This window comes from Erythrolamprus reginae, chromosome 2, assembly GCF_031021105.1.
Source record: "Erythrolamprus reginae isolate rEryReg1 chromosome 2, rEryReg1.hap1, whole genome shotgun sequence".
Classification (NCBI taxonomy): Eukaryota; Metazoa; Chordata; class Lepidosauria; order Squamata; family Dipsadidae; genus Erythrolamprus; species Erythrolamprus reginae.
In genome coordinates, this window is record NC_091951.1 from 323,878,799 (window position 1) to 324,143,177 (window position 264,379).

The following is a 264,379-nucleotide window of genomic DNA, read 5'->3' on the forward strand; positions in this document are numbered from 1 at the left end:
ATGGACAGCAGTGTTATATATGTTCTGTTCAGGAATGTTGCAAAACGAAAGGTCTCCTATGTCTTACTTTCAGGGGATGCCTTATATTAGGCAATTCTATGAAACCTCTCCTATGTCTTACTTTTGGGGGTGACTTATTTTAGGGGAAACAGGGTATCATTCAGGGGACATTGCAACAGTTGTTAAGTAGGAGGCCCAGTTTTTTTTAAAAAATCATTTTTTTCAGGGCTGTTGTAATTTCAAACCATTATTAAACTAAAGCAAAGAACTGTTACTCAGCAAATAGGAATTTCAGACCATCTTTTATTATCCTGATGCTCATGAGAAATTTTACTGGCAAAAGGATGCATTGGCGTTCTTAGAATGGGGTTTGGGACAAGTCCCCATTATTATCACAATGGAAAGAATACTGGGTTGAATGAAAGCAGCATTTCAACCTTTCACCTGTGTAAATGAATCTTTCACCTCTTCCCTTATACGAGATTTGCTGTATCCAGTTATTTTATACCTAAACATGAATGTTTGATACTAATGCAGGCCATTTTTCCTAGTACAGTAATACCTCATGATACGAACTTAATTGGTGCAAGGAGGAGGTTCGTAAGACGAAAGGTTCGTAAGATGAAACATTGTTTCCCATAGGAAACAATGTAAAGTCAATTAATCCGTGCAACCAAAACCCCCCCCCCCCAAAAAACGGCTTTCAGCGACTGCTGGGAAGCCGCGCGGCTGTTTTAAAAGGTGACAGCCAGCCTGGGGGACTTGCCAGTACCCCCCGAGTTCGGGGGGATGCTGGCAAGCCCCCCAGGCCGGCTGCGACCTTTTAAAACACCCGTGCCGCTTCCCAGCTGTCTCCCGAAGCCGAACGCGGAAGTTCGGCTTTAGCGTTCGCCTTCAGGAGACAGCTGGGAAGCGGTGCGGGTGTTTTAAAAGGTCGCAGCCGGCCTGGGGGGCTTGCCAGCACCCCCCCGAACCCCGAACCCGGGGTTCCGCAAAATTTTGCCTCTTCTTACGAACTTTGTTCGAGTTACGAACCGGCGTTCGGGAGGCTTCTGGGAAGCCCCGCCGCCCGGCTGTCACCTTTTAAAACAGCCGCGCGGCTTCCCAGCAGTCTCCGAACGCCGGTTCATAACTTGAAAAAAGTTCGTAAGAAGAGGCAAAATTTTTCTGAACCCCGGGTTCGTATCACGAGTTGTTCATAAGACGAGGGGTTCGTATCTTGAGGTACCACTGTACAGATGAAGCTAAAGTGAATTCTCTTCTAGATGTGCAGCAGCAGCGAAAAAAGCCAATACAATCCTAAGCTGCATCAACAGGGGAATACACTCCAAGACCAGGGAAGTCTTAATACCACTCTACTACGCCCTGATCAGACCACACCTGCAGTACTGTGTTCAGTTCTGGTCACCACACTTCAAAAAAGACATTGAAACTCTGGAGAAGGTGCAGAAAAGAGCAACTAAAATGATCAGGGGTCTAGAAACCAAGACTTACGAAGAGAGACTGCGGGAACTGGGCATGGATAGCCTAGAGAAAATGCGGGCCAGAGCGGACATGATAGCAGTCTATAAATATACGAGGGGTTGCCACAGAGAGGAGGGGATCACTTTATTCTCCAGGACACCGAAGGGCCGGACGAGGAACAACGGCTGGAAGCTAACCAAGGAGAGACTCAACCTGGAAGTAAGGAAGAACTTCCTGACGGTCAGAACGATCAACCAGTGGAACAACCTACCAGCGGACGTTATGAACTCCAATACTATGGACATTTTTAAGAGGAAATTGAACTGCCATTTGGCTGGGATGCTATAGGGTTCCTGCTTAGGCAGGGGGTTGGACTTGATGACCCGCACGGTCCTTTCCAACTCTAACAATAAGTAAGTAAGTAAGTAAGTAAGTAAGTAAGTAAGTAAGTAAGTAAGTAAGTAAATAAATCATAACAGCCTTTTAAATGCTTTTCTTGACAACCAGAGGTTCAATCTGGGGCCTTCTACAGACTGAACATGAATTTTATCTTGAATTATTCTCCCACCCTTGGACACATTGCAGGTTAAAAATAAAATATTTAAAAATTACAATCACAGTAGAGAAAAACTGGGTTTGAAATCATATTTGAGGTCTGTTAGTTAAGGAGCCTTTGCCAAGCTCCAGAATGCAGTATTATATATTTGGCCCAAAAGGCAAAGTTCTTAAAACCAATCGTATTGTTTTGAGCTGTGGTAAATTAACAAACCATAGACTACTGTTTGGCTTGACTCTGCTGACTGTGGTCCTCAGTTCTAGTAACGATTAATTTTCTAGGAACTGCAAGCACTTTGTTGCCAAGATCCATGACCTTCCTGTTGTATCCTGAAATGGCTACCTTGTAACGCTGTAAATAGTTTGTTCCTCTTTTCCAGCGCTGTCTGAGCCCAAGCAGGAAGTCGCTCCTGATTGGCTCAGACGCGGCCGGCTCTCGCTTTGGCGGGAACCGCAAAAGTATAAAAGAAGCGGCTTCTCCCTGCAGAGCCAGTCGGTACTCGCTGAAGCGTCACTTTACCTTGCTGAGCTGTCACTTATTCTCTGAGCTGAATAAAAGTACCGATTGCTCAAACCCTGTCTCTGGGTCTACTTCACTGGCGACGAACGAACGGAAGAACTTCGCGTGCAACATGGACAAAATCCAGATCGGCCAGGCTCCAGAACTTTTCGATGCCGAGAAAATGACTTGGGACGAGTACATGGCCACCTTCGAGATATTCCTCGAGGCGGCGGGAATGCAGGACGCCGGAGCCGATCGCAGACGGGCTATTTTTCTAAACTACTGCGGCGCAGAGATCCGTAGACTTGCCCAAACTCTCACCGAACCAGAACAAGCAAGAGCCACAGCGTGGGACGTCCTTCAACAGAAACTAGCGAGCCATTTTAAACCAACCAGACCAGCCGTGGTTTACCGGCATCAATTTCACATGATGGCTCAGAGAGAAACCGAGTCGATAAGCCAATTCACAACGCGGCTTCGAACGGTACTCGCTCAATGCAAGTTTCAAGATCCGGAAGCTCGCCTCACCGACGCCTTGATTTTCGGCATGAAGAACCACACAGTGAGAAGTAAACTCCTCACCGAAGATGAGCCGACTCTACAAACCGTAATCAAATTAGCGCAAACCGCGGAAGCAGCCGACGCAGCGGCAAGAGAATTAAAAGAGCACGGAAGGCGAGAAACCATTGCCAAAATCGACGCCGAGTCTCCCAGCGCCATGGGAACAGACGTCCGCGGCCAGCTAACTAGCAACGGGGACGACTGCCTCCTCCTGCAAGACCAACCGAGACACCCTAGAGCTACTCATCCAGCCCCCTGCGCGGGCTGCCGGGGAAATCACCAGCGCCATCGATGCCCGTTCCGCGACACCACTTGCCGCCGTTGCAACCGGAGAGGCCACATCGCCATCGCATGCAGGGCAACGGCACCAGAAGAAACTTTTGCCACACAACAATACCAGCGACCCCAAAACCACCCCCCCCAATCGCGAGAAAGGAGACCGTTCCGCAACTCGGGTCAAAGGAATTACCCCACCGCTAACCGAGACTACAATAGAGGTAACTCTCAATATTCCGTGAATAACACGGCAACCAAAAAGGGGGCTAAAATTGTTATCTCGTTGTTGCTAAATAACCAGCCTTGCTCAATGGAGCTAGATACGGGTTCGAGATATACCATCATGCCCTGGGAAAAATTTAAGCTATATATGCCTAATGTGTCTGAGGCTGACCTAATTCAAACCTCTTTGGTGATCAGAGACTTCCAAGGGGGGGTAATCTCGGTCCTGGGAACTGCAAATGTACCTATTGTATTTAAGAATGTCAAATGTACCCTTCCCATGCTTATTGTGACGGGGGCCAAACACTCCCTGCTAGGGCTAGCATGGATGGAACCGTTGGGGATTGAAATTTCGGGTGTGTGTAATGTAAACTGTGATATTATGCCTAACTTTGTGAAAGAGTTCCCTGAAGTGTTCAGCCCCACCTTAGGATTGTATAAGGGAACCCCCATATCTTTCTCTATTGACCCCAAGGTCCCACCAGTTAGACTGAAACCTCGCAGGGTTCCCCTCCCGCTTCTCCCCAAGCTAGACTTACAGCTGGACAAACTCATTAGTCAAGGTATCTTGGTCCCTGTGGAACAGGGGCCATGGGAAACTCCCATAGTGACACCCCTGAAGCCAGATGGCTCCTTAAGAGTTTGCGCTGATTACAAATCAACCCTGAATAAGGCACTCCAACACCACCCCTACCCCATTCCGGTTGTGCAACAACTCTTACACTCCCTGGGGGAGGGGAAAAGGTTCGCAAAGATCGACCTGGCGCAGGCTTACCAGCAACTTCCGGTCGATGAACAAACAGCAAACGCTCAAACAATTGTAACGCACAGGGGGGCTTTCAAATGCACGAGGTTACAGTTTGGGGTGAGCATAGCCCCAGGGATATTCCAGAGCATCATGGAACGCCTATTGTCAGGGGTAAATGGGGCCATCCCATATTTTGATGACATCTTAATTGCAGGGGAAAACCAGGAACAAGTGAACAAAAGAATAAGGGAAGTACTTAAGAGGCTACAGGACAAAGGGTTACGAATCAAGCCTGATAAATGTGTCTGGGGAACTAACAGTATTGAATTCCTAGGATATAAAATAGATAAGGAAGGTATCCACCCCACAACTGAGAAGCTGAGAGCAATTAGAGAAGCCCCAGAGCCACGAGATAAGAGTGAGTTGCAAGCATTTTTGGGCCTCCTTAATTTTTATTCCGTTTTTTTAAAGCAGAAGGCAACAGTAGCAGAGCCTCTCCATCGTTTACTCCAGAAGGAAGCCCGCTGGACATGGGGGAAAATTGAACGTGAAGCCTTTGCTCAAATAAAAAATTTACTAACTTCTAAAAGTGTAGTAGTCCAATATAGTGCCTCACTACCCATTAGGCTCACGTGCGACGCTTCGCCGTACGGCATAGGAGGAGTCCTAGCTCACGTTCTACCTAATCAGACAGAGGCCCCAATAGCATTTTTTTCAAGAACCATGACCAGCACGGAGAGAAATTATAGCCAGTTAGACAAGGAGGCTCTGGCATTAGTGGCAGGGGTAAAGAAGTTTCACAATTACATTTTTGGAAGAAATTTTGAGCTAGTCACTGACCACAAACCCCTACTAGGCCTGCTAGCCCCCAACAAGCCCACTCCACCTTTTATGTCTCCAAGACTAATCAGATGGGCCCTTTTCCTCTCTGGGTATCAGTATGAGCTCACCCACAAGGGGGGGAAGGAAATCAATCATGCAGACGGCCTCAGCAGATGCCCCATAGCAGACTTGGTAGAAGACCCTGTTCCAACCACAGACGTGCTAATGATAGAACTCGAGGAAAACCCACTAACCACAGCAAAAGAGGTAGCTGCACACACGCAGCAAGACCAAATCCTGAAACAAGTAGTGAACTGTGTTCTAAAGGGATGGCAAAATGATATTGTTAAACCTGAATTGTGTGATTTTAAGAACAAAAGGCTTGAATTGTCATATGTAAAAGGTTGTTTGCTGTGGGGGGATAGAGTGATCATCCCCAAACGCCTAAGGGAAAAGGTACTCAGAATGTTACACGTGGGCCATCCTGGGATTGTCAGGATGAAGAGCCTAGCAAGGGGGCATTTATGGTGGCCAGGGCTTGATGCTGATATTGAAAGTTGGGTTTCAAAGTGTGACCCGTGCCAAGAGTCTAGGCCCAATCCCCCCAAAACAACTCCGGCTGAGTGGGAACAGCCTGCTGGCCCTTGGTCTAGGATCCACATTGATTTTGCTGGCCCAGTGGGGTCTCAGTATTTCCTAATAGTGGTTGATGCTTTCTCCAAATGGTTGGAAATAATAGCAATGAACAACATAACCACAAGTGCCACTATCAAGGTATTGAGCAGACTGTTTGCATCCCATGGTTGCCCTGATCTATTGGTGTCTGACAATGGACCACAACTAACAGCCAGGCAATTCGAATTATTCCTAGATGGCCTGGGGGTCAGACATGCCCTCATCTCGCCTTACTCGCCCTGGGCTAACGGGTTGGCAGAACGTTACGTAAGGGTGGCAAAAGAGGCATTGCACAGGTCAGGCCCTGGAGATGTGCAACAGAACTTGGACCAATTCTTATTAACCCAGCACATTACCCCTAACTCGCACACACATGTAAGCCCTGCAGAGTTATTGATGGGGAGAAAGCTGAGGTCACCACTAGACAGGTTAAACCCAAGGTTCTGTTTGAATAATAACCAAATGTGCATAAAACCAGAAAGAGAAATGTATTTGGGTCAAAATGTATATGTAAAATGCTTTGATGGAAATGTAAACTGGATGAAGGGAATTATTGTTAAGCAAAATGCACCCAAGACTTATATTGTTAAACTGGAGGATGGTCGTTTGTGGAAACGACACATAGACCACATTCGGAAACGAACTGAAAACCAATTACAACAACCCGCTGACTCGGACTCTCCCCCCTCAACAGACTTTTATACATTGCCCGAACTAAGAAACACGCAGAGAGACTTATCGGGCCAGGGGGAACCATCCAGCGACGCCGAGCCATCCTCGTCCTCCGAGGCCTTCGTTGGGCCCGCCAGGCCTAGTCCGCCGCACCGGGAGAACAGCGGCGAGCCATCCTCCACAGTCAGTGGCGAAGGAGAAAATGGACTGCGCAGGTCAGCGCGAGAGTCTCGAAGGCCTCACCGATTGGACGACTTCGTCACGTGGCTTTCTTGATGGATGGGTCCAACTATGAGGGGAGGGGTGTTGTATCCTGAAATGGCTACCTTGTAACGCTGTAAATAGTTTGTTCCTCTTTTCCAGCGCTGTCTGAGCCCAAGCAGGAAGTCGCTCCTGATTGGCTCAGACGCGGCCGGCTCTCGCTTTGGCGGGAACCGCAAAAGTATAAAAGAAGCGGCTTCTCCCTGCAGAGCCAGTCGGTACTCGCTGAAGCGTCACTTTACCTTGCTGAGCTGTCACTTATTCTCTGAGCTGAATAAAAGTACCGATTGCTCAAACCCTGTCTCTGGGTCTACTTCACTTCCCATCAGCCCTGCTGAGAAATGTTGACATAAATATAGAGAAGTTTTTGGCTTGTCAATTGAAGGGTGTATATCTGGAAGGTCGGATAAGAAAATATCTCTATTGGTCGGTATATTTTGTTTCGTCAGAAGGATTATAACATTTTTCTGAATGCTCCTTTCCGTGAAACACAACTGCATTTTCCTAACTAGGCCTTTTACTTTGGCACTGATAAATGATAAAAAGCAGTGTTTTTCAACCAGTGTGCCGCGGCACACTAGTGTGCCGTGAGACATGGTCATGTGTGCTGCGAAGCTCAGAGAGAAAGAAAACAAGAGAGAGAGAAAGAAAGAAAGAAATAAAGAGAGAAAGAAAGAAAGAGAGAAAGAGAGAGAAAGAAAGCAAGAAAGAAAACAAGAGAGAGAGAAAGAAAGAGAGAGAAAGAAAGCAAGAGAGAGAAAGAGAGAAAGAAAGAGAGAGAAAAAGAAAGAAGGCAAGAGAAAAAGAAAACAAGAGAGAGAAAAGAAAGAGAGAGAGAGAAAGCAAGAGAGAGAAAGAGAACAAGAGAGAGAGCAAGAGAGAGAAAGAAAGAGAAAGAAAGAAAGAAAGAAAGAGAGAGAGAGAGAGATGGTGGGAGAGAGAAAGACATAGAGGGAGGGAGAAAGAGCAAAAAAGAGAGGAAAGAAGGAAGAGAGAAAGAAAGAGGGATGGAGAGAGAGAAAAGAAGGGAAAGAGGGGAGGGAGGGAGAGAGAAATAAAGCGAAAGGGAGGAAGAGAGAGAATTTTTTTTGTCCAAACTTTTTTTAGCCCCCCCCCCCCCTCAATGTGCCCCAGGGTTTTGTAAATGTAAAAAATGTGCCATGGCTCAAAAAAGGTTGAAAATCACTGATATAAAGGATAGGGTTAGAATTGCAAAGCACAAACAGCTCAAGATACTTAGCTGGCAAAAACAAGCTTAGCAAACATCATCTGTGTTTCAAACACAGATGCTAACTGGCCTGAAAGTGATAAAACAGCATGGCAATATGGGAGCAAAATGTGCCTGGAATAGATGCTACTTCGCTTTCCCAGTGCATGCAACATTTTAGGAACTCTGGAGAAACAATTCAGACTTTTATCTTTCTCAGTTTTAATAGTATGTCCAATGTATGGCTTCAGCCACCAGTTGCTCAACATGTATACCGATAGGATCAGTCCTATGATGAAGATATAAAGAATTTTCAGCTTGTTTCTATTATGAAGTTAATGACAAAATCCTGGAAGAATAGTCAGTGGAAGGGAAATATTTCGTTTGGTCCTAAAGCTGCAAATGTGCTAATGCTGGAAATGGGTTGAGCCTATTAAATTTATAAACCAGAAATTGAGTTTCCACTAAGGGGAAAAGATGGAGGGGAGGGGGGTTATTTACTGGAAAAAGCTATGGTTATGTGAAGAGATAAATATCTTTCTGGTTAACCTTCTTTTGTAAATGTTTATTTCCCTGCTAATATGGTAAATGCAATTTTAGAAACAAGAACTAGGGATACATCTTGTAAGGGATGCTCTGCCTTTCTACTCCCTATCAGAAATTATCAAGTTTCTGGTTAACCAAAAGTAATATAAAGTTTCTGATATTATGGAAGCAAATGAGAGAGCTTCTAACTTAATTTATCTAAAATCCAGAAAGTAGTGCTAACCAGGATAAAGGAGACCAGGTTGGTATTTTCCTCCCTAGCCAAAATGACCTTGGAAAAGATGGGAAAACAACAAAAGGATCCAATTCAGTTGATCGATGTTCTCAATTTCCAGTACAAAGAAGAAGGCATATGTATCATAATTCTCTGCATATAACATTGTTTCCATAAACATACTACCTCTGACCACTATTAAACCCAAGATTATTGCTTTGGGAAATAATTGAGAACTGTGTTCTGACCCAGCTTCCTGATAAGTCCTCGGAGAGAAGCGGCATATAAATCCAATAAATGAATGAATGAATGAATGAATGAATGAATGAATAGATAAATAGATAAATAAATAACCCCAACACAACAAACCTTGTTTAATAATAATGGCTATTAATTGGCTTGTTTAGCAGTCATTCTAAACTCAAATAAATTATAAAGCAGTCTTTCCTGAGCAACAGCTGGTAATTAAGCTCCTTAACAGCCAGCAATAGTTCAAACAAAATAACTCAAGTCAGACTAAGAGTCTTCTAGATAACAGCACATGATCCTGGCTGTTTGGCAAAACGCCCAGGAGGAATTTGCAGGCAACTTTGATAAGTTCAAAAGAACAGCCTCCTCTTCTTTGTCTTTACTTATGGCAGCCCCTGGAGGTTCTGAAGGCCTTGGATGAATCTCTGCCTCTGGCACCGAGTCCTCTCCAGCCTCCTTACTGTTCAACTCTGGTACCAGCTGCACAGGCCGCTGGTGAATCACAACATCAGCCTCTTCGCTGTCCGCATCATCTACCAGTGTCACAGACCACTGGCGGGCCACAACAGACTGGTGCACCATGTATGTGAAATTATCTAATTTTACTGTTGAAGACAGTCAGATTATAAAAACACACTTTGGATCACGGGGCCATATTTTTTTCTTGGCTGATGGAAATACTTCAGATCCTACAAAATATTGAAACTGTGTCTAAAGAAGAGAGATGATGATTCTATTATCTAGGCCTGGTCCAGTTTATTAGTTTAAAGTTACAAGGCGTGGAATAGCATATGTAGAACTGATAATAAAAAGGAGCAGAAACTTTTTGGTAATGCAGGGATTGTTGTAGAGCAGCTAGGACTCGTTCCATATGTGTATAAAAATGTTGCTGCTGACATTCTGACATGGCAAAATATAAAATCAACAGTCTTTGCCTTCTTTTCAAGTAGGCAATAGCTGGGGAAAGCATAAGAACCACCAAAGAAACCACTAACTAAATCACACCTATCCATTCGAGGACACATCAAATGAATGGATTCCTTCACACTCTTGGTTCTGCTAGCTAAGAGACCCTTAGACTCTCTGAAATGGTTTTTAATTTTTATATGTACAGTGGTACCTCTACTTACAAATGCTTCTACTTATGAACTTTTCTAGATACGAACCGGGTGTTCAAGATTTTTTTGCCTCTTCTCACGAACCATTTTCCACTTATGAACCCGAGCCTCTGAAACTGTAACCGGCAAAGGCAGGGAGAAGCCTCCGTGGGGCCTCTCGAGGAATCTCCTGGGAGGAAACAGGGCCTCCACCCTCCCTGTGGTTTCCCCAATCGCACGCATTATTTGCTTTTATATTGATTCCTATGGGAAAATTGCTTCTTCTTACAAACTTTTCTATTTAAGAACAAATTAAGTTTCTAAGTAGAGGTACCACTGTATAAAGATACTGTTCTAGCCCAGGCTTTTCAGATTGAAACCAAAGGCTAAAATCCACGATTTAAGCTTTAAATTACACTCTTTATATGAAAAAGCAACTTTTACATTCAGAATTCAGTCTTTAAAAGTTCATGGAATAGATTTCACTTCTGCGAAGTTATCCAATAGGGCTCCAGGAAAGACGCTAGCATCTGGGCTAATTGCATTCCAGCAAGATAAAACAGGCAATGGGTCATAGGGTATACAGTTCAGCTCACCACCTTCTGGCAGGCAGGCAGCTTCTTGCAGATAACTATACAGAGCAGAAATCAGCTATTTTCAGGGAGCATTTTCTGGAACCCTCAGATCTAACACATCCATGAAATCAATGTTGAAACTCCACCCAGAATTACCCAGAATTCTTCCCTTTTATACCTGCTGGGAGTGGTCAGCAAACCCTTACAGTTAAAACTAAAAATTACTCCCCTTTACCATACAAGTGCTGTTGTCTGTTTTGTAACCTGAATCGAGCATCTAAGAGTGGCTCATCCATTCTAATATCCCCTTCGTCCTCTGATTTGGACCAATCCCCCATTGACATATCTGCCACTTCGGATTCATCCAGGTCTATTTCTCCATCATTCTCACTCTCTGCATCAGCTGGCAACCCCACTGGCCCAGGGTATCCAGAGGGACCTGCTCATTCCTCCTCAAAATTTATTATTAACAGAGGTGGACAAGGAGTACTCACAACAGATGCATAGAATTTGGGATATTGGGAAAAATTAACTGCTTAATTTACATTTGCAAGAGCAAGTCTGCCTGTTCTCCAAGAGCCATGACTTTATTTTATTTATTTATTAGATTTGTATGCCGCCCCTCTCTGCAGACTCGGGGCAGCTAACAACAACCATAAGACAATATAAACAAATCTAATATTAAGTTAATTTAAAAACCCTAATTTAATAAACCAATCATACATACGGACATACCATGCATAAATTTTTTGTAAGCCTAGGGGGAGGAGAATATCTCAGTTCCCCCATGCCTGACGACAGAGCTGGGTTTTAAGGAGCTTATGAAAGGCAAGGAGGGTGGGGGCAACTCTGATCTCTGGGCGGAGTTGGTTCCAGAGGGTCGGGGCCGCCACAGAGAAGGCTCTTCCCCTGGGTCCTGCCGAACAGCATTGTTTAGTCGACGGAACCCAGAGAAGGCCAACTCTGTGGGACCTAACTGGTCACTGGGATTCATGCGGCAGAAGGCGGTTCCGGAGATATACTGGTCCGATGCCATAAAGGGCTTTATAGGTCATAACCAACACTTTGAATTATGACCGGAAACTGATTGGCAACCAGTGCAGACTGCGGAGTGTTGGTGTAACATGGGCATATTTAGGGAAGCCCATGATAGCTCTCGCAGCTTCATTCTGCACGATTTGAAGTTTCCGAACACTTTTCAAAGGTAGCCCCATGTTGAGAACGTTACAGTAGTCGAGCCTCGAGATGATGAGGGCATGAGTGACTGTGAGCAGTGATTCCCGGTCCAAATAGGGCCGCAAATGGTGCACCAGGCGAACCTAAGAAAACGCCCCCCTCGCCACAGCTGAAAGATGTTTCTCTAATGTGAGCTGTGGATCGAGGAGGATGCCCAAGTTGCGGACCCTCTCTGAGGGGGTCAGTGATTCCCCCCCCCCAGGGTAATGGACGGATAGATGGGATTGTCCTTGGGAGGCAAAACCCACAGCCACTCCGTCTTATCAGGGTTGAGTTTGAGTCTATTGACACCCATCCACACCCCAACAGCCTCCAGGCACCGGCACATCACTTCCACTATATCTTTATGACAATCCTCAACTTACAACCATTTGTTTTGCAAGTTTTTGAAGTTACAAGAGTGCTGAAAAAATCATTTTAGGAAAAATCTCTGCATTTATGATTGGCACAGATTCCCCATAATCCTGAGATCAAAATTTGGGTGCCTGGCAACCATCAGCTTCTCATGGTCACATGATTATAATTTGCAACCTTTTCCAAGGCCTTCTGACAAAAAAGTCAATGTGGGAAGCGAAATTCACTTAATGACCATGGGAAAAAGGTTATAAAATTGGGCACGACTCACTTAGCATCATCAATTAGCAACAGACGTCCTAGCCCCAATTATTCCAGTTAGCTTTCCTCTTGAAATGTCATGAAATCCCTGCATAGCCATAAAAATCTTGTGCATTAGGTAACTTTCTTTAACTGGGCCAGTTTAACCACTCCAAAGTTTCACAAAAATCTGATTTCTAATAGTAATAACAGTACATAAACTGTCCTTTTGATGCAAAATAAATATCTTACAATGTGTACTCTGTGGGGGATGTTTGCTATAACATACACATTCAGTCTTAAACTTTTCTTAGAAGAAAGTTAAATTGCTAAGTGGGCATAATCTATCTTTAGCATGTTGTTTAACATTAAATAGGAAGAAGAATCAAGTGTTTATTTCCTTACTATTGACAATGAAGAATGCATTAACAAGAATAATCATAATTTTAGATAAGTGGGCACATATGGGGCTTTTTAACAAGTTTTTGTTTGTAACATGTAAACAGCTAAAAATGACTAGTGTAAAAAACTACTTGCACATAAAGTAATTCTTATAATGACTATGGCCAATCTGGGTTGCCAAATAGGGGGAAAGAGGGGACATTTTCTAAGAGTTGCCTGTGGAATATGTGGGACAATGAAGAATTCTTGTAAATGGAGTTGACACAAGAGTAGCATTTGATTATTTAATTATGAATAGCCAAGAGGTCCAAGGTCTATAGTACAAGTCTCAATCCAAAACTTAAAACACCAGAATGTTCTAGACTCAGGCAAAGTTTAGTGTTTCTAAGAAATCAAGTAAGGAACAAAGCAAAGACACCATATTACAGGACCAAGAGCCAGTTTGGTTGTAATAGTCTATGAGGCCATTACTGCAGACAATAAATAGCTTGTTCCTCTCCCAGTACTGTACTTTCCAAAACCCGGAGTCTACTAAAATTCAGTGTGGCTCAGTGTGATAGCAGTGAAGCAGATAATAACTCAGAATAATAAGACTGCTGTTTCTTGTTATAAAAGCACAGGATTGCAATTAGAATTTAAGCTGATTAAATCACACATGTTGACTTTTTAATTATTGTGTAAAGCTTCTCTTGCTTGCAAAATACTGTATATGCAAGCCTTCTTTCTAAATTAGGCAAGATTTGGTTTCTTTGTCAGGTAAGGGATAAAGCAGGCACAACCAGCTTTGATGGAATTGCTCATGTCTAGTCCATGCTTCATTCTTTTTTTAAAAAAAATATTTTTTTAATTAAATTTTATTACAACAACAACAAAAAAATACTTAAAAGAAAACGTGCCCAACACCAATAAAACTCCACCACCATTTAGGGGGTTAAATTATTTGCAATAAGTTTCAATTTCTTCCTTAGCTCCGGTTTACATTTCTTTACATACAAAAAGTGATTAGAATTTATTTTTCATATTGTCATCATAAATTCTACTTAAGATATAATTTTTCACCTTATTCCATCGTGCAATCAGCTTCTCCAATTTATTTTCATCAAAGTTATTTAATCTTATTTCCATAATTTCGAAGTGGATGTGGTCCACCATATACCAGTACCAATTCTGGATTGTCCATTTATTGCTATCCTTCCACCCTAATACCACTACTGCTTGAGTGCTTATTTATTTATTTATTTATTTATTTATTTATTTATTTATTTATTTATTTATTTATTTATTTATTTATTTATTTATTTATTTTGTCCAATACACAATGAGGGTTTTAGTGGGTATATATCAATATACACATAGTAAAATACATGATGAAGGTTATAGAGGAGATACTCATAGTAAAATATATCTAAGAAAGAATAGAAAAGAAGATATAGTAATAGAACATATCAATGAAAGAATAGAAGAAGAGATATAGGAATAGAAGAAAGGTATAGGAGATATAGGAGAGCAATAGGACAGGGGACGGAAGGCACTCTAGTGCACTTGTACTCGCCCATTACAATGAGTTCCACGCTTCGACAACTCAGTTACAGAAGTCATATTTTTACAGTCAAGTTTGGAGCGGTTAATATTAAGTTTAAATCTGTTGTGTGCTCTTGTGTTGTTGTGGTTGAAGCTGAAGTAGTCACCGACAGGCAGGACGTTGCAGCTTATGATCTTGCGGGCAATACTTAGATTTTGTTTAAGGCGTCTTAGTTCTAAACTTTTTAGGCCCAGGATTGAAAGTCTAGTCTCGTAGGGTATTCTATTTCAAGTGGAGAAGTGAAGGGCTCTTCTGTTGAAGTATCTTTGGACATTTTCAAGGGTGTTAATGTCTGAGATGCGATATGGGTTCCAAACAGATGAGCTGTATTCGAGGATGGGTCTGGCAAAAGTTTTGTAAGCTCTGGTAAGTAGTGTGAGATTGCCAGAGCAGAAGCTACGTAGAATTAGGTTTACAACTCTTGAAGCCTTCTTGGCTATATTGTTGCAGTGGGCTTTGGCACTTAAATCTTTTGTTATTAGTATATCATGAACTATAATCAAAATGATACTCTTGGGTTCTAATGAAACGATTTTTTTTGGCTATTGACAGATGAATGGGAAATGATCAAGATAGGAATCACCGCATGTGGATTGTCCATGTATCTGAATTATCACCAGTGTCTCCAGAGCTTTAAAAAATGTTCTGCCAAACTCTGTGTTCTCAAAAACAATGATTTCCCCATTAGTTTGGAGACAGTTGATATCTATTAAGCTTTCTACTTAACCTAGAACCCCTAAGCCAGTGTTTCCCAACCTTGGCAACTTGAAGATATTTGGACTTCAACTCCCAGAATTCCCCAGCCAGCAAATGCTGGCTGGGGAATTCTGGGAGTTGAAGTCCAGATATCTTCAAGTTGCCAAGGTTGGGAAACACTGCCCTAAGCAATAATGACAAAAATAGATTTAAGGGAATTAGAGCAATGACAGATTCCAGACAATAGTTGCTTGTTTGGGAATGCATGACCAGAACTTAATAAGCAAATTGGAAATCAGAGTATCACACTACTTAGACTAGTCAGGAGCTGGAAGGCATGCTCTAATCAAGAAGAAAGATCCAAGTACCACAAAAAGGACTTGAAATGGTACAAAAACAAAGGGAATATATGCTGCCAAGAGCATCCAGTAAGTAAAGGAGGCAGGAAATGGATACCTTACTGGAATAACAGTGGGCTATTTTATTTTATTTTTTAGTCCAATGAGGGTTAACTGATATAGTATTGGGACTAAACAAGAAAAACAGGAAAAAATACAAAAGACATGTTTGTAGCACCTTCCGTTTGTAATTAATAGAATTAACATTACATTACAATATGCTAGCTGACATGACTTATAGAAATATAGAAACAGAGAAGACTGACGTCAGAAAAAGACCTCATGATCCATCTAGTCTGCCCTTATACTATTTTCTGTATTTTATCTTAGGATGGATATATGTTTATCCCAGGCATGTTTAAATTCAGTTACTGTGGATTTACCAACCACGTCTGCTGGAAGTTTGTTCCAAGGATCTACTACTCTTTCAGTAAAATAATATTTTCTCACGTTGCTTTTGATCTTTCCCCCAACTAACTTCAGATTGCGTCCCCTTGTTCTTGTGTTCACTTTCCTATTAAAAACACTTCCCTCCTGGACTTTATTTAACCCTTTAACATATTTAAATGTTTCGATCATGTCCCCCCTTTTCCTTCTGTCCTCCAGACTATACAGATTGAATTCATTAAGTCTTTCCTGATACATTTTATGCTTAAGACCTTCCACCATTCTTGTAGCCTGTCTTTGGACCCGTTCAATTTTGTCAATATCTTTTTGTAGGTGAGGCCTCCAGAACTGAACACAGTATTCCAAATGTGGTCTCACCAGCACTCTATATAGCAGGATCATTATCTCCCTCTTCCTGCTTGTTATACATTATAGGCAATGCCGTTGGCAACAACTTTTGAGAGCTGTGCAAAAGAGGGAACTTGTAGCTGTGCAACAAGGAAAACTGCAAAGGAAGGTCCTCGGTTGAATTCAATCATCCCAGTTGCAACTTTAGTGCAGCCTTCCTCAACCTTGCCTTTTCCAGAGTTGGCTCAGCTCCTATAATGCTGACTGAGGGAGCTGTATTTCACCATGCTTACAAGGAACCAATGGACCTATGGGACCGTCTCCTGCCTCATGTATCCCAGTGGCCAATCTGGGCTCACAGAGTTGGCCTTCTCCAGGTCCCGTCAGCCAAGAATGCCAGCTGGTGGGCCCTAGGAGAAGAGCCTTCTCTGTGGTAGCTCCAGCCCTTTGGAATCAATTACCCCCAGAGATTTACACTGTCCCACCCTCCTGGCTTTTCAGAAATTGTTGAAGACACATTTCTGCCGGCAAGCTTGGGGTTGTTGAACATTGTGCTCCAGCCAGTGAAGGGCTACCAAAATGTTTACTACCACACTGTGGGCGTTGCTTATGCAGGATGCCCTGCATTTTCTTTCAACTTCCAGTGCAAATTGGGTGCTCTGGGGTGGAGCTCCATTTTCATTACCCCATCTGGGCAGCAGCCCACCCCTGGTTCCAGTCCACGTTATGACTGTGATGTGTATTAATGTGAGTGAATGGTTCTTAGACATGGTTTTTAGGCTTGTTATTTTATTATGTCTAGTTGATTTTAGATTTTTCATTGGTCCATTTTAACTTTGATTTCTACCATGCTGTATTTATTTCTATGTTGTAAGCCACCCTGAGTCTTCAGAGAAATCGAAATAATAAATAATATTGGAATAAATATTGAAAATAAACCAATCTAAGCAGCCTAATAGATGTTAGCTTTGGAATTATGAAAATCTAGCAAAAAGCTGAAAAAGAACTAACAAGACGTGCAATCTTCAGTTTTCAGTTAGCTAGCAAATAGCATAATTATTTGCCCTGGCTTCTTGCACGAAGTTGCAGTCAACTTCTAGATTCAAAAAAGGGAGAAATGAAACCTAGTCCTTATGTACATATATCCTTAGAGCAGAGGGAAGGCTACTCTTTCCAAGAAACTTTAGCCAGTTCCCTGGGCATGTTTCCCTTGAGGCAACAAGAAAAGAAGCATCGTGTGACATACATAGAGATGACTAAAGTTCTTGAGTTCAGGTGGAACTGAGGAAGTACATTTAAATCAAAACTTCATAACCTTTTTTGAGATAGATTATGGTGATTATATTTGCAGAGTGGCATGCTAAAAAGATCTTCCTCCCAAAACAATAAACTTGTATTGTTTTGTTGAATGTAAATTAATTAAATAGTTAAGATGTTTACTATAGTTTCCAGGAATTTAATGAATTTTGGTCATGTTAAAAAGGAAGTTTTGTTACCTGCCCTTAGTATTTCTCAATAGAAAGGATACATATAAAATAAACCAAGTAAAATAGTAAACGAGTCAAAATCTTTGGAAGGATGCACTCAAGATGCATTAAGATTTGGGGAGAAGCACAGGATGCCTATACAGCTCTAGGTTTGATGCACCTGGAAAAGTAATTTAGGAATGTATTTCGACTAGTTTACTTTTGCTAAAATGTAATAGATGCCTGCCCCAAATAAAATCTTAAGATACAATTGGATACCCCAACAAGACAGATTGGGGTGCCAAACATTTCCAAAAGGGGATCTGCTCCTGGTAATTTCAATTTTTAAAATGTTTTAAAAATTGGAAAGCTGGTATGCTGAAAATAAAACATCGAGAATTACCTTTCAATAGTAGTGGATATCTGTAGCTCAGGTGTAGGATGAGGGTAAAGGTTCATTCTCCAAGCTTGCGAGTTGGTTTCTGAACATTTCATTACCAGGATAAGTAACATCTTCAGCAGATATTAGGGGATGTAAGTGTCAGTGTTCTTTTGTTTATATTAACTTCGGGTGTGTGTGTGTGTCAAGTGAGGTTATTGTCATTCATACAAGACCCAACACAAAACCCTCACTTGACATACCCACACCTGAAGCCCTTATAAACAGAAGAGCATTGACCCTGACCTCCCTAAACTCTGCTGAAGATGTTACCTAGCCCTGTAACAAAACCATTGAGAAACCAACCCACAAGCTCAGAGAAGGAACTTTAACCCTCAGTGACATTTCACTTCCAGGAATGCTTTCCTGCTCCCAAGTTTCTTAAAAGTAAGCGTGGCTGTAAGAAGGAAAGTTAATGTAGAAATGAGAAGAGTCCAGTAGAAGTAGCGGTAAGCTAGGATGAATATCAGCTAGCATGCTGGCAAATCAATGCTTTATAACTGGTTAGAGCCATCTCCTCCATGACAGCCATCTTCTGGATGGATAAAGCCTTCTCAGCGGAGTTGTTACTTAGCGGAGTTGCAAGTGAAATTATCTTTCAGCAACACTTTCAAAATAGAACCAGGAACCCCTGAGTCCCTTCCCCCCTGATAAATCCTATTTGAACAATTGTTTGAAAATATAACTACATTGTTTGAAGAATAATTTGGGGTTCCACAAGCTGGGGTGGTACAAGAAGAAACCAGAAATGAAATCCAGATATACTTCTGCTGCACGAATCCTAGCGACCGATTAGGTCCCACAGAGTGGGCCTTCTCCGGGTCCCGTCAACTAAACAATGTCAGTTGGCGGGCCCCAGGGGAAGAGCCTTCTCTGTGGCGGCCCCGACTCTCTGGAACCAGCTCCCCCCAGAGATTAGAACTGCCCCTACCCTCCTTGCCTTTCGTAAACTTCTCAAAACCCACCTTTGTCGTCAGGCATGGGGGAACTGAGATATTTCCCCCGGGCCTATATAATTTATGTATGGTATGTTTGTATGTATGTCTTTTTAATAATGGGGTTTTAAAATATTTTAAATTGTAAATTATTAGATTTGTCATGAACTGTTTTACTGTATTGTGAGCCGCCCCGAGTCTACGGAGAGGGGCGGCATACAAATCTAATAAATAAATAAATACTGTAAGAAAGGAAAATCATGTTATTCCCAAGAACAAAAAGATCTGTTTTTAGGAGCAACTACAGAGGAAATATGGTCCAGAAATATGGTATTATAGAGGGACTGGTCCTTGGTGTGAACTGCAGGAGGAGGGGGTACATGTGGGTTTTAGTGTGTGCTTCCTAGGAAGATGTGGAAATTGGGATGCTCTTTCCTGAGCTTTGATCCTGAAGTCAGATGTGAAATCAGAAAAGGCAGCTTACCCTCAGATATGTAGATTCCCCCTCTGGCATCTCCCTTTATCATAGGGGGATTCCTGCCTCCCCTGAAGTCAGTGAGATGCTAAAAAGACTGGTGTTTATGTTTATCTATCCATCCATCCATCTATCTATCTATCTATCTATCTATCTATCTATCTATCTATCTATCTATCTATCTATCTATCTATTTAGTCCAATACACAATGAGGGTTTTAGTGGGTATATATCAATATACACATAGTAAAATACATGATGAAGGTTATAGAGGAGATACTCATAGTAAAATATATCTAAGAAATAATAGAAAAGAAGATATAGTAATAGAACATATCAATGAAAGAATAGAAGAGATATAGGAATAGAAGAAAGGTATAGGAGATATAGGAGAGCAATAGGACAGGGGACGGAAGGCACTCTAGTGCACTTGTACTCGCCCCTTACTGACCTCTTAGGAATCTGGATAGGTCAACCGTAGATAATCTAAGGGTAAAGTGTTGGGGGTTTGGGGATGACACTATGGAGTCCGGTAATGAGTTCCACGCTTCGACAACTCGGTTACTGAAGTCATATTTTTACAGTCAAGTTTGGAACGGTTAATATTAAGTTTAAATCTGTTGTGTGCTCTTGTGTTGTTGTGGTTGAAACTGAAGTAGTCGCCGACAGGCAAGATGTTGCAGCATATTATCTTGTGGGCTATACTTAGATCTTGTTTAAGGCATCTTAGTTCTAAACTTTCTAGGCCCAGGATTGAAAGTCTAGTCTCATAGGGTATTCTATTTCGAGTGGAGGAGTGAAGGGCTCTTCTGGTGAAGTATCTTTGGACATTTTCAAGGGTGTTAATGTCTGAGATGCGATATGGGTTCCAAACAGATGAGCTATATTCGAGGATGTGTGTGTGTATGTGGAGCAAATCAGGAGGCTTTTAACTTTTAGCCACATCTTTTAGGATTCCTTGGAAATCAGTGAGAAAATAAAAGGCAGGTTTCTCTGCTATGTGAGGCTCGAGTGAGAAAATAGTACAGTGGTACTGGCTCCTCCAATTTTTAAAAGCAGCCTGTTCTTCCCCAGGCAACAAGGACCAACCAGCCCTGAACTTGTGTGGTCTGAGCTTGTAAATATCCCTTGGACATGCCTGTTATTCAGCAGGGATTCTGGCTCCAGAATCTTCTGCGGGGACACACACCAAACATCTGTGAGGTTATTTCTCTTTTCCCCCACATTCTCATTTTTTGTAAGGAGGATCCCAGTTGAAAACATGTTTCTCTTTCAGAACCTTCCTTTATTTGCTCTTGTTGCTTGTTTTGTGAAAATGTAGTGCGATATAAAAAGTTAATTAACTAAGGAGGTGTTAATCAGTGGCACACTATTAGTTGCAGTAAGCCCTTCTCCCAAATACTGACATTTATTAATGCCATAAAATGTCATTTAATTGAAGATGAAATCGCTTCCTCCACGATTTGCCACTTTTTATCCCTTACCAAATTTGCCACTTTTTATCCCTTACCAAAAATATGCTCTTTCTTTCTTTCTTTCTCTGAAGAAAGCCAGATTCCTTTCATGACATTGATAAAGGAGAATAGAATAAAATAACAGAGTTGGAAAGGACTTTGTGGTAGGTCATCTACTTCAGTGATCACCAACCAGTAGTCACCAACCATAAGAAAAATTTGGTGGTGTACAGAAATATTATTTGCCTTTTTCTATTGCACAAAATACTATTTATCTTTTTTAAAAACTTCATATTAGTGGTCCGTGGGATTTAAAATTATGAATTTAGTGGTCCTTGAGGTATGAAAGGTTGGTGACCTCTGATGTAGTCCAACTTTCTGTCCAAGCAGGAAACCTTATACCAGGGAGAATTGCCATTATTGCTGCTACTGGTGCGCTGCAGGCACACCTTCAGTTCTTTTGTGTGCGCGTCCTGGCGTACTTTGCTTTGCGCATGCACAGGAAGTAAAAACGCACTGAAAACTTGTGAGGGAATGCTCTTGAGCAAGATTTTGGCCATTTTTTTTGTTTCCGCGCATGTGCTGAAGCAAAAAACTCACTGAAATCTCACCCACGTCCTCTTGCGAGATTTTGCTTGTGTGCATGTAGCAAAAATATGCTGGGAGCACATGCACATGTAAGAGAACCAAAGCTGCATGCGCAATGCACCATGCACTACCAGTGCGTCATCCTCTACCTTACCGGTAGCAACCCACTACTGCCTTATACCATTTATGGCAGATCTAGAAATCTAGTCTCTTCTTGAAAGTCTCAGATCCAGTCTAGTTTTATAGATAGATTTTATAAATAATTATTTTTAATAATAGATTTCTTTATACATGTTGTTTTCATTATGTATGTATGTTATACGTCGCCCTGAGTCGCTGCGAGAAGGGCGGCATAGAAGATAGATAGATAGATAGATAGATGGATGGATGGATGGATGGATGGATGGATGGATGGATGGATGGAGAGAGGGGGAGGGGTTCTTCTTGAAAGCTTCCAGTCATGAAGCTTCCACAACTTCTGAAGGAAGGCAAACTTGTTGATTGTTCTTGTCAGAAAATTTTGCCTTTATTGAAATAATAATAATAATAATAATAATAATAATAATAATAATAATAATAATTTATTAGATTTGTATGCCGCCCCTCTCCGAAGACTCGGGGCGGCTCACAACAACGATAAAAAACAATATTATAATGGCACAAATCTAATATTAAAAAAACTAAAAACCCTATCATAATTAAAAACCAAACAGCACATGCATACCAAACATAAATTATAATAAGCCTGGGGGAAAGATGTCTCAAATCCCCCATGCCTGGCGATATAGGTGGGTCTTAAGTAGTTTACAGAAGACAAGGAGGGTGGGAGCAGTTCTAATCTCTGGGGGGAGTTGATTCCAGAGGGCCGGGGCCGCCACAGAGAAAGCTCTTCCCCTGGGGCCCGCCAGCATTCCATTCCCTTCGACTGCTATTTTTAATTGCAGTTTATGCAAATGTATTAGCTGCACCAAGTCAGTTCTGTGCAAATAATCATACCATTAATAACACAGGGGAACAACAATTTTGTTGTCTTAAATCTGTGACTTGTTTTCAACTAACTTTTGGCCTCTTCTGGATCCAAAAACAACCAGAATTTTTGTCTATCACTCAATTTTTTAAGCTACAATTTTTTAAGTCATACAAACTGTGCATGTAAAGGAAAGTCAAGTAGAAAAACACACCGAAAATACTGTTTACAAAGAATACTTTTTTTCAGACAAAGGCTATAATAGTTACTGCAAGTTAAACTGTGTTCATACAAAAAGTTGGTTTTTTATTGAACAATAATTATACATATTAAGGTATTAAGCTTATTAAACTTAGAGCTTTTTCTGGAGTGTTTAATCTGTGGACGTTCTCTCTTGATGCTCCAACAATAGTCCGCTACCATATGCACATCCCATCTACCTTGATACCGTGCCTCCATGACCTTCAAATCTTGGTAGAATTGCTCCCTCTGCTCATCACTGACTGCACCAAGAATTTCCGGGAAGTTAGCAAGATGGCTATGCAGTGAAAGGCTGCAAATATTTTTACTACCACTGTAAAATTTTGTGGGTGTGGCTTGCCGGCCATGTGACCAGGTGGGAATGGCTTGATGATCATGTGATGGGGGAATGGCTTAAAGGTCATGTGACTGCCTTAAAGGTAGCCAACTTGACGTCAAGGGTTTGGGTTAGGGTCAGTAATGGCCAGCCAAAAATTTTACTGCCACACTGTGGGTGTGGCTTTTGTGGGTGTGGTCATGTGACTAGGTAAGAGTAGATTGCCGGCCATGTGATCAGGTGGGAATGGCTTGAACAATTATCATCGTTCAAGTCAACTGTTAAGTCCTCAACTTACAACATGACCAGTGTTGTTCGCTGGGGTGACAATTTGCTTTGCTTTTCCCATGCTCTTCTTCCTGGGTCGCCCCCCCACCTCAGGCTGGGTAGTTAGGCGAATGGGTGGTACCAGAAGCATGAATGCTGCCAGCGCTGCTTCTACCCACACCTTCTGCTTGCACCTCAGGTGGGAGGTGGCCATGTGAGGCTGGAGGGGAGCCGGGCAGGAGAGAGGGAAGCTCATCTGAGGCCAGGAAGGAGGAAAGAGGAAAAAAGCAAGGACAGCAGACGCAGCAGCAGGGAAAAAAAGGAGAGCCGAGCCGATACCGGTAATCCAGGAAGTGACAGCTGCCGATCAGCTGGAGCTGCGCATGCATCTTCATTTCCGCCGGTGGAACTGTGTTCCAGCTGCCCACCCCTGGTTAGGGTGCCTGGCCTCTTCTCACCTCAAAGAGAGACAATTTCCCTCTCTATTTACTATTACTGAACATCCAAAATATACTATTTAATTCTATGCATATATGCTATATGTGCGCATACATATTACACACAGGCACACAAAAATATACATTATGTACTATATAAACTGTATATGTATGTACACACAGACACACACAGCTCTTCTAAGATTATACACATTCAACCTCATTTACTGCAATAGAAAACACATCCCTAGAGCCCAGAAGGGAAAAAAAGGAAAAAAATCAATTTTTTTCCTACTGTTTCTGCATACCTGACATACTGGTAGGAGCCCATCACTGTGGCTATGTAAAAAGTGCAATTTGATGCTCATGTTGCCTAATTAACTATACAGTAGTCCCTCACCTATCGCTGGTGTTATGTTCCAGACCTGGCCGCGATAGGTGAAATCCGCGATGGGGAATTTATCGACTGATAGTACTTATTTAAGTATTTATATTGTAATTGTTTGGTAAGTTTTCATTGTTTTAAGTGTTTATAAACCCTTCCCACACAGTATTTATTTTAGATACAGTATTTAAATACAGTATTTACAATTTTAGATTTTTTTTTTTAAAAAAAACCTGCCGATCGAGTTCGGCGGGCTGTTTAAATCTGCCGATCGACTTCCTCAGAAACCCACGATGAAGTGAAGCCGCAGTAGGTGAAGCGCGGTATAGCGAGGGACTACTGTATTAAGATATATATATACATACACACACACACACACATATATATATAAAAGGTGTATATATGTATGTATATATATATATATATATATATATATATATATATATATATATACAGTGTTCCCTCGATTTTCGCGGGTTCGAACTTCGCGAATAGACTATACCACGGTTTGTCAAAAAATAGTAATTAAAAAATATTTCGCGGTTTTTTTCCTGTACCACGGTTTTTCCCACCCGATGATGTCATATGTCATTGCCAAACTAATTTTTTTGCAAATAAATAACAAAAAAAATAATTATTGTTAATAAATAATTATGTTTATAAATATCAGGATCACTAAGTGTCATATTCAATGGTGAGTACCAGTAATAATGGTGAGTAAATGGTTGTTAAGGGAATGGGAAATGGTAATTTAGGGGGTTAAAGTGTTAAGGGATGGCTTGTGATACTGTCCATAGCCAAAAATGGTATATTTACTTCCGCATCTCTACTTCGCGGAAATTCAACTTTCGCGGGCGGTCTCGGAACACATCCCCCGCGGAAATCGAGGGAACACTGTATATATATATATATATATATATATATACACACACAGTAATACCTCATGATACGAACTTAATTGGTGAAAGGAGGAGGTTCGTAAGGTGAAAAGTTCGTAACACGAAACAAAGTTTCCCATAGGAATCAATGGAAAAGCGATTAATCCGTGCAAGCCCAAAATTCACCCCTTTTGCCTCATTTCCGCCGGCATTCGGATTTTGTTCGGGTGTGGGTGGAGGGGGGGAGACGGGGGGAGACAGCGCAGGCTGCCCGGAGGGAGCCTCGTGGGTGGATTCACGGAAAAGTCAACAGTTACTGTCCGGCTTGCAATGACTGGGAGGGAAGGGAGGGAAACGCACGGGCGGTTTGTATGTGCGTCTTCTCTGATTTCCTCCCTCCCTCCTTCCCCCTCTCCCTCCTGGCCTCCCTCCTCCTCCTCCTCCTGTATTCCGCCTCCCTTCCAGCCTCCGAGCCACATTCTCCGCGCCGCCGGCAGGCTATCATCTTCTAAAGAAGCAAGAAGAGGAGGAGGAGCTGGGCGCTGGTGGTGGTGGAGGAAGGCACCCAGCTCCTCCTCCTCTTCTTGCTTCTTTAGAAGATGACAGCCAACCGGCGGCGCGGAGGGTGGGGATGGTGTGCGTGTGTGGAAAGTGTCAGCGGGAGAACTGGGGGGAGCCGTGGCCACTGCCCCGTGGAAGGGACCTGGCTGGGAAGCTCCCAAAGGTGTGGGCTGGGGTCTTTCCGGGAGAGCAAGCAGCAAGCGTGGGCTGGGGTCCCCCCAGTTCTCCCGCGGACCTCTTCCACACATCCCGACTCCTGCAGCCTCCGCGTTTTTCTTTCGGCCTCGGGCTGGAAAGGGGGAGCTAAGCCAGCCCAGCGGCTTTTTACATTGGGGAGATGATACCAGCCCAGCGGCATTGATTCCTCCCACCGCTTAGCTCCTCCCATCCACCCAGAAGCCGAAAGTTCTGGCCTTTGTTCACCAGCCTCCACGTTTTTCATGTTTGCATCCTGGGCGGGCGGGCGGGCGAGGAGGCGCGACCGACCGGCTCAGGCTCCGGCTAGGACGGGGCGGGTAGCGGCTGGGCGCAGCGGCGAGGGTGCGTCCGACTCGGGGCTGGCGGCGCCCGACGCACTGGGGAACATCAGCTCAGCGGATCAAGCCCGGCTCCTTTCGGCCCAGCATCCCGGGCCAAGCGGCTGCCGCCGCAGCCAACACACGCTACTATCTTCCGGGCGAGCCAGGCTCAGTGACGGAAGGCAGCCGCTTGGCCCGGGATGCTGGGCCGAAAGGAGCCGGGCTTGAAGATCGCAGTGCGCGTTGGCTGCGGTGGTGAGGGCTTACGATGGAGGGTGGAGGAAGCGGCCATGGGAGGGCGAGCTGCCTCAGGGAGGAGGATCGGGCGGGACCAGGTGGGGGCTGGAATTTCTCCGCTGGGAAGAAGCGGCGATGGATCCTCCGTCTACCTCTGTCGGCTGCTCCGGGCCACAGGGGCGTGGGGCGCTGCTTCTCCGGTCGCCCGGTCCTCTCCTGCCTCCCGCGCCAATCGAAAGGGGCCGAGCACGCCTTCTGCCCTTTCATCCTCGCCCCCGTGGCCCGGAGCAGCCGACAGAGGTAGACGGAGGATCCATCGCCGCTTCTTCCCAGCGGAGAAATTCCAGCCCCCACCTGGTCCCGCCCGATCCTCCTCCTCCCTGAGGCAGATCGCCCTCCCATGGCCGCTTCCGGGAGCGGCCCGGAGCAGCCGACAATGTTGCCCGCTGCGTCGGGCGCCACCAGCCCCGAGTCGGACACAGCATCGCCGCCACCGCCGCCGCCCCCAGTCGCTGCCCGCCCCGTCTCGCTGCCCGCCCCGTCTCGCTCGGCCGCGCCTCCTCGCCCGCCGCCCGCCCGCCCAGGATGCAGACCTGCTGCCTCGCCTCACGCCCGCCGCCGGCCCGATCCTGCGCCTCCTGCTCCCCCCCCCAGCCAAAAATACAAAGACGGTCTGCCGCCGCCCGCGGAGCAATGGGAAGCTGAAGCCGCCAGCGGTTTCAGACTCCCTTTGCTCCAGGCTGCTCCGCCATGCCTGTCATGCGGCGGCAGACCGTCTTTGTGGTTTTTCGCTGGGGGGGGAGCAGGAGGACCTTCCTGACTCCCTCCCCCAGCGCAGGACCTCCTGCCCTCCCTCCCAGACAAAAACCCAAAGTGGCCTCCCGAACCCGAACGTTTTCCGTCTTACCAACCTGCCACCGCCGCCGAGAAAGCCGCCCGGCTGTCACCTTTTTAAAAAGCCGGGGGGCTTCCCAGAAGCCTCCCGAAGCCGAATGCCAAACCCGAACATCCAGGTTCGGCTTCGGGAGGCTGCTGGGAAGCCCCCCGGCTGTTTTAAAAGGTGACAGCCGGGCGAACGCAGAACCCGGAAGTTCGGGTTTGGGGTTCGTAACATGAAAAAAGTTCGTAAGAAGAGGCGAAAATTTTAAGAACCCCGGGTTCGTATCTCGGGTTGTTCGTAAGACGAGGGGTTCGTATCTTGAGGTACCACTGTATATAGATAGATAGATAGATAGATAGATAGATAGATAGATAGATAGATAGATATAGAGATAGATAGATAGATAGATAGATAGATAGATAGATAGATAGATAGATAGATAGATAGATAGATAGATAGATAGATAGATAGAGATAGAGATAGAGATAGAGATACTGTATATATAAGGTGTAGAGAAAAAACGTGACATAGTAGAATAAAACTAAGTACAGTTTTGAAACCAGCATACCCAATTAACTATTAAAAAAAAGCTCAAAAATCAAACTCGGCAGAGATTGTGTTACAAATTGTTCCCCAGTGTCATTGGGGACATTTAACAATCGGGATCAAGGAAGCGTTTCCTTCCCATTTAGCGCCTAATGAAGCGTGCACACTCTCTCTGCGCACTTACAACCGCGTACGCTATTTTACAGCCCGTCATACGATCTACAAACCAGCCGCTCCGAAGGGACGCTTCGATCACCTCAGACCCCATTCCGAGGCCCCTTCCCCCCCACCCACCGCCCCCGCCACCTCCTCCCCTTTGGGACCAATTGCCCGGCATCCAGGCAGCCAAAAAAATCCCCGTTACGGGAAGCGCCTCCTTCCCCTTTGCCACGCCCATAGCCCCCCACGTGACCCCGGTTCCGCCAATGGCGGCCCGAAACGGCTCCTTCCCTCGCGCCGCTGCAGTTATTAGCCGAGAAGTCGGCAAAGGGAGAGGCGTCTCCGCTCCTGGGCTGGAAGGCGATGGTTCGCGGCCTTGCGGGGGTGGCGCGAGTGACCGGCAGGAAACGCGGAGTGGTGAGTGGCGGAGTGGGGGGGGCGCGCGTAAAACGTCATTCGACGCCCCCCGCGCTGCCCTTTGAACCCCGTCGGGAAGAACCGGGCGTGAGAAGGAGGGCAGCCGCCGAGCCAGTCCGAGAGGAGGATGAGGATTTGGCACTTGCCCATCCTCCCTCCAGCCTGGCCCTTCTCCTTAGGCCCGTGGGAGATAAAAAATAAGTCCATAAATCACCCTCGCCGTCGGGTTTGGAACCGCCTGCTCTATTTTATATAGACTGGGGGGTGGTCCTCCAACCTTTGCCAACTTTAAGCCTGGCGGACTTCAGCTCCCAGAATTCCTCAGCCAGCAAAGCTATCAGTGGGAATTCTGGGAGTTGAAGTCCGCCAGGCTTAAAAGTCGCCAATATAGACTCTCTTGGGTCAGTCGGTTTCCATTTTCTGCTCTCTGGATCAGGCTGGCGCCGCCGTGCTTTTTTGGATTGCGGCCTTGAGAGCAAAATATGGGGCTGGGGGCGGGGAGGGGGGAATTTCCCAGCACTTTGTGTTTTCCCGTATGCTTTTCTGATGTGTGTGTGTGCGTACGTACGTGCGGGGAAAGGTGGTGGGGAAACGTTCAGCACACGCTCTTATTTTACCTTGTGTTCGGAACAGAGTTGGGCAATGACCCTTGATCTGAACTTAAATCAACAATCCTGAGTCCTGGCTATGATTGCGGTGACCGCACAAAATGGAATGGAATAGGAAGAATTAGAATAGAATTATTCATTGGCCAAGTGTGATTGGATACACAAGGAATTTGTCTTTGGTGCATAGGCTCTCAGTGTACATAAAAGAAAGGGTACAAAGGTATTTTCCTTAAAGGGAAAATAAAAGGACAAGCCTGAAACGTGAGCAGATCAAAGAGCGGGCAGGGATTCATAAGGATTAAAAATAGTAATCGTTGTAGATTGATAACTCTTGCAAAGGGGGACATTCAAAAAGCCAGGAAGGGAAAAACGTACGGTAATCTGATAATGTCTGAAAAGTGTGACAAGATTTATTTATTGAATGAATACAATAGAATATAATTTTATTAGCCAAGTGTGATTGGACACACAAGGAATTTGTCTTGGTGCCTATGCTCTCAGGGTACATAAAAGAAAAAGATACATTTGTCAAGAATCATGTGGTACAACACTTAATGATTGTCATAGGGGTCAAATAAGCAATGAAGTAACAATATTAATAAAAATCTTAGGATCCAAGCAACAAGTTACAGTCATACAGTCCTAAGTGGGAGGAGAAGGATGATAGGAATGATGAGAAAAACTGGTAGAATAGAAGTGCAGATTTAGTAAAAAGTCTGACAGTGTTGAGGGAATTATTTGTTTAGTAGAGTGATGGCGTTTGTTCTTGTGTCTAGTTGCCTTGGTGTGCAGTGCTCTGTAGTGACGTGATGAAGTGTTAATACCACTTTATAAGGCCTTGGTAAGGCCACACTTGGAATACAGTGATCCCCCGTTTATTGCGTCCCCAACCATTGCGAACAGGGTACTTCGCTATTTTTCAACCCGGAAGTCAAAAATACCATCTACGCATGCGTGCCGGGCACGCATGCGTAGATGGCAGCGGCTTCCCTGGGTCTTCCCCCTCTTGCTGGCGTCAGCGAGGAGTTTCCCCACCGCCCACGCAAACTCCTCGCTGCCGCTCGCCCGCCCTTCGCCTGCCCACGCCGTTCGCTCCCCCCTCTTGCTGTCGGGAGGGCGAGAAGCCCTCCCCAGCACCCGCTCGCCCGCCCTTCGCCCTGGCGGAGAAATTCCAGCCCCCACCTGGTCCCGCCCGATCCTCCTCCCTGAGGCAGCTCGCCCTCCCATGGCCGCTTCCTCCACCCTCTATTGCAAGCCTCTCTCCTCCCATATTCTGCCCCCCTCCCAGCTTCCAAGCCGCATTCGCCTTCCTCCGCCACCACCAGCATCCAGCTCCCGGCCAAGCAGCCAGGAAAGCCGAGCCGGGCGTGGCTGGGAACATCGGCGCGGGAGGCAGGAGACGGCCGCCGTCACCGCCATACGCGGCTCGGCTTCCCTGGCTGCTGCTCCGGTCGCCCGATCCGTCTCCTGCCTCCCGTGCCGATGTTCCCTGCCAAGCCTGGCTCGGATTCCCTGGCTGCTTGGTCGGGGGGGGGGGGGGGGGGCTCGGCCGAAAGGAGCTGGAGACGCAGAGCTGAACACACCCCTTCATCCCCAAAGGCCGGCCTTTTTGTCTGGGAGGGAAGATGACGTGCCGGTGGCACAGGGGCGAGGGGCGGGAGGCAAATCGCTGCGTCTCCAGCCCCTTTTGGCCGACCCCCCCCCCCCTCCGGCCAAGCAGCCAGGGAAGCCGAACTGGGCTTGGCGGGGAACATCGGCACGGGAGGCAGCTTCTGCCGGACATGGGCAATGGGCGGGACAGAGAAGCGGGGAGAATCAGGAGGCTCCTTTGGCAGCTGGGGGCTGCCTGGCTTTGTTGTTTTGGCTGCAGCGGGTGCCAGGCAGCCTCCAGCCGCCAAAGGAACCTCCTGATTCTTCCCGCTTCTCTGTCCCGCCCATTGCCCGTGTCCGGCAGAAGCTGCTGCCTTATTGCTCTTTGCCGGCGGGATGCAAAGTGCTGGGGTGGGAGGGTGTCCTGACAGCCCCCCCACCCATATGCTTCGCCTCCCGCCGGGCAAGAGCGCTCGGGTGGCAACTTCTTCTAGATACGGGCGATGTCCACGCTCTCTCTCGGCGCTTTCGAGCCGAATCCGTGAGCGAGTTCGCTCCCAGACTCGGCTCGAAGGCGGCGAGAGACAGCGCCAGGAACGGGCCTGTCCACGCTCTCTCTCGCCGCTTTGGAGCCGAGTCCGTGAGCGAGTTCGCTCCCGGACTCGGCTCGAAGGCGGCGAGAGACAGCGCCAGGAACGGGCCTGTCCACGCTCTCTCTCGCCGCTTTTGAGCCGAGTCCGTGAGCGAGTTCGCTCCCGGACTCGGCTCGAAGGCGGCGAGAGACAGCGCCAGGAACGGGCCTGTCAACGCTCTCTCTCGCCGCTTTCGAGCCGAGTCCGTGAGCGAGTTCGCTCCCGGACTCGGCTCGAAGGCGGCGAGAGAGAGCGCCAGGAACGGGCCTGTCAACGCTCTCTCTCGCCGCTTTCGAGCCGAGTCCGTGAGCGAGTTCGCTCCCGGACTCGGCTCGAAGGCGGCGAGAGAGAGCGCCAGGAACGGGCCTGTCAACGCTCTCTCTCGCCGCTTTCGAGTTGAGTCCGTGAGCGAGTTCGCTCCCGGACTCGGCTCGAAGGCGGCGAGAGAGAGCGCCAGGAACGGGCCTGTCAACGCTCTCTCTCGCCGCTTTCGAGCCGAGTCCGTGAGCGAGTTCGCTCCCGGACTCGGCTCGAAGGCGGCGAGAGAGAGCGCCAGGAACGGGCCTGTCAACGCTCTCTCTCGCCGCTTTCGAGCCGAGTCCGTGAGCGAGTTCGCTCACGGACTCGGCTCGAAGGCGGCGAGAGACAGCGCCAGGAACGGGCCTGTCAACGCTCTCTCTCGCCGCTTTCGAGTCGAGTCCGTGAGCGAGTTCGCTCCCGGAATCGGCTCGAAGGCGGCGAGAGACAGCGCCAGGAACGGGCCTGTCAACGCTCTCTCTCGGCGCTTTCGAGCCGAGTCCGTGAGCGAGTTCGCTCCCGGAATCGGCTCGAAAGCGCCGAGAGACAGCGCCCCCCGGACCCCCAACCCGGGTTTGGGGGGCTGCTAGGAAGCCCCCCATGCCGGCGGCAAACAGCCGCGCCGCCCCCAATCTTCGGCTCCTCGCTAGCGCTGTGGGAGTAAAAACACCGTCTGCACATGCGCAGACGGTGTTTTTACTTCCGCATCGCTACTTCGCGAAAACCCGCTCGTTGCGGGGGCTCCTGGAACGGAACCCTCGCAACGAGCGGGGGATCACTGTACTGTACTGCATTAAGTTTTGGTCGCCACATACAAATAGGATATTGAGACTAAAAAACGTGCAGAGAAGAGCAGCAAAGAAGACTGGAGGCTAAACCATACAAAGAACGGTTGCAGGAACTGGGTTTGACTAGTTTAATGAAAAGAAGGACCAAGGGAGACATGATAGTAGTGTTCCAGTATCTCAGGGATTGGCACAAAGAAGGAGTCAACCTATTCTCCAAAGCACCTGAGGGTAGAACAAGAAGCAATGGGTGGAAACTAAACAAGAAGAGATGTTACTTAGAACTAAGGAGAAATCTCCTGACAGTCAGAACGGTTGATCGGTGGAACAACCTGCCTCCAGAAGTTTTAAATGCCCCAACACTGGAAGTTTTTAAGCAGATGTTGGATAACCATTTATCTGAAGTAGTGTAGGGTTTCCTACCTAAGCAGGGTGTTGGACTAGAAGACCTCCAAGGTCCCTTACAACTTATTATTATTATTATTATTATTATTATTATTATTATTATTATTATTTCACATTTATACGGCAAACAATAAAAGTGATACAAAATTAAAAGGCCCCACAATAAAAGCTTTCCCAGGCAGGCAGGTTCGAAGATATAAGAAGCAAATAGTTTTAAAAAACCGTTTCTGTAATCGGCATTAAAAGGCACTGTTGGGGCAGTAAAAGATAAATGATTTTTAAAAAGGAGGAAATAAATGTCTTGGGGGGGAAATCTAAAGGAAGGCTTCTGAAATAAAAGATTGTCCTTTATCTAAATGGGGCCACTCTTGATTTGATGTGCGGCAAGCTTAGAAAGAATAATTTATTCTGAATATTGAAGTTATTCTCAGTTCATTTCTCCTTTCCTGATGTCCACTCAACATCTGTTCTGCAAAACGAAGTGTAGGTATTTGATGATTTACAACCATTCATTTAGTGATGGCTGGAAGTTAAAACAGTGGTGAAAGAAGTGGCTTGGAAGTTGCAATCCTTCCTTGCCCTTAGATACTTGGCAATCCGCGTGTATTTACAGTGAGGGGTTGCAATGCCCGGGGTTGCCTCTGTGACCTTTCCAGCTGGCTTCTCATAAAGTCAATAGGGGAAGCAAGATTTGCTTAATAGCCATGTGATTCATGGTTATATAGCAAAAAGATTGTAAAATTGGACAAACGTCAATTAACTGTCCTGATTAGCAACAAAAATTCTGGCCTCAGTTGTGATTGGTAGTCAAAATTTACCTGTAGTCATTTGGTCCCAAATAGTATGAATTCATTTATGGCTGTCTGTTGTCCTGCCTATCTCTCTGTCCTCCTAAACTGCTTTAAAATTCTAATCTCTGCATTGTAGTGATCTGCTTTTTTATATGTCTGTATGGTCTTATACAAATGAAAACCTCAACTTGGGGCTGTATCTCATAGGGCCACATGAAATAATACATAATTAGATGTGCTTGCTGCAAGTTAAGGTAGTCCTTTTGATTCAAAATTTCCATTGGTAAATAAGGCAGGTAAGTGAGTTTTGCTCCATTTTACAATCTTTTTTGCCACAGTCAAGTGAATCACTGCAGTTATTCGGTGAGTAATACAATCATTAATGGAGCAGCTGGGAAAGTTGTAAATGGTGATCATATGACCCTTGGAGAATGCAGCTGTCATAAATATATGCTAGCTACCAAGCACCCAAATTTTGAACTCATGACCTTGGGGTTGTTGCATTGTGAAAACTGGTTATAACTTTTTCAGGGCCATTGTAACTCTGAACAGTCACTGAAGGAATGGTGGTTAAGTTAAGGACTACCTCTAGTATGTATAAAGTCTAGGTGTCTAGAGTTCTCAATTAATATTGAGTATTCCATATTTAGGAAGTGGGGTTTTTTTGTGTATGTATGTATGTCTATATAAGTGCTGAAGCATCTGCTCATTCTTCCAATTGTATAAGCTTTATTATAAAGAGTTATGATGTAGTTCTGTACAAAGTTTGTGTTCTCTGTACTTCACAGTATTTAAAGTCCAGTGTACCTATAATTGCACTTAATTGTATCTTTCTTTACCTTAGTTTCTCTTCCTCCTCTCATTTTTTTATGTCTCCCACTCTGTCTCAATTAAATTGTTTATTTAAAAATATATTGATTTTTATATAGGAAAAGTTACAATCCAATAGCTACTATGTATTGTAATTCACAAATAATTTGGTAATTGGCAGTGCTATATATAATATCTACCAATTTAAATAAATTACAACTGAACAATTCTGATTATTTTAAGTAATAGTTGAACTACATCACATGGAGAGTTTGTGTGCCCAGTAAGGGAAATTACTCAGAAAAATATAGTGCTGTCACATATGCGAGCATAATTTCCTATTCCATTTCTTGTCAAATTTGAGTTACATGTCAAGTACTCTTGAAAATATGATACTCTGGGAATTTCGATGCCTGTTAACCTTCTTAAGTTAATACTTTTCTATAAAATAGTAGTAGAAAGGAACAGGAGCAGCCAAAACAATATTCTTAAGGAAATTCCTTAATTGCTCTCAAACATATATACAAGGAAGCCTCTGTTGTTATTGTTTTCCTGTTTCATATAATATCTTGTTACTTTTCACAGAAGTTATAAAATACCTAATAAAATCACTTTTCCTTTCCTCTTGAATGCTTGAAAATGTAAATATTTAGGAAAGTGGGGTATCACACCAGGCTCAAGGTTGACTCAGCCTTCCATCTTTCCGAGGTGGGTAAAATGAGGACCCAGATTGTAGGGGGCAATATGTGCTGACTGTGTAAACCGCTTAGAGAGGGCTGTAAAGCACTGTGTATATAAGTCTAAGTGCTATTGTTAATCTATGTCAGAAAAAAAGTATTGGCACTCAAACATTGGCTTCTAAAAATAAATGGAATAAATTTCATGTAACTTTTTTTCAGTAGAGGCAATTAGACTACTAGTCTTAGCCATTCCCATGCCTCATACAGCATTCTCTGCTAACTATTAGAACAATATCAGTCAATGTTGGCACATTTTAGCAAGTATCCCACAAATGAAATTTAAACAGTAGCTTTAACACAAGCCTGGCGTATTCATGCGAACAGGAAGGGCTTACTTCAGATCCCATCAGTCAGAGAATTCCATCTGCCAGGATCCAGAAGAAAAACTGCCTCTGCTGCACCACCCACCCTTTCAAGGATATTTCCCTCCCTGTCCTCCTATTGTTCCACAAGAGCCTAAAGACTTGGTTCTGCCAGGATCCAAAAAGGGAAATTTCACACTGGCGATAGCTACTGTATTGGTGGCAGATCCGCCTCCCCTTACTCTCTGCTCTTTCCATCCATATTTCTTTTTTGGTAATTATATCCTGTAGTTGTACTTCTTGTTGTATTATTTTTCATTGTTTATTTTATTGCTCTCTTGTTCATTCTCTTTTCATTTCTTCCTTTTTATTGTTGTAACCCGCCTAGGGTGAGATAGGCTGCAAATAAAATTAACAAACATTCAATCTGTTCTATGCAAAGTAGGATTTAGCAATACTGTACTCTCGTTTTACAACCTTGTAGCCCATCTTCAGGATAACCTTATAAACCAACAAAAAAGCCCACATTTAATTGTTGTGAATTTGGAGATTCAGGTTAGGAATATGAATGCATCTTTTGTATAATTAAGTAATTATGTAATTTTAGCTGACATGATTTGCAGCATATTTTAAATCATATAATACAGTGGGAAATATTTTAGATCCAATTGTATTATGTATAATAGGGATGCCTCTAAATATTGCTGCAATATTTACTAAAGTTGAGAAATTGGGAAACTTTACAAACTAGGTAATATCATCAGTGTTATTAAGGAGTGTTTTTTGCTGTTATTGCTCTTCTTTGATACACAGAGATTAGAATATAGTTTTGAATTTGTGCCAAAATATGGAATTTCATTTTTTTCTGTTTTTCCCAAAAAGTCCAAAAGGAGACTTATTTATTTATTTATTATTTAGATTTGTATGCCGCCCCTCTCCGCAGACTTCCAGTTAACACTAAAATTAGTGTCTTTTCTCTAATCAAGTCTGTCAAGTTCCCCATTGCTGCCAACTATCCTAAATAAGAACAAAGAATCACATTATTTTTCCATTTTTTTTAATCCATTAACCCCTTCAGAAGATACTGGTTTTGACACAGTTATCTTTTTTTTAATTTTACAAATATATGTGTTCAATCCAGAGTTCTTTTGTTTTTTTACAAGTTAACAAAAATGATTAAAAGTTCCTTCTTTATTTAAAAAAAGGTTTTTTATTTATAATACAATTAAAAATAAAACATATAAACAACAAAACAAACAAAGATCATTAAACATAAAAATGAGTACAGTAATACCTCATGATACGAACTTAATTGGTGCAAGGAGGAGGTTCGTAAGTCGAAAGGTTCGTAAGACGAAACATTGTTTCCCATAGGAAACAATGTAAAGTCAATTAATCCGTGCAACCAAAAAAAACCTGCAAAAAACCGACGTTCGGCGACTGCTGGGAAGCCGCGCGGCTGTTTTAAAAGGTCACAGCCGGCCTGGGGGGCTTCCCAGCAACCTCCCGAACCGAACCCGGGGTTCAGAAAAATTTTGCCTCTTCTTACGAACGTTTTTCGAGTTACGAACCAGCATTCAGGAGGCTTCTGGGAAGCCCCGCCGCCCGGCTGTCACCTTTTAAAACAGCCGCGCGGCTTCCCAGCAGTCTCCAAACGCCGGTTCGTAACTCGAAAAAAGTTTGTAGGAAGAGGCAAAAATTTTCTGAACCCCGGGTTCGTATCATGAGTTGTTCGTAAGACGAGGGGTTCGTATCTTGAGGTACCACTGTACTTGATGGATTATCCAGTTTACATTTACATTTGGTCATTCCTTTTTCCATTATCTTTCTTAAAATATAAAACTAGGTTTTAATTAAATTTTTAAACCTTTCTCACGCTTCCGCTAACACATAGTCTTGGCTTTCCTTTTTTCCCACCAATAATATAATTTGTCCCAGGTTTCAAAATACTCTGTGTCAGATTTATCTTTCAACTCTAACGTTAGTCTATCCATCTCTGCACATGACAATATTTTATATAGGATTTCCTCCGCTGGGGGGGATGTCTTTATTTTTCCATTTTTGGGGCAAAAACTAATCTTGCTGCTGTCAGGACCTGTAATATTAGATATAATGTGTTTTTTCCAAATTTGTCAGTAGTCATCAACAGAAAGAGTTCTGGTTTTAAATCGAACTTTAGCTTCAATATTTCTTCCATCCATTGCCTTATTTTGTTCCAATATTCACAGGCCTTGTGGCATTCCCACCACATGTGGTAATACGTCCCAGGGAGCCTTTTGCATTTCCAACATGATGTTGAAAGATTTTGACTCATTTTGCTAACCTTGTTGGTGGGAAATGCCATCTGTAGAACATCTTATAGAGGTTCTCTTTGTAGGAAGTAGCTAAAGTAAACTCCTGATTCCTGAACCATAGATCCTGCCAGGCATTAAGATCAATGTTAAATCCAAAACCTCGACTCCATCGTATCATAGTTTCCTTGACCTGTTCTTCCCATAGTGCTTGCTCTAAAAGAGAGTGTGGTCCCTTCTTGATGTTTACTTTTCTAGAACATATTTGAAATATCCTTCTCACAAATAGAGACTACTCCGATTGACTGACCTCTCAAATAAACTCAAATAACTCAAATAAAGGAGAATGTTTGTAGCTCAGGTTTGAAATAAGGGGTTTTTGGTACTCTGAGCTTGCTTAGGTAACATCAGTGTTAGTAGAGGGGGGGGTGATCTCAATTTATATTCTAGTGGCTTCCCTGTTAGTTAGTGTTAGTGGGGGCAGTCCTAGAGATCCTTTGGTTGAACCTTTTACTGTTGGCTCTTTGGCAATTTCTTGATTGGGGTATTGTTTATTTGATTGTTGGTCTGATGTTAACCTTGGAGTTAATCTATGCTGATATGGGTGGTGATTGCAGGTGGAGTATGGGTTACAACTCGCCACCAGCACTGACAAAGCAAAGCACCAGAACATACATTGACAGCAAACAACACTCCTTAATAGCACTGGTGATGTTACCTAGTTTGGATAATGAAATTACTACAACAAAACAAGCAAGCCAAAAAGCACCAACTCCCCCTCAGAAACCTTAAAGCTTTACAGTTATAGTTATAGGCAAGTGCCAGCAAGTATCAGCAAGGTGTCAGTGAAAATACACTGCACTATAAATAAGTTAACCCAATTACAATATTATATGGTGCAAGCTGATCCACCAAGGCTGCCAAGCATCTGAGAACAGAAGAACAACCCTAGCACAAGAGAAGTGAGCACGCCGCAAAGCCAGAGCTGCAAATGCTGCAACAATGATGCCCACACTTGTCTACCCAACATGTGGCAGAACATTTTCTGTCCGTATAGGCCTTACCAGCCACCTGCAAACACATCATGGACAGCCCACACCTGTTAAACGTCAATTTCTTCTTTGAACACAGTGAAAAAATATAATCGTAATATATAGTCCCAACCAATCCAGTTGGTTAGAATTTAAAAAAATAGCATTATGGGAAAGCAAAGTCCAAGAAAATAATTTAAACAACAGAGATTCAAGAAAATTTAACTTTTCTTTTAGATTTAAAAGGAATCTTCCCTTTTTTGTTATTAACTTTCAGATAATTATAAATTGCAGGTGATAACCAGCACTCATTCATTGTAACTTTGAACAGTCACTAAATGAGTAGTTGTTAACTAAGGGCTTTCTGTATTTGTGTGTGTGTGTGTGTATGTGTGATTTTGAATGAATTTTCTATCATGCTTAAGATAGCTGAACTTACCTACTAGGTGATACAATACCTGCATAAAAATAAATGTCTGATTCACCATTGTAAAAAGAGGTTGCATAACTGTTTTACAGTGACTTGGATCAAAATGTTTTCAAAATGGGGCATGTCAATGCAAGGCGTCTATGTTCTCCTGAGCATTTACTACTTTGGAGGTAAGTCTGTAATGATGAATTATACCATTAGTGAGCAAGACTGATTTAACACTGCGTTTAAATTACATTAGTAATTTTGTTTTGTTTTTTAATTAATATTTTTATTGATTTTTATAATATAAAACACACACACACAACATATAACATATCAATTAAATGTTATAAATTACATTAGTAATTTTGGGTATTAGTTTGAAACTTAGATTATAGAACAAGAATGTAGGCATTAACAAAATTCTGTATAAGTTCAGAGTTTTCTACTTTGATGTGCTGGTTATATGTGGATGAAAACCTTTGGAATAAATATTAATTCAAATTTATTGAGACAAGTAAAATGTAACAACACGAGACAGCAGCAGACTAGTAATTAAAGCAAAGGACATTAACTGACTTATGAGTTGGATTTAGCAAGGGGACAGTAAAATAATTAGTGATCCAAGAGTTATGGGAGACTAACATACAAGTTGGTTTAAGCCCATGAGACTCTAGTAGTTTTTAACTTTATTTGGAGTCCCCCAAAATTAAGATCAATCTTGTTATATTTTGATGAGCTGTCAACAGCAGTGATATGATGGCATTTGCAGAAAATGCCATTGAAAATCTGCATCCTCCCTTGGTAGATTTGATCAAGTGAAGTTTTAGATCAGTCGTTCTGTATTACACTTACCTCAAAGTCAGTAGATCTACTCATTTTAAGATGTTTGCCTTGGTTATCTCAAAGGAAATATAACACTTCTATGTAGTTGGTTCATTACACTGTAATTACTGGTCCTATTCTAATTCTATAATAATAAAACTATACTATTCTAATTCTAGAAGAACTTGTTCCTAGAAAATATATTAATTCTTACCATAATGCTAAAATTTAAATAGACATTAATACAAATAGATCAAGCTTCTCTTGAGTTTAAATTCTAAAATAAATCAATAAAAGCTTAAAACTCATCAATTTGTGAGGGGAATGTTCTATTTCTCCTCAAAACCATGTAAAATTTCTGGTGGTTTATGTTTTCAAAGTGACTAGTGTTTTATGGCAGATATCTCACTCTCTCACATGTCTAGTGTAGTTTTGAGAAGGCTGTTGCTGTTTTTTTATCTTATTTGTTGTTTATAGCAATAATAAATATGTTCTCCAATGGAAAAGTAAATGTAATCATTTCTCTCAGTTTCAGATGGGTTTATGAACATGTGTGGCTATATCATCCCAGAGTCAACAGTAGTATTGCCTATTGGTTCCAATTTTACAGCATTTTGCATTTTTCATAATTGTCCCAAGGGCAAATTTCATGCTGAGCAAGTCATCTGGAAAACGAAAACAACAGTTGTCCCTAAAGAACAATATAGCATAGTAAATGAAACTGTTTCTAGTGTAACGTTCAGTGATACTTCTACATTGGTTTCTCCTCTGACGTGCAACGTTTTAATACCTGGCGGTTTGGTACAGAATATCTATGGAATTGAAATTCAACTGGGCTGTAAGTCATGTCCTTTAATTTTTCTGTAGCTGGGAACATGGAGAAAATTCTAATGCTAGGATATGTTAAATTGCTTATCTTTTTAAGATCTTCCCATTGCATGTTCTTAAATTTTAGTTATACAGTGGTACCTCATCATACAAACTTAATTGGTTCGAGGAGGAGGTTCGTAAGGTGAAAAGTTCGTTAGATGAAACAATGTTTCCCATAGGAATCAATGTAAAAGCAAATTATGCATGCAAATCCTTCAGGAAAATCCCAGACTTTAGAAGGGAGGCGAACAGAGGGCAGGGAGGAGCAGCTAACGGGGGCGGGTGGAAGAAGCAAGGCTAGGCTAAAGGGTGAGTGGGAAGGAAGAAAGGCAAGGGGGGCGCCCCTCCCTTTTCTTTCTTCAAAAGACACCCTTTCAGTTCCTTTGCAAGCACGTTGTTCTCTGCAAAATTTTTCCTCTCCCAAGCTGCCCCTCCCTCCTCCCTTTTCTTTCTTAAAAAGACACCCTTTCAGTTCCTTTGCAAGCACGTTGCTCTCTGCAAAATGTTTCCTACTCCAAGCAGCCCCTCCCTTTTCTTTCTTCAAAAAAGGGGAAAAAAAGAAACCCCTTCATCCCAGCAGCAGCTGCTTGGGTTCGTAAGGTGAAAATAGTTCGGAAGAAGAAGCAAAAAAATCTTAAACACCAGGTTCGTATCTTGAAAAGTTCGTTAGAAGAGGCGTTCGTAAGATGAGGTACCACTGTACTTGAATTCAAAAGAGGACAAATCAGTGTAACAAATATTCTGACAAATGTAATGAGAAAGGCTAAATAGTTTTTCACTTATTTAAGTACCATATAAACATGAAAATATATTTGTCCATTTACACAATTTGAGTGTATTTTTTGAGAAAGCATGTTTACATTTTTAAAGTCAAGCTTCTGAAAAAGATTGAAATATTAGTAAATAAAAGCGTTATTGGTTAGATGGGCATGTAATTAAGATTTGGGTATGCAATTTAATATTTTAAACACAGACAATTTCAATATATTTGCTTTCATTACTGTAGATCTATTATGATATTAGATGTGCTGGGTTTAACATTAATGAAAAGATGCTCATGCAAGAAAGTATAAAGAAGGGAGTCTGCAAAGTATTTCCTTTTTGGATTGGATCAAGTTCCATTCTGTGATCTTTGATATGGAAGAAATGAATGGGACTTGGAAATTGCATATTATCCATAATATTCCAGCCCATGCTGTTTATAGAAGAGACTTTAAGCATTTCACAGAAACTTGACAAGCACAAAGAGGGATTGAAATTTTATTTGCATGGATCTTTTTGTTCTCACAAATTTTAGACTAGTTTCTGCCTTTTTTCCCCAGTTCCTCCAGAGAAACCTACAAACTTGAGCTGCATTGTGAATCAGACACAAACAACACCCTATAAACAAATATGTTCATGGGAACCTGGAAGAGATACATTATTGAACACTGATTATATTTTAAAGCAGAGATGGTAAATATATTTTAAAATGAACCACTTAATTTTTAATGTGTTTGATTACTTTTAAAGGAACTGCTGATTTTCTCAAATTAATGGTTTCATTCCACAAACCTGAAATATTTTATACAGCCAGAAATTGTGGGGTTAGTTACCCTGTGAATTGTAAGCAGTTCTAACAGTTTGTTCAAAGAAATGTTCCAATTTGAGTAAAGTGTTAATTAATTCAGTGTTAAGCTTACTTCTTAGAATAAATTTCATTTAGTTCTGTCATATTTGCTTGTGATTAATTACGCTCAGATTATGTGAATGTGTCCTTATAGACATATTACTATGAAATCAAGATATTTAAACATTTATTGTATCAAAACTTGTTTCTTTCCTTTATGTAGGGCAAATGCAGAACGTCCTGATTGTACACCTCAAAATAGTAATAATTCTTGTACCACTTCTGATGTCGTGTTTTTTGTCACCTTGGAAGTGTGGGTAGAAGCCAAAAATAAACTTGGAGTAGCTGAATCTGATCACATTGAATTTGATCCCATATCTTGTGGTAACTATGCCCCTTTTCATTAACTAATATTACAGGACTCCCATTAATTCTTTAAGTTGATATTTGAAATCTTTTCCTTCCCCCCCTCCCCTCCAGTTAGTCTTGATTTGAAGAAGAATATTATCGGAGCATATGAGCCTTTTGTATATTATTATTATTATTATTATTATTATTATTATTATTATTATTATTATTATTATTAAAATTTGTATGCCGCCTCTCTCCAAAGACTTGGGGTGGCTCACAACAGTAATAAAAAGCAGTATAGCAATAGAACAAATCTAATAATAAAAAGATATATAAAAACCCCAACAATTAAAAACCATACAGCACATACATACCAAACATAAAATGTAAAATATAACATTTGCCAGCAGCTTCTTACAATATCTGAATATTTTCCCTGGGCTCATGCATCTTCATTTAATCTTTTAAAAAGACATTTGGTTAAATAAATTGCCAATAGGGGCCATGAGCACTTTCGTGCATGTTCCATATCTTAAAATGTCAAGTATATAGCTCTAAATGCTAAATGTTGGAGTCGAAATTATTTGGATCCATATATTCAACAATAAAAAAATTTTCTCCCTTTGTTCCTAGTGAAACCACTACCTCCACACAAGCTGTCTCTCAACTCAGGAGAATTTCCTAGAATCTTAAGGCTGTCGTGGGAAAACAGATTTAAAGAATCTTCAGAAATGAAATATATAATTCAATATAAGATCTTGAACAGCAATGATTGGAATGAGGTAATCCTATGGCTAATTTTTATTATGGCAATTTCTGTTTTACTGTACAGATAACAACTGGTCAGTTCAAAATTATGGTGGACCTTGTGGGGTATTTGTGACATGATTCTGAAGTTATGGTGGCCATCCTTCCTGTCATGCCCCTATCTGAGATTGAAGACACACAGCTGACAGAGAGCCGGAGAGAGAGGCTCCATTGGCTGTGGAAGAAAGTGGGGAAGAACAAAGTCAGGCTGGGCGGAGCCGAGGAGAGGTAGAACAAGGGGAAAGGGGTTCAGGTGAAGACCAAGGCCCACCCCTTCCTCATCCTAAGATATGCAGGGAACAACACAGAAAAGAGTAACATCCGTTGCATGGCTTACATAGAAACATAGAAGTCTGACGGCAGAAAAAGACCTCCTGGTCCATCTAGTCTGCCCTTATACTATTTTCTGTATTTTATCTTAGGATGGATATGTGTTTATCCCAGGCATGTTTAAATTCAGTTACTGTGGATTTATCTACCACGTCTGCTGGAAGTTTGTTCCAAGGATCTACTACTCTTTCAGTAAAATAATATTTTCTCATGTTGCTTTTGATCTTTCCCCCAACTAACTTCAGATTGTGTCCCCTTGTTCTTGTGTTCACTTTCCTATTAAAAACACTTCCCTCCTGGACCTTATTTAACCCTTTAATATATTTAAATGTTTCGATCATGTCCCCCCTTTTTCTTCTGTCCTCCAGACTATACAGATTGAGTTCATGAAGTCTTTCCTGATACGTTTTATGCTTAAGACCTTCCACCATTCTTGTAGCCCGTCTTTGGACCCGTTCAATTTTGTCAATATCTTTTTGTAGGTGAGGTCTCCAGAACTGAACACAGTATTCCAAATGTGGTCTCACCAGCATTCTATATAGCGGGATCATAATCTCCCTCTTCCTGCTTGTTATACCTCTAGCTATGCAGCCAAGCATGCTACTTGCTTTCCCTACCGCCTGACTGCACTGTTCACCCATTTTGAGACTGTCAGAAATCACTACCCCTAAATCCTTTTCTTCTGAAGTATTTGCTAACACAGAACTGCCGATACAATACTCAGATTGAGGATTCCTTTTCCCCAAGTGCATTATTTTACATTTGGAAACATTAAACTGCAGTTTCCATTGCTTTGACCATTTATCTAGTAAAGCTAAATCATTTACCATATTACAGATGCCTCCAGGAATATCAACCCTATTGCACACTTTAGAGTCATCGGCAAATAGGCAAACCTTCCCTACCAAACCTTCCCCTATGTCACTCACAAACATATTAAAAAGAATAGGACCTAGAACAGACCCTTGTGGCACACCGCTTGTAACCTGACTCTGCTTAGAATACTCGCCGTTAACAATAACTCTCTGATATCTACGCTTCAGCCAGCTGCAAATCCATTGAACTATCCAGGGATTAAGTCCAATCTTCACTAATTTATCTATCAGCTCTTTATGTGGAACCGTATCAAAGGCTTTGCTGAAGTCCAGGTAGGCAATATCCACGGCACCACCTTCATCCAACACCTTTGTGACATAGTCAAAGAAATCAATGAGATTAGTCTGACATGATTTGCCTTCAGTAAAGCCATGCTGATTTGGGTCCAATAAGTTATTGTTTTTTAGGTGCTGATTTATACTCTTTTTGAGTAGAGTCTCCATCATTTTAACTACCACTGATGTCAAGCTAACTGGCCTGTAGTTACCAGCTTCTTCTCTACTGCCCTTCTTGTGGATAGGCACAACACTGGCCATTCTCCAATCCTCAGGAACATCTCCTGTTAACAAGGATTGGTTAAACAAATCAGTCAGGGGGGTAGCAATGACAGATCTGAGTTCTTTAAGAACTCTGGGGTGGATGCCATCTGGACCCATTGCCTTATTTATCTTTAATCGTTCAAGTTCTTCTAAGACATCGGCTTCTAAGATTACTGGAGCTGAATCCGTACAGCTGGAAGCAATGCTATATCCCTCTATAGTATTATTTTGTAAGGTGTCTTTTGAGAAAACTGAACAGAAGTAGCTATTGAAATGGTCAGCGATTTCCTTATTCCCATTAATGCATGTATTATTCCCGGTACTAAGCTTCCTGATGCCGCAGTTTTTCTTCTACTTATCACTAATATATCTGAAGAAGGTTTTATCCCCCTTCTTTACAGATTTGGCAATTTCTTCCTCTTTTGAGGCTTTAGCAGCATATATTATCTGTTTTGCCTCCTTCTGTCTCATTTTATACACCTCCCTATCAGCTATACTTCCAGACTCTTTATACCTCCTATAGGCAGCCTTTTTTTCATTGACTATAGCCCTTACATCATTGCTAAACCATAGCGGTTTCTTTTTCCTTTTACCTTTAGTTATTTGTCTTACATACAGTCCAGTGGCTTTTAAGATGGCCTTTTTTAATACAGTCCACTGGGTGCTCGCTACTGCCATTTTATCCCTCCCCTTTAATTCATTATCTAAATATTCCCCCATTGCATTAAAATTTGTTTTTCTGAAATCCAATACTTTGGTTACATTATAGGATTGCTCACAATGAGTTTTTACATCAAACCACAAACATAGATGGAAGGAAAGGGCCCCGATTCCCTTCACAAGGCACACCTGGGGATGGGATTTAAAGGAATGGCTATTGGAAGGAGCATTTGACAAAAACTGAATTTATTAATGTTGAGAGTTGGGCCTGCATTCCTGGCATTTCTCCTGACTTTTTGAACTATTATCATGTTTCATTGTGCTTATTTTGTCTTGCTGGAATTATTGCCATGAATTCTTTGCTTCTGGAACTCATCTTGCCCTGCTAGAGTAATTGATTTGCAGTCATTCTGCTTTCACTGTTTGGACTGGAGTATTTGCAGCCAGAAGCTGCTGCACGTTTGTGTTAGAGCTTTGCTCCAGGCGAGAAAAGTTGGGGGCAAAGTTGGTGCTAATAAAAAGGAGAAGGGAGGCATAGAAATCTAATAGACAGACAGACAGACAGACTGATTATACCGGTTCTCTGGCAGTGTTGCCTTCGTGCCATGCCCCAGGTCATCACACTTCCTTCCTCACAATCACATCACCACATTTGAGGCACTCGTCAACAATTTATGGCTGTTTGCAGTGTCCCATGGTCACATTTGGGAATACAGTGGTACCTCAAGATACGAACCCCTTGTCTTACGAACAACTCAAGATACGAACCCGGGGTTCAGAAAAAATTTGCCTCTTCTTACGAACTTTTTTTGTGTTACGAAAGCCAAACCCGAACTTCCGGGTTTGGCGTTCGGAGGCTGCTGGGAAGCCGCGCGGCTGTTTTAAAAGGTGACAGCCGGGCTGGGGGGCTTCCCAGCAGCCTCCAAACGCCGAACGCGGAAGTTCGGGTTTGGCGTTTGTAACACGAAAAAAGTTCGTAAGAAGAGGCAAATTTTTCTGAACCGTTCAGAGGCTGCTGGGAAGCCGCGCGGCTGTTTTAAAAGGTGACAGCCGGGCGGCGGGGCTTCCCAGCAGCCTCCGAACACCGAACGCGGAAGTTTGGGTTTGGCGTTCGGCTTCGGGAGACGGCTGGGAAGCCGCGCGGCTGTTTTAAAAGGTCACAGCCGGGCTGGGGGGCTTTAAAACAGCCGCGCGGCTTCCCAGTCGTCTCCCGAAGCCGAACGCCAAACCCAAACTTCTGTGTTTGGCGTTCGGAGGCTGCTGGAAAGCCCCCCAGCCCGGCTGTCACCTTTTAAAACAGCCGCGCGGCTTTCCAGCAGCCTCCGAACGCCAAACGCGGAAGTTTGGGTTTGGCGTTCGGCTTCGGGAGATGGCTGGGAAGCCGTGCGTCTGTTTTAAAAGGTCACAGCCGGGCGGCAGCGGGTTTTTTGCTGGGGGGTTTTTTGGTTGCACGGATTAATTGACTTTACATTGTTTCCTATGGGAAACAATGTTTCGTCTTACGAACCTTTCGTCTTACGAACCTCCCCCTGGAACCAATTAGGTTCGTAAGACGAGGTATGACTGTATTTTGATTTTGGCAAAACCAACTTGTACTGAACAAGTGAATAATTGGCTCCCTTAATGACTGATTCAAAAAAGGCCATAGAGTCAGATTGTGCTTGGAAATAATCCCACAAATATTGCACATCTGAAAACAATTCTGCATGTAGGTCTGCGGAAAAATACCCCCAGCTGTTCCATTTTATGTATGGTTTGGATTGTATGATTGTTTTTATAAGGGTTTTTTAAATTGTTTTTTAATATTGGATTTGTATGTCATGTATTATTTGTTGTAAGCCGCTCCGAGTCTTCGGAGAGGGGCGGCATACAAGTCGAATAAATTATTATTATTAAAAAGTCTGGCTGATGTCAGAAGCTTTGTAGGCAGTTATAAGAAATGCCTACTTAAATTACTTCTATCAGATATTAGAAACAAGGTATATTAATTTATCCTTTGCTCAAAAATAAATGAATATATCTTTTATTTTTTATTAGAAACATAGAAACATAGAAGACTGACGGCAGAAAAAGACCTCATGGTCCATCTAGTCTGCCCCTTATACTATTTTCTGTATTTTATCTTAGGATGGATATATGTTTATCCCAGGCATGTTTAAATTCAGTTACTGTGGATTTTCCAACCACGTCTGCTGGAAGTTTGTTCCAAGGATCTACTACTCTTTCAGTAAAATAATATTTTCTCATGTTGCCTTTGATCTTTCCCCCAACTAACTTCAGATTGTGTCCCCCTTGTTCTTGTGTTCACTTTCCTATTAAAAACACTTCCCTCCTGAACCTTATTTAACCCTTTAACATATTTAAATGTTTCGATCATGTCCCCCCTTTTCCTTCTGTCTTCCAGACTATACAGATTGAGTTCATTAAGTCTTTCCTGATACGTTTTATACTTAAGACCTTCCACCATTCTTGTAGCCCGTCTTTGGACCCGTTCAATTTTGTCAATATCTTTTTGTAGGTGAGGTCTCCAGAACTGAACACAGTACAGTGATCCCTCGAGTTTCGCGATCTTGATCTTCGCGAAATGCTATATCGCGATTTAAAAAAAAATATTAATTTTTTAAAAAACCACTTCCGCGTTTGGCTTCGGGAGTCAGCTGGGAAGCGGCGCGGCTGTTTTAAAAGGTCACAGGCCAGCCTGGGGGGCTTCCCAGCACCCCCCCGAACCCGGCGGTGGTCGGCGCGAGCAGCGAAGGCGAACGGCGGGTGGCCGGGCGAAGGGCGGGCGAAGGGCGGGGCGAGCGGGTGCTGCAATCTGTCGGCTTCCGCACTTTCGTCGCTCCCCACCTCCACCATCTGCGCATGCGCGGCCATGAAAAAAAAGGGCGCACATGCGCAGATGGTGTTTTTACTTCCATAACCCTACATCGTGAAAAATCGATTATCGCGAGGGGTCTTGGAACGGAATCCTCGCGATAATCGAGGGATCACTGTATTCCAAATGTGGTCTCACCAGCGCCCTATATAAGGGGATCACAATCTCCCTCTTCCTGCTTGTTATACCTCTAGCTATGCAGCCAAGCATCCTACTTGCTTTTCCTACCGCCCGACCACACTGCTCACCCATTTTGAGACTGTCAGAAACTACTACCCCTAAATCCTTCTCTTCTGAAGTTTTTGCTAACACAGAACTGCCAATGCAATACTCAGATTGAGGATTCCTTTTCCCCAAGTGCATTATTTTACATTTGGAAACATTAAACTGCAGTTGAATACATTATTGTTGAATAAATTATTGCAATAAGATAAAATAATAATATTCAATATTGTCTTTGACCTATGACTGCAATTGAGCCTGGAATTATGGTCCTAAATTGTGGCAGTCAGTCAGTGGGTAACTGCCCAATTTTATTGTCTTTTTATGGCAGACTTTTAGCGAAACCATTTCCCCAAAATAAAGGTTTTTCCCAGAAACCTGAAATAAATGCTTGTTTCTGGCAAAATAAAAAATAATAAAACGCAGTGAAACTACTAGATGGTACAAATGGCTGTAAATGTCCTTTTAGTGCTTTAAAGAGAAACATGCAACACAGCAATTTTAAAATCTGTGTGAGTATCATTACATAAAATTCAGCTTTATTTTCAGATTCCACCTGAAGATACAGCTTCGTCGAGAACTTCTTTTACTCTTCAGGAACTCATGCCAAATACAGAATATAATATTAGACTATGTTGTGCAGCTGTTGCGTCAAAGTACTGGAGTGAATGGAGTGAAATAATTGGATTCACTGATGAAGACAGTAAGCAATTTTCATTTGCTCCTTTTTTTACCTGGTCCCACAATATCAAAAAAATGCAAGAGTTACATGTCTACACAAGTTGCCCTGTAACCTACAAAAAGCATAAAAGGAGATCTATAACTCCATGAGCAAAGAGCCTAAAAATGGATGATCAATTACTGTCAAGCATGGGAAGTCTGATACTAAAAATTAATAATATCGTTTCTGAAATTAGTAATTATCTTTGCTTTAGTAATCGCCACTGGTTATATAAAAACATTAATCATGATATTCTGGGTTTCAAATTCAGTTAGAGGTCAAGAGGGACTGCCTGAATAAAGGATTAAAATGATTTTTAGGAACAGGGAAAAATGCAGGACATATAACACAAAATCTTACAATGGTACAGGATAATAATTTTTCAGATCTTATGGATAAAAATTGCAGAAGCTGAGATTTCCCATCTTCTATAAATTATACAACATTTTTTCCCTTTAGTTTGAAAATTGATATTAATAAATAATCACAAATTATGGAGATGATGGTGATAGCTGTTTGGTGCACAGTATTGTGGAAGTCTAGAACATTTTAAATAACTTTTAAGTGCTACTATAGGATATTTAATACCAATAGAAGATTAAAATATGTAACCTGTATCTGATATTGTTGCTAGGTATTATTATAATGAAGTATATGTCAGATTGATATGAGGCAGATTTTTTTAAATTTTGATAAATATGCATTAAGTAAAATGAATAGTGAGATTTTCTAAAATCTAGGTGTTTGAATTTTATCGTCTGTTAGGCCCATCTAAAGGACCAGTTCTTTGGCGTAACATTGAAACTTCTGACCCAACAGGAAATTGGATATTAGGCCTTCTTTGGAAGGTAGGAATATATATATATATCATGAATGTCTGGCTTTCAATGTTATTTGTTAATAACTTTCATGTTCTAATATATTGCAAATAAATATGTAGCATTGTAATGTATAGAACTGTTATAGTTTAGGGCAACAACTTCATGAAATATCCTTTGGGAGAGATATACTGTACTCTAAATAGTAAAAACAAAACATAGTGTAAAATAGTGTTTTTCAAGCTTGGCAACTTTAAATGGATAGATTTCAATTCCTAGTTTCCCAGCCAGACAGTTGTGATGGGGCTGAAAAACACTGGTATAAGGATTTGCATTGATCTAAAGTCTATACTTGTCTTTTAAATTACTATGCTCCAAAAACTAGCTAGGGTCAGAACATTGATCTAATTTAACTACATATGTTTAATCTTTTTTTTTCCAGTTAACTATAAAAATAACAAATTAGTGATTTTGGCAGGTGTTAGGGAAACTTTAATAACTCCCTACAGCAGGGGTCCCCAACCTTTTTGGTTCTTTGGGCTGGCTTTGACAACTTTGGGAGAATGGTTTTGCACAGGCAACCTAAACCCCACGCGTGTGGCAAATGAAAGTTCACGCAGTCGCCTCGGTTTCTTACGTGATGCTGGGTTAGTTGGATAAGCATCTGGATGTGTATAAAGCATTTTCTTTTCTTCATATATCATATCTGAATAAAATAAATCACTTTTCAACAGGAGTTACGTCCTTCTGAAGCAAATGGAGTAATTTTGAAATATGAAGTATCTATTTCAGGAAAACCACCACTTTCTTTTCCAACTAGACATTACACTCTGAATACTACCAAACTGATTTTAAATGTAAAAAATGGGACATATGATGTGAGCATTACAGCAGTTAACAAAATTGGTAAATCTCCAGCATCAGATTTGCTTATTCCAGCATCTAATTCAAAAGGTAAAGTTTTTCAAATAATTCAGTGAAGGGTGTGTGTGTGTGTGTGTGTGATCTAAATATTAACGTTAGCAATAATCACTTTTGCTTTTTTATGGGAACAATCCAATCTTATTGAAGCCAGTTTGGTCTAGTGGTTCAGGAACCAGGCTAGAAAGCAAGAGACTGTGAGTTCAAGTCCTGCCTTAGTTATTATGGAAATCAGATGGATTAGGCTAAGCTAAAGTCACTTTAAGACCAGTTCTCCGCACAGAGTAGCTGTTGTGGGGAAAATAAGAGGAGGAACTTAGTACTTTCAGCTGTTCAAACAGATTTGTTATTTAGAAAATATTTTTCTTCTGTTTAAATTGATTGTTTAAAAAATTGTCTTTAATTTTGAAAGATACGGAAATTTAAGAAAAAAGTTCATCTTTGGTGCAACAACATAACTGTAGTAATTATTTTGATTAGTTCAGGGTAGCAGCGTAGGGGTTGTGTACATGCATGGGCATTGCATTATGGGTGTCAGCATGCACATGCTCGCTATCGCACATGTGCCCACTCTTTTGGTACCAGAGCCAAAAAAGGTTCGCCATCACTGTTCTAGGACATGGGTGTCAAGCTTGCTGCGTTACATTGCCGTCGTTGAGGTTTTTCCCCTTTGTGGTATGGGTGAGGCCCCTGCGTACCACCTGTTTGACACTCCTGCTTTAGGATATCTGGAGAACAGTCTCATCTCCATTGACTAATCCATCACATTGTTCCAATGAAAATGGCCTTCAGATCCTGTTGGCCAAAGAATGTCAGCTGGCAGGGTCCAGGAGAAGACTTTTGTGGGCCCCACCCTATTGAATATTTTCCCGTTGGAACTTAAGTTCATCTCCACATTCCTGGCCTTCCAGGAGAGCCTCAAAGCTTAGCTCTGCTGTTTAGCTAAAGGTCCTGACAGATCTGCTATGTTGAGGGTGACTGTCCGGCTAGAGAAAATCTATTCCCCCAGACAGCCCATCATCTTGGTTAATTTTTAGCTCCCCCCATTAGTTTACATTTATTGAGAATCCATACAAAACAGCAGTGTTCCCTCTAATTTTTTCCCGGTGTGGGCAGAAAGGTATAGTGTCTGAGCAGCAGTCCTTTTGGGACTGGGCGGCATAGAAGTCTAAATAAATAAATAAATAAATAAAGTGTGAGCGCACACTATCAGGCGTACGCGAGTTCTGACATCCATAATTCGCTCCCCCTCCTTTCTCTTTCCTCCTTCCTCTCTCATCTCTTTCCTTTCTCTCCCTCCCTTTCTCTTTCCATTCTCTCCCTCCCTCTTCCTCTCTATCCTTTATATATGTCTCTTTCTTTCTCCCTCCATCATTCCCTCTTTTTCTCCCTCCCTTTCTCTCCCTCCCTCTTTCTCTCTATCCTTTCTATCTGTCACTCTTTCTTTCTCTCCCTCCTTCATTCCCTCTTTGTCTTTCCCTCCCTCCCTTTCTCTCTATCCTTTCTAGCTCTCACTCTTTCTTTCTCTTCCTCCTTCATTCCCTCTTTCTCTCCCTCCTTTTCTCTCTTTCCTTTCTCTCCCTCCCTCCTTCTCTCTATCCTTTATATCTCTCACTCTTTCTTTCTTTCTCTTCCTCCATTCCCTCTTTCTCGCCCTCTTTTTCTCTCTTTCCTTTCTCTTCCTCCCTCTTTCTCTCTATCATTTATATCTCTCTCTTTCTTTCTCTCCCTCCTCTCCCTCCCTCGCTTTCTCTCCCTCCCTCCCTCTTTCTATCCTTTATATCTCTCACTCTTTCTTTGTTTCTCTTCCTTCTTCATTCCCTCTATCTCTCCCTCCTTTTCTCTCTCTTTCCTTTCTCTCCCTCCCTCCCTCTCTCTCTATCCTTTATACATCTCTCTTTCTCTCCCTCCTTCATTCCCTCTTTCTCTCTATCCTTTATATCTCTCTCTTTCTTTCTCTCCCTCTTTCATTCCCTCTTTGTCATCGAGTTGGTGGCATGGGCGGTGGATTCACACAGACACCCCGCACGGACGAACATGAGGCTGGTGGCGTGGCCGGCGGATTCGCGCCTCCCCCCACATGGATAGACATCGGGCTGGCGGCAGTGCCGGCGGATTCGCCCCCCCCTGCACGTACGGACATTGGGCTGGCGGGGTGACCGGCGGATTGCCACCCCCCCCCCCCCCCAGCACGTACAGACATCGGGTTGGTGGTGGGCAGCCAGCTTTGCTGACGCCGGCCAGCAAAGCTGGCTTTCCGGGAAAACAGCACACTTTTCAAATTCGGGCTGGCGTGGCACAAACACTTCTATAGGACTCACTCGCCTCGCTGAGGCCGTGCCGAGGCCCGCTCGCCTCATGGAGCCCCACTCCGCCTCGGCCTCCTCCGCCGCCCGGCTGGGCTGCCTGCGGGACTCGCACAGAAAAGCAGCGAATTTGAAAAGCGCGCTGCTTTCACAGAAAGCCAGCTTTGCTGGCCGGCGTCAGCAAAGCTGGCTTTCCGGGAAAACAACGCACTTTTCAAATTCGGGCTGGCGTGGCACAAACACTTCTATAGGACTCACTCGCCTCGCTGAGGCCGTGCCGAGGCCCGCTCGCCTCATGGAGCCCCACTCCGCCTCGGCCTCCTCCGACGCCCGGCTGGGCTGCCTGCGGGACTCGCACAGAAAAGCAGCGAATTTGAAAAGCGCGCTGCTTTCACAGAAAGCCAGCTTTGCTGGCCGGCGTCAGCAAAGCTGGCTTTCCGGGAAAACAACGCACTTTTCAAATTCGGGCTGGCGTGGCACAAACACTTCTATAGGACTCACTCGCCTCGCTGAGGCCGTGCCGAGGCCCGCTCGCCTCATGGAGCCCCACTCCGCCTCGGCCTCCTCCGCCGCCCGGCTGGGCTGCCTGCGGGACTCGCACAGAAAAGCAGCGAATTTGAAAAGCGCGCTGCTTTCACAGAAAGCCAGCTTTGCTGGCCGGCGTCAGCAAAGCTGGCTGCCAGCCGCCAGCCCGATGTCCGTACATGCTAGGGGGGAGCAATCCGCCGGCCACCCCACCAGCCCAATGTCCGTACGGACGGATATCAGGCTGGCGGTGTGGCTGGCGGATTCGCCCCGCACGGACGGACATCAGGCTGGCGGCGTGGCCGGCGGATTCACACACTCCCCGCTCGGACGGACATCAGGCTGGCAGCGTGGCTGGCGGATTCGTCGTCCCCCCCTGCACGGACGGACATCAGGCTGGCGGCGTGGCTGGCGGATTCGTCCCCCCCCCCTGCACGGACGGACATCAGGCTGGCGGCGTGGCTGGCGGATTCGTCCCCCCCTGCACGGACGGACATCAGGCTGGCGGCGTGGCTGGCGGATTGGCTCCCCCCCCCCGCACGCACGGACATCAGGCTGGTGGCGTGGATGGTGGATTCACCCCCACACACACATGGACGGACATCAGGCTGGCACATTCGGGGGGCCCCACACACACGGACAGACATCGGGCTGGCGGGCAGCCAGCTTTGCTGACGGGTGCAGGGTTCAAGCCCTGTGCTGGCCAGCAAAGCCGACTTTCCGGGAAAGCAGTGCGCTTTTCAAATGCGCTGCTTTCCTACACCTTTTACCTGGGCAGGGTGGGGAGGCGGCCACCTTCTCCCCCCCCTGCCCAGGAAAGAGGTGCAGGAAAGCAGCGCATTTGAAAAGCACACTGCTTTCCCGGAAAGCCGGCTTTGCTGGCCGGCATGCCCTCCCCTTGGCTCTGCCTCCCGCTGCCGCCACGCAGCTCACCTCAGAAGCCTTGACGATTTGCTGGCCTGCACGGCGTGGGGGAGGAGGCCGATTCTGGGCCCGTTGCCCCTGGCTCCAGGGGGCAGCTCCCAGCACGGCGGCTGGGAAGGAGGCCAACGCCTCCTCCGACACCGAAGGGAAGCGGAAGGGCGTGGGAGGAGATGGGCGCGGCCGACGGCAGAGCCCAGGAAGCCGGGGCTTTCTCTCCCACCAACAGCTTGGGAGGGGCGGATCAGCTGTCGGTCGGGGAGAAACCCGCTCCGCGCCAGCTTGGAAAACTCTGCGCTGTCCTTAAAATTTGCCTGCGCTATAGCGCGCTGCGCAGCTTACAGGGAACTATGCAAAACAGTACAATTAATGTATTTTCATGAGTACAATATATTGTCCCCCAGACAGCCCATCATCTTGGTTCATTTTTAGCTACCCCCCCCCAATTAGTTTACATTGATTGAGAAGTCATGCAAAACGGTACAATTAATGTATTTTCATGAGTACATAGTGTATATTGTCAATAGGCAAACTCAATACAACATTCTTTGAAGCATTGGCTTTACCTCATGTCCATGCTGCATCTGCATTTCAGCTGCATTGTAGCTTTTTAAATTCAGTTTTTCTAATTTTAATTGTTTTTAGTACATTTTATTTTTTATTACGTTGTAAGCCATCCAAAGTTGCTCTATCAATAAGATGGGTAGCATAGAAAATTAATAAATAAAATTTCAATAGATATTCTGGATAATACATATTAAAATTTCTTTTCCTTTCTTAAAATACATTTGCTGCTATAGGGCTGCCAGATATGAGAACTTGAAAATGTTTTAAACTATTGAACATAGCCTGTCAGATGAGAATATGAAAAGTGCATTAATATCTGAATTTTCTCTCTTGCTCTAAGTGTTAAAAAATTCTTGAAATTTTATTCTAGTTCTAATGTTTTCTTATCTGTAACTGTAAACATCCATTCTGGATTAGTCAGAAATATGTTGGGATTTGATTGTTCGTATGACCAGCTGTATTACATTTCAAACAAGAATCTTCAGTTGAATTTTGATGTTAAAATTAGGAACTTGGTAGAATGCTAGAATTTTCACTTAATATAATTTACAGAATTAATTTTTTTTACCCTAATTTCAGCTCCTGTGAAGAGTGTTGTTGCATTTCCTAAAGATGGCAAAATCTGGGTAAATTGGATACCTCCCAAAGAGTCAGTTAGTAAATACATAATTGAATGGCAAGAAGCATGTAGCAATGTAAGCTGCCCTACTGAATGGCAGCAGGAACCTGGCTCAAAACGGACAGCATTTTTAAAAGGTAACTCTAGAGAATAATCTGTTATTTTTTACAATGGAAAGAAGGACTAGAACGGCGTGCCAGCGGAGGTTGTGAACTCTCCAACTTTGGGACATTTTCAAGAGGAGATTGGACTGTCATTTGGCTGGGGTGCTGTAGGATTTCCTGCTTAAGCAGGGGGTTGGACTTGTTGACCTGCAAGGTCCCTTTCAACTCAAACAAATAAATAAATAAATAAATAAATAAATAAATAAATAAATCTTTAGATGCACTTATTTCCTTTAAAAATAAAATCAATTATTATTCTTTATTTGCTTGGCCCACCATGTTATAGGTAAAATACATGCAGAAAAGGAGTAAGAAATAATTACATTTATAAATAATATAAATACATGTATAAGATGTATTATAAAAAGAAAATAATGCTTCTTAGGTCACTGGCTTTAGTCATACATAAGCTGTATTCCTATCTAATAGTAAAAGTAAATTTTAACATTTCATAGAAACATAGAAGACTGACGGCAGAAAAAGACCTCATGGTCCCTTATACTATTTCCTGTATTTTATCTTACAATGGATATATGTTTATCCCAGGCATGTTTAAATTCAGTTACTGTGGATTTACCAACCACGTCTGCTGGAAGTTTGTTCCAAGGATCTACTACTCTTTCAGTAAAATTTCAGCATTTTTGAACCAATATACCACTGTTCCACGTAAGCTAGGACCTCTAACCTGGAGACAGCCTGAAAGCCAACCTATTGTTGCAGAGGTGGAAATTAGTAATGTTTGTGTTTTTCTTCTTTTCATAATCTGAAAGCTGCCCAAGGGAGCTTTCCTTGTAGGAGAGATGAGCAGCATAAAAATTTAGTAAATAAATAAAATTGCAGCAGGAGAGCAAGAATTTTCATGCTGCAAATACTTTTTTTCCTCAATACAGTAATTTCTGATTGACATTTTGACAAAACAACTAAAATTGCTATTTTGTTCCCTGGGAGAATGTGCCTTAATTCACACATCCCATTTTCACCATTCAACCGGCCATATTTGGTCTTTAAGACACACAGACATTTCCACCCACTTTGGTGGTAGTGGTAGAGAAATCTACTTATAGTTCGAAAAATACAATATATCTTGCCTTTCAGGATAACAATAATCCTAAAGCAGTTTTGCAAGCAATATTAAACAACTGCAAAAAAAATTAGAAAGTTTTCAAGCACTTCCAATGCACAAGCACGTTCCTGCTGCTGACGTTTGCAATATCTCCAGATGTTTTCAAATGTCTCTGAAGATCGTTACTATAAAATTAAGTTTCTCTCTATGAGGAAATATGTGTGTGAGGGGGTATCTCTGGCTTCTTAACACAGTGTTAGCATTTTTAATTTATGTAAATAAGACCTGTAAATTCTTTTTTTAGGGACCATAAAACCATACAAGTGTTACATAGTAACAGTGTATCCATTATATATTGATGGCCAAGGAGAAGGAGAATCAACACAGGTCTATCTTAAACAAGATGGTAAGTGTAGTAATTGGTTTATGATATTATTCATAAAATTTTGCCTAATTTTCATAGTAAATCGATAGGAAAGTGGAGTACAAAATAGTTAAGTTATAGGAACTGCATTAGCTGCAATTATAAAATATGGCAGTGATGAGAGAAAGAAATGGGATACCATAACACATATTCAAAACAAAAGCCTAGGTCAGGGGTAGGCAAAGTTGGCTCTTCTATGACATGTGGACTTCAACTCCCAGAATTTCTGAGCTAGCATGATTGGCTCAGGAATTCTGGGAGTTGAAGTCCACAAGTCATAGAAGAGCCAATTTTGCCTACCCCAGGCCTAGGTGAACTATTGATGCTCCAGATAAGATTGAGGAAAGCTATAATGCTTTTGGTGAACTGAAACAAGCAATTTACAAGTTACCAAAAGAACTTCAAACTCCTTGATGATATACTGTCAACTAGTTCTGCTCCTTCATAAAAGTTAATATAGTGCTAGAAGGATGTCCCTTTAACCCTGCTATTCTGTTTGAGTCTGTGTAACACGAAATCGAAGTTTGAGACGCTGTAAAAAAATTTCCCTGCATTTCTGAAACTTGAAATTTCATGACTTTTCATCATTTCAGGGGTTCTCTCGGTGAAAATTTTTTTTGGGGGGTGGGGGGCTTAGTTTTTGCTGGGCAAAAAAAAGTCACACTTGTACTGTTTTCGAGTCTGTGTGACTCGAACCGAAAATTCTTTATTTTAAGTGTGCTTATATTTGGTCAGTTTGAAAACTTCTTTCCCTTCAACTAGGTTGAACATTTCTGCACACAATGAGATGAAAATTGAAATAAAAAATAATGCTTGTTGGTTTATTTTGTTCATAAAAGCCCGCACCTCCCTTTTTTTGTGATTATTTTTTTTCAATTTATAGATAGTTTAGCCTGCAAAATGTGTACAATTTTACTAAATTTGGTGTGGGATTACCAGTTTGAACATTCCTGATCATAAGAAAAATATAATATATTTAATAATATTTTATGAAACAAATCCATTTTTACTAGAACCAAGTATGTAATTTTGAAATTAACAGCATAATTTTTATATAAATTGAAATAATTGAACACAGCGGGGGGGACTTTTATGTGCAAAATAAACAAACAAGCATCAATGTTTTCAATTCAATTTTCATTTCATTATGTTCAGAAATGTTCAAACTGATAATGTAATACCAAAGTTATTGAAAATATTTGGAATTAGGGGACTAGAAAAATTTATAAAGTTTACATGCTTGAAAAAATTTGGGGGGGGGCACAGCCCTTTTATGAGCAAAATAAACAAATAAGCATCATTTTTTTCAGTTCAATTTTCATATCATTATGTTCAGAAATGTTCAAACTAGTAATTCCACACCAAATCTAGTAAAATTGTACGTTGTTTGCAGGCAAAACTATCTATAAATTGAAAAAAAAATCACAAAAAGGGGGGGTGGCGGGCTTTTATGAGCAAAACAAACCAATAAGCATTATTTTTTTAATTTCAATTTTCATTTCATTGCGTGCATAAATGTTCAACCTAGTTTCCAAGGGAAATAAGTTTTCAAATTGACCAAGTATAAGCACTTAAAATAAAGAATTTTCGGTTCAAGTTACACAGACCGAAAACAGTACAAGTGTATAGTGGTTTTGGAACAGTGCAGCAGGGTTAATAGCTTTGCAGCATTTTGCTCCACTGCATCTGCAAACAAATCCTCAAAGCCAGCTTCAGGTAAATTTCTCATTGCCTTCTGTTCTGCAGCTTATGTAATAGAACATGTTTATAAGAGAACTAATTGTTAATCTTTAGCAAAAAAAAAAAAAACCTTTTAAAATACTGTTTATTTATAGTGCCTGCTGTTGGACCCACTGTTCGAACAAAGAAACTGGGAAAGTTTGAAGCTATTTTAGAATGGGAACCTCTTTCAGTGGAAGAACAAAATGGGTTTATCAAAAACTACACCATTTCTTATAAAACTGAGACTGGAGATGTAAGAGGTAAGTGTGTTGCTAATTTTTATTTATTGGAATTTTATCTTAGCCAAAGGTTGCAAAGGTAACTTTACTTTAGGCTTTACCGGATCCAGGCTGCAGAAATTCCAAATGAAATATATACATGGCAGCAAAGGGATATAGAAAACTAACTCTAGCTGACACCTACAATTCATCTAGACTTTTGTGGGTGAATCTTACTTGTCAGTGACTTCTTGTAACTCAAAGACTCTTGTGCACAAACAGTCCTATACTACAATGGTACCTCTACCAAAGAACGCCTCTGCTTACGAACTTTTCTAGATAAGAACCAGGTGTTCAAGATTTTTTGCCTCTTCTGAAAGAAACATTTTCTACTTACAACCCCGAGCCTCCAAAACTGTAACTGGAAAAGGCAGGGAAAAGCCTCTGTGGGGCCTCTCTAGGAATCTCCTGGGAGGAAACTGGGCCAGAAAAGGTGGGGAGAAGCCTCCATGGGGCCTCTCTAGGAATCTTCTGGGAGGAAACAGGGCTTCCATCCTTCCTGTGGTTTCCCCAATCGTACACATTATTTGCTTTTACATTGATTCCTATGGGAAAAATTGCTTCTTCTTACAAACTTTTCTACTTAAGAACCTGGTCACGGAACGAATTAAGTTCGTAAGTAGAGGTATCACTGTATGCTGTGGCATTCCTGGCGCATTATCATTCATGCATTGTTCACCTTTCACATAGATTGCTGCAATACGGTATGGGACTGCTCTTGAACAGTATTTAGAAGCTTCAGCTGCTGCAAAACGTGGCTATATAGGCAGTTATGTGCATCTCTCAATCAGCACATATTATACCTCCATTCTGCAGGTTGCCTTGGTTGCCAATCTTATTCTGGGTATAATACAAAATGCTAGTGATAATCGATAAAGCCTTTCTTGCCATAGGACTGGGCTATCTGAGGGACCGCCTCTTTTCAATTACATGTAATCCAATCAGATTTGGGAGCCGATTCACGTTTTAGGTCCCGTCAGCCAGGGAGTATGTTTTTTTGGGTGAAGCCTAGAAGGAGTGCCTTCTCTGTCATGGTTTCAACTGTATGGAACATCATTCCCCACCCTACACCCCCCCCAAGAAAAATAAAAGATCTGGAATATCATTGCGATTCTGTTAATATTTTGCAAGGTCCTGAAAACATGGTTTTGGATTGAGCATAGAAACCCAGGAATGCACTAGAGTCTGCACAGTGGCCGTATTGACTCTAAGGATGGAAGTGGGATTCAAAACTATGGTTTTGAATTTCCTGATACACTTTTAATATGGTTTAATATTGTTTTTATTCTTTACATTATTTCATGGTTTTGCTGTGTTTGTATTTTTTTTTTTAAATGATCTGCCCATAGTTAGGCATTGAGACGGGCAGCTACATAAATTCAATTAATAAATACATTAAATAATGCAAAATAATTGTAGTAAATATGTGCAGTCATACTTCGGCACTCGATTGCTTCCTAACTCATTTAATTCAGTGTTCGATGCATTTTTTGAAGCAGAAATTTTGATCTAGCACTCTGCTTTCTCCCAGTAATTAACATGCAAGGGAGAATTTGCTGACATTGTTTGCCCCATGGCTTGCTGTTTGTTCCAGCCAAAATAGCAGGTCATGGGGTAAGTCAGGAGGTTTTCTTGGTACTCATCAGTTCATCATGTCTTCCAAAACAAATTATCAACAGGTGCCACTGTATTTCATCTAATACAGTGTGTGCTTGTCATGATATGCAGTAATATTAATACATAATATTGCAGTATTAATACAGAATTAATCAAATTAGACATGAAGGTTGGACTATACTGAAATCAGATCTAAATGTTCGCTACAGAGCACTGCACACCAAGACAACTAGACATAAGAACAGTTTTTTTCCGAACGCCATCACTCTACTAAACAAATAATTCCCTCAACACTGTCAGACTTTCTACTAAATCTGCACTTCTATTCTACTAGTTTTTCTCATCATTCCTATCACCCATTTCCTCCCATGTTGACTGTATGACTGTAACTTGTTGCTTATATCCTAAGATTTTTATTAGTATTGCTTCTTCATTGCTTATTGACCCTTATGACAATCATTAAGTGTCGTACCACATGATTCTTGACAAATGTATATTTTATTTTATGTACGCTGAGAGCATATGCACCAAGACAAATTCCTTGTGTGTCTAATCACACTTGGCCAATAAAATTCTATTCTATTCTATTCTATTTGAATTAAGGTTAGAGCAAACTAGTTTAGATAGATTTAATGTAAAATATTGTCAATTCATTTTTTAATTTCTAGTTGTGCCTGTGGATCCTTCAAAAAGAGAGTACCTACTGTCATCCTTATTAAGTAACACTTTGTATATAGTGTATATGACAGCATACACAGAAAGTGGAGGAACATCTGGTTCTCAGTTTACATTTTCTACAAATAGATTTGGTAAGTTTTGCATATAAATATTCCAGTTTCGAAAAGAATCAGTTTAGGATGAAATACTTCTCAAATACCCATTAGGGTTCCTCCTTTTTTAGATCACTTGAAAGTCTTGTATAGATGATTTCATTCCTTGGTTCTGTATGATGTACCCCAGGAATGCGGCATAATTAGCAAATAGGATGATTTGCTTGGTTTTGTTTTCTTTGCTTGTTTGTTTGTTTGTTTTGTTCAACACAATAAGTGAACTTAAATATTATGGTTAAGGATATGTGAATTTAAACATTATGGTTTAATAAGTGAATTTGAACATTATGGTTAAGGATAGGCATGATCCGAAAACGATAGGTATGATTCACTTGCTATTTTCATTATCAATTAATTAATTTTAGAGTTTTTAAAATTATTTTGAGGTAAACTAATGAACATTTGAAAAAAAAATTGTGCTGATTCCCTTTTGCATTTTCTTTTTCAGAGGATGGAGAAATAGAATCAATTGTTGTTCCTGTCTGCATATCATTCCTTCTCGTTACTTTATTGGGTGTATTACTTTGCTTCAGCAAACGAGATATGTAAGTATCCTTCGTGGTATTACCCCGCAGAGCAGTGTTTCCCAACCTTGGGAACTTGAAGATATTTGGACTTCAACTCCCAGAATTTCCCCAGCCAGCATTTGCTGGCTGGGGAATTCTGGGAGTTGAAGTCCAAATATCTTCAAGTTGCCAAGGTTGGGAAACACTGCCATAGAGCACCACATATTCAGCATACTGCATGTCATTCTTGATTGAGCAAAGGAGGGAGGCTGCATTGATACTAATATACTAGAGAAGTGATGGTGAACCTGCAATGATGACGAGCCATATCTGCTGGCATGCGATGTGTGTGCCAGCCAGCTGATTTTTTGTTTGCACAGAGGGCGTTTTTGGCTTCCAGAGGATCTCAGGGGGGATGGGGGAGGGAATTTTTACTCTCCCCCGGCTCCAGGAAAGCCTTTGGAGTCTGGGGAAGGTGAAATATGAGCCTACAGGGCCCACCAGAAGTTGGGAAACAGGCCGTTTCCAGCCTCTGGAGGGCCTCCAAGGGGTGGGAAAGTTGCTTTCATTCTCCCCAGGCATTGAATTATAGGCGTGGGCAATTTCGGCACCCGAGGAAAAAAGGATTCGCCATCACTGTAATAGTTTGTATATAATATTGTATTATAATATAATTGTGAGCTGAATGTCCTTTTTTTACTTGTCTTTTTATTATTTTTCTCTAGGATTAAGAAACATATTTGGCCTAATGTGCCTGATCCTTCAAAGAGTGTAATTGCTCAATGGTCACCGCAGACACCAGCTAAGGTAAAAGGGGTGGAAAGAACCCAAATGCAAAATTAGATTATAAGATAATTAACAAAAACATAACAAAAGGAATGGAAAAGGCCATCTTTCAGATGTGGCATCCTTCCCTAATTCCCTGGGGCTATTTTATGGAGAGTTACATAGTTGGGGTTGTTTGGAGGAATCAAAAAAGAGCAAAATATCTCCTCCGCCTCCATTCTTTCAATGGAGAATTGTTGGTTGTTGCACTTGATGAAGACCTTGACTGGAATCCAGGCCAAATCTTAAACTAAATGCAAAAATGTAAATTAGTTTCTTATATGATATACATTGCTAAAAAAAAAATAAAGGGAACACTTAAACAACACAATATAACTCCAAGTAAATTGAACTTCTGTGAAATCAAACTGTCCACTTAGGAAGCAACACTGACAATAAACTTCATATGCTGCTGTGCACATTGTACTTTGTACAGAACAAAAGTATTCAATGAAAATATTTCATTCATTCACATCTAGGATGTTATTTGAGTGTTCCCGTTATTTTTTTGAGCAGTATATATTTTTTTAAAAAATGTTAGAAGCTTCAATATATAATATACCCTAATTTTTAAAAAATCAAAAGGCAAAAAATACTATATATTAAACAGAACTGTCTGGCATGTACAGAATATAATGTTAATTCAGCAGAACCTCTGGTATGACCTGATACATGTGAAAAGTTGCATTCTCAAATAATGTGTTTAAGTCGGGTCGCCAACCTTGGCAACTTTAAGCCTGTCAGACTTCAACTCCCAGAATTCCCCAGCCAGCAAAGCTGGGAGTTGAAGTCTGCGGAGAGGGGCGGCATACAAATCCAAGTAATAAATAATAATAAATAATAAAAGTTGCCATGGTTGGAGACCTCTGGTTTACGTAATGCAGATTTAAGTGAGATAGAGACCAGTCTGAAAGGCCAAGGAGGCACTGTGTTAATTTACTACTGACTTTCTGCCAGAAAGAAAATTTCTGAATGATGAAGGGGACAGAATTGTCACACTGGAAATTGCCAGCCACAGAGACATTCAGTAATTAAAGAGTTAACATGTGTGCCTTGCTATTAATCACTCCCATATTTACGTCATATCCCACATATCACTTCCATCCGCATGAGATTGCTCTTCTCCGTTCTCGTTCCTCTCCAGACGCCATTATACCTTAAGCTGCTTAGATTTATTTTGTCTCTTATGACACTGTTTGTTTTCTGTTTTATAAATAAAGAAATGCTTGTTTTCACTACTGATGCCTGGACCTCTTAAATCCATCACCTCTAAGGGTAATTTCAAACGGACTTTGTTTATCCTTGACAAGAATAAAGATCATATGAAATGAATATAATTTTGATTTTAAATCAAATTGCATCACAGATAATTATGTCATTTCTCTCTCTCTCTCTCTCTCTTTTTAAGCATTTTAATTCCAAAGACGAAATCTATCCAGAGGGCAGTTTTACTGATGTCAGTGTTGTGGAAATTGAAGCCGAGGACAATTTCAGATCCCATTCAGAACAAGATCTGAAGCCTTCTGACTTGCTTAGAAAAGAGAAGAATGCCTCAGAAGGTCACAGCAGTGGTATAGGAGGCTCCTCCTGTATGTCTTCTCCGCGACAGAGTGTTTCAGATAGTGATGAAGGGGAACCTGCTCAGAACACTTCCAGCACCGTGCAGTACTCAACGGTAATACCCAGTGGCTACCGGGATCAAACTCCTTCAGCGCAAGTCTTTGCCAGGTCTGAATCCACACAACCTCTCTTAGATTTAGAAGAGAGACCAGAGGATCAACAGACGCTTGGAAATGACAGTTCAATGCCCAAGCAGAGTTACTTCAAGCAAAACGGTAGCTGGGATGACACAGCCGCAGATTTTGAAAAAGCGGAACGGATTTATCCAGTAAAAGAGGAAGAAACTACCAGGCTTCCAGCATCACAAATGGGTGAATCTGGCCCAGAAACAGATGAACAGGGAATGGACTTTGTAGGTGCATTTTCTCCTAACCTAACGGAACAGGCTGGGCAGCTTGAAAACAGCACAGATATGGTAACCAATGAAGAGATTCCAAAAAGCTACCTTCCACAGACTGTACAGCAAGGGGGTTATATACCCCAGTGAAAAGAAAATACTGTTCTACCATTGCTCTGATAAGTTAACTAGTTAACATGCTTCAGATGAAAATCAGACTCGTCTCTGGAAGCTAATTTGAACAATGTGGGATTTGGGAAATTTGAATAGACTTTTAAAGGAAAATTTCTAGACTTCTGAATTTTTCCTTCAAGCACTACATATATTCAACTTTATTGATACTTTTATTACATTTCAGTTTTGTCCTGGGCATTCCACTTTCTTTTTAATGTAGAATATAAAAGCTACATCCATTTTCATAAAGACGTATAGGCCAGGAGTTGATGATTGCAAATACTTCCCTGCAGTTAAGACCGTAAGAGGTTAAACTGTACGTTATGAATGCTCCATTTGTGATTGTCTAGCACCGACATTTCAAAAATAGTGTTTTAACTCCAGTGAGAGTTATCCAGAAGCAAATAGTTTACTGCCTATCTGGCCAAACATAATTGCTCCAGGCAGAATATAAACATTTGCATGGGTCTAGAATAGCCCCAGAGTTAACTAACTAAAAATGTTTCATTTGCTTGGGCTCTTTTTCTGACTGTAGCATGTTACTTGTGTCAGCTAGGGAGTGTATTAATTGAGTGAATGATCAGCTCATTGAATTATGTCAAAAAGTTGACTGCTAATATTTCATGTTGACTTTTGGCTACCAGTATTTCATGCCTTTTGTATCTTGCACTTTGAGCCATATCTGCAGAAATGTAAATACTACATTTGGAACTCAATCATATAAAGTTAAATTTGTGTGTATGCTTATTTTTATTACCATATCATTCAGAGGTTAATCCTTATTAAAGAGGAATATACAGTATACCTTTTTTTTTTTTTGGTTAAGTGCTAAAATGCCAGATTCTGCTTTCCAAGCTGTGCATAATTATGAAGGCTGGAAACTACGCAACTGGCTTATTGAAGATACCATGCTGAGCCGTGGTCTTTGTTTTTCAGTTCGGTTCTCTCCTACCAATGAATAAATTAATTCAGTTCTTTTCATACTAGTTGATTAAAAATAATTTCCACAATGCATTAATAGCCTGAAGGTCTTTTGATGCAGTCCAAGAATACTAAAATTGTATAAATATTAAAGCTTTTTTATTATTTTTAAAAACAATTTCAGTATGTGTATATATTGAAACTTTATAAATCATCACCATGATCATTTTCATGATGCTCCTTTGCTTCAGGAGGGTATAATCAGTAGTAGCTGACATTTACACAATAGACAGGCTGATACGTTATACTGCATACGCTCAAAGTATAACCACAAATATATTTAATCATTTTCAAAGTTTCCAATGTGAAATTGGCTCTGAACATGCTTATTCTGCATCAGTCATTGTAATATTTTCATGCTTGGAAATGAAGTCAATGCATACTTAGTCAATCGCAATTTTTTATGACAAACAAAACAAGTTGTTTCCTCTTTCTCAGGAACTTAAATCATTTTTGAAAGTTAACAGTTTAATGCCTAGCCATTGAAATTATCCTACACTGAATCCTAGAAAATGAGCAGAAATTGTTAATAAATGAAAACAGAATGAATTGTAAACATAATCCACAATTCTTGCCAACTTGTCCTCAAATCTTAATAGGAAGAATTTCCAAAATTAATGGAAAAATTGGACTCCCTATCTTATGGGGTAATCAGTCCATTATTTTGTATCTATTTACATCAAATTAAATGTCATTGCTATAGGTGAAAACCCCTTTCATTGTTTTTTTTTAATAGCAGTTGTCAGCTGCTTATCTAAACCTTTTATATTTTTGAAAAGTTTTCAGTCTACCATGTAAGCAAACCGTTTTGAACATGTTTCCTTTTAAATACAGCAACTAAAAGTCACTAATTATTTTTATAATTCCTATATTCTAATTGTAGAATGCACCAGGAGTGTTCATTAACATTATACAAAAGCACGGTTACCTAAATTGGAGAATGCTATTTATGACATAGTGTTACTCAAAAAAAAAAACAAATTACATCACAACAATGTAACTTCAAATATATAAAAATGGTGCTGAGAACTATATTGACCACCTGTATTAATTTCAGATTTTTATATGGAAAATCTTTGCATTAATTCCCACGTGGCATAAACAGTATAATATAATCGCTAACATGCAGAACATTTTCTCAAGTTCACAATTGCTACCTTAATCTTGAAAATGGATAGAACATTATGACAATGTGTCAAAAAATATCCTTTAGCAAAGGGATTGAAAGAGGGCTGGTTTTATTGTTTGCTTAAAGTACTGGCTTAATTTTTTTTAAATGGTCTTCAAACCAAGTTTCTCCAAAGAGGCTTTCAATCTGAGCAAGGCTCAAAGTATTGGGCTTTGTTTTCTAAAGATGAATTCAACCATGAAAAGACTTGATCATGGAAGCTGACACAGTTCCTTCAAGATTGGAGTTTTTCCTGATCTCCAAGGAGGAAAAGCCATCAGCCCTATGACTCGTGCAGGAACAAGACTTTTTATTTCAAACTTGGCAGCTTTCCAATTAAGGGAATGCTGGCTGGGAAATTCTGTGGTTGAAAACCCTCATCTGGAAAAACTGTCCTAGGAGTCATATTTCATCATAAATATATTTTTTACAAATTCAATGTATTAATTACATTTTAAACTTCATTTTTTTAATCATGCCAATTGTTTTTTAAAATTAAGCAGTGACTCTAGTAGTGGAATTGGAACACAATTCTTTTTGTTGCAATTTACATCCTCATGATATGTAATCCTTGATTTTACCATTATTGTGAACATCCACTCAAGTCGACTTGGTATTCAGTTCTGCTAATAAAATTTGTCAGATACATTGAATGTTAGATTGTAAAACTAATTGCATGTGACTGAATAAATTAGGTACAGAATAACATATATAACATTTTTAACTAAAATAGTTCAAAGTAATTCTGTACCTTTAAAAATATATATATAATGAAGATATATATTCTAGGTTTATTTTTATTACATCTGAAAGTAATTGATATGATTAGGAAAGTATTCATTTAATCTTGAGATTTCTAATCACAGCTTCCTTGCATGTCAATAGGAACGCTGTTCTTAATGCCTTAAGCTTGAAGGTAGATTAGTAGGAAAGGAAGAAAATCCAAGAAAAGTTAGGATAACTTTTTAAGGTTCTGCTTTTTTGTTCTGATCTTTCCCTCAATTGAAAACCAACTATTTAACTGAAATGTTAGTATATATAAGCGCAGTTATTATTAGATGTGGCAGCTGTGTGAATAAATAAGCTGCTTTCGTACAGAAATACCCATTAAGATTTGAAAAAATATTTTATCAGGTAGGACTGTTCACAGGATGTGGTCAAAAAAGACAAGATGTTGGTCACAGCAATGCAATATCTATTTTTTTAAATATGTATTGTGGCCCTCATTTTGACTTTTTTTGACCATACATTGTGGACAACCTGATGATGACTATGGATCTACTCATGGTTTCCTATATAATTGATGACTATAGCTAATTTAAAATAAGAGGCTAATTCGTAACTTTATGAAGTAGCAATAGCATTTGCACTTATATACCGCTTCACAGCCAGTGAAAGGCCACCAAAAAATTTACTACCACATTGTGGGTGTGGCTTATGCAGGACACCCTGCATTTTCTTTCAACATCTTTCAGTGCAAATTAGGTGCTCTGGGGTGGAGCTCCATTTTCGCTACCCCACTGCGTGTGTGTCCCCCCCCCCCCGTCCAGGGAGTAGTCCACCTGTTTACAGCTCTCTAAATGATTTACCATCACTGTGTTGTCCCCAACAATCTGGACCCTCGTTTTACCGATCTTGGAAGGATTGGAAGACTCTTGTCAACCTTGAGCCAGTGAGAATTGAACTCCTGGAATAAGCAATGAGTTAGCCTGAAGTAATGCCTTGAGGCATTGTGATATCCCAATATCACTACGCCTCATTAAAAATGGTGTCTCCGCATTGGGCTTTTGATTAATATTAAATCATAAAATGGCAGCTTGATAACTTTCTATCTTTTTTGTCTAATTGCCAATTGTAAAAGATACTTAAAGTGATTTGATAATTGTAAATGATGATAGAACATGTATGCTGCTAAGACCTGGAATTGTTGAGGTGAAAGGAATCAGGAAATGTTCATTTTCCATTGTATGACAAAGTAGCATTTAGTTCTTCTCGACTTCGGCAACTTTTAAGTTACATAGGCTTCAACACCCATGTTGGCTAGGGAATTCTGGGAGATGAAGTCCACATAGCTTAAAGTTGCCACAGTTGAGAAGCACTGATTTAGGGCTACAGACATTTGCAAATTAATTCAGCAGATACCTATCTTGATCAATAAATATACCTTCCTCAGATCTGCTTCCTATACTGTATTATTGTTTCTATCCACTAGATCAGTGTTTCCCAACCTTGGCAACTTGAAGATATATGGACTTCAACTCCCAGAATTCCCCAGCCAGCGTTCGCTGGCTGGGGAATTCTGGGAGTTGAAGTCCAAATATCTTCAAGTTGCCAAGGTTGGGAAACACTGCACTAGATATCCAACCAACTGGTAGTGAAAATTGAAAGATTAGATTAATCTTTATGATTTACTTCTTGGCCCCTCCATGTAACATATTCCTCCTCTACCAACAATGGAACTGTAAAAGAAGACGCCTTTATTCCCAGCCCTGAATTGAAAAGCAAAAAACCAAAAAGAAAAGATTTATCTTAAAAATAGTTCTTGTTTTCTTTTTAAACAAAAGCCAAAGGCAGAAGGGAAAATCTACTTCATTCAAGAAATGGAGAGGTGTTGGGTTGATGTGAAAGGACTAGAGCAGTACTCATGACATACTTCATAGAAGCTTATAAACAGTGCTTGCATTTACCAAATATTGTTGAACATTCAGTCCTAGATTTAGACTAAACAAATAGGAAATTACTCATTTTAAAAAGCATTGTTTGATTTGCAGTTTAATCTGTTAATAGTGCAATTTTCCCAGAATGTGTGTTATCTTTATCTGAAGTTTTACAGCAGCCAAAATCCTCTTTTCGCTCCTTTTGCAAGAAGTGAAAGAGCCTACAGTACATTTATTTGGCACATATTGTTTATGTGCTGCTACTACCTGGTTACCAGAAAAAGTTCACATAGGCATTGTTGCATCACCTTTTTAGCAATTTCAGTGGATGTATAATGCTGATTGAATTTGTCTATGAATCGGAGAGAAACATTCTAAATGTTCTACCTGTCAATGACTACTTCAGCTTCAACCACAACAATACATGGGCTCACAATCGATGCAAACTTAATGTAAACCATTCCAAACTCGATTGTAGAAAATACGATTTCAGCAAGAGTGATCAATGCCTGGAATTCACAACCTGACTCTGTGGTTTCTTCCCCAAACCCCCCAAACTTTAACCTTAGAGTCTCTACTGTCAACCTCACCCCATTCCTAAGAGGCCTATAAAGCATACCATCGTGCCTATTGTCCCGTCTTATTGTCCTGTTGTCCTCATTTATCTGTACTTACTTTGCTTATGTTTATGTTTATACCTATACTTATTATCTTGTACAAGTTTGACAAACAAAATAAAGTAGATAAAGTGACCTAAGCTTACAACTATTGTACAAGTAGTCTTCTGATGGCTAAGAAACTGAGAGTTAAATTTAAAAGAAATCAAAATACATCTCAAAATTATGAATAAGGCAATCAAGCTGTTGAAATGAAGATGTTCATGTTCATTATTCATTATTTGATCTGAAAAATCTGGAGATTCTGGTAATTGTAGCCAATTCAGTTTGCATAATATACCAGTAATCAAGAACTTTGACCTTTCTAGAAAGCTGTACTAATAACCTTTTCTGATAATGTGAATGCAAATGTGAAAACACTAATTTAAATTTAAATGTGTAGTTTTCAGTCTTTTCCCTGAATTGCCATTTGTGTATTTCTTTGAAATCCATCTGTAAACAATTACAAAATTGTTAGAAGAAAGCTATTATGCTGTTTGTATTGTTGGCTTATTGTTGGAATAAATTAATGTCATTTAATGCCATGTATTTTTCTATTATTGCTTTCTTTTCAGATGTTTTGTTACACTAATATAAGAATTACTTCTACCAATACAATAATTATATGTTTGTTGATCAGTGGAAGGGATTAAGTCTGCATATATTTATCAAGATACATTGGAAAAGCTTCTAACTAATGTACAAAACTTCTTTCTATAATATCCAAAAGCATGCATTGAATGCTACTGTAAAAATGTCAAACATTATTTTATTTAAATTATTTTGATACAACTTCCATTTAAGAAGGAACAGGTTTACACTTTATACAGTTGGTCAAAACATACTAAAGTGCTTTACAAAATAAAACAGCATCAAAGAAAAAACTGCATTTTTAAAAAAATCAACATTACAAAAAGGCCTGGGAAAATGAAAAAGGCCAGGCATAATTAGCAAGGAAGACATTCCATAGTCAAGAGATTATCAAGGAAAATTATACAATATTTTTACATTTTTCTTTTATTTCAGTTGTTTTGCTTCTAAGCATAAAAGGAAAACTGGGGGAAAATTAACAAAAGGAAAATAATATACATGTATAAGTAATATACTTAAGAAAAATATGATTTTAAACAATCAATTAAAAAGTGGAAACTATGCAACATTTCATCAGTACAAAATTTTAAGATAGCATGGCAGTCTTCCACCGAACTATATTCCATATTTAACCCAGTGTTGAAATCCTTTTTACTACCAGTTCTGTGGGCATGGCTTGATGGTGTGGCTTGGTAGTGTGGCAGGGGAAAGATATTGCAAAATCCCATTCCCACCCCGTTCTGGGGCCAAGCAGAGATGGTATTTGCCAGTTCTCCAAACTACTGAAAGTTTCCGCTACTAGTTCTCCAGAACCTGCTGGATTTCACCCCTGGTTTAACCATAGCACAAGCTTAATAAATCCAGACTTCTTCCTAAATGGATAATGTTCAAATCTTTAGCAATAGCAATAGCACTTAGACTTATATACCACTTTACATATCGTTTTGTATGTGTCAAGCCCATCTTTTGCTTACAAAAAACCCACAAGGGTCCCAATCTAGTTCCTCAATGTCAGCCAAAGGAGAAAAAAAGATGAAATACATTTGGTCAAAAATCAGCATTTGGTTGCTGACATGGATATGTAATCTAAAATACATGAATTGTCCCTTAACAGATAGTGAGGATATTTTTACTTGCCACCCTGAACATGTCTGCAATGCTTTGTGCAGTCAAGCATCCGCAAGATGGAGAATTCACAACTTATCCTTTCTCCTCTTATCAGGGAGAAAGTCACGGTCTCACAGTCACAATTCTATTGATTTGAAAGTTATTAACAGATCTTAATTTTAGATGCGTCCAGCCGTGGAGTAAATAATATGCAAAAAAAGGATGTGTTTTATCACGTGAAAAACAAAACAAGCAAGATATATATGATAGTGGCTTCTTAGCTATTTCAGAGCTTCCCCTTATCACCTCATTGCAACTATTTGACTTTTTCTTCTAATCTTTTTGTTTCAAGAAACTCTAGAAAGTCAAGCTTCTTCAGTAGTAAATTAACGCAGTTGCCTCCTTGACCTTTCATACTGGTCTCTATCTCACTTAAATCTGCATTACTTAAACCAGGGGTCTCCAACCTTGGTAATTTAAGCCTGGCGGACTTCAACTCCCAGAACTGCTCTAGTTCATCTCAACACTGGGTAGATGGTGAAACATTTTAACATTCAGAGAGGTATTCAGGTAAAAGCATCATGGCATTGCTAGTAACAATTTTCACCCAAGAAATTGTGTACGCTGACATTATATAAAATATGAACTCTTTAAAGTGATCTTTTTAGTTTTACGTTTTTTTTTATAGGTTAAAACTATTTCAACCACTGAATACACATACAAATTATACAAAGCCTTTAGACTTTTATTTTTATTTCTGCCAATCTTTACAAGACGATTAGTTTTTATTTACAATTATGTGACTTCATTTCCTCCTCCATGTGTCACATATTTGAGATCTGTGATTACTAGACTAGAATAATGAAACAAAAAATTAAAGAAGGCAGAGCTTTGTACTTGCAAAAGCATATCTAACAAAAATATTTTATTTTTTTATTAGATTTTATTCTGCTTTTATTCCTTTACAAATAACATAAGGCAGTGAACATACCTAATATTATTCCTTCTTCCTGTTTTCTCCACAACAACCCTATGAGGTGGGCTGGGCCGATTGAGAATGACTGGCCCAAAGGCAGGACTAGAACTCATGGTCTCCTAGCTTCTAGCCTGATGCCTTAACCAATTGGTTAACTAGCATTTTGGGTCAGAAAGTAAGGATGTATGGATATTATTCAACTCCTAAGAGCATTTTTCTCTATATCCAAAGTTACTTAGACCATTTTTTTTCTATTCAACATCATTATATTTTATTAGGAAACAGGGCAACATGCAACATGGCCCCTGATGTGAATATTTTATACCTCCTAATAAAAGGTATGCAATAATTAAAAACAAGCATACAGGACTTACATGCTTACTATTTAGTAAAACAGCAATTACAAGCAGGATGTCCTGTAAGATTTTTAAAAAATTTGTAATTAACACTTTGAGAGTAATTTAACTGTGTCTGGTGCTATATAAGGATCCTCAACACTGCAAGAGGCCAAAAAAGCAGGTTTTGTTTCAGGTTCTTTCGTATTTTGTTCTACACTCTCGCAATCCAGGAACTCTCTTGAACAAACAGAGTTTTTCAAATATGAATTAAATTCTGTTTTCTCCTGCCCATTTTCCTGATATTGCATTTCTTCTTCTGCAGAACTTTCAGAATCCCTTTTCCTAGTCAGAAGTGGCTGATTGTGGAAGTCGTGGTTCAAAGATGATGCTGGAAGAAAGAAATCTAGAGCTTTGTATTCTCCAGTGCAAAAAGTCTCTTGACCAGCAACGGTAGGTTTTGCAGTAACGTTTGCTGGTTTGAAGCAGTTTTCGGGAAAGAGCAGTGGCAGCTCATTCTCCCTGCAAGGATCCATTTTCAAAATATTGATGTCATCCTTAGAAGATGAGTTCCCCAATATGATTTTCTGTTGAAGACAGGAAAAAAATGCAGATTCTAAGAATATAAAGCTTCCTTTACTAGTGAAAATGGGAAAAAACCACCAGCAAAGAGGATGTAGACAGGAGGACAAAAAGGAACATAAATAATTCTACTGCTGTTACTGTTCAAATGGATGTGGCAATAACAGAATAAAGAGTAATTTACTCAGTTATTTATTTACTTACTTACTTACTTACTTACTTACTTACTTACTTACTTACTTACTTACTTATTAGATTTGTATGCCGCCCCTCTCTGCAGACTCGGGGCAGCTCACAACAATAATAAAAACAATGTATCAAGAACAAATCTAATATTTAAAAATATCTAAAACCCATAATTTAAAAGAACATACAACAAAAGCATACCATACATAAAATTATATAGGCCTGGGGGAGATGTCTCAATTCCCCCATGCCTGACGGCAGAGGTGGGTTTTAAGGAGTTTGCGAAAGACAAGGAGGGTGGGGGCAATCCTAATCTCTGGGGGGGAGCTGGTTCCAGAGGGTCGGGGCCGCCACAGAGAAGGCTCTTCCCCTGGGTCTCACCAGACGACATTGTTTAGTTGACGGAACACAGAGAAGGCCAACTCTGTGAGATCTAACCGATCGCTGGGATTCGTACGGCAGAAGGCGGTCCCGGAGATATTCTGGTCCAATGCTATGTGTATCCTATGCTTGTGTATCCTATGAGCCATTAGGCAAGCACTGGGGGTTTGTTTCTGGCAACTTTTTGCCCTCTAATAACTTACATGATATCTGTCTGTCTGTCTGTCTGTCTGTCTGTCTGTCTAACTATCTATCTATCTTCTATCTAGCTGTCTACTCATCTATTTATTTATTGGATTAAATCCAATTTAACTTAAAATTAACTAGTCTAAAAACCCAAATTTATTTCTAATCAATCGCTCCCATTCACACAGAAACTATACATTTCATTCATCAGCAAGGGGGCAAGTAATTAATAGCCCCTAGCCTGACGGCACAAATGAGTCTTCAAATTCTTGCGAAAGATGAGGAGGATGGGGGCAGTAGGAATCTCTGGGGGGAGCTGATTCCAGAGGGCCAGAGCCTCCACAGAGAAGGCTCTTCCCCTAGGTCCCGCCAAACGATATGGTCATTCCTTCTTGTGTTCACCAGCACATGCCATTTAACTAATATGGCCAGAACAGAAGATACTGCAAGTTCACTCTTTGGGTCTAAAGACAAGTTGTATTTATAGAAGGAAAGCAAGGTAGAGAAAAGAGAATGGGAGGTGTCAGCTTTACCAAGCACAATCAATGCAATGGTTAGGGGCTGTTTCTTCAATGGATCCAACCTCTTGGCTACACATCTCAAGTGCTGATACAAGAGACATGTTGCGGCTTACAGACTGTGATAGTTATGAGCAAAAATGAATTGGAGGCTCATTTACAGTGATTTACATTACACTTAGCTGTTAGATGTACAGCTTACATTACACTTAGCTATTTTTTCTATGCAAAATTGCATGTGGTGTTTTTTTTCAAATTATCTCCAATAGGAGTGAATCTGAAAGGTCAGAGATGAAGATGATTTGACAAAATAAAGTCCATGGCTGCAATACTCGAGGAGATTCATGTTGCATTAGGACTAGACAAAATTCTGGGCCATCACACTCATTTTCTCACAGCCTGGTTGCCCAGCCAAAAATCAATCCTTACCTCAGATATAGCAGGACAACTTTTTATTACAGGATGAGGAATCTGAGGCCAGCACACTTGCTTTATCCTGATAAAACAAAAGCAAAATGATTTAGTTCTCCAATATTTGCATTTGATGACATCTCAAGAACGGAACCAACAAGCTTGACCTTCAGACCCTGCTTTATGGGTTTTCATAGGGTTCTTTCTCTGTTTCTATTTGATATCTACATGAAGCCTCTGGGTAACACAATCTTTCACTATGGAATTACATATCATCAGTATGCTAACAATATCTCAGACCATGTTGAATTAAATGATGCCACTAAACTTCCCTCTTTAGGCTGTAGGCCAGTGATGGCGAACCAATGGCTTCCAGAGAGTCTCCGGAGGGATGGGGGGAGGCTTTTTGCCTCTGGAGCCTGGGGAGGGCAAAAAAACAGGCCTACTGGGCCCATCAGAGGTTGTGAAATGAGCTGTTTTAGGCCTCCAAAGGGCCTTTGGAGGGATGGGGGAGGCCATTTTCGCCATCCCCAGGCATTGAATTATGGGTGTGGGCACTCGCACATGCGCGATAGCACATAAAAAAAGGTTCACCATCACTACTGTAGGCTGTTAAGGTCTGGATGAAGAGCAATACGCTGAAATTGAACCCTGGCAAAACAGAATAGTTTGGGGAATAGGTTCTGGTTTATAGAGAATTGTCATCACCCAGATGCTCCTGGTGCATAATTTGGAGGTTCCACCGGACTTGCAACTCCTGCTCAAGAGGTGGAAAGCGTGGCTAGGATTTTCAGATTGTACATCAATTATACTCTTTCCTGGACCAACATTAATCCACAATATAGTCACCTCTTTCTGTTGGAGACAGGAAAAATGTAGATTCTAAGAATTTAAGCTTCCCTTACTAGTGAAAATGGAAATAACCACCAGCAAATAGAATGTATAGACGTGTGGGCAGGGATAATTCTTACTGTCCATATGGAAATGGCAACAACAAAAAGAATAGTTGCTTGTATATGATGCTTTAAATCAGTGGTTCTCAACCTTTCTAATGCCACGATCCCTTAATAAGTTCCTCATAGTATTCTGACCCACAACCATAAGTCTAGCACCAATTCTCCCAACAGAGCTTTAAGCTGATTGGCCAGAAGATCAGAGGGACACCCCCACTGTAAACGCCTGATTGGTTGGATTGTAAAAATATGTTCCAAGGCCCCAGAATAGAACCTTTAGTTCCTAACACTATGGGAAATTTGTATTTTATCATGGTCTTAGGTGACCCCTGTGAAACGGTCATTTGACCCCAAAGGGGCCCCAACCCCCAGGTTGAGAGCCACTGCTCTAAATGAAGATGACTATGCTTTACATGCTCTTGAAAAGTATCTGGAAGCTTTAGTTAGTCCAAAATGCGGTGGCCTGCATGCAAGTCTAAATTTGTACACATCACTGGCCTTGTGGAAGCTACATTGGTTGCTGATTTGCTTCCAGATCTAATTAAAGGTTTTTGTTATCACCTTTAAAGCTTGGGGCCAGATTATCTGAAGGTCTGTCTCTTCCCAATTACATCCTCCCAGCAAATTTAACAATCAGGATCCATCATGGGTCATCTAGTTAGACCATGAAGAAGGAACGTTATCTCTCCAGAGATAAGAGTGGCCCTAATCTTATTAATCTTTTGAAAAGTTATTTGTCTGCACTCCTGGAGATCCCAATCTGATATAGAGCCCATCAAGTAGCTTATCTGAATGTTGTCATGGGAGCGTGGTGGATATGAGACTGTTTTGGGTTTTGAGACCACTTTGAGCCGTTGTGAGTTGAGTTTCCATATACAGTAAATCTTTTTAATAAATAAATAAAAATCCCCTAATTTTATTTGGTCCTCCTAAACTGAAATATTTGGTGTGTTGTGACTATTCTGAGGGAACTTTGTGTACTGGTATTCCCTTCTTGATACTATAATAAATATAATAAATTATTAAAATAAATGAAAATTAATTAAAATAAAACAAAACAAAACAATATAAAATAATATGAATAAAATAAAAAATAAAATAATACAATATAATATAAATATAACAATAATATATAATTAATATAATAATATAATATAAATATAACAATAATATATAGTTAATGTAATATAATATTTCACTTGATGTTTGGAGAAAATGTATGCAATCGTTCAACATTCTGAAGAAGTTCCAATATGTTTAGGTACTGTGTCAGTGTATATGGAAGGGGAGACTTCACCTGGTCCCTGCTTAAAGTTAGCTCCTAAAATTATTTTGTATATAACCTATGGAACCCAATATTTGGGCCAGGGAAGTTGGATGTGGGAATGTTATGCTTGGAAAATATAACACACTGAATCATTCAAAGTTCCTATTGAAATTGCAACCATCTGGAGAAAAATTGTGTTTAAGAAGGAGTTTCATGTAAGTAATGAAAGGGGAAAAGATAAAGAGGTTGGATTGTGATTTGCAACAAGCCTTGTCACATAGCCTCAGACGAACCTAGTAATTTAAGTAGGGCTCATTTCACTAAGTGATATAAGTAAAAAATAATTGCAGCACTTTCACAGTGCTGCAATTGAAAGAAAGAAAAGTAAAAAAAAATACCAACAACCTTGAACTACTGAAGACTGAGATTATATATTAGATTAAATAATTGCCAAAATAAATACTGGGCCATATTATTGTTTTTTCACATTTTGTTTTCAATCATTTAAAAATATACTCACATTTTATATTTTAGAGCCCATAATAGTCCAAAACATATGAAGCATGCCATGAATATTCCAATGAAGACAGTTGCCAGAATAATGTCTGTTGTACCTAGAGGAGAGGGCAAGCAAATTAAAATGTCAAATTCCAAATATTTTAGGTCAAAAATGTCTAATGACATTTTAGACATAGAGATCAATGAAATCAATGTGATTGATTCCATGAAGTGGCATCCAAGAGAGAAATATATATTTGTGCAGATAACTGAGCTAAGGATATGGCTCTGCCTTCTCTGGATATTGCTGGATATTGTGACTAAAATATAACTATTCTACAGAATCTTCACAGCTCATTAACCTGTAAAAGCAAGACATTAAAAATATCACTGTTTAATTTTTCTAACGTTTCCAATTGCAGAAGATTAGCAGTGTCTCATTTTCATTCATGTTAAGTCATTCTTTCTAGTTAAAAATAATACAAACATGTCTTAAGTAACAATAAGCATGTCTTAATAACATGTCTTAATAACAATAAACATAAGCGCATTAGAGTGCCTTCCGTCCCCTGTCCTATAGTCTCTCCTATATCTCATATTTCTTTTTTTCTATATCCTCTATAACATTCATTGTGTATTATTGTGTATTGGACAAAATAAACAAACAAACAAACAAACAAATAAATAAATATCTGAAGAGAAAAACTATTTGCCTTGAATAACTTACTAAGTAGCTTAGTAAAAAAGTACATTTCATTTCCCTTTGTTCCTCCAATGCTGGTGTTTGCCATAATCCAAACTATGTAATTGGTGTTGGGCTGCAAAGACGTAAGTTCGTACTTCAGGATACTACTGTCCACAGTTTTTTCTATTAAGACATAAATGGAAAATTAAGTGATCATCTCACCCAGCATAGAAGAGCTGCCATCCCTTCAATCCATTTTCATCCTTCATTTATTCCAGTAGCTTTTATGCTACTACACACTCTACGAGATTTATAATAAAAGGAGGGGAAACGCCCTCAGCTATTATGCCTAAAAACTCTTTCCACAGGCCATTTCCTTGCTCTGGCTTTTATTTTGCTTTCCTTTTAATCACCACTCTCTGAAACCTGTCTGAACAACTTTGGAGTATAAAGCTAATCAATGGGGAAGCAGAAATAGCTTCCCAGCTATTGAAAAGAGCAACTCGTGGATTTGTTTAGAGCAGTGATTCTTAACCAGGGCGATATTGCCCCCCCCCCCTCCAGGGTGCGATTTCATTTTCAGGGGGGAGATGGAATGAAAAAGGGAGAGGGAAAAGGGGGAGATATAGGGCAATGGAGCAAGAGGTTTTGGGTACACTTTTGAGTCTATTTGTACAATGAATCGTGTTTTTGTCGTACAAAAACATCAGACCGCTACCCTGTTTCCTGGAAAATAAGTCACCCCTGAAAGTAAGACACCCTTAGTCTTCAGAGAGGGGCGGAATACAAATCTAATAAATTATTATTATTATTATTATTATTATTATTATTATTATTATTATTATTAATTATTATTAAGACATAGGATAGATTTCGTAGAATTGCCTAATATAAGGCATCCCTGAAAGTAAGATGTAGGAGATGTTTTGTTTCACAACATTCCCAAACAGAACATATATAACATATATTTGAAGAAAGTATAATTGTTGTACATGGAAATAATGGTACGATAGTAGTAAGAAATTCTTGATAGCATTCACAGTTTGTCTGGTTATGCTGGTTTGTGATGACAACTACTGTACAGTATAGAATAAACGTTCATTTTTTTGCTCAGCAATAAATGTGAATTCTTCATTGAAAAAAAAATAAGACATCCCCTGAAAATAAGACGTAGCACATCTTTGTGAGCAAAAATTAATATAAGACGTCGTCTTATTTTCGGGGAAACAGGGTAGTTATTAGTGGAATGAATTGTTTTCAAATGTTCCTCCAGCTAGCTTCAGTACCAAATGCTGTAAACATGTGAATATGCATCGCTTATCTTCATGCACGTTGTGTGCGTCTCCTTGTGAGATTTTGTATAATGAAATTACTATAAAGCCAGGGTTCTATGGAAATTCTCAGTCATCCAGGTTATGGTTGTCCTCAGTGATGGGTTCCTACCGGTGCAATCTACCAGTATCGGTAAGTAGCCTGATGATGATGTAATTTGGGTGATTTTTTTCGGGGTTAGAGGGCTGCTCTGCATCCTGTGCTTTTGAAAAAAGCTCTCCCGCCCACCCTCATGTTAATGCCAACCATTATTCTTCATCTGAAGCACAGCTGGAAAACCCCTCAGCTGTGTTTTGGCTGGTAATATCACCTTGAACATGCACGGGGGTGAAATTGTGTAGTGGGACATGTGCGCAGATACACACCAGTAGCGAAATATAACTGGAACCCTCTTTGTCCCAAAAAACGAAGTCCATTTGTCTTTTGAAAAAGCATCTTGGGAATATAAAGCCAGATATTTTTCAGCAGAGGTTTGCAGTTTTATAATACAGTGATCCCCCGATTATTGCGAGGGTTCCGTTCCAGGACCCCTCGCAATGATCGGTTTTTCGCGAAGTAGCGGTGCGGAAGTAAAAACACCATCTGCGCATGCGCAGATGGTGTTTTTACTTCCGCCGCAGCAGCGAGGAGCCAAAGATTGGGGTTTCCCGCCGCCCACGCAAACTCCTCGCTGCTGCCGCGCCCGCCGCTTGTCCGCCCGCCGCTTGTCCGCCGCCTGCCTGCCCGCGCGCCCGCCCTTCGCCCGCCCACACCGTTCGCTCGCGCCGCTTCCCAGCTGAGTCCTGAAGCGAACTTCCGCGTTTGGCTTCAGGACTCAGCTGGGAAGCGGCGCTGGGGTTTCCCTGCCGCCCACGCAAACTCCTCGCTGCTGCTGCGCCCGCCGCTTGTTCGCCCACCGCTTGTCCGCCGCCTGCCTGCCCGCGCGCCCGCCCTTTGCCCGCCCACGCCGTTCGCTCGCGCCGCTTCCCAGCTGAGTCCTGAAGCGAACTTCCGCGTTTGGCTTCAGGACTCAGCTGGGAAGCGGCGCTGGGGTTTCCCTGCCGCCCACGCAAACTCCTCGCTGATGCCCGCCGCTCGCCCTCCCGCCAGCAAGAGGGGGAAGACCCAGGGAAGCCGCCCAGCAGCTGATCTGCCCGGCGCCATCTACGCATGCGTGGCCATAGAAAAAAGGGCGCGCATGCGCAGATGGTGTTTTTACTTCCGGGTTGAAAAATCGCTATATAGCCTTTCGCAATGATCGGGATCGCGGAACCCGGGGGATCACTGTATATAAATAGATATACTGCTCTTGAGTTAAAAGGATCTATAGAAAATAGGTGGAGGGGTATGAATGTTGTTTGGTGGTGGGCACTTAACACTGAGCACATTGCTATGTGTTGTGTTGTGTGAATGTTTTATTGTTATCATAAAAATCAATAAAAAATTAAATTAAAAAAGTTTTCAGTTTCATTTAGTGTAAACTAGGACCATCCTTAAGTAATCATAAACACCAGAAAGATAGAGGCAGAAACAGACATACTAAGAGAAATGATTTTAAAATAGTAGATTATCTCAGAGTAAAGAAGCATACATCTGAAGTTAAAGAATTGGCAATAGTTTTATTTATTTATTTATTTATTACTTAGATTTGTATGCCGCCCCTCTTCGAAGACTCGGGGCGGCTCACAACATGTAAAAACAAATCATAAGCAATCAGACAAATTTAAAATATTTAAATATTTAAAAAACCCCAAGTTGTTCTTTTTTCAGTTTGTATACATACCCTCACGTTTGTGACCTTCTTCTTGATAAATTATGGTATAGCTAATAATCACACCGTTTCTATCTTCTTCTGGAATTTCTTTCCATGTTATGACAGCATAATCTTTACCGGTATTTTCCACTTCAACCTGAGGGCCTACAGATGGGGCTAAATTATACAAAACAACTTTTAACTGAATCAAATGATCTTAGCAGTTTTTTTATTTATTGATTGATTGATTTATTTATTTATTTATTTATTCTTTGTCCAATATACAATACATATGGAATGAAATAAACATTAAGTAGTATATATATAGGGATAATAAGTAAAAAAGAAGAGGAGTGGATGAGAGGGAGAGAATATATAGGATATATGAGAAAAGGAAAGGTAATTGGACAGGAGACGTTAGGCACATCAGTGCACTTATGTACGCCCCTTACTGGCCTCTTAGGAACCTGGAGAGGTCAATCGTGGAGAGTCTAAGGGAGAAATGTTGGGGGTTGGGAGTAGACAGAGTCCAGTAATGAGTTCCACGCATTGACGACTCGATTGTTAAAGTCATATTTTTTATAGTCAAGTTTGGAGCAGTTAATATTAAGTTTGAATCTGTTGCATGCTCTTGTGTTGTTGCGGTTGAAGGTGAAGTAGTCGTTGACCGGAAGGACATTGCAGCATATGATCTTGTGGGCAATACTTAAATCGTGTTTTAGGCGCCGCAATTCTAAGCTTTCGAGACCTAGGATAGTTAGTCTGTTTTCGTAAGGTATTCTGTTTCGAGTGGAGGAGTGAAGGGCTCTTCTGGTGAAATATCTTTGGACGTTTTCGATAGTGTTGATGTCTGAAATGTGGTGTGGGTTCCAGACAGATGAGCTGTATTCGAGGATGGGTCTGGCATAAGTTTTGTAGGCTCTAGTCAGTAGTGTGAGATTGCCAGAGCAGAAGCTACGTAGGATCAGGTTAACAACTCTGGAAGCCTTTTTGGCGATATAGTTGCAGTGGGCTTAGTTGCAGTTGGTTAGAAAAAGACAGGTAACAGAGTTTTGATACTTTGGAAATGGCTTGCACCACATATAAACAGAACAAAATAGCTCACTGGCCCAGGAAGATAATATTTATATATATAGATAGATTTTTATATAAGATTGGTAGATTTATATGGAGTAGGCCACTCTGATTCCTCGGAGAGGGGTGGCATATAAATCCAATTAAATTAAAAAAAATAAAAATAGAGACTAAATTGTAAAATGTAGGAAAATTCCTGCCTTAAAGGTGGCTGATACTGAACTGTGACAGTTAAGTCTCATATACATCATATAGGTAAGACTTTCATATGGATGCTATTGCCAAGAAACAAGGTGGATAAAAATTGATGTTTTTTTAAAAAAGAAAAAAGAAAAAAAGCAGATTTTTAAATTTTAAATAGGTTTTTAAATTTTAAATTGGATTTTTAAAAATTCTTATCAAATTTATTTTAATAAAATGCTTTTGGAGTAAAAATCTATGTAAAGATAATTTTCTATTTAAGATAAATAAATCGTTTAGTTTATTCAGCATGAAATGGAGTTTAGTTATGTAACATGAGGCTGTATATTCTGCAACATTGAGACTGTTGGTAAGTCAACAGCAGTTCAGATGAGTAGCAGAGATGACAGTTGCTCTTTAAAAATTATGATTTAAATCAAGTTGAAGCCTTTTTACTAGTGATTTAAATCATGATTTAAATCAAGTGCATCCTGCTACAAAAGCTTTTTTTGCATATTTTTTTATTTTTAGATATATATAAGTATTGAATATTTGAATAATGTGGCATCTAAGTACAAGTATTAGTTTTGATACCAAATAATAGTAATAATATTAACAATTTTAGTAGTCTTAGTTACATTAATCATACTCACATTATTATAGTAATTTTATACGTAATACACTTGTCTTTCAACTTCTGATCCTTTCCTCTACATACTGATTTTAGAATATTATATAGAGATATGCACAATACTTTTTCTCCCCTTTCTAATTTTTTCCTCTATTCTAAATCTAAATAACACAAATTTTATATTAGTAGGTATTCTATTTCTATCCATCATTTCTTGCCTGTTTAAATATTTCAATTCTTGTTGATTTTTAGAATGTTTTCCATAGTCCCCCTTTTGGGATTTTGTATAAATTACATTAATCAAACTCATATAATTATAGTAACATAAATATTAATATTAAAATTATTAGCATTGTAGTATTTGCTCCACCCTATATATAATCCATTTAATTATTCCAACATTTTAATACACACTACTAATAACCATAATAATGTTAAAGGATTATTAATACCATAATCTTTCAATTTCTAATCTATTCTATCTACTGATTTTAAAATATTATATAATGCTGTACATATCAATATTTTCCCTCTAATTTCTACTTCTATTTTAAATCTTAGCAGAAATCTTATATTAATAGGTATTCTATTTCTATCCATCATCTCTTGTTCATTTTAATATTTAAATTCTTGTTGGTTTTTGGCATGCTATCCATACTCCCTTGGTGTTTTGTATCTCCATTTATTTATTTATTTTATTTATTTATTCAATTTTTATGCCGCCCTTCTCCTTAGACTCAGGGCAGCTTACAACATGTTAGCAATAGCACTTTTTAACGAAGCCAGCATATTGCCCCCACAATCTGGGTCCTCACTTTACCCACCTCGAAAGGATGGAAGGCTGAGTCAACCTTGAGCCGGTGATGAGATTTGAACCGCTGACCTTCAGATCTACAGTCAGCTTCAGTGGCCTGCAGTACAGCACTCTACCTGCTGCGCCACCCTGGCTCTCCATGCATCATTCATATTTAATCTAAGTAATCCCTGTGCCTCTACCTCTATCTCTTGCTGCGAAACCTTCACTATGTCTATCAGTGTCTTTATACTCACTTCAGGAATGTCTTTTTGTTTATCAAATTTTATTTTTTGATCTCTTAATGTATAATGTATAATGTATTGGATTGTCTTTTCACTTGTTGTGAGCCGCCCCGAGTTTTCGGAGAGGGGCGGCATACAAATCCAAATAATAAATAAATAAATAAATAAAAATAAATAATCTGTCTGTTCTATTTCATCCATTTTTATCATCTCTTCCTTTTCCTTGTCTTTATGATTCATTTGTTGTTTTATCAGCTCTATCCTTTCCTTTATTTTTTCTATTTTCTTCTCTATTTCCAGGGTTATCTGTTTGTTTTTCATTGTTATTTGCTGAGCTTTTTCTGGTCTCACAACCGCATCATGTATCAAATCCTTTATCTCTCTATAGTTCTTTGTTATGGTTTCATGAATACTTTGAAACATCAATAATATTTCTTTTTGGAATATACTTATTTTCCCCTGTTGAAGCATTTTGCCTTATTTTAATAAGTCACAAAGTTACTGAAGACTCTACCAAGTCCCAAACTCTCCGTTGTCTGTAACACCAAACAGCCAGTATTAAAACAATTCTGTCAGTCCCAAAGTAATTTCTCAGGATGCACAGTATTTATCATTCTTTGTAGTCCTCCACCAGTCAGTTTACTTCTTCCAAATTTCCCAATAAGTCTTTTTATTTCTTTAATTCTTCTAATTTTACCTCTTTATACGGTTATCAGACAACATTTATAGACCTAAATAATCCAACAATTTTCACCATATCTTCATATGCCATGTAGTCAACTCTTTGATTTCAATGATAATTCCAGGTAATAATAATAATAACAGAGTTGGAAGGAACCTTGGAGGTCTTCTAGTCCAACCCCCTGCCAAGGCAGGAAACCTTACATTACTTCAGACAAATGGTTGTCCAACATCTTCTTAAAAACTTCCAGTGTTGGAGCATTCACAACTTCTGGAGGCAAGCTGTTCCACTGATTAATTGTTCTAACTGTCAGGAAATAGGCGTTGATTGCTTACCTGAACGCCTCTTCTCGTACGGTGAGCGGGTACAGCAGTCACATGGGTTGCTCATGTCCAATCCGGTGGAACTGAGCCTAGTGTTAAAAAAGCTTGCTGGATCCGCCCCTTCCCCAGAATTCGCGAATCCATAGACTAGGCTCAGCTGTGAAGCTCTGTAGTGTTCAACTCTCATTGTTAGAGGGAGAAAGGTTATAGGAAGGTAAAGAAGACACATACAAGGGCGGGAAGTGACTGCTGTACCCGCTCACCGTACGAGAAGAGGCGTTCAGGTAAGCAATCAACGCCTATTCTCCGTACTGAAGGAGCGGGTCCAGCAGTCACATGGGACATACCCAATAGATGGTCCCTAGGGTGGGATTAGATTGCTATCGTGAGAGATAACGGATTGGAGTACCCTTCTGCCGAAGGCAGCGTCCGCTGAGGCGTAAGAATCAATTTTGTAGTGCCTGATGAAGGAATTTGGCGAGGCCCAAGTGGCTGCTTTGCAGACCTCCTCCAACGGGGCTTGAGTCGCCCAAGCAGCCGAGGTGGCTGCGCTCCTGGTGGAATGCGCTGTGATGTTCCTTGGAACTGAGAGGGCGGCCGATTCGTAGGCCTTAGATATAGTCCCTCTGATCCAACGGCCTATCACTGTAGAAGACACTTTGGCCCCCATGACTCTGGGATGATAGGCTATAAAAAGTGCTTCCGACCTCCGAAAGGGTCCTGTGCGTTGGATATAGATCCTCAGCGCTCTAATGAGATCCAGGGTGTGCCATCTAATTGCTAAGGGGTGGTCCCGTTGGAGGCAGAAGGAAGGTAAGACAATATCCTGGGTCCTGTGGAACATGGAACTGACCTTGGGTAAGAAGGTGGGGTCCAGTCGCAAGACTACCTTGTCCTGATGAAATTGGCAGAGGTCCTGCCTGATTGAGAGGGCAGCCAACTCCGAAATGCATCGGGCAGAGGTAATAGCCACCAGGAATGCCACCTTAAAGGATAGGTACCTGAGGGACGCCGATTTTAAGGGTTCGTATGGTGCCTGCGTGAGGGAATGGAGAACCCGTGGCAAATCCCAGGATGGATACCTGTGGACCTTGGAAGGTCTGAGGTTGGCTATACCCTTGAGGAATTCCTGAACTTCTGGAAAGGAACGGAGAGGCTGTCTGCGGGGCCCCGCTAGGACAGAGGAAATGGCCGCCAGATGACGCCGGAGGGTGCTGGTGGAAAGTCCTTTATGGAAACCTTGCATAAGGAAGGAAATGATCCTGTGTATGGGGATGCACAGGGGAGAGAGACCCTCCTGTAGACACCACTGGTGAAACTTGGACCACGTATGGTCGTAGATTCGATTGGTCGAACCCCTTCTGGCCTTTAAGATGACCTCCACTGTATCGGGGTCGTGTCCACGCAGTTCTAGGTCTCTCCTGATAACAGCCAGGCGGTGAGGTGGAACCACTCCGGGTCTGGATGGAATGAGGCCCCCTGCCGCAGCATATCCCCCGAAACGGGGAGACGCCAAGGGTCCTGGACGGACAACTGTTGGAGATCCGCGAACCAGGGCCGGCGGGGCCAATGAAGGGCGATTAGGATTACTCGGGCCCTCTCGGTGAGGACCTTGTGAATCACGTCCGGGAGAATTGGAATTGGAGGGAATGCGTAGAGTAGGCCTGGAGGCCATGGGCTCCGGAGGGCATTGATTGCTTCCGCTCCCGGGGATGGAAATCTGGAAAAAAAGCGAGGGAGTTGGGCGTTCGCATTGGTCGCGAAGAGATCCAGAACTGGTAGGCCGAATCTGAGGCTGATTTGATGGAACAGGTCCTGATGGAGATTCCACTCTCCGGGGTCTATCGTTGCTCGAGATAGCCAATCCGCCTGGACGTTGAGGCTCCCCGAGATGTGGTCGGCTAGGAGCGACCGAAGATGTTTTTCCGCCCAAAGGCCTAACTTGAGGGCCTCCCTCATGAGGGCCTTGGATCTCGTGCCCCCCTGTCTGCAGATATGGCTTTTCGTGGCGATGTTGTCGGTGAGAATGAGAACGTGCCGGTTGGGGATGCGAGGAGAGAATTGCTTCAGAGCCAGGGAGACGGCTCTTAACTCTAGCCAATTGATTGGCTTGGAAGCTTCCTCCGGGGACCACGTGCCCTGGGCTATCATCCCCTGGGCGTGGGCGCCCCATCCCGATAGACTGGCGTCTGTGGTGATGACAAATTGATCCGGGCACCTGAAAGGGGATCCTTTGTCCATGGCCGGAGACTTCCACCACTTGAAGGATCTGCGAACAATTGGTGGAATGACAATGCGACGGCTCGAGTTGCTGTGCCCCGATCTCTGAAAGGGTAATAGGAGCCACTGTAGTTCCCTAGCATGAAGGCGAGCCCAGGGAATGATGCCTATGCATGACACCATCTTCCCCAAAAGGGAAGACAGGGATACTATGGAAACTGAAGGTTGAGATAAAATGCATGAAATTAACTCCCCTATACTGATTTTTCTCTCAGGAGAGAGAAAGACCTGGGAGGATTCTGAATTAATAACGGATCCCAGGTGTAAAATGGATGTGGAAGGTTGGAGATGACTTTTGTCAAAGTTGATGGAAAAACCATGGTCCTGTAGAACTGACATGGTGACAGAAAGGTCTGTTTTCACTTTCTCTAGGGAGTTCCCATGAATCAAAATATCATCAAGGTAACATAAAATGTGGATGGGAGACGCCCGGATATAGGCCGCCAGAGACCCCAAGAGCTTTGTAAAGACCCGAGGGGCCGAGGAAAGGCCAAATGGCATCGCCCTATACTGGAAATGCCTGCCCTGAAAGGAGAAACGTAGAAATTTTCTGTGGCATTTGGCTATAGGAATATGGAGGTAGGCCTCAGTGAGGTCTAAAGAGACCATGAAATCTCCCGGGTGGATGGCGGCCAAAATGGATGATAAGGAGTGCATCTTAAACTTCCTATATTTGATGAATAGGTTCAGCTTCTTTAAATCCAAAATAGCTCTCCAACCTCCGGAGGATTTTGGAACCATAAATAGGATGGAATAAAAACCTAGACCCTTCTGACCGGGGGGAACCGGTTGAATGGCTCTGATGGACAATAAGTGGGAAATGGCCTCCTCCATACGGTTACAATCTGAGGAGGACCTGGGAGAAGGGCAGGAAATAAAACGTTTCGGGGGGGGAGAAGTAAATTCTAAAAGAAGGCCTGTTTGAACAGTGTCAATGACCCAGGGGTCCTTGGAGGTGAGACGCCAATTAGAGGCGAAATGGGCTAGACGGCCACCTATGGGAATCGAGGAAAAACTACCATCTAGGCTTTTTTGAAGCCCTGTTAGAGGACGCTCCCCTTTGGAAGCGAAAACCTCTGCCCCTGGAGTTCCTACCTTGGGAACGAAAGCGGGGGGAATACTGACCTGGAGATCTCTGATAGGAAGCCGCTTGATCTTGCTGACGCCCTGGGCGACGAAAGGACTGCGTTTTGGTAGCCTTTTTGGTGGTTGGACCCAATACTTTCTTCTTGTCCGTGGTTTCCGTGAGGAGTGGATCCAGAAGATCCCCGAAAAGAAGGTCGCGCTTTAAGGGTCCCAGAGATAACTGCCACTTCTGACGTACTCCTGCTTGCCAAGGGCGAAGCCATAGGAGTCTTCTTGCCGTTGTGGAAGCTGCCATAGACTTAGCAGAAAATCTAGTAGATTGTAAAGTGGCATCAGCCACGTACTGAGCAGCTGCAAAGACCTTGTTGAAGTCTTGTTGACCTCTCAAGTCATCGGGAGGAATATGCTGTTGAAGTTGGCGAAGCCACAGAAGCATGGCTCTGGAGAAAAAGGAAGCCGCTGCAGAACTTTTAATGGCCCAGGAATCTGCGGTGAATCCTCTTTTGAGCATCTGTTCAATCCGCTTGTCCTCTGGGCGGAGGACTTCCTCTGCTTCGCCTGGCACAGCAGCCGCCGAGTGAAGGATCTTGACAGGTTCATCCGGTTTAGGAAAGGAAAGGAGCTCCTCATAGGAAGAGGAGAGTTTGTACAACTTTTTGTCCTTGGTTGTGGGATTGAGCCCAGAGGCTGGGAAATCCCACTGCTTAAGTAAGGCATCTTTAAACAATTTAGGCATAGGAATTACCTCATTATCCTCCTGTTCCTCTGTGAAGTAAGGTAAATTCTCCTCCGGGGGATCAGTGGATGTGGAGGCCTGTTTCTCCTGGGCCGCCAATCCCGTAGAAATTCTAGCTTTGAGGAGGAGAGATTTGAACAATTGAGAGGGAAAAATAGTAATTGGAGAAGGAACCTTTATTTGGGATTCCTCATCATCTGAGAGGCCTTGAAAGGGATCCTCATCCTCCTCCATATCCTCATATTCGTCCTGAGAGGAATCTGATTCATCCTGAATAGGAGCTCTAACCGTTGGGGAAGAACCCAAGGGGCGGGAGGGACGAGGAGGAGGAGGAGGTAAGGGAAGCGCATTGATGGTAGAGAGTTTAGCATCAATGGCCTTGGATAACACAGAAAAAATAGATTGGAATTCAGGAGGTAAACTAGAAATATCAGCAGGAATGGCAGAAGAATCCCTGAAGGCCTGGTAGGATCCTGGCTGGGAGGAATCTTCAATAATATCTGGTTCCTCTGGACCTACTCCCCATAGGTTAGGTTGGGGTCTGTCTAGGTTTGGCTCATCCAGAGATAACACAGTGACCCCAGAAGAAGGCAGATTAGAAGCCTCTGGGGGGTCATGACTACTGAGTACTTGGGCCTGTACTTTCAAACGCTTTGCTGATTTGTCATGGATTTTTTGTAGGGCTAGGTCCCTTCTCTTCTCGGCCCTGGTGACTTTGGTCGAGGGGCGGGCCCCTGAAGAAGAGGAGGTTGAGGCCTGGGGGATACTGGTAATCTCATCGCCTGTAGGCCTGGCCTGTCTGGGACCTTGAGTGGTGCCTCTCTTGGGAAAAGTAGCCATAGTCTGACAATTAACAGAAGACAAGGCTGAGCCAATAACTGAATAATTAGGGAGAAGAATTTCAAAGACTTCCCAAGAGGAATGGATCCTGCTCCGAGGCCTCGGAGCTGCTGAGACTTGAGGGCAATCTGGGCAAACCCAGAGTTCGTGTCCCCAAATACAGCGTGGCCAGCCTCCCTAAACTTAAATTAAAGTAACCAAGGCACTCTGGTTGGAGGCTTAGCCGGTGGAGAATTAAGCCTGAGCGTCCCAAAGCCCACTCCGGGATCCAAGCGGTGGACTGAGGCCTACGCGGCTGGCAGAAGGCCAACACGAGAGGCCTAAATTTAAAAAGGGCGCGAAGGCCTTCGCGCCGAAAAATCGCTCCGTAATAGAATTCTTAAAGGGGAAGCGATCGACTAAGTCCAGGAGACTAAAACAAGCGTCTCACTCCGCAGGAGGTATTTCTTAAGCCCTTTAACAATAATACTATAATAAATCAATGAAGCAATACTTGCACCAAGACCTCCAGGCCAAAGGATTAAAGGAATCCACAAGCGGCAGCGGGGATCGTAAACGGCAAAACAGCCGGGGGAAAACGAAACCGCAACTTCTCCCAAAGGAAAAAAGCCGAGCCTCAAACGGCTGGCGCTATTAGTGCAAGTAAACAAATAAGGATAAACAATTCTTACTACTTTTGAAGGAAAGATCGAAGGGAAGGTGTTAGAATGTTGAACGAGCTATCACAATACAACCGCAGGATATGCGAACTGAGCGAATTCTGGGGAAGGGGCGGATCCAGCAAGCTTTTTTAACACTAGGCTCAGTTCCACCGGATTGGACATGAGCAACCCATGTGACTGCTGGACCCGCTCCTTCAGTACGGAGAATTTCTCCTTATTTCTAAGTTACTTCTCTCCTTGTTTAGTTTCCACCCATTGCTTCTTGTTCTACCCTCAGGTGCTTTGGAGAATAGGTTCACTCCTTCTTTATATTTGAAAGCCAGTTTACTTAGCAATCTTCAAAAGTCTCCAAAAAATTGTCCTTCTTAGCCGTGCAGCAAATAGATATAAGACATTATGCAAAGAGAAAAAAGAAAGCAAACCCGTCTCCCAGATGTTCAAGGACATTTCCAGACTTGTAAAAATATGGTGTAGTTTCTTTCTTTCACCAGAATATGGCACCAGTACCTAGATTTTCAATGTTGTATCCAATTTAAAAGCTAGAAATCTATTTCCGTTTTTGTTCAAGCAATTTCCCCCCAAAAGTCAACCAAATGTATCCAGCATTTTAAAATGCCTTTTCAAAATATTGTCAATAGAGCATTAAAGTCCAGTATTTCTGTATTTAAAAAAAAAATTATATTCTCTCTTAGGTTCACTTTCTATTAAGACTGTAATCTTTCTCTATGATTTGTTCACCTCTTTTTTAACACTTTAGAGAGTCTATCTTTTTGGAGTTTCTTTTCTTTGGGATTAATCTCTTGTATAGAAGTTGAAAATCATGTCACCCAGATCAAGTCCGCTATTCACACACTGCTCCAACACATTTTTTTCCTTCAGTTGTCCCAGCTTCATGGCAGCCATAATGGCTGTCTCTCTTCTTTATTGTAGGATGGGCGGATAAGCCTTGGATCAAGCAGGAAAGTTGCCACTCTCCGCAACCTACAAGGTGCCCTTCCTTTCTCCATCGCCCCTTCAGGGTGACTTGTGGGCCTCCAAAAAGGAGGGTTCAGCCTAGGTTTGTGGAGCCCTGCTCCCTACGATTGTCCTGCAGCAACGCTAAAATGGAAGTCCACCTACAAAGGCTTGTAGTGGATGATTGCCTAGTGATCATCCACTATTTTCAGAGGTAAACAAGTTCAGACTTCCTTTGTATTTGTTAATCCCTTATTATAAAATAGGAAAAAGACATTTCTACTGAACAACACATGCATGCAAGCTTAACTAAAGCTGTTATGAATTCACTCCATATCAACCCAGGACCTGTCAGGGGACCAAATAACACCCCTAACTGAATCAAAACTCTGAGGCAGGCATCTTTCTCAAAGTATAGATTTATTAGAGATGTCATATTGGCACATCTGAGGAAAATCTGAATCTGATACATTAATCTATATACCTTTAAATGTTACAATATTGTAAATACATGCTTATACTTATACATTTTTTAATCAAGCATTCATATATTCTTAATATATAAGACAATTTATTCCAGGTATATTTTCATGAAATTACAGTGTTTCTAAAAGAAAAAGAAAAATATATAAATCTAATTTTGTGTTCTGGAATATCTATCAATTAATTTCAAACAACCCCCCCCCCCATTAACCGCTATTAGCTTAATTTACTAAGATAGTTACTCTTTCTTGTGCCTTTTCATTTTAAGTCAATTTGCTCATGCTTTTATTAATATTCTTATTTATCATTCATTTCCCTCCCCCTATTTTATCAAAACCAAATGCCCCATAGAAAGTAATACTTCAAGTCTTCAGAGAGGCACGGCATACAAATCTAATAAATTCAAATTCAATTCAATTCAATACTTATTTGTATAGTTTTCCTAAACTATCATTATGCTTCTCGTATCAGTCTTCGTTATTTTATCGACATTATTCCAAATCATTTTATTCTTCAAATTTCAACATGATAAATTTTCCAAATACACCTAAGATGATCTCATTTATAACATCATAATCAATCATAAGATATTTCTCATTTAATCTATTTCCATTACAGTATCTCTAATTTTAGATATCCACCTTTAAAATAGGTAATTAACTGTATTCAATCAGAAAATTAGTCTATCACCATTATCAATTTATCCTTCTAATATATAATTATCAACCTACATAAACAAGAAAGAACTCTTCACTCTTAATTAAATAGTTAAATAGTTTGTAAATATAAAATTTTAAACAATTAACATTCTCATCCCAATTAAATCAAGGAAATTAATTATACTGTAATAAAGAAAAACTAAAGTAATAGTAAAAAAAAGGGATTAAATGTTTTTATAATATTCTAACATTCCTCATCCATTTCCTTTTAATTTCTCATCCATTTCCTTTTTGCATTTGTATTGTATTAAGGAAAGAATGTTGTTACGATTATATACCTTACTTTATCTCCACCTTCTCCCCCCTGTTCCCACAGCTTGCCCAGTTACCGCTGTGGCAGCCCCGAAGATTCCCATTAAAGATAGCTCCTAGGTTGATAGGAACTATTGTTTATACGTACCACCTTCATTGAAGTAGATACTGATGGAAGTTGGCTTTTTTATTTCATCTTTACATAAAGGGTATACTGAAAAAATATAGGATCTATAGTTTTTAAAGATTCCTGGAAGAAAACAGAGATAATAGAACGTCACCTTCTTTCAAGGTTGCTAGCAAGAATTCTATTAATTGCTACTTTCACACTACAATGCCAAGAAAGGCAGAAAAATAAAACATGAGAGTGAGAACGTCAAATCGTTAGTAAAGATTTTACCAATGTACAGTACTGTACTTAATAAGTATTCCCAACTCCAGGGGGCATCCATGGGGAAGAAGGGAATCAAAATGGCAGCCATGACTGTATAATTAAAAGCCACAGCTGCTTTTTTTTTTACACATGCTATAAAATGTGCCACAGCATGTACGAAGTGGAGGAACTGCAATCATGCATTTGCAACCACAAGGGTATTTTTGACCCCTCCTGCCCATCCCCGATGCACTTTGCTTCTGTATTATATCTGACACACAGGTAAGTTAACATACCAATCTAGCATAAAAATTTTACAAATACAGTGGTACCTCTACTTAAGAACTTAATTCATTCTGCGGCCAGGTTCTTCAGTAGAAAAGTTTGTAATTAGAAGTATTTTTTCCCATAGGAATCATGGGATTTTCCCCATAGGAATCACGGGCCTTCGTGCCGCTCTCAAATTTCCTGGGAAATTTTTCTGGGCTCTAGTTCTTAAGTAGAAAATGGTTCTTAAGAAGAGGCAAAAAAATCTTGAACACCCGGTTCTTATCTAGAAAAGTTCTTAAGTAGAGGCGTTCTTAGGTAGAGGTACCAATGTACTCATTTCACTGCTGAAGAGGGTGGAACTAGAATATGCAGCATAAATCAAGAATATGCAGCATAAATCAAGATGAACAAGATTCCAAGAAAAATCTTCTAAACTAGGTTGCTACATTTAGGACTAACTTTACTGATTTTGTTCATATGAGTATGCATTTATATCATGCATATTTTCCATAACCTGCTGTTCCCACAGCACCAAGCAGCATATAAGCAGAAATCTCATAAATTATACATGGAAGGCTAAAATCCTTTGGTACAAAAGTAGCTGAAATTAAGCCAAAAGCATTTAAAATTGAAAAAAAACCAGGTCAAAAGCTTCTATTATTAGCTTCTGAAGAATCAACAACAGCCTGGGAAGATGTTTCCCTTATCTTTTCCCTGAACTAAGAGCAATGCTGTGGAAAGTGAATCCCAAGCCAAAGAGACTATCAAAAGCCTCAGAGTCTTGCCCCATTTTGACTGATATTTAAGAGACTTTGGAACTGCAGAACTATCTTGACAATGAAGCAGAATTACATGAAGCAATACATCTGAAACAGCCATTTCTTTATGCCAAAACTGTTGTGTGCCCGAATTGCCAAACTCAATTTAAGGAACCATGAAAAACAATCTGCTCAATCTTCAGAATACTCCTTCAGAATAACAGAGTTGGAAGGGACCTTGGAGGTCTTCTAGTCCAACACCCTGCTTAGCCAGAAAACCCTACACTACTACTTCAGACAGATGGTTATCCGACATCTGCTTTAAAACTTCCAGTGTTGGAGCATTCACAACTTCGGGAGGCAAACTGTTCCACTGATTAACTGTTCTATCAGAAAATTTCTCTAGTTCTAAGTTACTTCTCTCCTTGCTTAGTTACCACCCATTGCTTCTTGTTTTACCCTCAGGTGCTTTGGAGAATAGATTGACTCCTTCGTCTTTGTGGCAAACCCTGGTCCTCCTTTTCAATAAACTAGTCATGCCCAGTTCCTGCAACCGTTCTTCATATGTTTTAGCCTCAAGTCCCCTTACCATGGTTGTTGCTCTTCTCTGCACTTTTTCTAGAGTCTCAATATCCTTTTTGCATCGTGGCAATCAAAACTGAATGCAGTATTCCAAGTGTGGCCTTAGCAAGGCCTTATAAAGTGGTATTAACACTTTACATGATCTTGATTCTATCCCTCTGTTAATGCAGCCTAGAATTGTGCTGGCTTTTTTGGCAGCTGCTGCACATTGCTGGCTCATATTTAAATGGTTGTCTACTAGGACTCCAAGATCCCTCTCATGGTTACTAATTAACCCCCTGCTCAAGCACTCCAGATAATGGTTGTCCAGTCTCTTCCTAAAAGCCTCCAGTGATGAGGTACTCACAATCCCTGAAGGCAAGTCATTCCACTGGTTAATTGTTCTCACTCTTAAGAAATTTCTCCTTGACTGGTTTCCCTCCATTGTTTCTTGTCTTGTCTTCTGGTGCTTTAGAAAATAGATTGAACCCCTTTTCTTCATGGGAGCCTCTGAAATATTGGAACACTGCTATCATGTCACCCCGAGTCCTTCTTTTCATTAGACTTGATGTACCCAATTCCTGAATCTGTTCTTCATTTGTTTTAGCCCTCTAAGTATCTTTGTTGCTCTTTTGTTGTTCTTTTCTGAACAATCATTTACTGTAATGAAATTTGAAAATGACCTTGGGAGATGGAGCAATGAAATGCTCTCTAGGGAATTAATAAATAAGAGGGAGCATAGCCCACTGCAGCATAATGGGCATAGTAAGAAGCTCAGGGGATATTCTCCCTGTTATCAGGCTGTAAAAGTGACAGTGGAACAATTGTACTTGCCAAATTTGTTAATGCAGATTTACAATAATGCAGAATTAGCTTATCTGACCACTGGTCAAGAAAAAGGTATATTTGCAATTGACAAGTTTATTAGTTTATAAGTTAATTTATTATTTGTTTATTAGTATGGTATTATTTATACTGTAGAAATGGTGGTAGACTTTAAGAGAAACCCACCTATACTTCCACCTCTTATATTAGATAACACAGTATTAAGAGTAGAGACCTTCAAATTTCTAGGTTTGACCATATGGTAAGATCTAAAATGGACACCTAACATCAAAAACATCATCAAAAAAGCACAACAAAGAATGTTCTTTTTGTGCCAATTCAGAAAGGTCAAACTGTCCAAGAAACTGCTGATACAATTCTATGGGGGAATTATTGAGTCTGTCACCTACACCTCTATAACGGTCTGATTTAGTTCTACAACCCAACAAGACAGACACAGACTTCAGAGGATAATCAGCACTGCAGGAAAAAAAATTGCTACCAACCTGCCTTCCATTGAGGACCTGTGTATTGCAAGAGTCAAAAAGAGGGCTGTGAAAAGTTTACAAACACCTCACATCCTGGGCATAAACTGCTTCAGCTCCTACCCTCAAATGATGCTATAGAGCACTGTACACCAGAACAACTAGACACAAGAACAGTTTTTTCCTGAACACCATCCCTCTGCTAAACAAATAATTCCCACAACAGTCAAACTATTTACTAAGTCTGCAATACTATTAATCTTCTTATTGTTCCCATCACCCATCTCCTCCCACAAATGAGTTAACTTTGTTGCTTGTATCCTTACAATTTATATTGACTGGTTGCTAATATGGTTCCTAATATTGACTGGTTTCTAATACGTACCGACTATCATTAAATGTTGTACCTTATGATTCTTGATGAACTTATCTTTTCTTTTATGTACACTGAAAGCATATGCACCAAGACAAATTCCTTGTGTGTCCAATCACACTTGGCCAATAAAATTCTATTCTATTCTACTCTACGCTATGCTACGCTAAGCTATTAAGAAATTTAAGAAACAAAATGTAAGACATAATATAAAGATGCATAGTGGATGACCTTGGTGTAAATTAGACTTAACTATATTTATTTTCATTTTTCTTATCTCATGCCTTTAATTTCTTAATTTCTTACTCCTTCTCTGTACTTGGCATGAAGTTGCTTACTCTTAAAAAAAAAAGAAGTAGCACAATGGATATGCGTGGGCATTGCTAATTTCAAAATAGATCTCTCAATGTCTTACAATTTTTAATATCAGAAAAAAATGAGAAGGAAAGATAGGACACAATTGAAAAAAAAACATACTGTAAATAAAAAGGACAACATTTAGAAGCACTACCTCCCATAGTGTTCTGGATTCCGGTATAACTTTGGTTACTTTGGGAATAAACAAAAACTCCATTTTTATTTCTCCTCTCCTCCGTATTCAAAATGCAATACAGTCACATTCCTCCCTCTCTTATCTTTAGCAATTAGAGCATACAAAACATTCCTCCATGCCTCCTCCCTTATCCTAAGATTTATGTCTATTCACAGCGTAGTTCAAAAGCACCAGCAACAGCTGTGAAATAACAAAGAATAAACTAACTTACTTCGTAGCCATAACGGCACATGTCCATGATGGATTTACAACAGTGAAAAACTCCGCCCTTCTTCCCCGCTGGCACCCAGACGTGAATAAATCACTCCAGTAATTAACCCGTTCCTCCCCTTAATATCTTTTTCCTAACACATGTTCTCTGCATTTTTGAACTCTTCTGAAGAGAGGATTTACCCAGCAATTATCTGTCTCTTCTTCACTGGAGTCTGGACTCATAGCAACATCCTGTGGCTGGCCTCCCACCTGTTCTGATACCTGTAACCCAGGACCTGCTACTAATTCATAAACACTATCTGTATCAGAGTCATCAAACTCTTCACCATCCCCCAACTGACCAGGAGTATATACAACACATAGTATGTGCTATTAGCCTTAAAATCATACCTTTGGGGGAAGTCCATCCTGTGATATTTGTTTCATGCCAAGATCGCTGGTTTGCACCTTTCTCCAACTCATCATGCCATTCTATAACATAACTGCTTATTTCTGAATTTGTTGAATTCCATGTCAAAACCATTTTGTCTTGGAAAGTAGAAGCCTTCAGATGAGTAATTCTTTTGTAATCTACAAGAATAATTGCCAAAGTTAAGTAAGTAGAGTAAATGGCACCAATTTAAGCAATGATTGTTACCTGGCAATGCATAGCAGTGGTGATTTACAGCAAACAGAAACAGAAAAATATAGTGTGATATTATAAATTTTAAAATACTGATAAAGGGCTTCATGTTTCCTTACAGAAAATATGGCAGCTTAAATTGGAGTACAGGCAATCCTCGACCACACTTCAGCCCAAAATTTACGTTGCTAAGTAAAACATTTGCTCCCATTTTACAATATTTAAAGTGAATCGCTGCAGTTGTTAAGCTGCCATATTTTTCAGAGTATAAGATGCACCTTTTCCCCCCTAAAAGAGACTGAAAATTTGGGTTATACTTGTTATACCTTGTTGTGGTTAGCTGTGGCCCAGTTCCTGCCCCAAGGACTGAGGAGGTGGATGCGGGGGAAATATCAACCTGTCATAGGCCTGTTTTGCTGCCGACAGAGTCAGATGGTGAATTGTCCTCTGCAGAAGGAAGTGACGGTGAGATGGAGGAGGGGGGCTTGGAAGACAGCCCAGGAAGAAGATAATCATCCTTATCTTCCTTAGATTCGGATGAGGAAATAATGATAGACCCACGCATGCATAGAGCTATGCATAGGAGTGAACAGCTTCAAAAGTATTACAGGAGATAATTGAGTCCACCTGTGGTTGGGTGGGATTCAAGTAATTAGGGCTGCTGTTAAATTGGCAGCATGCTGGCCTCACAGTGTGGAGATTATCTGATCATACTGGTTTGGACCGTGACTTGCTGTTTCAGGACTCTGTTGATTTTTCAAGACTTTGAAACCAAGGCAGAGCAAAGCGTGTGTGTTTCAACTCGTGGAAGAAGGAGGGCTGTGACGTTCCTTCACAGCTGCTAGCTTAGTACTTAAGGACTGCTTAAGGGGTTTTTACAGCCTACAAGTTTGTTTTGGGAAGAGTGCTCTTTGCCATACAAAAAGGGTGCATTGTTTCTTTTGAATTTTGTGATAAAAAACATTGTTTTTGAATTTTCAAGTTTGTGTGTGTCTGAATTTTTTACCTTTGAATTTTCAGAAGGTCCTTATACTCTGAATGCAGTTTTTTCTGAAGCTTTTTTCCCAGCTTTTCCCCCAGCTTTTTCCACTTGCAGGCTTGTTTTCACTGCCACTCCCTCCAAAAAAGGTTTTTTTCAGCCCTAACAAAGTGCTAATGATCCTCCCAGCTTGCAAGATTTTTTTATTGCTACTCCAAAGAATTTTTTTCCATCCCTAAGTTTTTGCAGGCTTGTTTTCATTGCTACTCCTTCCGAAGATTTTTTTTCAGCCTTAACCAGGAGAATTTGTTTGTTTGTTTGTTTGTTTGACTTGTATGCCGCCCCTCTCTGGCGATCCGGGGCAGCTTACAACATACAATGCAAACAATAAATATGCAAATCTAATAGTTAAAAATATAGCTAAAATCCCATTAATTTAAAAAACAGTCAATTTACGCAATCATACCCATACATAACATTCATGGTCAGAACAGGGAGGGGGGCATATACTAGTTGCCCCATGCCTGGCGACATAGCTGGGCCTTAAGGCTTTTGCGGAAGCTGAGGAGGGTGGGGGAAGTATGAATCTCTGGAGGGAGCTGATTCCAGAGGGCCGGGGCCGCCACAGAGAAGGCTCATCCCCTAGGCCCCGCCAAACGACCTTGTCTGGTTGACAGGACCTGGAGAAGGCCAACTCAGTGGGACCTGATCGGTCGCTGGGATTTATGCGACAGAAGGCGGTCCCGTAAGTAATCTGGTAAGTAAGTAATTACCAAAATAATGTGCTGAAGCTGACCAGACTAAGGACGCTAGCCATATGAATACCTGGTAGGTAGATTTTTTTCACCAATTTTCTTCCTTAAAACTAAGGTGCTTTTACTCCAGTGTGTCTTATACTCTGAAAAATACAGTAGTTGTTAAGTGAATCTGGCTTCCCTATTGACTTTGCTTGTCAGAAGGTCACAAAAGGTGATCTCAGGACACAGCAACCATCATAAATATGAATCAGTTGCCAAGTGTCTGAATTTTGATCACATGATCATGAAGATGTTGCAACGGTTTTAAGTGGTTGTAAATGGTCATAACTCACTATTTTCAGTGTCACTGTAACTTTAAATTGTCATTAAACTAATAGTTGTAAGTCGAGGACTACCTTACCTATTCTCACTACAGGATGCAAAAGTAAACAATAAATAAGACTGAAATTTATTTATTTATTCATTTATTAGATTTGTATGCCGCCCCTCTCCGAGAACCCCTTCCAATTACAGAACAACAGTGAGGTGATTATAGCATCTCACTGAGATCTTTCTCTAAATGCTCAAAACTGCACGTATCTAATGGGAAGGAAACATTTTTACATGCATACAGAATCTACGCCAATCCTGAGTTAAGAACAGGAAATGCAAAAAAAAATCAACTCAGCTGATCTCTTAAAGGAGGACATTAAGTTTTTGCATATCTCTTTGGCCAAGGTTTTTAAGGCACACATTTCTTTTAGTCATTTTACTGCTGTAATACTTAAGGCAAAACGTTTGGTCATTCAATTATTCCCCAGTAAGCAGGAAGAGAGACAAATTTGTGAGTGACTTTTTTTTCCTAGAAGTTTTGTGGGTCAATAACACTGAGTGACACAAAGCAACTACAGCTATTCCTTTAATATTGTTCAGAGAATTCGACTTGTTCCAATTTCTTCCCAAATGAAACATTACATCTTTTGCAAATTTGCAAACCAAGCCAACTTCTTTCTAGCCACAAAGGAAGAAACAACTAAAAAGATAGCAAGAGGAACATCAACTATCTTGATATCCTGAGGAAGAGATGTAAGACAATATCAAAAGAACTTTAGCTCCTGATAAGAAACTACAGTAACTTGTGTGGTATAGTCAGATTTATAGAAAAATAGCCAGGGGACGCTACTGAATGAGAATTCACTCTCTGTCATACTAATTGGTGAAACATCAACTGAAGAGTATACCTGATTTACAAAACTAAATGAGTCAACGATAAAGGAGAATATTTTTAGCTCAGGGTTGAAATGAGGAGTCCCGACTGGTCTCTGACATTGGCTATTTTCAAATAATAATGTTACTTAGTTTGGGTAAACAAATACAGTAATACCTCGTCTTACGAACCTAATTGGTTCTGGAAGGAGGTTCGTAAGGCGAAAAGTTCGTAACACGAAACAATGTTTCCCATAGGAAATACATGTAATGTAAAAGCGATTAATGCATGCAAGAGGGGAAAAAAATTGCAAAATGGCGCTCCGCTGGGCGGCGGCGCCCGGCTGTCACCTTTTAAAACAGCCGGGGGGCATCTCGGCATTCTCCCGAACCCGAACTTTTGCCGAGCTTTTCAGATTCTGGTTCGGGAGGCCGCCGAGAAGCGCTGCCGCCCGGCTGTTACCTTCTGAAACAGCAGGGGGGCTTCTTGGCATTCTCCCGAACGCCGAACCCATAAGTTTGGCAAAAGTTCGGGTTTGGGTTCTGGAGGCCGCCGAGAAGCGCCTGGCTGTTTCAGAAGGTTACAGCTGGGTGGCGGCGCCCAGCAGAACGCCGTTTTTCCAATCAGCAGCAGCGTTTTCGGCAGATCTGGAGGCTGAAACGGAGGTAGGGAATCCCAATAGGGAATTCCATGGGCGGAGCTTTGACGTCACGAAGACGTCCTTCCTGGAGGCCACGTTTCGGCCGTGTAACCTTCTGAAACAGCAGGGCGCTTCTCGGCAGCCTCCAGAACCCGAACCCAAACTTTTGCCAAACTTATGGGTTCGGCGTTCGGGAGAATGCCAAGAAGCCCCCCGGCTGTTTCAGAAGGTGACAGACGGGCAGCAGCACTTCTCGGCGGCCTCCCGAACCCAAAAAGTTCAGGTTCGGGAGAACGCCGAGAAGCCCCCCCGGCTGTTTTAAAAGGTGACAGCCGGGTGGCGGCGCCCAGCAGAGCGCCTTTTTGCAATCTGCGGTGGGTTCGTAAGTTGAAAAAAGTTCGTATGAAGAGGCAAAAAATTTCTGAACCCCCGGTTTGTATCTCGAAATGTTCGTATCACAGGGGGTTCTTATCACGAGGTACCACTGTACATGCAAGAAACCAACCAAACTCAGAGACTACCAAATGGAGTGTTTTTACACTTCATTTAGCAAATATACTAGAATTCATACATATATTTTTTGGGAGAGAAACTATGTCATTTGGGTATGGATAATAACCTACAGCTAGCAGATACAATATTGATATACTGACAAGAAGAGAAGTTTTGGTTCAAAGGAAAAGTAGAAAGACAAGGTAACAAAAAAAATTCTCATCCAGAAGGAGGATTTACACTGACAAAATATTTACGGACATTAGAGTGAGTGTCCTTTGTCAACAAAACTATAGTAATCTTTGCCGCAAAGATAGTTTACACAATCACTTCAAACTCATACCACAGATCAAATTAAAATTGTTATACTGTATTTCATGACTTGAAAACAATACTTCTGCTCCCTCCCTGCCTCCCTCCTTACTTATTTTTTTCTAGAGCAATGTTATTCATGTCCCAAAACATTTCAGTGCAATTCAAAGCAACTTTTCACATGCTTAAATGTTAACCCATAGTTAATTATGAGACCAAAGAAATCAAATCCTTTATTGTAGTTTTTAACTAAGTCTTAGCTCTTTCTACAAAGGCTCTGCATAAGTCTCTTACATCTATACTTTCCCTGAAATAATTACATTTCTATAGGGACGGTATAGAAGCCCTGGTAAATAAATATATACATGCATATATTTTATTTTAATTTATTTTACTTTTTTATTTTTGACTTTTTGACTCCTGGAGACTGTGTCTATAGTTTTCTTGGCAAGCTTTTTTAGAAGTGGTTTGTCACCTATACAGCATTTAAAAAGCCCTTTCTGAGTCTGTATATATATGTGTGCATGTGTTGTATACATTTGCATAAACATACCTATTGTTTCTTCATGTGTTGATGGAATTCTAATAGTAGCTTCAGGAGAATCTCCAGCACTGTTATGAGTAGTAAAACCAATATTGTAGGCATCTCCTGTCAGGCTGAGAATGACAGGCTCATTCTGACTGTATTTTTTTTCAAAAGTATCGTTGACATGTTCTGCAATGTATTTTACTGTATAGCCAGTTATTATTCCTGAAGATGGGAATTCTTTAGGTATCTGGTCAGTACACAGTAACAATTAAGAATAAACGATTAAACATGAATAGGACTAGACTCCTTAAAATGACATGCATGAATAATTCACAAAATAGCAAAGGAGGCACTTGTAAAGTATTCACATGTTAGGTGCAGCGTTATAGTTATTCACAGTTCTAGATAATTTTGTACCTTACAAATGTGCAAATGATTAAAACACATTTGCAGATTTAAAAAAACCCAGAACCATTAAAACCTAAATAGTTAAACAACATAAATTAAAAGGCAAATATGTTTTTCCCCTCTAGTGCCTTTAGCAAGTCAATTTAGATCACATGAAAAAATTGTTAATTAAAGAGAACAATTTGTTTCCAATTGATAAACCACTTCTGGGTTTTATGCTCAATACAGGAAAAAATTGAAACTTTGATTTTAGCTTTGGATTATAGAAATGGTATCTACTAGAAATGTAAAACAAAAAGCTGAATGTGAAATGTTTTTTGTAGTCTATTGCACTGAAAAAAAATCAGATCAGTGCTTTTTTCCTTCTTTATCATTATACTCTTTCCTATTTTTCTTTTCCCTTTCTTTTCTGATTTTTGTTTCCCTGTAGAAGAATTATCCAAAGTGCCAGAATCTTAGGAATCAACTTCTTCATCACCTTGAAGTGGTTTTCCAATTAGGCCCATTTGTATGTAAATTACTACATACAACCCATACAACCACACCTTCACTCTTCCAGGAGTAGTAGCTATAAACTGTATATTCTCATCAACATTTGCAGAAAAATTACATAATCTCTAAAATATTAATTAGTGTAGGATCTTTTTGAACTATTTTTAATTTAAACAAAATGTTATCTTAGTCTTTTTAGCCTAAAGCATGATACTGTGAATATTACCATTTCGTGTTAAGAAACCCCAATAACTCATTTTAAGTAATCCCAATAACCAGGCAGGATTTCTCAGCTTTTGATAAACCTTGAATACCATCTCTATGTTCCTTATCTTTCCTGTGTCTCAGTTGAGAAAAACCTGTACTCTTCTATTATCTTAGATAATTCTTCTCAATTTTTTCCATCTTGATTCTTAAAATCAAGACTAAGGAATTTAGAATAAGAAACTTAAATTCATTTCTTTTCCAAAGTCAACATATGAATTATGTTTTCACTGGGAAGTTAATCCAAGCAAGAAGATAAACTAGATTTTGACTTTAAAGTTTCTACATATATAGTTTTTAAAGGTCTGCTGAGAAATAAACCAGTATATTCATAAAAAAGAAACTGTAATCTTTAAATGTTTTGATATTTGTTTACCTTCCACAAAAGATGCACATTTCTGTTTCCATCAGAACCAGTTTCAATTACTCTCCATAAGTCTGCTTTCAAAGGAGCTGTTATAAACAAATGAAGCAGAATTGTAAAATATGAAAATAAGTAAATCTTTCAGATCCCTTGGATAGGTAAGTTAAGTAATGGTTGGTCTTCTCTAATAGCAAACAGGCATTGCACTTAACAAGAACACAATGACACTCCATTTTTTGTTATCCTTCCCAAGGAGGCAATTTCAGTTCTATTCTAGTAACTGGATATGTCAGACCATCAAGACTGAATAAACTCAGTGTTTCTCAAATGGTGGGGCGGGCCCCCACTGGGGGGGGGTGGAGCAATGCCAGGGGGTGCGTGACCCCAGGAACTGTGGGTTTTTTTCTGCAGAGAGTAGGAGTTTTTTGCACACAGCACAGAGTAGGAGATATGAAATGCATATAACAAACCCTTAAGAGACACCATGGAAAAATATTTAACAGGGATGACAAGAAAGGAGGAGAGAGACGGAGATAATGAGACAAATGTAAGTCTCCCGAAAGCTAAGACAAGGAAATATGATGAAGTGTATGTAGTGCTTGTCTTCATTGTGACTACGGTGAGAGACGAGGCAAGACCGGAGTGTTTACTGTGTCTAAAAATGTTGGCAGCGGAAAGCATGAAGCCAAATAAATTAAGACGTCACTTAAAAACATTACACCCCAATCACGCTGATAAGCCGCTTGAGTTTTTTCAGCAAAAACATGCTGAATATTGCAAACAATTGTCCTGGCGGAGAGTTGGAGGGGCACAAATTGTTTACTTCTTCCTGGGGGGGGGGGGTATAACAGAAAATAATTGAGAAACACTGGGATAACTGGAAATACTTAATTCAATAGCAATACCAATACCAATAGCATTTAGACTTATATACTGCTTCATAGTGCTTTTACAGCCCTCTCTAAGCGGTTTACAGAATCAGCATATTTCCCCCAACAATCTGGGTCCTCATTTTACCCACCTCGGAAAGATGGAAGGCTGAATCAACCTTGAGCCGGTGGTGAGATTTGAACTGCTGAACTTACAGCTAGCAGTTAGTTGAACTAGCCTACAGCTAGCAGTTAGTTGAACTAGCCTCTAACCACCAAATAAAAGAGATATTTGAAGATCAATATTAGCCTTTCAAGATGATGACAAGATGACACCAGAAGAAATGCTACAACTCTTGACAACTAATGGTTTCTCTCCCTGACTTCCTTTCATATAAGAAAGAATCAAGATAAAACTACTTTAGGTCTATTCTCGTGTTGTTGTTTTTTATTTCCCCATTCTGAGCCCATATTCTTTTAATGGCCTTTGCATATTTTTTCCAAGCTCACGTCTGTGCCCCTCTGAGTTTTAAAAAAGAACTACATCTCACCTCCCAACAAGTTGCTCTAAAGGAAGTCAGTTGGAAGAAGTGCTCTTGGGAGATTCAGATGGCCATAGACTCCGGTATATTACCCCAGTCCCATTTCTTGCTGGAATATATTAATTTTTTTCTCTATCAGACAATATTAGGATGATGGGGCACTCCCTAAAGCTCATAGGTAAGAAAGCGAGGACAAATAAAGGGAAATATTTCTTCGCCCAGAGGGTCGTTGGTTTATAGAATTCACTTCCAGAAGAGGTTGTGACAGTTGTCCACCTGGGTAGCTTCAAGGCTGAATTAGACAGATTCATGGATGCCAAGTGTACCGGTGGTTATTGAAATGGATGCCCATGTGCTACTTCTATATTGGTTGAGGCAGGCAGGATTCCCTTGAGTACCATTTAGAAACATAGAAACATAGAAGACTGATGGCAGAAAAAGACCTCATGATCCATCTAGTCTGCCCTTATACTATTTTTTGTATTTTATCTTAGGATGGATATATGTTTATCCCAGGCATGTTTAAATTCAGTTACTGTGGATTTACCAACCACGTCTGCTGGAAGTTTATTCCAAGGAACATTTGTTGGGGGTCAAGGGAAAGGGAGGGTTTTGCCTTCTCTTTCTGAACAAGATCCCCAGGTACAATTGGTGGGCCTCTGTGTGACACAGAATGCTGGACTCGATGGGCTTTGGCCAGATTCAGCATGGCTCTTCTTATGTCCTTATATACTTGCAAAGAACAAGACCACGCTGTTCTCGTTCTCTCTCTCTCTCTCTCTCTCTCTCTCTCTCCCCTCCTTTTCTCCTTCCCTCCATTCTAGACTAGTTTCTGGGTGATCTTTGCGGGCAGCCCTATGCAGAGTTCATTACAGTAATCCAAATAAGGGGTGACCAAGGCATGACTGATAGTTCTTTAACCCTTATTAATTATGACTAGAGATATTTAAATCTGCAAATGAAATCACTATGCCAAATAAAGCTCTGTTTTTCTTACCTTGTTCTTCTGTTCTCCCTGTTACTTTATTGCTCCATTCGCTCCAATTACCGAATCCAACAGCCTTACATTGAGCAGCAACTGTATAATTTTTAAAATTCCAAAGGCCAGTGAGATTTAAAGATAGATTTCTTTCATTTCCTTCAATATGGACTTCGACTTCGTCGTAAACCTAAAAATAAGTAGAAATGTTTCAATTATCATGGTAAAACCTTACACCAAACTACACTGTGTAATTTGTAAAATTCCACAGGTCAGTGAGAATTAAAGTTAGATTTTTAAAAATCTTCTTTCAACTGGATGTGGATATATGTGTAACAATAAACAAAACTGTTGTTTTGATAACCATAACAAAAAGAATAAATACAAAATTATAAATAAGGCTTGTCATAAATCATGATTTTCCTAGATACATATATTGTCTTTATTTATATAAGACAAGGTTTTACTTCACTAATTGAGAGTGAGTTATGATACAGGAGGGTTTTTTCCCTTATCCTGATCTTATCTTTTCCCTGCAATTTGTCACATTACACAAACATTATGGATAGATTTGCTTTTGGACAGGTTTCTGCTAGAGGCATACAACACTTTTGTGTTGTACAATCATCAACACCCAGGCTTGGGTGTACAATCATCAACATCTACATCTGGCCCATGGAGTTGGCCTGGAAATATCAAAGGCCCGTGGTGCCTCTGCCAGCCAAAAATGGGTCTTGTGTTCTGGACTGATCAGACCACACTCCAAATACTGGGTCTGGTTCTAGGCACCACATTTTAAGTTAGAGACTAACAAACTGCAACATGTCCAGGGGACAGTAACCATGATGACAATCAGTCGGAGGCAATGGGTATAGTTCCTTAGTGAGAGCTGAAGATTTTAAAAATTAAAGTTTCGTATATAAAAATTTATGTCCATTTTATTTTGAGACATTAAAAGTTTTCTAGCGACCTTTATAGCAAAAAGCAGAAAAGTAAATAGTTTTTTTTAAATAAACTTTATTGATTTTTCTTAAAATTGACATACACACAAACACACATTTAACATAAAGTTGGGGTTGCAGATACCCCTCTTATTCTAGAAGTCAAATTACCATGCAGAAAAAAGAATAAATTATTAATACCTTAAGTCAACATATTAATTTGAGTGAAAAGAAGAAATATTGTTTAACTTTATATAAAAAACCTTCATATATAAACAAGATTAAAAACTCAAAATTTAAATCATAACAATACTTTTATAATTCTCACCTAATATTAACTTTTACTTCTTCTTATCTATCCATATACAGTATACACTTTATTCCAAATCACATAAAATTCTGATTCTTCTTGGTTATTTAACCGTCTTGTCATCATATCTATTTCAGCGCAATCTAATATTTTCTTAATAACCTCTTCCTCTTTGGGAATACCTTCCCCTTTCCAATTTTGTGCATATACTATCCTGGCCGCTGTCGTTATATGAATAACTAGATGTAAAATATCTGTCTTATATTTCTTTTTAGTTATACCCAATAAATAAAATTCCGGAGTTTTTTCTATCTCTTACATTACTATTTCTTTTATTATTCTTTCTATCATTTTCCAATATATCTTGACTTTGCTACAACTCCACCATTGATGATAGTATGAACCTATTTCTTTCTTACACTAAGTAAATAGTTAAGCATTGTTGAAACTTGTGATAGTCAGCAGGAATAGATTAAATTACTAGAAATTGATTAAATGATTACGGAATAGATTAAACTACTATGGAATACACTAAACTTATTTGTGTTTCATCCTAAGAGACAGGAAACCTGTACGTAGCTTTTACATAGGGATAGGGGATAAGGGAAAAGGCACGTATCAGGAAATGGATTTAGTCTGTCACCCATTATGTTGGATTAGCCTAGTCTACGGAGAGGGGCGGCATACAAATCCAATAAATTATTATTATTATTATTATTTTTTTATTTTTATTATTATTATTATTATACCTGGGAGGGGTCTGAGGGTATAATTAACTATGTTCTGTTTCTCTAAAGGTGTGCACCGCCAGGGTGACACCGCGCTTTGCAAATCACTTGGGACAGTAGAGAGATTACTGTGCCCAAATAAACCTTGTTTCCTTACTCCGAAGCCTTTTTTGTCTGATTATTTCTTTTAGGAATTTCAGGGAACATTAGCGAAGAGGAAACCACAAGCATACATGTTAGCTGTTTTCAAGTGTCTCAAGCAATATCATGTAGGCGACATAGCAGAATTATTGCAAGTAACAGGATAATTTAAAAAAATAAATTTAAATTACAGGGGAACTGATTTCGGGAGGGGGATCCTAAACATATTTGAAGACAGGCTGGATGGCCATTTCATAGGAATGGTCTAATAGTAAATTCCTGCACTGGACAGACAAGTGGACTTTATAATTCCCAAGGTGGTTCCTACTTTTACATTCTATGATATTCTAGTTTCCAGCTTACTACCATAAGCCTATTATCACATCAATGTCTGAATGTCTCCTCATCTAATGTTTGGGTGCAGTTGATGTTCATTCAAAGGTATCCAGAAGGGAGAAAGAGACAAATACAAACATATTCATCATGATATACTTGTGTCAGATATTATGATACAAAATGATGCAAATATTATTTATTATTATTATTGTTGTTGTTGTTGTTATTGCTATTATTATTATTATTATTAATTACTGTAGTTCCTTAGATGATGGCATTGAAAATAAGGCTCCCAAGCCTCTCTAGGAATCTCCTGGGAGGAAACAGGGCCGGAAAAGGTGGGGAGAAGCCTCCATGGGGCCTCTCTAGGAATCGCCTGGGAGGAAACAGGACCGGAAAAGGTGGGGAGAAGCCTCAGTGGGGCCTCTCTAGGAATTCCTGGGAGGAAACAAGCCTCCACCCTCCCTGTGGTTTCCCCAATCACACGTATTATTTGCTTTTACATTGATTCCTATGGGAAAAATTGCTTCGTCTTACAAACTTTTCTACTTAAGAACCTGGTCATGGAATGAATTAAGTTCATAAGTAGAGGTATCGCTGTATTTACTTCTGCCATCATCTAAGAATCTTCTTACTCTATTTTTAATTGATTTATTAAAATCAAAGTGCCTTAGGGCAGGACATATATATTAAAATTTGTCTTACAGGATTATCTTTTGTTGTGGCTTGGTACCGAATCTGGCATATAAAAGGATCATAACTTGGTTCTTCTTCTTTTCTTTTCAGGTCAACTCTTAGCATTCCCTTCATCCCTTCTACTTTCACTATTTGAGGAGGACTAGGTTTCACTAGAATTGAGAAATGAGTGGTAAACTTTCAGAGGTTAATGTACATTTTAACTGTAGTCAGCAACAGAAAAAATCCTAATTTTGGGTGAAACGACTGGACAGGAAACCCAGGTCTGTAGCAATCATTCCTAAGAACTATACAAAGTGACCAAATTCACCTAGTATGAAGCTGTATCAACTAAGGACTACAATATTTTTATCTATGTTCTGCCTAGTATTCAAGATATCTATAGAGAAATGCCATTCAAATACATAGTAGAATCCTACTCAGAGTTTTAGAAATCATCTGGGTGCACATATATCCAGGAATGAATGATGATACTTCATCCCAACAGCAACTAGAAAATGCAATGAAGTGAAACTTGGCAAGAGTGTGGATGAAGTGTTGCAATATAAACTCTGTCCCATTTGAATAGGCAAATGTTGCCTATATCAAAGAGACAGATCTTGCACCACAGACTCCTTTGTAGGAACTGTTGCATCAACTCCTTCATTTCATAATTGCAGCAAAAACAAACTATCAAATCCTCCTATGACAGGGTTCTCCAAGCAGTACTGTTGGTTCTCCAACAGTAAACAGCTCAACCAAACAACATCCAAGACCACTTCCATCAACATTGACAAGGCAAACCAATGGAATATAAATTGAGAGCAAGCCCCATTCAATACTAGCCCTGATGTTATCTATTTTGAGTAATGAAATGTCTAAAAGAAACCAAGCTCAGAGAGCACTGAGAATCCCTCATAAATAAATCTATTAATAAACCAAGAGTTGACTTACATATGTCTTTCATACGTTGGGGAGTCAAGTTGAATGCTTTTTCAAATAGTTGTACCTTGACTTGTGTGACATATTGGAAAGATGCAAGGTTTTCTGCTATACACGAACCATTTTTCATTCTACCCTTTTTTGCTGCATAGCTGAAATAACGAAAGAAAATAACGAAAGATTGTTATATTTTAAAAAATCTGAATTTTAAAAAGTCAAAGGTCAAGAATTTAACATGAACATAGAGCTTTAAGGAGCTGACAAAAATTAGGGGGGAAAATTAGGCAATTTTTTTCTTTTCATGTACAGATGTGACAAAACCCCCAACGTTTTAAATAAAGCATAAGTTGTTTCCCCATAAAAAATAATATGCTTCCAAATCTGCTAAGATCAAAGAAGTGGTAACTAAAGACTGTGTCATCTTGTTTAAAACAGAGTTGCAATTGATAATTAAAACAAGTTCTAAATAAAGTCAAACACTATATGTCCAATACTGTTAGAAAAGTAAGACCAGCATGGAAGATTAGCAAGGATGATAACCGAGTAAACAGGAACTAAAGTCTTGAAGACTCAAGTACTGGTTATCAGATATGTTTCACTCATGAGAAGTGTCTTCCTGAACCCAGCATTACATACAAGAAGTTCTATTTCTTAACTAAGCATTTTGCCTGGTTACCCCTGGAATTGCTATCTTCTGGTATTTTCTTTCCTAAGAGGTAAATAACATCCCACCAATAGTTCCATGTGAAGATCACCTGACATTTTTCTAACAGAAGCAAAATTCTATGACATGTACAGAGCAAAAGTTGAAGCAATGTCTGGCTGCAGTGGTAGGCTGAATAAGAGCCAATAAAAGAAAGGTCGACATCCCATGGGACCAAACATCTGCCATATCTTGTAAAGCCCCCTCAGAAGAAGTCTACATTCAGCCCAGCCCAAAGTCTGGGAAAAGGATCAGGTCTCCAAGGCAAAGTTAATGTCTTAAACCAGTGATGGAAAACCTATGTATGGCACAGGTGCCACAGGTGGCATGTGGAGCAATATTTGCTGGCACAGAGGCTGCTGTCCTACTAGCTCCAATGTGTATGTGTGTGTTTTTACCCTCCCATGGCTCCAGGGAAGCCTTCAGAGACTGGGGAAGGCAAAAAACCTATCCTACTGAGCCCACCAGAAGTTGGGAAACAGGCATTGAATTATGGGTATGGGCACTCAGCATGTGCACATCCACGCTCTTTTGACATCTGAGGGAAAAAAAGGTTTGCCATCACTGTCTTAAACCTTCACATCTCTGGGAAGATGTGTTCCATAAAGAAGCCTCTTTAATAGAAGATGTGCCTTCTGAGTCTCATCAGATGACATTGTTCAATGGATGGGACCTGGAGCATGCCAATTCTGTTTTACCTTTTTTGCTTTGTGTTTGCACATTGCATTTTAATGAAAGCCCATGGTATCGATTACTTAGCACCAGTGGGACTGCAGCATAGTGGGTTGGTTTGGACAATGGTTTTGTACTAAGTTTGTGTGTTTTTTCTATGAATGACATGTTTCCATCTGTTCTCTTTCAGAAGTGATTTGGTCATTTTTATGTTCAATTTGTGCACATTCTTTTTGCAAGGTTTGGGATTGATTGATTGATTGATTGATTGATTGATTGATTGATTGATTGATTGATCGGATTTATATGCCACCCCTCTCCGGGGACTTGGGGCAGCTTACAGAATATAAAAAAGCAATACAAAATATCCTAAAACTAATTTAAACTAAAACTAACAATCTAAAACCCCAAATTTATTAAAAACCAGTCATTCTCATTCTAACAATCAAAACATATGTTCATTCATCGACAGGGGCTGATGTCTAATGTCCCCACAAGTGGGTCTTCAGACTCTTGTGAAAGGCAAAGAGGGTGGGGGTGGTACGAATCTCTGGGGGTTTGTCATGTTGTTGGTTGAGTTTCAGAATGGTTAGAGTTTCCTCTACACCAGTGATGGCGAACTTTTTTTTCCTCGTGTGCTGAAAGAGCATGGGTGTGCGCTATCGCGCATGCATGAGTGCCCACACCCACAATTCAATGCCTGGGGAGGGAGAAAACAGCTTCCCCACCCTCCAGAGGCCCTCTAGAGGCCGGAAACAGCCTGTTTCCCAAATTGTGGTGGGCCCAGTAGGCTCCTGTTTCGCCCTCCCCAGGCTCCAAAGACTTCCCTGGAGTCGGGGGAGGATACAAATGACCTCTCCCATCCCCTTGGAGGCTCTCTGGAAGCCAAAAACGCCCTCCCAGAGACTCTGCCTGAGCCAAAAATCAGCTGGCCGGCACACACATGCATGTTGGAACTAAGCTAGGGCAATGACTTGCGTGCCAGCAGATATGGCTCTGTGTGCCACCTGTGGCACCCATGCCATAGGTTCACCATCACTGCTCTAGACATTTCACTTTTTCCTCTAGTAACTTGATTAGTTTATATTTACAGATGGTGGTCATTAGTTAATTCAACTCCATAATCAACATCCAGTTGTCACTCACCTGCGTATGGTAACACTGCATCTTGTACCATCGGGTATTTCTCTTCCAGGACTCAAGCTACAATTGAGAATTCCATTGTAATAAAAAATGCAAGAAATGTTTTCAGGTTCCTGTGGCAAGGCTGTAATTCAGGATAACAAAAGAAAAACTGTCATCGGGCATCATTTAAATGCTTTAAGGTCCTCTAAATGCTAAAAGCAGAAGCATTTCCCTGAGTAGTTTTCTTCATTTTATCTTCAAATAATAACCAGTGAGGTGTGCTAAGATAGAGCAGGGCTTGGCCAGCACGTGATGCATATAAATGACATACAATACAAAGGATACACACCAGTGGTGGGTTGCTACCAATACGCCCAGGACCTCCGTTCCAGTAGCGACCGCCAGATTGCACAATGTGCGCATGACCGCCCCAGTGTCGTCTTCACCGGTCCAGAGGTAGCACCATTTTTTTAAAAAAAAATGGGCCTTTTTTTGCTTCCTGCGCATGCGCAGAAGCAAACTCTCACAGGGGGATACTCATGCATGTGAGATTTTGGTGATTTTTGCTTCCACCCCTGCGGGGAAGGAGGGGTGGGGTAATCATTTCTGGCCAGGGGTGGCATTTGGGAGTTCACCGAACCCCAACAATCCTTGGCTAGAGGATCACCCAAATCCTGCTGAATCCTCCAGGCGCCCACCCCTGGTGCTGGCTGTTGGCCTACCTACTGCATGTCCCCAAGCTACTTAGAAGGCAGAGAAAGCCTTCTAAGTGGTGTGGAATCAAATAGTGTTGTCAATTAGAGGTACAGCTGGAGCTAACTAAGGTCACACAGTTGGACTTGTTAATCTGGAAGTTGGAAACTTTTGGGGAAGTGGGCTTTAAAGAAAAACAACTCAGGAAACCATCAGTGTTTAAGCAATCTCTCCACTATGTGAGTGAGGATGGGAGAAAAAGACCACATCAGGCTCAGGACTGAGTGACTGTAATAGTGAACATGTGACTGGCCTTGATTATGAAATTATTATTTTTCAGCACTGTTGTAGTTTGAACATTTGGTACACAAGGCCTATACAGAATAAGAACTACCTATACCTTGACTTACAACCAGTTGGTTAATGGCAAAACTGCCTATTTGGGAAAGTACCGGTAATTTTACACTTATGAACACCATAAAACTGCCATAAAACAGTATAAATAGTTGGGTCTGCTCATGTGATGCCTCGATTTATGACCACAATGATTTATGGTTAAAATTCCAGTCACATCTTTGGTCGTAAGTGGCCTCAATCGCTATTAAATATACCACAACCTTTTATACTACCCGATCCTAACAGTTCTAAAAATTAAATATCACCAAATATAATGGTTTAATTTATTTAGCATTGCAATCCAATGGTAAGAAACATAAAAGATTCAATTTACCAGTTAAGCAGAATTCACAAAGTATTGTCAAGTTCCAAAGCACAAAAAGGAATGTTTTAATTTGGCTCATTTTGCAAAGACTGGACATTCTGTAATAAAATATAAGATTTCCTTGTTAATGGGGTTTAAATATTATAATTATAATTAATTTAATTAATTATATAATTAAATATTAGAATGAAAAACAAGTATTTTAATATACAGAATATCTTAATTGAATTTCAAGTTATGGCAAGTAAAGTAAACATTATACAACCAAAGTAAACAAGCAAACAGTAAACATTGTGCCTCACTTTCCTGCAGAATAATAATTTGTTACTAATACCATGTATTTCAAGGATTTGGAAAAGAGGTCTGATTATGAATTGCTCTTCTTCTTCACAGGAATACACTCTGCTTCTTATGGTTTTTTAAGAACATTTAAAGATTAATGCATAGGTGAGTCATTAGGTAATATTACATTACATTATACAGTGGTACCTCGATACTCGACCACAATTCGTTCCAGAAGTGTGGTCGAGAACCGATTTGGTCGAGTACTGAATTTATTTATCCCATAGGAAATAATGGAAATGGATTTAATTGGTTCCCAGCCCCTGTTAACTCGCTGTGAACCAATTAAATCTATTTTCTTTATTTCCAATGGGATAAATAAATTCGCTACTCCAAGCTGCAGGAAAGGTGGGGGCTGCTGCAATCCCGGCAGCTTTGTGAGGCTCTTTTCCTCATTGCTTCCTTTTATTACCTGTAAGCAGCTTCAAAAACTTTCTCCTTCCCTGTGGCTGCAACAGCGGCGGCTTCCCTTCCAGTAGCAAGAGCGCCGGGAAGTCACATAATGAAGGGAAGCTGCTGGAGCGGCAGCAACTGCTGAGATGGCTCCGGCGGCTTCCCTTCATCACGTGACGTTCCCGGCGCTGTTGCTACTGGAAGGGAAGCCGCCGCTGTTGCAGCCACAGGGAAAAGTTTTTGAAGCTGCTTACAGGTAATAAGAGGCAACAATGAGGAAAGGAGCCCCCAGAAGCTGCCAAGATTGCAACAGCCCCCACCCTTCCTGCAGCTCGGAGCTCTTAGAGAGCTCCTCAGCCCCCTGAAGCTGCCGGGATTAAGCAGCCCCCACCCTTCCTGCAGCTTGGAGCTCTTAGAGAGCTCCTCAGCCCCCTGAAGCTGCCGGGATTACATTTCGGATAATGAACAAAATTTTCTCTGGCTGTTCGGTATCTGAAGCAAATTTTTGCCGAAAATGTTGTTCGTTATCCAAAATGTACGAGAAAGGAAGCGTTCGAGTACCGAGGTACCACTGTATATAGCTGGAATCAAAATATTGTGATGGTTGCTGTCCTTTTATCTGAGAACTGAACTTCTGATTTTACTTCTATTTGACATGTTTTTATTTTTAAATCCCTCCTTTATTATTTTTATAAATAACTCAAGGCCGTCATACAAAAGCCACACATCATTACATACCACAACATATGTACAAATGATAAATTACATGGTAATGGCCAGTAATAGATTAATTATATTAATTAGAACAATTAATCAGTGGAAGGACTTGCCTCCAGAAGTTATAAATGCTCCAATATTGGAAGTGTTTAAGAAAAGATTAGATAACCATTTGTCTGAAGATTGTCTAATCTCTCCTTGTTTTCAATGCCCTTAATTTCTTAGAGTAATACTGATATTTATAGTCACAAGTAAACAAAAGAATACTTTTCAGACAGTTTTGCTCCCCTCATTCAGAAGGTGTATTGTCTCAAAATCTTTGGGAAATAAAATTAATTGATATAAATACACCGTAAGACTTCTCAATTGCTTAATTATGCGGTGTCTTCCAGAAATGGAACAACAGCTATAATTGTTACATTAAACCATAATTTCAGATCAGAATTATTACAGATTTTACTTTATAATCTCTTACTTTACTTTATAATTATAGCCATAATTTACAATACTAATTTGCCACATAAAAACAAACCATGGTTTGCTAATTGTAATATTGTGCTAAATTATTTCAACTGATTTGCATTGAATTTTGGTAACAGTGCAGAAATTACCTATGGTTTATCTCAGATAACAATGTTTTATTATGTGTATATATTTATGCTACATTGTGTTATATTATGTTTTAATATAAAATATTTCCCCATTTGAGCAGAACAAGAAGTATCTAGGAAATGGAAAGAAAAATTTACTGAGATCCTCCTCTTGACAGAACATCATAAACTGATATCAGCAATTAAATCACTTTAAAAGGAATTCAAATTGTATATAAGAAATCTTCAAAGTCATCTATTTGTAAATATTATTACCTGTTTTTTAAAAGACGAATTCCACATCCAAAATGAAAACAACATCTTAAAGTTGCCAAGTTCTAAACTATGTAATTTTAATTGTAGGACAAAATTTGGATGTTTATAGGAGCCCCTTTTAATATGCCATTTCCTTTTTTCTGGAAAAGCTAGTTTAGAGAAAAACAGATATTTCTGCTAGCTAATAAGAATTGTTTTAGCTACCAAGTTCAGACATAGTTTAATAAAGGATGATCTTACATGCTTTTCAGCATATGGGGGGTGGGAGGGGGAGAGACTTCATTCCCCAGAATTTCAGAGACTATGAGGGAAGTAGGTCTTTAGAAATAAACATTGCTTGGGGTTTTTTATGAAGGATGTGGTCATCCTTAGCTTGAGACTTTGCTGTGGGACCTCAACAGTAAAGCTGCCCCTGCTTTATCATGGGGAAGTGAGGATGTTTTTTTGTTTTTTCTCTCTGGAAGAACTGTGGGCCACTTATCTGCCTATTACATTTGCCATCCATGGCTTGCCCAGAGAAATAAGGATGATTTTTTTATCTAGTGCAAGTCCCTGGTTCCCCCACTGGTCCTAAAAATCAGTGGCAGGGCTAGTGCAGTGATGGGGAACCTATGGTGGCACACAGAGCCATATGTTCTGGCAAGCAGGCCGTTTTCCTAGCTCAGCTCCAACGTGCATATGCGTGCCGACCAGCTGATTTTCGGCTCGCCCAGAGCTCTGGGATGACATTTTGTTTCCAGAGAGTCTCCGGAGGGGATGGGGGAGGGCATTTTTGCCTCTGGAGCCTGGGCAGGGTGAAAAACGGCCCTACTACGTCCAGAAGAAGTTGGGAAATGGGCTGTTTTAGGCCTCCAGAAGGCATCCGGGGGTAGCGGGGGAGGCCATTTTCCCATCCCCAGGCATTGAATTATATGTGTGGGAACTCATGCATTCGCAATAGCACACACACCTGGGCTTTCGGCACCCAAAGGAAAAAAGGTTCGACATCACTGCACTAGGGCTTTGATGGTGAACCTATGGCATATATGCCGTAACTGACCACACAGAGCCCTCTCTGCAGGCACCCAAACCATTCAACAGCTAAGCTCTACTGCTTCCCGCCAGCCAGCTGATTTTTGGGCCAGACAAGCTCTTGCTTTCTCCTCGCTTTCTGCTGCCCATGCCTTCCTAAATCTCTGGAGATTCCACCCTAGCATGGTTTGTGCACACAAGGCGTTCCCCCCCTCCCAGCTCCATTTCAGGGAAGAGGCTTCCCCTCCTCCCAGTTGTTTGGGGAAACAGGCTTTTCCCTCGCTCCGAACTCCATTTGGGGAAAGAGGCTTTTCCCTCGCTCCGAACTCTGTTTTGGGGAAAGAGGCTTTTCCCTCGCTCCGAACTCTGTTTAGGGAAAGAGGCTTTTCCCTCACTCCGAACTCCATTTGGGGAAAGAGGCTTTTCCCTCACTCCGAACTCCATTTGGGGAAAGAGGCTTTTCCCTCACTCCGAACTCCATTTGGGGAAAGAGGCTTTTCCCTCACTCCGAACTCCATTTGGGGAAAGAGGCTTTTCCCTCACTCCGAACTCCATTTGGGGAAAGAGGCTTTTCCCTCACTCCGAACTCCATTTGGGGAAAGAGGCTTTTCCCTCACTCCGAACTCCATTTGGGGAAAGAGGCTTTTCCCTCACTCCGAACTCCATTTGGGGAAAGAGGCTTTTCCCTCACTCCGAACTCCATTTGGGGAAAGAGGCTTTTCCCTCACTCCGAACTCCATTTGGGGAAAGAGGCTTTTCCCTCACTCCGAACTCCATTTGGGGAAAGAGGCTTTTCCCTCACTCCGAACTCCATTTGGGGAAAGAGGCTTTTCCCTCACTCCGAACTCCATTTGGGGAAAGAGGCTTTTCCCTCGCTCCGAACTCCATTTGGGGAAAGAGGCTTTTCCCTCGCTCCGAACTCCATTTGGGGAAAGAGGCTTTTCCCTCACTCCGAACTCCATTTGGGGAAAGAGGCTTTTCCCTCACTCCGAACTCCATTTGGGGAAAGAGGCTTTTCCCTCGCTCCGAACTCCATTTGGGGAAAGAGGCTTTTCCCTCGCTCCGAACTCCATTTGGGGAAAGAGGCTTTTCCCTCGCTCCGAACTCTGTTTGGGGAAAGAGGCTTTTCCCTCCCTCCGAACTCCGTTTGGGGAAAGAGGCTTTTCCCTCCCTCCGAACTCTGTTTGGGGAAAGAGGCTTTTCCCTCCCTCCGAACTCTGTTTGGGGAAAGAGGCTTTTCCCTCCCTCCGAACTCCGTTTGGGGAAAGAGGCTTTTCCCTCCCTCCGAACTCCGTTTGGGAAAAGAGGCTTTTCCCTCACTCCGAACTCTGTTTGGGGAAAGAGGATTTTCCCTCACTCTGAACTCCATTTGGGGAAAGAGGCTTTTCCCTCCCTCCGAACTCTGTTTGGGGAAAGAGGCTTTTCCCTCTCTCCGAACTTTATTTGGGGAAAGAGGCTTTTCCCTCCCTCCAAACTCCATTTGGGGAAAGAGGCTTTTCCCTCGCTCCGAACTCTGGGGAAAGAGGCTTTTCCCTCACTCTGAACTCCATTTGGGGAAAGAGGCTTTTCCCTCGCTCCGAACTCTGGGGAAAGAGGCTTTTCCCTCCCTCCAAACTCCATTTGGGGAAAGAGGCTTTTCCCTCTCTCCGAACTTTATTTGGGGAAAGAGGCTTTTCCCTCCCTCCAAACTCCATTTGGGGAAAGAGGATTTTCCCTCACTCTGAACTCCGCTTGGGGAAAGAGGATTTTCCCTCACTCTGAACTCCGCTTGGGGAAAGAGGCTTTTCCCTCCCTCCAAACTCCATTTGGGGAAAGAGGATTTTCCCTCACTCTGAACTCCGCTTGGGGAAAGAGGATTTTCCCTCACTCTGAACTCCGCTTGGGGAAAGAGGCTTTTCCCTCCCTCCAAACTCCATTTGGGGAAAGAGGATTTTCCCTCACTCTGAACTCCGCTTGGGGAAAGAGGATTTTCCCTCACTCTGAACTCCGCTTGGGGAAAGAGGCTTTTCCCTCACTCTGAACTACGCTTGGGGAAAGAGAATTTTCCTTCCCTCCAAACTCCTTTTGGGGAAAGAGGCTCTACCCCCCCCTCCCACCACTGTTTTGGGATGTGAGGCCAAAATGCGGGGGCGTGCATGCACGATGGGTCATGTGCACATGTGCAGGGGATGGGACTTGTGGGAGGGGCATTGCATTGTGGGTGTGGGCACTTTTGCACATGTAACAGTGCACGCACGCACATTTTCGGCACCTGAGGGGAAAAATTGTTTGCCATCACAGGACTAGGATTGTGCTCATAGGACCTTCAGGGACAACAGGGGCAGGTCAGGCCCAAGCTGATCTCCAAAGGCTACACTGCAAACTGTTGGTTGTGTCAGCCAAAACATTCCTTTGGAAGCCAAGCAGGAAAAGATGGATAGAGGCTGCTTGGGATTGGACTGAGGATAGCATTTTGTGTTCATGTCCTCCACAAATCATCGGTAGAATAGCTTTGTGAGGGCTCAAACAGATTCCCCCGTGGTGGTGGTGGGGGGTGTTTAAGAGTTCTTGTGCCTCAATTTTAAGTTCTACTTAAAGAAAACTCCCTCATAAGAGACTGAGTTTTGTATGACTTAACTTTGAGTAGACTGTACCTGGGTTGATAAGGCAAAACTCTGTGCTGTCACTTGTTTTACAAGTCTTAGCTTGCAGAGGGTGGGGTAATTGGTTAATATAAATAGCTGTTGAAATATTTGCCCCATTGACATGTTTAATACTAATCAAATAATTGTAATAAACTTCCAAATCTAGTTATCACTTCAGCTACCTATTTGTTGGTAGATGTGTAAATACTTTTAAAGAGAAAAAGAAAAAAAATCAGGAAAAATAATTGCATACACAGTACGCATGTGAGAAATTTGTTGAGTAAATTTTTGGTCCATTTTATGACTTTTCTTGCCACATTTATTAAGTGAATCACTGCAGTTCTCAAACTTAGCAACCTGGTTGTTAAGTGAATCTGGTTTCCCCATTGACTTTGCTTGTCAGAAGATCACAAAAGGGGATCACATGACTCCGGGGCACTACAGCCGTCATAAATTTGAATCAGTTGTCAATCATCCAAATGTAAATCATGTACATAACCATGGGGATGAGGCAACTTTGTAACTTTGAATGGTCACTAAGTGAACTGTTGTAACTTGAGGACTATCTGTACAAAATTTATTCTGATTTTATAAAATGATTTAATGCACCACCTGTACAACAGACTGCTAAATGCCATTGCAGACTCTGTAATTCAAAGATCTTTCCCAATAAATTCTTCTGGAGAACTTAAACATTTTTTTAAAAAAATGCTTTTTATTGAAATAAATAGTATTGGGAAATGCTGGATAAAAGGTCATACTTTATCTGTTGATTCTTGAGTTGACCAGGGATGGCCTTAAAATTATTTGAATTGTTTGAATTTGAATTGTTTAAAAAGTAAATTAATGGAATATGCAAACAACCTCAGGGAGAATCTCATACAGCACATTCTTCTATGCAAAGAGCCTCCAAGCTGAGTTGGACTATGCAGAAAGTCAATGACTTAAGGGAGCCCCAGATTTCCATTGCTAACAGCATGGCGAACCTACTGCTAGACAAGGAGGAGCATTCTCTGTAGATAGGCAAAACCTTCAAAAGCCTCCCTGCACATCATCCGCTATGAGTGCCTGGCAGAGGTGGCGCTTATGGGCCAGGCCAGCAATCCCAAAACATCAGCTTGATTAAACTGGCTCAGCCCCATGTCAAAAGAGGGTCCTATCCACGGTAGCCTATGCCTGCCTATCTGTACTCCACTGAGTTCAGTGTGACTTACTCCCAGGTAAGTGAGTAGAGCAGCCTTCAGCTTATAATAAGTAAAATAATAAATATTACCACTAAAATTCCATTGGGGCCCAGATCCAAGATTTGGGGGGGGCACAAAATGTTATTTCTTCTTGGGCGGAGAGGGGCGGCATACAAATCCAAATAATAAAAAATAAATAAATAACAGAAAATAACCAAGAAGCACTGCCCTAGGGCAATGCATCTGTCATAAATATATGCCAGTTTTCCAAGTGCCCAAATTTCCATCACATCACCATGGGGATGCGGCAATGGTCCTAAATAAGGAAAAACAGTCCCATCACTTTTTCAGCACCATTATAAGTTCAGTTACTACACGAATGTTAATAAGTCAAGGGCTACCTATAATTCCCTAAAATTCTCACCCATGAGTATACAACTTCAGTTACTACACGAATGGTAATAAGTCAAGGGCTACCTATAATTCCCCAAAATTCTCACCCATGAATATACAGTGGAACCTCTACTTAAGAACTTAATTCCTTCCATGACCAGGTTCTTGAGTAGAAACGTTTTTAAGTAGAAGCAATTTTTCCCATAGGAATCAATGTAAAAACAAATAATGCATGCAAACCCATTAGGAAAGAAACAAAGGCTGGGAATTTGGGTGGGAGGAGGAGGACGAAGAAGAGGAGGACAGTTGCTGCCAAAGGAAGAAGGTGAGGTGAGCACCCCGTTTTGCCTTTCCGCGCCCAGACGCTCTGGGAGGCAACCTCGCGCCAGGTGTATGGGAGGCAGCACAAGAGAGTCACCACAGCGAAGTGGTTTATTCCCTCTCCAAGCGCCCAGAGAAAGGAAAATGCTCCGTTCATTCTGAGCTGCCAAAGCCTCCTTAAGCGCCACCAAAAGGCTCCTCTGGCAGCCCAGAAAAGCCCTAGAATGGCAGGAAACTGGCCGGGCCTTCATGCCGCTCTCAAATTTTCTGGGAATTTTTTCCGGGCTCGGGTTCTTAAGTAGAAAATGGTTTTTAAGCAGAGGCAAAAAAATCTTGAGCACCCGGTTCTTATCTAGAAAAGTTCTTAAGTAGAGGCGTTCTTAGGTAGAAGTACCACTGTAGTCCAATTGTTCTCAAATGAAATCCCGTTTCAAATTTGTGCAGTACATCCAATTGAAAAACCCAAGGAGGATGGACAGATGGGCATGTGCTCCTACCAGCAGTGGTTTGCCTCTGGTACGCACTAGTAGCGAATGTTGCGCTGTGCGCGTAGCTTTAGTTTTCTTGCGTGCGCATGTGTCCCAGTGGTTTTTTTCTTTGTGCGCATACCGCAGAAGCAAAATCATGCAAGGAGACACATGTGCATGTGAGATTTCGCTGATTGTTTTGCTTCTGCGCACGCTGGGATGCACACACGTGCATTGAAAAGAACTGAAGCTGTGTACACAGCGCACCAGTAGCAATCCAAGATAGCACAGTGGGTAGAGTGCAGTACTGCAGGCACTAAAGCTGACTGCTAGAGCTGCAGGTCAGCGGTTCAAATCTCATCACCAGCTCAAGGTTGACTCAGCCTTCCATCCTTCAGAGGTGGGTAAAATGAGGACCTGGATTGTGGGGGCAGTATGCTGTCTCTGTGAAAAAGTGCTATTGCTAACATGTTGTAAGCCGCCCTAAGTCTAAGGAGAAGGGCGGCATAAAAAAATCAATCAAACAAACAAACAAACAAACAAATAAATAAATAAATCCGTCCCTGGCACCCATGTGTGTGCGCTTGCACCCACTCACATGCACACATAAACAGGCAAAACCCTTGGGCAACTCAGAACAAAGCTAGAACTTAAGTTTTCACTTTCATTTTTCAAAATATCTTTTGCTACAATTTTTGAAAAAGAACGGGTCCAAAGATGGGCTACAAAAATGGTGGAAGGTCTTAAGCATAAAACGTATCAGGAAAGACTTAATGAACTCAATCTGTATAGTCTGGAGGACAGAAGGGACAAGGGGGAAATGATTGAAACATTTAAATATGTTAATGGGTTAAATAAGGTTCAGGAGGGAAGTGTTTTTAATAGGAAAGTGAACACAAGATCAAGGGGGCACAATCTGAGATTAGTTGGGGGAAAGATTAGAAGCAACGTGAGAAAATATTATTTTACTGAAAGAGTAGTAGATGCTTGGAACAAACTTCCAGCAGACGTGGTTGGTAAATCCACAGTAACTGGATTTAAACATGCCTGGGATAAACATATATCCATACTAAGATAAAATACAGGAAATAGTATAAGGGCAGACTAGATGGACAATGAGGTCTTTTTCTGCCCTCAATCTTCTATGTTTCTAAGATTTCAGAGGGTTTTCTTCTCCTAGTCTTGAGGAGATTCACCAAGAACCCCAACCCTTTGAAAGGAAAGGGCCAAGCTGTCCCAGGTTTGCTACCTCCTCAAACGCCCAGATGAAGAGATGCAAGCAAGGCTTTCCAACACCACAATTGAACCTCGGAGCACCTTCTTGGAAAGAGGCTTTCTTGGCCGAATCCAGGAGGGAGATAGCAGAAAGGGAAAAGTGAAATAAAAGGAAAACGCCAGAGGCTGGAAGAGCAAGTTTTAAAGATCCCTTTCTCTGACAAAAATTATATTCGAGAATAGAGACTGGAATGGAATGGAATGGAATAGAATAGAATTCTTTATTGGCCAAGTGTGATTGGACACACAAGGAATTTGTCTTTAGTGCATATGCTCTCAGTGTACATAAAAGAAAATATACACTTGTCAAGAATCATGAGGTACAACACTTAATTATTGTCATAGGGGTCAAATAAGCACTGAAGAAACAAACAACATTAATAAAAATCTTAGGATACAAGCAATAAGTTACAGCCATACAGTCCTAAGAGGGAGGAAATGGGTGATAGGAATGATGAGAAAAAACTAGTAGCAATAGAAGTGCAGACTTAGTAAAAGTTTGACAGTGTTGAGGGAATTATTCGTTTAGTAGAGTGATTGCGTTTGAGGAAAGAACTGTTCTTGTGTCTAATTGTCTTGGTGCACAGTGCTCTGTAGAGACGTTTTGAGGGTAGCAGTTGAAACCGTTTACGTCTAGGAGTAGGGAACTTGAACAAGAAACTGAGGGGAAAAGATGCAGAAATCGTGCAAGAAAAGAGGAATCGGAAGAAAAGATTGGGGGGGTAGAGGAGGGTGGCTTGGTGGTGGGGCGTTAAGCAACAGGCAGGAAGTGAGCAAGAATTATTTGGAAGAGATTAGAGTTAAGTTGGGGGGGGGGGAGGTCGCTTTCTCGGCGCGCTATTAAGAGTTCGGGGCGCGCTTGCCAGACGCGTAACAAAATGGCCAGGCTGAGGTGAAAGATCCCACTCACCACGCGCCCGGAGTGCCAGTCGACCGACAACACCGTCCCTGTCTCGGCTGCTCGTCTCCAATTACCTCAGGAGCCGGCTTCACTTTTCTCAAGGCGACAGGCGAAATGACTAAGCCTCCAACGGGAGGCTTTCCCATCAACTGCCGAAGTCCCGCCTCTGGGCTCAACCTTGCGAGGAGCCGCCTGTTTTTTCCGCTTCTTCCAGGCGCTTTCTCCCCACCGTCATTGAAACACTTCGGGGAAATCGGGGCCTGTTTCATCATTGTTTTTCACATAGCGGGCGGCCCAAGCTTTGAAGGCGTTACGATCCCAAATCTTTCGGCCCGGGGAAAATTCTCAGAAATAATTCACGAATGTATCTCGCTGCAATGTAAACAAAAGTCCAGACGGGCTACAGACCTGTCGCCAAAGGGAGACGTGCTTTATTTATTTATTTTTATCGATTGATTGATTTTGTCCATTACACAATGAGGATTATATTGGGTATACATATAGTAAATACATAATGAATTTTATAGAGGATATACTCATAGAAAAATATATCTAAGAAAGAATAGAAGATGTAGGAATAAAACATATCAATGAAAGAATAGAAGAGATATAGGAATAGAAGAAAGGTATAGGAGATATAGGAGAGCAATAGGACGGGACGGAAGGCTCTCTAGTGCACTTATGCACGTATGCATAAGACATTTTAGAGATTGCACTGGGAAAAGTCAACACGACTTGATCGCTAAGCTGCTTTTTCAGGAGGACACTTTGGATTTTCTTTGAGGACGTTTCGCTTCTCATCCAAGAAGCTTCTTCAACTCTGACAGGATGATAGGGAATGGAAAGATTTATATTCCTTGCAGACGGCTGGTCGTTTGCATCCTTCTAGAACAGGGGTCTTTAATAATTAGGCACAAAAAAGGGGACAAACCCCATATATTCTTTTATATCAGCACAGATTTGGCAATATTCTTCCTACTGCAGTGTTTCTCAAACCTTTGGCTCTCAGGACTCAGAAATATTTTATGGTTACAATATGTATTGAATATTATATTGAAGAGTGCTTTTGAATGATAGAACCAGAAATTAGTTTTAAGAGTTTCTGCCTCTGTAGACAGATTCTGTTTAAAAGATGTTATAGAAGAGGAATACGTTTTATTTGACAAGATTGAGTCTTATCTGAAAGTGGATTTAAAAATGGCAATTTACAAGAATGAAATGGGAAATGATGCTACACTAGATATATAAAAGAAACTCAGCATCTCAACTTAAACCTGGAAGCAGACGCAGCTCATATCTAGGAGCACAGATAATTGTCTGCGCCACTGCTTTTTGCCCTAATTGAAGCTTCCAGATACTCTTTAAGGGAACCCCAACCAGTGTTCCCTCTAATTATTTTTTTTTTTGGGGGGGGGAAGTATAGTGTCTGAGCGGCAGTCCCTTCGGGACTGGGCGGCACAGAAATAATAAATAAATAAATAAATAAATATGCAAGCAAACAAACAAACAAATAAAAAACCCACCCTGTTTTGCCTCAGAGAATTTCAAAATAAAATACTGTACTGTGTGTTTATAACAGTGAGCTCATAATAGGGCAACTCTATCAATATCAAAATGCCACTTAAATAGTTGAGCTAGTTTCAAACTAGATTTTGATTTTCTTCCTCTCTTCCTTACTCCCATTCTTTTTCTTTCTCTTTTCCTTCCTCTCTTTTTTCTATCTGTTTCTTTTCCTCTCTTCCTCTCTCTCTCCTTCCCTCTCACTCTTTCCCTCTCGGCTTCTGGGCAGGTTTGGAAAACTCTGAGTTGATGATGATTTTTAAGTGAGCGGTTGCTCATTGCTCAGCTTAGAGGGAACTATGACCCCAACTTCAATTAGGGCAAAATAGTCTGATTAGACTATTGCATTACAATAGTCTAATCAGAAGGTAACTAGGGCAAGATTTAAAGCCTCCAAATCAAGGAACAGGCACAAGCAATCCACATATGTCAGTTTCAGCCTTAAAACTCTACATGACATGGGGCAAGATTAGTTGAGGGCTTGTGTCTCATGGTTACATTTACTGTATCGTGGATGGATGGATGATGGTTGGATGGATGGACCGATAATTGATTTCCAAGCTTTCTGATTTTAGACTGAATTATGAATAAATCTTATTTTTGTCATCATCATGGATGCACATAATAATAATAATAATAATAATAATAATAATAATAATAATTTATTAGATTTGTATGCCGCCCCTCTCCGATGCATTAAATGGTAACAACCAAGTTTGTACTATACTGTACACTTATTTTGAGGCAAAATAAGTTAAATAGATAAAATATGATGGCAGATATAACTTTATTACTGCTAGCAAGTGTATACTGTATACAATTATTTATATAAATTCCAATATACTGTACTGCCAAACAAATATAACAGTTTTTCACAGAATGTGATTAGATACACTTGGGCATTGTATCCATAGGTATTTGAAAGGTGGATGAATGTGGATTTACAGGTGAGTGTTATGTATAAACTGGGTTGACAAAAGTAGAAATGATAAGCTGTCTGGGAAAGCCAAGGAAAATTATCAAAACCATTAAAAAGCAAAAGTGAGAATATTTTGAACATGTGCTGCGACACCCAGAAAAATATTGGGATACTTCATTTAATCCATCCAAGGAAAAATTGAAGGCAAACGAAGTTCAGGCAGAAGAACATAATGGCTTCAAAATCTAAGGAACTAGTCTGGACAAAACTCACCAGCACTTTTTTATGCAGTTGTTGATAAAAATAGGATTGCCGGCATGGTCGCCCATGTCTGACAACACACAAGAATTGCATCCATATCAATTTTCTTCCTACAATGTAAATTGTAATATGCAGTGTCTGTGTGTATAAGTAACCCTTACAACCAGTTGAAAGTATGGCACTACTGAATAAACTGTACATTGGCCCACTCTTTGTAGTTCTGCCTGTTGCAGCATCCCCGAGGTTATGTGATCAAGGTTTGTGCACTTGGCAGCCTGCCCACATGACTGCATGGGCACTTCAACTCCCCCCCATATCTGCCCTTTTGACTGCCCTGCACAATAGTGATCCTTGATAGTGCAATGCCCCAGCTGAAGTAGAGGTCCAGGACCCTCAAAGTCTCCGTTGGCCACCACTGGTTCTGGGCCTCTTCCTCAGTCCCAGTGCCATTGTCATCAAGGAAGGAGTCCTGCTTCAAGGCCTAAACTGTGACCAGTCACCCCATGGCCACAAAGTTGGAGCCATCTCTGCCACCTTACAATCCACTGGGTCTGCTGCAGGGGTGGGTTCCAGTTTTCTTTACTGCCAGTTCGCTCAGGGACACACCACACGGATGCGTGTGCAATACTAAAGCAAAGCTGCGTATGAAGCAAAAAACAAGATGGTGGCACTTACAGTGCCAAGACAACTGGCTTGGAGGCATGGCAGGCCTGGTTTGCTGCCAGTTGCAGTGACCCAGGCCACCAAGTTGCAACCGTTTCTATAGAACTGGTCCAAACCAGGAGGAACTCACCTCTGATCTGCTGCCCTTACTGACTTTCACTGTCTTTTGCTGCTGACAATGAGGACCAGGCCTGGTTCTATACAAGGCAGTTGCTAGCCATGCTAGGCCATGAATGACTAGCCTGGTTATTCTTACAATGCTTTGGAGGCCTTCTAAAGAGCACAAGATCACACCAGCTCTTCTCTTAAAGGTGCAGACTATTTTTGAGATGCTTCAGAAAGCAGGGCCAGTAGAGCAGAAGGCTGCAGGACCAACAAACCAGTGGAACTCAGAGCAGCCAAAAGAGCAGGGATTTGAGAGAGATATGGAGGGAGAGGGAAAAGACAGCAATCCCTTCACTTATTGAAGCTCAGGGCTGGGAGGGACCAAGTTGGGGCTGCCTTAGATATGGCTGCCACAGGAAAGGTCAGGATTGCCAACACTAAACAATAATCACGATATTGTGTTTTACATCATTTAGTAATGAAAATTCTGGTCCCAATTACCATAATAATTCAAGGATCATCTGTATGTAAAATTATTGTTTTTCTTTGGAGTTTTAAAAACATATTAATATATTGTTTAACAGCTCTGTTCTGAGTAGAAACCCAGGGTAAGAAATATGACAAGTACTATTAGGAAGTACAATCCAAAATATAGATTCAGCAGGAAAACATAATGAAGTCTTAGACAATCTAAGATCTAGGATAACATACCTGGATCCTTCTCAACCTGAGTTATGGTGTTGAGAAGGTATTAATTGTATTGAAGACCTCTGCCAGGCTTGGGATCCATTCTGGCCCTCTTTGATCTCTCAACAGCCTTCAATGCCATCACAAACTTTCTGGACTGGGGGAGGGCGTGAAGTCATGAGGTATGATGTTCTTTGGAGGTTGGTTCCAATTGATGCTGGGAAGGCGAGAAAATCTCAAACTCCTGCTATACAAGATGCCTCAGGGCTTTCTTTGCTTTTTTTACATCCACATGAAGCTGCTGGATGAGGGTCAACATGCTTCTGCCAATTGTATATCAAGTGCCACTGTAAAGTGTCTGTGAATTATGGGAGCCTGGATTGGAGAGGTACAGGCTTTTATTTAACCCCAGCAAGGCCTGAGTGATTATGGGTTTTGGATCTTCAGAGATTTTCCACCACTGGCTCTAGTTTGTATTCCCACCCCTCCAGCTCAGAACTGCAGCGTAATTTGGGGGTCCTATGTTCTCAGCTACTGCCTAAAGTAGCAACTTTAAGCTTGGTCATGCTAACCTAAGGGTGTCCAAATAACTTGTATCACAGCTGGAGCTTACTTTCGGGACACCCAGACATTTCAGATTCCCCTTTTAAACCTCCAACCATAGTCATCCACCGAAGTTCCAGATTTTTTGGGTATGACTATAGCCTTCAAAATTCTACCTGGCAAGTAGTTACATTATCCCCATTCTTTAATTCAGTGAGGTAGACACCCCTGAAACTGGTGTGAAACAGAACGATAAATTCCCGTTATCCAAGAATGCATCTTTCAAACAACTATTTCCAGATTTCTCTGAACCAGATGTCTCTGGGGTATATAGTGCAAAATTAAAAAATCTCTGGAATAAAAGCAAGAAAGGCAACCTAGGAAAAATTAGGTTTTTAAACTAGTGAGTTAAATGTTTCACTGAAAATGTCGTACTAAAATTAGTAATCATTAACTTGAGCAAATTAATTGTTTTGGTATCCAAAATTATCAAAACTGAACAAAGCAGGACTACAAAAAAGTGTGTGTGGGGGAAATAAAGGCTACCTTTGTTCTCTACTTGTAGGTTTCCTGCCAATTTAGCAGGAAATGGTATATTTTTTGTATTGCCTTTATATGTTGTGAGCCGCCCTGAGTCTCCGGAGAAGGACGGCATATAAGACGTCCAATCAATCAATCAATAAATTTTAATCTCATTAGTTTCAATGGCTTTGGGTTTAATCCCTAGAAACCAATGAGCTAAACTCCATTCTTTATTGTCTTTATTTCTGAGAACTCTCAACCAAGACTGGAAAAGTAAAAATAACTTACCAGTTCTTTTTTTCAGAATTATACTCTTCCTGTTCTTCTTAAAAGACGGACTGTCAAGTCCTAGGCTGGCCAGCAGACCACTTACTATTTGTTAAATTTGTTTGCCACCCATCTCAGTGCAAGGTGACTCTACATATGTTACCAATTATCCCGTCTTTTCTATCAGCCTACTTTCATCTTCTTATATATGTGAAAAAACCTCTTTCAAGTGATCTGCCTTAGATACATCCATTTATTGAGAAATTACCTGTCCCTGAAGAATCAACTGATGGAAAAATCACTGCAGTAGTAAACTACTTCAATGCATCAAATAATTGTCTGGAGATTTCAAGACCATTAAAAAGACTATGTAGCCTTCACACTAAATATACCAGTTATTAAAAAGTATGTAGAATAGTTCTTGTCCACAAAGCAATTTAGGCCTATGCAAAGTTGTTGACCTAGGAAATGGATGACTCCGTAAACTCTAAAATAAGTTTGCTTACAATAACCATCATGATAAAGCAAAGTAGACTTGAATACACATTTTTTGCCTTGTGAATGCAATGTATGTTGTGTAGGTTGCAGAATCAATAGCTGGTAAATGTTAAGAAAGTTTGTATTTTGAGTTGATATCATGTAATCCTGAAAATATTTATTAAATCAATGATTTCCAATAACACACTGCCAGAATTGAGCTAAATTCTATAAAACCCACAGCACAGGACATGATTACAAGTTTTTATTAATCATTTCTGCATTAATTTATAACAGCCTTTTACAACAAACTGTGTTACCTCACACAGAACCATTAAACTTAAATTTGCTAAATAAAGAACTCAAATGCGTGAAATCCACCTTTCCTTAACATGGGAAGGCAAGAACATCAATTGTTTTTTTAAACATATGATAATCCTAAACACATATACTTAGGAGTAAATCCCACTGAAATTATAGAAATAAATTTGGTCAGGATCCAGTCAGGTTTCTCAAAACTACTTTGTTTAGAAGATTTCGCATAGTACAACATTGTTCTATTGTCAGGGGTGGACTTAATCCCAGGACTCATCTGCTACAAGCGTATTTGATGCTGCGAATCCTCCACTGTGATTATTGTCTTTGTTACTGAAAACCTACATGAAATGGAAATCAGATAAAACAAAGAAAATGATACATTGCCAGGAAACAGTCTACCTTTATTTTCAAGATTGTATTAGAACAGGGTGGGCAATTAATTGTCCCAAGGCACCACATGAGCAAGTAAGACTGTTGTGGATGGCTGTTGTTGTCCTGCCTCCTGCTGCCCTGCTCCTGCCACTAACACTGCACCAACTCCTGCACCCCACCTCAGATGCTGCCGCCGCCCTGCCAAGCACCAGACTGGGACTGCCCGCTGGCTGCATGTGGCCTGCAGGACCTAAAATGCCAACGTCTGTATTAGAAAATATATTTCAGATCCTTGCTTTCCAACCAACTTTCAACATTTATCACAGATAGCCTCAAATACGAGGAACTATGAAGTCTCATGTCTGTATTGTGATGCTTACAATTAGCTTCCACTGATAGAGTAAAGCATTTGGTTTGTCTATAAATGCCCTAAAAATTACTATTTTCCACGAGACTTCGCAGAATCAAAAATAAGATATTCTGTATATCCTGTATTATCATTTTAACAACTACTTTAACAACCTATGTGTGAAGAACCTTAAAAATGGTTACTTCCACATACATCCAAGAGCATTATTCTTGTTCTATAATGCTTGCTTCCTTATCTATGCCTACAAATATTTCTCCATGGCCACAAATACTGTATTTCTCTACCTTAGTTAGAGAAATATTCAAGGTTCAAAGTAGGTTTTAGAGCCAGGGGGTCTTTCAAAATTACAATACTTATCCACTGTTTAGGTAAGAATCAGATATGTTTAAAAGTTACCTTTCTGGAATCAACAGCTGCAAACATATTTCTCCTTGGATAACTAAAAGCAATCCCACCTGAACCACAGGAAAGTTCTTCTAACCATGCTGGAACTTCTTGCTGAGCCTTAAAAAGGAAAATCATATTATTATGTCTGTTTAAAAACTATTTTAAAAAACTGGGAAGTGAAAGACAACTTACATCTGCAAGCACTTTTATTAGGGGCTGTGCAACAGCACTGTCTGCTTGAGGATCAAAGAAAGAAATTGCTTTGCCTATATTACCACAACGCCCAGTTCGTCCAATCCTATGAACATATTCATCAATTGTGGAAGGGAGATCAACATTTATAACATGTTGAACATTTTCTATATCCAGACCTCTTGCTGCTACAGATGTAGCAACAAGAACAGGGCATCTTCCAGTACGAAAATAATGAAGTGCTTCTTCTCTCTCCCTCTGTTCCCGGTCACTAAGAACAGAACACAAATTTTAATTTGTAAAGCAATTTTAACAGATAGATATATCAATGTGGAGGGTAAAGTTAGCCATATGTACATTAGATAAAAATTAAATAAATCTGTCATTTATATTTCTACTGCACAAGAATGGGAGAATAAGGACTGCAGACCAAAGTATCATAGTGATCCAAAATTTGTGTTTGTCTACTGCAGTGATTTTCAACCTTTTTTGAGCCGTGGCACATTTTTTACATTTACAAAATCCTGGGGCACACCACCAACCAAAATGACACAAAATGACACCCTAAGACACTCTCCTCTCTTTTTCCATCCCTGTCTCCTCCCCCCCCCCCTTGTGTCTGTGTGTGTATACACACTCTTGAACCATTTCCAAAAACAGGTGAGGGCTGGGGTTTTTTTCTCTCTTATTCTTTGGGTGCTTTTTATCATATGCTTTAAATCAAGAGTCACTTCTCTCTCTGTTTTGTTTCTCTCTCTTTCCTCTCATTCTCTGTCTCAATCATTTTCTCATTTCTCTTTTTTCCTCCTCTTTTTGCTCATTTCTCTCTCTCTCTCCCTTCCTCTCATTCTCTATCTCTCTCTCTCTCTTGCTTTCTTTCTCTCTTTTTCTCTCTTTCTTGCTTTCTCTCTCTCTCACTCTTGCTTTCTCTTTCTCTTTTCTTTCTCTCTTGCTTTCTCTCTTTCTCTCTCTCTTGCTTTCTTTCTCTCTCTTTCTCTATCATGCTTTCTTTCTCTCTCTCTTTCTCACTCTCTCTCTCTCAGCAAAAAGTTGCGAGATCGGAACCCAAGCTTCCTTCTTCGCGGCACACCTGATCATGTCTCGCGGCACACTAGTGTGCCACGGCACACTGGTTGAAAAACACTGGTCTACTGTACTTTGTTTTGGTTAGAGGTCATGCAGTCCTTTAAGAAACGACTTTACCTTTATCAATCTTATAGTTTAATTAAAGCATGGAAAGGGGATGCTAAGTTAAGCATTTCAGCAGCCCTGTGACAGTGGTTAAGATAAGGAATGTGGAATGCCTCAAGCCCTAGGGCAGTGATGGCGAACCTTTTTTCCCTCAGGTGCCAAAAGAGCATGAGCATGTGCTATTGCACAAGCGTGAGTACCCACACCCATAATTAAATGCCTGGGGAGTGCGAAAACAGCTTTCCCCACCCCCTCAAATGCCCTCTGGAGGCTGGAAATGGCCTGTTTCCCAACTTTTGCTGGGCCCAGTAGGCTCGTGTTTAGCCCTCCCCAGGCTCCAATGGCTTCCCTGGAGCTGGAGGAGCCTAAAAATGCCCTCCCCCATCCCCCTGGAGGCCCTTCGGAACCTAAAACGCCTTTCTCAGAGCATCTGTGCAAGCCCAAAATCAGCTGATCAGCACACACATTCATGTTCGATTTGAGCTAGGGCAATGGCTTGCGTGCCAGCATATATGGCTCCATGTGCCACCTGTGGCACCTGTGCCATAGGTTCACATCACTGCCCTAGGGAGTTCCCAAGAATTAGAAATGATTAAATGGAAGACAAAAAAGAATGATTTAAATATTTTGGAAATCACTTGATCATGGTTTATTTGTGGTTTAGATTAAAAGAAGGTACCACACCCTCTCTTGGTACTTAGCCTCCTTCCTTTTATTTAGAACCTAAGCACTATTAGAAATGTAAAATATGAATACAGTCGTCCCTCGATTTACGCGATCTCGATTAACGCGAAACGCTGCAACGCGGTTTTTCAAAAAATATTAATTAAAAAATACGTTCGCGTTTTTTTTGCTATACCACGGTTTTTCCCGCCCGATGACGTCATGCTGATTGCTGATTGGCCAAAATCTCAACCAATCGTTGCAAACGCAAAAAAAAGCTTTGCAACTGAACTTTTGGAACTTGTTCAGACTTGTTGCAAGATGCCTCCTAAACGTTGTGCTCGGAGTGCTGGCGGCGACGCTAAAAAGACCAGGAGGATACTCACAATTAAAGAGAAAATTGACATTTTGGACATGCTGAAAGGGGGACGCTCTTATGCAGATGTTGGTCGGCAGTATGGGATCAACGAATCGAGTGTGCGAACCATTCGTGACGACGAGAAAAAGATAAGGCAAAGTTCCCTGATGGCCTTCAACAAGGCTGCAAAAAGAATGGTGACGCCTAGAAACAAACGGCTCATGAAGATGGAAGCTGCTTTGTCCCTGTGGGTACAAGACTGCCGCAAAAAGAGCATTGCTTTGGATACCAACACTATCAGAACCAAAGCACAACAATTGTACAACCGTCTTGAAGACACAGAAGAAGGCGATGCAGATGAGGGAAACGCAGGTAAGGGCTGGGGTTTTTTATTCTGTCATTAGATACTGTATTTAAGTGTTTTTTAAGGAAGGAGCAGGGAAGGAGGGAGGGAAGGAGGGAAGGAGGGAGGGAGAGAAGAGAGGGAGGGAGGGAGGGAGAGGAGAAGGAAGGAGGGAAGGAGGGAGGGAGAGAAGAGACGGAGGGAGGGAGAGAAGAGAAGGAAGGAGGGAAGGAGGGAGGGAGAGAAGAGAAGGAAGGAGGGAGGGAGGGAGAGAAGAGAAGGAAGGAGGGAAGGAGGGAGGGAGAGAAGAGAAGGAAGGAGGGAGGGAGAGAAGAGAAGGAAGGAGGGAAGGAGGGAGGGAGAGAAGAGAAGGAAGGAGGGAGGGAGGGAGAGAAGAGAGGGAAGGAGGGAGGGAGAGAAGAGAAGGAAGGAGGGAGGGAGGGAGAGAAGAGAAGGAAGGAGGGAAGGAGGGAGGGAGAGAAGAGAAGGAAGGAGGGAGGGAGGGAGAGAAGAGAAGGAAGGAGGGAAGGAGGGAGGGAGGGAGAGAAGAGAGGGAAGGAGGAAGGGAGAGAAGAGAAGGAAGGAGGGAAGGAGGGAGGGAGAGAAGAGAGGGAAGGAAGGAAGGAGGGAAGGAGGTGGGCATTTACTCTTTATGCTTTCATTCAAGTCACTTCTCTCTCCCTTTCCTGTCATTCTGCAGCCTCAGCCTCAGCCTCAGCCCCAGCCACATTCACAGCAAGCAAAGGGTGGTTTGAGAAATTTCAACGGCGCTATGGCCTGAAGAGTGTGTCATTGCACGGAGAAGCTGCCTCAGCAGATACAGGTGCAGCAGAAAACTTTGTCCAGCGCACGTTTAAAGAGCTAATTGCAGAAGGGGGCTACCTTCCAGAACAGGTGTTCAACATGGACGAAACAGGCCTGTTCTGGAAGAGGATGCCTTCAAGGACTTTCTTGATGCAAGATGAAGCCAAAGCCCCTGGCTTTAAGGCCATGAAAGATCGAGTGACTTTGATCATGTGTGGGAATGCAGCAGGCTTTTTGCTGAAGCCAGGGCTAATTTATAAGTCACAAAATCCAAGAGCCCTCAAGAACAGAAATAAGAATGCATTGCCAGTGTACTGGATGCATAATGCTAAAGCATGGATTACAAAACCCCTCACGCGGGACTGGTTTCATCAGTGCTTCATCCCACAGGTGAAGGATTATTTGGCTGGCAAAGGACTGGATTTCAAAGTGCTTCTCCTAATGGACAATGCTGGCGGCCATGATCACCTGGACCATGAACATGATGGGGTGCAAGTTGAATTCTTGCCACCAAACACCACATCGCTTATCCAGCCGATGGATCAAGGTATTATCCGTGCATTTAAGGCACTGTACACGCGCAATTCTCTTGGAAGCATCGTGGAAGCAATGGATGCTGATGACAACTTCACATTGAAGGCCTACTGGCGTCAGTACACAATTGCATCTTGTCTGAAGAACATTCAGAATGCCTTGACAGATATGAAGACACAGACAATGAATGCCTGCTGGAGGAAATTGTGGCCAGAAGTGGTGCATGATTACAAGGGATTTGCTCCCGAAGAAATCCAAGATGCTGCAGTCCAGAACTCTGTGAAGCTGGCACAGGCACTGGGTGGAGAAGGCTTCGTTGACATGACAGCAGAGGAAGTCAATGGTTTGCTTGATGAGCATGGCCTACCGCTGACAGACAAAGATCTGGAGGAGCTGACCAGGTCAGCGAGTGAAGAAGAGGAGGAAGCGGAAGCTGAACAAGCTGAGGAAGAAGAAGATGTTGGCCTAACGCTTGAGCGGCTTGCAGAACTGAACAGAGCCACTTCAAATGTACAACGCATGGTGGAACTTTGGGATCCCAACATGACTCGCTCTATACAGTTTAACGCCTCCCTTGACAACATCTTTGCACCATACAGATCCATGTTAGCCCAGAAAAAGAAACGGCGCCAACAACTGCCCATGACCATGTTTGTCACAAAAACCAAGAGGTCTGTCACACCATCACCTGCAGCGTCCATTGTAGAAATGGTGATAGAAGAAGATCCCTAGTTACTGTATCCCAGTTATGCTAACCCCCACCCCACCCCAAAAAATGTAAATAAATATGTTATTGTTCATAACTTAAGAGTCTTATTCAATGTGTACAGTAGGTAATGGTAATTAAGGGGATGGGAAATGGTAATTTATGGGTTAAAAGTGTTGGGACTGAGTGGCACACAGTCTGTACAGAAGAATGAATGAATGAATGACTGAGTGAATGAATGAAATTCAAACACAGGTGAGGGCTGGGGGGTTTTATTCTGTCATTACACAGTACAGTAACAGTACAGTTACAGTTTAAGTGCTTTTTGAGAAAGGAGAGAGAGAAGGGAGGGAGGGAGAGGAGGGAGGGAGAGAAGAGAAGGAGGGAAGGAGGGAGGGAGAGAAGGGAGGGAGAGAAGAGAAGGAGGGAAGGAGGGAGGGAGAGAAGGGAGGGAGGGAAGGAGGGAAGGAGGGAGGGAGAGAAGGGAGGGAGAGAAGAGAAGGAGGGAAGGAGGGAGGGAGAGAAGGGAGGGAGGGAAGGAGGGAAGGAGAGAAGGAGGGAAGGAGGGAGGGAGAGAAGGGAGGGAGAGAAGGAGGGAAGGAGGGAGGGAGAGAAGGGAGGGAGGGAAGGAGGGAGGGAGAGAAGGGAGGGAGGGAAGGAGGGAGAGAAGGAGGGAAGGAAGGAGGGAAGGAGGGAGGGAGGGAGAGAAGAGAAGGAGGGAGGGAGGTTTGCCATTGCCGCCAGCGCTGGCCCTGCCCCAAAGAAAGCCGGTGACAGGAAGGAGAGAAGGGAAGGAGGGAGGTTTGCCATTGCCGCCAGCGCTGGCCCTGCCCCAAAGAAAGCCGGTGACAGGAAGGAGAGAAGGGAAGGAGGGAGGTTTGCCATTGCCGCCAGCGCTGGCCCTGCCCCAAAGAAAGCCGGTGACAGGAAGGAGAGAAGGGAAGGAGGGAGGTTTGCCATTGCCGCCAGCGCTGCCCCTGCCCCAAAGAAAGCCGGTGACAGGAAGGAGAGAAGGGAAGGAGGGAGGTTTGCCATTGCCGCCAGCGCTGGCCCTGCCCCAAGAAAGCCGGTGAGCGGGGCGAATCGGGCGGGCGGGGGGTAGCGGCAAGGAGCCCGGAAAAATCACCATTGCATTGCCAGCCTCCGAATTTGCGTCGCTCCACCTTCTGCGCATGTGCGGCCAGGGCGCGCATGCGCAGAAGGTTTTTTACTTCCGCATCCAGTATTACGCGGAAATCGGTTAGCGCGGGAGGTCTTGGAACGTAACCCCCGCGCTAACCGAGGGATCACTGTAACTGCAACCAGATACTCTGGAAATATCCCCACCTCTCCCCAGAAAAGGGCAATATCGTATTTTTATGGCTAGTGAAACACAATCACCAATTTAACCTCTGAAAGCAGAATTGTCACACTGGCAGCCAATTTGGAAGTTATCCATGACCACCAATTTCTTCTCAAAGTTTAATTTTAAATGTTACAAAAATGTTGCCTACCCACAATTTACTCACCCATGAATACTTGTGGTTGATATGTTTTCTTGGCAAAGTAAAGTCGCAAAAAAATCTGCTTTTTTCTTTGTTTCCACAAATACCATAGTTCGTTCATTGCCTATAAATAAAGCGGACAGTAATATTTTACTCTCCTTCAAAAATGTAAACATAAGTACTCCAGATATTTACATATCATACTTCCCTTCAACTTCACTCCCAAAAACTTCATTTCAGTGAAGGTAGTTGTTATGAGACATTTATAGTGAGCCTTAATAAAATGGGATTTCCCTATGGTTCTGCTACAATTAACAACTATGAATGACTTTTTAAAATACCTGCAACTTCCTTTAGCTCAGAAAACGTATTTCTTTAAAAAAAACTGATGGATCATCCCTAGAACTGTTGGTCAGGGGAAGAAAAAGAACATTGTAGAGAATCCATACTCCAATATTTATATTACTGAACAATACTATGCTACACTACACATTTGGCAGCCGTATATCAATTTAACAATGAGTACAATTTAAAAAGTACATTTCAATTACGAGGCTTCAATTACCTATTTCATTAAGAATTTCAACAAGTTTGTCTTTCTTGTCATACTGCTTCACTTGAAGTATGGTTTGCTGAACATCACTGCATGCTCCTCCCACTTGCCCAACAACAACAAATAAGTAGTCTGTCTTCAAAAATTCTCCAGCGAGCCTTTAAACAATTAAATAAAATTAAGTTTTCTTTATTTATGGCATGCAAATATCAGAGAGATCTACAAGACTACAAAGTAGTCTTGACAGCCTAATTGCTTGTTGGTTGGTTTTGCAGCTGCACACTTATTCATGATGTTCCACAAGGGAAACCCAATATGTACCATCTGACTAATAGCATTCCGGTTAATAACATATTCCGGCCCTCTTTTGCTGATCTCACTTCATGTCCGAACAGGTCCAGCATCAATTTTTCTTGCGCAGCTAGCCATTCCCATTAAAGCAGTACCTATTTATCTACTCACAATAATGCTTTCAGCTGCTGGGTGGGCAGGGCAAGAGCTGGAGGCAAGGGATGGGAGCTCACCCCATCCTGCAATGCTACCAGGGCTATAAGTGCCAGTGTCGACTATTTCTGGTTGGCAGATCCAGTGTCCTTCAGCTGCTGTGCCATCGTGCCTCCATAAAATAAAATTATTTTGAGGTAGGGCATCCAGAGCGATAAGGGTCGATAATTTGGGAAATAAAGTATTAATAACATTTTTACACAGGTGGTCCTCAACCACAATCGAACAAAAAAAAATTGTTGTTAAACAAGACAATTGTTGAGTTTGCCCCATTTTACAACCTTTCTTATCACAGTTAAGTTAAATCACTGCAGTTGTCAAGTTAGTAACAAGGTTGCTAAGTGAATATGGCTTCCCCATTGAGTTTCCTTATCAGGTCAAAAAGGTGATCACATGACCCTGGGACATGTAACCATAATAGCAGTAGCAATAGATATACCACTTCACAGGCTTTACAGCTCTCTCTAAGCTATTTACAGTCAGCATATTGCCCCCAACAATCTGGGTCATTTTAGTAACCTCGGAAGAATGGAAGCTTGAGTCAACCTTGAGTGGTGAGAAGTCAACCGCTGAACTGCTAACAGCTAGCAGTCAGCAGAAGTAGCCTGCAGTATTAAATTCTAATCACTGGGCCGCTACAATTCTTAATTAAAAAATATGCCAGTTGCCAAGCATTCAAATTTTGATCATTGTAACCATGGGGATGCTGCAATAGTTGTAATGTAGAAAATGGCAATAGTACTATAAAAATAGCACTTAAGACAGATATCATTCCATAGTGCTTTTACAGCACTCTCTAGCAGTTTACTAAAATTTATAATGTGTTTCAGCATATTGCCCCCAAAATCCTGGTTGTGGACAGAATTAGCTTGCAATACTGCATTCTAACCACTGTACTACCTTGGCTCCTAAAATCTAAAAAGGCGCTTTTTAAAATGTCATTGTAACTTCAGTCATTAAATGAATGATTGTAAGTTGAGAACTACTTGTAGTTAGTAAAATGAGTCTAAAAATAAATGGACCAGTAGCCACTTCTTTAAATATATACTATTTAAATTTGTACAGTTATTGTCCAAATATGACTTGCAAAAATAACAGGTACCATTCCAAACAATTTAACTCAGAAGCTACTTTCCATGAACAGTCAATTCCTCCAAGATTAAATAAAGTAGACACAAAAACCTTAGCAATCGAGATTCAAAATTTTAGCAAGGTAGCATGTGTATTTATGATGTCACTCTGAATAAATTATCTGAAATTTACACTTTGTAAACTGTATTTTTAAAATGAATTGCTAATACAGTAGTCCCTCACCTATCGCTGGTGTTACGTTCCAGACCTGGCCGCGATAGGTGAAATCCGCGATGGGGAATTTATCGACTGATAGTACTTATTTAAGTATTTATATTGTAATTGTTTGGTAAGTTTTCATTGTTTTAAGTGTTTATAAACCCTTCCCACACAGTATTTATTTTAGATACAGTATTTAAATAAAGTATTTACAATTTTAGATTTTTATTTTTTTTAAAAAAAACCTGCCGATTGAGTTCGGCGGGCTGTTTAAATCTGCCGATCGACTTCCTCAGAAACCCGCGATGAAGTGAAGCCGCAGTAGGTGAAGCGCGATATAGCGAGGGACTACTGTACATACCTTTGGATTTCATCAGGGAAAGTGGCACTAAACATTAATGTTTGGCGATTCTCTTTTGTGGGCATTCCTGGAGATAAAATTAATTTCTTTATATCAGGGCCAAATCCCATATCCAGCATACGATCAGCTTCATCTAACACCAAATATTTCAATTTGCTGAGCCCAATCTTTTAGAAAAAAACAGATATACAAGAAAAAATTGGAAAAAAAATGCACAATTGTACTTTTACATCATAGCTATACAAACTCAAATTAGTTCTCAAATTTATATTGGATACCTTACATCTATCCCTATATCCTGCTTTAAATAAAAATATACTCTAATTTTGCACAAATAATTAATTATTAACACCTGCAATGTAACTTCCATACCACAGCAATACTGAACAGTTAAAAATCCTAAGATTTTTAATTAATATTGTTTCTTCATTGCTTATTTGACCCCTATGACAATCATTAAGTGTTATACCTCATGATTCTTGACAAATGTATCTTTTTCTTTTATGTACATTGAGAGCTTATGCCCAAAGCAAATTCCTTGTGTATGCAATCACACTTGGCCAATAAAGAATTCTATTCTATTCTATTCTATTTAGACCAACCATTTAGGTGTAGAGAAAACTTTGCTGATGGTTTTTGAGACAGTGATTTATATTTCTTAAAAATGAAAGTATTTACTAATTGTTTATTTTATTCATAATTCATATGCTGCTTTCCCCTTCCTTCATATAGATATCACTCAATGGTTCTTAATTCCCTTTAATTTTACTTGTCCAACATTCCAGATAGGTATCAAACCTCTTTAAGTGTTTAAGTTGAATGAACTTGCATAGGATTGGCAAACACAATAAAGATTCTGGAGAGTCAGAATCTCTAGATAATTCTCTATGAATAATTATGTTACCGAGCTTGAAAAGATAGCAAAGCACTACTTTTTAACAGTCAGAACCTGTTCTCACCCTTTTAGACTTAACATGATCTGTATTTTATCACTGGCCTGATCACATATGAAGTACCTTTTTATGAATCAATTTGGAATGTGTTAACTCATTTCCATAAGCTTCTCAGTAAAAACTTGTTTTATATTGTATTTAACCCTTGCGATAAAAACAGTGTTATGTCTGAAATTTGACCAGTCATAAATGTTCATTCATAAATTCATGGTGACCCAAAGATCTTACCTTTTGTCTGCCTATGATATCCAAAAGTCTTCCTGGGGTAGCACATAATATATTACAGCCTAGCTGTATCTGATGAATTGTATGGCTCATTTGTATACCTCCATAAATCACAACAGGTCTTATACAAGTTCTAGTTAATGAGAAAATATATAATTAAAATATAGTTAAAAACAGTGAACACATCTCACTGTATTACTATTAATAACAATGCCTTAAATCTCTTTGATATGGTACAATAACAGATCTAATACTATATTACTTTTGGTTTGTTTGAAATGTTTAAACCACAACATTTGAAAGTCCAAATTAAAAATTAAGCAGTGGACTTAACACCACCATTATTATCATTTTAAGATATAATATAGGAGTATAATTATGTAAGAATTATATATTAATTGCCTTTTACTAGACAGATTCACTTGTGCATTTCTCTTGTCCAGTTTGCAGTATTATAAACTTGTGAATACGTATTTCTTTATCATGATTCCTAAGCAGCTACAGTTATGGCTTCAGCTTTTTCTATTACATATAACAGTAATGGCTAACCTTTTTGTCATGTACCAAAAATGTTTGCCCACGTACGGCGGTACCCATAATGCAATGTGCCCCTACGCATGCACGCATGATTGGATTGGATTGGATTTGTATGCCGCCCCTCTCCGTAGACTCGGGGCGGCTAACAACAGTAGTAAAACAGCATATAACAATCCAATATTAAAACAGTTAAAAACCCTTATTGTAAAACCAAACATACATACAGACATACCATGCATAAAATTGTAAAGTCCTAGGGGAAAAGAGTATCTCAATTCCCCCATGCCTGGCAGCAGAGGTGGGTATTAAGAAGCTTACGAAAGGCAAGGAGGGTGGGAGCAGTTGACGGGACCTGGAGAAGACCCACTCTGTGGGACATAACTGGTCGCTGGGATTCGTGCAGCAGAAGGCGGTCCCTGAGATAGTCTGGTCCGGTGCCATGAAGGGCACCGGACCACTCCCCCACTCCCCCATGCATGTGCCCCACCCATGCAAAAAAAAAAACCCCTCCACATGCAGAGAACTCTTCCAAGTGCATAAGCAGGGAGCTGGCCAATGCAGGGAGATTTCCCTTCCCCATGTCTAAAGTGAAAAAAGTGGGGTGAGTTTTTCAAGCATTTTCTGTGAGCTGCGACCTCCCCTACCCCTTTCTTTCCCCTCCCCCATCAAACAATCTGGAGGGAGAACACAAAGAATGCCCACAACTTGAAACCCAAGCAATGGAGAAGAACAAAGAGCAGCTCTAAGCATGGACACAAAGCCAAGGTTTTTGAAGGCTTTCCCATGGGATTCCTGTCGCAGGAGAAAGAAGTGGAACCAAAGCAACCAACTCAGGCTCCGCCTCCCTTTTTGTGTATCCCCTGTGCATGCGCCTACCCGCACCCCGTTTTGGGCCAGGAAAGCCTCCTGCACCAAACTATTCTAGTTCTAACCAGTCGCTCCCCTGTGCCCACTGTCAGGAAAGGTCCTGAAGCGCACTACCCAGGATCTATGTTGGAGGCAGTTGGCACCAGCAAAGTGCCACTGCCTCTTTGCAGCACCGCTGCAAAGTGCCACTGCCTCTTTGCTGAACTTCTGGTTTCTGGCATTGCCGCATATGTGAAGGTCATCGTGTGTGCATACATGCCAGTGACCAGAAGACTAGCTGGCTGGGGCACATAAAGGCGCCGGAAACCCAGAAGATGAATGGGCAACACTACGTGTGTAAGATGACATGGCTCTGCGTGCCACTTTCGCCAAGTGTGCCATATGTTCGCCATCACGGACATATAACAATCAAAAGTTGATTATTTGCACATGAATCAACAACTTTGGTAACTTTCAGAAAGATGGAACATCACTTAACCAAAACAAATCGCATCCCATAGTATCAAACTGTGACAGCTTCCCAATGTTCACAACTATTGTAACACCTTAAAAACAAAATTTAGAAACATACTGAGTAAATATGTATATAGACTTCCATAATTTATTCTTTAGTGGGACCACTCTGCCGTTATTTAGCTTGCCCAAAAACTTACCCATATGAAAATTTTCTTGATTCTAGAAAGATTTGATTTATCAGTTCTCTAGTTGGTGCTACAATTATACATTCTGGTTCTTGTTCCACTTTAAAGTGACTGGCAGTCACTCCGTCTCGCATCATGTGAGCTAAAATTGGTATAAGGAAAGCTGCCTAAAAGGAAATATATTACAATTTAGAAATGCTGCACTTCCAGTACATGACAAAGTTAAATAAAAGTGAATTTTTGTAATCCAATATTAGATGTTCATTAATTTTTTTAAAAGTACACTAAAAGATAAAGATCCATCATACCCTAGTTTTTTTAATGTTAAAGAACTATGATTTAGTTATAAATCTCATTACCATGTAAAGGGATTCCCAAAAGGTACTCCTAGGAGAATTGTTTAAGAAGAAAGATGGTCCAATCATTTGGGGCACTACTAAAAACTAATTTAAACATTAGGAAATTTATATTAGAGTACTAAAGAAATAAATCAGATATCTCAAGAATATTCTTATTTTTTAATTTAAAATGCTTCAATTTAATTAAAGTTTAGTTATTCAATCATAAGAAACTTGGATTACTACTATACCAATTTCAATTTTACAGTTTTCATGAGTGAAAATATATCACAAATGAAAACTGCAGCTAATTTGAGAATGAAATATTCATACAAAGGACCAAGTCACGGATTTGAAAACTTTAAATGTTGAAATAAAAAAAAGATAAAATAGTAATAAATCCACCCCAAACCTCAACAGAATCTTGTATTATGTTCTTACTGTTTTTCCAGATCCTGTTTGTGCACACGCCATTAAGTCACGTCCTGCCAGCACAATAGGAATACTATATTTCTGCACAGGAGTAAGTTTAAAATATCCAACTTTAGCTATGTTCTTCATTAAGGTTTCACACAGACCAGCTTCTTCAAAATTCTAAAAAATGGAATAAACAGAAAACTAGATTAACAAAGCTAAAAGTTTAATTTTAAAACACTAGCACATTGCAATTTCAATATGTTTTATGGGTTATATCAGATCATTGACTATATTTTCTATTTTGTACTGTACATCCTTGTACTGTACATCCTGTACTGCCTCCCAGGAAGGCAGGTGGGCTTCTGTAGTAGGGGCCGTGGTGGTGCACTGTTTAAGAATGCAGTATTGCAGGCTAATTCAGCTCATTGCCAAGAGTGACCCTGACCGGCTCAAGCTTGATTCAACTTTCCACAATCTTTCCAAGGTGAATAAAATGAAAAGTCAGATTATTGGGGACAATATGCTGACTCTGTAAACATAGAAACATAGAAGACTGACGGCAGAAAAAGACCTCATGATCTAGTCTGCCCTTATACTATTTTTTGTATTTTATCTTAGGATGGATCTATGTTTATCCCAGGCATGTTTAAATTCAGTTACTGTGGATTTACCAACCACGTCTGTTGGAAGTTTGTTCCAAGGATCTACTACTCTTTCAATAAAATATTTTCTTATGTTGCTTTTGATCTTTCCAACTAACTTCAGATTGTGTCCCCTTGTTCTTGTGTTCACTTTCCTATTAAAAACACTTCCCTCCTGAACCTTATTTAACCCTTTGACATATTTAAATGTTTCGATCATGTCCCCCCTTTTCCTTCTGGCTTCCAGACTATACAGATTGAGTTCATTAAGTCTTTCCTGATAGGTTTTATGCTTAAGATCTTCCACCATTCTTGTAGATGTAGTAAACATCTTGTAGAGAGCTCTAAAGCACTATGAAGCAGTATATAAGTTTAAGTGCTATTGCCGTTGCTACACTACACAATTTGGCATAGAGAAAGGGAGGGAAGACACTGTGAAAATCAGCAAGGAAGACGATTAAGTTGCTGAAGAAAAGGAGGAACAACATTGAGAAGATTTAGGCTAGGCAGATGGATCATGCACCACTAGAACCTGGAAGTAATCAATGGGATAAAAAAGATGGAGGCTGCAAAAATTTGGTTTTGGTTTTTAAACATTTTTTTTCCTACCTCATGCACAACCTTAACCCTCCCCTCAGGTTACTTGTAATAAATTACTTTGTTTTGTTCACCAATTAATTACAAAGCTTATTGATAAAATTGTGAAACTCTGATGAACAATGCTTTTATCACTTAAAATAACTACTATCATTTTATTCAGCTCTTCATTTTTATCAAAAATTTCCACTAACCAATATTGCTGGTGGAGGATCAAGCCCTGAAACTTCCACAAGAATATTATCGTATTTATCAAAATTTATTCCTGTCTGGTAATGTGCAAAGATGCTATTTTCATCATCTGGTGGTGGTGGTGGTACATATGTCACCTTTGGAGCTGCAAATACAAGAAAGTTATTCTGATTCTCAAAATGTTCTATATGCGAATCGAAATTTTATCTGCTTTTATTCTTTCTGATAGAACTTATCAGCATTACCACTTCTCCTGCATTACCATCTGATTTCCATATTCCTTTACCGATGAAATAAAAATGATTTGGAGGGGAAAAAATAGGACATAGAAGGAAGTTTACATGTTTGTTTTCAAAGCATACTTACTTTTTCCTAGAATTGCTTCTTCACTCCCTTCTTTGTAATCCCCTGTTAAAAGAATTGTTGTTACATATAGCAAAACTGAATTTTGAAGTTATAGAGGAACTGTACGGATCATTCTCAAATTAAGAATTTTAAATGAAACCAGAAAATGAATTTTCAGGAATAATACATACACATACTCAGAAATATCATGCAAGTTCTAGAGTTAATTCTATATTTCAGAAAATCAAGGAATAAACTAAATTCACAAGTATTCTTTATACAAGGAGTATCTTTATCATCCAAACTGTTGCTTTCCAGATAACAAAGGTCATATCTGCTGAAAATAACAAAAAATAATAGAAGCATGTAAGAGGGCAACAGGTAGTGCATAAACTATTTATTTTTACCTTTGGCTTCAAATTCTCTGCTAGTTTCAAATTCCTCTGGAAAAAAAAGCATATGTTTCAATAACATTGTGATTATGACTGTGATAAACAAATTGCAATCCTCTTTAGTTTACAACGTTCATCTACATTGAGATATTTTTGTACTTTAATTTTTTTTGGCAAACTTTGCAAATGCATGGTCAAGAATAAACAGTAGTTGTAGAACATCTGCATTATAACAGATTTCTTTCCAAATTCACAAAAAGTTGAACTTAGCTGTGATCTCTCCTCTGTTCCACCATTTTTAAATATATCAATTGCCAATGATTGTATTCAGATGAAGTCAGAAAAAAACCCCAAACAGAACAAAATTTCACATGAATTTTTACCTGATGGAATACCAAAGCCTCTTCTTTTAAACCCTAAACTGACAGAATTTTGTCTTCCATCTTGTTTCACATTTTCATCATCTGCTATAATATAATCAAAGATTTGTTCAATCTTACATGCTAGATTTTTCATGGAAACGATGTTTTAATATATTTAAACTAAAATAATATTACAACAATTCTCAAGCTATTAAGCACCAAAAATCCAGACCAACATTTTTCTACAATTTTTAGCACATAGTAAATTTTTCTTAGGCACAATACTAATTACCTTTCATTTTTAGAAATTTCTGGTTCAGGCAATGTTTAAATTATTTAACTATAATACTTACTTGTAAATTGCCCAAATCTTCCCCTATCACTTCTGAATGATCCTCTCCCAGGTCTACGGAGAACACTAGTATCATCATTCGTTCTTTGAAAACCTAATTTGGGGGAAATAATTTTCTTCAGGAAAACTAAATAAAAATGGTGGTAACCAAATCAGGTTTAATTTGTAAACCAGAATTTGTAAACTATGCTTCGTGGGCTGGTTAATGAGTAAAAGCATTATTCAAAACTATGTAACTGGGTAACCCAGCAATACAGCAATCATGTGCTAATCCGCCTCTATCTAATATAGTGGGAATTAGTGGGAAAGGACTATCTGAAGCAGTTTCAAACATTTAATAAAGTATAATAAAATATTATAAAAATATAATGAACTTCTTTTCTCCCCAACATGCAAAAAAGGTACTAGAGTCAACATGCTAAATGGGTATTAGAGTCAAAACGTAGGTGCTTCTTAAAAGAAAAAGCAAGACAAAATTATAATAATTATAATAAAGTGCAATTAACTTATTTATTTATTGGACTTCTGTGCCGCCCCTCTCCGAGAACTTTCATCATTACAGATTATCTAATTATCTAAGCAATGGTGACACAGTGGTTATAATGCAGCATTGCAAGCTAACTCTGCTCTGCCTACAACCAAGAGTTGAATTCTGGCCAGCTCAAAATTGACTCATCCTTCCATTCTTCTGAAGTTGGTAAAATGAGAAGATAAATTGTTGTGGGCAAGTGTCAGAAAGACACTTGTTTCCAGGCATGTCTGCATGGATGACAAGGAATGGAGCAGCCTGTTCTCCTGCCCCACATAAGTTCTGAAGCTCCAAACAACTGGTTAAGTGAAGAATCAGTGACAAGTATTGAGGAGGAAGGTATGGGACCCAGTGGGATAAAAAAGCATGCCCTAGGCCTATAAGGATCCAAGAGGTGGGAAGTAGAACACAGGGGTCCATTAGGGTGTGGGGGAAGTCCAGAGCAGATTGGCTTGGGTCTACACTGCCTTCCTCACCCGAAGCATCCTATTCTCCACTTTACATAGGGGAGAGCAGGGATAAGAGTCATTGAGGCAATCAAGTGGCCACATTACTTAACAGTCACAAGGTGCGATCATAGTGGGCAGGCTCCATTATGGTTGAAATCAAAGACCACCTCTAATAAAGAGAAAATATTTTTGTTAGCTAACATGTTTTTAAAAATAATATCCTTAGGCTGCTAAATATCCTTACGCTGCTAAAGCAGCAATAGCACTTAAGACTTATACTGCTTTACAGCCCTCTCTGAGCGGTTCAGTCAGCATATTGCCCCCAACAATTTGGGTCCTTATTTTACCCATCTTGGAAGGATGGAAGGCTGAGTCAACCTTGAGCCTGGTCTGGTGAGATTTGAACTGTCAAACTACAGTCAGCAGAAATAGCCTGCAGTAACCACTAAGCACTGCGCCACCATGGCTTATAAAATAGCTTTAACCTGACTATGCCTGCCTATGATAATGATCATAGATTATTGTGAATTCAATTTTAATTTTACTATTTTAGCTGTGATAAAGTCAATATTAGATGCAGGGTTTTTAGTAACATTCAAATTTTAATTTTTTATTCAGCCAGAGAGAGTTAAGGTTAGCTGATTGGAAATTATTACTTGATACAGATTTGCAATCTTACCTCTTACAAAACCTGAAGATTTTCTTTCTTCAAACCCATTTCCTAATATAGTTATACAAAATTAATATAGTTGACAATGATATTCATTCTTTTTTCAAACTATATAAAAATGAAATAACCACAGGAAACAAGATTTCCAAATCCATATTGCTTATCCTTTTTCTTGACTTCTTAATTTCTGTAGATTATTTATTTAGGTCATAATTATTTTCTGAGTAGATGATGTATTTATGTGGCCATATTTTCTAGAGTTGAAAACCTGAATATTTTCTATAAAATACATTATTTTTCACAAACACCAAAACCATCTAAATTAAAATGGAAATAAAGGAAGTTCTTTTAGATGGAACAGAAGTAATTAATTATATAATAAAGTCTGAGCATAAAACATTTCATGCAGAAACATCTGATTTTATGAGTTTAATGACTAAAATGAGATATGTGTTCACAAGCAGAACCACATTATAAAGAGAGTGATATGGTTCTTCCATGCAAGAGGGGGATAGAAGCAAAGGAAGGCAAGGCTGATGGTTCTCTGGAAATGGCCTGCAGGGACATTAGCAACAGTGGAAGAGAGGCAGAAGAGGGAGGACAAGTGAGCCAATGGGTCTGTGCTATCACTGGAGCTGAGGGGAGACAAGGAAGGGAAGATGCTGAGAAAAGGGATGGTCAGCACATAGAAAAAGCAGAGGAGTGGCACACACCAGCCTAGCGCTGCTCACCCCATAAGATCTTCCAAGATCCCTGCAGATTTGTTTAGGTCGAACTGTGGACAATCTGAAACAGTTCACCAAACTCAATGGAATGGAATGTTTGAAACAATTTGAAACAGTATTTTCAGTTTCATCCAACATGTAAACACAAATGCAAAAATAAGTTTCATTTATGATTTACACTAAATATTATCAGAAGTACTCAAACTTTAAGAAATCAGCTCCTTTTTTCCCTTCTCTAAAATATTTTTTATGTACAGATTAAAAGAATATTTATAACACTTATATGGCCACCCATCTCACAAAAAGTGATTTTGGGGAAGGGAGGGGAGGGGAGAGGGAAGGAGGAAAGAAAAAACAACCCAAAATAATCATATTGAAGTGTTTTTTTTAAAGCACAAATACATAGATTAGCAAAGGAGCGGCCTTACTAAAAAAATCATTAAAACACATTAAACATTAAAAATTATCAATAATCTTTTCCTTAAATGACAAATAAAAGTTTTACATTATAGTATACCTCTGTTTCCAAAAAGTCTTCCACTTCCAAATCCACCTGTTTGTTTCTCTTCACCATTGCTGTTTTCTCTGACACCTAATAAAAAGAATAACAATCAAATAATAAAAAAATATTTTAAGTAGTTAAGTACATTTCTAATCAGTTTTTTCACACATGTAAATCATTTACAAGTTAGGTCCACAAGGCTGGCATGGTGGTCGGGGGGCTGCTGTTAGGACAGCAGGGGCCTGCTGATGTGAAGCCTGGCGGCGGTAACGCATTAAAAAAGCCACAGCCACAGCCAAGCGATGAGTGCGGGGCCACGAGCCCCCTCCGGGCCCCACAGAGGGGCAGATTGGTGCAGCGTTGGTGCCCACACGCGCCACACGCCCTCCAGCCAGGTTCACTCCAGCCAACAGCGCTCCCCCGCCCCCTCAGAGCTGGAGCGATTGAGGGCACTGGCCGTCAGGTTACTGCATTTAAAAAAAATCTGCGGTGCACTGAAGCCGCAAAAGGTGAACTGCGAAGTGACGAGGGATCACTGTAGTTAGTTGCTGCACTGATTACATTGACTTTTTCTATTTTCCTATCTGATGCAGCCGTCAATATACATTATAAGACCCATTTGGAACTCTAAAATTAAGATAGATTCTGCAATTACTTTCTGTATATAAATTGCATATATCATTGCTTTTAAAGTATATTTACATGCACAGTCATCTTCTCCATTTATTACTAAGTGTCTGTAAGTTGAATAAGCTGGTTAGCTAATGTTGCTGTGATACACCTTTTCTGCTGATTATTTTGCTTATTCTGTTTGAATTTCAAACTATTTTGAGATTAATTTTAAGTAAATTATCAATTCAGTAATATGAACAAATCAGAAACTCTATTTAGCTACACATTTTCTCACACGTTATCTGTCCTCTTGATTATAAATTACAGGACCATGTCTGAATGCTCCATATGTCCTCTAACAACCTTAGAGGCAGCTCCAACAAATCTCTAGACCAGTGATGGCGAACCTATGGCACGGGTGCCACAGGTGGCATGCGGAGCCAAATCTGCTGGCACACAAGTTGTTGCCCTAAATCAGCTCCAACATGCATGTTTGTGCCAGCCAGCTAATTTTTGGCTCGCACAGAGGCTCTGGGAGGGCGTTTCTGGCTTCCAGAGAGCCTCCAGGGGGGTGAGGGAGGGTCCCCCCCCCGTTTCAGGGAAACCTTTGGAGCCTGGGGAGGGGAAATCATGAGCCTACTGGGCCCACCAGAAGTTGGGAAACAGGCCATTTTCAGCCTCCGGGGAACAGGGGAAGCTATTTTTGCCCTCGCCAGGCATTGAGTTATGGGTATGGGCACTCACGAATGCACAATAGTGCACAACCACGCTCTTTCGACACCTGAGGGAAAAAAGGTTCGCCATCACTGCTCTAGACATTGCAATTGTGATAAAAGAAAGTTCAATTTTGTAATTGTACTTCATACTAATCAGAATTGCCACTAAGTCATTACAATCATACACAATCCCCAACGTACACTTGAAGACTAAATGTATCTTATAGTCCATAAAACATTACGCATCTTGGACATATATTATTTCCTAACTCATCAGATGAATTTTCTTTCAACCAAAATGATCTCATTTTAAAACTGAAAACAAACAGCACCATACTGACCAGTAATTTAAATATCACACCCCTCCCAACTATCTTGAGCTGTGTACAGTTGTAATTTTGAGACCACCTTGTCACAAAAGGACTATCATGGCCATTAGAGATAAGGGCTTGCAAGTATTAAAAGTTCATTATTTGCAACCATCTTGTCCCCCCCCCCAAAAAAAACATTCTTATTATATTCTTTAGCACATACCTGACTGTTTTATACTCTGAGTGAAATTGCACAAGGTTTCATTTGTTCTCATGGATATGCTGCCCTACAACATGAAGTCAAGAATCAGACCATACAGGAAGTTATATGAAGAAATTTCTAAAAAATCAGTTAGAACAGAACATATCTGTTTAAACATAATTTGGCTTTTATTATTTTGAATAACTATTTCCTTAAATACTCCAGTGTTGGAGAATGAAATTAATATTACACTTTCTCTTTCACTGTCCATCTGTGATTACTTGTAACAAATGCAGGGAATTAGAAACAGCAATTTATACAGCCATAAAAAATGTTATTTAATCATGGCTCATTCCCAAACGAATAGAACCTCTAACCAAGCAACTTGTTTCCAATCAAGGTGTACAATTACAGGGGGAGAATCAAGTGGCAAAGCGATTTAGAACACTTCAGACTACAAAAGAGTAAATATTATAATGTTTGTTTGCTAATATAACCACATGCCACCCAAAGTCAAAGTCTCAGAATTTTGGGCTGGAAGTTTCCAGAACTTTTTAAAAACAGGTTTTGGAGTTTTGGCATGCTGCCTATAGTAACACCACCGCGTTTTGAAGTTGTGAAAGAGTGGGTTAATTATGCCATTAACATTAGGTGCCAGCATCTATAAGGAAACTTATAGTAGGGAAACTTATAGTAGGGAAACTTATAGTAGGGAACCAGCATTCGAACTTATTCCTCCAATTGTCCCGTAATTCTTCTACTGGGGTCCAAATTTCAACGAACCTCCCGTTTCGTTGCTAAAAGCTAGTCTTGAGAAAGACAGCGCTCATGTATCTGACTCAAATATTGGGGGAAAACGGAGCACGCTTCCAAACTTCCACAGACACCCACCGGCTTCTGGAAGCTGGGGTGGAAAACCGGCAAGGCCCGGCTTCCCTCTCTACTACCATCTTCTGTGAACTCCGCATCCCAGTTCTCGTCCCCCATGGCGGCGGTCGGCTAACTTCCACGCCTTCCTGCCAAGAGAGAAAAACAGCCGAAGCGTCAAACCGAGGAGAGGCAAAACGCGGCCCCTTAATATGGCCGAAGGGAGGGGAGACCTTCCACCAATTCGGAGACGCCGCTTTGCCTTTTTTTTTTTTTAACAGAAGGCCCCCCTTTTTTTTCCTGCTGCCTCCTCTCCCGCCAAAAAAAAAAATCACCCAGGCAACCTGCCTGCCGCTTGACTCTCCCTTCTGAGGCCCACCCCGGCAACAAGAGACCCGCTCAAAGGCGGCAGGGCTGTAGCGCCTTCGCTCTTGTTGGTTCTCGTTGGGAAGGTAGAAAGGGGGAAAAAATGCTTCGAACCCCACCTTAACGGCGCGCGAGCCTTAAGGCGACGTAGCGCTTCGTCGACACGTGCTCCAGACGTTGCTAACTAGCCGTCTCCTCCGCCGCCGCCGCCGCGCCCTCTTGGTTGCCTCAGCGCAGGCCCCTCGGAGAATTAGTGGCGGGCCTTAAGTAGGGCCTCAAGCCTGGCCTTCGTGCTTTTCGCAGCCCCCGTGGGCGGGGGGGAGTTTGAGCGGCGTATTAGTTTTTGCTTTCCCTCAGAGCAATGCCCGTCGAGCATTTTTTTCCCCCAAGAGCCTCGTCGGGGTGTGTAAGGGAGGCATGCCCGTCGAGTGGCCTTAGGGATTTCTTTTGCTTACGGGTTTGAATGCTTAACGGAGATGTTTATTCCTAATTATATCATTATTATACCATGATAATTATTATTATTAATGAATATCATTAGTCATTCATTCTATAATTTATTAATGTAATGAGGGCTACGGGATTCTCTAACTCATGGTTGTTGTTTTAAACTGGTGCTCCGTGTAACAAACAATCCCTGCAACTAAGTTTGTTGCAATTGTGTACCAAAAAAAATTGGAGTCACATGATTGAATTAATTATTTAAAGGTTTTTAAGTAGGTTAACTGGGATTGACACCAAACTGGATTGGTGTTTGTAGGGCAATGGCTTCTAGGAAAACATAATTGGAAAAAAATTCTTTGTAGTAAGAGTGGGCATAAAAGTGTTGAGTCTATTGAGAAGGGTGGCATGGAAATCTAATGAATAAATAAATAATATAAAATAAAATAGAAGATGTGCTTTGCTATGAATCCAAAAGTGCTCCATGTAACAATCCCTGTAACTAAGTTTGTTTCTTTGTACCAAAAAAATTGGACTCATGATTAAATTAATTATTTAAAGGTTAAGTAGGTTAACTGGATTGGTGTTTGTAGGGCAATGGCTTCTATGAAATCACAATTGGAAAAATCTTTGTAGTAAGAGTGGACATAAATAGAAGAGGTGCTTTGCTGTGAATCCAAAAGTATTCCATGTAACAAACAATCCCTGCAACTAAGTTCGTTTCATTTTGTACCAAAAAAATGGAATCATGATTAAATTAATTATGTAAAGGTTAAGTAGATAAACTGGATTGACACTGGATTGGTGCTGGTAGGGCAATGACTTCTATGAAATCATAATTGGAAAAATCTTTGTAAATAACAGTGGGCATAAAAGTCTGTTGAGAAGGGCGGCATAGAAATCTAATAAATAAATAAATTAAATAAAATAGAAGACATGCTTTGCTATGAATCCAAAAGTGCTCCATGTAACAAACCCTGCAACTAAGTTTGTTTCAATTTTGTACCAAAAAATTGGAGTCATATGATTAATTGTTTAAAAGTTAAGTAGGTTAACTGGATTGAACTAAACTGGATTGGTGTTTGTAGGGCAATGGCTTTGATGAAATCAAAATTGGGGGGGGGGAAATCTTTGTAGTAAGAATGGGCATAAAATAGAAGAGGTGCTTTGCTATGAATCCAAAACAAGCCACTTGTTTGGAAGACCTGTTAAAATCCAAAATGTTCTAAAGAGTTGACTATTTAGGGCAAGATTGCTATGCCTCTTCATGAGTGCCAACTTGCCCACCAATTTTTCCACTGCTGTGTTTTCCCTATATCCTCATAGCCAAGCCTGTGTTTTCTCTACATCTTCATAATTTCATAGACTGAATTCTGGTTTCAGTCTTAATGTAATGGCTTGCTTGCTTTCCCCTTTCCCCATCTCTCTTTAGGGGAATGGGAGAGATCAACCAGGTGGATGTATTGTATTGCACTTAAAACAACATTGTTATCTGAGGGACGGGTTGCAGGAGACAGAAAGTGGGAAGACTATCTCAATGGCCTTAGGGGTTTTTTCCCTGTTTTCTATGAAACATCTTTGCTTAGAAGATGTGTTCCTTTTCTTCACCTTTAGTCCCATGTCTAGCCACATGTTTTGGTTCCATATCTGAACTAAATACACATCTAGATATGGGTCACTTATGTGCAGAAGTGGGGAAGAAAGTTTCGACAGTCTCCAGTTTTATCTGTGTAGCTTGTCTATACAAAGGTAGATTACTGCACATATTTGTTCCCACTCTGCATGTATAAGCCAGTACTTGTACAGACAAAGCCAGAGTCCAGTCATAACTTCTTCCGCTACATAAGCTATTGTTTTCAAGCAAAGCTACCAGGAAAGTTCACAGCACATTCTTTGAGAGAGTCTCAGCAATTATTGATCCTGTCAAAATTTATTCCTGCTGTATGTACCTGAGCAAGTTAGTACGTGACTTGTCTGAGCAAAAGTGAGGAGGAAAGCCTGGCGTGTTCTCTGGACAAACCAACTACAAATTCAAGATTTTCAATAATTTATTTTATTTTATTTTTATTTGTTTGTTTGTTTGTTTGTATGCCGCCCCTCTCCGTAGAATGGGGCAGCTCACAACAACAATAAAACAATATACAACAAATCTAATAATTTAAAAGTCACTTAAAAAACCCTAATTAAAAAGAAAAAACATACACACAAGCATAAGGGTGCATAAACTGTATAGGCCCGGGGGAGATGTCTCAATTCCCCCATGCCTGACGGCAGAGGTGGGTTTTAAGGAGTTTACGAAAGGCAAGGAAGGTGGGGGTAATTCTAATCTCCGGGGGGAACTGGTTCCAGAGGGTCGGGGCCGCCACAGAGAAGGCTCTTCCCCTAGGTCCCGTCAAACATTGTTCAGTTGACGGGCCCCGGAGAAGGCCAACTCTGTGGGACCTAACCGGTCGCTGAGATTCGTGCGGCAGAAGGCGGTCCTGGAGATATTGTGGTCCGACGCCATAAAGGGCTTTATAGGTCAGAACCAACACTTTGAATTGTGACCGGAAACTGATCAGTAACCAATGTAGACTGCAGAGTGTTGGTGTAACATGGGCATACCTAGGGAAGCCCATGATTGCTCTCGCAGCTTCATTCTGCACGATCTGAAGTTTCTGAACACTCTTCAAAGGTAGCCCCATGTAGAGAGCAGTTGCTCCTATAAAGAGTTGCTTCTATAAAGAGCAAATAGTGATCCAAAATAAGCATAGCTATTTCAGACATTATGCAAAACTAAGCATCATCCTTCCTTTAAAAAGAAAGAGTTCAATTTTGATATATTTTTTTGTGGTTACTAAGTTTTAAATTTACGCTAATTATATTTTAACTAAATAAATGTTACATTATTCCTAACCCCAACGAAATATTTGTTTAATTTACAGAATTAAACGAGAATTCTGCAGAGTGTTAGAACTGATTACATGATTACCATTATTTGGTGTGGTAATCAAGTGACGTGAATTAATAGCAAAATAAGGATCAATGAAGACAGCAAATTTCACATTAGTATAACTGGCAGTAGTGGGTTGCTATCGGTAAGGTAGAGGAGGGCACACCGGTAGCAGCTGCCATACTCCGTAATTTGCACATGGCCGCTATGGTACCAGTCCAATGGGCGCCACCATCTTTTTTTTGTACATTTTGCTTCCTGCGCATGCACATGCACAACAACTTAAGCTGCGCACACTTCATGCACACGAACGACAACTGAAGCTCTGCAATAGTGTTCTTGAGAAGTGATGAACAGTGTTGTATGCTGTACTTTATATACTTTATTGGCATTTTTATATTCAGTTTATTTTATTAATCAGCATTTTTTTATAATGGAGCTCCAAGTTCTCTAACAGTTGCATAGAAAGAGAAATTAAAAATATCAACTTCCAGTCTTTTTTATAATACTATAGTTCTGAAAAATCAGTATATTCTTAGCCTAATGACTTCCAGTTATGATGAACATCAGCTCCTAACATGGCCATGCTGAGTTGAAAAAGCTGGTCAGAAATCTGCCTGTATTATTATTTATTGATTGATTATTTGTTTGTCAAAGATGTACAAGATAGCAGGTATAGGTATAAACATAAACAAAATAAATACAAATAAATGGGGACAATAGGACAGCAGGACAGGGATGGTAAGCACGTTGGTGCACTTATGCACACCCCTTACAGATCTCTTAGGAATGGGTTGAGGTCAACAGTAGATAGTCTAAGCCTAGGTTAAAGTTTTTGCGGTTTGGGGAAGAAATCACAGCTAATGAATTTCATTGATCACTCTATTGCATTGATCACTCTTGCTGCAGTCAAGTTTGCAAGGCAGCCGTCCCTTTGAAGAAACGCATGTTGGAGGGGTGAGAGTTGTACAGAGTCACGGAGGCGCCAAGCCAGGATTTTATGAAACGCCCGCAGGATGGCCGAGGCGATGGAAATTGGTCTATAGTCGCCCGGGTTATTAGGCTCGTCCGTCTTAGGGAGGAACACCACCCGCGAGCACGACAGGTGCTTGGGTGGGCCACCGGCAGCTAGTAGCAAATTGTAATACACTGCTAGTGATGATTGGTCCCATGTCAGCATATCCTCTGCAGATATTCTATCTAGACCAGGGGCACTGTTTTTCATGCCTTGCAGAGCTGATGTGACTTCCAACGGCCTTATAACCCCTATTAGAGACCCTAAAACCGATGACGTGTCTCTGGGCTTGATGTCATCGCAAGCGCTTGGTGTTTTGAACACTGAGGACCAGTATTCATCCATCCCTGCTGGCATTGGCTTTGGGCCCTTGTAAGCATTCTTCCAGCGCCCGGATAGTACAGTGGAGGCAGCGTCATTGCGGCGGAGCTTATAGAGCTTTTGTATGTTGGCATAGTTTGCTCTCCGGATGGAATTTGAGCTCCATTTCTTATTGGCAGTGGTCTCTCTGGGCATGGAAGGCTTCCATTTATGTGGAAACCAGGCCTTAGCATGATCGTTAAGGCGGGCTCTACACTGCTTTTTACTGCCTCCGTTCTGTAGATCCCGGGCTAACTAGAGCAACTCATCCGCCCCCATTTTGCGTTCTTTAAGGTTGTTTTGACTGGTCGCGGCAGCGAGGAGCTCACGAATCCAGAATTAGGCTGGATCGTGGCCTGGGGCTATGGTGGTACGCTCATTGCTGGCTCGAGGATTAGGTAGCTGTCTCTCTGGGTTGGTCCAATTCGGTGTTGTCGGGTCCCACCTAAGTAGGGGGCACTCCAATCGGTCGGGACTTGTGCCGGTGGTACTGTTTGCGGCATACCCATTAACACGATAATTGTGAGCATTATCCGATTCCTCCAAACGGGCCGGACTCTCCGGTTTTTCCAGGCATGCCTCATTGCTTTCACTATCCCCCTGCTTGCAACTTTCTCTCTCTGTGGACCATTGGATTAATTGCAGTCGCTTTTTGATGGCCTCATGGGAGCGGCCGGGGAAGTGTGGAATGAGTTGCGCTATTACATTCTTTTTCTGGGCTCCAGCTACCCAGTAGTTGTTAGCATGCCTTCTTAAAGCACTATTGTCTTCAGAGGACCAGCGGAGACGTTTTTGGGGCAGGGCTGCCACTCTTAGTGCGGTCACCTCTGCCGGATGCATGTGCTTTCTATGCATCCCCAGGCCTCGTTTGGTTCGGAATTGCTCGCCGCATTGGCACGGGAACATGAGTTGCACCATTCTAACTGGGCTGCTGTCCCTTCGGCAGTCTGAGTCCATCATCCGGAGGGATTAGGACTAATTGAGTTATAATTATCAACCGACTGTAGCCCTCTCCCAGTTGACACCAGGCAGAGCGGTGGCTCAAGTCTTAGCTTGGGAATCGTAAACGATCCCTCCCCAGCGGTCGCCACGTGGAGGCGCTCGAGCTCTGTAACTATACCCTTAAGAGAGTCATAGTTACTCCCGAGGACTTTGCAGCCGACTCCACGACTTGTGCAGGCGATGGCTGCGGCCAGAGAAGCACACCAAAGCCCAGATGGTGGACCTGGTGGTTCTGGAGCGGCTCCTGTCCCTTCTCCCCCCAGAGATGGGGGGCTGGGTGCGGGAGTGTGGAGCAGAGACCAGCTCCCAGGCGGTGGCCCTGGCGGAAGGCCTCCTCCTGAGCCAGGCGGAGGAGCAGAAGGAGCAGTGCTGCCCTATGGTGATCAGAGATCCTGAGGGAAAGAGGAATCCATCAAATCCCCCTGAGGAGCCAATTTCCTGGAGGATCCCTTGGGAAGATCCAAGTCAGGACACCACAGGAGAGAAACAAGGAATGAATCTTTCTGGTTATCGTGACGGAGATCAAACAGCGGTTAAACCTCCAAATCAAGTAAGAAAGGGAAAAGCTATTAGATTTCTCGTCTCCTTTCAGGAAGTGAAGCGGGTGTGCAGAGTGCTCTCTCCTTCTATTTCCCCCCCTTGTTTGGCCGGGATTATTTTTATGTTTTTCCACAAAATGGAGAGCAGAACAGCAGGTTCAAGTTTCTGTCAGCCAGCACAGCTTCCTAGAAGCACTGATCTACTAACCAGAGCATAGAAAACATTTGTCAGACCAATTCTTGAATACAACTCACCTGTATGGAATCCACACTGCATAACAGACATTAATACAATTGAAGGAGTCCAGAATTACTTCACAAGAAGAGTCCTCCACTCCTCCTCACGCAACAAATTACCTTACTCCTCCAGACTTCAATTACTATGTTTAGAAAATTTACAGCTAGGCTGCCTCCGAACTGATTTAACTGTTGTTCATAAAATCATACAACAACAACAACAACACAAGAGCATGCAATAGATACAAACTAAATGTAAATCGCTCCAAACTAGACTGCAGAAAATACGATTTCAGCAATAGAGTGGTCAACGCTTGGAATTCACTACCGGACTCTGTTGTTTCGTCCCCCAATCCCAAAATCTTCAACCATACATGATCTACAATAGACCTCTCCCCTTTTCTAAGGGGTCTGTAAGGGGCGTGCATAAGTGCACCTTTGTGCCTACAGTTCCTGTCCTAATGTCTTTTTTATCTTTTCTATCTCTAATTTATACTTATATTATGCTAAACATACTACAATACAATACTATATCTGTATGATAAAATAAAAATAAAAATAAACATTAAGTTTGTATCTATTGTGTGCTCATGTATTGTTGTGGTTGAAGCTGAAGTAGTCATTGACAGGTAGGACATTTTGGCAGATAATTTTATGAGCTAGGTGAAACTCGAAACATTGGAATATTGTGCAAAAGTTCATTTATTTCAGTAATGCAACTTAAAAGGTAATATATGAGAGATATAATATATGAGAGAGACTCATTACTGTACATGCAAAGCAAGATTAGTTCAAGCCATAAGTTGTGATAATTGTGATGATTATGGTGTACAGCTCATGAAAACCCCAAATCCACAATCTCAGAAAATTTGAATATTACATGCAATCAATAAAATAAGGATCTCTGAAAAGTATAAGCATGCCTATGTACTCAGTATTTGGTTTGGGCTCCTTTTATAGCAAGTACTGCCTCAATGTGACATGGCATTGAGGCTATCAGCCTGTGGCACTTCTGGGATATTATGGAAGACCAAGATGCTTCAATGGCGGCCTCTAGCTCTCCTGCATTGCTTGGTTTCACGTATACAGGGACACCAGTATTGACAGGTGCAGGATTTGATAGAGAAAATTCTATTTTAACCACTTGTTGTCTGTTTGACAGAAACACAGTTATCCAATCAAGTAGGGGCCCAGAGATGCCATAAGATTTTATTTTGAGAAATAGTTTGTCATGTACTACTGAATCAAAGGCTTTACAAAAGTCTATGTAAATTGTGTCTGTTGCTTTACCTTGATTGAGTTGTATAGTTTGTATGTTTTTGCAGTGTTGGAGTTGCAGATTATAGGATAATTTTTTCCTGAAACCAAATTGTGTGTTAGAGAGTGGGTTGTTTAGACCTTTAGTCTAAAAATGGTTTCCATATTAAATTCTACATTAGATTTGTTTTTTTTCAAATACTGTATACAATAATTTTAACTGTTAATGCATAGTCTTACAATTTAATTTTCCATGTTCAACAGTAGTACAGTATACTTTATAGAAATATTTTAGTAAATCTAATAGCAAAAAATGGCAGGTTAAAAGCAAATTCAACATTTAATTTCATTCTGTTATAATTTTCCAAAATTGTCAAATTCTATGATGTTGACAACAAACATCTGTTCTGTTATTTTCAGAATATTGCCATAACAACACACAATTTATTTCCAAAAAGTTTCCTTTTCAAGTTTCCTTGTTTTTACAGCCTTCCTCAGCCTGTTGCCTAACTGAACTTAAATAGGTGAATAAGAGTCTCTTGGTAGCAAAAAAAGCAGCATATAAATTTAATAAATAAAATAATAAGTTATACCTGGGCATTGCGAGACATGGGAGTTACTATATTATGAATAATTGTTTTAATGGAACTCTTCCCAAATATACTAATCAAGTGAGGAATAAAAGCACCTTTGATCAATTGAAACTGTGTGACAGAACTCCTAAGTCAGCCAAAGTGGTCATGAGAAAAACACCAAGAAGTACAGATTGAGGCAATTCTCATCAGTCAATTTGTGGTTAAAATCCTTAGTCAGGCAAGTAGAAGAAAAAGATGGTAATAGCTGGCTTAGGTATCTGCATCAGATTATAGTCTTGAGGAGTTTAATACAGGTAGTCCTTAATTCACAACAGTCTTTGACTTTACGACAGTGACCTTCAGTATCACTGAAAAAAGTGACCTATGATTATTATTCACATTTATAACCATTGCAGCAGCCTCATTGTCATGTGATCAAAATTTAGACACTTGGCAACTAACTCATTTATTAACTTTGCAGTGTCCTGAGATCATGTGATCACCTTTTACGACCTGGCAAGCAGTCAATGGGGAAGCCAGATTCACTTAACAGCTGTGCTACCAACTTAACTGCAGTGATTCACTTAACAACTGTGAGAAGACAGCTCATAAAATTGGGCTAAACTCACTTTACAAATTTCTCGTTTTGTTTATATTTTTTATTTTATACACAAACACAGCACATACAAACATATATAGATAGGAAACCCAGTTCCTAGTTCAGTTATAGCTCTAGACCGGTCTATGGATCTTTCATCTGATTGTCATTTCCATTAAATATATTTAATTCATTTGCACTAGGTTTCTATTCCCCCCCATATATTTCTGGCTTCTATTCTACTCTATATCCCTTTTCAGCTAATTTTCTCCCTTAGCAGCATAAATTTTGGGCTCAATTGTGGTCGTAAACTGAGGACTACTTGTAGTCTGCAGATGTACAAACAAGGTGCCATGTTGTGAAGAATGCATTCCTGGGCAATATCTTTCCAAACTGAATGTGTTATCATTGCCTGGGTACATACACTGCTCAAAAAAAATATAAAGGGATCACATAGACCAGTGTTTCCCAACCTTGGCAACTTGGTGGTATCTGGACTTCAACTCCTGGAATTCCCCAGCCAGAATTCGCTGGCTGAGGAATTCTGGGAGTTGAAGTCCAAATATCTTCAAGTTGTCAAGGTTGGGAAACACTGACGTAGACAATGCAATATAACTCCAAGTAAATCAAACTTCTGTGAAATCAAACTGTCCACTTAGGAAGCAACACTGATTGACAATTTCACATGCTTTTGTGCACATTCAACTTTGTACAGAACAAAGTATTCAATTACATTACATTTCATTCATTCAGATCTAGATGTGTTATTTGAGTGTTCCCTTTATTTTTTTGAGCAGTATATATTGCCTGGATACATATGGTTATGATTTTCTCCTTCAGCTAGGATTGAGTCAGGCAGAAGAAGGCTTACAAGTTCATAAATACTTAACTTTAATTTCAAAAGGGGTGGTAATGGAACCAATTGCCAAGAGAATGGTGGTTCCAAATCTCATGCTATATTTACTTGTGAAGAAAAGGAAAATCCCACTTCCAAAACAAGCAGATTAATGTTGAGGGAAGAACATTAAATTAAGTTTAGTAAATTTAATACCAGCTACACTTTACCCTTGCTATAAATCAACTTCATTTTGTAGTGTCCTTTCTCCTTCCCAAACGGCATCCAGACTGCCACTTTAATGTACTTTCTTTCAGTCTGCAAAGCAAATCAAGTCTGTCCAAGAGCCAATCTCAATTCTGCCTCCAGAGGCAAGTGATTAGTAATCTACATGTAGTTCCCCTTCTTCCCAGTGCTGCTATTTCCCAATTGCTGAGTAGGAAAAATGTGCATCACCTCTATTTTATGGATAATGATGGGATGGGATTAAAATGATGGCCTTACTGTAGGTTTCTTAAGAACACTACTTTGCACTCATTCATGTCCCTGTCCACTAAATGGGTTATTTGTAATATGTGATCCATGGAGTTGGGATGATGGCATTTGCAAAATAAAACATTAGTTACCTGGATCAGCTGCTGCAGAGGAGGGGGTAGCAGATAGACATTTACAATGGATGATTAATAGACTATAACAGTGATGGCGAGTCCTTTTTTCCTCAGGTGCCAAAAGAGCGTGCACACAGGCTATCACACATGCACAAGTGCCCACACCCATAATTCAATGCCTGGGGAGGGCGAAAACAGCTTCCCTCACCATCACCACCACCCCCGGAGGCCCTCTGGAGGCCAGAAACAGCCTGTTTCCCAACTTCTAGTGGGCCCAGTAGGCTCGTGTTCCACCCTCCCCATGCTCCAAAGGATTCCCTGGAGCTGGGCAAGAGTAAAAGCGCCCTCCCGCATCTCCCCGAAGGCTCTCTGGAAGCCAAAAATGCCCTCCTAGAGCCTCTGTGAGCCAAACATCAGCTGGCTGGCACACACATGTACGTTGGAGCTGAGCTAGGGTGATGGCTTGCGTGCCAGTCGATATGCCATAGGTTCACCTTCACTGGACTTTAACATTCTCTATATTATCCCTTCCCAGAATCCCAATGTGACGTGCCTTCACATAGTCTGGAAATTTGAGAAGGAAGAACACGATTGAAGTCTTCTGTAATAACCTTTCTAGTTTTTGCAGGCTTGTATGTGAGTCACACTCAGGGCAACACTAGCAGAATAAAGTGCTTTTTCAACTTTAGGCACCTCTGTCTTGGCAACAGTAAATATACAATTGGGTTACCGACTGTGGATTTTATTACTTATTAAGAGATATCTTGATTTCTTGCAGTACAATTTCATAAATCTAGTCTGACATTAATTTTACTAGGCATAATAGAATTTTCCTTTCGTGGTGCAGACTAAATTAGATTTTCACCATCAGGTTTTTCTGGGAATTCTAATAGTGTTCTTGAATAAAACAATTTGGAAACTTAACACATTTGTCTTATTACTTTGGAAACTTAGCAGATATAATAGTGCATTGATTGACATATTTGATCACCTAACTCTTGGGGTTTATCTTAAACTGGTCAATCAGCTGCTCCACTGAAGGTTTGTAAGCAGGGCGAAGAGATAACTTAAGCCTGACTCCTTGTCTAGCATCTTGCCATGGGGGAAAATAGTAGTATTGAGATTCTATTATGAAACCAATTGTATACAAGTTACACAGACTGTTTGCATTATAAACTGAATATGTTGTACTCCATGCTGATTAATAACAGAAGGAAATATTTATCTTTCTTTTTGTCAGACAGCAGAATTGGAATTATTATTCATCATAATAAAATCAGAGAAAGCATACCAAGCATGACTTCTGGAATTCTTTCCAATTTTTTAAACACAGCTTTACTCTTGATCAAATTAGAATAGGGAGGAGATTGTAAACCTTGAAGCAAGGTTACAATTCACTGCCCAATTCTCTCATACAGGATGGAGAGGTTTTATTTTATTTTTTTAAAATCTGTGGTCCCAGTTGGATCAGTTCATTATCAAGATCTTTCTTGATAATGAATGTTTAGTATGATTGTTGAATGAATTGTAGTGATAGTTTTTAATTAGAAATTTTAAGACTGTTTTCATGTACTATTAATTGGATTGTTATTACTGGGTTTTTTTCTGTTTTTTGTACATGTTGTGAGCCGCCCCAGTCCTCGGTGAGGAACAACATACAAATCCAATTAAATCTTAAATCTTCTTTTGCCAGCTTTTCTCTTTACGTACAATCTAGTTTAATTTTGCTCTACCCTGATGGTCCTGACTTTCCTTGTGTGGTTTCTCTATAACCTGCTGGAAAGCATAATAAAAGCTATGTTTAATTCTTTGCTGTGTTGGTGAAAACAATCGTATTTACAGCTGTTGAGAAGAGGAAATTGGGATTTGATTTTGTTTATTTGTTTAGTTAGTCCAATACACAATAATACACAATGAAGGTTATAGAGGATATAGTATTTATTTATTTTTATTTATTTATTTATTTTGTCCAATACACAATGAGGGTTTTAGTGGGTATACACATAGTAAAATACATGATGAAGGTTATAGAGGAGATACTCATAGTAAAATATATCTAAGAAATAATAGAAAAGAAGGTATAGTAATAGAACATATTAATGAAAGAATAGAAGGAGAGATATAGGAATAGAAGAAAGGTATAGGAGATATAGGAGAGCAATAGGACAGGGGACAGAAGGCACTCTAGTGCACTTGTACTCGCCCCTTAGAATAGTATAGTATAGAAGATACAGGAGATATAGGAGAGACTATAGGACAGGGGATGAAAGGCACTCTAGTGCGCTTATGTACGTCCCTTACTGACCTCTTAGGAATCTGGAGAGGCCACCAGGTCGGTGTCTGGCATTCTGTTAAAACTCCTAAAAGTTTACTCAGCACACACCTAATGCTCCATTAACTCTTACGCAATACATACTGAACGCTTTCATGTAACTACTATAAAAGAGCGGGGAAATGGCATGGCTTGTCTACATTTTCTATCTCTACGGCCAGCCGCTTAACTCCATACAGGCGGAGTGAGCAACTCTACTTTTTATCTCTGAGGTAAAGAGCCATGTCCCCCCCCCCCCCGGGAATCGTGGAGGATGTGTTAAACTCCGTGACGAAAGTGCTAATATAAGGGCGGAGACTGAGCGGGAGCCCCATTGTGCTTAATAATCGCAATAGCTCTTCCTGTTTTTCTATCTGACTGGGAGATGCCGGAACGAGACGACAATCAAGCTCCAGACTCGGTAAAAAAAAGAGAAAAATACTGTACATACCTTTCCAGATAGAGAGTCTGCATTGGATCGACGCGATTCAATGTTCTGGGTGTCCGGTCCGATAAAATTGATTTCGAACACATCGTTACAAAAAAAAAAAGAATATTTAAACCATCTAGCTAGGACATTAGCCCCAAATTAAGCTTTTAAAATCACCGGTGGCTTCAAGGATTGGTTCGCTCCGTATTTAATTCTGCGGTTGAGAAGAAGGGATTCTTGAGGGATATTTGGGATGTGGTGTGCTCGGTAGTAGTAGCATTAAAGATAGCATAATTTTGGTTGATTGGACGCTGGTTTTCACAAAGCAAATCTATCTGGTCGCTAGAATTGTAAACGAATTGGTTGCTGCTAGTTTAGTCGTTCTTGTATAGTACGTATTCTGGAGTAAGAGACGTGCTAGTTCATATGCTTTTACAGTATTCGCATATGTTAGTCTGAGTTCAAGGGAAACACGGTGTTGTCCATCTCTAGGCTCGGAGTTGACTGTGCAATCCCAGTCTAGAAGTACAGACTCGCACAATGGGGACACAGGACGTCCATTGTTGTAGCAACTGTTATTCTATTATGCGGCTCACAGTTTTCCGTTTTTGACAATGCCTCAAAGGCTTCATAAGACAGGGCTCCACAGCTGCTGCAGTTTCTAGATCAGTGGTTCTCAACCCTTTCTCATGCCACAACTCCTTAATATAGCTTCTCATGTTGTGGTGACCCCCAACCATAAGCTTAGCACCAATTCTCCCAACTGAGCTTTAAGTTGATTGGCAGGAAGGTCAGAGGGACACCCCCACTGTAAACGCCTGATTGTTAAAAAATGTTCCAAGGTGCCAGAATAGAAGCTTTACTTTCTTAGCCCTTCTTCGAGAAGAGCGGCATAGAAATCTAATAAATAAATAAATAATAAATTAAAAAATTCTAACACCATGGGAAATTTGTCTTTTCATATGGTCTTAGGCAACCCCTGTGAAAAGGTCGTTTGACCCCCAAAGGGGTTCCGACCCCCAGGTTGAGAATCACTGTTCTAGATCCTTCATCTGGTATCACAGTGGGACAGGCTTTAACAAATTAATAGAGTTCGACCTTGTAGGTCTTCTAATCCAACCCCCAGCCCAAGCAGGAGACCCAACATCCATGATGTTGAACCTATGGCACACATGCCACAGGTGATATGCAGAATCCTCTCTGTGGGCATGCCAGTAGTCACCCCAGCCCAGCTTCACCATGCATATGTGCGCATCTCCTGCCGGCCAGCTGGTTTTCAGGTCTCTACTGTGCATGCGCAGGGTGTGGGGTACATACAGGGGACACAAGCATGCCCAGGGGGTGCACATGTGCAGGGGTGCATGTATCGGGGATGCTGTCATTGTATTTGTGCACCCATGTCCTCACTGCGTCCTGAATGCATGCTGTTTGCTTCGGCATGCCTTTTGCACCAGCAAAGACTGTGCAGGACGTTTGCACCAACCTGGGTGAATGGGTGCAATCCATTCGTGCCTGCAAAGAGGCGGTAGCAGCAGGCCAGTGTCTCGGGACAGAGTCATGCCCAGCTGCAAAGGTCGGAAGTAGCTGCCTGCCGTGTTTTGGCTTCCAGATTGATGCAGGAGGGTTTAGAGGTGCAAAACGGAGCATGGCCATGTCACGTGAGCCCCCCCAAGCCCCATTTTGGGCCTGTAAAGCCTCCTGCATCAACCTGGAAATCAAAAAGGGGCACAGGGGGTCACAGACGTGATGGAAGAGTATGTCTGTGAAATATCTCCAGTTGTTTTGATTATTCCTTTGTATATAGGGAAAGGGGTAATCACAACTTTGTAGAGTTTTAGCTTTGTGGAGAAACGGACGTGTTGGCTGAGCACTCTAGTACGCAGCTGCCCCTGTGCCTGGCTAGCCTTGCTGATCCTGTAGTCAATTCCTTTGTTCAAATACCCATTGTTTGCGATGATGATTCCCACATATTTGAAGTTGTTTACATTTATCAGGTGGGCTGTTGTTAATAGTGACCTTTCATTTTACAAGTTTGGTATTTAGTACTTGTTTAGGCCGATATCAGCCGTAAGCTTATCAGCATCTGATAATTTATTCAGTGACAACTGTAGATTGCGGTCTTTCTGCACGAGAGCACACAGTCATCTGCAAAGAAGGTTTCTTGAAAAACTCTGGAGGCTCTCACCAGCAAAGGTCAAAAAGAGAGCCATTCAATCAGGATTGTGGCTAGCACCATAATCCTGTTTCATAAAGAACATGCCCTGTCATTCTGTCTTGTAATAATGAGACACTATTCCATGGAAATTCCATTTCCATAATGTCTCAGGATAATCCAGGAAGCCTCCCTGTCTACAGTGCAAATGCCTTTGTCGGCCTATAAAGACAGAGCAAAGGGGCTTGCTCTGCTTGATATACTTCTGCTGGACTTGCCTCACTATAGATAGCATGTCTGCCGTATTCCATTCTGGATGAAAGTCACACTCTGCGCCTGGGACTTTCCTTTCTGAGACAGTGGCAAGTCTGGTCAGGAGAATGCCAGCAAAGATCCTGCCATCGATGGATAGCAGAGTTGATATGGATAGTGAGACATCTCCGAAATTCCTGCAGTCTGATTTGCTTCCCTTATTTTAAAGTGAGCTACAGAGGTAGTGTCAGGGAAGTCATAAAGCATCTCTTTTGTGAACCAGAAGTCTTCCAACGTGTCTTGGAATGCCTGCGAGGTATTTGGGTTTAGGACTTGGTAGCTCCTATCTTGTTGCCTTATTTGACCTCTTCTGCAAGATTGCTTTCCTGATCTCTTCAGTAAAGAAAGACGGGCCTAGGGCATCTAAGACTGGCAGCTAAGGAAACTGATGTGTTACATCATGATAAACTGTGGACAGTCTGTTGCGTTAATTGGAATAAGTGTTTAGTCCAGTGGTTTTTCAGTTATTCCTAGTCATTGATCAGACTTGATCCATCAGATTAGGAGTAGACAAAGTTGGCTCTTGTGTGATCTGTGAACTTCAACTCCCTGAATTCCTGAGCTAGCACAGTTGACTCAGGGATTCTGGGAGTTGATTGAAGTCCACAAGTCTTCCATCAGATGATAGCAAGATGGAGCATTCTGATTTAGAAGTGAAGAACTGTGGTGACATGTATGTCTGCATAGACAAATGTGAAAATGTTCCAACTGGACCAAATCCCAGGTGATTGGTCTCTGGATCCAATCTTTCCAGAAATACTCATTGGAATGGGAATTATACTCACTAGTGCAGTAATACCAAGACGTTGTTTTGAGAGAAAACAAACATCACCTACTGTATTTTTCAGAGTATAAGATGCACCGGGATATAAGACGCACCTTAGTTTTTGGAGAGGAAAATAGGGGGAAAATAATCTGCCTTCCAGGTATTCATCTGGCTCAGGGGTAGGCAAAGTTGGCTCTTCTATGACATGTGGACTTCAACTCCCAGAATTCCTGAGCTATCACGATTGGCTCAGGAATTCTGGGAGTTGAAGTCCATAAGTCATAGAACAGCCAACTTTGCCTACCCCTGATCTGGCTAGTCCTTATTTTGGTCAGCTTCAGCATGTTAGTTTGCTAGTTTTGAGCACACGTGCTTGCTTTTTATCCCCTGGTTGGAAGGGGAAGATCACTTCACTTGGTAGCACCTTGTTATGACTGAAAGAAAGGCAGAAGATTGCTTGCTGGCAAAGCAGGGAAGATGGCTTCACTGGCCTTAGGGCTGAAAAAAGTCTTCTAAAGCCCAGAAGTCCAGCTGATTGTCAAAACAGAGCAGCAATGAAAGAAGCAGGCAGATGGAAGATCGCTTAGCTAGCAAAGAAGATCATGTTAGCACTTCCTTGGGGTAAAAAAAAGCTTAGTAAAAGATACATTCGGAGTATATAACGCACCCAAATTTTCAGTCTCTTAGGGGGGAAATGGGTGTGTCTTATACTCCAAAAAATATGGTAAGTTTGTATGTATTATGTTGTAAGCCACAGCAGCACTGTAGTGATGCCACACTACTGTATGAAGTGTCTGCAATTTGGACAGAAGGCTGCCTAGGCTTTCGGATGAGTTGAAGTAAAGGGATTTAAACTTGTAAGCAAACTTGTTAATTGTAACCTTAAGGTTTTTATTAATATTGCTTGTTTCCTGATTATTTGACCCCTATGACAATCATTACATGTTGTACCTCATGATTCTTGACAAATGTATATTTTCTTTTATGTACACTGAGAGCATATGCACTGAAGACAAACTCCTTCTGTGTCCAATCACACTTCGCCAATAAAGAATTCTATTCTGTTATATTCTATTCCACTCTATTCTATTCAGAACAGTGCTTCTCAAACTTGACAACTTTAAGGTTTGTGGACTTCAATTCCTATCCCCATAGCTGGGTGGGGAATTCTGTGGGTTAAAATCCACACATCTTAACAGTTGCCAAGTTTGAGAAATATGGATTTAGAAGCATTTCCTTGTAGAGAACATTATATGCAATCAAGTCTGAGATAAGACCAGCATTTCAGTACAAATTTTCCTAATGGCAAATCTATAAAGCTTTCATAGCTTTTCTTGGGATTTTAGAATCCCCAGCTCTACAATATATTGGGATTTTGGCCACAAAGGGATGAGGCAAAAAAGAATGGTTGGCTAATTGAAAGGAAAATTTCTTCAGATGGCTTCAATCGCTTGAAGTTGATTTAAATAACAGAGACTCAAAATTATGGAATCGTCATGCTTGAATCTGCCTCAAGCAAAAGCTGCAACTTTATGTAAAAATAAACTCCGATCTGTTTTAATATGTGGAACAGAAAACCAGATTTGCTTTGCCGTTCATCAGTATGATCCCAAGTTTCAAGGAATCTTTTTTGCTGACACAGCTCTCCATGCTTGTGTGTTGCAATAAAGATGAAAAAAAAAAATCCTTGTGTTTAAAAGTTGTATACTCATCAGTTAGTTCCTTCCACTCAGCAAATTTGCAGTGGGACGTCCATCTGTCCATTTTAGGAAATGTGCAAGAAGCAGCAGTATAAGGTGCATGTCTGTTTCTTGATGCATTCTTAGCCTTGAATGGACAGAGAAGTTCACAAATGGGCATCCTCCTCGATCCACAGCTCACATTAGAGAACCATCTTTCAGCTGTGGCGAGGGGGGCGTTTGCCCAGGTTCGCCTGGTGCACCAGTTGCGGCCCTATCTGGACCGGGACTCACTGCTCACAGTCACTCATGCCCTCATCACCTCGAGGTTCGACTACTGTAACGCTCTCTACATGGGGCTACCTTTGAAGAGTGTTCGGAAACTTCAGATCGTGCAGAATGCAGCTGCGAGAGCGGTCATGGGCTTACCTAGGTATGCCCATGTTTCACCATCACTCCGCAGTCTGCATTGGCTGCCGATCAACTTCCGGTCACAATTCAAAGTGTTGGTTATGACCTTTAAAGCCCTTCATGGCACTGGACCAGGATATCTCCGAGACCGCCTTCTGCCGCACGAATCCCAGCGACCGATTAGGTCCCACAGAGTGGGCCTTCTCCGGGTCCCGTCAACTAAACAATGTCGGTTGGCGGGCCCCAGGGGAAGAGCCTTCTCTGTGGCGGCCCCGACTCTCTGGAACCAACTCCCCCCAGAGATTAGAACTGCCCCTACTCTCCCTGCCTTCCGTAAACTCCTTAAAACCCACCTTTGTCGTCAGGCATGGGGGAACTGAAACATCTCCCCCGGGCATGTACAATTTATGCATGGTATGTTTGTGTGTGTGTTTGTTAGAAAAATGGGGTTCTTTTTTAAATATTTTAAATTATATTTGGATTTGTCACGAATTGTTGTGTCTTGTTGTGAGCCGCCCCGAGTCTGTGGAGACGGGCAGCATACAAATCTAAATAATTAATTAATTAATTAATTAATTAATTAATTAATTAATTGTTGTGTGCTGTTCCTTACCCTGAAGGACCAACAGTTTGATATGTCTGATTTAGGAAGTTATAAATATAATTTTGTAGGAAAAAGAGAGAGCTCCTCTATAAATTCAAACTGCATTTACTCAGTGTTGAACCAAGCAGTAATTTTTCTTAGATTTACTAGATTTTCCTGGTGAACATTCAGAAGATCTATAGTAGTTGGCAGCAAAAAGATATAGAAAAGTTCAACTCTACTTGCTAACTAGATTTCTCTACCCTAGATCTAGTAAATCCTATTCATCCTTTTTGTATAAACATGCATATAGTTTCTCCAGTTTAAAAAAATGCTCAATAAAGTCAGGGTAACTTTCGCCGAGACTGAGTCAACACCAGTTTTCATAGTTACTTTTAGATTGCTATGACTTGCTTTTCCCTCTTAACTTGATCAATTGATTTATGTATTGTTGTTTTTTATTCCAGTTAAAATATGCTGTGTCCTTCCTGTTCTGGAATGCAAATGTTCATTTATAGCCTGCCACTTCTCTTGTAAGAAAACTGTTTATATTTCAACTCTTTTAATAGTAAGTATAATGTTTTCTCATTAAAAAGCATTAGAGTTGATTTTCCATTGCTTGAACTTCAGTATGGAGACACATTTGTCTCCCTGAATGCTTAAAGTAAAGAGAATTCACGTAACAATGCATTTCTATATTTTTTTAAATCATTACCCTGTTAGTCTTCACAATGTAATCAGTGGCTTGTACAATATCAATAATAAATATTCATATCTGGGTAGTCCTCAACTTACGACCACAATTGAGCCCAACATTTCTGTTGTTAAGTGAGACATTTAGATCCATTTTATAACCTTTCTATCCACAGCTGTTAAATGAATCACTGTAGTTGATATATTAGTAACCCAGTTGTTAAATGAATCTGGGCCATTGACTTTAATAATAATAATAATTTATTAGATTTGTATGCCGCCCCTCTCCGAAGATTCTGACTTTGCTTGTCAGGAGGGATCACACAACCCTGGGACACAGCAACGGTCATAAATAGGAACCAAGCATCTGAATTTTGATCACATGATCATGGGGATGCTGCAAAGGTCATAACTGTGAAAAATAGTCATAAGTCACATTTCTCAGTGCCATTATAACTTTGAACAAAACACTAACTGAACTGTTGTAAGTCAAGGACTAATTGTACACAGCCAACAGCACTGGAGGTTTACAATGATATTTCTCTGTGATGTATATCTGCAGCTGGTATACAAGATTCTTTGCCATTTTGAAACCAGCAACAGATTCTGTACAATCAAATAATGTTGAGTGGTTTTGAGAATTAACTCCCCACACACACACACAGAGCCACCAATCTTCCATTGTGATTGAAAACAGAATGAAGCTGGTTTGGGGTTTTTTTTAGAAATGCAGAAATTCTGGCCAAACCTATGTGTGGTCTTTTCCGGATTTCCAGAAGTTTTTGCCTCACTGAATCCTTGCAATTTCTAAATTTCACTTAGACCACTGAGGAACCACTTAGGTTTGCTATAAACCAGTGTTTTTCAAACCTGGCAATTCTAAAATTCTTCAATTTGCAGCATATTGACTGGGAGCCTAGGTCCATACATCTTAAAGTTGCCAGGATTCAAAAACACTATTGTAAACCCAGTCAGGCTCTATTTTAACCTTGGAGTAAAAAAAGTAATAGTATTGCCTCTTTGGTCTATTCAAGTTGGCAACAGATTTGGACCTTGTGCTAAATTATAAAAGGGGTTAGCTTGCTTTCATTTTAATATGTGCTGTGAATCCAGCCATTATGGCTTAATGTGTTGTACAAACTCATCCAATGTTTTATTTAATGTACATTTATGAATCCAACTATCTTAGTCTTTTTTTTTAAAAAAAGTTCTGTCTCATTTCTGAGTATACAATTAAACAGCCCTTTTTAAATTAAAGTTACACATAAATGTGTGTTTTCAGGGAAGATTTAATTCCCCAATTGTATTTACTTGTCTGAGGAAACTTTACAGAAATGGAAAGATACTCCCTTCTAACAATACATCCATTTTATTTTTAAGGTTATAGGAACATAGTAAGTGCAAAACATTCTTCTCTAATGGAGGAAGATGCTAAGCCCCTTCTAATTCCTGTGGGAGGTGATGAAAATGATCTTGGAGCCCTTAATATTCAGTTCAATTCAGAAGATCTGAAAAGCAAAAGGTGAAAAGAAATGTTTAATAGATTTCAATAGTAATGTGGATAGTTGGGCATGGGGATTTAGCATTATTCATGTTTTTTTTAATCTGATTACTGTATATAATATTGTCATTTTAATGTTGTATTTATTTCATTTTATGCTCCATTATATCTTAATTTAAGTGTATAGTGATACTGTTGGAAGAAATGTCCATCTAGGTTCAGTTCCAAGTGGGAAGAAAGACACTGGAAACATGGAGATTGCTTGGAAAGGTGGTTTAATGGTGGTTGGATCACGTGGCTTGAGATTCAAAAAAAGGGCAGAGATGTTAAAATGCCTGGGTTTATACTCTCTGTTGAGTTTTGAATTTGAGCTTGTGTTCTGATTGGTTGTCAGACTCCCATGAGGCCATGCAGGGGTAACTTTGTAGGTTGTCTTTTGAGTACCAGGCTTGGTTGACTCTTGCAGGGTGATGATGCAATGAAAGGATTTTGGGCAATTTCTACTATGGCTCTGCCTGAAGGAGGTAGATCTTTTTTTTGTAGAATAGACGGGCCCAGGCTTTCATATCCCATTGACAAAGGTGGGGAGGGGCTGAGTTTTTAGGGGAAATATTTTTCCCTTTTAATATTTCCTAAAATATCTTATTTTCCCAGGAAAGGGGTGGGTGCTAACTTCCCACAATACCTTATACAGTATAGGGTAGCAACTATCTGTGAAACCTGGGTATCTGCTGAATGTAAAATACAATCCAACCATTAATCATTGCTTCCAACGTTTAAGCAGTAAATGTCTTACTTCACACAAACAAACCACACTTAAGTTCTGCATTATTTGTCTTCTAATGGCTAATTTTCTAGGGTTACATTGCCAAACCATATTTTAACCATATTTAGTTTTATTTATTTTATTTATTAGATTTATATGCCGCCCCTCTCCGTAGACATAGTATTATGAGTAGTACAGTGGAACCTCGACATACGAGCAGCTCTACTTACGAGCTACTCGAGATAAGAGCTGGGAGGGGAGCGACATTTTTGTTCGCCTCCCGAGCTCACATTCGGGATACGAGCGCCAAGGAGCTGTCTCGGCTTCAGGAGACAGCTCCTTGGCGCTCGTATCCCGCGTGTTTTAAAAGGTTGCAGCCGGCCTGGGGTGCTGGGGGGGGTGCTGGCAAGCCCCCCAGGCCGGCTGCCACGTTTTAAAACACGCGCGCCACTTCGCAGCTGTCTCCTGAAGCCGGAACGCTAACTTCCGCGTTCGCTTTTAGGAGACAGCTGCAAAGCGGCGCGCGTGTTTTAAAACGTCAGAGCCGGCCTGGGGGGCTCGGGGGGAAGCCCCCGAGCCCCCCCGGCTGGCTGCCACGTTTTAAAACACGCGCGCCACTTCGCAGCTGTCTCCTGAAGCCGGAACGCTAACTTCCGCGTTCGGTTTTAGGAGACAGCTGCAAAGCGGCGCGCGTGTTTTAAAACGTCAGAGCCGGCCTGGGGGGCTCGGGGGGAAGCCCCCGAGCCCCCCAGGCTGGCTGCCACGTTTTAAAACACGCGCGCCACTTCGCAGCTGTCTCCTGAAGCCGGAACGCTAACTTCCGCGTTCGGTTTCAGAAGACAGCTGCAAAGCGGCGCGCGTGTTTTAAAACGTCAGAGCCGGCCTGGGTGGCTCGGGGGGAAGCCCCCGAGCCCCCCAGGCCGGCTGCCACGTTTTAAAACACGCGCGCCGCTTCGCAGCTGTCTCTGAACGCTAACTTCCGCGTTCGGCGGCAGCGGTTTTTTTTTGTTGTTGCACGGATTAATTGACTTTACATTGTTTCCTATGGGAAACAATGTTTCGTCATACGAGCGTTCTGACTTACGAGCCTCCTTCCGGAACCAATTAGTCTCGTAAGTCGGGGTTCTACTGTATATGAGTAGTATTACATAGTATTATGCATACTCAGTGAGTGACTGGGCTCTCTGTTCAACCTGAGCTAGGATTTTAAAAACAATTTGTTAAATAAATCCCATTTAGTATGTTTGTAAGACAGACTGTGAACTCCAATTGAAATTAAATGCAATCTGAGCTTTCTGTCTCACTGATACAGCAAATAGCCACTATCTTCAACTCATTTAACTTAGATACTACCCCCTCTACACTCTAAAATATAACATGAATTACATGAATCTAAGAAATAGCTAGAGTTCAATCAATATGGTAAACTTAACATTTTGATTGGAGAATACAGTAATGTGCAAGAAGGGAGTACGATGTGGCTTTTTGCTGTTGTAACAATTTCCTGGTATATTGTTGCACTGCCAGCATTCTTCAGAAGAACAGCCTAGTTTGAGAAAAGGGATTCTACTTTAAATAGCTATATTTAAATATAGTTCTGTGGAACTGTTCTAGAATAAGAATGACTGCCTGGGACATGACTTATTGCTAGGATGTGTGTCCCCTTAAATTGTAAATAGTCATCTCCTGGTTATGTTGATAATTGTTTGAGGATGTCCAGCTGCTCTGTATTTTTATATTAGGTATTTTATTTCTGCTCCCTAGAGTCACGTATGTGAGTTGGGGAGCTATATAATGAAAAATGAATGAAAAAAAAAATACTGTGACACTTGAATTGGGAAATCAGGGAAAAGTAGAAACTTGATTTTTAAAAAAAATCTTAGTGCCTACACTTAAGTATCTGAGATATCAAGAACTGAACTATATTTTAGTTCATTATTGTAGTAAAACGTCATCATTAGAGTATCTGATTTCATGATTTTATGTCATTGTTAAAAATTTATGCAATTTTATTATATTTTGAAAAATTATTAGGACCAACAATTTTCTTCTTTCTTAGGATTATGTGCCATCAAGCCATTTTTGACTCCTAGCAATAACGTAGATTGTTGTTCTACTTGGCGATTTATCCTTAGCTTGTACTTTCAGGTCTTTTAATGGTGCATCCATTACCACTGTAATTTAAGTCTTTCCATTTGCTGCTGGGACATCAGATAATGTGTCTGAAGCAGTATAATTTGAGGCTTATCCTTTGATGAGTCTTGAATGAGAATATTGAGTTGATATATTCAATAATAGTGGTTTAAGGTTTCATATTAATCAATAAGGTCCTAATCGCCTTAGACCAAGGCTGTCAAACTTATGTTGTCACAGCAGCGTTACATGACGTATCGGGCAATTTTCCCCCTTTGCTAAACTGGGTGTAGGTATGACCAGTGTTCATCCAGCCTATGGGCTGGGAGTTTGACAACTCTGCCTTAGACCACTTGCCCTATAGGGAGTGTTTTAATGCATAAAAACTCATTATATGACAAATGACAACACAAGGGGCTAAAACCTTTACATTTATACGTCATGACTTAAGTTTGTTTGTTTTAATTCTTTCTTAATATCTGTGGTTTATGTTCCTCCACAAGCATCCCAGCGACCAATTAGGTCCCACAGAGTTGGCCTTCTCCGGGTCCCGTCGACAAAACAATGTCGTCTGGCAGGGCCTAGGGGAAGAGCCTTCTCTGTGGCGGCCCCAACCCTCTGGAACCAACTCCCTCCGGAGATCAGAACTGCCCCCACCCTCCTTGCCTTTCACAAACTCCTAAAAACCCATCTCTGCCGTCAGGCATGGGGAAATTGATTCCCCCGGGCAGTTTCATTTTATATATGGTTTGTTTGGGATGCATGACTGTTTTTATAATGAGGGTTTAAAACTGTCCTTTTTTAACCATTAGATTTGTACTATGTATTGTTGTTGTAAGCCGCTCCGAGTCTCTGGAGAGGGGCGGCATACAAATGTAATAAATAATAATAAAATAATAATAATCTGTTAAAAAAGGCACTAAGAACCCTAGCTGATCAATTACGGAGGCTGAAGCCAAATACCCTGATTGACTGGCCATTATTTTGGAAATTTAAACAAGGCAAACCTAAGAGGTGAGCTGCCAAAATACAGTACTTTCAACATGTAAATTGTCCCACCAGAGGCAATAATATCTTAATATCTGTGAGGAAGTCAGCATTATAGCTATTCTGTTTTCCCCAAAATAAGACATCCCCTGATAATCAGGGTTTTGAGTGCATGGCAATAAGGCCAAGCACTTATTTCAGGGTTGAAAAACATAAAAAACAAGGTTTAATTTTCGGGGAAAACACTTTATCCCCTTAAAAATTGATTACACATATTTTTCTTTCAAAGTCATCTAATTTTCTGCACACACAGGGAAGATGCGTTTTTCTTAAAAACTTTTTCAACTTTTAGCAGTAAAAAGTTACGGAAATCTATGGCATCTGAAGCCCTGAATCTTATTGCATAGTGAAATTAAGTGCAGGTTTGCACATGTGTACTATCCTGAATCATTGCTACAGCATCAGAGGATGATTTGAAAACATCATTTGCAAGCCAAACAGTATAGGAGGACTTTGACATCACTCTATGCTTCAGTTGTGATTAATGAAGTTAGACATTCACAGGTGTGAATAACTCTAAAACATTACAGAAGAGAAACACAAGACTCTTGAGAGTAGGCTGGAGTTGGCAATCTTCTAGGAAATCTGTGTCTCAGCTGACATCATTTTAGGCATGGTGATGGTTCTTGCATTTGTAAAGTGAGCCCTACTTGGAGAGAATGTGCCATGAGATCAGTGGTAAATAAGGCTGTTTGAAAGAATTTTAAGAAAATATTTCTGGAATGACATTTAATCCATCTTGTTCAAAATGCTAACATAGATTCTTCCTTTTCTTCAAACACAGACCATTAATGTATATAATTTGTGGTTCCAGGGATAACTTTAGTGGTATTTTGATCAGCCAGAGAGACACTGAACTGTGTGTTCTGTGGCCAATATAAGTGTCATTTTTATTTTGCTCTTGTTTTGTCATAATAGATGGTGTGTAGCTTCACACAAATAATTCATAGCAATTGAGAATGCTATTCCTTTTTAATTAGACTGCCAAAAATACAACATGATATGAGAATCCAACTTTACAAGATTCTTTGGCTTGTATGACTTACTTGCACATAGATATTTGACATGAGTAACTGAAATTTTTGGATTCTCACTCATCTTCTAGCCATGTGGAATCCATTTATAAAAATGATTGCCCGATTCAGTGTTTTTCAGCCTTGGGAGTTTGAACATATGTGGTCATCTCTTAGAATCCTGGGAGCTTAAATTTGCACATCTTCAAATTGCCAAAGTTGAGAAACATTGGCTTGGTTTGGGATTCAGCACATTGTGTCAATACTACTATGGTGGTAAATCCTGACAGTTCAATGCAGGGGTGCAAACTCACAGGGTCACGTTGTTGTTATGTGAGGTATTGCAACTTTTCCCCCTTTCTTAAACAAGGTGTGGGCATGGCCAGTACAAGTTATGCATGGTATGTTTGTGTGTATGTTTGGTTTTATAATAGGGGTTTTAGTTGTTTTTTATTATTGGATTGTACATGTTGTTTTTATTATTTTGTTAGCCGCCCCAAGTCTACGGAGAGGGGCGGCATACAAATCCAATAAATTATTATTATTATTATTAAATTTATTATTATTATTATGATGCACCCGGGCCGCGGATTCGATACTCCTGGTGTAATGCATTTTGCAGATATCCTCATTAAATATTGGAATGAATTTATTGGGTTTTAAGATCATGAAAAAAGATAGCGTGCCTTGCCTAACAACTGACATGAGAAGGCTTACGCAAATAACAACTGAATCTTCTAAAATAATTCTCTATGGACCTTTAGGTGATTGAGGTATCTGGGAACATGCTTGTTTTTAAAAATATAATGAACTTGAGTAAGTTTATGTGCTTGTCATTTTAAAGTTATAAATGCACAAAAATTATTTTTAGAATAGCTGTCAGTTACAATTTGTAGTGACAGGCTGAACCCTTATTAATCCTGACTTAAATAGTATTCAACTTTTTCTTTTAGGCCATTTCACGTAGAACCAACAAACATCATCAGGGTAAATGATGATACACAGAGAGTAACAGATGAAGCTTCAGCAATGAACAAGCGGATTCACTACTACAACAGACTCACTTCACCTCCTGACAGAGCATTGGTGAATAAAAGTTGAATATTAGCTAGTAAAGCCATGGCAGCCTTGGATGTTTTCTCAATTACTTAATTTCTACTAGGAATACTCTCAATTACTTAATGTCTACTAGGAATACTCTGTCAAATATAATCTGATTGGTTTTTCTGCGTGATCTGAGAGTAGTCCCTTCAACTTGTAGGTTTTTTTTTTTTCAAATCAATTTGTATATTGGAAAGAAAGATGCAATGTCTGATTGTGTTAATCAAAAAATGGATTATACATAAAGTAGATGTATGAGGATCTGCATATTTTTTCTGTATGAAATTACTAAAGGTGACTTCATAAATAATTTCATATTTCATCAGTAGCAAAAGCCGATGTCAAGGCAGAGCAAACCCTTTAAAAACGTAAAGTTGGTTAATATGAACAGACCAATTGCTGTGTCAGACAAAAGAAAAAAGTACCGGAACTGACAACAATTGATCCCAACATGTCTGTTGTTAAGTGAGTTTTGTCCCCTTTACAGCTTTTCTGGCCACAGTTGTTAAGTTGCAGTGAATCTCTGCAGTTGAGTTAGTAACTCGGTTGTTAAGTGAATCAAGCTTCCTGTTGGCTTTGCTTGTCAGAAGGTTGCAAAGTTGATCACATGATCCTGGGGCACTGCAAAGGTCATAAATATAAACCAGTTACCCAGTGTCTGAACTTTGGTCACATGATCATGGGAATGCTGCAAAGGTCGTAAATATGAAAAATGGTCATAAGTCAATGCTGTTATAAATTTGAATGGTCACTAAATGAACTATTGTAAATTGAAGTCTATCTGTATTTAATCTGAGCCAGGACTGAGTAATTTTTATATTTAATGTTAAATTTATTTATTACTGTATTTTTCAGACTATAAGACGCAAAGAGGTAATTAAGAAAACAAGTTTTTGTCCACCCCGCCTGCCAGGAGCACTCTGCAAGCCTCCCAACCCCTCTGTGTGCTCATTTTTTTGTAAAAATGGGCCCGTTTTTTATTTACTTATTATTTATTTAATTAGATTTCTATGCCGCCCTTCTCAACTGACTCAGGGTGGCTTACAAAACATAACAATACAATACAATACAATACAATACAATACAACACGTATAGAAATCTAATATTACAAATCTAAAAATTTCTAAAATCCCATTATCTTAAAAATGCAATCATTCACATTCATCTAGTAATTCCTCCAGTAATTTTGCAAAAATGGGGACGTTTTTGCCTTCCCCCAGCCCCAAGGAGCACTCTGCAGGCCTCTCAAACCCTCTGTGCACCCATTTTTTTTGCAAAAACAGACCCATTTCCCACCCATTTTTTGTAAAAATGGAGTGTGCAGTGGGTTTGGGAGGCCTGCAGAAAGCTCCTGGGGGCTGGGGGAAGGCAAAAACCAGCCCATTTTTCACCAGTGGTTTTCCCCCCAAAAAACGGGTATATTTTTGTCTTCCCCCAGTCTCCAGGAGCATGCTGCAGGCCTCACAAACCCTCTATGTGCCCCATTTTTGCGAGAAATGGACCCATTTTTCACAAAAATGGAACATGGGAGTGGGGCTTCGGGAGGCCAAAAATGGCTGTATTCGGTGGATAAGATATACTGATATTCCCACCTTCTTTTAGGGGGGGGAAATTTATATGCTCACCATCAGTTGAGTCTAAATTTCCAACTAGACAAAACAAGGTAAAATATTAAAATGATGAATATTAACAGTAAAATGAACAACGATGGCTAAGGAAGGAAGCAAAATACAAATGGGGTGGGAGTAGAATCTTCTCTCAGTCCATTAAAGATCTCCAGTATGAAGTTCCCCCGTCAGGATACCAGGCTATTTGGCAGAACTATATTTCAAGGATGAGGGACAATATCACCTTGAGATTTACAATGTTTGCAGCATTCCCCTTCTGCCTTCGCAAGTGGGGCAGACCGGTCCCATTGGAATGAGATGGTTCCTCGGGTTAATATTAACAGACCAATTGCTATGTCAAACAAAAGCAAAAAGAAAGCAGGATTTAATCTGAGCCTGGATAATGAGCAGCTCCTAAATCTTTCTGATTTTATCAGTAGCAGTAGGTCTGAAAATTGTCCGAATGACAAACTTCCCATATTTATTTATTTTATTTAATGGATTTGTATGCCGCTCCTCTCCGTAGACTCGGGGCAGCTTGTATATCTAGACTTGTAAGGCAAAGCAATGCAAAAGATATTGAAATATTAAAAATATTTAGCCTGAACTAATGCCATGGGCTCCTCTCTTTTGTTAGGTGGCTCCTGATCACGTTCTTCCTGCTCCAGAAGAAATCTATGTCTATAGTCCTTTGGGAACTGCTTGCAAAATCGATGACTCTCCTGATGGTTCTGGCAAAAATTCTAGTATAGTTACAATGTATGTGAAGTGTTCTGCTTGCATTTATTTATCTAAAGCAGTGATGGCAAACCTTTCTTGGGTTGGGTGCTAAAAGAGGGTGCCTGTGCGCAATAACATGCGTGTGCCTGCCCACACACCCATAATTCAATGCCCTCCCCCTGTGCAGGTGCACAACCCCTGCACTGCCCCCCCCCCAAGCATGCTCACAATTCTCCACACTGCCCCCTCCCCACGCATGCACACATGCCTCACTGAAGCTTCTGGACTTCCAGCAGGCCTGTTGGGCCTTTTTTTGCCATCCCCAGCGTTCAGGAGGCTTTCCTGAAGTCCGGGGAGAGTGAAAATGGCCAAAAAAAGAAGATAGAAAAATCAGCTGACTAACACGCACATGCGTGCTGGAGCTGAAATAGGGCAACGCTTCGCGTGCCCTCAAATATGGCTCCATGTGTCCTCAAGTACAACTCACCCGTGCCATAGGTTCTCCATCACTGATCTAAAGTGTTCTGTTCTGAAATACAGTTCTAAATATTAGAATTAGCCTGAGATTTATTATCTATCTACCTACCTACCTACCTACCTATTTGATTTATATGCCACTCCTCTCCAAGGACTCAGGGCAGCTTACAACATATAAAAAGAAACAATAGAACACAATAGCATAAATCCAATTAAGAAAACCTAAGTAAACTAATCTAAAATCCCCAATTATATCAAAAATCAATCCTACGTATTGCAAGTTTTCTTATGGTTGTTCTTTGTGTTTTCCCCCTGACTTAGATTCATGATCTGGAATACAATGATGGGTACATCTATATTAAGTATTCCCTGGGGAATAAAACAGGTAACACCATTTTGTGCATCTTTGGATAAATTTTGCCGGCATAAGTTTGCATTAATGCTACAATTTGTATAAGTGTTTAGTTAAATGTTTAATTTTTAAACAGGCTGGATTTACTACTGGAATCTGTATTATTCTGCTGATGGGCATACTGACTCTTTATTGCTGCTACAGAGTTGTGAAATCCAGGTCAATGATACGTAAGTTTTAGCTTTAGTAAATATATACAGTATATGTTTCATGAAAGTATGTGTCAGCCTGCTGATTCACTTAAGAATATTTATTATTTATTTATTGGATTTATATGCCCTACCTCTCCAAAGACTTGGGGCGGCTTACAACATATTAAAAAACAATTAAAAAATATCCTAAATCCAATTTTAAAATTAAACTTACTAATCTAAAACCCCAGTGCCTTAAAAAACAATCTCTGTTATTCAGACAAACATACATTCCATCCACCCAGGGGCTAATGTCTAATGGCCCCAGGCCTGTCGGCACAAGTGTCTCTTCAGGTTCATGTGGAAGGCAGGGAGGGTGGGGGCGGTACAAATCTCTAGGGGAAGCTGGTTCCCCCACAGAAAAGGTTCTTCCCCCAGGCCCTGCCAGGCAACATTGTCTAGTTGACGGGACCCGGAGAATGCCAACACTATGGGACCTGACCAGTCGCTGGGGCTCATGCGGCAGAAGGCGGTCCAGTAAGTAATCTGGTCCAATGCCACGTAGGGCTTTATAGGTCATAACCAACAGTTTGAATTGCTTTTGGAAACCAATCGACAGCCAATACAGTACGAATATAATTTAATGATGTACAGCTTTATTGACCACAGGACTATCTTCTCGTCTGCCTATTATTATTATTTATTAGATTTGTATGCCGCCCCTCTCCGGACACTTGGAGTGGCTCACAACAAAAACAACAATGTGACAAATCCAATATATTAAAAGACATCTAAAAACCCATTATTAAAACCATGCAACACAATCATACCATACATAAACAATATAAGCTCAGGGGTATTTTAATTTCCCTATGCATGACCATATTCTAGAATACACAGGGTTTTCCCAAGGTAATATATGAAAAGGGAAGTGGCAATGAACAGAGTTTGTCTCCCAGTAATAAGTGAAATGTTTCTGAACTTCTTAATGAGCAACTCCTAAATCTTTCTGATTTTATCAGATTATATAATTTGACTATTTCAAACTTGGCAGGATCAGTGGTGGGTTCCCATAAGTGCGGTACAGTGCGCGACTATATAGAAATATATTTCTAAATAGTTTGTGTATATTTCTTTCAGTTTGTGCTTACTTTATACCATGGGTGTTAAACCTGTGACATCACATTGTTATCACAGGATGTTTTGTGGCATTTTTCATATTCGTGGAGCTGGGGTAGGCATCTGCTTCTCTGGCCACCAGTTTGACACCCCTACTTTATACAAATAATCATAATAATAGCAGTTATATGCTTATAGAGTCCTTTAGAGGAAGAAAGAGATATAAGAGCCTCCACTGAATGACTATAAGAAAAAAGAAAAAAAATGTACATGTTTGATTATAAGCATCGATGTTGTGTTTGAAGTTATGTATTGCCTTTATTTTATTTGGAGAAAATTAAAAGTTTATACCAGAAAAGAAATAATAGCAGTGTTCTTTTTGTTTTAAGTCTGTCATCAGCCTGCTGGGAATCAAACTTTCTTTGTATTACCAGCGTTAACTCAAATTGGTATTGAGAATGTTTATTTTAGAAGACTTTAAAATAATTAGCACAGAATTAAATCAGTATCTTATTTTTCTTCTTTTCAGCTTCAATAGATACCTCAACTTGGGAATTCCCAGATGTTTGTAAATATTACTTTGGATCTTTTGGTCAATGGACTAGTCTTTTATTTTCACTGGTCTCCCTTATTGGAGCCATGGTGGTTTACTGGGTGCTAATGACTAATTTCCTTTTCAATACTGGAAAGTGTATTTATAGTAAGTATATATTTTTCTGTTAATTGTTTTCATGTGGGACAGAGTATTTCTAGTTAATAAATAGATACAAACCCTCCGGATTTCATTAGTTTTTAAAAAAAACCTTTAGCTTCTGTAAATCTTAAATAAAACATAATTTAATAAATAGGTGCACATATGCATACGCAAAAGATAAGACTTTCTAATAAGTAGTTTTTGGTTAATAAAGAAAAATATTTGGGAAGCATTGCAAACATTTTTGACCCATAAGAAGACGTATTTATTTATTTAAACAATTTAACCACTAGATGGCAATATATGCACTTCAGTTTGAAAAGGTAGACAAGACCAGACTATTTTTTTTCCTTGTAAATGGTTCACTCCCCATTTTATTTATATGCATTAATAATGCCATGGAGTATATGCAGAAAGAAAATACTTAACAACCTTTAATTAGATTGTTCAGGAGTCTAAAAATTACTAATAGGCAATCATTCTGCCTTTATTATTGATATATGTTGAAACCAGTAAAGTAAAAATCATATTCTGTTTTATTTGTTAACTTTTCCATTTAACCAGTTTTCCAGTATATTTTCCACCATATGGAAATACTCAGATTCTTTCCAGTTCTCCAAAATCTTGCTACTACCTGTCTGACTGCAAACAATAAGAGTATATCAACTTTCTATGTTTCAATGTGTAATTTCTATTATTTTTTTAAAAAATAGAGTCTGATATAATGTGGAATAACTTTGCAAGACCATATATATGATACAAGGAACCTTTTTCTTATACGTTCTTTTCACCAAACTCATAAAGTTTATATTAGAGTTTTACTAGCTTTTTAGCATTAAATGTCACCCGTAAACTATTTTGAATTTTCCCTAATTTGGGCCAAAATTGACGTCAATGAGTTTCTGAGCCAGTTGGATAACTATTAAGTCATAGGTGAAGACTCTTCTGCATTAGGTTCCATATCGGTTTTAGCCAGTTCAAGATGTTTGTGTTCTCTTCTAATAGAATATTCTAATTTAGACCTTACAATTCATAGAGACAGATAAAATTACAGATTGATCCTTGACTTATGACCAAAATCGACCCCAACATTTCTGTTGCTAAGCAAAACAGTTGTTAAGAGAGTTTTGTTCTATTGTATGGCCCTTTTTGGCCACATTTGTTAAGTGAATCATTGTAGCTGTTAACTAGCAACAACACAATTGTGAAGTGACTCTGGCTTCCCCATTGACTGTGCTCGTCAGAAAGTCACAAAATGTGATCACATGACCTCAGGATACAGTACTGCAACCGTCATAAACACATGCCAGTTGCCAGTCTGAATTTTGATTACAAGACCATGGGGATACTGCAACAGTCACAAGGGAGGAAAAACTGTCACAAGTCATTGTTTTTCAGTGCCGCTGTAAATTCAAATGGTCATTAAACAAATTGTTGTAAGCAGGGGTGGGCTGCTACGGGTTTGGCTGGGTTTGGGCAGACCCATAGTTAGCATTATGTCCGGTTTGCTGAACCACCAAATCCTAACCCTGGCTGATCCCACTTCCCCACCCCTTTCAGGAGTCTCCACACGACCCGTTTTGGATACAACATAAGTGCAGGGCCTATGCAGAGGGTTGGGGAGGACGAAAAATGGGCCTTTTGGAAGCTCCAGAAGTCCAAAATCGGGTTCATTTCCAGCCTCCATAGGGCCTCCAAAGCCAGGGGGAGGCAGTTTTTGCCCTCCTAGAGGGTTGAGGAAAGCCTCCAGAACATCAGGAGGGCAAAAAACGGGCCTTTTGGAAGTTCCAGAAGTCCAAAAACTGGCCTGTTTAAGGAAGGCCTCCGGAGCCCAGGTAAGGCAGTTTTCACCTCCCAGAGGTTTGAGGAAAGCTTGGGGAAGGTGAAAATGCCCCTAATCCCACGCCATGGTGCAGGGGACCAATTAGGCCATGCCCCCCATGGCCACCAAGCAACTGGGCAGAAAACCGATTGCTGAAGCCCACCCCTGGTTGTAAGTCAACAATATCTTTATCATTCCCGATCATTATTATTCCAGTGCCTTTAAGGTTTCATGAGAAAATATTCAAATTAACCATATTTCAAAAGTCCTCTTTTTAGTGGAACTTAAGATATGGTCAAAGCAATGGAAAATACATTTTAATGTTTCCAAATGTAAAATAATGCACTTGGGGAAAAGGAATCCTCAATCTGAGTATTGCATTGGCAGTTCTGTGATAGCAAAAATTTCAGAAGAGAAGGATTTAGGGGTAGTGATTTCTTACAGTCTCAAAATGGGTGAACAGTGCAGTCAGGAGGTAGGGAAAGCAAGTAGGATGCTTGGCTGCATAGCTAGAGGTATAACAAGCAGGAAGAGGGAGATTATGATCCCGCTATATAGAATGCTGGTGAGACCACATTTGGAATACTGTGTTCAGTTCTGGAGACCTCACCTACAAAAAGATATTGACAAAATTGAACGGGTCCAAAGACGGGCTACAAGAATGGTGGAAGGTCTTAAGCATGAAACTTATCAGGAAAGACTTAATGAACTCAATCAATAGTTTGGAGGACAGAAGGAAAAGGGGGGACATGATCGAAACATTTAAATATATTAAAGGGTTAAATAAGGTCCAGGAGGGAAGTGTTTTTAATAGGAAAGTGAACACAAGGACAAGGGGACACAATCTGAAGTTAGTTGGGGGAAAGATCAAAAGCAACATGAGAAAATATTATTTTACTGAAAGAGTAGTAGATCCTTGGAACAAACTTCCAGCAGACGTGGTAGATAAATCCACAGTAACTGAATTTAAACATGCCTGGGATAAACATATATCCATCCTAAGATAAAATACAGAAAATAGTATAAGGGCAGACTAGATGGACCATGAGGTCTTTTCTGCCATCAGACTTCTATGTTTCTATATATCATAGGTTGAACTGATTAATTATGTGCCATCAATTCTTGACTCCTAGCATCCACACAGATAGATTTTCTCCAAGGTGGTCAATCCTAGCCTGATATTTCAATTCTTGGACCTGCTGAATCACCATATTCTTTATACATATACGGTATTTTGTTTTTTTCTGAATCTGGATTTTTAAAAATGGACATTTCATGAAAAAGAGATCCAGTTTTCCCTAGATGTTGCATTTTTTTAAATATTCTTTTTAGTACATATTATGTATGTTCTAAAGCTTATATTTTAGAATTCTATTCTGTGGCCTAAAGTAAATTCCTTTTTTTTTTTTAGATTATATTCATGATATTAATGTAACAGAAATTATTCCTGGTACAAATGGAAGCAATAGAGGTAAGCAAACTGAAAAAAAAATGTTTTTTGCTGTTGCAGTGTCCCCTGCGTTGGACTCTGGTTTATCTTAAGGACAAAATTATCAATAAATATACCCATTTTAAACATTGTGGGACTGTTGGGATGGGGAATCATTTGTAAGGCTTGCATGTTTGTGTTCTTCATAGATTCAGTCTAAACGGAGAGAAATAAGCTTAGTAAATAATTCCTGAACAGTAAACCAATAAAATGATATTGTCTTACTTTCAGATAGATAATAAGTGAAGCCCACACCGTGTTTCATTGACTCATATTCTCAGGCATGGTAGTAGATGCTGGTAATAGTGCATGTGTAAACACTTTTACAACTTCTGCCTTTCCAGGTGGAGAGTTTTGAATACAGCCTTTCCTCAAATAATGAATATTTCATTTGCTTGGGCGAATGATTGAGAATTACAGTACACTGGTGCCATAAGTTTCTGCAAATTTTAAGGCATGAAATTTATCACCTAGCGCCAGAGTAGGCAAATTTGGCTCTTCTATGACATGTGGACTTCAACTACATGGGGCTACCTTTGAAAAGTGTTCGGAAACTTCAGATCGTGCAGAATGCAGCTGCGAGAGCAATCATGGGCTTCCCTAGGTATGCCCATGTTACACTAACACTCCGCAGTCTGCATTGGTTGCCGATCAATTTCCGGTCACAATTCAAAGTGTTGGTTATGACCTATAAAGCCCTTCATGGCATCGGACCAGAATATCTCCGGGACCGCCTTCTGCCGCACTAATCCCAGCAACCGATTAGGTCCCACAGAGTTGGCCTTCTCCGGGTCCCGTCGACTAAACAATGTTGTCTGGCGGGTCTCAGGGGAAGAGCCTTCTCTGTGGCGGCCCTGACTCTCTGGAACCAGCTCCCCCCGAAGATTAGAACTGCCCCCATGCTCCTTGCCTTCCGTAAACTCCTTAAAACTCACCTCTGCCATCAGGCATGGGGGAATTGAGGCATCCCCCCCCCCCCCCGGGCCTATACAATTTATGTATGGTATGTCTGTGTGTATGTCTGGTTTAATAATGTTTTTTTTTTAAAAAAAATTAATTTATTAGATTTGTTGTGAATTGTTTTATTATATGTTGTGAGCCGCCCCGAGTCTACGGAGAGGGGCGGCATACAAATCTAATACATAAATAAATAAATAAATAAATAAATAAATAAATAAATAAATAAATAAATAAATAAATAAATAAATAAACTCCCAGAATTCCTGAACTAGCATGATTGGCTCAGGAATTCTGGAAGTTGAAGTCCACAAGTCATAGAAGAGCCAACTTTGCCCACCCCTGATCCTAGCACAGAGCCCTTCCAGACTACAAGATGAATCAAAACAAAGAAGAGGGTCCAGAAATGTTGGTCCTGTCCATCATGACAATAGCACAATCTCACTTTTTAGCTTCTTTAAAAGTCTTAAGACAGGAGTAGGTACTACTACATGTCCTTATTTTCAAAATTGCCTGGAATGATACCATGTATGACCTCAACCAATATGCTTCCATGAATTGTAAAATTGACTAAATATACAAAATGTTTATCCAGGCAAAGGGAAGTTATATTTAAAAGAATTGCATCTAATTAAAAGCAACCAAAAGGCTATAACTTAAAGAAAAAATGATGTTCAGACATTTGCAGAATACAGGGATCATAGTTTTACATCAGAAACATCTTAGTTTTAAAAGCTTATTTTAAAAGCCTACCCTGATGTTATTTCATTATTTGTTGTTGCATAATTGCCTTCTTAACTCTGCTAGTTACTCATATCAAACCAATGGGAAGAATTCAGCCTTCACCATAATATCACGTAAATTTCAGAACTGCTATTAATTTTCCTTCAAATACTACAGTTATATAGATAACATAGAACAGGCTGGAAAAATAATGCTAATGATTCTTTCACATCTATTCTGTACAAAGGTTTGTGCTTCGGGGACTTGTAGCCAACTAGGCAAAAGGCCGGTATGGAATGAAAAAAAAAATGCATTTGGAAATTTCCATGAATGTCCTAATTAGTTCATACTTTCTGTATAAATCATGGATAATGACATCTTACACTAGATTCTCAAAAAGCTATCCTTCTGCTATGGAATGAAGTTATTAAAGCTTGTTTGATTTTGGTCTTGCACCTAGATTTAACCTATTAATTCATAACATGGTATCTTTTGAATATTGAGGAGTTGTGAGAATCAAATCAAATCAGATATTTATTATGGTCACATGCTTGATAAATAAAAGTCAAAAATCCCATTTGGAAAATACAGTACTGCACAACTGTGAGGATGTTGTATAAAGTGAATGGTAGCAAATTTAATAAATAAAAGGAACTCTTCTTTGTATATTCATATCTTTAAAATACCAAAAGCATCTTCCCTTGTAGAGTTCCATTTATCTGGATCTGTGTTAATTGTGTTAATCTTTTCCTGTGCAAAGTATTATTTGCAAACCAGAAATCTGTTGTTAAAGAGAAAGAATGCTGGATGTGAATGCAGTACACTATTATAAATCTACCATTACATTTATAGTTTGAACTTGTTGTAGCTCACTTGAGTCAAGTTGTGGGGGCCATGAAGAATCAAAAATAAGTAAAGCGATATTGGAATTTGCTGGCATCCAAGAGAACCATCCTTTAACTAAAATATATCTGACCTTACATGACTACATGTAAAAATTCCACAGTGCTTATGTACTGCTTAGAATCCTGGTAGATTGTACCCTGGGCTCCTAATAATGATTTAAATTACTTTGCAGCTTACGTGGCATCTTTACAGAATTTGGACTTGTTTCAGTAAGTTGAAACAGAGGCAACGCTCTGGAAGAAAACAAATTTGGGAGTAAGGGGAAGAGAAAATACATTCAGAGACACTAGGAATCTTATAAAACAGACATATATGTCTCTCTGTGTGTGTGTGTGTGTATGTTTCTTTCCTGTTGAATGTACTTGTGGATTATGGTAATTGCTCTCATTCTAGCGCCAGCTCAGTTGCCTTCCTGATGTTGTGCATGTGTTTTGCAATTGGTATGCACCCAAAGGATATATTCAGTGGTACATTGTAGCTCTGGCTAGACACATACTTTGCTGTATGGCTAATTCTGAGAAAGTACCAATTTCCTATTTAGGGCTGATGACAAAAAGAAAAGAAGATCACCTTCTCATAAGCAACCCCATTAATTTCTGGGGAGACTCGGGAAGCAAAAGGTTGCCAACAAAGGGTCCTGTGCAAAGAGTCATAAGCTAGACTTAGTCAATTAAAAATAGTAATCCGTGTTCAAAGTGATTTGAGCAACAAAAGTAGTGGTGATTTCATTGGAAATTGCAGCACTGCCCAACTTGCTGAAATGTTTTGAGTGAAATAAGACCCACAAACATTTTAATGGATAGCACATGTATCTAGAGACAACCTAACTTATCAATACACTGGAGAACTATAGCCCTTTGGTAGTTGTCTTGATCCTTTTTCTCTTGTTCATTGTAACAAATGGGGAATGGGGAAGAGAGTATGGATTTACAGAGCTGCGACAAATGAAATGTTAAAGAAATGCAGTACTCTATAGATTGCACAGCTTCCCCTGCCAGAGATCTAACAACTACATGGCAGCATGAAAAGGGCAGTTTGCATCATTCTGGGGAGCAAAGCCTAAGGCCTTTGCTTATCTTGTCTGGAAATGACAGTAACTATAGTTAAGTTTTCTGAAGCAGGAGTGGGGTCAGACCGGTTTGGAACCGGTGGTGACCCGCTGGAGATGTCATGATGATGTCACCAAACCATTTCTGTCAATGCCGGTCCATGGGTGCCTCCATCTCTTTTATTTATTTATTTATTTATTTATTTAGTATTTTCTCCTGGGGTTTTCATCTTCTGCACATGCGCAGAAGTCACGTTTCTGGCACTGCATATGCACCGTCATCTTGGGGGGGGGTGTTTGCTAATTTTTGGCACTGCAAATGTCACCCCAAGCAAGGTGCAAAGAGGCTCTCAAAGAGAACAAAACAAACTCACTCACACTCACACGAACTTTTCCTTAACTGTGCAAGAGTCAGGAGTTGCTACAGGCTGTGAGGTTGCAGGTGCTCAAGGAGGTGGGAGGGAAACACTTCCCGACTGCTCCTTCCCTCTCAGAAGCTTTCCAGCTTGTCTAGAGAGGCTTTTTTTTTTTTAAGAAAACCCAAAACAGCCACAGGATCCAGAGCTACCAGTCTCTGATAAGATAATGCCTCTCGCACAGTGGGGCACAATTTTGGGGGGGGGGGAGCAGGGCTGCAAGACCTGCATCTTACCAGAGATTGCCTGTTAGCCAGTCATCTTACGTATGGTGGGTCGAAAGAGGGGGAAAAATGAAGAAAGAATCTTAATTACAGAAGAGGAGCTATTAGTAGATTCCCAGAAGGGGGACTTTGGTGGGGAAAGATGTAGGAGGAGAAAAAAGGAAAGGAAAGGAGGAGGAAAGGAAAGCAAAAAAAAAGGAAAGGAGAGAAGGAAAAAAGGAAAGGAAAGAAGAAAAGGAGAAAGGAAAGAAAGAAAAGAAAGGAAGAAGGGAAGGAAAGAAAGAAAGACCTTTGACCACAATTGAGTCCAAAATTTTGGTTGTAAGCAAGTGCGTTGTTAACTGAGTTTCACCATATTTTACACCTTGGCCATGCCCACCCGGTCACCTGACCACCAAGACACGCCCATCTGAAGCCACACCCACCTGACCTCTAAGCCATGCCCACAAAATAAGTCATGCCCACAGAACCGATACTAAAAAAAAAATTGGACCCCACCCCTGACCTGAAGAGATACCACGCAAGGGATGGCTCACTCACTATGCATCTGTTACCTGCAAGAATTATGTGTGCATGTAAACAATATGCTTGAACAAAAGTAAGCCTGCCATAAACAGAGCTTCTATGTTTTTGATATATTTACCCCAGTGTTGACTCATGGCAAATACCTAGACTAATCCCTTTGAGGGTTTTTTTGTCTTGATTTTTGAAGTAGTTTGCCATGGCCTTCTTTCTAAGGCAAAGAAAGTCAATGAATGTCACATAGTCACCCAGCTGCCTTTTATGTCTAACCACTATGTGCCTTAACCACTATATGAAACGGACTCTTTTCTATGGATTCAAGTTCACATATTAATCTATTCTCAGGTTATTGTTTTGTTTTAGACCTAAAGAATTCTTTGCTATGGGGTGAATGGCTATTAGTGTCAGCGAGACTGTTCTGAAGGGAATAATAATAATAATAATAATAATAATAATAATAATAGTAATAGTAATAGTAATAGTAATAATAATATTTGTATGCCACCCCTCTCTGAAGACTCGGGGAGGCTCACAACAACAATAACAATACAATATAATACAAATCTAACATTAAAAAGAACAAGTTAAAACCCATTATTTCTAAAAACAATGCTACACAATCACCACTCTCAGATGCTACAAGTCAGAAGGGGTGGGTGGATTAGCCCCCCCATGCCTGGTGACATAAATGGGTCTTCAGCATCTTGCAGAAGGCAAGGAGGGTGGGGGCTGCTCGAATCTCTGGGGGGAGTTGATTCCAGAGGCCCGGGGCCGCCACAGAGAAGGCTCTAGTGGACTTTCTTGATTGGCCATTGTAAGGAAAGACTATGGGCCAGCAGGATGCTGCTTTCTCAACCTTATCAATTTTAAGATGGATGGACTTCAACTCCCAGAATTTCCAGCCAACCAAGATTGAGAAACATTGAACTATCGTATATTTCAGAGTACAGTGATCCCCCGTTTATTGCGTCCCCAACCATTGCGAACAGGGTACTTCGCGATTTTTCAACCCGGAAGTCAAAATACCATCTACGCATGCGTGCCCGTTTTTTCTATGGGCACGCATGCGTAGATGGCAACCGGGAGATCAGCTGCTGGGCGGCTTCCCCGGGTCTTCCCCCTCTTGCTGGCGTCAGCGAGGAGTTTCCCCACCGCCCACGCAAACTCCTCGCTGCCGCCCGCCCTTCGCCCGCCCACGCCGTTCATTCTCGCCGCTTTCGAGCTGAGTCCTGAAGCGAATTCGCTCCCGGACTCAGCTCGAAAGCGCCGAGAGTCAGCGTGGACAAGCCGTTCGTTGGCGCTGGCTATCGGCGCTTTTGAGCTGAGTCCGGAAGCGAATTCGCTCCCGGACTCAGCTCGAAAGCGCCGAGAGTCAGCGTGGACAAGCCGTTCGTTGGCGCTGGCTATCGGCGTTTTTGAGCTGAGTCCGGAAGCGAATTCGCTCCCGGACTCAGCTCGAAAGCGCCGAGAGCCAGCGCCCCCCGGACCCCCAACCCGGGTTTGGGGGGCTGCTAGGAAGCCCCCCATGCCGGCGGCAAACAGCCGCGCCGCCCCCAATCTTCGGCTCCTCGCTAGCGCTGTGGGAGTAAAAACACCATCTGCACATGCGCAGATGGTGTTTTTACTTCCGCAGCGCTACTTCGCGAAAACCCGCTCGTTGCGGGGGGTCCTGGAACGGAACCCTCGCAACGAGCGGGGGATCACTGTACTAAGATGCACCTCCCCCCACCCAAAAGAGGGTGGAAATATCGGTGCATCTTATACACCGAATGCAGCCATTTTTGCTGTCCTGATGCCCCTGCTCCCCCCCCCCCCCGGGAGAGCTCTTGGATCCTGGGAAATGGCAAAAATGCTCCAGTTTTTGTGAAAAACGGGTTGTTTTTGACCGATTTTGGGGGGGGGTTGCAAAAATTGGGTAGGCAAAGGGTCTAGGGAGCCTGTAGAGAGGTCCTGGGCATTGTGGAAGGTAAAAATGCCTCCATATTTGTGAAAAAGCGGGCAAAAAATGGCCAATTTTTCACAAAAAAAGGGGCATTTTTGCCAGTACCCAAGAGCTCCCTGTGGGTTTCCCAGACCCTTTGCCCATTAACTTTTTTAATGTTTGTGAAAAAATGAGTGAAAAACAGCCAGTTTTTTTAAAAATGGGGCTGTTTTTACCCCATCTAGTGTGATTGGAGGAGGAATCCTGGGAGTTGAAGTCCACTAGTCTTAAAGCTGTCAATTTTGAAGACCCCTGAGTTAGGGATTAGGGATGCAAGGGTATTCAAACTTGGCAAGTTTAAGAGTTGTGGACTTCAATTCCCATTTCTGAGCTAGCATGACTGGAGGAGGAATTCTGGGAGTTGAAGTCCACAAGTCTTAAAGCTGTCAAGTTTGAAGTTTGTAAAAAGTGTACATGATTGTAAAAAGTATACATGTTTGTAAAATGTATTCTGCTACACTGGTATTTTATTAAATAATGATGTATATTACTACACCATTTGGTTTCAGAATTCTTTTTTCCTTGTTTTCCACCTCTAAAATCTAGCTGCGTCTTATACTCTGAAAAATACAGTAATGTTCAAACTTTGATTTCTCACCATCACCATCATCACCCAAGTGCAAGTGATTTCCTTAAGCTAAACAATCATTTTCTTTCCTTTTTAATTTTACAGTAATATGTCCAAGTGATGGTAGTCAAAAAGTACCAGGAAATGAAACTTTTGAATTTACTTCTACCGGTGCTGTTGGATTTGAAGAATTTGAAATATGGTGGGACAAATCCAAAACGGTTCCATTTTATTTGACCATCATTCTTCTACTATTGAATTTTAAGTCTCCATCTTTCTTTGCCAAATTTAACATGTTAGGTATGTAATAGTCATTCAAAATTATACAAAATAGATTCTTTTAAATATCTTGACTCAATAAATTTCTTATTAGTTGTGGGCCTCACTAACTACACAAAAGATCTTTGCTTCAATTTTTCAGCCTCTCATGAAATTTAATACTTTGCCAGGGTGATAACAGACTTTGCATTAACTTGAAGCAGCAAATGTTGAAGAAGATTTCGTATATTGTTTTAGTTATTCAACCTCTCTTTCCACTGAAAAATGCTTCCTTATAATTACAGTGTTCCCACTGTGGGAGAAGATAACATTTGCTCTACTCTTTTTTTTCTCTATTAACTGGAAAGCAATTTCGTTCAGAATTAATCATGTTTAATGACCCCTCAAAATGGTTAACTTTTGCTAGTTGACATCTCTAATTGTGTTTTTTTAAACTTTAAAAAGAGACATCAGTAATCCAGCTGTGAATTTACCACATTGTGTAGTTCAGCCAAGGAAGAAAGAACAAATTGTCTACCATAACCATAACAGAAAAATTTCAAACTTTTTGCATTCTCCTTATTTCTTCTTTTTATCGAATTCAAGATATTCCTTAAATTAGTAAAAGACTAAAACAAGAAATTGAACGCCTAGAAATCCATAGGAGTTTATATTTTTGCTCATTTGATTTTCTGTTTTTCAAATGCTGCCCCCCCCCCGTAAAGCTATAAGAAAGTAATAAGTAATATTAAAGTAGTAGATAAGGTGAAATTATGTGTTGTATTGTAATATTATTCTGAAATATTGTAAAGCAAGGAAGCAACGCAATCTGCTATTTGTCCTTGAGTGTCAGATCATGTTTATGAAAATGGATGTGTAAAATATGCTCGCTTTATGTTTCAGGGGGACTGCAGTACTTACCGGTACTAGAAAGGAAGTTTTTGTACTGCAAATTCATTATTTTTTAAATGAAAATATCCACATTTAAAAGCACATCTATGTTCCATTACTGTGTTTAAAATTTCTAGTCTCCAAAATCTTGATTAATTTTTCTTTCAGTTAATTACTATGAGAATAGTAGTAAAATGATTTTAAGCTCACAATTAAATTAAAATTATTTTGTCCTCCAACTAACTTATATTCCAGTTTGGTATTGTTGAATATGATGCCAGGTAACTTCATCTCAGTCAATTACTATTAAAATTGATTTACAAGAAGAATATAAAAGCAAGGGGCTGAATTGGAATGTTCTGAGTCTCATAGATGTTAAAGAACATTTTTCCGCTATCCATTAGTTTAAATATATCAAGATAATATTATTTATTTTCTTTTTCCAACTGCAGGTACCATCTCTGTCATTTATTTAGTTATTCTTGTTACTGTAAAAGCAGCTCTTCTAGGATTCCATTTAGAATTTGATTGGACTGCAACAAATGTATATTTTGTGCCAGGTAAACTTTAAAAAAATATTTATGGACTATTCCCTTTAAATAATTTAATAGACTGAATGAGGCTTGCAGGGCATGATATGCTTTCTGCTGTAGTCTTACTTATATCTATCTTTATTTATTTTATTTATTTATTTATTTTGTTAAGTATGTATTGGTGGATGGGCTACAAAAATGATGGAAGGTCTTAAGCATAAAACATATCAGGAAAGACTTAATGAACTCAATCTGTCTAGTCTGGAGGACAGAAGGGAAAGGGGGACATGATCGAAACATTTAAATATGTTAAAGGGTTAAATAAGGTTCAGGAGGGAAGTGTTTTTATTAGGAAAGTAAATACAAGAACAAAGGGGCAAAATCTGAGTTTAGTTTGGGGAAAGATCAGAAGCAACGTTAGGAAATATTATTTGACTGAAAGAGTAGTAGATGCTTGGAACAAACTTCTAGCAGACGTGGTTGGTAAATCCACAATAACTGAATTTAAACATGCCTGGGATAAATATATATCCATCCTAAGATAAAATACAGGAAATAGTATAAGGGAAGACTAGATGGACCATGAGGTCTTTTTTTGCCATCAATCTTCTATGTTTCTATGGTATAATACTATAATCCAAGCCTAATTGTCTAGAATAGGGGTCTCCAACATTGTCAACTTCAAGACTTGTGGATTTCAACTCTCTTCAACTGGCTGAGGAATTCTGGAAGTTACAGACCACAAGTCTAAACGTTGCCAAGGTTGAACACATCAGGCCTATCACTTCTCTACCTATAATGAAGGCTGTAAACCATCTTTATAGGCAAAACTGGGTCACACATGCCAAGCCAAAGTTCACTAAATAAGATGTGATCCCTGGTTACCCACATAAACCTAATTGCATAGTCACCACCGTGGTGATTCCACTTCAGATCTGAAGCCAAGAGGGTAGTTTTGGTCTTCTCCAAAAAGACTTGTAAAGATGCATCAGGGTAATTCCTTTTACTTTTGCTGGGGACATAATGTGTTGTCAAAATAAGCTCTGAAAAATATTTGTTTTCCTTTGCTGCTCTTTGGTTAATGATTATTTTCTTGGGGAATCCTATCTGGGGAGTCATTATGCAGGTGCTAAATTTAATTATTCCTAGTCAGTAACATACAGCTAAGGGAATTACAAGCATTGTTTCCACCTAGAGATTTCTCCTCAGTTTGCGCATACTTTATAGTCAGTGTTCAAGTTTCCAAATGGATTGGTAGCTATCAGCCGTTACAACAAAAATAAAAAAAAAATGCTTAAGGATAGTTTCCAATGCCTTTCTTTTCTTTAAAAAAAAATGGATGGAAAATAGCCTGTTACAAAAAGTTCTTGATGTTCTGTGAATATTGCCGTCCACAAATAAGTTTTTGATATGAGAGACTTTATAGAAATGTTCAATCTAAAGAAAACTGTTGTAAGAGGCCCCTTAAAAAACTGGATTGTGATTACAATCTGGCAGAGCTATTAAATCAGAACAAGTACTTGTGAAACAACCATTCCACTATGGCTACTTAGCTGTCAGTATTTTTCATTAATTAGAACCCTTAATACTTTATTTATTTTATTTGTTTGTTTGTTTTGTCAAGTACATATTGGTGGCATGCAAAGATATAATAATGTTCATATACATGATACTAGTAAAAAGAAACATTAGGACGGGACGGAAAGCACGCTGGTGCACTTATGCACGCCCCTTATTGACCTCTTAGGTATTGAGAGAGGTCAACAGTAGATAGTCTAAGGGTAAGGTTTTGAGGATTAGGTGCTGATACTACAGAGTCTGGTAGTGAGTTCCATATATCAACTACTCTGTTACTAAAGTCGTATTTCCTGCAGTCGAGTTTGGAGCGGTTTACATTAAGTTGGTATCTGTTGTGTACTTGTGTGTTGTTGTTTTTCTGGTTGGTATGTAATATTTTTTCAAGATTATATCAAGAATGATATAAGGTAGTGATGGCGAATCTATGACACGGGTGCCACAGATGGCACGCAGAGCCATATCTGCTGGCATGCAAGCTGTTGCCCTATCTCAGCTCCAATATGCATGTGTGTGCTGGCCAGCTGATTTTTGGCTCACACAGAGGCTCTGGGAGGGCATTTTTGGCTTCCAGAGAGCCTCCAGGGAGGACAGGGAAGGGCATTTTTACCCTCCCTCGGCTCCAGGGATGCCTTTGGAGCCTGGGGAGGGTGAAACACAAGCCTATTGGGTCCACCAGAACTTGGGAAAAAGGCTGCCTCCTGCCTCCAGTGGGCATCCAGGAAGCAGGGGAAGCTGTTTGCGCCCTCCCCGGGCATTGCATTTTGGGTGTGGGCACTTGCACAATAGCGCATGCCCACGCTCTTTTGCCACCCAAGGAAAAAAAGATTCGCCATCACTGATATAAAGGCAGAAACTCATTCCACTAAGATCTCCCAAAATTCTGCTTTGCTCTCCTTCTCTGCTTTGTTGAACAGAAACATTTCCCCTTCCGTCCTTATTTTTCGTTTGTACAGTGATACCTCGTCTTACAAACGTCTCGTCATACAAACTTTTTGAGATACAAACCCGGGGTTTAAGATTTTTTTGCCTCTTCTTACAAACTATTTTCACCTTACAAACCGACCACCGCCGCTGGGATGCCCCGCCTCTGGACTTTCATTGCCAGCGAAGCACCCGTTTTTGCACTGCTGGGATTCCCCTTAGGCTCCCCTCCATGGAAACCCCACCTCTGGACTTCTGTGTTTTTGTGATGCTGCAGGAGAATCCCAGCATCGCAAAAACGAGCGCTTTGCTGGCAACGAAAGTCCGGAGGTGGGGTTTCTCAGTGAGGGGAGCCTCAGTGAAATTGCAGCATCGCAAAAACACAGAGGTCTGGAGTTGGGGTTTCGAGGACTTCAGTGTTTTTGCGATGCTGCGATTTCACTGATGCTCCCTTCACTGGGAAACCCCACCTCCGGACTTCCGTTGCCAGTGAAGCACTCGTTTTTCGATGCTGGGATTCCACTGCAGCATCACAAAAACACAGAAGTCTGGAGGTGGGAATTCCCATGAAGGGGAGCCTCAGGGGAATCCCAGCAGTGCAAAACAGGCGCTTCGGCTGGCAAAAGGGGTGAATTGTGGGCTTGCACACATTAATCGCTTTTCCATTGATTCCTATGGGAAACATTGTTTCGTCTTACAAACTTTTCATCTTAAGAACCTCGTCCCGGAACCAATTAAGTTTGTAAGACAAGGTATCACTGTACTCCCTTTTCTTTCCTTGCCTGACAGTTTTCCTTTGTCTAGCAGAAAGGTCTCTTTTTTTATTGTTTTGTTCACTCTGCCTAACAGAGGCATCCTCATGCCAGAACAACTAGACCATTCTCTCTTCCCAAGCCTTCCTGTTGTCATTGTTTGGACAGCCCAGGAGGAGCAGGAATGGGTGGGGATTCCCAGAGGATACCACCGTTTAGCCTGCGAGGCCTCAGGGCACCAATGACGCAGGCCACTCCTTGTCCTTGAATATTCCCTGCCAGCAATACTCATGATCTACAATTCCTCTCTGGTCCCTGGAAAACGAACAAATGAGTCTGTTTGTAACTTATCCGCTGTGGATATGTGGCAACTTCCTTTCAAATAGGTCGACCCCGCATTATGTAGAGTTCAGACATATGGTCAAGGACAGTGTGGTCCCTCTCATGTGGAGAACCAGAATGCATTTGTTTCTTGTCAAGCAGGAAGGTTTCAGACCTCTTTATAAACAGCAGAGTTTACTGTAGTTCTAAATTAGTTTGAATCAATGGTTAATACAATATATGGTTGAGAATATTCATAAACCCAGGTCATTTTGATCAAAAGAAAAATAACTTGTTTTTCTTTATTAATGGGAAACATTGGATGAGGAGTTTGTTAGAATCCATACCAAGATTTGGGATCTGTGGTTTGGATAATTCCCTCCTCCTTTTTTCTAGGTATTATAGTAAACAATAGTTCTTAAAAGGGTTTTCTTAGTCAGTGGCCGATGTTATGGTAAACACAAGTTCCTATACACATGATGAAACAGAGTGATTTTAACTGTAGCTTGACAGCAGAGTAGGGGAAAAATAATATTTGTGCTTGAGAGCTAGCTTTGAGTGCTTGAGTGAAATATAACTCTTCTTAGATCTCCTTGGTACAAACCCAAGTAAGAAGACTGGGAGTAAATATGACAGTAATCATACTCCAATCATTTGCCTAGGTTACAATCTCCTGGTAGGCTAGCTCATATTTTTGTCATGTGCCAATCTCATTGGTGTATGATAGAAGACATGCAGGATATGCATAGGGACCAATGCTTCACATTTGGCTATCATTACTGCATCTACTTGGTCGTCCAATGGTTTTGTCTAACATGCATGGAGGCTTTCCCATAATAGTCATCCAGATGGCTCTTGTCAGAAATCATTGCTCAGATGTTATTGTTTACTGGCACGCTTCATCTGTGAATGTTTGCATGATTATCCAAACAAGGCAGGAAAAAGAGCAAGAGTGGTGAATTACGCAATTCTGTTGCGTTGTTTGCGAATCTGAACAGATGTTAAGTTAGCGGACTTGGTAAATTCAGCTTTAACTTTAATCAGGAAAGTCTTACAAACATTAGAATTTCATCCTTGTGTTTTGTTAAATTATAGGTGGGCAACAAACGCAGCATTCAAAAGCCATCTATGAATAAAGTTGGCAGGGAAGCCTCACATTTCTACTTATTTTTGTAAAATGGAAACAACACATTTTGTATATGCAATATGATCAGTGTTGATGACAGTAAAACAAAACAAATAATCAGATATTCTAGAGCAGACATCAAAATAATTCCAACCCATTTTCTTTGGTACTACTACTCGCCTCAATCTGGCACCATATCTTAATTGGAAAAATATTGCACTCCAAGTCATAATATAGTTGGTGGCTTTCAGCTATGGTGACTTTAGCTATAGGCTTAAACAGTGTGTGAAGGCCAGCCAAATGTAGTTTCATCAGTAAATTATCGTTATGCCAACCATGGTTTAGTCTCTATTTCTATTATATAGATGTAGAAGTAACCTAGTAGGAAAGAACTGTCTTACTTAAACTTCTTCTGTTTTAAAATATAGCCAGAAAACCATTGTAGTGGTAGAGAAGGGAAAGCAAAACTTTTTCTTGAACTTAGCTGGTTAATCAGAGAACAGCTTGGTTTCAGAGATATGATTTTATTATTGAATAAATAATTCATGGTATCTAAAACAGATGACAACAAAAAGAAATATGTTCTTTTGATTATTAAATTAGAATGTTACCCACCAGAAGTACAAAAGAAGCGGGAATACAATTAGGTATTAGGTATAAACACACATTTAATTTAAAGAAACCTTTAAAAAAGAAAGATTCAGCACAAACAGATTGCATGTGTTTGTTATTTACCTTTTTAAAATCTGAAGTCCTATATGTACTTGAGAGGAGTGAGGTCCACTTTCAATGCATCTGCATTAGGGGTGGGTTCCTCCCAGTTTGTACCCAATCGCCTGAACTGGTAGCAATCCATTGGTGACGTTTGGTGCTATCACAATCTCTTAAAAAAAAAATAGCCAATTTTTCTCTGTTTGGATGGCTTTTCCTCTTCCACTACTTGAAAAAAGACCTTCCCACCTGCCCCCAGGTTAATACTGACCTTTATTTCTTCGCCCGAAGCACAGTTGATCAACTCCTCAGCTGTGATTCAGGCTGAATCCTGCCACTGAGCAAGCTTTGCAGCAAAATTGCATAAGGGACAGGCGTACAAAACATTGCAATGCGAACCGGTGGGCAATGGCAAGTGGAACCCACCCCTGATCTGCATATCATTGTGTAGAAAATGCTGTAAAGCTGTTATTGTCACATTCACAAATGCTTCCTTTTAGCTTTTATTTTACTTGTATTAGTTTGGACAGGATTAGCACCAATCTCAGAAATCCTTGGAAAAGCTCATTTCTGCACCAGTAGAACATTCTTACTTTCTTAATATGCAGACTGTGACTTTTTTGGGGGGGGGCTTCTTTCTTGTGGAAAATTTGTTCCCCCGTAAATATGTGTATTTTGCCTTCTGTGGTTTTCAAATTTTAAAAATGTCATAGAAACACAGAAACATAGAAGACTGACGGCAGAAAAAGACCTCATGGTCCATCTAGTCTGCCCTTATACTATTTTCTGTATTTTATCTTAGGATGGATATATGTTTATCCCAGGCATGTTTAAATTCAGTTACTGTGGATTTACCAACCACGTCTGCTGGAAGTTTGTTCCAAGGATCTACTACTCTTTCAGTAAAACAATATTTTCCCATGTTGCTTTTGATCTTTCCCCCAACTAACTTCAGATTGTGTCCCCTTGTTCTTGTGTTCACTTTCCTATTAAAAACACTTCCCTCCTGGACCTTAATATGATTAACATGATATAGCTTTATTGTAAATAGTACAAGGCAATATAAATGGGTGGGTAGTAGTTATGACATCATTTGGATAGTTCTTGGGAAAAAGGAGTAAAATGCACGGAATTAGGCATTTGTTTTGCTGATATGGTTGTGTGTGTAGTTATATGCAAGAAAAAGATTTATCTAATGTCAGTTATGAATACAATCTTTAAGAGCTGTCTCATTTCTAATTTCATTCAGCTATTTTTATAATTGTTGGTTTTCCTTTTACATCTGATTGCTGGCTGCTTCTCCTATATGTTTTGCCAAACGTAAATACTGTATATCCTACCTGAACTGCTACTACAAATATGACTGGGAATTTGGCTTAGGGATGAATAGACTAGACACCGTAGGATATTCATTCTAACATCCATAATTCTGAAAAATCTGATTTATATTCTTCTTTCTCTAGAGTTCAGGATCTTTTTTCCTCAGCTTACAGGAGTGCTGACCCTGGCTTTCTTTATCCACAATTGTGTAATTACACTACTTAAGAATAACAAGAACCAAGAAAAAAATGTAAGTGACTACAAGAGAAAATATGTTTACGTGCAAAAAGTGATTTTTCCTGAAACTGCTCTTTGTAATGGTTGTTAGGTATTGCCTACGTAAATTTCAGCACTATAATCCAATGTTTGTTCGCCTTAGCCTAAGTTACCATATTTTCCAGAGTATAAGACACATCTTTTTCCCTCCTAAAAGAGGGTGGAAATATCAGTGCATCTTATGCACCGAATATAGCCATTTTTGGCCTCCTGAAGCCCCACCCCATGTCACTGCAATGAGGGCTTGGGAGGCCTGCAGGGTGCTCCTGGGGCCAGGGAAAGGCAAAAACATTTTGCGAAAAATGGGCCATTTTTCACAAAAATTGGAGCATTTTTGCCTTTGCCCAGCCCCTAGGACAGTGATGGCAAACCTATGGCACAGGTGCCACAGGTGTCATGCAGAGCCATATCTCCAACATGCACACGTGTGCCGGGCAGCTGATTTTTGCCTCACACCGAGGCTCTGGGAGAGCATTTTTGATTTCCAGAGAGACTCTGGATTTATGGGGGAGGGTGTTATTACCCTTCCCCGGCTCCAGGGAAGGTTTTGGAGCCTGGGGAGGATGAAACACGAGCCTACTCGGTCCACCATAAGTTGGGAAACAGGCCGTTTCCAGCCTCCGTGGGGGTTGAAGAAGCTGTTTTCGCCCTCCCCAGGCATTTAATTATTGCTGTGGGCACTCACGCATGAGCAATAGCATGCGCGCACACTTTTTCGGCACCTGAGGAGAAAAAAGGTTCGCCATCACTGCCCTAGGAGCCCTCTGCAGGCCTCCCAAACCCTCTGCCCACCCCATTTTTTGCAAAAAAGGGTAAAAATGGGCTGCTTTTGAAAAAATGGGGCGTTTTTGCCTTCCCCCAGCCCCCAGAGCTCTCTGCAGTCCTCCCAAATCCTCTGCCAACCCTATTTTTGCAAAAAAAAAAAAAACCCAGATGAAAATGCATCCGTTTTACAAAAAATGGAATGCGCAGATGGTTTGGGAGGCTTGCAGAGGGTTCCTGAGTTTAGAGAGGACAAAAACCTTTTTTCCTACTTACTTCTTTGAAATGTTGGTCTATCTTATAGTCCAAAAAATACTGTAGCTTTCTCTCAGTGCTCCAGTAAATAATCAAATATTGTTTGGACTTTTAAGGACTTCCTAGTAAAGACATCATTGATGGCTTTCAGTTTGAGAAAGTTTAGAAAACCATTTCTAAAATTTTGAGGCTCTCCCAGTCCGTATTTATACATATAATTTTGAACCAGCAAAGATGCGGGATAATAATATGAATCTTCCCTAGAATAGATGTTTTGTCATAATGACTCCATTAACTGTGCTTAAAATCATTTAGATTTTGTCACCTCAGCCAGTGTCAGTCTTTATGACTGATCTCCAAAAAAGCACTAAGCAAAAATGGGATTTCACATTTAGTAGCAAGACAAAACATTGATACTTATCTCAAGTTTGCCATTCAGCATCTGGATGACCTTCCAAATATTTGGAGAAATGTTTTACAGCTGGATCTCAAACTTGAATTGTCATGAATGACGCATGAAGTCTGTCTGGTTCATTGGCGTGTGGACCAGAACACTGATTATTGTATATTTACAATAAAGTCTCTTGTAAATCAAGAAAGAAGAAAATTCATGGTAATATGATAGGTCATTAAACAAAATTATACTAAATTTTAAAAGAATGTAGGGGGAAAAGGCTTTAGTGCTTTTTTGCCCTTTCACTTTGACCATTTATCCGGCTGCGTTTTTCATTCATCAGAATACAAATATTTAGTTTGGTTTGAGGTATTGCTGAATAACAGCATTAAACCCTTGAACCTAATAATCTGAAATTTGGCATTTCAGATGAGGCAATGATTCTGAAAATAATTTTAAATTCTGCCAAGAAATCAAAAAGTAATTTATAATTCTCTTTAAAGAGGAATGAAAGGGGAAGCGCGTGTTTTGTTTTCAATATAGGAGGCTCAGATTTGTTTATTTGTTAATTAATTAATTACTTGATTGATTGATTGATTGATTGATTAGATTTGTATGCCGCCCCTCTCCGAAGATTCCGGGCGGCTGACAGCGTACAATATAAAACAGTGAATACAGAGACCAATTACTATACAGCTCACTTTCATATTACTTTTAATTGAAAGTAGGCTGAATTTATTATTTCCTATCTCAAAGAAAGAAGCAATTGGAATCTGATGATTTCTGGTTATAACTTCCAGTTACATTCTTGCTTATCTTATCTTGGAATTATGAATTAAACCTGTATGATGGAAGTAGCTTAAAAAGAAACAAGTAAGTATGGGTAGCCCTTGGCTTACAACCCCTGTTTGAAGTTACAACAGCTCTGAAAAAAGTGACTTATGACTGTTTTTCACACGTAACCATTGCAGCATCTCCATATCATGATCAAAATTTTGATGCTTGGCAACTGGGTCATATTTATGACGGTTGCAGTGTCCTGAGGTCATGTGATCACAAGCAAAGTCAGTGGGGAAGTCAGCTTCACTTAACAACCATGTTACTATCTGTAACTGCACTGATCCACTCAACAACTGTGGCAAGAAAGGTTGTAAAATTGGGCAAAACTCCGTTAACAAATGTCTCACTTAGCAACAGAAATGTTGGGCTCAATTGTGGTTGTAAGTTGAGGACTCCTGTATACAGTATGACTGTAGGATAGGTAACAGGATAGGTAGAAGGCAGCTGTATCCCAGCCTCATAGGTGGGGTAACTCCTGCTGCCATTAACCTACCTTGTTACAGGTTTAGAATAAGAAGTTCTGTGTGGCTCCATGACTCAGAGGGGTTGCTCCATTCCAGAAGAATTCATACCAACTTCAAGCACGGAGATGGTAGTGTCATGGTTTCATGGCTTGTGATCTTGACAGTTGCCATCACTGGAGATATTAGGAATTCTGCTTTATATCAGAGAATTCTGCAGGTGAAATCAGAGGTGGGCTGCTGCCAGAACATGGTGCTGGAATACGAGTGTGGGATCGAGCGCAATAATAATAATAATAATAATAATAATTATTATTATTATTATTATTATTATTATTATTATTATTATTTGGATTTGTATGCCGCCCCTATCCGTAGACTTGGGGCGGCTAACAACAATGATAAAAACAGCATGTGACAATCCAATAATAAAACAACTAAAAACCCTTATTATAAAACCAAACATACACACAGACATACCATGCATAACTTGTAATGGCCTAGGGGGAAGGAATATTTCAACTGCCCCATGCCTGGTGGTATAAATGAGTCTTGAGTAGTTTACGAAAGACAGGGAGGGTGGGGGCAATTCTAATCTCCGGGGGGAGTTGGTTCCAGAGGGCCGGGGCCGCCACAGAGAAGGCTCTTCCCCTGGGGCCTGCCAAACGACATTGTTTAGTCGACGGGACCCAGAGAAGGCCAACTCTGTGGGACCTTATCGGTCGCTAGGATTCCTGCGATAACAGGCGGTTCCGGAGGTATTCTGGTCCAAAGCCATGTAGGGCTTTAAAGGTCATGACCAACACTTTGAATTGTAACCGGAAACTGATTGGCAGCCAATGCAAGCCACGGAGTGTGCAGGAAGCAAAATTGAACACAGGGATGCGCCTACGGGTGCGTTTCGGTGAGGTTTTTTGCTTTCCCAACCTTGCCCGAAACGCACCTGCACGTGTGTCCCTCTGTGTGATTTTGATCCTGCACAGGTGCAGGAAGCATAATTATGCTCGATCCCGCACTCACGTTTCAGAGCCATGGAACTGCGGGCAATTAGCCGTTCCGGCAGCAGCCGACCTCTGAGTGAAATGCAAATGCATTAAATGCCAAAACTTATCGCAGCCATACAAATCTACAAGGGAATAGATGAAGAACAAACTCAATATTTTTGACTGACCAAATAGTAGTTCTAATCCACCTAGAAAATACAATTTCTCAGTTCAAGAGGGAAAATACTTTTTCACACAGATACATCATATATTGGCTACCTTAGTTTCTCAAATAAATAAAAAAGCATCAAAATTAGTTCATTCCACCTCCCTTCATGTAACAGAAGAAGCACATGAAGCTCTGATTGATTCAGTCACAAAGTGATGAAATATCCAACAACTAGAAAAGAAAGTGAATTCTAAATTGAGCCACTCTGGAGATTTGCTTCCTTAACCTTCTGCTTTGGGAGCAAAACAAAACAAGTGAACAGTGTAAATGATGGCTGGGGAACACACACACCCTAATCGTCCTAATCTTTTGTAAAATGGTCACAACAATTTTATTCTCCCAGGTTTTTAATCTTTGTTTAAAGTGTTTATGGTGTCCATATTGAGAATTGACTGTATTTTCTTAATATTATTTGATGTTTCTACTCTATGGTACTATGCCTATAATTTCCATACTTAACGTAAGAGTGGGTTCTTTCTTGTAACATAAAACTTTCTTTCAGTGCACAAAAATATCATATTCTAATTCCTTTGGTTTGAAGAAAGGCTTATTTTAGAAAGTTTTCTGCTTTTTGTTCTTATAAGTAGAGAAAGAGGAAAAAAAGTGTTACTTTCTCTGTAAATATGGAACCTAAATCTAAGTTTTTTAGACTGTAGACCAGCCTAATGCTTTAGACTATAGCCCAGCTTAATCTTTACAGATTAAAAGTTCAGAGACTGAGATCATGGTTTATGCTGTGAGCAAGCATTGATTAGATATAAAATGTGCAATTCCCATTTTTAAATCCCAGTCATCCCCATCCTGCTTGAATAAAGCAGCTGCTGAACAGACAACAATGGACCAGAAGGGAGTTCCATCAGCTGTTGATTTTCAGTTTGGGTTTGAAGATCCCATTCCAAAGAGTTACAGGAATTATATCTAGCTAAAGAGAAATTAAGGTCAAAATGACTCACTTCAATTGTCTGTTTGTTTAATTGTTCATTTTCTGCGGCTTCAGGGGCTTAGCAAGAATCTGGGTTTTATCAAATGTAACTGGAGCAATATGAGAGTAATTTAACAATTATAAAAAATAAAATAAAAATGGAATGTTGCAGAAAAGAATAAGCAAGTTAATGTTTTTCTGCACATTGCAGGTGTCTATTGTTCTATTACATAGAACATTGTAGTTCTATGATTCTAGGAAAACGCTGAGATTGTAGATAAATGTTCAGATGTTGTGGGTTATCTAAATGAAGTTATCCACTTGAGAAGAATGAAGTCAACCGGGTTATTCATGGCAGGGTCAAAAAAGGTCAGCAAGATGTTAATAGCGGCATGGATTTGATGCCATGTTTGTGACTGTCATTTTTTAAATTAAAATATTATTCCAGAATATTACATCTCTGTTACATGATCATAGACCACAATTGGTCCACAATATCATTTACTGAAGAGAACCATATACAATGGTACCTCTACTTACGAACTTAATTCGTTCCGTGGCCAGGTTCTTAAGTAGAAAAGTTGGTAACAAGAAGCAATTTTTCCCATAGGAATCAATGTAAAAGCAAATAATGTGTGCGATTGGGGAAACCACAGGGAGGGTGGAGTCCCTGTTTCCTCCCAAGAGAGAGACCCCATGGAGGCTTCTCCCCACCTTTTCCAGCCCGGTTTCCTCCCAGGAGATTCCTAGAGAGGCCCACGAAGGCTTCTACCCACCTTTTCTGGCCCTGTTTCCACCCAGGAGATTCCTAGAGAGGCCCATGGAGGCTTCTCCCCACCTTTTCCAGCTCTGTTTCCTTCCAGGAGATTCCTAGAGAGGCCCCACAGAGGCTTCTCCCCACCTTTTCCGGCCCTGTTTCCTCCCAGGAGATTCCTAGAGAGGACCCACAGAGGCTTCTCCCCACCTTTTCCGGCTCTGTTTCCTCCCAGGAGATTCCTAGAGAGACCCCACAGAGGCTTCTCCCCACCTTTTCCGGCCGTTTCCTCCCAGGAGATTCCTAGAGAGGCCCCATGGAGGCTTCTTCCTGCCTTTTCCAGTTATAGTTTCGGAGGCTCGGGTTTGTAAGTGGAAAATGGTTCTGGAGAAGAGGCAAAAAAATCTTGAACACCCGGTTCTTATCTAGAAAAGTTCATAAGTAGAGGTGTTTGTAGGCAGAGGTACCACTGTACAGTATGTGCTGAACCATGTTTTGTTAACCACGGTTTACTGAATAAAGGCACTTGGTGTCTTCTTTTTATTCAGCACAGGCAAACGGCAACTCTAAGGAGAAGAGACAGGGAACAGGAGTCAGCTTGCTAACTGAGTAAATCTTGACTACCATTATTGAAATGGACCAGAACACAAGGCACAAATCAGTAACCCACTACTAAAGAATTGAATAAGCTACACTCTGTCCAAGGTGTTGTATAAGTGCCTGTTTGGAGGTAGAGAAGAAGGGATAGAAGAGGAAAGAGATTGGAATGAGCTGTCAGGGAAGACATAATCTTGCAAAGATTTGGGGGATTGTTGCTTCTTATTATCTCTACAACAAAGTAGCCCAATGAAAAGGAAATGCGGTGAACCACAACTTTTTCTTCAATGTGGAGGACGCCATAACATTTGCTACAAATGATGAGCAACAGTCCTGAAATAGAACTCAAAAGACTGGTTTAGAGTGTGGGCCAATTTCTGAAAAAAAGGGGAGTTTGCAGGCAAAAAAGGATAAATAAAACTGAACTTGCTTATTATTCAATTTTAAGGGGTTTACAGTAAAGCGTATGGTTTCCTCACTGCCCCTTTTGTTTGTACAATAACATTGTAAGGATAGGCTAGTTGAGAATTAGTGAAATAAATATCTACAGCAGCGTGAAAAAAAACAAAATGGCAGCTGCAACTTTGTGGCCAAAGCCCTGCCCTCTTTTAGCGTGTGACCACCTCAACTTTTTGAACAAACGCTCCCCATCCTTCCATCATTCACCCCTGATTCACTCTGTTTGGTAAGCTATGAAATCTGGAAGATTTTTCCTTCATTCATCAAGGGAACAGAGCTTTTATCCAGCGCTGTAATTTACCCACTTTAATGTGTGGAAAAGTAAAAGGCATGGCTAGACTTGAAGCATCTTATTCCCAGCTAAATATTATAAAAAACATCTCTTAAAAGAAGAGACTTGTATAATTTCCATATGTCATTTGGTATCCACATTTTTTGAAAAGGAAAAGTTTGGTTTTTAACAAGGGATCCTGTCCAAGTAGGCTCATTTTTGAGAACGTGATGGCTTAATTAACTTTGATCTCCAAATTTATAATAGCCTTTTTCTTTGTGTCCTTGAATGTATGCTAAATTGTTTGTATGTGTGTAACTGCTTTAACACATAGTCCCAAAGTCACTCTATTATTGTATCTAGTTAATAATTAAAAGCAATATATTTTCCATTTATTGGGACACAAGGGACAATTAATTCAAACAATAAGATTCGTTGTTCCATGATTTAACTGTTCCAGGATTTGTCCTGTAACTAATTTTCTGTATAATAATTGAAACAAGCTGATTTTATTTGTTTGCTTTCTTGTGTTTTAACTACAGGTCAGAGATCTTTCAATTGCTTACTTTTTAGTCAGTATAACATATCTCTATGTTGGGGTGTTAATCTTCGCCTCTTTTCCATCTCCACCATTGAGCAAGGAGTGTATAGAACAGGTACAAAAATCTTTTAACATGGGAGGACTTTCTTTAAATTGCTGAGAATTGATTACAGTATATGTAAGCATTGTTCCCTTTTCTTCCTTCTGCATCTAATATAGTATAAGGTCCCACTTTCACTGGATGCATCAGGTCAGAATTATGAGCAATGTCATATTTCAATAGAAACATAGAAGATCGACAGCAGAAAAAGACCTCATGGTCCATCTAGTCTGCCCTTATACTATTTATTATTATTATTATTATTTATTAGACTTGTATGCCGGCCCTCTCCAAGGACCCAGAGCGGCTCACAACATGTATTTCCTGTATTTTATCTTAGGATGGATATATGTTTATCCCAGGCATGTTTAAATTCAGTTACTGTGGATTTACCAACCACGTCTGCTGGAAGTTTGTTCCAAGCACCTACTACTCTTTCAGTAAAATAATATTTTCTCACGTTGCTTCTGATCTTTCCCCCAACTAACCTCAGATTGTGCCCCATGTTCTTGTGTTCACTTTCCTATTAAAGAGAAATTTGGTAGTCCTAAAGAACAGGAATTGTAGCATCTCCTTAAAGCGCTATTAACTTCTTGTGTTCACTTTCCTATTAAAAACACTTCCCTCCTGAACCTTATTTAACCCTTTAAATAAGGTTCAGAAGTGTTTTTAATAGGAAAGTGAATAGGAAAATAATACCACATTTTTCTAATTAAAGCTATTTTGGCACCATTAAATACTAGCTGCCAGTTGCACCAATCGGAATAACCCATTGTACCAATTTTTCTACCACTTCAATGCAGATATTAATTGTAAAGAAAAGTTGGTTACTTTTTCAAATTAAGAAATTTGGTTCAGATGAATCTGTCTTGGTTTAATTAGCTGATGTAGTGAGCCTTTAGCCTGTACATTCATCTTCTTTGAACTAAAGGAGCTAAAACTAAATTAAGAAGTTTCTAATTAAACATGGTTTCCTTTTTTTGTCTCGACTGGAAATATATGTTTATCAGTTTTGCAACAACTAGACTCCTTAGGCTATTACATGAAGTTCCAAACTGGTAAATTTAGTTTCCTGATTCAAATGAAATGTGAAATAAGAGCTAATTAGGGATTTCCTGGATTATTCTCACCTTGAACAAACATTTCGTATACAGGCCAAATATTTGTTCGTCATATGGTTTACACAGCTGAGATGACATCCAGATTGGCTCAGTGTTTAATTAAAGTATGGTACTATTTTTCAAATGGTAAACAGTGGTTATATAGAAGTATGCTGGTGTACACTGGACTGGCGTATAAATGAAAAATATCTGTAGGTGGAAAAGAAAACAGATCATTAAGCAAAAATTGTTTTTCTATAATGTTTTACAATCCCTTCTCCAGCATAGCTGGGCATCTCAGAATATGTTTTATGCATCTGAAGACATACATTTGTCTAGAAAACTATGTCAAAATAAATTTGTTTAAGGGAAAACAGAACACACAAATATAGACATGCATCTGTGTTTGTATTGAGAATATAAAATGTATAAGAATTTGTTCTACTTAAGATACAAAACTTAATTTACAATAAGACTGCAGCTTTTAAAATTCTGGAACCAAACTATTGTAAATAATGAAGCCATATTTCATTTGTCTTTCAGGAACAAAATTCCGTAACTCCATGGTATACCGTATTTTTCGGAGCATAAGATGCATAAGATGTATAAAATGCACCTTAGTTTTAGGGGAGGAAAAAAAGGAAAAAAGGCCTCTGCCTCCCAGCAATTTGCCAAACAGCAAATACACAGATGATACATACTGTTTTCTGTGCATGTGTGTCTGACCCATAGAAATAGCAAAGAATTGGAGAAATGTACCTTATGGCAGTATATTAATCCCAGAAAGTTTTCTTAAATGTAATCACACTAACTCCTCTCAATTATTTAAATAGATCTACTCCAAAAACATGACTAAGTCAGGATTTAACTCAGCTGCCTTAACTTAATACTAATACTTAATATTAAAACAGGACATTTCAGGTTATACTTTTACAGATCTGGAAGTATTCTCTGCTATTTAAAAGAAGATACAATAGCACTGGGCCTCTTCAGATCAAGCATTTATTTTACAAAGCTTCTTCATTTTGTTAAGTTGTCTAGGACAATAATCAAGCAGTTTTTAAAAAAATAAGTCTAATAATTTGAACGTTCTATAGACATTTATAGTTACTGACTTACCTCCTTGTAGCAAAAAACAAACAGCCAGTTTCAGCCTATGCCTCTCCCTGCAGCAATTTGCCTCCCTGCAGCTTTGTTTCACTTTCATGTTAACAGGTAGGCATGCTGGCAACTTCAATCAATCAGCTGAGTGTCAGGAGGCAGATAATCTGTGGCTTGTGCTAATTAGGCTCTGCTGCTGTGTGTTGCAAGGAAGTAAATTTATTTATTCATTTATTTATTCATTTATTCATTTATTTATTTATTTATTTATTTATTTATTCATTGGATTTGTATGCCACCCCTCTCTGTAGACTCGGGGCGGCTAACAACAAAAAACAGCATGTAACAATCCAATTAATAAAACAACTAAAAACCCTTATTATAAAACCAAACATACACACATACCATGCATAACTTGTATGGGAGAAGGAATATCTCAACTCCCCCTGGCGGCATAAGTGAGTCTTGAGTAGTTTACGAAAGACAGGGAGGGTGGGGCATTCTAATCTCCGGGGGGAGTTGGTTCCAGAGGGCTGGGGCCGCCACAGAGAAGGCTCTTCCCCTGGGGCCCGCCAAACGACAAATTGTTGGCAGGCAGAGGCCAAAGAGTGGGGGTGGCTGGGTGGGGCTTCTTTCGGTGTGTAAGACACGCCCATATTTTCACCCTCTTTTGGGGGTAAAAAGGTGTGTCTTATACTCCGAAAAATACAGTAAGTTTTTCCATGATTAAAAAAACAAATATGTAAATGAAGCCGTTATATAATTTTCCAAGTCTTGTGTAATCCGATTATGATCATAATATGTGGATGTGTTATATATATTCTTTAATTAAATAGAAATGTCTTTATTTCCATTGCTTTAGAATCCTTGATAAACATAGACTATAGAGGTAGAAGGAAATGACAGTCCCATTTCACTCGCATCATTAACTTTTCTTTTTGTTAGAATTTTTTAGATAATTTCCCCAGTAATGACATTATGTCATTTCTTGCAAGAATATTCCTACTGTTCCAGATGGTGACTGTGTACCCACTGCTTGGTTACTTGGCACGAGTTCAGTTTTTAGGACACGTCTTTGGAAACGTTTATCCAAGGTAAACCACCCCTTTTTGGCATACCTTAATTCTATTTCTTGTTTTCATACCCTTGTCCTAGATATATTCTGTCAATACCTATTTGCCACTGTTAGAACAAACTTTCTCTTGTGGTTAGTGATAGCTTTTCATTCAAGCTTCATGTCAGTCTCAAAGGGAGAGGGAGTGTTTTCGTTGTGTTGTGACTGAGTACTGAGCAGTACTGTGTTCAATCCTGGAGACCTCACCTACAAAAAGATATTGACAAAATTGAACGGGTCCAAAAACGGGCTACAAAAATGATGGAAGGTCTTAAGCATGAAACTTATCAGGAAAGACTTAATGAATTCAATCTGTATAGTCTGGTTGACCGAAGGCAAAGGGGGGACATGATCAAAACATTTAAATATGTTTAAGGGTTAAATAAGGTTCAGGAGGGAAGTGTTTTTAATAGGGAAGTGAACACAAGAACAAAGGGGCACAATCTGAGGTTAGTTGGGGGAAAGATCAGAAGCAATGTGAGAAAATATTATTTTACTGAAAGAGTAGTAGGAGCTTGGAACAAAGTTCCAGCAACTGAATTTAAACATGCCTGGGATAAACATATATACATCCTAAGATAAAATACAGGAAATAGTATAATGGCAGACTAGAGGGACCATGAGGTCTTTTTCTGCCGTCAATCTTCTATGTTTCTATGTTTCGTTTTGATTTTGTTTGTTTGTTTGATTAAAATGATGTATAAATAGAGGTGTTGATATTCCGTATGTAACTTTAGAGCAATTAACCAAAATTTGGCATCTTGATTATCCTGATTGAAACTGTATCTTAGTGTAATATAGAAGTGGAATGCATAATTTCTTTATGGGATTTTTTGGGGGGCGTGTGTGTTTGTGTGTTCCACCCAAGCCTCCTGCTTGTGTACAAAGTCCACGCTCTAGTACAGAGGTCACCAACTAGTGGTCCAATAATTTGCATGTTTATGTTGCAATAAATAATATTTATCTTTCTTAAAAAATCATATTAATGGTCCGCGGGATTTAAAATTATAAATTTTGTGGTCCCCAAAGTCTGAGAGCTTGGTGACCCCTGCTCTAGTAAGAGCAGCTAAAAAACAAGGCAAAACCAATAAAAATTGGACAAATTAACATGAGTCCTTTTTTAAAAAATTTAAAAAAGGAGAATTCTTGCTTACTAATTCAGGAGTCATTTTTATCATAAGTCAACAAGGTGAACATTTTATGTGCCTTTCTTCAAAGAGTTTTCTGACAGATAAGGAAGGTTCCATAAACAGCTGCAGGAATCACGAGTGCTTCTGGTTGATAGTGACCTTTAGACAAATGGATTCTCAGACAATATTCTTGATTTTATTACATTGCTCAGGACATTTAGAACAAATAACAGAGTATTTGCATAGGGAATAGCTTCCTATCCAGGCTTTGACTCAATTCAGATCTATTTAGTTTCAGTAAGAAAGCCATATTGTTTGCCACCAGACACCAGGTTTTAATCAAATATCACTATAAGAAGCCCACAGCTTCTTACAGTTCTCTATTCAGTGTGATACTAACATTTGTAAACAGTGGTGACTAGGGTAGTAACTACTATCTGCTAATAAAGGAGAAATTAAAGACTCTAAACATTGAGGGGAATCCAGTTTGGTGCATTGCTTAAGACAGTGTTTTTCAACCAGTGTGCCGCGATACATGGTCAGGTGTGCCGCGAAGCGAAGCTCAGAGGGGGGAAGGAGGGAGAGAGAAAGACATAGAGGGAAGGAAGGAGGGAGAGAGAAAGAAAGAAAGCAAAAAAGAGAGGGAAGAAGGAAGAGAGAAAGAAAGAGGGATGGAGAGAGAAATAGAGCGAAAGGGAGGAAGAGAGAGGTTTTTTTGTCCAAACTTTTTTTAGCTCTCTCCCCCCCCCTTAATGTTCCCCACGTTTTTGTAAATGTGAATAATGTGCCGCGGCTCAAAAAAGGTTGGGAAATACTGGCTTAAGATGCCAGCTCAGAAATTGGCAAACTGTGAGTTCCTGTCTTAGGCACAAAGCAGCTTGGAGACTTTTGGCCAGTCACTCTCCTCAACCCTAGGAATCAGGCAATGGCAAACCAATTCCAGAAAGGTTGCCAAGAAAACTCCATGTAGTCACCAAGAGTCAGCACTGTATCAAAGGCATGTATACACAAACAGATGAGACCATAAAATTAGAAAAAAATATTTCAAACTGATATAGTAGATTGAGTTTTTCTTCCAGGGACAATTTTGTCATCCTGATGCTAGTAAGAGCTATGTTTTATGTATTTTTATTACTTATTATTTTTATTATTTTATTTCTATTTATTAGATTTGTATGCCACCCCTCTCCGAGGATTCGGAGCGGCAATCTAACAATTATATTGTTAGATTGCCAGATGCCCAACAACTCTGGGCTTTTCATACTTAAAGACAGAGAGAACAATAAAATAATATTATTATAAAATAATAATAAAAACAAAGAACAAAAGACGGTGCAAAGCAGCCAACCACTCAGAGCAAAGTATATAACCAGAAGGGAGCTTCATTCACCCTCACCAAAGCTCTTCAAGGCTCTTTGAAATAACAGCAGGGTGGGGCCATCCAGATCTTGGGGGAACCTTTCCTTTGAGAGGTCAAACACAGGGGAAAAGGAATCCTCAATCTAAGTATTGCATTGGCAGTTCTGTGTTAGCAAAAACTTCAGAAGAGAAGGATTTAGGGGTAGTGATTTCTGACAGTCTCAAAATGGGTGAGCAATGTGGTCAGGCAGTAGGAAAAGCAAGTAGGATGCTTGGCTGCATAGCTAGAGGTATAATAAGCAGGAAGAGGGAGATTGTGATCCCCTTATATAGAGCGCTGGTGAGACCACATTTGGAATACTGTGTTCAGTTCTGGAGACCTCACCTACAAAAAGATATTGACAAAATTGAATGGTTCCAAAGACGGGCTACAAGAATGGTGGAAGGTCTTAAGCATAAAACGTATCAGGAAAGACTTAATGAACTCAATCTGTATAGTCTGGAGGACAGAAGGAAAAGGGGGGACATGATCGAAACATTAAAATATATTAAAGGGTTAAATAAGGTCCAGGAGGGAAGTGTTTTTAATAGGAAAGTGAACACAAGAACAAGGGGACACAATCTGAAGTTAGTTGGGGGAAAGATCAAAAGCAACGTGAGAAAATATTATTTCACTGAAAGAGTAGTAGATCCTTGGAACAAACTTCCAGCAGACGTGGTTGGTAAATCCACAGTAACTGAATTTAAACATGCCTGGGATAAACATATATCCATTGTAAGATGAAGTACAGGAAATAGTATAAGGGCAGACTAGATGGACCATGAGGTCTTTTTCTGCCATCAGTCTTCTATGTTTCTATGTTTCTAACACTATGGCAGAGAAGGTGAATTTTAAGGATCCCAATAGGTGGCATTGTTTAATCAAAGGAACCCAAGCAGTGCTTTGTAGGTAACAACCAGCATCTTAAATCACACTCAGAAGCAACTTGGTAACCAGTGGAGTTTATGAAGCAGAGGTATTACATGAGCAAAATGAGACATACCCATCACTTTCTCTACTGCATTCTGAACCAAATGAACCTTCTGGATAGCCTTAAAGGGCAGCCCATTGTAGAAAACACTGCAGTACACAAGGTGTGACATGACCTGGACAGGTCTGAACATTTTCTTTTAAGATCCCAAATGTACAGACGTAGTTATTTGCTATTTTTGCAATGGCTCTCACTGCACTCTTAAAAAAGGAACTTTAGGACAGATTTTATCTCTCTGAGTTGAGATAAAAATACAACTTACTCCCACTATTAGTTCAATTTAAAGAGTTGACAGTGGAAATAATTTATTTGCTGGTCCGTAACAATTTCCTGGAAACTTAGTGTGTTTAGAAATACATTAATCCCAGGTTATTGTGCTAAGTGGAGATCTGTCAGTTTTCCAGAAGTTTCAGCTACATCTAATGCCAGCTCTAAGAATCTACTTCCTGATGTAGAGGCTAAGAAAGTGTATTTATAGACATGTTCTGGCACACACACACTGGTTTTGTTTAGCTCTTCAGCATCATCTTAATTTTAGCTATGTTTTCTCAAATAGCCTGTTGGATGTTGTAATCAAGCTAGAACCCAAGAGAATATTGTTTCAGTTCTCCCTTGCTACATGTAGTGTGTGTCGGGAGACCACTAGGGGGGCGCTCGTGGAGCGGAAAAGTTAGTAACTGTTGATTGGTTGAACCGCCTGATAGCTGGTGTAAAGTCAGCTGTCAGGCAGAATTTACCTCAGTTTCAGTCATGTGCATTCCATGTTGTCTTGCATTGGTTGAATAAATACTTACCTGTTACCTCAGTGTCTGGGATTCTTATCCATGACGGCACCCACCTAGATCAGCTATAGCTATATAGCACTACAAATCGAGCTAGATAATTTTAGAATGGTCGCATACTCTGGACTGTAGGTAGAAGGCTGAAGTATTTGTCTGAAGTAGTGCAGGGGGTTGGACTAGAAGACCTCCAAGGTCCCTTCCAACTCTGTGTTGTTGTTATGGCAATCCGCTTCTGAGGTAACGTGAAGAACACTGCACAGACTTGTCAATACTGACTCAAAGAAAGAAAATGCCAAAAGTCCTGTTTCCTGTTCTTTTTCTTTTTAATTATTATTAATATTATATTGATGGTCTTTGACCGTAAATAAAATTTATTATTATTAAAATGTGTTTTTCAACTGTTTCATTAAGTTCAGATTATTCATAGATATGCACTTGATAAAAAATAAGGGTAATCATTTACTTCTCCAAACTTATGTAGCACCCCAATAATAATAATAATAATAATTATTATTATTATTATTATTATTATTATTATTATTATTATTATTATTTAGATTTGTATGCCACCCCTCTCCGAGGACTCTTTTTCTTTAGGTAACTGTGATAGGACAGGCTTTGTTCAGGTTGCCTCAAAATTCATTTATAGCAGGGGTGTCAAACTGGATTTCTTCAAGGGCCAGATCAGCATTATAGTTCTCCTCCACAGGCCGGAGTGGAGGAGGAGACGAGACAGCCATGCATGACCCCACATGCACTGTTTTTAGCCTCGACGGCCTCTTCCAACACTTCGCTGGCCAAAATAGGACATGCGTGCCCCCCTTACCTTGTTTTTGATTTCCATAGCCTCCACCACTCTCCCGGTTGTAAACAGGTCAAATGGAGGCCCGTGGGCAGGTCCTTTGGTATTTCCAGGCTAGCCCCACGGTCCAGATCCAGCCCGCGGACCTTGAGTTTGGCACCTCTGATTTATAGTGATAGACTACAAGCATCAAACAATAAATATGTAAACCACTGTCGTGATGGCTTTATGGTGAACTCTGGACTCATCAAACCAATAATTTTGCATTGTTGAAAAGAAATAACCACCCCAGGATTGAAGAAATAAAATGACTGTGAGCTTTTACATTGAATTTGTAGAAGTAATGGATGGAATCACTTTTATGAGTCTGTATGGTCAAGATTTATTTGTTTAAAGACCAAATACCCTTATATATTTACCATATATATTTATTCTGATATTTATGGTGTGTGTGTGTGTATACATGCTACTTTTAGCAGAGGTAAGAATCCCATTTCTAAGTGTATGAAATTTCTGAATCATTATTTAAATGAGATGGTATGTTTATATTAATAGATAGGCCTTGCTCGGAATGTGAAAACTCTTCCAAGTTTTTTTTCTACTTATAAAATTTAAGAAGGTGAGATAGGATACAAATCCTTTTTTGTTTACATTCTCTCTAAAGAATGAGTTTGACAAAAATTGTTCTTAGGTGTGAGTCTTGCAAACCTAATAAATATTTATTTAATCCATCAAAATCTTTAAAATTTGTTTGTGCATGCATGTATAATGTTAGGATTTCCACTTCTCTATTCTTCTTCTGTTATTCATTAATAATAATAATAATAATAATAATAATAATAATAATAATAATAATAATAATTTATTGGATTTGTATGCCGCCCCTCTCCGTAGACTCAGGGCAGCTAACAACAATGATAAAAACAGCATGTGACAATCCAATAATAAAACAGCTAAAAACCCTTATTTATAAAAACCAAATATACACATATTAGTTTGATTGAGCAGCTCAGATCATTCCTGGATCTGAGCTGCTCAACCAAATTATTGTTTTTGATTTGGTACATGGGTTATATAGTAATTTATTACACTTTATAGAGTATATGGATGGCATTTAAAAGTATACAGGATGACGGTCACTGTTCATATGTATGTATGTAAGCGTAAAAGAGAGTGAGAGAAAGAGAGAGATGAGTTTACATTTATAAACTTTGGCATGGCAAATAGAAAAGAACCTTAGAAAAGTGAATTTCAGATAGCTACGGTATATTGTATTCAAAATACCAACTTAACATTTGGCTGTTGGGAGTATCACTTTTTGTCAAGCTCGTTTCATCTAAAAAAGTAATTGGCTTTAGTGGATGAGTTACAGAAAAGGAAAGATTTTTACTAGCTTATTGAAACTAATAAAAGGAGTTGCTCTTACATAGAGTTACATAGCTTGGTTTTTCTCTTTTCTTACAGTTTTTTCCACGTGCTGGTTTCAAACATTATCATTGTAGGAACTGGAGTTGCGGTGGCCAGATTTTATCCTAATATAGGGGGAATCATAAGGTACCCTTGAAATATGAATGAATTCTTATGCTGAAATGCTAACTATCATGTAATTTTTTTTAAAAAAAATAGTGGGTGATTCTCATATCTGACACATGCATGCAGCAAACTCAAGTGGTAAAATTGTTAAATAACCCTCAGAATTTCACTTTTTTACACGTTTTCTCTACATGGAACAATTCAGTACAACTTGGCTTTTTCTTAGTCACTACCAGAGTAGCAAAAATATCCAGATTAAATTTCTTTCACATTCAGAGGCATTGAATTACCCAAATGAACCCACAGCTGTGATAATTGCCCTATCCTCTCTGAAGAACGTGTTATAATTCTTATGCAATAATGCTGATGTATATATAGATCAGGCTACACTTCTGGATAACTCCAGGCTATGGGTGGAGAATCGGAAGTCATACCTCATCTAGTGTGACTCCCACAATCAAACAGGGAAAGGGGAAAAATAAACTTCACTAAGAATAAAGGTGAAAGAAAGAAAATCCCAGTGACACCTATAAATGCCACATACCTATGACTCATACGTCATTGGCAATTATGACAGAATTGTAAGTGCTTAAAAAAAAGTTGCCCAATTCTTTTTCTATAAGCTGGAAATTGCAACATGTGGAATGCCACTGATGCTTACCTGTCCCTATCTGACCTCATTTACTTCTCACACAAAATATCGTATTTAGTATAGCACATAAAGATACAGCTCTGTATTCTATTCCAAAGTGTTTGTCACCTTATTATTCCTATTTTTTTCTGTAAGTAAACCCCCTCAAGCTTGCAAATAAAATATATGAAGCCCCAGCCCCAGCTATCATCTAATAGATATGAATATTAGAAATGGGAGTATGATTGAACCTTCCTTCAAATCAGCTGGACCTATCACTGAATATGCATGCAGAGATTGTTGTCTGAAAAAAATAAATATATAACCATTTGTTATTTTCTTCCAGATATTCTGGAGCAACCTGTGGCCTTGCCTTTGTATTTGTATATCCATCCATCATCTATATCATCTCCTTGCATCGGGAAAATCAGCTGACTTGGTTTGCACTAATCAGCCATTGTTTGATCATTCTTCTCGGAGTGGCAAACCTGATGGCACAATTTTTAATTTGAAAATCAATCTTAAATCAGAGTTCTTCCTTTGCAAGAGGTGCGGGAGTACCAAAAAGTTACCTTGAACAGTATTACAAAAGATGTATCCTACAGTATTATAAAAAAGTTATGCAGCAGTAGATTTGTAAACTGCCATCTTTCAATCTTAGTCTGTTCCGGAGAAAACAGCCTTTGAAAAAACCAACAATAACAAACAAACTATAAAGAAAAACTGGAGACTGCATCTTGGAATATGAAGCACCAAAGCAAATGGAAGGAACTGAGTGAATTTCTGCTGCAATGTCAAGTAGAAATGGAAATTATTTGAGAATTATTAAATTCTTTTTTATAAATTATAATTTTTTTCTATGTGGAAAAGCCATTTAAGAAACTCTAGGCAAATAAACAAGGGATTTTATTGAACTAGAAAACTATATATTGCTACTGTTAAGAAGAGTGTTTTGAATTATTTTACTTTTGAAACACAGCACGTAGGAAATCATTAAATACCACTAACACTAAACTATATCTTTTGTGATATTCCTAATTGTCTACAATATCCAGACTGAAAGAGGTTTCTTTACATATCCTGGCACAAAGAGAAAGAATGTTTTGTCCATTTTCTTTAACTTGGCATGGAAGGTCTACAACAGTGCTGGTGAATCTTTTTTCCCTCGAGTGCCAAAAGAGCGTGGGTGCGTGCTATCACACATGCCCGAGTGGCCACACCCGTAATCCAATGCCAGGGGCATAGTTCCCTCTAAGCTGAGCAGTGAGCAATTGCTCACTTAAAAATCATCATCAACTCAGAGTTTTCCAAACCTGCCCAGAAGCCGAGAGGGAAAGAGTGAGAGGGAAGGAGAGAGAGAGGAAGAGAGAGAAACAGATAGAAAAAAGAGAGGAAGGAAAAGAGAAAGAAAAAGAATGGGAGTAAGGAAGAGAGAAAGAAAATCAAAATCTAGTTTGAAACTAGCTCAACTATTTAAGTGGCATTTTGATATTGATAGAGTTGCCCTATTATGAGCTCACTGTTATAGACACACAGTACAGTATTTTATTTTGAAATTCTCTGAGGCAAAACAGGGTGGGTTTTTTATTTGTTTGTTTGTTTATTTGTTTATTTATTTATTATTTCTGTGCCGCCCAGTCCCGAAGGGACTGCCGCTCAGACACTATACTTTTCCGCCCACCCCCCCAAAAAATTAGAGGGAACACTGGCCAGGGGAGGGCAAAAGCAGCTTCCCCTGCCCCCTGGAGGCCCTCTGGACATCTGGTGGGGCCTCTGGATGTCTGGTGGGCCTGGTAGGCTCGTGTTTTGCCCTCCCCAGGCTACAAATGCTTCCCTGGAGGCAGGGAAGGGTAAAAACGCCTTCACCCATCCCCGTGGAGGTTCTTTGGAAGCCAAAAACATTCTCCCAGAGTCTCTGTGTGAGCCAAAAATCAGCTGGCCAGTGCATACATGCACGTTGGAGCTGAGCTAGGGCAATGGCTCGTGTGCCAGCAGATATGGCTCCATGTGCCACCTGTGGCACCCATGCTATAGGTTCGCCATCACTGGTCTAGAAGTATCTATTTTGCACAGCAGTGTAAGGTGTCCCATTTTAAATCTAAACAGTCACCAGTAATTTTACAGTGAGCTCAAAATGTTGACTTCCATTGTTGCCGTACCAACCCTCTGCCCAAAATGCAAAGTGTGGTTGTGAAACTTTTTGTATCTTTTGTGGTTTGTTTCAAATTACTGTTTTGACTCAAATCTGGGACTGAACAAACCTATGGTTACCTTTTTGCTGACTCTGGACATGGGTTATCTGTCTCTCGGCATCATGGCTATTCAACCTTATACTTTGAGGAGGGGTAGCTTTTTACATTCGAAAAAGCCCCATCTGCATTGAATCAGCACCTTGTACACATACACATCCTAAATGCATCTATCTGTCTCCCAGTCTTCTGAAGGTTGCAACTTCTCTAAAGCTATAAAGAGAATCATTAGGAAAAGCTTTGCTGTTTTTCCCATTCAGCTTGACTATTCTGCTTTATATTACTGGTGATGTTTGTCCATCGTGTTCGAAGAGGACCTTGACATCTAATGGGTTGTGGGTTGTACGCGATGTGTCCTATATGGGCACGAAATGTTTTGTCACATGTTCGGCAGACGTGTGGGTACCATTGTCACTGCATTTGCAGTTCTGGCTTTGAGGAGTGTTCGCTTCTCTTCTGCTATGAATGTTCTTCTGGCCTCAGATATCTGGTAGCCTTTGTGGATCAGCAGGCGCCATGTTGGTCGATCTTGTGCCAGGGCTTCCCAGGAGGTGGTGTCGATATCGAGGGACTTGAAGGAGGCTTTCAACGTGTCTTTGTATCGCTTCCATTGTCCCCCACGCGATCGCTTTCCTTTGGACAGTTCATCATAGAGGAGCTGTTTAGGGATGCAATGGTCTGGCATCCTAGCAACATGGCCTGCCCAGCATGTCTGGGCTTTCATCAGCAGGGTGGGAATTGATGGCAGGGCTGCTCTGGAGAGGACCTCGGTGTCAGGCACCTTATCCTCAGAATTTAATTTTCTATTACTGGTAGTTTCTGGCTAATGGCAAAGAAAAGCCAATACAGTGGTACCTCTACTTAAGAACTTTTCTAGATAAGAACCAGGTGCTCAAGATTTTTTTGCCTCTACTTAAGAACCATTTTCTACTTAAGAACCCCAGCCCAGAAAAATTTCCCAGGAAAATTGAGAGCAGCACGAAGGCCCGGCCAGTTTCCTGCCATTCCCACTTTAATCCCAGCCATTTTGGGTTTTCCTGGGCTGCTGGAGGAACTTTTGGTGGTGCTTAAGGAGGCTTTGGCAGCCCAGAGCGAACGGAGCGTTTTCCTTTCTCTGGGCACTTGGAGAGGGAATAAACCACTTCGCTGTGGTGATTCCCTCGCGCTGCCTCCCATACACCCAGCGCAAGGTTGCCTCCTGGAGTGTCTGGGCGCAGAAAGGCAAAAAGGACGCTCACCTCACCTTCCTTTGGCAGCGACTGTCCTCCTCTTCTTCCTCCTCCTCCTCCCACCCAAATTCCGAGATTTTTTATTTCTTTCCTAATGGGTTTGCACACATTATTTGCTTTTACATTGATTCCTATGGGAAAAAATTGCTTCTACTTAAGAACGTTTCTACTTAAGAACCTGGTCATGGAACGAATTAAGTTCTCAAGTAGAGGTATCACTGTATAGTAATCCTAAACAGGTTGTCTTAAATTTGGGGAAGTCCCATTCTCCCCCTAGGGATCTTGCTATATATCTCTACTTTTCTTTCCTCTCTTGGCAATTGAGCTGCCTCTTAGGAATGCTGTACCAATTGTCTGTCTCCAGCACTCATCTAACAACCGAGAAGGAAATAAATAAGACTCCGCTTACTACAGCTTGATCAGGGAGAGAAGTGATAAATATGAAAACACAGAAATAGTGGGACTACTTTGGATGTACCCTTGGAAATACCATTGTGATTCATTGACCAGGAGGTTGTGATTACATTATTGTAAGCAGGATTTCCCTGTGCATCATCAGGAAGTGCATTAATGTGTATGTTTGGCTTTTAATAAGGGTTTTTAGTCATTATAAATATTAGATTTGTTATATGCTGTTTTTATTATTGTTGCTAGCCGCCCCGAGTCTATGGAGAGGGGCGGCATACAAATCTAATAAATAAATAAGTAAAATAAATTAGCACAATACCCTGGACTTCCATCATGCTCACTGTTTAAGCCTTTTCTTTATATTTCCTCCAGGCACAACCTCTCTGCTTATTTTCTGGCACAAAACCTACCACATCTATATAGTACAAAACATCTCTTGAGGACTTCTTCAGAGCTGTTCTTGTGGAGTAGCCCTCAGAGAAGGCAGACCATGCTCAGAGGTCATGCATAGAATATAGGCCTAATGACATACTTGCTTAAGGGAACGCTTGGCCTCAGTTCAGCACCACTCATCCTGGGTCTGCCACCAAAGTCTGGATCTGCTTCATTGCAGGACCTATCCCAGTGATGGCAAACTTATGGCATGGGTGTCACAGGTGGCACGCGGAGCCATATCTGCTGACATGCAAATTGTTGCCCTAGCTCAGCTCCAATGTGCATGTGGGTGCCAACCTATGTGAGTCTTGCAGACCTAAGAAATATTTAATCTTATCAAACTCTGTAAAAAAAAATTCTGCATACATGTATAATGTTATGATTTCCACTCTATTCTTCTTCTGATATGGATTAGTTTGATTGAGCAGCTCAGATCACTCCCGGATCACTCCTCCAATGTGCATGTGGGTGCCGGCCAGCTGATTTTTGATTCACAGAGGCTCTGGGAGGGTGTTTTTGGCTTCCAGAGGTTCTCTGAGGAGATGGGGAGGGTATTTTTACCCTCCCTTGGCTCCAGGGAAGCCTTTGGAGCCTGGGGAGGGCAAAACACGAGCCTACGGGGCCCATCAGAAGTTGTGAAACAGGACATTTCCAGCCTCCAGCAAGTGGGAGGGGGCTGTTTTTCCCCTCGCCAGGCATTGAATTATGGGTGTGGGCACTCGTACATGTGCGATAGCATGTACGCACGCTCTTTTGGCACCTGAGGGAAAAAAGGTTTGCCATCACTGACCTATCCTATCCTGTGCATGTCAGGGAAGAATCAAAAGAAAAAAAGTTTTCTTCCACCATGTAGTCCTTTAAAAGAAAAACTACTGCTGGAAGAACCATTGTCCATTTTCATAGAAAGTGCCCTGGTGTAATGCTTTGAGGATCAGCCTATCGGCCCTCTAGAACAGTGTTTCCCAACCTTGGCAAATGCTGGCTGGGGAATTCTGGGAGTTGAAGTCCAGATACCTTCAAGTTGCCAAGGTTGGGAAACACTGCTCTAGAAGAGCCAACCCTGCTCTAGACCAGTAGTCTCCAACCATGGCAACTTTAAGCCTGGAGGACTTCAACTCCCAGAATTCCCCAGCTAGCCTTGCTGGTTCTACCAGGCTTAAAATTGCCAAGGTTGGAGACCCCTCCTGTATACTTAATGCTAATGTTTTATAACCAGCTGCATTTAGAAGGTATGTCCTCAAATACTTGTTGCATGTAATGGCATTTCAGTATATGTTCCTAATTTCTCACTTTGGAAATCTGCCTTCAGAAATCTTTGAAGCCTTGGCCTTCATGGCGTAGCATTATTCTCCCATCACCAAGAAATCCTTCAAGTGGAACAGAAAGTGAATTAGCACGATTGATGCATCTCCAGTGTAATTCCTCATTTCATCTAACATTTCTATATAGTGCCAGTACATGGAGACAAACAGTCTAATGCCCCTGGCATATGCTTCTTGGGGGTGGCTTTAGTGTCTCGTTACCAAATGTGGTTTGAAGTGAAAAGCATGTAGAAATCTGTGAAGAAGAAAGAGCAATGGACTTTTTTAAATGTTTCTGTTTTCATTTTAAATGCATGTAAAGAAACAATTATGGGTACTCCGTTCTGGGTTACCACAGTGAAGGTCTCTGACTGATAGCTTTTAACAAGTACTCTGTAATTGTTGGGAATGCATTTCTGTATATTTATCTTCTGAGAACTTTGTTTAAGCTGCAGAAAACATAAACAAGGCCCTAATTATGAGTAAATTTAGGTTTCAAAATAATTAGGACACATCCTGATACAAATGATGAGGTTTCACAGATTGTGGAACAAGTTCCGCAGGCTCCCAATTCCTGTTAGTAACTATGCTAGATCTATGCTAGTTCAATAGGATAACCAGTGTTATCCTCAAATCTTGCTCTTTTTTAAGTTTCAAAGGCCTGACTTCTTAAATAATTGGATCTTAAGTAGCTAGAAAGCCATTTATTGGAATTAACTACGAATAAGGTGCCTTCCAGTTGTAAAACTTGTGTTCTCATCAGATTCAGCTACTTCGAAGGCTGAGTGAAATGAAGAAGAAGCTGCATTTCTAGGCTTCTGGAGGGAAATAGGTTAGATCCATTTTTGATTCGATTTTGGCTCATGTCTTAGGAAGGAGCTAAATATTCTCCCTTCTAAATTGATGGTGATTGATAACCAGATTAGTTAATAGCACTTTAAGGAGATGCTACAATTCCTGTTCTTTAGGGCTACCAAATTTCTCTTTAATAGGAAAGTGAACACAAGAACAAAGGGGCACAATCTGAAGTTAGTTGGGGGAAAGATTAGAAGTAAGGTGAGAAAATATTATTTTACTGAAAGAGTAGTAGATGCTTGGAACAAACTTCCAGCAGGTGTGGTTGGTAAATCCACAGTAACTGAATTTAAACATGCCTGGGATAAACATATATCCATCCTAAGATAAAATACAGGAAATAGTATAAGGGCAGACTAGATGGACCATGAGGTCTTTTTCTGCCCTCAGTCTTCTATGTTTCTATGTTTCTGTCTATCTTGTAGAATAAGCAGCAATTTAGAAGGGAGAATATAGAAGCAATTTTTTCCATAGGAATCAATGTAAAAGCAAATAATGCGTGCAAACCCATTAGGAAAGAAATAAAAGCTCAGAATTTGGGTGGGAGGAGGAGGAGGAAGAAGAAGAGGAGGACAGAGGTGAGGTGAATCAAAAAAATCCAAAACTTTAAGGCTTTTTTTTTTTTAAGAGGGACTCTGAGGCGGCAAGGAGGAGCATACGCCTCCCATACACCTGGTGTGAGGCTGCCTCAAATACACTGCACCAGAGAGAGAAACCCAGGGGGAATGGCAGGAAACTGGCCGGGCCTTTGTGCCGCTCTCAAATTTCCTGTGAAATTTTTCCGGGCTCGGGTTCTTAAGTAGAAAATGGTTCTTAAGAAGAGGCAAAAAAATGTTGAACACCTGGTTCTTATCTAGAAAAGTTCTTAAGTAGGGGCGTTCTTAGGTAGAGGTACCACTGTACTTTGTTTCTTCATGCCCCAAATGTCAGGATTCCGCGTAATGCACCCAAAGGAATTATAACTCCGAGGCAGGTAAGTCCCTCAAATAATATGTTTATTGGATATATATTGGCACAGTCAGTGAAAACCAACTCTGAAGTTTCCCCCTTTAAAAGTATAATTAAAAGAATAAATGTTTCCCTTTTCCAGTTTCCCAAGTCACATTGTCTAATCAAAACCATCATCAGCTCCCTGATTACTTCTGTCCTTTTTCTACTGCCACCTGTTGGGATGACCTTGGTTCTCATGTGAAAGCTCATTGTTTTGTCTGGAATACAATCTGCCTACTCTCCCCCCCCCCCAAAGTATGTGGCAAATATGAAGCAGGAAAAAGTGGCTTCAGCCAGATTCGATTCAGAGTTGACACTAACCAATGGAAGATGTGAATTATGAATAATAGAAATAACCCAAACACTTTCTTTTTACAGGGAAGACTCAGAAGCTTCTGATGCATCTTGGAAACAGCTGATAATCTACTCCAAGAGTACATATTTTGTGTCCTGTACTGTACCATTTTTTCCAATCATCATAACTTTTGAAAAGAAATGATACAAACTGATTTAAGACTTTGTTGACTAGACCACTCTAGCAACCAATAAGAGTTGAAATAATCCTAGGAATGAGTTTCTCTGAGATCAGATTCCTAAAAGTTAAGAGGGACAAGAATTCCAGTAAGTACAATGAAAACAATTTCCCTGTTGTATTCTTATGGGAGAAACAGCTCCAAATGTTGCTGACTCCTCCATTCAATTATGCTCTCTTTGTAGTCACGTGATCAGGAGCAGAGCAGGGGCTGAAAGTGATGCTCTGCATGTTTTTCCTGCTTGGTCTGCTTGAGTGCCCTATGGCTGCCTTCATATCTGGAAACAAGCAGGAAAAGGGAGAGGTTAGCAACCCATCTGAAAAACTGGATATACAAAGAAAGAGATAGGCTAATTTAATATCTGGGTTGACACGATGCATTATGCCCTGGTTTGTTATCACCACAGTTCAAGCTGTTTTGCTTGCTACGATATTAATCGTCCTTTACAAGACAGTTCAGGGGCAGGCAAAGTTGGCTCTTCTACGACATATGGACTTCAGCTCCCAGAATTCCTGAGCTAGCTTGATTGGCTCAGGAATTCTGGGAGTTGAAGTCCACAAGTCATAGAAGAGCCAACTTTGCCTACCTCTGCCATAGTTCGTACTTTGTGCTGAATCAAAAACAAACAACATTATAGCTTAGCATGGGTGAACCCAACGTACAATCACACTTGTTCTGTAGTGTAGGATTTCTACAGTGTGCTAAACCAGTGATGGTGAACCTTTTAGGCTCAAAGTGCCTTAGAAACATAGAAACGTAGAAGACTGACGGCAGAAAAAGACCTCATGATCCATCTAGTCTGCCCTTATACTATTTCCTGTATTTTATCTTAGGATGGATATATCTTTATCCCAGGCATGTTTAAATTCAATTACTGTGGATTTATCTACCACGTCTGCTGGAAGTTTGTTCCAAGGATCTACTACTCTTTCAGTAAAATAATATTTTCTCATGTTGCTTTTGATCTTTCCCCCAACTAACTTCAGATTGTGTCCCCTTGTTCTTGTGTTCACTTTCCTATTAAAAACACGTCCCTCCTGAACCTTATTTAACCCTTTAACATATTTAAATGTTTCGATCGTGTCCTCACTTTTCCTTCTGTCCTCCAGACTATACAGATTGAGTTCATTAAGTCTTTCCTGATAAGTTTTATGCTTAAGACCTTCCACCATTCTTGTAGCCCATCTTTGGACCCGTTCAATTTTGTCAATATCTTTTTGTAGGTGAGGTCTCCAGAACTGAACACAGTATTCCAAATGTGGTCTCACCAGCGCTCTATATAGCGGAATCACAATCTCCCTCTTCCTGCTTGTTATACCTCTAGCTATGCAGCCAAGCATCCTACTTGCTTTTCCTACTGCCCGACCACACTGCTCACCCATTTTGAGACTGTCAGAAATCACTACCCGTAAATCCTTCTCTTCTGAAGTTTTTGCTAACACAGAACTGCCAATACAATACTCAGATTGAGGATTCCTTTTCCCCAAGTGCATTATTTTACATTTGGAAACATTAAACTGCAGTTTCCATTGTTTTGACCATTTATCTAGTAAAGCTAAATCATTTACCATATTACCAGACGCCTCCAGGAATATCAACCCTATTGCACACTTTAGAGTCATCGGCAAATAGGTAAACCTTCCCTATCAAACCTTCTCCCATGTCACTCACAAACATATTAAAAAGAATAGGACCCAGAACAGACCCTTGTGGCACACCGCTTGTAACCTGTCTCTACTCAGAATACTCGCCATTAACAATAACTCTCTAATGTCTATGCTTCAGCCAGCTGCAAATCCATTGAACTATCCAGGGATTAAGTCCAATCTTCACTAATTTATCTATCAGCTCTTTATGTGGAACCGTATCAAAGGCTTTGCTGAAGTCCAGATAGGCAATATCCACGGCACCACCTTGATGCAACACCTTTGTGACATAGTCAAAGAAATCAATGAGATTAGTCTGACATGATTTGCCTTCAGTAAAGCCATGCTGATTTGGGTCCAATAAGTTATTGTTTTTTAGGTGCTGATTTATCCTCTTTTTGAGTAGAGTCTCCATCATTTTAACCTTTTTTGGAAGGCGTGTTCCAGAGCGCCGCAAATCTGACCACCAGCTGCGCATGGCCGCCTCAGAAACCTGACAACCAGCTGGCGGGCATGCGCATGTGTGCCGGAAACCCAATGATCACGGGTGACAGTGTGCGTGCGCACAGAGAAGGCTTGGTGGGCCATTTCTGGCACCCATGCCATAGTTTCACCACAGTGCTAAACCATTATGTATGGGGGTTTTATTTACACAGTATGACTCTTGCTACTGTGGAGAGTAAATTATGGTTTAGTGTGTAATGTCATGCCAGGTAACAAGCATATTTTATTACCTCAGTGAATGAACTATTCTGATTTCATTCACAAATCATCTTTCTTTGATGAAGTAATACAGTTCAGCTACCAGATAATCCTGTAGTATTATGTCATATTGTCTGTTTTGCTGTTTTGTTTTAAATTATTGCCCGGCTTTTAAATGGAGTACTATATAAAGTTAATAACATTCTTGTTTTTTTAAAAAATGATTATCGAATTGTTCACATAGCATATGGAAATGTTTTATGTGCTAATTCAGGGGTTCTCAACCTGGGGGTCGGGGCCCCTTTGGGGGGCAAACAACCATTTCATAGGGGTCACCTAAGACCATGGAAAAAGACAAATTTTCCATGGTGTTAGGAACTAAAGCTTCTATTCTGGCACCTTGGAACATATTTTTACAATCTGACCAATCAGGCGTTTACAGTGGGGGTGTCCTTCTGACCTTCCTGCCAATCAGCTTAAAGCTCTGTTGGGAGAATTGGTGCTAGACTTATGGTTGGGGGTCACCACAGCATGAGGAACTGTATTAAGGAGTCGCGGCATTAGAAAAGTTGAGAACCACTGTGTTAATACCTTTTAAGTAAAGTTACAGTCGCCAGCCAAACAGTTTCGGCTGGCAGGGTCACGGGAGAGAGCCTTCTCTGGAACCAGCTACCTCCTGGCGTCCATACTACCCCCACCCTACTGGCCTTCCAGGAAGCTGTAAAGACCTGGCTTTTCCGAAAAGCCTGGGGCCATTAATTAGATGGTGCATCATTGAGATCCGGCCATAAATTATACACATGATCTTATTGTGGGTTTTAAATTGTTTTTAATAACAATAGCACTAGAGCTTAGACTAGTGAATATAGCATTTCTCTCTCTAAGTGATTTACAGAGTCAGCATATCACCCCAAACAATCTGGGTCCTTATTTTACCCACCTCGGAAGGATGGAAGGCTGAATTAATCTTGAACCTGGTGAGGTTTGAACTGGTAAAGCCAGCAGTAGGAAGCAGCTTGCAGTAGAGTGGATTTGTGACATTGGATTCTGTTGTGAGCCGCTCCGAGTCCTCGGAGAGAGATGGCATACAAATCTAAATAATAATAATAATAATAATAATAATAATAGTAGTAGTAGTAGTAGTAGTAGTAGTAGTAGTAGTAGTAGTAATAAGATTGATTAGATGATGCATCATCGAGATCCAGCCATAAATGATACACATGGTCATTGTGGGTTTTAAATTGTTTTTCTTTGTAGAAAAGTTTTAATATTAATATTGCATGTCTTGTTCTTTTTTGGGTGTGAGCCACCCGGAGTCCTTAGGAAGTTGGGTGGCATATAAAATTGAACTGAATGAATGAATGAATGAATGAATGATTGAATGAATGAACAAACGAACGAACAAATAAACAAATGGTCCTGAATAATGAACTCCGGGAAGTCAGGACTCTGAAGCTTGGCTCAAGTTCAAGAATCCCTTTGTTGAGTATATCATATTGGCCTTTATAAAGTTGAAGTTAATTCTAAATTATTCCAACTCATAGGGGTAGTTAAAAGAATAGGATTTCTCCACCCCTCTCTCTCAGGTCACATGAGCCAATCAGTCCAGTCGTTTGGTTCCCGCCCAGCTCTGACAGGTGTCCAATGACATGCCCTTGGTTCATGCGCTGGTTGCAGGGGTGGGCTACTGCCCGGATAGTGGGGAACGTAGTGGGGTAGTAAAAATGGAGCTCCAACCCAGCGCACCCAATTTGCACTGAAAGATGTTGAAAGAAAATGCATAAGCCACGCCCACAGTGTGGTAGTAAAAATTTTGGTAGCTCTTCACTGGCTGGTTGGTAGATATTACGACTAGCCAGCTAAGGCACAACATTCCTAAGTCCCCCCCCCCTCCATTGAATGGCAACCAAGAAACAAAACCGAAGTGATGATAGTTTCAATTGAAGTCATTTTGCAGGTTGATAGGTACTTTGGATTTATAAAACCAAACAATAAGAACAGACTCCAGATAAGTACAATATTTTCAGTGTAAATCATACTGGATACAGCATATTTAAGAAAATGATAGTGAGTGGAAAGGTTTGGGTTTTTTATATACATCTGCTGTTTGCCTTTTCAAAAACATTTCAGGTGATACGAATGAAATAGAAAATGCCGCAGTGGTGTATTTTTTTCCACACACAGGTTATTTCTTAGATATGCAAATACGGTAGATTTTCCATGCACATAGTGTGTGTTACACATTTCATCCAAAGAGAACTTAGAATGGGTTGTAGATATGATTTAAATAATGCTAGTTAATTTTTTAAACATTTTCTTCAGTTTCTCCTTTTTCCTTCAACAAGTTGGAAAGGGGATTTCTGCGAGCAAGATGAGAATTGAGCCTTATCATAATTGTTGTGGTTGGCTCTTGCCCAGCTCCTGCCCCAAGGAATGTGGAGGTGGATGTGGGGGAAACATCCACATGCCACAGGCCTGTTTTGCTCACGATAGAATCTCCCGACGAAGTCTCCTCTGATGAAGGAAGCGTGAGTGGCAGGGAAGAGGGGAGTTTGGCAGACAGCCCAGGAGGAGATCAGTCATCCTTATCATCCCTGGATTCTGAACAAGAACTTATGACAGACCCACGCATGTATAGAGTGATGCATAGGAGAGAACAACTGAAGGATTATTACAGGAGATAAGTGAGGCCACCTGTGGTTGGGTGGGGCTGCTGTAATTAGTGCTACAGATAAAAAAGAGCAGCATGCTGGTTTAGCCTGGTGGAAGTTTATGTGATTCATAGTTCATCAAGATCGTGGTTTGTTGTTTCCCTGTTCAAGACTGTGTGTGGAATTTCTGGACTTTTGGAATTGAACTCAATTTCCCAGTTACTGGGTGAGAAATTGGATTGCATTTAACCCGTGCCTTGTGTGTACCAGAAAATCCCTTTGACATTTAAAAAGGGAGTTTTTTCTGCTTTTCTGCTGATAAAGACTTTGGGTTTTCCTTCTATCGTGTGGTGTGTGTCTTTTTGGACTAATTACCCTGTAATTACGGGCGGTTGGGACACGCCGGCAGGACAATAATCGTCTCCAACCGGCACATATCTTATTCTGACAGTACAGGAGTAAGAAATACCACTATCTATCTATCTATGGGCCGTGTTGGTGCAGTGGTTAGAATGCAGTACCACAAGCTATTTCTGCTGACTGCCTGGAATTTGGCAGTTTGAATCTCACCGGCTCAAGGTTGACTCAGCTTTCCATCCTTCCAAAGTTGGTAAAATGAGGACCCAGACTGTTGGAAGTAATATGCTGACTCTGTAACCCGCTTAGAGAGAGTGAAGCAGTATATAAATACTAGTATCTAAGTTTATCCTTATTATAAAAAGAATTCCACTTGGATTCCATCATTGTTGAGAGGATGGATATCTACAACCCTACAGTGCTTTATTATTATATAATGCCATACCATTTAGAATACCATACCTCACATTATACCATATATCATAAACCTTTGTGTTGGTTTTTGACACCTAGGAACTTCCTGGGCTAGTCTCCGCAATTTTCTTGCCAAGATTTCAGAAGCTGACTTTGTGAGCCATGGTGGTATAATGTAGACTCAGTCTTCCATTCTTCCAAGGTTGGTAAAATGGGGACCAAGATTGGTGGGGCAATACGCTGACTCTCTAAACTGCACAGAGGATGCTGTAAAGCACTACGAAGCTGTATAGCTGAAGCCTCTTAAGGGCTATTGCTATTTGTACATAATTAAGACTGAAGTCCACACCCTCCTAATTTCTAGCCTATACCTTACCCACTTACCAAATTGGGTACTGTTAGCATGCAGCATGGAAAAAGGGGAATAGAATGGTACACGAGGGCTAATTTGTATACAGTACAGTCATACCTCGTCTTACGAACCTAATTGGTTCCAGGGGGAGGTTCGTAAGACGAAAGGTTCATAAGACGAAACATTGCTTCCCATAGGAAACAATGTAAAGTCAATTAATCCGTGCAACCAAAAAAAAAACCCGCAAAAAAACCGCTGCCGCCCGGCCATCACCTTTTAAAACAGCCTGGGGGCTTCTCAGCGACCTCCCAAACGCCAAACGCCAAACCCGAACTTCCGGGTTCGGCGTTCGGGAGGCCACCAAGAAGCCCCCAGGCTGTTTTAAAAGGTGACAGCCAGGCGGACGGATGGACGGACGGACGGACGGACAGACAGACAGACAGACAGACAGACAGGCAGACAGACAACATAAAAGTTGCCACTTGTTGGCAAACTGGGGTGTGTGTGTTTGTGTGTATGCATGTACACAAAATATAAACAAAACAGAAAGCAAAGGAAGTGTCTTCCTTGTACCACTCACTGAAACACATGTTAACAGCTCTCCTCCTTGCAAAGCTCCATGGCTTGGAAACAGCTTGAGAACAGGTTCTTGAGGTTGCTGGGAATGCAGTCTCCTTCAATTTTCAGGAGTTTATGCAGGGGACACCTGGACCCCTTTCAGCGAGTTACAGAAGTCTGAAACAGCAAATGAGACACAGCACAGACATCCTTCTTTGTTAGCCTCCTTAATCAGCTTTCATCAATTCCAAGGCTGTGCAGACGTGCACAACTACTTCCATGTACTCAACAAATGCCCTCATTTAATGCATCCAAAAATCTGACGGGAGTAGAGAAGGAAAATCGGAATCCAGATAGTTGTGTGTATATGAGGTGAGTTCCAATATAGTCCTTTCTTTTTACATTAGGGATTTTTTCACTCTCCAACTAGAGTTCGACTTTTGTGCAATTTTCATTTAGTGTCTGGCTTCTAGTCTGGTCCAGTTTCAACCTGGGTCATTGCTCTTTGTACATTCAAGGCCACATTCTTTATACTGATTTGGTTGTTGTTTCAGATGGAGTCCATAAATGTTCAATAAAATAATAAATTGTTTCTTTGATTCCATTCAAGATGAGAACTGAATTACCTGCTATTCATACTTTCCTTTCATTACTTCTGGAAAATGTTGATGTGCAGCTGTCAGTTGTAGGTAGATATCTTAACATCCTATTTGGGCCACATGATACACTACAGATCAAGAATGGTATTTCAAACAGTCATGCTACTGCCTTTATACAACAGTTCCATTGGTAGAATTTGTTAGATTGCTGGGTATGTTCTATAAAATTCTATACTGTTTGGGATGAGACCACTTTTCACACAGGGGTGTTTCAAAAAAGTCTTTGTTTCAAAAGCAGAGTTGGTGGAGGCAAAAAATGAGAGAGGTTATGTCTTCCAGGATCTAAATTTCATCATGGAGATCAAGTTTTGGGGCAGTCCTGTTGGCAGAGAAATACATTTTTATTATCAAAGCTTTCTGATGCTTAAGCAATTTTGCTTTAATATTAATTTTAATATTAATCTAGTATTTTTTGAATTATTTGTGTTTTAGTGCTTTTAATTTGAGTCAACTATTTTTAACAACTAGAAAGAAATTATAATATCAGCAAACATTCAGTATTTCTGTATTGCTACACTGGATATTTCATTAAATCCTATAATAATATACACATTAATTAATTACAGTAATATTCATATTTCATACAATCACAAAATCCCTATTCAAATCATTCATATTTATATATTTATTGTTGTGGTTAGCTCTGGCCCAGCTCCTGCCCCAAGGACTGTGGGTGTGGGGGAGACATCCACATGCTGCAGGCCTGTTTTGCCCCCAGTGGAATCTGATGATGAAGGCTCCTCTGACCAAGAAGACATGAGTGACAGGGAGGAGGAGAGTGTGGCAGACAGCTCAGAAGGAGATCAATTATCTAGCTCCTCCTTGGATTCAGAACAAGAGTTAATGATACAGCCACGCATGCGGAGAGCGATGCATAGGCAACAACAACTGAGAGATTATTATCAAAGAAAATGAGGCCACCTGTGGTTGGGTGGGGCTGTGGTAATTAGTGAGGCTGCTATAAAGAGCAGCCTGTGGGTTTTGCCGTTGTGAAGGATTATCTGATCGTTGTGTTTCATGACTGCTTTACTGACTTTGACTTTTTGTGTGCTGATTTTTCCCCGCTTTGAAACTAAACCAGAGCAAAGTGTGTTTCACTTTGTGAAAGAAGGACTTTGAATTGCCTCACAGCTGCAAGCTAAGTATCACAGGACTGATAAGGGACTTGTACAAATTACCAGTTTGTTTGGAGATGAGTGCTCTTTGCTATACCAAAAGAGGGCTTAGTTTAAGTGAATTTTCATTATAAAGAACATTGTTTTGAATTTTCAAATGTGTGTGTGTCTGAAATTTGTACCTGTTAATTTTTGGGAGGATTCTACCAGAGAACCCGACAGAACATTTATATTCTTTATTTTACTGATCTTTATGTATCTTTTGTCTTTTAACATCTTTTAATTTGAGTCAACTTTTATTGTTGTTTTGCATTTTATAGCATTAATTCCTCTAAGCACTGATTTTTAAATAAAAAGTGAAGGTTTATGTATACAGGTTAGATTTATACCTTGTGTTTCTATTAGAAACCATGTGCTTATTTATTCATAAAGATATAATAGAGCTTGTCTGACTTTCAGTTGTTCACACATCATTCAAAGCCATGATGTGATTTGTTTCATTCTGATTAATTGTGTTTCGTATATCCAGCTTTTTTTTTTTTTAATAAACCGCAATTTGCAACTTAGTGCCTTGTGTGAACTTCGGGCTTGTGCAACAAACAATGGCTGTGTCATATGAATCCACTCAAAAGTTGGCAAATGGCAGGCCACGGAGACTCACAATTCAGGGACTGAATAGAATACAGATGCCTCTGATCTTAGTGTTTAACTTTTTACACATTCTAGCTAAAATTGCCTAGATTGTCAACAGAAGTTTTTATTTTTACTTTTTGAGAAAAAACCCTGTGGATTTTGTTAAAACGAATATATGCTTAAAGAATTTATATAAGCACGTAGCAGTATTTTGGAACACAAATAACAGTATTTTGGAACTATGCAAGAAATGACAGACTAATCAGCATCTTTAGGAATTGCATCAAAACTAAAAATCTCTTGTCACTCACTTTACTTTTTATATGCTTCATGTCTTTGGTTTTGTTCAGCAGCAACAGTATATTAATAGATTATTATGTCAGCCCTGTTCCTGGTTATATTTTTATCAGCTTCAGAGATTAAGAGAGAGTGAACGGGTAATTTTCTACAATAACGCTACATGTTGCTTCTGTCAGCTGGAGATGCATCATCTGAAGTCAGCACAAAGTCTTGCAAACCTTGGAACCAATATTAGGAGGCCAAGGACCATCTGGACAAAAGACTGATTCTGCTTCCAAGAGCCACAGATGTGGTGCCTGGTATGCAGATGGATTGGGACGACTTAGTGAATATTTATCTTGTCACAGAAAAGTTCCAAAACACCAGAAGCACACAGGGTCATTATGAGGATTTGGAAAAATTGCTGGAATACTGTATTTGACTTGCACAACACAAAAAGGAAAGAAACAACAATTTTTGACATTTAGCATGCACACACACACACACAAACACATACACACACACACACACACATGCTGCACTATTTGCAGGATAAAAAATTGGCCTTTCTGGAAATCAGTCTCTAGATGCCAAAATACCTCTTGCCTTTATTATTACTACAGCTAATGACAGAATATAAATCCAGGCAAATTTCAAATGTCTTGGCTGCATTTATAACTATATTGGTTGGTTTGTACTTAAGACCTTAAGATTGGCTCAAGATCCAGAAGGATCTTGGAAGCCTTGAACCTTGGGCGCTATCTAACAAAATGAAATTCAGTGGTGAAAAAAGTAAGGATCTACATTTAGGCAAGAAAAACAAAACGCACAGGTACAATATATGTGGTACAATGCTCAACAGTAGTAACGGTGAGAGGGATCTTGGTGTCCTGGTGGACAACCATTTAAATATGAGCCAGCAGTCTGCAGCAGCTGCCAAAAAAGCCAATACAGTTCTAGGCTGCATAAACAGTGAGATAGAATCAAGATCATGTGCAGTGTTAATATCACTTTCTAAGGCCTTGGTAAGGTCATGCTTGGAATACTGCATTCAGTTTTGGTCACCATGATGTAAAAAAGGATGTTGAGACTCTAGAAAGAGTGCAGAGAAGAGCAACAAAGATGATTAGTGGACTGGAGGCTAAAACATATGAAAAATGGTTGCAGGAATTGGGCATGGCTAGTCTATTGAAAAGAAGGATTAGGGGTGAATGACATCAATCTTCCAATATCTGAAGGGCTGCAGCAGATAAGAGGGGGTTGAAGCACCTAAAGGCAGGAGAAGAAACCATGGATGGAAACTAATCAAGGAGAGAAGTGATCTGGAATTAAGGAGAAACTTCCTAACAGTGAGGAGTGTTCCCTCTAATTTTTTGGGGGGGTGGGCGGAAAAGTATAGTGTCTGAGCGGCAGTCCCTTCGGGACTGGGTGGCACAGAAATATTAAATAAACAAACAAACAAACAAACAAATAAATTAAAAACCCACCCTGTTTTGCCTCAGAGAATTTCAAAATAAAATACTGTATTGTACTGTGTGTCTATAACAGTGAGCTCATAATAGGGCAACTCTATCAATATCAAAATGCCACTTAAATAGTTGAGCTAGTTTCAAAATAGATTTTGATTTTCTTTCTCTCTTCCTTACTCCCATTCTTTTTCTTTCTCTTTTCCTTCCTCTCTTTTTTCTATCTGTTTCTCTCTCTTCCTCTCTTCCTCTATCTCTCCTTCCCTCTCACTATTTCCCTCTCGGCTTCTGGGCAGATTTGAAAAACTCTGAGTTGATGATGATTTTTAAGTGAGCGATTGCTCACTGCTCAGCTTAGAGGGAACTATGGTGAGGACAACTAACCAGTGGAACAGCTCGCTACCACAAGTTGTGGGTGCGCCATCACGGGAGATTTTTAACATGAAACTGGGCAACTACTTGCTTGAAATGGTATAGGGTCTCCTGCTTGAGCAGGGGGGTTGGACTAGAAGACCCCCCAGGTCTTTTCCAACTGTTATTCTATTGTTCATTATTCATTATTCACTTTATTACATTTATTTAATTACAGCTTTTGTCATAATTATCTGGGTTCATACTTAACTGAACATTTTCCACTGGTCATGTTGAGAAAGGTAGGAGGTCAACAAGGTGGAGAACCACATATTGCCAGTCTTTCTTTACACTACTTTATCCCTACTGCTTGCTCCTCCTGGCCAGATAATATCCTGTTTCCCCAAAATAAGACATCCCCTGATAATAAGCCCAGTGAGGCTTTTGAGTCCATTGCAATTAAGGGCAAGTGTTTATTTCAGGGTTCAAAGAAATATAAGACAGGGTCTTATTTTAAGGAAAACAGCGTAGTGCTCAGTAGAATCTTCCTTGAGCAACAAATTCTAAAAGGAGCTTTGGTATTCTTGTGGTTTTGATTTGGCTTGTTAGACCTGAGTCCTGGGTCTTGATTTTAGAGCAGTGTTTCTCAACCTTGGCAACTTTTAAGCTATATAGACTTCAACTTCCAAAATTTCCTGGATGAGGAATTCTGGAATTTGGAGGCCACAAAGTTGCCAAGGTTGAGAAACACTGTCCTAGAGAGCTAACATATCAGATTGCATTCCAATTTCAGACTTCATGCATCTTTGATCTTGTTGAAACACACAACTTCAAATTAAGATTGGACAGTTATCCTAGGTCACAAGTTATTTCAAGTGAACCAAGTGACTTAATATTCTTATAATACCTTAATAATGCCATATCTAATCCTGCTCCAGTTAACACAAGGCAGTGTTTTAGGATCTACTCTCTTTATACTCTACATAAATGATCTCTGTGACAATATCACAAGCAGTTGTGTTCTCTTTGCTGATGATGTTAAACTATTTAATACCACTGACAATACTTCTACTCTTCAAAAGGACCTTGACCATGCAGCTGAATGGTCTAACAACTGGCAACTCCAAATCTCTACCAACAAATGCTCTGTCCTACACATTGGTAAAAAGAATCCGAATACTAAATACATACTTGGTAAAACTGAACTAACAGAGGACCCTCATTCAGTCAAAGACCTTGGAGTACTCATTTCCAATGACCTAAGTGCTAGAGCCCACTGTAACACCATTGCCAAAAAAGCATTAAGAATTGTAAACCTAATCTTACATAGCTTCTTCTCTAGAAACACTGATTTATTAACCAGAGCATACAAAAAAAATTGTAAGACCTATTCTAGAATATAGCTCACCTGTGTGGAATCCATACTGCATACCAGATATTAATACAATTGAAGGAGTCCAGAAATACTTCACAAGAAGAGTCCTTCACTTCTCCTCACGTAACAAATTACCCTACTCCTCCAGACTTCAATTACTAAATCTAGAAAATTTACAACTACATCGTCTCCGAACTGATTTAACTGTTCTTCATAAAATCATACATCACAATGTACTCCCTGTTAGCGACTACTTCACCTTTAACAACAACAACACAAGAGCATGTAATAGATATAAACTGAATGTAAATCGCTCCAAACCTGACTGCAGAAAATACGATTTCAGCAATAGAGTGGTCACCGCCTGCAACTCATTAGCTGACTCTGTTGTTGCTTCCCCCAACTCCAAAATCTTCAACCTTACATTATCTACAATTGACCTCTCCCCTTTTTAAAGAGGTCTGTAAGGGGTGTGCATAAGTGCACTTTTGTGCCTAATGTCCCTGTCCTACTGTCTTATTATCCTTTCTATTACTACGTTCTACTTATGTTATGTTATGTTATGTTAATATGTACTATAATACTACATTTGTTTGACAAATAAAATAAATAAAATAAATATAAAATAAATAAATAAAATAAATAAAATAAATATAAAATAAATAAATAAAATAAATATAAAATAAATAAATAAAATAAATAAAATAAATAAAATAATATATTAGAGAAGGCTGCTTTTTTAATTACAAAGAGTGTAATTCCAGATTACAATGGAATAACGCTTTCCCATGTAATGGAATGAATTTACTACATCCTCGCTAATTTATCTTGCAACATAACTTCTGTTTTTAGAAGGCTTCAGGCCAAAATGTTTGACTTCTATTGTATAGTGGAATAAAAATAAATGTAAAAACAGGAACTATATATTCCAATTAACAGATAGGAACCTTAAGTAACATTAGTTTCCCAAAGTAATTTCTCACAAGATTTTGAGAGGTGCCGTTTCTTAAATTACCACCAACAAATTTATTGCACTCATTTAGATATGGAATTGCAGAGGAAGTGCAACTGAGAAATCTAGAATTAATCACACAGGAAGTGCCATTGTTCAATGACAGAGCATACGCCTTGTATGCCATAGTTCCAACTTTTGGCATTTCCAAGGAAAGCTAAGAAGAAGTTCTGCCTGACATCTGTGACTTAGCTTAGAGTTAGTGAAAGATTGGGTATGTTCACCAGACATGCTTAGTTTATTTTGGGACTGCCCCTGGTATCAGGCACCAGCGAAATAGCATCAGTCTGGTTTACTAGATGACATTCTTCTTGGCTATTATCCCAACTACTTTTGCAATGGCTGTCTTGTCTACGGTTTATATTTATCTTCTTGTCAAAGTTAAAATCAAAACAAAACCTTAAAACTGTGGAGATAATGCAACGCTCTCTACATGGGGCTACCTTTGAAAAGTGTTCGGAAACTTCAGATCATGCAGAATGCAGCTGCGAGAGCAATCATGGGCTTTCCTAAATATGCCCATGTCACACCAACACTCCGCAGTCTGCATTGGTTGCCGATCAATTTCCAGGCACAATTCAAAGTGTTGGTTATGACCTATAAAGCCCTTCATGGCATCGGACCAGAATATCTCCGAGACTGCCTTCTGCTGCACGAATCCCAGCAACCGATTAGGTCCCACAGAGTGGGCCTTCTCCGGGTCCTGTCAACTAAACAATGTTGGTTGGCGGGCCCCAGGGAAGAGCCTTCTCTGTGGCGGCCCCGACTCTCTGGAACCAGCTCCCCCCAGAGATTAGAACTGCCCCTACCCTCCTTGCCTTTCGTAAACTCCTCAAGACCCACCTTTGTCGTCAGGCATGGGGGAATTGAGATATCTCCCCCAGGCCTATATAATTTATGTATGGTATGTTTGTAGGTATGTCTGTTTAAAAATGGTTTTTTTTAACTATTTTAAATTTTAAATTGTATATTGTATATTATTAGATTTGTTATGAATTTTTTTATTGTGTTGTGAGCCACCCCGAGTCCACGGAAAGGGGTGGCATACAAATCTAATAAATAAATAAATAAATAAATAAATAAGTAAGTAAGTAAGTAAGTAAGTAAGTAAGTAAGTAAGTAAGTAAGTAAGTAAGTAAGTAAGTAAGTAAGTAAGTAAATAAATAAACAAACAAACAAACAAACAAACAAACAAACAAATAAATAAATAAATAAATGAAGACACCCCCCTTTTTTGCTCCATTTTTCCACTTGCAAATACAAAGAAATGTGGAAAAAAGACATTTCAGCTAGATCGTCTTATTTCTTATTCTGGCTTATTTCTTTCTGTCCTTGTTATTCATGGTGTCTTGAGTACATCACTGGTCATCATATGAAGAGAAATTCATTCTCATTCTCATTGTTTTGGCCCAATGATGATTGGGTAACTCTGGAATATGCTATGAAAGCCTATTAAAAATGATCACTTCTCCCAAAAAAATAGAAGAGAGAATGTCACAATAATAATCTCTTTCATGTTCCAACAATGTGGATTGCTGATGTTCATTGAGTTAACTCTAAATAAACATAAGGCCCAGATTTGGTAAATATGTTAGATCCAAAAATGTTACTTTCTTAAATGTGGGAAATAAAAATTATCAATGAATGTCACACATGGTGTGTGACTTCTTGTGTCTCCATCTAGTAATTTGCACAATACATTACTATTGTGAAAGAAGCATCATACTCTGTTGGTTAGATTTTGAAAGTAAGGAATGTCCCACATATTATTATATAAAATGTTTCTCCAAACTGATGCCTTCTATATACATTAACTGTAACTATAATTCCTAATTTAGCTATAACTGCTCCTCTACTTTCAGATAATGAAGATAGAATGGCTATTTTCCATATTGTGTTATACTATAATATGAATTATTTGTTTTCAGCTGTTCATGAACTCATAACCCAAGGTTTAGCCCGGTATAAGTGCTTTGTTTTATTCAGCAAACTATGGTTAAACAAACTATGGTTTGATGTAGAGCTGTTCCAATTGCAGCTTCAGATCTGGATGCAATCTCTGAAAGCCTTGAGAATGACCCTCAGAAATAAATAGAAAAATATGTTATATTATACTGTATTGTCCAATTTGAAATGATATATTTGCAAAATGAAAGAAATGGTATAATGAATAAGTACAGAAAGAAGATAATGTAATTTGAAATCTCAATAATAATTTTTGTTTTTTCCTTGTATTGCTATTGTTATAATTAGATTTAAGGCATGAAATCGCTGATATGTATCGATATTTTTTGTTGTTTGAAGAGAGGTACATTTGGATTTTTCCTCTTAAAGAGCAGTTATATTAAAATAAGGATTAAAAAACATGAATGAGATAGGTAAGAATACAATAAATGGACTGAAGCACTTTGGCATGGATGTATTAGATAAAAGCAAATAGCCAATAGAAATTTTGATAGCTAATAGTGTTTTGAATTTGAATCAGAACAGAAAACAATCTTTGAAATCCAGATGACAAAATTAGAAAAAGACGTAGCACACGAGAAATAATGCATACCAAAGTAAAATAGATATAAATTAAGAATTTTAATTAAGAATTTGGTGATTGATATTATATTGTATTGTATTGAAATTTGAAGGCATGTGACTTTGTATGTTTGTAAGGGTGGCGGGGAAAAAATACCCATAAAAAGAGAATAATCTATTCCAAATGGCAATTTTTAATATAACAAAAGGAAGAGTACTAACTATGTTTTATTTAATTGTATATTTTAAAAATCTGACATAATTTATATTGACTCGTTAATTTTCAACCTTGGGACTCTAAATTTGGCCCTTGGCCAGAAAAAGTCATGAACCACATTGGTGCGATTTCTGCACAGAAGCAAATGCTAAGGTGCTTTCAGGAGATCTCTTGCCTTCTGCCTGTTTGCTTCTTGGACAGGTAGTCCTCAATTTATGAACACAATTGGTATAAGAATTTTCATTGCAAAGCAAGGTGATAGTTAAATGAGCCACACTCAAATCTACATCTTTTTTGCCATGTTTTGTCAAGCAAATCACTGCAGTTGTTATGGGAATCACACGGTCTTTAAGGAAACGCAGCATTTCCCATTGACTTTGCTTTCTGTAAGACAGGTGGGAAGGTTTATTTTATTTTATTTTATTTTATTTTTATTTTTATTTAATTTAATTTAATTTAATTTAATTTAATTTAATTTAATTTTAATTTTAATTTTAATTTTAATTTTAATTTTAATTTTAATTTTAATTTTAATTTTAATTTTAATTTTAATTTTAATTTTAATTTTAATTTTAATTTTAATTTTAATTTTAATTTTAATTTTAATTTTAATTTTAATTTTAATTTTAATTTTAATTTTAATTTATTTATTCATTCATTCATTCATTCATTCATTCATTCATTTATTTATTTATTGGGTTTGTATGCCGCCCCTCTCCGTGGACTTGGGGTGGCTAACAACAGTGACAAAAACAGAATGTAAAAATCCAATACTAAAACAGCTAAAAACCCTTGTTATAAAACCAATCATACATACAAACATACCATGCATAAATTGTAGAAGCCTAGGGGAAAGATTATCTTAGTTCCCCCATGACTGACGGCAGAGGTGGGTTTTGAGGAGCTTACGAAAGGCAAGGAGGGTGGGGGCTATTCTAATCTCTGGGGGGAGTTGGTTCCAGAGGGCCGGGGCTGCCACAGAGAAGGCTCTTCCCCTGGGCCCCGCCAATCGACATTGTTTAGTTGACGGGACCCGGAGAAGGCCCACTCTGTGGGACCTAACTGATCGCTGGGATTCGTGTGACAGAAGTTGGTCCCTGAGATAATAAGGTTGCAAATAGCAATCACATGACCCGAGAATGCTACAACTGTTGTAAATGCAACTGTTGTAAATACATGCAGTGACCACTCGAAGTGTGAGGACCGGTCATTCAAGGTGTTGGTTATTACCTATTATAAAAACCTACATGGTTCAGGGCCAGACTGCTTACGGGACCGCTTCTTGCCACATGCCTCCCAGAGACCAATAAGATCACACAGAGTAGTCCCATTGACTAAGCAATGCAGATTGGTGGGACCGCAGTGGAGGGCCTTTACTGTTGACCGACCCAGCTCTATGGAACCAATTATCCCCCGATGTCCATAGTGCTCCCACCCTACTGGCCTTCCGTAAGGCCACAAAGACCTGGCTTTGCCGGCAGGCCTGGGGCGCCATGAACTAACAACTGACATGGCCAAATTGTATGAATTGTATGCATGCATGTGATAGAATAGAATAGAATAGAATGGAATGGAATGGAATGGAATAGAATAGAATAGAATTTTATTGACCAAGTGTGATTGGACACACAAGGAATTTGTCTTGGTGCATATGCTCTCAACGTACATAAAAGAAAAAGATACATTTGTCAAGAATCATGTGGTACAACACTTAATGATTGTCATAGGGGTCAAATAAGCAATGAAGAAACAATATTAATAAAAATCTTAGGATACAAGCAACAAATTACAGTCATACAGTCCTAAGTGGGAAGAAGATACAGTAGGAATGATGAGAAAAATCTAGTAGAAATAGAAGTGCAGATTTAGTAAAAAAGTCTGACAGTGTTGAGGGAATTATTTGTTTAGTAGAGTGATGGCGTTTGGGAAAAAACTGTTCTTGTGTCTAGTTGTCTTGGTGTGCAGGGCTCTGTAGTGACGTTTTGAGGGTAGGAGTTGAAACAGTTTGTGTCCAGGATGTGAGGGGTCAGTAAATATTGTAAATATGATCATGACTGTTTTAATTAATGGGTTCTTTTTATTGTGGGTTTTATAGTTTTAGATATTATATTCAACTTCTTTTTATTGTTTCTGTATTTATTTGTATTTATATTAGTATTGTAAGCCGTCCTGAGTCCTTCAGGATTGGGCAGCATAGAACTTGAATGAATGAATGAATGAATGAATGAATGGATGGATGGATGGATGGATGGATGGATAAATGAATAAATAAATAAATGAGTCACCTTTTTTGGTGCCATTGTAAGTTTAAATGGTCACTAAATGAATAGTTCTAAGTCAAGGGTCACCTGTAAACTCCGCTTGTATAAGAAGAGTCTCAAAAATGCTGTTAAGTTGTTATTATTCTCACAACTAAATGAAACTGGCCTTGTGTAACATTTCTGGGATGTTAGGGAACAATTGAAAAATCTGTTTCTTTTGTACAGGGTTGCTTGTTTCCTAGGTCATCTTGCATGATTAGCTTCCTTTATTCTGCAATCACATGTCCATTATTTAGTCACTCTGCTCGTAATACTGTATAGAACAGAGTCTTGTAACCAAAGTATTGTATTAAGTAATTATATAATGAAGTACCATATTTTTCAGAGTATAAGACCCTCCAAAGTATAAGATGCACCTAGCTTTTGGGGAGGAAAACAAGAAGAAAAAAGTCTGCCTCCGCCTCCCAGCAATTTGCCTCCTTGTAGCAAATAGCAAAAAGTACAGGTGATATACAGTGGTCCCTCGATTTACGCGTTCTCGATTAGCGCGAAACGCTGCAACGCGGTTTTTCAAAAAATATTAATTAAAAAATAAGTTCGCTTTTTTTTTGCTATACCACGGTTTTTCCCGCCCGATGACGTCATGCTGATTGCTGATTGGCCAAAATCTCGACCAATCGTTGCAAACGCAAAAAAAAGCTTTGCAACTGAACTTTTGGAACTTGTTCAGACTTGTTGCAAGATGCCTCCTAAACGTTGTGCTCGGAGTGCTGGCGGCGACGCTAAAAAGACCAGGAGGATACTCACAATTAAAGAGAAAATTGACATTTTGGACATGCTGAAAGAGGGACGCTCTTATGCAGATGTTGGTCGGCAGTATGGGATCAACGAATCGAGTGTGCGAACCATTCGTGACGACGAGAAAAAGATAAGGCAAAGTTCTCTGATGGCATTCAACAAGGCTGCAAAAAGAATGGTGACGCCTCGAAACAAACGGCTTATGAAGATGGAAGCTGCTTTGTCCCTGTGGGTACAAGACTGCCGCAAAAAGAGCATTGCTTTGGATACCAACACTATAAGAACCAAAGCACAACAATTGTACAACCGTCTTGAAGACACAGAAGAAGGCGATGCAGATGAGGGAAACGCAGGTAAGGGCTGGGGTTTTTTATTCTGTCATTAGATACTGTATTTAAGTGTTTTTTAAGGAAGGAGCAGGGAAGGAGGGAAGGAGGGAGGGAGGGAAGGAGGGAGGGAGAGAAGGGAAGGAGGGAGGGAGGGAAGGAGGGAGGGAGAGAAGAGAAGGAGGGAGGGAGGGAGAGAAGAGAAGGAAGGAGGGAAGGAGGGAGGGAGGGAGAGAAGAGAAGGAAGGAGGGAGGGAGGGAGAGAAGAGAAGGAAGGAGGGAGGGAGAGAAGAGAAGGAAGGAGGGAAGGAGGGAGGGAGGGAGAGAAGAGAGGGAAGGAGGGAAGGAAGGAAGGAGGGAAGGAGGTGGGCATTTACTCTTTATGCTTTCATTCAAGTCACTTCTCTCTCCCTTTCCTGTCATTCTGCAGCCTCAGCCTCAGCCTCAGCCCCAGCCACATTCACAGCAAGCAAAGGGTGGTTTGAGAAATTTCAACGGCGCTATGGCCTGAAGAGTGTGTCATTGCACGGAGAAGCTGCCTCAGCAGATACAGGTGCAGCAGAAAACTTTGTCCAGCGCACGTTTAAAGAGCTAATTGCAGAAGGGGGCTACCTTCCAGAACAGGTGTTCAACATGGACGAAACAGGCCTGTTCTGGAAGAGGATGCCTTCAAGGACTTTCTTGATGCAAGATGAAGCCAAAGCCCCTGGCTTTAAGGCCATGAAAGATCGAGTGACTTTGATCATGTGTGGGAATGCAGCAGGCTTTTTGCTGAAGCCAGGGCTAATTTATAAGTCTCCAAGACCTCAAGAACAGAAATAAGAATGCATTGCCAGTGTACTGGATGCATAATGCTAAAGCATGGATTACAAAACCCCTCACGCGGGACTGGTTTCATCACTGCTTCATCCCACAGGTGGAGGTGTATTTGGCTCGCAAAGGACTTGATTTCAAAGTGCTTCTCCTAATGGACAATGCTGGCGGCCATGATCACCTGGACCATGAACATGATGGGGTGCAAGTTGAATTCTTGCCACCAAACACCACATCGCTTATCCAGCCGATGGATCAAGGTATTATCCGTGCATTTAAGGCACTGTACACGCGCAATTCTCTTGGAAGCATCGTGGAAGCAATGGATGCTGATGACAACTTCACATTGAAGGCCTACTGGCGTCAGTACACAATTGCATCTTGTCTGAAGAACATTCAGAATGCCTTGACAGATATGAAGACACAGACAATGAATGCCTGCTGGAGGAAATTGTGGCCAGAAGTGGTGCATGATTACAAGGGATTTGCTCCCGAAGAAATCCAAGATGCTGCAGTCCAGACCTCTGTGAAGCTGGCACAGGCACTGGGTGGAGAAGGCTTCGTTGACATGACACCAGAGGAAGTCAATGGTTTGCTTGATGAGCATGGCCTACCGCTGACAGACAAAGATCTGGAGGAGCTGACCAGGTCAGCGAGTGAAGAAGAGGAGGAAGCGGAAGCTGAACAAGCTGAGGAAGAAGAAGATGTTGGCCTAACGCTTGAGCGGCTTGCAGAACTGAACAGAGCCACTTCAAATGTACAACGCATGGTGGAACTTTGGGATCCCAAAATGACTCGCTCTATACAGTTTAATGCCTCCCTTGACAACATCTTTGCACCATACAGATCCATGTTAGCCCAGAAAAAGAAACGGCGCCAACAACTGCCCATGACCATGTTTGTCACAAAAACCAAGAGGTCTGTCACACCATCACCTGCAGCGTCCATTGTAGAAATGGTGATAGAAGAAGATCCCTAGTTACTGTATCCCAGTTATGCTAACCCCCACCCCACCCCACCCCAAAAAATGTACAGTAAATAAATATGTTATTGTTCATAACTTAAGAGTCTTATTCAATGTGTACAGTAGGTAATGGTAATTAAGGGGATGGGAAATGGTAATTTATGGGTTAAAAGTGTTGGGACTGAGTGGCACACAGTCTGTACAGAAGAATGAATGAATGAATGACTGAGTGAATGAATGAAATTCAAACACAGGTGAGGGCTGGGGGGTTTTATTCTGTCATTACACAGTACAGTACAGTACAGTTACAGTTTAAGTGCTTTTTGAGAAAGGAGGGAGAGAAGGGAGGGAGGGAGAGAAGGGAGGGAGGGAGAGAAGAGAAGGAGGGAAGGAAGGAGGGAGGGAGAGAAGGGAGGGAGAGAAGAGAAGGAGGGAAGGAAGGAGGGAGGGAGAGAAGGGAGGGAGAGAAGGAGGGAAGGAGGGAGGGAGAGAAGGGAGGGAGGGAGAGAAGAGAAGGAGGGAAGGAAGGAGGGAGGGAGAGAAGGGAGGGAGGGAGAGAAGAGAAGGAGGGAAGGAAGGAGGGAGGGAGAGAAGGGAGGGAGGGAGAGAAGAGAAGGAGGGAAGGAAGGAGGGAGGGAGAGAGAGAAGGAGGGAAGGAGGGAGGGAGAGAAGGGAGGGAGGGAGGGTTGCCATTGCCGCCAGCGCTGCCCCAAGAAAGCCGGTGAGAGGAAGGAGAGAAGGGAAGGAGGGAGGTTTGCCATTGCCGCCAGCGCTGCCCCAAGAAAGCCGGTGAGAGGAAGGAGGGAGGTTTGCCATTGCCGCCAGCGCTGCCCCAAGAAAGCCGGTGAGAGGAAGGAGAGAAGGGAAGGAGGGAGGTTTGCCATTGCCGCCAGCGCTGCCCCAAGAAAGCCGGTGAGAGGAAGGAGAGAAGGGAAGGAGGGAGGTTTGCCATTGCCGCCAGCGCTGCCCCAAGAAAGCCGGTGAGCGGGGCGAATCGGGCGGGCGGGGGGGTAGCGGCAAGGAGCCCGGAAAAATCACCATTGTATTGCCAGCCTCCGAATTTGCGTCGCTCCACCTTCTGCGCATGTGCGGCCAGGGCGCGCATGCGCAGAAGGTTTTTTACTTCCGCATCCAGTATAACGCGGAAATCGGTTAGCGCGGGAGGTCTTGGAACGTAACCCCCGCGCTAACCGAGGGATCACTGTACACCATTTGCAGTATATTTCTGTGCCCACGTGCTTGACCCATAGAAATGGGAGAAATGTGTATTGTGGCAGTATATTAATACCAGAAAAATTTTTTTTAATGTAGTCACACTAACTTATCCCAATTTTTTAAAATAGATCTACTCCAAACATGATTAAGTCGTGGTCTAACTCAGCTGTCTTATCCGGTTTGGCCATGACATATTTCTTATGCACCTTCTATGGGGCTTCATCGATAAAATTTTTTATGTGTAATATTTCTACTGCTGCTATTCTAAATACACAAACATACAACATACACACACACACACGTGTGTGTGTGTGTAAAATCCAATTTCAACAGCTAACTCAGCATTGTGATGATTGGCTCTCCAAGCCATCTTTTTGGTTATATTTTGCCTTGATTATCAACTCTGATCTACTCTCGCCCCAGTCCAGAAGTGACTTCCTCCTGATTCGGATCAGTTTGCCTGAACAGTAGCAACCCACTGGTGACGTGATGTCATGATGATGTCACAGAACTGGCTTGGTCAGTGCCTTCTTTTAAAAAATATACAGTGATACCTTATCTTACAAACTTAATTGGTTCCGGGATGAGGTTCTTAAGGTGAAAAGTTTGTAAGACAAAACAATGTTTCTCATAGGAATCAATGGAAAAGTGATTAATGCATGCAAGCCCAAAATTCACCCCTTTTCCCAGCCTAAGCACCCGTTTTTGTGCTGCTGTGATTCCCCTGAGGCTCCCCTCCATGGGAAACCCCACCTCCGGACTTCCGTGTTTTTGCGATGCTGCGATTTCACTGAGGCTCCCCTCACTGGGAAACCCCACCTCGAGACTTCCATTGCCAGCGAAGCGCCCATTTTTGCGCTGCTGTGATTCCCCTGCTGTGATTCCCCTGCAGCATCACAAAAACACGGAAGTCCAGAGGTGGGGCTTCCAATGGAGGGGAGTCTCAGGGGAATCCCAGCAGCACAAAAACGGGTGCTTCGCTGGCAATGGAAGTCCGGAGGCGGGGCATCCCAGCTGCCGCGCTGGGTTTGTAAGGTGAAAATAGTTTGTAAGAAGAGGCAAAAAAATCTTAAATCCCGGGTTCGTATCTTGAAAAGTTTGTATGACAAGGCGTTTGTAAGACGAGGCATCACTATATTTCCGACCATGTGCAAAAGGCAAGTTTCCTGCACCATGCATGAATTGCCATCTTGTTTAGAGCTTTTTTAAAATTGATTTTTTGCCATTGCAAAAAAGGGCATACCAAAAATTTTACTACCACACTGTGGGCGTGGCTTATGCAGGACGCCCTGCATTTTCTTTCAACATCTTTCAGTGCAAATTGGGTGCTCTGGGGTGGAGCTCTATTTTCGCTACCCCACTGCGCCCCCCCCCCCTTGTCCAGGCAGTAGCCCACCCCTGCACTGCGTATACCTACAACTCAAAGCTGCACAATGCTGAAGGAAGCAAACCGGCAACGAGGTAAGTTTGAACCCACTCCTGCCTGTGTCACCCTGTGACTGCTTGGTAGTAGGTTTTTAAGTTGATTCTATGTATTATGCTTTGTCCAGTAAGGTTTATGGAGATGTGGTTTTAAAATATATTTGTTGAATCCCTTGGTATTGGGTGGCATAGAAGTTGAATAAATAATAATAATAATGGTGTAAATAACAGAGGAAAGATAAGTTGTTCCTTTTCCTCCCTGAAGAGCTGTGGAACAGTTCCAGTGAGAAGGCAAAATATAAAAATAAAAGAAATTCTATCAAACAATGGCTGCTTAAAATGACAGAGTAGTTGCTCTTTTAGAAGTGATAAAATCTACTTCAAACAACCCTACAGAAGGTAGTACAGGTATTTGTGACAGGAAAGTAGAATTTTAGTAAAAGTTTCCGTTACGTGTCTGTTAAGTTGCACAATTGTGAGCAACCACAAAAATCATTCTCACAGTTACATTCTTGTAGATATATGAATGCAATCAGTGAGTTTATTTTGAAGAGGGAATTATTTTAAAAGGTCCGTGGGAGCCTCTTACACATAGAATAATCATCCAATCTCTTTTATTTTTCCTTCTGCAATGTGTGTGGTTCAAGCTCATGATAAAAAAAACCAAAAGCAATCATTGTTGCACAAGATTGGCAGTCATATGCCCATAGATCAACTGTAGAGTTATTACCACAGCATGTCTTACACATGAAAGCTGTGTGTTTTGTTGTCATTAATCTGCATAGTAGGAAAACCAGTCATTGTGTATTTTTGCTCAATATTTCCTAATCGTCAGGGTGAATTGGGTAAAATAGTTATCAAATGATAGGATCAACGTTTAAGGATTTAAGTTTTCAGGAGAGTACATATTACTTAAAAGAAACTTAGTATTAAGAATAACCTTTCAGGTAGATTGAGTAGATATAATTCTGTATTTAGATGTAATGGTAAGGTCTGGGACTAGAACTAAAGTAAATTCAGATTTGAGTCCTTTAGCCATTTAGCCGGGGTGGCGCAGTGGGTAGAGTGCAGTACTGCAGGCCACTAAAGCTGACTTTAGCTGACTGTAGATCTGTAGGTCAGCAGTTCAAATCTCATCACCGGCTCAAGGTTGACTCAGCCTTCCATCCTTCCAAGGTGGGTAAAATGAAGATCCGGATTGTGGGGGCAATATGCTGGCTCTGTTAAAAAGTGCTATTGCTAACATGCTGTTATGCCCTTTGTTAAAAGGACACTATAAATAAATAAATAAATAAATAAACAAATAATAATAATAATAATAATTATTATTATTATTATTATTATTATTATAGTCATTCAATAATTCTGTACGGCTCACTTTCGGTCAAACCTACTTTTTTAAAAAATTATTTGTTGGTCAAACATGTACAAGATAGCAGGTACAGTGGTACCTCTACTTAAGAACTTAATTCGTTCCGTGACCAGGGTGGCGCAGCAGGTAGAGTGCTGTACTGCAGGCCACTGAAGCTGACTGCTAGATTTGCAGGTCAGTGGTTCAAATCTCATCACCGGCTCAAGGTTGACTCAGCCTTCCATCCTTCCGAGGTGGGTAAAATGAGGACCTGGATTGTGGGGGCAATATGCTGGCTCTGTTAAGAAGTGCTATTGCTAACATGTTGTAAGCTGCCCTGAGTCTAAGGAGAAGGGCGACATAAAAATCGAATAAATAAAATAAATAAATAAATACATAAATACTAAGTAGAACAGTTTGTAAGTAGAAGCAATTTTTCCCATAGGAATCAATGTAAAAGCAAATAATGCGTGCAAACCCATTAGGAAAGAAATGAAAGCTTGGAATTTGGGTGGGAGGAGGAGGAGGAGGAAGAAGAAGAGGAGGACAGTCACTGCTGAAGGAAGAAGAGAAATTGAGGGGAATTAAAAAAAAACCCAAAAATTTAAGGCTTAGGAAAAAAAAAGAGGGACTCTGAGGCGACGAGGAGGAGCATACGCCTCCCATACAACCAGTGTGAGGCTGCCTCTCATATACTGCGCAAGAGAGAGCAACCCAGGGAGAATGGCAGGAAATTGGCCAGGCCCTCGTGCCGCTCTCAAATTTCCTGAGAAATTTTTCCGGGCTTGGGTCCTTAAGTAGAAAATGGTTCTGAAGAAGTGGCAAAAAAAATCTTGAACACCCGGTTCTTATCTAGAAAAGTTCTTCAGTAGAGGCGTTCTTAGGTAGAGGTACCACTGTATATGTATAAACATAAACATATACAAAGTAAGTAAAGGTAAACGAGGAAGGGGAAACAGGAATGGTAGACACAATGGTGCTCTTATCCACACCCCTTACAGACCTCTTAGGAATGGGGCGAGGTCGACGGTTGACAGTCTACTGTTCACGTCTTTGGGGTTTGGGGATAGAAACCACAGAATCAGGTAGTGCATTCCAGGCATTGATCACTCTGTTGCTGAAGTCGTATTTTCTGCAATCGAGTTTGAAGCAGTTTACAATAAGGGTATATCTATTGTGTGCTCATGTATTGTTGTGGCTGAAGCTGAAATAGTCATTGACAAGTAGGACATTGTTGCAGATAATTTTATGAACTATGCTTTGGTCATGCTGATAGTGGCATAGTTCTAAATGGTCTAAGCCCAAAATTTCAAGTCTGGTAGCATAAACTGTTTTGTTGCAATCAGAAGAGAGGAGGACTCTTCTCGTGAAATATTTCTGGACTCTCTCAATTGTATTAATGTCTGATATGAAGTGCAGTTGCCAGACAGATGGACATGAGCTGCATTAGAGAAGTGGTCTAGCAAATAATTTGTATGCTCTGGTTAGCAGTGTAATGTTGCCAGAGAAGAAACTAGTCAAGACTCGGTCTGCATTGGTTGCCGATCAGATTCCGGTCACAATTCAAAGTGTTGGTTATAACCTATAAAGCCCTTCATGGTACCGGACCAGAATATCTTCGAGACTGACTTCTGCTGCACGAATCCCAGCAGCCGGTTAGGTCCCACAGAGTTGGCCTTCTCCTGGTCCCGTCGACTAAACAATGTCGGCTGGCAGGACCCAGGGGAAGAGCCTTCTCTGTGGCGGCCCCAACCCTCTGGAACCAAATATGGCTTCACGTGCCACCTGTAGTACCTGTGTCATAGGTTCGCCATCACTGGTCTATTTAGTTAGGGTTGGATCTAGTCACTTGTAGTTTAATATATTGTGTGAACCAGGTTTATTATTCCGTGCCCCATCCAAAGTCAGTCATTGTTTTAGAAGCCCACATTGCTTAAATATTGAGGTTAAAGAAAAGCAAGAGTCATTGAAAATACTTAAATAATTATTTTATTAAAATAATAAAGGTATTGAAAATACTTAATTATTTTAGCAATTTTATTTTAGTAATTAACTCATAGAATCAGCAGTCACATTGAACACATGCTGTGGGTTTTGCCTCCCAAGGACAATTCTATCTGTCCGTCCATTACCCTGGGGGGGAATTATTGACCCCCTCAGAGAGGGTCCGCAACTTGGGCGTCCTCCTCGATCCACAGCTCACATTAGAAAAACACCTTTCAGCTGTGGCGAGGGGGGCGTTTGCCCAGGTTCGCCTGGTGCGCCAGTTGCGGCCCTATTTGGACCGGGAGTCATTGCTCACAGTCACTCATGCCCTCATCACCTCGAGGCTCGACTACTGTAACGCTCTCTACATGGGGCTACTTTTGAAAAGTGTTCGGAAACTTCAAATCGTGCAGAATGCAGCTGCGAGAGCAATTATGGGCTTCTCCAAGTATGCCCATATCACTCCAACACTCCGCAGTCTGCATTGGCTGCCGATCAATTTCCGGTCACAATTCAAAGTGTTGGTTATGACCTATAAAGCCCTTCATGGCACCGGACCAGAATATCTTCGGGACCGCCTCCTGCCGCACGAATCCCAGCGACCGGTTAGGTCCCACAGAGTTGGCCTTCTCCGGGTCCCGTCAACTAAACAATGTTGTCTGGCGGGGTCCAGGGGAAGAGCCTTCTCTGTGGGGGCCCCGACCCTCTGGAACCAGCTCCCCCCTGAGATTAGGATTGCCCCCACCCTCCCTGCCTTTCGTAAACTCCTTAAGACCCACCTTTGCCGTTAGGCATGGGGGAACTAAAACACCTCCCCCTTGCCCATGTTGTTTTGTTGATTGATTGACTGTGTGCCTGTTTTTTATATATACTGTTTTTATGAGATTATTAATTTTAAATTGTAACTAGATGGGTGGGCATTGGATTTGTTATTATGTACTGTACTGTTTTTTATTATTGTTGTGAGCCGCCCCGAGTTTGCGGAGAGGGGCGGCATATAAATCCAATAAACCTAAACCTAAACCTTTTTAAAACCTCTGCCTCTGTGGTCTCATATAATATAATAATGTAATCCAAACTAAAATGTTATTCTGAACTTGAATTCCTAAAACAGTCAGTTCATTATAGTCTAAATAACCAAAGGCGGAACAAGAAATTCCCAAAGCAACACTTAATGGCTAGACTTGCTTGTCTGCTAGAACCTGTTTAGCTATGAGTTGTTGCCCTGAATACTGACAGTGCATTACTCAACTCTTTCTTGTAAGCCTGGGTGACATTTTAAAGCAAAATCCTTGAACCTGGTGGGAACTAATTAGCTAGTTTTGTTATAGTATCGGAAGATTGATTGCTAATTTTGTCATGCCAATATAAATGCATTCATACAAAGTTAGAAGAATGGAAAACTTCAAAAATTTTAACTAAAGTGAAGAATTAATAGGAGCCTAGAGATGAAAATAAAATTCTGTTGTAGATATTTGTGGATTTTTCACATAAGGGAAAAAACTGATTGCAATCTCTAAATTCTCTCTTTATATAATCCAAACTAGAAGGCATACGTTGCTAAATAGTTTAAGTATAAAAGCCTGCAGATGATTCTATTCATTTATTTGCCTATTCTAAATGAAAGACACCCAGCAAGTTGCAATCACAATAACAAAATGTCCACAGTACAATTAAAATTAATAAACAATACATATTCTCCCATATTAACCATTAATAAAATTATAAATTAGGCAAAACCAAATGGTAATATATATAAACTGAATTCCATTTTAACCAATTCTTTTTTTAAGCCTAACAAGGTAGGAATTGGTTGGATTTCAGGGACTAGGGAGTGCTAGAACATTGGTACTGCTTCTATCCCATTAAGTTCATGGACTATTTGTAGCCTTGTCAAAGTTGGCTAAGTCAAAGTTGAAAGAAAGAAGCCACCCTAGAAATACCCTGGCGCCAAGCTATGTAGGAGCCAGAGCTGTGAGTTGGGTAGCCTTATAAATTTAAATAATAAATAAATAAAACCAGGAGTTTAAGATGCTGATACGCATTGAAGATAAAACTCAGACTTAGAGGTGATATGGCAAAATGTGATCTTTTGTCAAATACCTGTGTTTCCCTGAAAATAAGACTGGTCTTATATTAACATTAGCTCCAAAAGACATATTAGGGCTTATTTTC

The 264,379-nt window shown here is 40.4% G+C and overlaps 5 protein-coding genes and 1 long non-coding RNA gene across 11 annotated transcripts; 3 read left to right on the plus strand and 3 right to left on the minus strand.

The window, feature by feature from the left end:
- Positions 1-28,366: 28,366 nt before the first annotated feature.
- Positions 28,367-67,187, plus strand: IL6ST (interleukin 6 cytokine family signal transducer). Of its 2 annotated transcripts, XM_070743341.1 has the most exons (17): positions 28,370-28,475; positions 35,047-35,101; positions 39,277-39,357; positions 40,524-40,832; positions 42,187-42,319; positions 42,697-42,857; positions 43,458-43,606; positions 49,683-49,836; positions 50,620-50,702; positions 51,407-51,626; positions 56,492-56,668; positions 58,063-58,164; positions 60,018-60,164; positions 62,468-62,608; positions 63,078-63,174; positions 63,861-63,942; positions 65,369-67,187. In XM_070743341.1, the coding sequence occupies exons 3-17, from the start codon at positions 39,291-39,293 to the stop codon at positions 66,065-66,067; spliced, it is 2,721 nt and encodes a 906-aa protein (XP_070599442.1). In that variant the 5' UTR covers positions 28,370-28,475; positions 35,047-35,101; positions 39,277-39,290; the 3' UTR covers positions 66,068-67,187. The 2 variants fall into 2 exon arrangements, with proteins under 2 accessions (XP_070599441.1, XP_070599442.1); XM_070743340.1 differs by lacking the exon at positions 35,047-35,101 and having other exon boundaries at positions 28,367-28,475.
- A 5,117-nt stretch (positions 67,188-72,304) lies between these two features.
- On the minus strand, positions 72,305-127,660 carry IL31RA (interleukin 31 receptor A). Its single transcript, XM_070743345.1, is given in 16 exon segments — positions 72,305-74,809; positions 74,811-75,149; positions 76,845-76,911; positions 79,567-79,660; positions 80,272-80,412; positions 83,324-83,470; positions 95,382-95,483; positions 100,035-100,214; positions 105,187-105,409; positions 106,703-106,779; positions 109,099-109,270; positions 112,242-112,384; positions 113,166-113,305; positions 115,675-115,795; positions 117,077-117,165; positions 127,571-127,660. Coding segments are annotated over 15 exon segments (2,067 nt in total). The 5' UTR covers position 117,165; positions 127,571-127,660; the 3' UTR covers positions 72,305-74,776.
- Positions 127,661-133,815: 6,155 nt separating this feature from the next.
- Positions 133,816-157,170, minus strand: DDX4 (DEAD-box helicase 4). 3 transcript variants are annotated; one of them, XM_070743333.1, is made up of 19 exons: positions 156,923-157,095; positions 156,462-156,586; positions 155,592-155,655; positions 153,745-153,819; positions 152,512-152,553; positions 150,856-150,948; positions 150,524-150,607; positions 150,156-150,191; positions 149,770-149,811; positions 149,406-149,548; positions 147,998-148,150; positions 147,231-147,385; positions 145,177-145,306; positions 143,996-144,162; positions 141,853-141,998; positions 141,312-141,411; positions 135,205-135,475; positions 135,022-135,129; positions 133,816-134,221 (listed from the first exon to the last, which is right to left on the minus strand). In XM_070743333.1, exons 2-19 carry the CDS (start codon positions 156,555-156,557, stop codon positions 134,141-134,143), a joined length of 1,986 nt encoding a protein of 661 aa, XP_070599434.1. In that variant the 5' UTR covers positions 156,558-156,586; positions 156,923-157,095; the 3' UTR covers positions 133,816-134,140. The 3 variants fall into 3 exon arrangements, with proteins under 3 accessions (XP_070599434.1, XP_070599435.1, XP_070599436.1); XM_070743334.1 differs by lacking the exon at positions 156,923-157,095 and adding an exon at positions 156,782-156,872 and having other exon boundaries at positions 156,462-156,582; XM_070743335.1 differs by lacking the exon at positions 150,524-150,607 and having other exon boundaries at positions 156,923-157,170.
- LOC139159021 (tigger transposable element-derived protein 1-like) lies at positions 137,640-139,900 on the plus strand. Its single transcript, XM_070736372.1, has 2 exons — positions 137,640-137,788; positions 138,460-139,900. Exons 1-2 carry the CDS (start codon positions 137,644-137,646, stop codon positions 139,827-139,829), a joined length of 1,515 nt encoding a protein of 504 aa, XP_070592473.1. The 5' UTR covers positions 137,640-137,643; the 3' UTR covers positions 139,830-139,900.
- A 12,652-nt stretch (positions 157,171-169,822) lies between the features above and the next one.
- SLC38A9 (solute carrier family 38 member 9) lies at positions 169,823-227,677 on the plus strand. 3 transcript variants are annotated; one of them, XM_070743338.1, is made up of 16 exons: positions 169,823-169,934; positions 176,314-176,418; positions 177,935-178,061; positions 183,953-184,085; positions 186,346-186,467; positions 187,227-187,290; positions 187,394-187,487; positions 189,097-189,267; positions 192,495-192,554; positions 200,023-200,217; positions 201,519-201,626; positions 208,472-208,578; positions 216,074-216,187; positions 219,319-219,467; positions 226,056-226,145; positions 227,102-227,677. In XM_070743338.1, the coding sequence occupies exons 3-16, from the start codon at positions 177,958-177,960 to the stop codon at positions 227,265-227,267; spliced, it is 1,677 nt and encodes a 558-aa protein (XP_070599439.1). In that variant the 5' UTR covers positions 169,823-169,934; positions 176,314-176,418; positions 177,935-177,957; the 3' UTR covers positions 227,268-227,677. The 3 variants fall into 3 exon arrangements, with proteins under 3 accessions (XP_070599439.1, XP_070599438.1, XP_070599440.1); XM_070743337.1 differs by having other exon boundaries at positions 176,314-176,414; positions 177,920-178,061; XM_070743339.1 differs by lacking the exon at positions 219,319-219,467 and having other exon boundaries at positions 169,844-169,934; positions 176,314-176,414; positions 177,920-178,061.
- A 6,875-nt stretch (positions 227,678-234,552) lies between these two features.
- Positions 234,553-241,574, minus strand: LOC139159024 (uncharacterized). Its single transcript, XR_011557794.1, has 3 exons — positions 241,458-241,574; positions 238,044-238,196; positions 234,553-235,032 (listed from the first exon to the last, which is right to left on the minus strand). It is a non-coding gene; the product is annotated as an uncharacterized lncRNA (long non-coding RNA).
- Positions 241,575-264,379: the final 22,805 nt, after the last annotated feature.

What these genes read in the sequence shown, in the direction of transcription:
- IL6ST (XM_070743340.1), top strand. Translation starts at nt 39,291, where the DNA reads ATGTTTTCAAAATGGGGCATGTCAATGCAAGGCGTCTATGTTCTCCTG. An exon ending in AATTGAAATTCAACTGGGCT is followed by an intron (nt 40,833 to 42,186) that starts GTAAGTCATGTC and finishes TTTTTTCCCCAG; the next exon opens with TTCCTCCAGAGAAACCTACA. An exon ending in CACCGCAGACACCAGCTAAG is followed by an intron (nt 63,943 to 65,368) that starts GTAAAAGGGGTG and finishes TCTCTTTTTAAG; the next exon opens with CATTTTAATTCCAAAGACGA.
- LOC139159021 (XM_070736372.1), top strand. Translation starts at nt 137,644, where the DNA reads ATGGAAGCTGCTTTGTCCCTGTGGGTACAAGACTGCCGCAAAAAGAGC. An exon ending in TGCAGATGAGGGAAACGCAG is followed by an intron (nt 137,789 to 138,459) that starts GTAAGGGCTGGG and finishes GTCATTCTGCAG; the next exon opens with CCTCAGCCTCAGCCTCAGCC.
- DDX4 (XM_070743333.1), bottom strand. Translation starts at nt 156,557, where the DNA reads ATGGGGGACGAGAACTGGGATGCGGAGTTCACAGAAGATGGTAGTAGA. An exon ending in AAACAGGATCTGGAAAAACA is followed by an intron (nt 147,386 to 147,997) that starts GTAAGAACATAA and finishes ATTTCCTTTTAG; the next exon opens with GCAGCTTTCCTTATACCAAT. An exon ending in TCAAGAAAATTTTCATATGG is followed by an intron (nt 145,307 to 147,230) that starts GTAAGTTTTTGG and finishes CTCATTAACTAG; the next exon opens with AACTTGTATAAGACCTGTTG.
- SLC38A9 (XM_070743338.1), top strand. Translation starts at nt 177,958, where the DNA reads ATGGAGGAAGATGCTAAGCCCCTTCTAATTCCTGTGGGAGGTGATGAA. An exon ending in TTCCCTGGGGAATAAAACAG is followed by an intron (nt 187,291 to 187,393) that starts GTAACACCATTT and finishes ATTTTTAAACAG; the next exon opens with GCTGGATTTACTACTGGAAT. An exon ending in GAAATCCAGGTCAATGATAC is followed by an intron (nt 187,488 to 189,096) that starts GTAAGTTTTAGC and finishes TCTTCTTTTCAG; the next exon opens with CTTCAATAGATACCTCAACT.